The sequence below is a fragment of the Phaseolus vulgaris genome, chromosome 8 (assembly GCF_000499845.2).
Source record: "Phaseolus vulgaris cultivar G19833 chromosome 8, P. vulgaris v2.0, whole genome shotgun sequence".
NCBI lineage: Eukaryota > Viridiplantae > Streptophyta > Magnoliopsida > Fabales > Fabaceae > Phaseolus > Phaseolus vulgaris.
Window position 1 is genome coordinate 58442683 of NC_023752.2, and position 286093 is coordinate 58728775.

The window sequence follows — 286093 nt, forward strand, 5'->3', positions numbered from 1 at the left end:
ATTTAAACAAAAAAAACCTAATATTTTATTATTTTAATATTTTATTATTTTATTATTTTTTTTTAAAGACAACTATAAATTTGTAATCTTACATTTGACACCTTTAAAAAAATCAAAATACCATCACAGTCCCAATCCAAACTTTATTTACATTTTTCTTTCAAATTTTCCCACATTCACTCTCTCAAATCCTCACACTTCCACTCGTCAATCCAAACACAACCTTAAAATTTGATGGAAATTCACACTATTGAATGCCTTTTTTATTTTGAGAAGATAATCACATTTTGCATTTCTATTTTTTAGTTTAAAATTGTGTGAGTTGGTTAGCTTGATAAATATGATGATATCATTGATTTAATGATTTATGCTTTGTTTGGATTGGGGAGTGGAGAGTTGAGCGTGTGGAGGAGTGAAAATGTGAAGTTTTGAGAATAAAGTGTAAATAAAGTTGATGGTGTTTACATTGGAGTATGTTAAAGTGAAAATGTGAAAAAAATTTATTTAAATATGTGAGTGATGTGATAGTCATAAGAATATTCTGATTTATTTTGAATTATGTAAATTATAAGATTACAAATTTACCTTTGTATATAAAAAAATAAAATAAATGATAATTAATTTTGTACACATTTTAGTTAATTAAAATAATTTAAAATTTCAATCATAAATAAAAGAATAAAATAATGTAGAATTAAAATAAATAAATAAATAAATAACTAAATTTAAAATTTAAATACAATTATATTATTTTTCATTTTATTAATTTAAATTAATTTTGTTACTTAAATTAATGTATTTAGATAATTTTAATATTATTTATGATTCTTTAAATTATATATATTAATTTTGTAGTATAATTAATTTCTCTTATAAATAAATAAATATATATATATATATATATAATATTTTGATTTTATTATAATTGTATTTATATTTTTTATAATTTTAGTTATATTTTTTTATGTTTTATTATATCTGCTGTGAATAATTTTAAAAAATATATAAATGTGGAATGTGATTAATTTATAGTAATTCTTTGAGAAGCTTTCAGCCCCCTCTCACTTACTTCTTTGTTGTCCCACCATCTTCCATTTGCAGATTCAAAGAGGCCATGAGTTCTGCAAGTAATTGATGATAATCTTTTCTGCTGGTTTGTGATTGAAATTTTATCATGAGTCTATTTAGTAAAGTCAATAAACTAGCTACTAACTTATAATCTAGTTTGACATCCCTAAAATAATTTATTTTAACATGTTTTAACTTATACATTAAAAGCTATTTAACTACCTTTTAACTTATTTTATTCTTTTATACTAGTATCCGTTATATTTTAATACATTTCTTTATTATTCTTAATTTCCTTTTACCTATTATTTGCATTATAAATTGAAGTGATTGATATTTGCTTATATGGTACTAGTTGAAAATTACACATAACGAAAATTCTAAAAGAAAAAGTCTGTAATAGTAGTTTAAATTAAGCACTAAAAGTTTAAAATTTATAGAAAAATCAAATTATAATTACATAATAATTTATATTTTTCTATAAAATAAAAGTTTTATTTATATAATAGGAGTTGTGCAATTACGTCATTTATATCAATTGGTTAATCACTTAGTTTACTAAATATTTTTAATTCAATATTAACTACTAACTTGTTTTTTTGTCATTAGCTTTTGAGCTACTAACTAGCTCAATTGGTAATTAACTTATTAGTTTTTGTTTTGTTTGAGTTAGTTTTATCAAATTATACATTTTAGCAACATGCCAACATTCTTTTTCATCCTCTTTGAAATCATGGCATTAGAAAGATCATTTCGTCTCACTTATTAAGATTTTCCTTTTATAAAAGAGTTTTGTATCTTTGCTCTTTCTCGGACAAAAATCCTTAATAACATTTTAACACAACAACAAAACCTAATTAATAATATTTTTGTCCTTTTTCAACATAAATGATTATATACTTGTTAAGAGTTGAAGTAAGTTACTATCCTTAATCACTTGATGTACTAATTAAAAAAAATTTGCGATGAAACTATCATTTTAAATTAAATAATAACTTAGATGTGATAATGGAATATAATGATATTATTTTAGTAGATTTAATGTTTGATCATTGAAATCCTTTATAAAAATGGATAAGAAGTTAAACAATTTAACCATAATTTCTCTTAATCCTTAACTAAATTATTTGTTCTTATTCGTCTAATATGATTTAGAATGTTTAGAAATTAAGACTAAAAAATAATTTATATACATATTCCACCTTTCAAAAAATTAATTTATATACATATTTCACCTTAAAAAAAACACGTATTTTAAAAATATAATTGATGAAATTATTGAGTTCCCAAATACACAATATCTTATATACAATAATTAATTATGATAGTATTATTTTAATATTTTTGATGTTGATATATCCAACATAATTGAAGTTGATTTATTTTAATTTATTGGAAAAAAGGGATTGCAACTTTATAAATAAATATATATATATATATAAATGTTTTAAACTCAATTCAAACATATATTACAATTTTTTTTATGGAATTTTATTGATTGTTAGCTATATTGAAGGGGTTTGATTTCTCATAGTATGATTATATAATGTTTATTGAAGAATAATTTTTTACGTTAAAAAATATCGAATTTGCAAGAACTTCAATTTTTACTGAAGAAACTGATGAAAATTAAAGTGTATGTTTTTTTTTTTTATAAAAATGGAAAATATTAAATTAAAATAATTAAGATTGTAAACACACACAAAAATTGTCGTAGACTTTAAATTTTAAACTATCCAAAAATTTAAATATAAAAATGAAAAAGAGTTAAAAATAGGGATAATCTCCCTTAGAAAACCTCTTCCGAAAGAAGAAGGAAGCAAAAGACAACAGGTACCTTCAAATATTTCTACGAACTAGCACATTCCTGCCACGTCATCGATCCGAGTGACTTTCCGAATAATATATCTTCAGCCGTCAGATAACAGTCTTTTACGTTATTCCTAGCCGTCCATTTCCTCGAAAAGATGAACAAAGGATAGTTGTAAAAGAGGCATGAAATTTTTTCCTTTATCTTTTTAATTAAATTTCTTTCCAATTTTTAATTTATTTATCTTCCTTTAAATTCAATCCTCAGATCTTTGCTGGAGTCATCCGTATCATACTCTTCACTTTCCTTAAAGTTTGCAGATTTTTGGTGGGGTTGGTTAAGGGTACTGTGCAAGCTTTTCAACATCTTCACAACCTGAAACATCAATGGCCACTGAGGAGGTTAGCAAACCTCAGTCACTTCCTCCATACCCCGAGGTAATTTACTTCCAAAATTCAGATTCCAATTTTGAGTTTTTTTCGAACAAATTTACTAGCAAAGCTGCTAGATTTCTCACTGATCTATACATTTTTTGGGAAAGAAATTAAGATTTTTGAGGAACATAAGGAATCAGTAAAAGGGTTTTGAGATAGAGAGTTGGATTTTGATGAGAGTTGTGTTTTATTGACTTTGGGTGGTGTTGATGCAGCTGATACTGAAAGCACTAGAAGCTCTGAACGAACCAGGTGGATCCAGCAAATCAGCAATATCAAAGTACATAGAATCGACCTATGGTGAGTTGCCGGACTCAACTGTTTTGGATAATCATCTGAACAAGATGAAAGACAGTGGAGAGCTTGTGTTCAGCAAGAACAACTTCATGAAGCCTGACCCAAGTGCTCCACCAAAGAGGGGCCGTGGAAGGCCACCAAAGCCAAAGGCCCCTGTCTCACCAGGCACCGTGGTCTCCCCTCCAAGGCCAAGGGGTCGTCCCCCAAAGGACCCTAATGCCCCTCCAAAGTCCCCAAAGCCTAAAGCCACCCCTGGAAGTGGCAGGCCAAGAGGCAGACCAAAGAAGATTCCTCGATCTCCGACAGCGGCGTATCCGGCCGCCGTATCGAGCGGAAGGCCGAGGGGTAGGCCTCCTAAGGTGAAGCCTCAGTTGACAGAAGTGAGTGTTGAGTCATAGAATTGTTTCTTTATTTGGGTGCCGAATGTAGTGTTCCTACTCTTTAAAGTGGTGGGTGTGATGTTAGACTCTGTGTTGATGTAATTTGGTTGTAAAATTATGTAGTAGTAGCTGACTTACTACGAGAATTTCTTGTTTGTTTTCCTCTATCTATCAAAAGAGAACAGTAACTTGGGCTAACTGTTGTCTTGTGTTGTCATGTTCTAACTTGTAATCCCACGATGCGGAAGGAAGGCAGAAAAAAAAGGTTATTAATTTGGACATTAATGTCGTTAGTTATCCTAAACTGAGTCCCCATCCGTTAGGACACTCCCTGACGTGATATGACATGGCAAATTTATTTTTTTTTTAATGAATTGTGGGGCTCACAATTAATTTCAAATTTTGGAGGTTGCGTTTCAATTTTCGTAATTTTTATTTTTTTCTACTCGTGATTATCATTGTTCTTGCCATTTTTGGTCATGTTCTCGTGACTTTCATTAGCGTCGGGTGTCTTGTTCTTGGTGATGGTGTCACTTGATGGTGGAGGTTTGTTTTCTTCTGTTTTATGGTTTCTCGGGCATTGTTGTGGCAATATGGTAGTGACATTAAGTGTGTGGGGGGGGGTGTTTAAGTATTTTTTGATAGATTGGGTGGGGTTTGGGGGGGTGTTTAAGTATTTTTTGATAGATTGGGTGGGGTTTATCTTCGAAGAAAGGTAAGATTTTTGGGTTAGGGTTTTGGTGGTTTGTGTTTGATTTTTTTTTTTTTTTTTTTTTTTAAGAATGATAATAGGTAATGAAATGAAAATTCACATTTTATGGTCATATATACTTATTCACTCTTATTTTTTGTTGATTTTTAAAAGAAAAAGGACAGAGATACTGATTTGATGAAGATTTGGAATGACGCCAAAAGGAGAGAAGAAGTGGAAGATAAAACAATGTCCACGTAGAAGAGGAAGTGCAAAGAAACCTCTTCTGGTATTCACATTCTCATGATTTATTTCTACCATGCTATCTCTTGTATTTAGGATTAGGCTTGTATGATTATGGTTTTTCTTGCTTACCCTCTTCAGGTTTTGTGATTTTCAATTGATTTTTTTTGAATCTTTGTGCAATATGTGCATGCTACATTTTGGTTGTGATGATAATATTTGCAGAGGAATAAATTCTTTTGGGACTTTGTATTAGAAGTAATGAAATATATAAAGTCACAAGGGAAATGTGAAGTTTCATAGGATTGATTATATGCATCCTTAAAAATTGAAATTCCCTACATAATTGAACAACAGAACAAGTATTGGATATTTAGAATAGAATGTTTCATTTACTTCGTTGTGTTTATTTATTTTTGTTTCTTTTCTTGATTCTTTCAGTTGTGGAAATTAAGGATGGGGCTGTCTCAGTAGCTTCTGCGTTGTTGGTCACTATGAAGGTAATTCTTTTGCAGTTTAGATTTCTGGTTGGCGATTTGACTCTTTTAGTTATCCATGAATGACTTTCATTAATGCATTTACTTTTAATGCCTCACATTTTCTGATATTTTTCGTGGTCAGTTTTATATTTATTTCAAATTTCAGAGTCCTATGCATGTATTATGATTTCATCAAAAGAAAGAAACTTGGAGTCATTATTCATATGGGCAAACATTAGACTTGAAAACAAATTATATATTATATATCTAATCTTTCAAAGCCTGTTTATGCAAATCAATATGTGATTTTTTTAAGAAAATGAAAAGCATTAGTTAGAGTTTTTGTTTTGCTTGCTTGATATTTTGTACTAGTCTCTTAGTGCTTTTCTTTTGTTGTGGTCGTTGCTTAGTAACGAAAGCTGTTGAAGAAGCATATAATGGGGTAGATTGTAAAGACGGAGGCCCGTAGTTATAGTTAGGTTAACTATCCCTCTCCTTGTGACTTTTATTTAAAAAAAAAAAAAACCAAAGAGGAGCTTGGGAGCGTTTTGAGTGGAGATGGTAGTGGTGTAGTAATTTGTTGTTGTGGTGGAGGCCACAATATTGCTACTAGGTGCAGTGGAGTTGCCTTTTCATGTGATGGTTGTAGCTGCAAATGGTTCAAAGCTGTTACTTGATGTTAGGATTCAGAGAGTGACCTGCGGATGCAAATATTCGAAAGTATGTAGTGTATATTTGGAATTTTCGCAATTGATGTTTGAAAAGTATTCTTGTGTTCAAATAAGATTGTGTGTTCAAATAAGATTGTGGATACTCATATTTAGAAAGCACATCTCAGTTATGAATTTGTATATTCAGAATTGTCTTATTTATAGTGTAAACATAGATATTCAGAAGATTAAGGATAAAATAGACATGTACAGATAATAATTGATCTGAAACCAGAAGAATTAGCCTATACTAGTTGCCACAACAACATGATTGTGAGAAGCACATACCTATATGCATATGTTACAAGGCTATGCACGCTTTAGGGTACTAATGTCCGTTTAAATTTTAGTAAGTAGACTATGTCTTACGTGAAAATGTTGTTACATTGTGAAGAATTTAAATGTATATTTGAAAATGCAATTAGATTTAATACCTCACTTTTAGAACAACATATTTATGATTAGACAATTTGTTGGTTGACGTGGCTCTATTTAGGTTTTGGATAGGGTGGTTAAGGCTTTAACTTCCAAACAACTGAAATGTGATCGAGTTATTCTCAAAACAATTGAAATGTGATTTAGTTACTATGCGCGCCTTGTTTTTTTTTTTTTTTTATACTTTATATGTAAGAAACATTATGGAATGAATAATAAACAAAAACTAACAAATGCAATGTTTTAATTTCACAAGCATTTAAGAACCTTAACAAAATAGAACTTTTAGACTACCATAATGGTGTTGGAAGAAGAGCGATGGAAGAAAGGACTTTCTACGGTGAAAAAAAAAAATTATAAAATTCAATCCATAATTATTTAAATTCATATTAGTTTTAATCAATTTTAATGGATTTATCTCAAATCCAATCCATTAAATTGGATGCATATTAGAAATAGATTGAATACATTTTTTGATTATTCAAATTGTATTTTGGGTTTGATTTTGACTTCGCCGGATCCAGGTTGAGCCAAGATAATGTCAAGCTGAGCGGACCTGGACCGATGTCGAACTGAGCAGTCTCGGATCCATGTCGAGCCGAGCGGGCCTGGGTCGATGTCGAGCCAAGCAATCCCGAGTCGATGTCAACCGAATCGGCCCAGGCAGATGTCGATCCGAGCAAGTCTGGGTTGATGTTGAGTTGTCTAGGCTCGTGTCAATGTCGAGTTGAGCGGGCCAATGTCGATATTGAGTCGAGCAGGCCCGAGCCTATATCGATTCGAGCGGGCGATATCGAGTCGAGCAGGCCTGAGCCAATGTCGAGCCAAGGGGTCCTGAGTCAATGTCGAGCAGGCCTGGGCCAATGTCGAGCCGAGCGAGTATGGGCCGATGTCGAGCTGAGTGGGCCCAAGCCGATGTCGAGTTGAGTGGGCCCGGGCTGATGTCAAGCTGAACAGGTCGAGCCTATGTCAAGCCGAGCCGGCTTGGGCCTACGTCAAGCTGAGCCGGCCTAGGTCGATGTCGAGTCGTCCGAGTCCTGGTCGATGTCGAGCCAAGCGAACCTGAATCAATGTCGAGTCAAGCGAACCCAAGCCAATATCGAGCCGAATTGGTCCGCATTCAGGTTGAGTGGCTTAGGTCTAATTCGAGCCAAGTTAGTTTGTTTCCATATCAAAGGGATATAATGTAATTGACAAAGTAGATTTAATCTAATTAACAAAATGAGTTTTAATCTAGATTTAATTCACTTAAAATGAATTTTAAAAAAATTCATATAAATTTGATCTAATTAAAATATATATGAATTTTAAATTCAATTCATTTATTTAGATTGGATTTTGAAAATTCATGACCACCTCTACTTTCGTAGAGTCATTAGTTGTAATTAGGATTTTTATTTATTTATTTATGTCTTTATGTATTTTTGTAATAATATTATGTTAAGTTTAATGAAAATGGTAATACATTGCGATCCTTAGCAAAATACCAATGTTCTAGCTCTTTCTCTCTCTTGATTTTCAAAAACGTTTTAAAAAAATTTCAAAATATAATTTATTAAATGGAAAGACGAAAATACCCTTCATTACACCTTCTATCCATTCCACGTTAAGTTGTCAAAAGTGAGAATTATTAATAATGGGGTGTCAAATAAAAGTTTTCGTTTTAAATTACATTTAAAATAAGGAAATGGGACAACTTACCATGTCCCTAGAGATACGAAAAGGAGTAACTTATTGTTTAATGGAGGAAGTGGATCATTATTAATATATTGCTCTTCACATTATTATTATTATGTTGGTCATTAAGACTTTGCAAAAATGAGATGACGTATTCTTATTTCTTTCTCTTATTAACCACATTAGAAACATCACAAACACACGTAATTGTGCAAGTGCATATTACATCTATCAACTAATCGTAAAGTATTTGGAACTCAGTGAAATAATTCGTCACTATAAGGTCTTCTTAGTTCGTGACAAATATTCTGTGTTTCAGACATGAAATTCTCATCAAGTGACCTTGTCAAAATCGTGGTTTCAAATCTTTCTAAATATCTGTAGCACTGTGCATCCACAAAATATTTTGTCCTTTCTTTGATTTATTCACCGAAAAATTTAATTTTATCTTCAATGTGAGTGCTGTTTTCATAGAATGACTCCAAATGTTGTAATTTCTACCATCAAGCAGTGCCAAAACAAAAACGAGTGAAATCGAATGAAGATGATATAAACTACTTTCATTGTCACGAAAAAAAATGAAGAGAAAACATTTGATGAAAATTGGTTAAGAAATAAAGAATAAAAAACAACATGGACACAACATAGCTCTAAAAAATAGCTTTATACCCTATCTAAATTAGGAATAGAAACATGATAAACAAGAATTTGAGATGACAGAAATAGTTTTCACAACAAAATATTTAAAACTAAGTTTAAAATTTCGCCAAATGAAATATATATATATATTGTTGAAAAGAATAAATTGATTTGTTATTGTTGAAATATTACTACACGAATACAAAAGAGTTTTGGATACTCTGAACCAAATATGAGTTATGACAATCTCTCTCTTCTTCACTTTTTCTTAAACAGTAATAACAAAGGCAAAATAATATCTTTCTATTATACTTCTACAACTTTATTCAATTTTTAAAAAAATTAGGGTTTATAAGTTGAGTCTGCAGTGGAACTTTCTCAAATAAGATTTAAAACCTTTTACAGTGTGTTACGGAATTTCAATTTTTGTGGTTTTAGTTAAATCAAACTAATAATTTAATACAATTCGAAAATGCTTTTTGTCATAAAAGTAAGTATTTATGTGATGTGTAATTCAATGTTTAAATCTAGACATATTTGGGACCAAAATACTTAGATGGTTGAAAAGCACACGTTTTGACCAAAAAAGAACAATTTGAGGAAGATTGTAAGAACAAATAAATTGATAAAGAAAATAAACATTTAACAAAAAATAAGGATGGGAAGAAAATAAATTGATAAAAATATAATTTTGCTATAAACAAAATGGATAGATAATTATTTTGGCGGAAAGATTGTAGGAAAATTGATAGTGTAGAAATGTAAGAAAAAATAATGTGTAAATAAAAATTTATTTGCCTTTGTTAAATAGTAGGATAGTGAAAGAATGAGAAACACTTTGTTGGGGAGAGTAAGGTGTATTTTGTTTCACTCTAAATTGAATAGAGAGTTATTAAGCTAAATTCTCAGCTATAATATGTTTCTTAGTGAATCTTGTTCGTTTACAACTAATAGTTTAAGATTTTGTTTGAAGTAAGAACTATTTTACTGTGAGGGTGTTTGGATGTTTAGTCCTTTATCACCTAGACAATGGTAAAAAAAACATCAAGCACTAAAATTCTGCTTCCTACACAAACATCTATTTAGAGAAAAAAAAGCTTTGACTAAACCAATTACTTAATTTAACATTTAAGCAAAACGTTCACACAATGACTTAAACAAATAGAAATTGCTACTTGGAGCAGAAGAAATTGGCCTTAAAGTGAATGGCGTGCGATTTACACAAAAAAACCAAACTAATAAGGGTTTCCAAAACTTTTGAGTCAATCTACAAACAACAATTATAGATATATTTATAAATTCATAAACAATTGTACGAGGTAAAATAAAGTTGTCAAATGAAGTTCTCTTCCGACAGCCAAGTGCATAAAAACATAGTACAATCACGCAACGTTGGTGTGCTTCGGAAACGAAAACTATAGGGGCGGTATTAGCGACATCCAACGGTGAACAGCTGTCCAGAAGAAAAATTAGAAGCCCGAACCAGCAGCCTTTGCTCCATTCCGCCTCCTTCTTGGCTTTGTTCCAATAGAGTATAAAGCAAAGCAGTGGGTTCGTAGACATTACTAGATTTAAATTCTGATGCATGATACATTGCTACTCCAATGCATTTCTCCTTTCTCCTTTTCCTACTTTTTCTTTCAGCTTTATAAATAACAAATCTTTCTCATTCTACATTTTTCACAAGAGAGAACGCTTCTCATTCACAAGAAGAATCCCTTCCATGAAGTCGTCACCGCCGCCATCACCCTCAGAGATGTCTGCGCCTCTGTGCTCTGAGAACTTAGTTCAGCTGGATAACAACCACCACCGCTCCTGGGCGATTCTGGTGATAGTAGCGGCGTTGGTGTTATCCTGTATCGTGATATTGGTGGCCATCCTTAATGTGCTGCTTAAGTCGTATGCACGCCAGCCACCGGCAGCAGCAGCGGCACCAGCAGCAGCGGCGGCAGTGGAATTGGTTGATGAGGGTCCTTCCCGGTCGACTTCTACTTCTCCTTCAGACGTGGCTGTATCTGTCGAAGGACGATGAGGAGCCACACTATGTGGACAACCGGTAATACCCTCCAAATCCTGACGTGGCAGGGATTGGTGATGTGGCAAAGGTAATAACTTATTTATCGAATTTCTGGATAAAAATCATACAATCTTTATGATCATGAAAGTTTCTGCAATATTTTTATATATAATTGTATAAAGTTTATAGAAGTAAAAGATTATTCACATTATATACCTACATATATGCACACCATACCTTTTTGCAATTTCTTTTGATGTTTTTTAAGTATATACTTTTATTCCTTAATCTACAAAATATAACTAATGCTGCAAATCCCAATTCAGATGTGAAAACCTGAGCAAAATTCAACCTACATCTATGAATTTGTCCAACTGAACACGTGGGTCCTACAAGATCTTTATGATCATGAAATTTTCTGCAATATTTTTATATATAATTGTATAAAGTTTATAAGTAAGAAATTATTCACATTATATGCATATATATACGCCATACCTTTTTTAAATTTCTTTTGATGTTTTTTAAGTATATACTTTTATTCTTTAATCAACAAAATATAACTTTTGATTTAATAAAATAAGTATTCATCAGCTTCTCTATTATCTAAAATAACTAAATACTTTTCTATTAAAAATAAGTATTACATGTTTTATTTTAATATCATTTATATATATATGTGTGGATTTTTTTAATTTTTTTTATCGATAAATTGTTTGAATTAGAAAAAATAGAGATTTTTTTATGAAAGAAACGAGTAAGAAAAGTTATATAAAAATTTATAATAGATTTGATTGATGTGATAAAATAAATTTGGTTGTATATTAATATATTTTTAGAATAATTTATAAAATAAAATTTTCAAAAATAATTCAGTGTAAAAGATTCTTTTTTTAAAATGTAAATTAAAGTTAAAATTGAAATACAAAATTACCTTAAAATTTTAATAAATAAAAAATCATATTTCATAATAAAAATATATTAAAACAAATTATCAAAATTTAAATAAATAAATTTTATTTATTATTTTAATTATTCAATTACTAACCACACCTTACTCAAATTACTAAGCACATCCTACTCTAGCTATTCTTCTATTTGACACCCCTAAAGTGAGTGCAATTTATTTTGGATAAACTTGTCTTATGAAAAGACTAGAAGAAATAACAACTGATATTCTATATTCTGATCCATGTTTGGTTTTTTTTCTACTGAGACTTTTTTGAGGTTTGGTGGGGTCTGACCTTGTATGTTGAGATGATTGGTCTAGTTGTGAATTGTTTGTTGTGTCTTTGATCATCTGCTTGTCGAGTTGGGTTGTATGACATAAAGAATTTTTTGTATTGCATAACTATTTATTTAGAATTGAATTTTGATTTTTTAATTATATTTCGAATTTTGATTTCTAGAACACAATAATCTCTTTCAGATCTATTTTTCTAGAATGTATTGTTTCTAATTTTAGATTTTCATTTTCAAAATGAAAGAAATTTTTGAAATTTAAAAGTGTGTAGGATGCATGTTAAAAAAAAGTTGAATGTAAGAAGATAAAGCCCCAAATAAATACATTGTGCTTAATTATCCAGGTTTCCTGGATTTTTCGTACAATCTATGATGCTATAATACGAGCACAAATGAAAAAAAGAGAGTACATTATTATTAATAATAGTAATAATATTATTATTATTACTTTTTATATATTTCTCTCAAATTAGCCTTTTTAAGAAAAAAGTTATACGATGCTAATATATTACTTAATTAGGTCTATATCTCAAATTTTAATTTGATTTTGAAGATTTTTCTCATAAGGTTTTTCTAATATTTTATTTCCAAAACTAAACCTTACTAGCTATATTTCATGTAAATAATTTTTTATTTAATGATGTTACAATATCGAATGCAACAAATAAAAAACAAATACATTTAATTTATTTATAAATGAATTTAGATTATGGAGAAAATAGTGGAGTAAATTCAGCTTCAATATAAAGCCTAAATTCCTTTCAAATATTTGTTTTTGTTTTGATTTAAAGAATAAACTTGGATAGGCTAAATTTTACCTACAAATTTTTATCCATAGGTAAAACTAAATTATCTAAGAATATTGATATTATTATTTTTATTCATATTCTAAATTTTAATGTTATTATTATAATTATTAATCTTATTATTGTAACTATTTTCATTTATTATTATTATTATTATTAATATTAATGTTATTATTATCATTATTAATGTTATTATTGTAACTAATTTTATTATTTATTATTAATATGATTATTAATACTATTAATAACATTATTATAATTGTTATCAATACTATTCTTAATAATATTAATATTATTATTCACATTACACTACAAACTAAAAAAAAAAATAGAAATTAAATTTGAAGATTAAAAAATTTATGTGGTTTTTATTATTAATAAAACTTATTTTTTTTTTTATAATTGGTATTTCATTAGCCACCCAAATTTTAGGTACCATCTAATTTAGATTATAAAGTTGGTGACTAAAACCTTAACAGCTAACTTGATATCAATTTAAAAAATTATTTATTAATAATAGAAACTATTTTAGATACTAATAATTTTATAGTTTTTAAAATAATATTTAATTTAGTCAATATAGTAATTAATTTATTTTTAAATTAGTTTTTATTTAGTAATTTTCTTATAATGTTAAAAATATTAATAATAATAATAATAATATTAATAACAGTAAGAATAATATTAATATTAATATTTTTACTATTATTATTAATAATAATAACAGTAATACCAATATTAATATTATTACTATTATTATTAAAATGATTAATATTATTAATAAATTAATAATAATATTATTAATATTATTAAAAGTGTTGTTAATATTACTATTAATAATTTTAATATTATTAATAGTATTAATTTTATTACTATTGTTAACACCCTCTACCATAACAGTGAATGTATAACACTTATTTGTAATTAATAATAATAATAAGAACAATATTAATATTATTACTATTATTATTAAAATTATAATAATAATATTATTAATATTATGGATAATTTTATTAATATTATTAATGATTATTAAAATTATTGTTAATAGTGTTATTAATGTTATTAATAGTGTTAGCAATATTATAAAACTGTTGTTAATATTACTATTAATAATTATAATTTTAATAATTGTGTATCCATATTTTCCTTTTTTACTCAATTTTCATAATGATAGAAATTTAAGATACATACAGAAATAATTTTGGATGAGTTGAAATTGAAAAACAAAAAATGGAGTGCAGAGTGATTGAAAATGGAGGTTATTTTATTTGATATGTGATATTTGGTGTGAAAATGTCTGAGAGTATGGTCTTTCTTTCTTCTTATTGTTGTCTTAAAGTAAGGAATTAAGTAAAAGTGAGGGAGTTATATAAAAATTATACATTAATATTAATTTATTTATTTTTTTAATTTTTTAAGTAATTCATATGAAATGACAAAATACTCAATTGTATTAATAAAATGAGATATATTAAATAAGGATAGAATTGGAAAAAAATTGTGTAAAAAAAAAGTTATAATGGAAAATGAAGAATTCTCTGGTATATATTATTAGCACCCTCTGCAATAACAATGAATATATAACACTTATTGATATTAAGTAATATTATTTAAAACATAATAACTAATTATAACTCCTATCTTTATAACAAAAATAAATGTATTTAGCAATAAATATAATAATTATAACTGTATTAATTATTAAATATAAATTAATTTTAAAGATAAAAAATAATTAATCATCCTATTACTAAATTATATATTATTTTATAGTCTAAATATATTATTGGTAGTTAAAATATTTTTTCTAATATTAATAAATAATTTATAAAATTTATTTTTAATTAACTATTAAAATTTAGCTATTAACTAATCAGATTCAAAAATTGATAATTAAAATTTTGATAGCTAAATAATAATTTAAAAATTAGTTATTGAAAATAAAAATTAATTTAGATATATCAATAATTATTTTGATCTTTCATATAATATATAATTTAATTAACATAATAATTATTTATTTTTTATTTCTAAAAACAATCTCTTTTGACTGCGAATTTATATAATCTATTTACCCTTCAATCATTTAATTCCTTGTTGACTGCAAAAAATAGCTATAAAAGAGGCAATTCCATAAGGTGATCAAATAAGCACTCATTTTATTTGATAGATAGAAGAGTCCCGCACCAGAAATGATCAAGATATTCTTCTTTGTCTTTTGCTTGTTAAAAAGCTATGATAGTCATGGAGTTCATGCTATTCAAAAAGATGATTTGGAGCTGGAAAGAGAATTAAAACTCATTAACAAGCCTCCTATCAAGAGTATTCAAGTACATATTCTTCTTCTTCTTCTATTTCATTGTGTTTTTTTTTCTTCAATTTGATATCACCAAGTGGTTTCATTAATTCTTTTATATATTTTGTATGTTAATTTCAAAAGACAAAATTTGGATATATTGTTGATTGCATTAATATTTACGAACAACCAGCATTTGATCATCCTTTACTAAAGGACTACAAATTACAGGTACACTTTTTTGTTTTAAATCTTTAAATGTGATAATTTCTAGTCATTTTTTTACAATACTTGTTTTATTTATTTCTAGAGAAAACCTAGCTTTCAAAATTCATATGAAAAAATAAGTATGAAGAATTCATCGAATGTACTCATATTTGGGCTTGGAAAAGAGAAATGTCCAAAGGGAACTGTTCCCATTCGAAGAACAACAAAGAATGATCTTATTCAAGGAAGATCGTTATTATATAGTCAAAGCATGGTTCAAGGTTATCCTGGTTTTCATGTAAGTTTTTTATTGTATGATAGAGTTTAAAATTTTGAAATTTTATTTCTATAAAATGAATTCATCACGACTAATATTTTGATTTGAATCATTATTTAAATCTATTTAATTTTGTAGAATGCAGAATTATATCTTATACCAAATTTTGGTCCTTATTACAAAGTTAGTGGAAGAAATAGCATTTATAATCCGAGAGTCCTAAGGAATGATCAAACATCCATTTCTAATACATGGGTTCAAAATGGACACAAAGAAGGCACTAACAAAATTTCTTTCGGATGGCATGTAAGTTTTAATTTGATACACTTATTCTTAATAAAAGAATTGTGTACGCATTTACATATACTCATCATGTGGGTTTTAATTCATACTCATCATTTAATTTGTGTGAAAGGTGGCTCCACGATTACATGGTGGTGATACAGCAACTTATTTGTACGCAGCATGGACAGTAAGCAAACACTTATTTACTTGTTTTGTAATCTTTACTTATCTAGTTTTTCTAGTAAAAATCCTTACTAACATTATCAAATGAGATATTATACTATATGATAACTTTATTTACATAATTATATAATATTCATAAATGTTACAGTCAGATAATTTTAAGAAGACAGGATGCTACAATGTCCATTGTTCTGGTTTTGTCCAAATTCATCAAGGAACCTTCCTAGGTGGACGCATATCCAATTCATCTCTCTACGGCGGAACATCGATTGAGTTTCTAATTCAGATTACTCAGGTCATGTTGATGCCTATACTACTAGTATGAATTAAATATAACTTTCACTATGTAATATTAATAATGATATTATATAACTGATTGAAAACTATATATATATTTTCAGGACCCAAACTCTAAAAATTGGTGGTTAAATATTCAGGGGGAAGATATTGGATATTTTCCAGCAAAATTGTTCTCGAACATGGCTTCGGCTGATCAAGTGGGATGGGGTGGGAGAACAGTTACTCCTCCTAATACTCCAAGTCCTCAAATGGGATCGGGATACTTCCCAGATAAAAACTTTTCCCATGCTTGTTATTTTAGGTTTATCTCATTTCAAAATGATTCAAGAACAGATTATGGACCTCCTCTATACTTAATGAATACATTTGTCGACAAATCTAATTGTTTTAATGCTAAATATTATGGAGATCTAGGAGGAACAGTTGGATATTCTCTCCAATTTGGAGGACCCGGTGGCGATTGTGGCAATTGATGATAAGAAAATACAACAACTTTATAAGAGTTGAAAATGTCAATAAACATTTGTTTTCCATCCATGATTAAACATTGTGCTTTTAAACCTTAATTTATTTTCTTTTTCTTTTTTCTCTCTTTAGCTCTTAAATTTCGTCCATATTTTAGATTTTTCATAAAAAATAGTTAAAATACAATTAGTGTTTTTATTAGTTATGAAACTCTTAATTATGATTATATACTAAGTTAACTAAATACTTTTTTTCTGTTTAAGATAGTTTTATAGTTATATATAAGTCAAGTACTACTCGTGCACGATCACCATCAATTATATTAAATAAGAAACTAGTAATCTATTCCTTATATATAACCATGATGCTTTGCTATTCTGATTACTTCTGTGACTAGTTGTAGTAAAATTAAATTTTCTAATAAAATAGTCATAAATAAAGGTTTTACATCAAAAGAGTTGTATAATATTAAAAATGAAAATCTAATTCTAATTAAAGAACAACACAAATACTCCTATGAAACCAATGTAACTTTTGTCCGTTAGGAACTGTTCTCCTGTCTCGAATATATGTTTGGTTTCAACATAAAAAACGATTGCTTCTTTATGTAGGTTTAACCTCTTGCAAACGAGACCCAAACATGCTAATAATTGGTAATCAATTGTTGAGTGTAAAACTACTTTAATGTTTTATTTTCATTTAATAATATCAATTTGTTTTTACTCATGATGTTATGAATAAAAGGAAATTATGAGGATCTCACGTATGTCTTGATAAACATGATACATACCAAGATTGATGGTTTAATGGAGAAGATTTTAACCATGAACTGCAGTTGAAACGACTTGTGAGAGAAGAAAGAAGAGTGTTTAGAGAAACAAAATATTAACGTATAATTGTATTATACTTAAATAATCATACACTTAAGTACTAATTTGGTCTTGTTCTTCTTGTGCATAGCTCAGTGTTGCCGGAGCAGGCAGGTGAATACTCGTACCAAACCATCCAAATGGCATCTATTAACATTGGGCAATTGCTTCCTTCACCCCCTTCAATTTAAGAGTGCAGGAAGAAACTGCCGTCTTTAAAACTAGATAATGGAAAACAAATTACCAAAAAAACACTCTACTACCAATTTCTTAGACAAATAGTCTTGAATTTTGGGACACTTTCAAATGGTGAATACATTTTATTTGGGAAGCATTCATAAAGAAAAGCTTTCCACCCCTCCGCTCCCATATAAGGAAAACACTAGCATTCCATTTTCCAGACAAAATAAAGTTGCTGACTTCATTATATTAAAATTTGAAACGATAAAAAATGTAAAAGACCAACTAATTGGTTGACGGCACATAAGATGTCGCATGGAAGATTTGACCCGGTTTGATCACTATACAAACAAACTTGAGCTACAACTAATTAACGAAAATATATTCTACCACGAAGGAATTTCCTCAACACCTTGCATCTTTGACCAAAAATGAAATACTGCTCAAACCAAAGATCATTTTGCAGTTCTTGAGTGTTTGATGAGCCAGTCAATGACCACATCTATGTTTACAGAGTCCTTGCATGAAATCATATAGCAGCAGACCTCTCTCTCTTTCATTGACTCAAGTCCTCTGCAATCACCCATGCAGAAAATGCAATGTTCAATTAGTTACACAATGAATCAAGACAAATTTCAACATATATATGACAACGTTGGTTTCTAGAACTCACAGCTGATCTACCAATGCTTGCTTAGAAAGAGCTTCTGACTTGTCAATTTTGTTTCCAAGAACAAGCAAAGGAATCCCACCCAAAGAAGGTTTTGTCAATAGCTCATGTAACTCACTTCGAGAAATCGGAACACTGTCTCTATCAGCAGCATCTACAACATACCTGTCTTTGCATCCATTAATGAAACGAACAGAAGAGTAAAAGCACCGAGAATGGAAACTTCAATAACTTGAAAGGGCTATATTATATATAATAATAACACTCCACAAGATGAAACATGCATGACCATCTTCCATTAGATAATTGGAAACAACACATTTGGACAAAACCAAGTATTAAGTTTTCCATTCTTTGTGTTGGAACAGGAAAGAAGACAACATTACACAAAATGCTTTTGGGGTCAGTATCCTCTATTCTTGGTTGTTAGAGATCTAAGCAATATAAATGACAATATCCCCGAGCCTTTCCTAATGCATAATACTTCCAGGATGATTGAACATCATATTGAATTAGAGCCTCTTCCATGAGGAAACCAGGAGTTCAGTTCTTAATAGTACCATCTCATATCAAATTATGCTTCAGCAAATGTAGTGGTGAAATAAAATTTGTCCACACTTAAATCCCAAAGTCTACTTGTTTGAGGGGACATATTAGAGATCCAAATAAAAACTGTTCCCAAGTCTTTTCCCTGATAGCTTAAATAAACTTAAAGAATAGTATAGGTAATCATTATAAGAGTAGGCTTCAATAAAATTTTCCTTTTCTCCTAAAAGATCTTTAGAGGAGGTCTTTGTGTTTCACGGTATATAACATTTAAAAAAAATATGCTTATGATTGTTTAGCCAACATTTAACATTTCTGGGAATGTTTTGAAAAATTCAAAGGTTGGGAGGAAGGATGTGGTAGAAGTGGAAATGTCGTAGTGGTTGGAAGACAAGATAGCTTAGGAATGGGAGAGCTGCATATCCATCCCTCATTATGGGAATAAAAGAAGTAAAACAAGAGTTGGAAATGTCTCACTGGCCAGGGAATTAATACTGCTAAGGAATTATTTTTAAAATTTATAACAGACATGAAAACAACATATTCCAAAAAATAACTAGCTATGCCTAGAAACAAATGCACCCTTAGGGGAAGGACAAGGGTGTCATTTACATTGTTGATTCTTTATAAACTCCTCCAAGGAACCAGAAAAAACCCTCTAACCATATGAGGTAACTTAAGTAAAATGGGATGAAATGGCACTCTATCCAGAAAAAAATCCCCAACAAAGAATTGTATAACGCAGACAATTTTATATTTAAAATCTAAAAACTAAAAAGTTAAGAAAACGTATAAAGCCAAAAGCTGTTATCTGGGGTACCTAAGAATCACAAGTCAATGTGTTTAACTCAAACTTACTTTGGAGAAAAATATATTTTTGGCAGTTTCTTGAGAACTTTGGAGGAGGAGGAGGAGGAGGGGGGAATCATTACCGTTAAAACTATGTACTCAAAATATCCAGTTAGTCTAACACTATAGAAAACTTGTGATCCAAAGCCAAAAGAAACAGAATGAAAGACATGCAAGTATATGAATGAAGATATGCTCTTGCACGCATTAATATATATCTGAAAGAGAGAGCATTGAGAGAGAAAGTACACAATGGCAGAGACACCGCGACAGTATCTTTCCCACATGGTTCGGAACCTCCTCTGCCCACCAAGGTCCCAAAGCTTTATCGTGACATTTCCCTTGGTCACTTTTCTCATGTTGAATCCAACCTGGGTTTAATAATAGCAAGAATTACATTCCAATGCAAAGGAAAACATGCTCACAATCTTCAAACATATAATAATCGAAGATGCAAAAATAAAACGAAGATACACACAGTTGGAATCATGTCCTCACTGTAGCCCCCAGTCTGCAGGCAAACAAAACCAAACATCAATGCAATGTGAAAACAAGGCCACGAGAGCAAAACTCGGTAACGAAATTGAATTTGAGGGCAGTAAATTAAGCAAATTGCAATGAAGCAAGCAAGTAACTCACAGCAATTGAATTGACAAGAGAAGTCTTGCCAGCATTCTGAAGGCCAACGAGGGAAAGTTCCATCTCCTGTTTGAAAAACAAGCTGACCCAACACACAGAAACCCATAATCATTGAAGGACTTATCTCAAAAGGAAGCCTTGAATCAATTAACCTAAGCTCAAGTTTTAATAAGGCGGCTATCTGAATCAGAAATCCTCAACCAATATGACATGAAATTGTAAAGAATATGAATTGTAGAAACGAGGTTTTACCTGCGGAGCCAATTGAGGAAGGAATCCCAAAGACCCATTGTGTCTGAATAGAAGAAAGCGAAAAGAGAAATTGAAAGAAAGAGAAAGAAAGAGAAAGAGAAAGAGAAAGAAAGAGAAAGAGGTAGTTGGAGGAAACAAGAAACTTCGCGGACCAAAGAAGAAAAGGTAGATACGATAATGGAATGTGAAGAATAGAAATGGAATCTAAAATAGGAATACCACACACATAATATACATGTCTTCTCCTTGTCCCTCTCTTTTCTCTTTCTAGTACCTTGTTTTCTCATTCAAAAATAACAATACTACCTTATTTTCTCATTCTACTCTACACACTCCCCATTCACCTTTCACTTCTACAATTAATATCATTTTATTTATCACTTCAAATTTAATATTTTTCAGCTCCATGCATACTTTTAAAATTATTTTAGAACAACATTTTAGTTATCCAAACAAAAATCCATCCTAAATATAATTAATTATAGTAATTATCAATTATATATAGTGGACTATTAAGATATTTTTAATCGTCAAGTAATTAATTAGGTTTATTATTTCTAGGAAGATTTATAAGATGAAATTGATAAATACCATTAAAAAACCCACGGGTGACATATCTAATACATACAGTAGATATGGGATAAGGAATCAAAGACGGCTTTTTTCTACCTCCATTCCTTCGTACCTTCTTACTTAACTTCTATAAATTTTTGTATTTTAAAAATATATTTTTTAAAAATGTTAAAGTGTAGTTTATATTTTAGATTATATAATTATTTTTTTTTTTAATTCGTAATTAGTTTTTGAATTATTTAATTCATAAATTTTTTTTCTAAATTACATCATTTATAATTATTTTTTAAATATGAGAGTAGCTTTTAAATTATGTAATTAATTTTTTTTTAAATTACTTCTAAATTCTATAAATCTGGAAAGCATTTTCGGATTTGAAGATATCAGAATATAAAATATGTGAAATTTAAAGTTAATTTATTTTTTTACAGATTAACAAAAAGTATTTTTACATTTAATATGGGTTGTTAGGAAGAAGCAACCCGTATCAAATACAGAGTTTACTCTCTTTTTTCAACTTATTTTAAACAAGTTTGGAGACTAACTTAACAAAAAGGTTGGTGAGAATAACAAAAGCCTTGAACTTTCGGCCTTTTCTTGGAGGGAAATTACTTTCTGCACCATATAACTGCCCCAATTTCAGTTTTAAAGAACGAAAATGTCCTTAAATAAAATGGAGATACAAATCAAAATACATTTTGGATCCCTTTTTCAGAATATATTTTCAGATTTTTATTTTTCTAAAACGAAATTTTTGTATTACAAAAATATATTTTGGGTTGAATTTTTATTTTTTGGAACACAATAATCTTTTCCAGATCTATTTTTTCATAATGTATTATTTCTAATTTTGAGTTTTTATTTCCAGAATGAAAGGCATTTTCGAAATTTAAAAGTGTGTAGGGTGCAAGTTGAAAAACGTTAGATGGGAAGAATATCTTCTTGGAGTTGTCTGAAGCTCCAATGTATTATAAATACATTGGGCTTAATTATCTAGGTTTTCTGGATTTTTTGTACGATTTATGATGTATAATACAAATGAAAAAAAAATATTATTATTATTATTATCACTTTTATATTTCACTCAAATATAAAAAATATTAATATATTCCTTAATTAGCTTTATATCTCAAATTTTAATTTGATTTTAAAGACTATTCTTATAAGGTTTTTCTAATATTTTATTTCCAAAACTAAACCTTACTAGCTATATTTCATGTAGATAATTTTCTTATTTAATGATGTTACAAGATTGCAACAAATAAAAAATAAATACATTAATTTATTGATAAATGAATATAGATAATGGAGAAAATTCAGTTTCTAAGTGGAAAAAATATCTCCCACTTTGCATAAAATCCTCTCAAGTATTTGCTTATGTTTTTTTATTTAAAGAATAAACCTGAACTTTTATATATTTGGTTAATTCATAAAAGATAAACACTTTCTTCATATGTTTATTCTAAAAACACAAAATTAACATAAATAATATTTAAAATTTAAATAAATTTAATTATATGAATCTTAATTAAAATAATAAATTTATTTATTATTATATTTCAATTATATATGATTAAAATTATTAAATGTGAATAAAATTATCATCAACACATATCTCCAACATGAATTGTTCTTCTCCCATCCAAAATCAGTTTCTTATCCAGTGAAACTTTCATTTTCACTCCCTTTCCCAATCTCATATACTTGTCTTATTGTCAATGTTTGTTGCAATGAGTTATTGTATAATCTGTTATACTTATATTTAAAGGATGAATCTCTCACTCATATTTTTAAAAAAAATCACAACCTAACCATACCCAACCGTTCTAGTTACGTTTTTACATCACTAACTCCTTAGTTGATCTTAACATGTTATCTTCCCTAAGTAGCTCATGTGTACAAAATCCATACAATCTCTTTTTCACTACTCTTTTTAAACTGTATTTTGATTACCACTATAAGAAAATTTGTTATTACCAATTTGAGTTATTTTGTTATTTCACTATTACGCACAAAAAAAAATCATAAATAACATGTGAATTTTAACTACGAATTATTATTCATAGGTAAAATTAAATTATTTAAGAATATTGATATTATTATTCTATGAGGGTGGTGGCGACTCCATGGAAAGCATGAGGTATTACAGTCAATGAATATGAGTATTTCTTGCTTGACGTGGTGATTAATGGAGCGCACGTAATCGCAATAGAGAAAGAATTTAGGGTTTAAGGTTGAGTAAAAGTGAGGAGAACATTACAAAAGAAAATTTAATTTATAAGAAATATTATATAAGGATAAAAGGATATCCCCAATGTCATAAAACTCAAACCTAGTAATCATCTAGGTCAAGTATGATGAATATCCTACTTTTTTGCAAGTAAAGTATAATATACAACATTTCATTAGACATCTTATTAACATATTATTGACCAGTTATTCCCTCTATCCTTCTTCCACTGCTGGTTCCGGTGTCGTTGTCGTTGCCCGTCGTCGATTGCGTGCACACTCCTTTAACTTAACCACCATACAATAAATGAACATCGAGAGTACGAGACAACACGTGAACACGATCTGCAGGTGGTCGTAATCAGGGTCAATGAAGATTTCCGAGTTTAACAACGTCTGTGAGGGTGGTGGCGACTCCATGGAAAGCATGAGGTATTACAGTCAATAAAGATGAGTATTCCTTGCTTGACGTAGTAATTAATGGAGCGCACGTAATCGCAATGAAGAAAGAATTTAGGGTTCTCCTCGCTTTTACTAGTGACACCTTCCAGTGTCACTAGTAAAAGTGTGGAGAACATCACAAAAGAAAATTTAATTGATGGGAAATATTAAAGAAGGAGAAGAGGATATCTCCAATGTCATAAAACTCAAACCTAGTAATCATCTAGGTCAAGTAAGATGAATATCCTACTTTTTGAAAGTAAAGTATAATACACAACATTTCATTAGACATCTTATTAACATATTATTGACTAATCTCTTATTCCCTCTATCCTTCTTCCACTGCCGGTGTCGTTGCCGGTATCGGTGCCGGTGCCATATCCGCTGCTGGTGCCATTGCCAGTACTGGTATCGATTCCGATGTCATTGTCGCTGTCCGTCGTTGACGATTGTGTGCACACTCCTTTAACTTAACCACCATACAATAGGTGAACACCGAGAGTATGAGACATCACATGAACACAATCTGCAGGTGGTTGTAATCTGGGTCAATGAAGGTTTTTGGGTTCAGCAACGTCGGTAAGGGTGGTGATGACTCCATGGAAAGCATGAGGTATTACCGTCAATGAAGACGAGTATTCCTTGCTTGATGTGATGATTAATGAAATGCACGTAATCGCAATGGAGAAAGAGTTTAAGATTCTCTGACATAATCAATCATGTTTCTTCAAAAAAATTAATTATGTTTTCATATTATTATTGCTGAAAAAAAAAATTGATTATATTATTGAGTAATGTAACCGTGAATAGAGAAGAGATGGGTATGTATTACACAACTTTACATGGTTATAACAGATACTCTTAACACTAAATTTTCTTTTCATCTTTGCACATCTTCTGTTTCCTAATCAATTTCTCCTCAAATCTTTCGCTATAAATGCTGGACCAACACCGAACTTGCATGCACATTTCTCCTCAAATCTTTCGCTACAAAAGCTGGACAAACACCCAACCTGCATGCACCTGCACTGCAAAATTTAGCTTTCAACCTGCATTGACAAGATTGTTCCCAGTCACCACATGGAGTCGCCACCACCCTCACACAAGTTGTTGGACCGGGAAACCATAGTTGATACTCATTTCGACCGCATGCAGATCGTCTTCGTGTGCTAACCACTGATTGTGGATGTATCCTTTTTCTTAAATTTAATGGTGGAAAAGTTAATTTAAAAATAAACCTTTACATTTACATAACATAATATCTTTCCCAAAAATATGAAATTAATAAATTTATATGAATATATATTTATATATATGTGTAAACATATAATTGTCTATAATTAATTATATATCATTAAATCAATTAAAATATTTAATATCATTTTAATTAATTATAAAATATTTAGGAGTAATGGTTTTTAAATTAATAAAATAATTATTCCTCCTAAACAATAAATTATTCTAAATTTAATACTAAAAAATATGCAGTAAAATATATAAATTTTACTTATTTCTTATTCTTAATAAAATATAATTTTTTAAATTAAAAAAAAATACATATTAATGCAATATATATATATATATAAATTGTGCAATAATATTAAATATTACAATTAAATTAAATTATAATATTATACTGGAAGATTAAATTTTCATATTAATAAAAATATTAGAAAATATAAACTATTACTAAGTCAATAAAAATATATCTTTTCATATTTTTACTACTAATTTATTATTATTATTATTATTATTTTATGAATTTGACTGTGTAAGTTTATTTTTTATTTATTCATTTTATCGTTATCTTAACACTAATTCGTTAAAAAAAATTTAGTGGTGCAAAAAGAAATCTTCTAGAAAAATAATACCCAACAGACAAAAGGCCGATTAAATGAGTCCAAAAGCCCACGCTTTCACGTTCTGTGTGTTGTTTTCCTGAGAGGGGAAAAATTATCTGTATATTGCTAATTTGCTTTTTCAGCAGTCATTAATTTTTATTGAAATAAAACACAAAAAACTCGAATTTTATTGAATTATTATGCACCCTGCACACTAAAAACTGGATATATCAAACTTAGAGACACACGGAACCAATAACTAATAATATAATAAACATAAAAAACTTTAATATTATTTTAAAAAGTAAAATTTAAACTTAATTCAATCTCACAACAAATTTTATGAGATTAAATTAATCTTAAATAACTTTTCATATAAATATTGTTTTATTTAAATTTAAAACCGTGAAATAAATTTACATAATTTGATATTTTTTTATTGAATGGTCATTATTAATTCATATATTGGTATGTAGGTTTTTGTGGACTTTGGCTATAGTCGTCTATCTTCTTCTTCTTCTTTGCTGTTTAGTCAGTGATAACAATGAAATGACAAATACATGCACACAAGTATTTTTCACTAAACTTGAAAGCCATGGCTGAGATTTTTTTTATGAGTTGCTTTCAAGCAGCCCTAAAATATGATCTATGCATTATTTCCTTCCTTGGTAGACTTTTCTCAAAATCTTTGTACTCAAATTAGATTGCTACCATATCTCTTCAATTGCGTCTGCGATATGCTAAATTCTTTCTTCAAAACTAATTTCAATATACATATATATATGATCTGAATGCAACGTTTCTAACACATTCACACAGCAATAATTGAAAGCTTAGTATACGTTTTTTTTTTGTTCAGCAATAAAAGCTTAGTATACGTATAAATGCATGATCCAAAGTCCATGAAATTTCTACGAGAAAACGAATCAAAGGAGAAGAAAAAACATCACCCTTGGACAAAAATGAAAATCTCACGTATTTATTTTACTAATTGGAAAAATTTGTGGATTTGAGAGAAGCACCTAACATTTGAGTTGACCGTGAAGTCAGCAACGTCAATTTGTAATGTTCTTGAGGGAAAAATGGTGATGTAAGCATGAAGTGTATTGAATAGAGAAATGAAATGAAATGAAATTGTTATATTATATATAAACAGAAAGGAAAATAAGAATATAATATAGTATTAAGCACCTAATGACTATAATTGAGCGAATCAGAATTGAGATTTTTGATTTGTTGAGAGCTCTACACGCATGCACTTGGTTGTCTAAAGGTGTGATTAAGTAGTGGAAAAAAGAAAGTTGAAAAAGCACGTTGTGATGCATAGTTTCTTGATTCTTCTCCACAGAGTTGTGTACTTGGATAATTATTTTCATTAATACTCCATTAGACATGATGATAAAGCTTTCCAATTAAGCACAACATATTTTGAACCCTAGCTTCGAAATTGTTGCTCCTTGCTTATAGTCAAGAATTAATTTATTTTGTTGGAAGATTTTGAAAATCATTGTCCTCGTGACTTTGAAACTGAAACACTTTTTAACGTAATAACACAGGCATCATTCCTCACTCTGGTTGTGCAGGACAATTCTGTCTCTCACTTACATGTGAAACCCCAAAAGAACATCAGTGGTTGCACACACCACCCTCACGTCAGAATGACGTCAAATTGTAACAAAGTGATTAAAAAAAGCCAAAAGCTTAAACCCAGTTTTATATAATCACTTATTAGGTGCCACTAAGCAGTTAAGTCCAACATGAGTAGTTGTTGTACGTCAAAGATTGCTACTCTACTCACAAAAAATAATACAATATTTACACACTATCAACCAAAAACTATAAGCTTCAGTTTTAAGTATAATTCCAATATAAACACAAAATTAATAAAAAACCTTTACTAAATTATTTAGTTACGTATTTAGCAAATTAATCATAAGTAGCAGTTAGAAGAAGCAGGTCTTGATTAATTTTTGGGACCTGGATGCATGGTAGAGAACTGAATCACTGGTGTTTGGAAAAAATATAAAATTAAAAGCAATGTATACATTGAAGGGAACTCAACAAATAATAACAAAAGAAGTTGTTAGTTAATAGAAGATTGAATTCAACTATAAAAAAAAAAGCTAATGTTTGCCAAGTCACTAGTGATCTTGATAGAAATATTTTGTAAACTTTTTTTACTCAATCTAACCTAATACACTTATGATCGAGTTTAGTAAATTTTGGTTACAAATTTAAAATATAATTTCGTTAAAGCTTGTAACTTTTAAATATTGTTTTTAAAAAAATTAAATACAAATTGAAAATACAAATTAAATATAAAAAATTAAACAAATAACTAAATTGTTAAATAAATAAAAAATAGAATAACTAAATTGTCTAATTATATATATATATATATATATATATATCAGATTTTACCTACATACCTCATTACCCAATATAAAATTTTGAATCGGTTTAAACAAGGTTAAATTTGACTTAATCATGTAAAAAAATTAAACTTAATATATTTAGATTGAATTAAATCCTCAAATTATCCAATCTAATAATTGTTCACCGTTATTTTGACATATGCTTAAACAACTTTATTATATACATTAAAAAAAATCTAACATAATTTAAAAATTAAAAATTAGAAATATTTTAAATACCTCTTTTTTAACTCATCGATGAAGACAAATTTAGCAGGTGAAAATTATATGTTGCATGGTTTTCGAGACATTTTTTTTAATCGGCTTGGTTTTTGAGACATATTCAGTAACGCTGATAGTTTCTTGCCGTGATCAAACGTGGTTTTTATTCGATGATATTTGTTTAGTGTTTTAAGAAATTAATTCTCAACTCATGAATGTGAATATGATTTTTTTAAAGTCACGTTACCCTCTATAAAATGTAAATTAGCCTTTTTTTATTATAAAAAATTAATTCTCAACACATAGATTTCTATTTTTATTATAAAAAAATCAGCCCTTTTTTTTTTTGCTCTTTCCATTCAAAAGATTATAAAGGCATTTAAAGTTTTGCGAAGGAATCTGAAATCTCTATATAGTTTTTCAACTTTCTAAGCTAAAAATTCTGCCCTATTCACTTTCCATTGTTACGTGTTTTTCATTTTCTTTTGGGATAATCAAAGAATGTACTACAATGAGTTAATATGTTGAATTTTAGGTTGATTATTATTAATTTTGAGTGAAAACTATAAACTAAAGTTTACTTAATTTCTTATAAAATTAGTTTAATGTTAGATGAAACTTTAAGATACTAATAAACCATATCCACAAAAGAAAGAATATTTTTTGGATAAGGTTATATACGAAGATGGTACATGACGTATATATCTTTGAACCTACCATGATCACATTAAAATAGTGAAGTTAGCTTTCTGAATGATTTACGAATATGTGGGATATATTTAAGCAGACAAAACATCACTCTTGTTTCGCCAGTGAAGCAACAATTTGGATAAAACAATCACAGTTAAGTCCATTCACCATGTAACTATATAGGACGATGCTATTCTCATTGCACAATAGTCAACACAAACAATAGTGTGCAAATGTCAAATTCAAACGCTCTACACTGTTTACTAGGTTGTTGCTGTTTCATTTTCTGCCTACGTACCTAGGAAATATAACTCACCAAAAACACAAACACAAAAAAAAAATATTATTATTATTATTTTTAAATTTATTTGTCCAATCTTCGTGTCTCACAATGATCTTAACTCAAACTTTGTCCAATTTAGGATGAATATGTCCTCCGGTTCGATTTGATTAATGAAGTGTGGAATACAAGTTGGGTGGGGGTCGTGGAAAAAATATGGAATCACAAAAATTCTATTATTTTCAACAGGAGTGTGACTGACGCGTCTGAAGTTTGTACCCGGATGCATGCAAATGTTTGGTCTTGGATTTCTGCAAAATCTCGCACTACTTCGGTTTCCTTTTCTAATTGGTGTTTGGAACCTTTTGGAATGTATGCATTTGATTATTTGATGTTTTTAAGGTTTTTAGATTCTTAGAATGGATTGTGTTTTTGTCTTTTTGGTTTAGAGGGTACGGTTAGAAGTTGAATTATGTATTTATTGTATAAGAGTTGAACCATAAATAAATAAATAAAATTAATTTAAAAATTATTTTATAAATTTTTATTAATAATTGAAAACTACTTTAAATACCATTAATTTTTAATCTTTAAAATTAATTTTTATTTAATAATTTTCTTCTTAAAATTGATATTCACTGTCAATTAATAAAAAAGAAACTATTATGACAAATATAAAAGTGATTTTTAAGGTAATAGTTACAAAGATAATAAATTTAGTACATTCATATATACAGATGAACAAAGTGGAAAAAAAACTCTAATTTTTTGTGTGCAAATAATTATTCACAAAATTAATATTCCATTTATTAGTTAAGAGGTCTCTTCAACGCAGCATTTAAAATCGGAGTCTATTCATAAATTTAATTTAGTTTGACATTTTTTTATGAGAGCCCTCTTAAACAGTATTTAGAAATCGTAACACTTCTTCATTTCGCCATTTTTTCAACTTGATAAGGTTTGACCTAGCTTGGTTTTGTAACATTCGCAAGATGGCAGAAGTTATGCTATGAAGTCAGAGTATTATATTTATATTGATGATAGACGTTAATTATAAATTAATTAACATAATAGACTGTGAAATATAAAAGCTTTATCTGAGTGTTAACCATGCTTATTATATCTGAAGTCAGATTTAAAAAAATATAAAAGTTATTATCATGTTTATTTATTTTCTTTATATTAGTTTTATTTTAAAATAGAAAAAATATTTGCTACCTACCTTCATTTCATGGCAGAAAAGCAAATTTCAAAATTGCATAAAAAAAATCGGGATATGTATTTCATATTTATTTTATCAATCATTTTATCATGAAAACCAAAGTTAACGATATTGACTAAAACACATCAAAAACATGTTTTGGTTCAATTTGATGGCAACATTTTTTTTTTCTTAGGCTAAACTATATTTTTCCCATCTTCGAAATGAAGATTGACATATTGTCACATCAAATTTCCAACATTGGATGTAAATACAAGCTTCGTTGAGTGTGAGCATATAATAACATTTGGATTAAATTTAATATAACACATTCTTCCATCTACATGGTTGTTGTTTTAATCTTCGCGAAAGGTGGATACAACAATAGTTGCATTCATAATTATCTTCATATGTACTAATTTTTTTAGGTACTGGTTATATAAGTTTAATGTAATACAAATATCAATTTTTTATTACTATAATATATTATTTGTTTGAAGTAAATAAGGAACTTCTAGCATCATTCGGTGATATAATAATAGGATATAACAAATAACTGTCAATAATTGTCAATAATATTCGTATTGAAAATTAATTATTGCAAGAATTTTAAACAATTTATAGTTTATTTATTAAAAATGTATTTATTCAGGGATTATAGAGAGCAAAATAAATATTTTCCCCTGTCATCAAGTAGTTAGTAATCTATGTTTGTGTTTTAAATTTTTTTGTTGTCCAATAAGTAAATAAGTTGAAGATATAAAAATTCATACACCTTAGGTTTTCCTTCATCCACTAATAATTCAAGCATATACATTGTTTGTCTAATGGAATCTCTAAAACATCAAGAATGTCTATATATAAGACATCATTATTTTTGTAAAAAAATAGTGGTGTTCCATGACATTGCAAAAATTGTTCCTGTATCCACAATAATCTTTGTAGAGTTTATACCATCTTCATACATATATGTTTCTAAAAGAAATAAAAAAATTCAATGTCACAAATTATATCATCCAATTAATTGTTTATGGTGAAATCAACAACCTTCTTGATTTGTTAATATCAATTCATCATGTCATATTCATGTCGTATAATTTTTAAAAAAATCACCATATTAAAAATAATCATTAATTTATTTACCATGTAATCATCTTCCATTTAAACTTTTTATACAAAGACAAATAAATTTCCTATCATTATCATTAGTAACAACATTATATTACGTAGATTGTAGACAAAATTTCACTCCTCTTTCACTGATTAGTTGTGCATTCACACTGATTAGTTGTGCAAGTTGAATAAATTCAACTTTGATTTATATACATTTAAATTTGTCATATGCATGTAAATTTTTTATTTTTTTTATTAAAGGTGTAACCTTATCCAATTTAGGAAGATTTATTTTTTATAGTAATTAGTACATAAATTTACTTTTTAATTAAAGGTGTAACCTAATCAATTTAGGAAGATTTATTTTTTTATAGTAATTACTACATAAATTTTAATGAATATTTCTTATATTTCACAAAATTTTGAAACCATTTACATTGATATTTAGGTGACTGAAAATGAAAGTTATGACATCAAAGTACAAAAAGCTCACGTTTAGTTGTGTGAAAAGGTAATAGTTTGAATATTTTATTTAACAATGTTTTATTTTCTTTTTCTAGTTAGGGAATAGATCTGAATCCGAATATTCAAAGTTGTGTTTAATGAGTTGATGTTTTTATTGAGGCAAAGTAGTAGTTAAAACAAATGATCCATTTTTGTTTCTTGCGATCTCTTGGCACCGCTTTCACACATTGGAAGTAGTTAGCAGAAATGAAAAAAAGTGGAAGAAAAATGATGAGAGAAGAGTTTTGGTGTGTATATCACTTGCGGTATTGTCTTACTTTTACTTAATACTCTTACCATCCTCAAGAGGTTTGAGTCAGTGAGTGGAGTATCTCACGCTTCCATCTCAAGCAAAGTTGGTCGATGAGGTGGCGCTTTCTGATCGAGACTCGGCACGTGCCTCATCCCTCATGCACACGTGTTCATTTTGAACAAAACTTGTGACAACAATTCAAGCAAGAAGTAACAGAGAAAGAAATTCATTTGAATAATCCACACAATTTTGTTCATCAATAAATAAAAGATAAATTGAGATAGTGGGGTTTGAGGACTTTTGGCAACTTTGGAGTTTAGAGTGGTTGATTTGTGTATATAAATAAGTAGGTGGTGGTGTTCTTTCCTAACTTAACTCCCTTAAACTCTCTCTCTCTCTCTCTCTCAACTAGTGACACTCTCAATTTGCACCTCAGGTGTTTGGGAATTGTTTTTCATATCTTGGCTTTGTAGCATTTCCCTTTTGGTATAAAATGGGAAGACAGCCATGTTGTGATAAAGTTGGGTTGAAGAAGGGGCCATGGACTGCAGAGGAGGATAAGAAGCTCATCTGCTTCATCCTCACCAATGGCCAATACTGCTGGAGAGCTGTCCCTAAGCTTGCAGGTCTCCTCTCATTGTTCCTATTGGTTAGAGCATTTCTTAAATAGTGACATGGGGATTTAGTCCTTAATTTGCAGCCATTCAATTCCTTAATGAATATCTTTTAAGTGGGAAGCTGAAATCTAAGTTTTTCATGCCTCTGCTCTTTTGTTTTTAAATGGGTTCATCAATGTTTTTGCATTATGGTCAATTGGTTTTTGGTCTTTCTTCCTTGTTCCTCTGTTCACTCAAAATTGGCATATTCATTTCACCCTCCAGAACTACTCTTCAAAACATGTTTAGGCTTTTTAACTGCAAGAATACATTAAATGTTTGAATTTGAATGTGTTTCTTGTGCTGTTTCATTTGGGGAGAGGAGGGTCATACATTTTTCCCTCGTGTTCATGTTAGTTTTGTAATTTGGAACACAAATGGTAGGCAGAAAGAATCACTTTGCTGAAATTAAGACTAACAATTGGGGTGTGACTCCATGCAGGACTGTTAAGGTGTGGGAAGAGTTGCAGACTGAGGTGGACAAATTACCTTAGACCAGACTTAAAGAGAGGTCTTCTTTCAGAATACGAAGAGAAAATGGTGATTGATCTTCATGCTCAACTTGGCAATAGGTTATTTCCTCTCCCACCATTTTCCTCTGTTTACCTTTTCTGCATGTATATTTTTTTTCTTACTAATGATTAAACAAAATGATTGCTAAGCTCATCTGAAATATTAGAGTATGGTTATCCAGGGAAATGATTAAAAGCATCCAAAGATATCTTAAGTATCACCAAACGCACCAACCAAATTGAATTTATTATTCTATAGCACATACACCTCAAGTTGTAATTTCTTTATTCATCTTAGGCAAAAGACGTGGCCCCATAATGGGTCGCACCAGCTAGGGGAAGGAGGCGTACAAAAATTGTAGACCAAGCTCTATCCTTTTTCTTTTTTTCAGGATTGAAAAAGTAAAAAGGAACTGCTCATGATTGCAGTTAAAATTGACTAAAACTGGGTCTGATTGACGTAGAAAAGTAAATAGGGCGAAATTTGTCCTGTGGGAAAAAATTTCTGATTTCGTAACTTGCATGGCATTTGGAACATTTTAGTGGCCATAAAGTCATTCTTCCTTTCAAGTGATCTCAGTGTGGACCTTATGTTAATGATGGAATCTTTCTTTCGCGTGTTTTCTTTTATCATAAGAACACATATTTATATATACTATTTTATTAATTTGTCATTTTTTCTTTTCAGATGGTCCAAGATTGCTTCTCATCTCCCTGGAAGAACTGATAATGAGATTAAAAACCATTGGAACACCCACATAAAGAAAAAACTCAAGAAAATGGGCATTGATCCCATCACACACAAACCACTCCCTAATGCAACTGAACAAACCCAAAATCAACCCAATCAACAACAACTACACCAACCACTAGAAGAAGAGCAAAACCAACAACCTCTGCAAGTTGACTTTGACCCCAAGGTTGACCCTAGTAAGGAGCCAGAGATTTCACTGGAGTCATCAACCACCAGTACTGAAGCCAGAGGGGAAGACCAAATCATAGCAACACCCCAATTTGACACAATGGAGCTTAACCAGCTAGTGAATAATGGGTTCTGCACAGATGAAGTTCCAATAATTGAACCTAATGAGATTCTAATGCCTTGTGCTCCTTCCTCTTCATCCACCTCTTCATCTTCTTCTTCAAATTCAACCAACATCCTTCAAGACCTGCAGCTACCTGATTTTGAATGGTGTTGTGATTACAGTGATAGTAGTCTTATTATTAACAATAACAACCATGAAGATAAGAACAGCAACAATAGCGCTATGGCCTTGTGGGATGATGATGACTTCATTTCCAAACTTAATTGGCTGATTAACGAAGATGATGATTCTGATGGAAACCAAGTGTTTGATGGTTCTCTCACTCAGTTCTCAAGAATGGTCACGGATTCAGAATCTTGGGCATTTGGCTTGTTTTGATTTAAAACTTTCTACCCTTTCCTTTTGCCTTGTTTTCAATCTCATTCTAAGTTTTTAATTAAGAAGAATAAACAGATAACCATTAGGAAGAACACACCTCTTGTTAGCATTACCAACTTCCCCTGACTTCTCACTTTTTCATGTACAAATACATATATCCATGTGCAATATGATAATGGAAATAAGTTCCTTTATTTTATTTTTTTTAATTTAATGAAAGTGCACTGAGTTAAAACTGTTTTACAATGTTATTAATTATAAATTATTCTGGTTTTGCTTTTCTGAAGTAAAAATGATGTATTATTGTTTATAATGTAAAGAGTTTTGCACTTTTTCTTACATGTATTATTTATTCTTGTCTTTTTATTAGCAGCACTTTCTGTTTATTTCTTTTATAATAAGACACAAATCTGGAATATGAAAATTCTTGCCACTCATCCTTGTGGCATGGGTGGAAGCACGTTGATTTGTTGTTCTGTTCGGTCGCACTCACTTTTAATTTTATTTTTTTAGTACAACTGATGTTGATGTGGCCTTATATATACTGCAACTTCCAAATTCCTTGTCTTTCCATAAATTATATATATATATATATATATAAAATGTATTACCTACACCATTTGGAGACACCCTATTAAATATCTTATATATTTAAAAATAATTATTTATTTTGTTATAAGAGACAAAACTAAAAAACTAGCCGATTTTACTTTCAATATTGTTATATTATATAATCCCGGTAAGATATAGAACTTAATGGTTCAACTCTTTATAGTATATTATTATGTTATGAAAAATTAATATAATCTAATATGATAAAAATATCAATAATTAAACGATATTATCATAATTCATATCAATAATTTTATTTATTTTGTATTTATTATTTTTGTTTATTTACTTACAGATTTGGACGTCAAAAAGGTATTATTTGTAAATGAATTTCTATTCAATTTATATTAAATCTTCATTTCAATAAACACATTAGCTCAAACTTAAAAGAATTAGAGATAATCTATTATAAAGAACTTAACCCAAATTATTCAATCCCCAATTAGAGTATTTAGTGTTCAGAGGAGGATTTAACAAAATTTTCTTTACCATCACTCAAAAATCAACATGCTAGAAATCATCTTATCAATCACCTATGAATATTGTAATTATGAATTTTTTTCTTTTATTTTTTGTCGATTGATTAATATATATTGGACTATAATAGGTTATAATTGTTATCTCATATAATATTATAATAACACTAATATTATCAATATATTCCATTAATTTATCAATATGTAATATTTTATGCATGATAATGATTAATTGATACTTTGACTTCATTAAATTTTATCATAACATTTTTAGAATATGCAACTTGAATCAATGTGCATCCTTCTTAGAATAACTTACCATTTTACTAGATTCGACGTAACTTGATAAATGTGAGAAATTACTTAAAATTTGATAATTATATCTTAATTATTGTACTTTTATGTTGTCAAGTCATAGATGAGTTTCAGCTTTTTCATTATTTATTAAAATTGTATATTTTAGGAAGAATTATTCTTTTTATCTATGTATTTACTATGAGAATAATTACAAATATACAATATAATATTATTTTATTTTATCTTTTGTTGTGGTGCTCTAAATATATTCATTTTAAAATCATATATTTAATATGAGTAAACTGGTTACCACCGTAGCTTTATATTTTTCTTATGAATATTATAAGTGTAAAATTAATGGGTTTGAGAAAGATATGAAATATGGTTCACCCATTATTTTTCTGGGTAAAGAACGTAGCTATCACCTTTCATTTCGCGTCACGTTTAAATATCGTAACGAGACAGTATTTGACTTTAGGAAAGAAATTGGAAATTTCAGATCACACAAAAGCTATAAAAAAAAGTGAAAAACTTAAAATATCTAATATTCTCTCTTAAATTCTCATCCAATCAAATAATCCATTTTATACCTATATATTTACGCAATATACATTATGGGTAATTTTTATAACAAAATATAGCTTCATGTTTTACACGTTTAATTTTGTCCGGAGTTCAATATTTGTTAGAATTTAATTTAATATAATATAATAAATAGATCAAAAGTGTTTTCACATATAAAATGTAGTATTTCTGATTTCTATACTTGACATTTTTTAAATTTAGTTTTTATCACTATAAATAATTGTTGTCACCATAAAAATGTCCTGTATTATTAAACAAAAAAATGTTGTGTGTTACAATTGTTTTCATATATATCTAATATGTTAGTATAGACATTAATAATATAATGCCTGAAGTTAATATTTATGTATTAATAATATGCCAATGTTAATTTTTATCAATAGCTTGTTCTTGAATAGGGAATAAAAACACAACTAAAATCCTCATGGAAAAACAACAAAAGTAGTTGTCAAGTAACAATGAAACTTAAGAAAAAAAACATCTATTGAAATTATTTGTATGGACAGAATGAAGTTGACGATCGAAGACTTATATAGTTTTTCTTTCTGAGTAAGATTTTAGACCTTATACAATACCACATAATTTGAGTGACTAAGTTATGGCAGCCACAATTTTGAATTATATTTGGCATGAATAATATTCCTAAAACCATATAGTTATTTTCTTATAAGTTTGATCCTCCAAGTTCTGATGAGGTTGATGATACAACCAAGGTAGTGGAATAGAGAAAAGGACACCTACTGTTACTATCCATGAGTTAGCTTCCACACCCACTTTATTTGTCTGTTACTTCAATATAATATATATTTAGCATAGATTCAAAATAGAGGATATTAATCTTTTTAAATTAGGAACTATGGGTTAAATTGATTTTTAATTAAAAAATTAATTGTATTCTTTTCGTTTTCTATAGCATACATAATTTTGTGGATTTTATCCTAATGTTTGTGTACTATTTATTGTTATTGACTGACTTTATTTTGATAATATTGGTTTAAATTATTAAATATATTTTTTATAAGTAATAAAAAATGAATAAATATGAACCACTTTAGGGGTGATTCAACCTTATACATGAACTCAACTATAACTCTTCCTCACTAGACTTACTTCCATGTTTGCCTATACAAAATTCTCATAGCTAACCCAGATGAAGATATCTGAGGAAAACAATCATACAACTTAAATGAATACATAATGAGATTATCCTCGTATAAACAAACGGATCTATGCACCAATCAGAAAAGGAAAAATTTGCGGACTGTAACTTAGATGTAATCTATGACCAAACCTTTAATTGAACCAAAGTAAAAGCTTTAAGTACATCTACTACTCCCCTTTAAAGATTATCTTGTTTTTATGCTTCCATCTTTAGATATTTTACCCCTATAGTGAAATTAAGCTTTTGAAAACTGTTAATAAGAACCCTTAATATCTTTCTATTATGTACAATCATCAAATTCACTAATTCCTTACTAATTTTGTTTAGTCTGTATAATTCTATTTGTTGATTGAATTTAACGTAATTAAAATATTAAAAATAGAATGATACATTTTTTATGAATACAAATTTATCAATAATTGGTAATGTTCTTAAAAAATTATATGTAGTAAATATTTATAAATTGATTTTCTCTTTTTTCTATTTAATTGCTTCTGACCTTATTTAATATTGGAGAAACGATATAGATAATGTAATTTGAAGTTATCTATATTCTCCAATCAAAATAGATAAAAAAAATATCTGATGACTTTCCAATATTTATTATTTTTAGTTAATTTTAATTAATTAAAAACATTTAAAAAATGAAAATACAACAGATAATTAGAAAATAATCTTATAAAAACCAACAAACAAATTCCTGTTATAAGATGGTATAATACAATATTTATTTCATGTTGGTCAATTATTTGAGATGTAACACAAACTATTGAGTTGTCTTCATTAAACTTTTCCTATAGTGAGGTTCATGACAATAGTTTCTCTTTTAAAAAAAGTGAGACAATAATGTAAGGAAACCAAATTACAAAAGAAAGACAAGGTAGCGACGAGGACATTGTACCAAACAATGACAGATGAAAAATAAACTAATTAAGATTAAAACCAAAAAATATTATAATCACACATTACATACCAACTGTGACTTCAAAGCCACCATTACTCTCTCACCCAGCTTAGTTCAAAGTAATTTTAATTTGAAGTTAACTGTCAACGATAAATTTTAATAAAAAAAAATAATATATATATATATATAATATAGTGAATATTATACTTGAGATTTTAAAACTATTTCAATATTTTTTTTTACGGACAATTTATCGATATACTTATCATATAGTATGACATTTTGTTTGTTATTCTCTTAAGTAGGAAGAGTTGTACCATTATAAACTATAATTTTTGTGATCCAACTAATCCAACTTATATCCATATTTTCATTATGTGTGTTATAAGATTAGAATTAAGTGTACTCACAATTAATGCATATAAAATTTAATTTTTAAAATTAAAAGTGTGATCATATCTCATTTAGGAATATTCACCTTTTTATAGTTAATATGTAAATATTAATAAACACTCCTATATTTCACAAAAAATTTGGCAACATTTTATGTTAATCTTTAAATGACACAAAATGAAAATATAACATGAAATCAACCATAATCAAATATGTACTAAAAGATAAAAAAAAATTCATGAAATATTCAAATACATATCGAAATATACATACTAACAAAAAAATTATGAATTGTGTCTAACTCAACAAATATTATTACAATTATTTCAATAGTACCTCTTCTTGATTTTATATAATATAAAACAAATCACACTCTCACTAATATTTCACAGTACAAAATTAACATATAATTCTAATTTGCTTATGGTAAATATACAGTTGCAAATAATCCTGCCAAAATAATAGAATTAACCCTAAAATAATTTCAAATAGAAAGACTTAAAAAGTAAACTATTGAAGACAACTTTTAGAAGTTATTGTTATATTGTAAAATGTTCAATGAGAATTGGAATTATTATTTCCATTCATACACCCTAATGTTTTGTAGACCCATTTTCTTACAAACTAAACTGCTAATATTTTCTATACATTCTTCTTACTGAATACATCACATCACATGTTTTCTACATCCATTATTATTACATTTCACTCCTATAGTCACTTATTAATTCTCTAATAATAACATCAACAATTATAATAAACTTTTTTAGAACTCACTAATATCAAGAATTCTATAAACTAATTTTCAACCAAACCAATATTAATTCAATCACACTTAATAATAGATCAAAACAATATTCAATCACATCAATAATCAGTAAAACCAATTTTTTTTTTTGTTTAACCAACTTACCTTCTACGTTAGAAGAAAGAATATGAAACACAAACAGTTGGATGACAGAGAACTAAGTTGCAAAAAGTGGGGTACTGAAATAGAGAACACCAACAAAGAACAAAACAAGGATAACAAATACATCATAAATGTATATTTTTATACTTATTATATATATATATACATATTTATTTTAATAATAGTTATATATATATATTGTACCGCCCTGGTAGTCGGAAGTGATGACGTGACATCAAGCTACAGTATAGGCGTGTTGACAAGGCGCCAGATTCGCAGAAGGGAAGGAAGTCGAGGGGGGGCTCATGAAGTCGCCAGTTATGAAGCTGGCGTGCTCCGATCTCTGGCATACCAGAACCGGCGATCACCCAGTTGAAGATGAAGTCGCCAGATGTAAACTCGGGCGACCAAGCGGTTGGAGATCGCCAGAGCAAGCACATCGCCGAAGATAAAGGTGGTGCAGGTTATGAAGGCGGCCGGCGAGACCACAGGGAAGGTGTACGAAGGCACCCTAACTCGCCAATTCCAGTAGAGATCGCGCTCCCAAGTTAGCTATGCACTGGGCAGTACCATGCATAAGTAACTTAGCCAAAGGAGAGTCAGAAGCAGCGCCCAGGTCAAGGAGGCTCCAGATGATGGCACGTGTACGACCGGATGCGAGCCACGTGTCCAGGTCTGTAACTGCCAGAAGAGAGAAAGTGACCAAGTATTTAAGGGTTTCTCAACGAACTTTCGAGGTACGCAAGTTCAGATTATACTCTTTACGCTTGCGAGTTCTTGAGCATACTGTGAGAGAGAACATTGCACGGCTCCTTAAGAGTTCTTGAGTGTTTTTGCTCTTAATATTTGGTGGTTCGGTCACTGACTTGGGCGTTGGAGTGCGATCGGCCGCAGCGGCGCCGCTCTGTTCTTTTGCAGGTTCTTGAGGTAGATCTTGAAGAAGGATGGAGGTTTGAGGCGGTGCACACGTCGATCCAAGTTTGACGAGGCAAGTTCCAACGTTCCGGTCAACAGGCAGGATCATCAGGTGCCCACCGTGGGGCCGTGTAAAACTTGTTCCCATCCGCAACGTGAACTCTTGGAGGTTTTCGTAGTTTTCTGTGTGGTTGTGTGCTGGTGCAACCGTAGTTCGCTGTTCATCTAGTTTTGTTCGGTGTTTTCACATTCTCCACCGTTCGTTTGAGGTTTTGTTCGGTGAGGTGAAGTTCTCTGCGGACCGCGCGAGTTTTTGTTCGGTGAAGATTTGAGTTCTTTGGTTCGTTTGGTTTTCCGTGGAAGAAGCGGTGGTTTCTGGTGGAGTTGCAGGTTTCTGTGGAGGTTTTTTGTGTTTCTGAGTTTCTTGAGGAGTTTCGCGCAGGACTGACCGATTGATCGCTGAGTTGATCGTCGCTGAAGGAAGTGTTGACCGTTGCACTCTGTGATTCGTCAAATTTCATGAGAAAAATGAGAAGCAATCGTTCAAGTCCAGTTGCGCCCGTCGCTGCTGAAGGCGCCGCCGCCATGACCATGGCGCAGATGGTAGAGATCATGCGCTCGTTGCAGGCAACTGTGGAAGCCTCGCACATAGAACAGACGAGAATGCATGAGGACCTGGCCGCCTCTCGGGCCAGGAATGATGAGCTTAGCAAGGTGACTGAGGAGCTGCGTCAAGCTCTTCAGGAGCAACAAGGGCGTCCTGTTGCTGAAGAGGTCGCGCTGTCAACGCCGCCTCGTGTTTTCCCCATGCCTTTCGTTCAGGCGATTACTGACACGCATATTCCTACGAGTGTGGTACCTGTTAAGGCTGTTTTTACCGGCGTGGAGGATCCTGAGGCTCATCTCACCACGTTCCATACGCAGATGATGCTGTCAGGGGGATCGGACGCCGTATACTGCAAGATGTTCGTGAGCACACTCCAGGGAACGGCGTTGGAGTGGTTTGTGAGCCTGCCTAACGGTCACATAACCAATTTTCAACAGTTCTCGAAGATTTTCGTTGAGCAGTACATCGTGAATAAGGCACCGCCCAGGGTGTCTTACGATTTGTTTGATATAAGGCAGTACCAGGGAGAGTCCCTCAGGGACTACTTGAATCGCTTTGGGGCGCAGATGGTCAGATCGCCGGCTAAAGATGAAGAAATGCTGGTCTATGCATTTAAGAAGGGCGTGCTGCCGGGACCATTCTGCGAGGCATTGATCAGGGCTCACCCCGCCACGTTCGCTGAGGTTAGGCGACTTGTGGTGGCCCACATCGCCGACGAGAGCGAAGTCGCCGAGAAGAGAGGAAGCGTGGCTCCCACTAGGCCACGCGCCCAGACCAGGATCCAGCCACAGAGGGTGCTGGAGACAGCGGCGGCCAGGAGGGATCAGAGGACTCGCCATCCTTATGATCCAAGGAAGAACAAGGGCAGGAGCCAAGGACGCCAGCAGCCAGCACGTCGGGAATACAATCGCCCGCCTAAACACAAGTTTGTCATGGGATTGGCGGACCTGATCGCCATTCCCAATATATCTGCTAGGTTGAAAGCGCCGGAAAAGGCGGGCGACAAGGTGCTGGGACCAAAGCCAGACGCCTGGTGTGAGTCTCACCAGGGCTTTGGCCATACAGTTGATTCGTGCTTAGCTTTAGGATACCAGCTCGACGATCTGGTTAAGAGCGGGTTCCTAAATGACTATCTGCTGGATAGGAGGACGGGGGGAGCGTCGAGCTCCCAGCCTGCAGGTGCTGAGGCTCAGCAGCACGAGATGCCCACGCACGGGGAAATTCACACCATTGCAGGGGGTTTCTCAGGAGGTGGATGCACCGCATCACAGAGGAAGAGGTACGCGAGGTCTGTGATGACGGTGGATATGTTCGAAGACCACTCGCCGAAAGTGGATATTACATTCACCAAGCAAGATCTTCGGGATGTTGTGCCTCATGACAACGATCACATAGTGATTTCGTTAATCACAGCAGGAAGAAAGGTCCACAGGGTGCTGGTGGACCAGGAAGCTCGGCAGACGTGATGTTTTGGCCGACTTTCACGCAGTTGGAGCTACCCCTTGACCAGCTGAGGCCCTATGGAGGGTGTTTGTATGGTTTCGCCGGTGACCAGGTGGAGGTCAGGGGGTACATAGAATTGAGGACAACGTTTACCGATGTGGCAGGTTCAAGAACGGAGAAAATCAAATACCTTGTTGTAAACGCTCCTTCAGCATACAACATCCTGTTGGGAAGACCCACGCTCAACAGGATAGGTGCCATACCGTCAACCCGACACATGAAGGTGAAGTTGCCGTCTATGGAGGGGGTGGTGATCACCATCAAATCCGATCAGAAAGAAGCGAAAAAGTGCTATGAGAATAGCCTGAAAAACAAGAGATCGGTGAGTTACGTGACGACCACCCCACCTCCCGGTGTGAAGCCCAGATCGACGGTAACAGAAGAGACCGCCGGAAGGGACGTGGAGATGGTGGACGCTGAGCTGGAGGGGGAAGAGGCAAGGAATCGCCCTGAGGAAGCGAGAGAGCTGGGAATCGCCAGAGAAACCAGACCAAAACCCGTCGAGCAGTGGCTCGAGAGAGAAATCGGGGGAAAGATCTTCAAGCTGGGAAGATCTCTGGAGGTCGAGCTCCAGGACCAGATTGCTGAGGTGATAGAACGGCATCTGGATGCCTTTGCATGGTCCGCTTCGGACATGCCCGGGATCGATCTCGACTTCTTGTGCCATCATCTGGCGATGGACAACTTAGTGAGACCAATGCGACAAAGAAGAAGAAAGTTCAACGAGGAGAGGAGGCAGGCGATAAGGGACGAAACACAAAAACTCCTCGCTGCAGGCCACATCAGGGAAGTTTAGTACCCTGAATGGCTGGCAAATGTCGTACTGATAAAGAAGAGCAATGGGAAATGGCGCATGTGCGTCGATTTCACCGATCTAAACAAGGCTTGCCCAAAGGATTCATATCCTTTACCAAGCATAGACGCCCTGGTAGATAGTGCTGCAGGGTGTAAGTTGTTGAGCTTCCTGGATGCCTTCTCGGGGTATAATCAGATCAAGATGCATCCCATGGACGAAGAGAAGACAGCCTTCATGACGGAGAGATCGTGCTACTGCTACAAGGAGATGCCGTTTGGGCTGAAGAACGCGGGGGCCACGTACCAAAGGTTGATGGATCAAGTACTTGCACCAATGCTGGGAAGGAACGTGCAAGCGTACGTCGATGACATGGTCGTGACCTCGCCGGAAAAAAGCAAGCACGTTGCAGACTTGGAGGAATTGTTCACGATGATCGCCAAGTTCAGACTGAAGCTGAATCCAGAGAAATGCATCTTTGGCGTGGAGGCTGGAAAATTCCTGGGATTTCTCTTGACTGAAAGGGGAATAGAAGCCAACCCAGATAAGTGTGCCGCCATCTTGGCGATGAGGAGCCCCGCTACGGTGAAGGAGGTTCAACAGTTAACAGGTCGGATGGCAGCCCTGTCTCGTTTCGTGTCAGCTAGCGGAGAGAAGGGACATCCCTATTTTCAGTGCTTGAGGCGCAATAACAAGTTTCCTTGGACGAAGGAGTGCGAGGAAGCCTTCGTCAAGCTGAAGGAGTATCTGGCGAGCCTGCCAGTTTTGTGTAAACCGCTGTTGGAACCCCTCTCAGGTTGTATTTTGCTGTAACTGAGAGGGAGGTGAGTGCGGTGCTAGCCCAGGATCAAGATCAGGTTCAAAAGCCTGTTTATTTTGTTAGTAAGGTGTTGCAGGGCCCCGAAACGAGATATCAGGCCCTGGAAAAGGTTGCGCTGGCTGTGGTATTTTCGGCGAGGAGGTTGCGCCACTATTTCCATAGCTTCACCATACTGGTGATGACTGACCTGCCCATCCAGAAAGTTTTGAAGAAGCCCGACGTTGCGGGAAGGATGGTGAAATGGGCAGTGGAGCTGTCAGAGTTTGACATTAAGTATGAGCCCCGAGGCCCGATCCATGGGCAAATCTTTGCGGATTTCGTGGTCGAGCTCTCATCTGAGGCGACACGAGTGGAAGGGGACGACTTCCGTTGGGTACTCTCGGTGGATGGATCGTCGAACCAACAGGGTAGCAGTGCTGGGGTCATTTTGGAAGGACCCAACGGCGTGCTGATCGAACAATCTTTGAGATTTGCCTTCAAAGCCAATAACAATCAAGCAGAATATGAGGCGCTGATCGCCGGGATTTTGCTGGCCAAAGAGATGGGAGCGAGAGTGTTGATGGCTAAGAGTGACTCGCTGCTAGTCACAGGGCAAGTAACAGGCGAGTTTCAGGCTAAAGATCCACAAATGGCGGCTTACCTGGAGTATGTGCAGGAATTGAAGAGTTCCTTTGCCTCCTTTGAAGTAGTGCATGTGCCCAGAGAGCAGAATGCCCGAGCTGACTTGCTAGCTAAGCTCGCCAACTCAGGCAAGGGGGTAGGCAGAGGACAGTAATTCAAGAAACTCTGAAGACGCCAAGAGCATTTGTAGCAGATCACCTGGTTCTTCAGATAAGCAAGTCGACGGAGAAAGCAACGAGAAGTCATAAGTCCCTGACGCAAGAAACTTTGAGATCGCCGAGAATTAGAGCATGTCGAGGAGAGAAGGTGAGCATGACGCAGGTCTGCGCTATCCATGAGCCAGACACCTGGACAACACAGTACAAGCGGTGCCTGGCAGATGGCCTTCTCCCACTGGATCCGACAAAAGCTAGGAAGGTAAAGAAAAATTCTAGCAAGTACACGATGATCGACGGCGAGTTGTACAGGTTTGGGTTCACTCACCCACTCCTGGAATGTGTGTATGATGAGAAATGCACGAGGATTATGACAGAGCTCCATGAAGGTATATGCGGAAGCCACGTCGGGGGTCGAGCTCTGGCCGCAAGGACCCTCCGTGCAGGTTACTACTGGCCAACGATGAGAGAAGACTGCAAAAAGTATGCGCAGTGTTGCAAACAGTACCAGCAGCACGCCGATTGGCACAAGACGCCTCCCGAGGAGTTGAAGTCGATCTACAGTCCTTGGCCGTTTCATACTTGGGGAATCGACATCCTGGGACCATTCCCGCTGGCGATCAGGCAGATGAAGTACTTGGTGGTGGCGATTGAGTATTTCACCAAGTGGATCGAAGCAGAACCCGTGGCCCAGATCACCGCACACAAGATCGAAGGTTTCGTGTGGAAGAACATTGTGTGCCGGTTTGGTGTGCCCAAGCGCCTGGTGTCGGACAACGGGACTCAGTTTGCAAGTCATCTGTTGAAGAAGCTGTGCGATGGGGTGGGAATTCAACAAGTGTTTGCATCCGTCGAGCACCCTCAGACAAATGGCCAAGTAGAGTCAGCTAATCGGGTGTTGCTGAGAGGATTGAAGAGAAGGCTCGAGAAAGCCAAGGGAAGCTGGGCTGAGGAGGTACCCCGTATAGTCTGGGCGTACCACACCACCGAACAGTCAGGAATCCATGAAACCCCGTTCAGCTTGGTGTATGGGTGTGATGCGATGATTCCAGTAGAAATTCAGGAGAACTCGCCGAGATTCCAGAACTTCGTAGAAGAAGACTCGAATGAAGAGAGAAGGCCGAACCTGGATCTCCTGGATGAGGTCAGGGAAGAGGCGAGACTGAAAGCTGAGGCGGTGAAGAGAAGGATTGAACGAAGATACAACTCGAAGGTGATGCCAAGGCAGTTTAGAGAAGGCGACCTGGTGATGAGGAAAGCCCACCAGTACGAGATGGAGAATAAACTGTCGCCCAAGTGGACGGGGCCGTTCAGAATAACCGAGGCGCTCGGGAACGGCGCCTACCGCTTAGAGACACTGGAAGGAGGGGCGATTCCTCGCACTTGGAACGCCACGCACCTGAAGTTGTATTACAGTTAAGAGCTTTGTAAGTAAAAACGAACACGAAGTTATATTACAATGTCTCTGTTAAAACAGTTTGAAGGGGGCACTCTTTTTTCCATAAGGAGGGTTTTTGATGAGGCCACCCAATAAAAGAAGAGTTTTCAAAGTTCAAAGTTGTTTTAGATTGCGTGCTTGTTGTTTTCAGAAAGTGTTGAAGAAAGACCTTGTCACTTATATGTGATTTAAGGCAAGTAAAGATATATTGCATGCTTTCTAAAAAGTTTTAAAATCCTCATCGTTTTTCGGCGATCGGAGGCATCAGTTAAAGTTTAAAGTCCTCATCGTCTTTCGGCGATCGGAGGCACCAGTTGAAAGACCTCAACGCCCTCGCGCGTCCTGAGGCGAGATAAAGACCTCCTCGCCGTCGAGCGAGTGCAGGCGAGGAAGAGTGAAAAGTCCTCAGTGTTTCTGGGGGCGAGAAGATGTAACCCCTGGGGCAATGTAGAGGCACCAGTAAAAAGTCTTCAGTGTTTCTGGGGGGGAGGAGATGTAACCCCTGGGGCAATGTAGAGGCACGATTTAAAGACCTTCTCGCCTATGAGCGAGTTCAGGCAAGATAAAATCCTTCTCGTCTCGAACGAGTTCAGGTATGGTGTAAAGGGTGGAAGAAGTTTGGAAGGTGGCTAAGGTAGGTTCGAAGAGAGCGCCTAGCCACCCGGTCTTTTGTTCTGAAGCTCAGGAAGGTAGAGAAGGATCCGAAAGGCGCCTCTACCCCCAGATAAAAGAACAATGGCCAAGGTATGGAGCCAGATAGAAGCTGATATCGCCAAGAGTCTTTGGCGACCAGGAAACGTTCAAGCAACGGCGAGAAAGTTAAAGGCCCGTTTTGATGAAGCAGATCGGGTGAAGCGATGTTTTAAGCCAGTAGTTGAGTTAAAGTTCGTTGCTTGAAGAGTGATTTTGCGCTAAGATTCATTGCCTTAAGATTACGAGTTGTTAAATTGATTATTATTTGAAGTCGAAGTGGTTCGAAGCAGTTAAGTATATGCTCGCGCTTACAAAATCTCTAAGTTAATTTCTTGAAGAAAATTGTGCAAGGAAAGTTAAAGCAGCTAAAAGAGTTATAAGAAAGAATGCCAAGACTTTGTCATTAAAGATAAATGTCAGTTCAGAACATATGCACAAGAAAATATGAAGTTTTTTACAATTTTTATACAAAGAGAAAGCACAAAGGCAGCGGATGGAGGGAATTGATCAGTCTTTAGCGGGAATCACTTTCCCATCCACCACCTCGTTGTCAAGGGACACCATGCTAAGGTCCAAATCGGGGAACAAGCAGGCGAACTGTTCCCGTGCAGCCTCGAATCCAGCAGCCAGAATTTGGGCAGAACTCAGATTAAGTTCTTCAATCTGCTTCTTGAGTTCTTCAGTTTGTTCCTTCAGCCCTTTATTCTGCTGCTCCAGCTCTTCAACTTGCTTCTTGAGTTTTTCGTTGGTTTCTTGAGCCTGGAGAAGGTCTTCAGCAACCTTCTTGGATTCTGCTTGCACCTTACCCAGTTCAGCAGCAAGCTCCCCTTTTTCCTTGTTGGCTTCGGCAAGCTCAGCCATGGCGTCATCCCTTGCTTTCTCCACCTTACCAAGGAAGACCTCTCGGTCGGCTGACCTTTGCTCCAATTTCTTCACCTTGGCGGCGTCAGTTTTTATGAGAGCCTTCAGGTCAGCCACCTTGACGCGATAAGGCACAATCTTGCTCTCCAGTTCGATCTTTTCCTGAGCCAGTTGCTGCACCTTATGGCGGAGATCGGTGGCCTCCTTGCGCGCCATCCTGAGCTCGGTGCTCATTGCATCTTCTACTCGGGAGTGTTCAATTTCCGCGAGTGTCAGATTGCAGGACAACTTCTCCGCCTCGATTCTTATAGTGTTGTTTTCAGTTCGAAGGGCGTAGAGGTCGTCCTGGAGCTTCCTGGTGGAGCTCTCCACAGCTCTGGAGATAATGGTGGGGAAGTCTTCTGCCATCATCTTCAACTTGGCAGAGAAAGGCTCCCACATCCTTGTGACCTCAAGAGAGAGGTTTGCTGTTGGAGGCACCGGATGGGTTTGCTGTTGGTTTTTGCCGCCACCCTCTTTAGTTGGTTGTTCAGCAGGCGCTTCTGGGCGTGGTGGCGACGTCGGGGATTCGGTAATCAGGATTGGAGAGTTGTGGGCAACCTCATCCCCGATTGGTGCGACGTTGGCAGTTGAGGCATTTGAAGGAGGACCCCCTCCAGCTGATACAAAAGGCGTGGAGGCGCTTGGGGGGTCCTCCATGAAGTTTGGCTTGGGGGCCTCAACCGCAGGTGGCGCAGTTGCCAGTGGAATGGCTTGGACTGGTGAAGCAGGAACTTGTGGGGGTGGCGATGATGGAGGAGGAGCAGGTGTAGATGGCGGCGTTGATGTTGGAAGAGGGGGTGGTGCAGGTGGTGAAGAAGGTGTCACCCTCTTCCTCTTCGTGACAAGGCCATCCTCAGTTGCCTCGTCGTCCTCCTCTTCCTCCTCGTGGACTACCTGGGGGGCTTTCCTCTTGGGTCTCCTGAGGACAAGTTTCTTGCGTTGGGCGGCGGTTTGGACATCGAAAGGAGTTGGGCCCCTGGGTGGCGATCTGCCTTGAGCAGCGGCGATCTCCACCACAGAGTTTGGCACTGTTTGAGAGCCCGTTGCCAATCCGTGGGTTCGGGCGAGCGCCCTCAATTCAGCGAGCTTGCCCCGGCCTAACATGTTATCTGCATAGAGCGAAAATGCATGGGTTAGCTCAGAAAGAAAATCAAGGCATAAGGCAAAATGCAACAAAGCAGGCAAATAGTATAGAAAAATAAAACCAAAGTCTTGCGCACAACGCACAAGACGCCAAGAAACAGTTAACAGAAGCAGTATTAGAATAAGAACTTAAATGTTCTAACCTATTCGAATTTCGAGTTGGTCCTCGAAGAACTCGAAGCAGATCAGGGTGGTAGTGAGGAAGGTGATGTTGGCGTCCGCCACACTCTTCCAAAAGAAACAGAGATCTCTGTCCAAAGCGCCCATGCTATCAGGACTTCTGGGTCTCCTGAAGCAGCTTTTGGACTCTTTGTTCCCCTTGTTTACCCAGTACAAGGGGAGACCATCGAGCAAGGAAGCGTCCCTGTCGTTGGGGCGCACCTGAACAAACTTTCCCTTCCAGTCTTTATAGGATTGCTGGAAGATGGAGAGGATCGACCTCCCAGCGATCCCATTCAAGCTTACCCACAGGCGATCTCCTGGGTGCTTGGCTTCAAAAAGAAACAGGAAGACATCCACCGATGCTGGCAACCCCAGATGGTCGCACATGACTTGGAACGCCTGCACAAACGCCCAGCTGTTGGGATGGAGCTGGGCGGCGGCAATGTTGAGCTCGGTGAGAAGCTCCCTCTCAAAGCGGGTGAAGGGAAACCTGAGTTTCACCTTCTTGAATAAAGTTGTGTAAACAAAGCAGAAGGGCCCGTCATTATTCACCTTGTCGTCGGCGCAAACTGGCAGCTCGGGGGGGCAAGGTAGCACTGTCATCTTCTCGTCGTGCTCCTTGTGGAATGATTGGTGAGGTTCATCCCCCTTCGTCAACCGCAGAACTGCCCCAGCAGTGTTCACAGAAGACGTTTCCCTCAACAGGGTCGAGTTGGCCCAGGGGTACAATTTTTTGAAGTCTGGTGGGGGGACGGAGGTTCCTCCGGTGACAGGTGGAGTAGCCTGGGCCGGGTTGGGGCGGGAAGGTGCAGGCCTCTCAGCCTGAGAAGACGAAGCACCGCGTGCTCGCGGTGGGTTGAGTGCTTGAGAAGAAGGGTTTCGCGACGAAGGAGAAGGATTTGGGGTGATCTTGGAGCGAGTCATCGCTGAAGCTGCAAAGGAAAAAGAAAAGGAGAAATGATCAGGGTTCACAGAGGCTGACTCGATCATAAAAGAAGGGTGAAAGACGAACGAACGTAGGTTCGTTGTGACGCTGACGGAGCCCTAAGTTACGAAGAAGGGGAAATAGCAAAAACAATCCACAACGTATGCACCAGACAGTTAAAGGATGATGCGAATCGGTTAAAATGCAGGAAAAACCAGCAGAAGAAGGAAAGGAAATACCTTTTTATGATCGGAAAGGCGATGAAGGATGTTGGTGATTCAGAAAGTTGAAGAACACTGAGAGCTTTTTTGCAGAAGAAAGTAGGAGCGTCTGAGAATACGAAGAAAGTGATGGAACAGTGAAGAGAAATGGGTTTAAGGGTTTTTTGAAATGGGTTTAGGAAGCGCAAACGTTAACTGAAGGTAACCGTTGATGAAGCCACGTGTCGAGTGATGGGTGAGGGGTTTGGTGGAGCGTCAAAGAAGCAGAAAGTACAACCGCTTGGAATTCTGCGTCAGTGCCACGTAGGTCGGTGTTGACGTGACTCTTTTAGTCTTTTCGCTGGACAAGTCTTCGCTTAAGACTGGGGGGCTTGTGTACCGCCCTGGTAGTCGGAAGTGATGACGTGGCATCAAGCTACAGTATAGGCGTGTTGACAAGGCGCCAGATTCGCAGAAGGGAAGGAAGTCGAGGGGGGGCTCGTGAAGTCGCCAGTTATGAAGCTGGCGTGCTCCGATCTCTGGCATACCAGAACCGGCGATCACCCAGTTGAAGATGAAGTCGGCAGATGTAAACTCAGGCGACCAAGCGGTTGGAGATCGCCAGAGCAAGCACATCGCCGAAGATAAAGGTGGTGCAGATTATGAAGGCGGCCGGCGAGACCACAGGGAAGGTGTACGAAGGCACCCTAACTCGCCAATTCCAGTAGAGATCGCGCTCCCAAGTTAGCTATGCACTGGGCAGTACCATGCATAAGTAAGTTAGCCAAAGGAGAGTCAGAAGCAGACGTGTACGACCGGATGCGAGCCACGTGTTCAGGTCTGTAACTGCCAGGAGAGAGAAAGTGACCAGGTATTTAAGGGTTTCTCAACGAACTTTCGAGGTACGCAAGTTCAGATTATACTCTTTACGCTTGCGAGTTCTTGAGCATACTGTGAGAGAAAACATTGCACGGCTCCTTGAGAGTTCTTGAGTGTTTTTGCTCTTAATATTTGGTGGTTCGGTCACTGACTTGGGCGTTGGAGTGCGATCGGCCGCAGCGGCGCCGCTCTGTTCTTTTGCAGGTTCTTGAGGTAGATCTTGAAGAAGGACGGAGGTTTGAGGCGGTGCACACGTCGATCCAAGTTTGACGAGGCAAGTTCCAACGTTCCGGTCAACAGGCAGGATCATATATAAAAAAAACCATTAAATAGTAAGCAAATTTAGAAATAAAAAATAATTAATCACTAAATTAAATACTAATTTAGAAATTAAAAGTTTATTTTTATTTAAAGTGATTTTTATTATTAATAAAAAATTATAAAATAATTTTTAAATTTATATTTAAATTAACTATTTTAAAAATTAATATTTTAGATTATAAATTAGTTTTTAAAAATCTATTAGAGACTAATTTAAAATATAAAATAATAAGTAATTAAAATCTTACTAGCTAATAATTAGATATCAATTTATAAATTATTTTTTAAATTTTTATTAATAATAGAAATTACTTTAGAAACTAATATTTTTTTTAGTTTATAAAATATTTTATAATCTAATTATATAATAATTAATTATTTTAATATTTAAAATTAATTTTTATTTAGTGGTTTTTTTATTATACATATATATTATTGAATTTATATTATTTCTTGTACATTCCTATCTTTTCACCCTCTTTTTTAATATGTTAGGCATTTCACAAAATTAATAAACTATGAATGGTTGTAACAAGAGTAAATGAACGTATAAAAACTGAATAAGAACTCTTATAACGTGACATGCACAACAAACTTATTGTGTGGATTATGATTAGGATATAGTTTAACTATTCACGTCTCTTAGTATATTGAAGTGACATTTTTTAAAATGTAGAAAAAAAAAGTAAGACAGTATATATAATATAATAATTTATATATATAATATAATATAATAATTTATATATATAATATAATATAATATTTTAAATATATATATATATATATATATTTATTGAAGTGACGAATATTCTCTTAAAATATTGAAGTGGCTGTAATAAGAATTTTTTTTTCAATGAGAATAGTTTGTAATAATATATAACAAATATAGGCCACAGAAATAAGAGTCAACTATGAAATTTTTTTAAATCTATTAATATTATTATTATTATCGTCCCACAATCTTTAGCCAGTGTATGAAAAATGCAAATTAAGATTTGGCTATGAAAAATACTGTTATCGCCTAGTCAGCAAAATCTATACATTTTTTTTATATTTATTTATTTAACTTAATTGCATGTCCTATTATTCCCATATTATAGTTTTGATACTCTTCCGTTTATTTTTTATGTGCTTTTAAGGTTATTTTTTATAAATGAAGAAATATAATAATTTTTATTTTAATAAAATAATACAATATTTTATATTTTAGAAAAATAATAAATATGTTATTGAAATTCTAAAGAAACATAAACAATTAGTTATTTTACAAAAGACAAAGAAAATGGAACGGAAGAAGTAAACAATATTATTTATTTTTTTATAATTTTTCATTATCTTTATCAATTATCATATATTTTACTGATCAATTGAATATGTAACATGTTAATATGTCATAAAATATCAAAATTAAAATGATATTTGGACAACGTTATTTAACAAGTTTCCGGGTTTTTTTATCTTATTTTGTCACATATTAGCAAACAATTACACATCTAGTGAATCGATAAAATATAAAAAATATAAAATATAAAATGATAATAATGAAATATTAAAAATAACATACAATTAGTTTGTTTGTTTTAAACTAAACTATACTCAAATTAAATGCAATGTGTCAAAATATCCATTTGTAGGAATAAAATTCATTTACACCAAAGATAAAAGTTAATTAAATTACATAAGTAATAAATTTTATAAAATACAAACTTAATCAATCCAACGTATTAATTTAATGATTCTATCGTAATATTTATACCAAATTTTATATAATTTACATTCATAATAGACATGCCATGTCATCTAATAATAAATACCTACATACTTTCTAAATATCATTTATACGTTAAAATTAATTTTGGTATAATAAACTTCCAAAAAATAATTTTGAAATTATTTAAAATTTAATATATATACATTTTTTGTCTTCGTTATAAAAGTCAACTAGTGTAAAATATTTTTATACAAAAGGATACATATAATCAATTAATTTATGGATACAAAAAAGTATAATAACAGTATAAAGGAGTAATTTAGTTATCTTTTAACATTGTCGCAATCCAAAACAAGAGAATGAGTACATTATCTTGCTATAGTTTTTTTTTCAAATAGTTATAATATAACTTATTTTTAATTTTTCAGATGTTTATTTCAATTTTTTTAAATAAAGCATAAAAAAATGTAAAATATTATTAAAAATAAAATGTTTTTTTTTTAAGTTTTCATGTTAGGCATTATTATGTAACTTGACATCTTCGCTAGGCTGACACCTCAAGTAACAACAATCATCTGATGAAAAAAATATTATTAAAAAAATTATAGAAATAATTGCTTATTTTAAAAGTTAAATAAAAGTTAACCATGAAAATTTTGTTTTTCTTTCTTTTAAACAATTAGGATATAAAGTTTTCACCCAATAGAAACTTATTTTATAGTTGTGATTGATGTGTGAGGAATTTGTAAGCAGAGATGAATTATTAAGAAGTTGTTAGAAGGGCAATTCATAGATCCTATATTCCAACATTATTGCTAGTCGCATTAATTGCATTCATCCATAATTTGTTAACTATAACGTGTTTGACACAATTCATATATAATATCCCTTACTTACACAATTCTAAGTAATTTCTTTATATTTTTTTTCACTAAATACATAATTTATTTGGAAGTATTTTAGCTTTTCAAATGATAAATTTTATTTTAATAAATTGAAATTAGTTTTACTATGTTCTTCAATAAGTTTACAAGGAAGAATAATTTAATTTATTAAAAACATTTATTAATTAAAATATTTTAAAGTATAATAATTTTATTGTTTTAATGGATTGAATTAAAACTCAAACTTTTAAATGAGATTTATCTCAATCACTTCTGAAATGGAAATTAAATTCTAGAAGATAGAAAAATACTTTTTGAAGTTACTTTATTAAATCAATAATTTCAATATCATAGATTGACCATAATAATGGATTCGATCTTGACTAGGTTTTCAAAGATGATGCTTGTGAATGGGATTTTATAAATAATGGTATAATAACATCTGGTCTAAGATCTTTGCAATGTTTAATATATTCATTAAAAAAATTACTAAATCAATTTAAGAAAAAACAAAAAATAATTAAATACTAAATTAGATATTATTTTAGAGATTAAAAAAATTATTAATATTTAAAATAATTTCTATTATTTTAAATACCAATAATTTTTTAATCTCTAAAATAATATTAGTTTAATCAATATATTAAATTTATTATTTTTTAAAATTATTTTTTATTTAATAATTTTTTTGTAATAATTATTATGTATATAGCTTCTATTCTTTTCTAGAAAAATATTATAGTAAAACTTGAATATAACTCTTAGTCAACCAATATAAATCTTTAGGTGTCCTCTTCTATTATACATTTTCAATTGATATATTATTTATTATATATTTAATATTTTTGAAATTTAAAGAAGATTACATATTAAATATTTGTAAAACTTTTATTTTACATTCTTAATCAATTCAATTTAAAAAAACTTAATATTTTTTTGAAAAAAATAAATTTGATAGTTAATTCACACATCCCAAACCTCAATCTATTTCTAACATGTTATATTTTTCCTCTCTATCAAAAAAATGAAGAAGTCATGGTTAGAAAGATAAATTACCTGTGAATACCATGTAATGATAATAGAAAGATAAAATGAAAATATATATTAGAGAAACAAAAATGTATTATATAAAAAGTGGTCGAGTCCTTCTCACTTGATTTTGTGGAATCCAAAACAAGCTAAATTATTCCATTTTGAAAATCATTAATAAGGTCCAAATGCTGATAGATTTAAATATAAATATAGTTTTAATATCTTAATTACACTAATTCACTTTATAACCCCATTTTCATTTGAAGTTAGAGTATCCATAAAAGGAAAATATATAAGAAAAATAATGAATAAAGGGCAGGAGCAGAGAGCAATAAATGGAAAAAGCAGCAACAAATGCAGAGGTTCTTTACAAAAGAATGTGCCTAAAGTGTTGTATATAGTAATAATAAACATGTGAAAAGGAAAGTCCATAGTTTCATGTCATCCACAGAAACACAAGTAGATTAGATCAAATAGGAAAATAAAGAGCCATGGAAATAAAAAAAAAGGTGGTGATTGATTGGGGAAAGAGGTAGATATGCTTTTCTAAGAACAAAAAGGAATCAGATGAAGTGAAGTTGGTAGCAAATGTTCTTTCTACAAATTCCCAAGAGAAAGGAGATAAGAAAATGAAACATGATTCATAGTATTTCATTATATTGCTACCTCACTCTTCTTATTTTATTTAACTTATTATAAAACCACAACTAATTATTAGATAGGGTTTGAAACAATATGTTTTTCACTCTCTCCATTTGATTATGTCTAAAGAAATAAGTTTCAAAATGGTTGTCATTTTAAATTTTTTTAACATACTATATAATTACAAATTAAATATATTCCAGTAGTTAGATATTGAACCAAGAGAAACATCCTTAAAAAAGAGTATTTTTCGTGTAGGAAATCTCACGTCGACTAGAGATTAGAGTCTTTTATTGTATATAAGTGAGTACAAATCTCACTTCATGAGCCGATCTTATGAAATTGAGTTAGACTTAAAGTACACTTCTTAATATTATGTGTAAAAAAGAAATAAAAATACTATAATTTATTATGATAAAAATTTAAAGAATATTTATGAAATTGAATGCTAAAAAAATAATTTATGGTGAGAGTGGGAGAAAAAAGGTGCAGAAGAGAAAAGAAAGAGTAATAAGATGGGGCGGTGGAGTTTGGTCTCCCAGTCCAATCCATTGGTAGATGTAGTGGGATTGTGGGCCCCACCTAATGCTTCCAAAAGCTTTCATAAACAAAACAGTGCCCCTCACACACACCTATACAAAACCCTCCTTTTCTTTCCCTCTCTCAACTTTCATCATGTTTCAAATGAATCAATCTCCCAATGAGTGCTTCTTCTTCACAAGTCAAATTTCAGAGTTTAACTACTTTTAGTAAACAATGCATTACTCAAAAACAAAAATGAAGCTCACTAATTATTGTAAGTTTGGATAAGTTTACTGATAGTGTTAAAATTCTAAAATAAATTCGATGAAAGAAGGTCATAGTATATAAGTAGGTGCAAATCTCATCTTATAAATTGATTTTGGTGCAAATCTCATCTTATAAGTTGATTTTGGTGCAAATCTCACCTTATAAGTTGATTTTGGTACAAATCTCATCTTATAAATTGATTTTATGAGGTTGAGATAAGCTTACAGTCTACTTTTTAATATGATATTAGAGTCATCTTTGTTGGAGATCCCACATCGACTAGAGATAATGACATTTCATTGAATATAAGTGGGTGCAAACCTCAACCTTATGAGCCAGTTTTATGGGGTTGAGTTAACACACCCCCGCCTTAGCGTGAAGGATGTGTTGAAAATCCTACATTAACAGTGATTAAGACATTTTATAATATATAAATAGGTACAAAACATCACCTTATAAGTCGATTTTATAAAATTTAATTAGGTTTAAACTTCAGTTTTTAATCAAATATATTGAAATATTATGGTTTTTAATAGCATGATTAAACGTACTGAAATTAAATATGATACATTTGTTTTCTAACTATGGTTGAATCTATTTGGATTAGGTTAATTGGTGTTAAGTATTTTAGTCATGGAAGATCCATTCCTAAACACACATATGCTAGCTTGAAACCTATTGGGTGTAGAATGACTTCCACAACCTAATAAGAATGACTTCACCAACGCACTTGCTTGACGCAATAATACTAAGTTGCTAACCCTATAAGTAAAAATACCTTATTTTTCCTAACTAATCTTGCAACATTATGATAATGTGGTTCACACACAATTGCCATGTTCTGAAAGTACAAGAAGTGAGATATAACAGTGTTATTGTGTTTGAAAATTGACATGTGAAAAAAGAAGAATGAAGGAATTATAGTGTCACATTGCACTGAAATGATGATCAAATTCTTTGGCCCACAACCGTTGCCAAAAGTTGGATTAGTTTCTAGCTCAGTCTTTGGACATCACTGCTTGCCAACGCAACACAAACTTAAACATACCAACAATTTAGAAGGCACTAGTTTTATCAAACCCACTCACTAGAGAGGAAAAAAAAAGTTGCAATGAAGAATTATATTGTTATTTTTCAACACCAACTTTCTCAATTGTTTATTTATATATGTATGACACATCCTAGTTTTCTGTACTTATTTTATGTCTATAACTTTATCTGATGATTGTAATAGTATTTCTATTGATGGGTATTCAAAAGTCTAATTCAATTTTTTTAAGGACATGCCACATTTTTTTTCATAAAAACCTAATTTTGCACATCTATAATTGCTTGAAAATTTCTCAATGTGTGCTCTTTTCAACCAATGTGAGCATTTTAGACATTATGTTATGGAGATTACACAATTCTTCACGTTCTCCACACTTCTATTTCTATACATACCTTATCTTGGTAATTTTATATTTTTGGTGATTATAGTGAACATTGATAATTGAGATAATAATTAAAATAAATTTTGTGATACGTTTTTTTTTGTTTTTTTTTTAAGTCATAAAATTTAGAAGAAAAAAATAGTCATATAAAAATGGATTATAAATTTCTTAACCTTCTCCAAGTCTAAAAGAAAAAATTTAAGAAAGTTTTTTTTTAAAAAAATGTGATGTGGAGCATTAACACTTTGGCCCAACATTTCTATTTGGTTTTGCATTTTAGTCTTTGGTATGATCAATTATACGTGCTATTTAAGCTTTGCTTTTTATTAATTAATTTTCATATATTCTTACTTTCTGAATGAGTTGGCAGAAGCTGTGACTTTCCGACACTGTCTCATTGGCTGTTTAATTGTCAAATAGGTACCAAACTTTCAATTAAAAATATATAAAAAAAATATTTAACTACAATATTTTAGTTCTTGTTGTGTTCCAATTCAAATCAAATTCTGCTAAATATACTGAAGTCTCATATGATGTAAGAAATTGATCAAAGTTACCTCAAATGTGTCATCAATAACGTCATCTAAATATATTTTTTTTTGTTTTTTTGGGTTATAGAATATTATTGCATATTTTGTTTAATTCAAAGTTAAATTGGAGAAACCTCCACGATTTGATGGACTAGCATTCAACAATTGACAAGTAATGATTGGTGGAAGGTTTGAAAATCATTATTAATATGTTATGAAAAGACTAGAAGGTAAAACCATAAAGAAATTTTTTTATAACATTAATACTAATGCCAAATTAAGTTTTTATTACTTCAATTAGGAAGAATTAATGTAGAAATTAGGATGGCATTATTCTTTTTACAATTTAGAAGAGAAATTGTACATTAAGTATTAATCTATGTAGTATATTCTAAAGGTTTTTTAGCCACATCTACAAAATTATTAACTATTCTAGAAACCGGGTTAGTAAGATTTTTTTAATATATCTTTATTATTAGTTAGAATTTATATAAATGACAAAATTACGAGTGAAATTTATAAGACGTGAAATTCATAAATTTGTGTGATTTTTCACAAAATTTAATTAAATATAAAATATATATTTATAAAAAAAAAGTATGTTTCAAACCTTTTTTTTTATATTGTAAAGAGATATGAAATTTTGATTGATAAGAAACTATTTATACTATTTTTTTTATGATGTCATTTAAATATCTTTGTACAATCAGTTTTTTTATCTCAATTGGTCAATTTGTAAAATTTGAACCAATATAATTATGTAATTTTTAGTTGGTTTATAATAATATTAATGTAATATAATTTTAAATGTTTTTAAAAATATATATTTGATTATCTTTTTTAATATTATTATTATTATTATTTAATTTCAAAATTTCACACAAAGAACTATATCTTTACAAGTCAATAATTAACTTGAAAAAGTATATTTATATAAAATTACGAATAACATAAAACTAAGAATAACTAAAAATGAGTTTAATTCATATATTATAAACTGATAATTTCCTTTTAAGTTTTTAAAATATTATCATTAATAAAAATAAATATTTTTTGTCAGTACTTTAATAGTAATCACAATAGAAATTTTTTATTTATTTACTTATGTATTAGAAAATAAAATAGTGTATATATAAGAAAAATATTAAAACTTAGTTGAAAAAAGTTTGGTCAAACAAACTTTAATAACTTAAAATAGAAAAAAAAATATGTTAACAAATTATTTTATTTTAATTATTTTCGTTCTTTTAAAAGATAAAAATATTTAAAAGGATAAAAAATAAAATGGTTTGATATTTACAACATAGTGATCAATATAATAAAATACACATTCTCTTTTTGAAAACAATTATTATTTTAGAAGGTAATGATTTTTTTTCCTCCTAATGTGTCTTTTTAAGAAATATGTAAAGTGTTTTTCAGGAAGCACCGATGGTCCACATTACAATAATCATACATTATAATCATCATTAGATATGATTATGTAAACTAAAAAGTATTATGTATTAAAAAAACTAAAAAGCATAAAAATAATTTACAAATTTATCATAAACAATAAAAATGAGTAAATGATCTAAAATTTAGGTGGATTTCCCTTTAAAAAAATCATGTTTTCAATAGCTTAATGAACCAGTGAAAAAGTACCTACTAAAGTGGATCAATAATAATGATTAAAAAACTCTAACCAAAATGGTACAAACTTTTCGGTTTCTTTGTTCATTCTTGTTCCTAAGATGAAGTGGGGTCCTTTTCTTTTTTGAATTTTGGCTCATAACCTATGGCTGATTTGAACTAGAAAAATAGAAGAAAAAGTTGAACAATAAATAATTTATATTTTAAAAATATTTTTTGTTCACTTTATTTCCAATCAAAGAAAATTAAAATAGTTCTTTATTTATGTTTTCTTTCCACCTCTTTCTTTTTCTTCCATCCAAATATAACATACTTAAAAACTAAAATGGAAAAATTAATAATTTTGGTATATTTTAATATAAAAATTCGAAATGTTAACTGATTAAAAAAAATTAATAATTTTCACAGAAATTAATGATGTAACCATATATATGACATTTATTATTATATTATTAGTGTATTTTAATTAAATTTAAAAGTAGACATCTTGTAACTGGGAATAACTATTTTTAATATTGCACTGTAAATTTATTAATTTATCTCATGACAGTTCACTACAACTATTTTACTTTTAAGAAAGTTTATAATATGAATAATAGTTTATAAAATTTCTTTAAATTTGGATTTCTAAAAACTTTATTCCTTGAAAAGTAGTTTAGTTAAAAAGTAACTCTTATACCAAACCCACCATAGTTTAAAAAGTATCGTCATAAATTTTTGTAACTACTTATATTTATCTAATAACATGTGAAGTTATTCAAAGTTTATAATTAATTCATTTTATACTTTATCACTAAAAAGTACTAAAACATATATGTAGGTTACTTTAGATTATGTCATTAGAGAAAGTAATTGTTTTAATTTTCGGGGTTTAAAATAGTAATTTTGGGGGCCGCAGATAGTAAATCAATTTTGGGCTTTGGATTGATACATTCTCCACCCCTATGTTTTAATCCTACACCCATGAGGGGTTGAAATGACAAAAATATTCTTTAAAATGTATTTCAAAATACACATTTCGTTTTGTATGTTCAAAACATTTTTTTACTCAAAACATATAACAAGAGCGTTAAAATGTTGATAATTTTATCAAAATTTAAAACAATCTATTTTTCTAGTAACTGCAAATTTATAATTAGTGCTGCATATAAAAAAAACAAGCATGGAGACTGTAGGCATCACTTACCATGCCCTTTAAAATGAAACTGATTTTTTTAAAAAAAAAACTCATTTGGAAAAATGACCTGAGTCTAAGCCAACTCAACCTGTACCTAGACTGACACGACTAGATCTATATCCGAGCTTACTCAACTAGACCTAGATCCAAACCGAATAAGCTAGACTTGGACTCAGACCAAATTTGGTCAACCTGGACCCAGACCGATTCATGTCGACTTGGACTCATGCAGACTAGACTTGACCTAGTACCAGTAAGGCTCAACTCGACATGGGTTCGAGTCGACTCGACTCAATATGGGTCCAAGCCAACTCGACTCAACATGGATCCAGATTAACTGAACTCGACGTAGGCCTATACTGAATCGGCTCTACTTGGGCCTGGTTCGACATGGGGTTGGACCCACTCGGCCTGACATGGGCTCGAGCCGACTCGACATGACCTAGACCCAGTTGCGACTCAACTTGGATCCAAACATACTTAGCTCGACATGGACTCGAACCAACTCGACTCGAAATGGGTCGAATCGACTTGGAATGACATGGACCCAATGTCAACTCAACCTTGTATGGGTGTCGACTCAACTTGGGATCAGGCCCACTCAACTCAACTTGGACCAAGGTTTACTCGGCTCGACTTTGACCTGGGTCGACTCTACTTGACTTTTGCCTAGACCAACTAAGCTCGAATTTGGTCAAGAATGACTCTGCTCGACTTTGACAATTGAATAAATTTTTTATTCTCTTTTAAAAACAATTTAATTGGACAATTTTACCCTTTAATAAATAAAAATAATTTATTTATTTATTTAATAAAATAAAAAAATTAAGTAACTTTCATTTATCCTCTTTTGAAAAATAACATTTTTAATACTATGTTTACAAAATATATTTATATACTTTTTAAATTATAATGTTTTTATTTTTAATTAGTTATTAATAAAAATAATGAAATTATGCATATTTTAGTGTAATAAAAATGCTAGTGGAGATAAACTCCTTAGTAACGTGCAATCTTAAAATGCATCTTTTAAGGACAAATTGTTTATATATATATAAAGTAAATTTACTTTGTAATTACCCTTTCAATAACAAATTGTATATTATCAAACACTTTCAATACTATTAGTTCAATCAATGTTCAAAATTTATTCAATTAAAATTGTACATAATAAAGTATATGTACGTTCCTAATAAAACAATGTTATATCGAATAACTAAATTTTAAAATTTCATCGTCATTAAAATAACTTTCAATCGATTAAACTGATATTTTTCTCAATCATTATTAATATTTTCATACTTCACATATAAATAAAAATACCCATTCAGTGTACACAACACTTGCTAGTGTAAAAAAAATATTTTACTCCATCTTAAAGACCGGTTATGAATAAACATATACAAGGTATAATACATACATATGGAAACACTTTCCTGCACAAGCTAACCTCTAATCAGACATGGGACTGCTGCAGCTTGTGTCAATGAGAGGGCTTTGAGAATCTTTTATTGGGACATCAGGCTTCACTATGGTTCCGCCATTGTAACCATCCGCCAGTAACTTCCCTATTTTAGATCGCCATTCTGAAGTTAAGTCCTCATTTTTCCTGTCATGCACAACTCTGTCACAGTAGTTAAGCATAGTTCCCAGGCCAGTTCTTGGCGTCCAACCAAATTCCATTAGTACCTTGGCTTCACCTTCACTCAAATCTTCTCCAACCTGTGCCAAAGACAATGAATTGAGTACAGCAAATTTCAGCTTGGTGTGGGACAGATAGCAGTTATAAGAGCAACTTATTGCCTCGATTCTAAGAATTCACATAAAAGGGAAAAAGTGAAAAATTGACAGAAAAAGATAGTATACAATCAGATAATAGGTGGTTATTAATCATACATGCTTTGCTTTAAGAACTTTTTATGGAATGATAGGTTGGCTGACAAATTTCTTTCATGATACAGATATTATACAAAAACAAAATAGTGATTAATAGCTTCTCTTCCACAATCAACACTATATTTTCTATCACTTTGATCTACATCAACTTTAAAGCCAACCACCAAATATAACGAAAAACAAAATCAAAGCATGCTTCCAGCTAACGAAGAGATGCAAAAAAAAAAAATATCGTAATTAGGGATTACTGATAAATCTTACGAGTACAAGCTTAACAGGGAACTTTTATATATGGGTAGCAAAACACAAAAGGTCTGTTTGGATAAGATTTTCCATAAGCTTATTCTAAGAAAAAATTTGAAATTATAGCTTCCTTAACTTCCGTATAAGCTAATTTTTAAAAGTTCTCATAATTTCTCTAAATTTATTTTCAACTTGTGCACATAAACTAATTTTAGTTTATGGAGGAATTAATTTCATTTTTTCTCTCTTAATAGCTTATGAAAAAAACTCGTGCAAACAGATCCTAAATCCATCAAGTAATTCATCCAACAGTGTTTAAAATATGCATGAAGTCACTACCACCAATTCTTTATTCTCAATAATAGAAATTCTGCTACAGGTAGTCAATTTCATGGCAATCACCAACCGCTTGACCTGCCATTGGACTGGTAAGGATTCTACCAGCTCAAAGAAGTATGTTGCATAACCATATTCAGGGCGCTCCAGCACTATCCTGCAATGAAATTCAACTCCAACTTCACGGAATGTAATGAGAATAAAAGAAAAGAACCAAAAAATGAACTTTAATGAAAATCAAACACCTGTTATGTCTCTCAAAAACAAAAATAAAAGATTGTAAGTCTCGGCACCAACCCCATTCAACTGGCCACTTTCGAAATTTTAAATATCGTGTCTGTAGCAGAAAAAATAAACATTACATACATAAACTAAGAATTAATCGGCATAAAACCAATATTGCACACTGTAAGCTTGTAAGAAACTAGTTACCTGCTCCACAAGTGAGAATAAACAAGCTAGGCAATAAGTTGCTCTTGAAGCCTTTGAGGCGCGTGTAATAGGGAATTTTAAAAAAGTGTGCCGTTGAGAGAAAACCTGTCTCCCAGTAAATTAGGAAATATTATAAATATTATAAATACTGAGTGTAATATTATAAATACTGAGGATTCAGCTTTATCCATTTTCTATAAACAAATAGTTTTTGGAATTAGTATTAGCCAAATCTGATCTCATTTAATCCTTATATCCTGTCAAACACATTTCAACAGAAGATCTTATCATAAATCATCATAAAATCTACGCATTTGGAAAAGAAAAAGCTAGCAGCACCGCCCCAATCTATGAAACAAACAAGAAAATGCAGAAGAGGAGTAGAAGGTCTCAAGCTGTCCATGCCAATACAGAGAACAAGAGAATGCAAGACCTAAAACAGCTGAGAAAAAAAACAACAAAAATCTGTTCGTGCAACAGGAGAACACAACTGAAGCTGGAAGTCAACACCCAAAACGGACAGAAGCTCACGAGAGAGAATCAGATAACCACAAAATTGTGCCCTAGGTATGTTCAGCATAAATCACGACCCAAAAATAAACATATCCAGTGTCATTTTTGGCTTTTTTCTAATGTCCAACCAAACTCGATGAATCAACCCTAAACTCCCGATTTTACACAAGTTTGAGCAACCCCTACTCAGAAACAATTCTATGAGCAAGTTAAGTTTGGGGTGTGGGAATGTAAACTTGTACGAAATTACAAGTTGACTTGTGATTTTGAGAACCATGTCCATGTAAGGCTTTTTCAAATATTCCTAACAGAAGTTTTACAATTTTTCTTATTTCTATTTCTTCAGCTTTTATTCCATTACAGAAGGGAGTATCACCATAATTAGATATTTGAACCATTTATTATAGATACAACCATTTGTGCTTCCTTTTAAAACATTGATTCTCTCTTTTGACTCAACATTAGTTTTTTTTTCAATTTAATAAATTGTATTATGCACATGCCATCCATGTCCATGTATGACAAAAACATCTATTTATCGATAATTATGAAACGAAATGAAAAGGAAAACAATTAAACATTATAACTTACTGATAACTTGAGTTAGTTTGGCCCTGAAATGAAATTAAAGGCAAACCATTAAGGAAGACAATATAATTATAGCATGTTCTTCACCTTGGCCATCACAGCCTCAAGTTCTGAAAAGCTATCTTCACCAAATGATTCATCCAGAGCTTCATCATTTTCTTCCTCTCCATAAAGCTTAATTTCATCAACTAACACACCTTTGTCAAGCAATACCTGCCAAATGACATTTTCAAGAAGATTGATATAAATTACAGTTTCAGTGACTGTACACAAACTAAATATAGCACCTGCAGGAGTCCAGGAACATCCTCCTCAAGTGCTTCTTGAACTGAATCACTGCCAAAAAAAAATAACAGTTGGAACAATTATTATAATATACAATATGGTTGTGGAAGTAAAGTTGGCATAATTTTTATAGAGGACAATTTAATGCAAGAATTAGACAGTACGTGGCCGTTTTTTTTCTTTTGCGCCTACACTTGATGCTTGAAGGTTCGGTGGATTTTGAAAAAGTAGGGCTCGATAAAGAGGAAAAAGGCCCACTTTTCTTCAAATATGAGTAGCTTGTAGAAATATTTAAACTAGAATCTGTTCCATACTTGAGAAAATTAAGTCGATCTGTTAACTTCATATGGTCCACTTGATCTTCATGATATTCATTATGGACTTCCCTTTCCTGTTTTACATTTGGGAGTTCGATAGAAATCCTACCCAAATTATCCTTGTTAACATTGAGGTTTTCACTGCAATCCCAAGGTTCATCCTTAACTTTGACGAAGGTTGGAGAGGTTGAACTAAATGGGCCATCATTGTTTATGATATTATGTTCCACATGTGCATCAAATTGCTTGACTATTCCTCTGGATTTTAATATAGGCCCATCTTCTTGAAGGCCAGCTGAAATTACTGATCCTTTTGATTTAGATGAGGCATTATCAGTTAATAAAGATGGTATACATGTGGCTCCAAATGGCAGCGAAATATTACTTCCATCTAGGATGTCGTTACACTGGTCTCTAACCACTGCTGCTTTCCCATTGGCAGAATTAATCTCTTCATTTCCGTTTTTAACAGTCTGTTCTATGATGGTTTCCAACAAGCCTCTATTACTACACTGTAACATAAATAAGTTGCAATTTTAAGAAAGAGATCCAAGATAAAATAGATTGAATTCACTTCTCAGAAGTCAACATGAGACTATTCTAAGTGTATTTGAACAAAGCACTTAAACAACATCCAATTGGTGGTAACATGGAAAGGAAAGTGTAGGCATGCCAATTTAAATTTGAAAAGAAAATGAGTATATGATATGAACGCAATACATAATAATATTTAACATCTCTAGTGTTTGTAAATCACAGACTAGTTAGAAACTAATACAAACAAAAGGAAAAAGTCATCATTGCTAATGAATGTTGTCAGTACCAAAATTGTGATTTGAACTATTTGATCTTAAGATTCCAGGCATACTCCCCAAACTAACTGTAATTTTAACAAATAAAAAGTGGAATTTCTTCAATATCCACCCTAATCGTTTGTATCACAAAGTAGCAGTTCATTTTTCCTAAAGTACAATTGAATTAAAGTGCTGGTTAGTGAGTAATAAATTGTGCAGATGCTCGAAAAGTGACTCCTCATTAATTAATAGACTTGAGAAAGATACAAAAGAATAAAGAATGAATTTGAGAGAGTGAATTTCCCTCTCTTAAGATCTCATATTTATAATAACTTTGGAGATATCATCAGATACAATGTGTGAGAGGGAAAAAGGGGAATAGGAAAAGTCATATCTAGGGAACTAGGTGCAGCACAAAGCATACAGCATTTTTTCAATAAATTTTATTTAAGACAACTTAGGGAAGGGAGTTGGTTCAAAAAAAATGATATTGGCAATGGCAGGCATATAGTACTTCTTGGTTTTAGAAGAGTAACATCGATATCTTTTTGAGGTCAAGAATAGCCCAAAAAGAGACATTTGATGGCTCTAGCTGAGAATTTATCTAAACTTGGAGACATCATGGAGAAAACATACACAGCCAGAAACACGTGAAAAATATGAAAGAGAAGTTCCTATGGAAATAGAATAGAATAGGGAACCTTATTGTCAAATGAAGGAGACAGAGAAAACATATATTTTTGCTAGCATCACCCCAGTAATGAATAGGCATATTTGTACCAACTAATAAGGTACGAGTAGTTTCAACCAAATGTTTATTTTTCTTTTCTACTCTACCATTTTGTTGAGGTGTTGCAAAATGTCGTGTGAGCTTAAGAGTTTAAATAAATCAGAGGAAAAATATTCTTTGGCATTATTGCTTCGTAATATTTTGATTACTTTTCCAAATTGATTTCTAATTTCATTAAGGAAAGACATAAAAATAGACAAAAGTTTGTAACAACTTTTCATTACACAAATCCAAGTATAGCAATAAAAGTAACAAAATATCCAAAACCAAAAGATGACACACGGTTTGGCCCCCAAATGTCAGAATGGATAATAGAAAAGCAGATTTACATCTAGATTCAAAATGTCAAGGAAAAGAAGACCTAACAATTTTCCTAAATGACATGATTCATTTTCCAAAGTTTGGAAACTATTAAGTTCAAGAACCATCTTTAATTTTGACAAATGAGGATGACCAAAGCGTTCATATAGCAATTTAGGAGAGGAGAAAGCAACACAAGATATACATGAGCTAGTACCAAGGTAGTACAAGCCTCCAGAATCAGTGATTTAGTTAATTAACTTAAAAAATGAGACTGAAGGTACAAGCAGAAACAAAAAAGAACAAATTTGAAGTTTAAAAAAGAAGAAAGGGAAACTCGACCAATTCTTTAGGAAGCTACTTTAGATTTGTTGGCTAGGGTTATGAAATAAGGTGTTTTAGAAAAGTTGAGAGAAGAGAACAAAGAGATATTACCAAGCATCAGAAGACAAAACTCTGGCAACAGAAGGCTACGGACGGTGACCGGATGGCAATTTCTTTGTCGGATATGGATAGGCAAAGCGGGACCAACCCGCTCTAATACCATCTTGAGAAAAATACAAAAGAATAAAGAATGAATTTGAGAGAGTGAATTTCCCTCTCTTAAGATCTTAAGTATCAAATACAATGTATGAGAGGGATGAGAAGAGGATAAGAAAAGACATATTTAGGAACTAGGTACAGCATAAAGCACATAACAACTTTTCAATAAATTTTATTTAAGATAACTTATTCTAACAAGTAGCAACCATTATTCAAATATTGTTAATGTGGATAATTGTTCCTGAAATGAAAATATTATTTTTATACCAAGAATTCATTTTTCAAAGCCAGAAAAAAGAAAGAAAAGATATGCATTGTGAAAAATCAAGGACAAAAAGGTATAGAAAAGTTTTATTTCTCAAAGTTCAAAGGCATTGTAATCCTTATTAACATCCAAGCAATTGATGTATACACTACGACATAACAATTTACTTATAGTTATCAAGAGTTGAAGCTAAATCACCAAAAAGGAGTGATGAGCTAGCTATATTTCAATAAATATATTAGTCTACTAAAAGGGGGAAGAAGCTAACAGAACCAAAAGTGAGTTATGATTAACTCTTCTAGTCTTTCAACTAAATATGTGATTGAAGTAAATAAAAAGAATATTAAATTACCTCTAAAGTTGTATTTGACAATCCTGGAAGCTTCCTGAAATAAAAAGATATATTATTTGAACCATGTTTAAAGAAACAAACTCTATCTAGGTTCCTTCGAACAAAAGGTTTTCACTTTGGCTCTTCACAATGGAAAAATATGACATTTCATACTTCAATTGCAATAAGATTGGTTCTTTGGTCATAAAATGTTTGGATCAAACAGTTAGGATCCAAGAATTATAAAGAGAAGAAAAGAAAGGTTTTTATTGAATAGAATGAAAAAAACAAGAAATAGGAGAGCACTCTCTCCTTCAAGGGCTTCTCCTTCACAAAGAGCTAAAGCTCAATCTACAAAAGAAATTACACACTCCCCCTCCCCTCTCCTTCTTTCTTATTTATATCTAACTAGCAAATCAAGTAACTAACTCATGACTATTCTAATTCTAACTAACTCCTCCTCTTTGTGTATCCTAACAATACACTCTTCCAAAAAACAACCTTGTCCTCAAGGTTGGAACAATGGAACCTTGATTTTGTGGCTCATCTTCAACACCATGATCTTTATCTACACTTCCTGAAAGTATTGTGATATTGTCTATCATAGGGAGGGAACCCATTGGCTACTGCATGCAAATTCATGTCTGGAGGCTTAGGTGGTGGTGGGAATGAGAGGGGTTTTTGTATAAAAGTCTTTGCACTGAGCAAGTTGAAATTCCAAGATTTTGATGTCATTGATATTCTAGCCACCTTCATTATCAAATCTGGATCCAACAATGATTTCTTATACATATTAAGTAAATCGAACTTTCTTACTCGTTAGCTCTATAATTGGGCCATCAAGAAAAAAATCATTATAGTACATAGTGTTCATTCTCTTTATTGATGCATCCCCTTCTACCCTCGTCATTTCTGTTTCTCTTGGAAATCTCACTTCATTTTTGGTTTTTTCGTGTGGTTCTTCATTGCTGAACCTTCTTCCACATCTCGGGTCTTCTTCTCTTCATCATTAACAGATTTCTCTCCTCCCTCCGACATCACTCTTCTTTTTGTTTCGCAGCAATTCTTTAATTTCTTTCAAGTCCAGTAGGCTTTCCTTCAAGAAGGTTATGTCCGCTCTAACAGATTTCTCTCCTCCCTCTGACATCTTGCCCCCTTTCTTGATGTCCCGCAACATTTCTTTTATTTCTTTCAGGTCCAGCATGATTTCCTTCAACCCAGTAATGTCTGCTCTCATTTCCGCAATCCACCTTCCTTGTTCGCTGGTCAACTTCTCCAATGTAGCCGTCCTCTGTTCCATCCTTTCTTCCTCCCTTTCTGTTTTTTTTATCCGACAGGTCAGACCAATTTGTTATGAACCAAGAATTATAAAGAGAAGAAAAGAAAGGTTTTTATTGAATAGAATTAAAAAAAAAACAAGAAATAGGAGAGCACTCTCTCCTTCAAGGGCTTCCCCTTCACAAAGAACTAAAGCTCAATCTACAAAAAAATTACACACTCCCGCTCCCCCTCTCCTTCTTTCTTATTTATATCTAACTAGCAAATCAAGTAACTAACTCATGACTATTCTAATTCTAACTAACTCCTCTCTGTGTATCCTAACACAAACCAAAAAAATTATTTGTTAAAAGCAACTGAAATCAAAATGGAAAAAACTGAAAGGAGAGGGGTTGTGCTATTGAACTTTTCAAACATACATGCCAAAAAACAAAACAAAAAAACATACCAGGTCAAAAGAGCAAAACCTAATTTGCATAAACACATTTTAAGCCCCTTTTTTCATTTTTTTTTCTGAAAAGACAATAGGTGCCATCTGGTTACAAGTAATTCAAGTCCTTTCCAGCAAGCTAGACCAACATAATTATAGGGACTAGTGCTTGTTGCAGATTAGTCTTTATATTTTTAGAGATACATCTACATACAAAATACTAGTTTTGCAAATCAGTCAATAATATTTAGTATTCAACAGTTTCAATCTCAAGTTAGCATCAAAGCTCTCATGTCCTAATCCTGCCCAGCACAAGTTTGATATCCTTACTGGTTAGGCTTAGCCACTGTTAAGGCTTATCTGTCTTGTACACAATCTTTGACGACTTTGGTTGTTGGGTCTGTTTAGAAGGATGTCACCACCAACCAACATCCCATTAATGTGCTTGCAATTGTTGGATTTTCTTCCGTTGCCATCAGGCATTTGTAATTCACAAGCTGCCTTCACGGTCAACTCACTCTTTGCCACTGGTAGTGCTACTATCATGGTCTCAAAAGTCTTCTGAACCACTTCCACCTTTGTATGACCAGATTTTCTCAATTTGATTTTGTATTTCTTGCACTAACTCACTTTTAGAGTACTGGTAGTCTGTTACTGTTTGGTTCTTTTGTAGGATTTCTGTTGCTGTGTTCTTGTCTGTTTGGATTTTAAGGCTGATTGTAAAAGTTAGAATGAATTGATTCTTAGCCTTCACTTTTTCAGGGTCATACCCACCACCACCAAAAGCTTGAATGGAAATTATTTAAACCACACTATTGAGGTCTGATTTCTCCATCAAGACCTCTCTCTGAGCATCTCACTAAAAAGGTGGACATACCACCACTAGTAAGAAGGAAGAATGGAAACAGGAAGACTATTAACTCCTTAATTTATTATGGAAATCCATTGACCTTAAGTTAATGGTGCACTTCAATTTATATAAGACTTGCTATGACTTTTGGAATATAAAGCTTGGTATATCTATGACAAATCAGAAGTGATATAGAACAGCTATATGAATCGTTCAAAGATTGGCTACACTAGATCATGGTATGTCTCCTTTCTAATCAAGGCAAAATCTATTGATTAGCTCAAGTTTACGTTGATCAATGATGACCATGAAAAAGATGTTGCAAAAGCTTGATCATTTTTGTGGTTTTTATGCCCATGATCTCCTCAAGAACTTTGAATCTATTCAATCAAATTTTGAGGCAGGTCATAACGTTTTCTATCTACAATAACTTGTGGGGAATGAGGACAATTAAATTGACGAATCATACCATGCAAAAACCTGAAAGGAATGAACAGGATAAAAAACAATCATTTGCATTGTCACTACATAAAATACGAATGTACTAATAGAAAGAAGGGTGAAGAAAGGAGGAGATTTGGTGGATGACAAAATTAAGAAGAGAGAAGAATTACCAATAATGCAAATGAAAGCACCAGAATACAAAATCCAAGATCCAAACAACATAGAATGAGAGAGATGAGCTATGGAATTACAAGTAGTACTTCCACAAAGAGTAGTTTGATGAGACCATTTGTTGATGGGCCTATTCTAGAATTATTGTCAAAGGATTTCTAGGATTTTGTTGGCTCAAAGAGCTGAAACCTATACACTCAAAATAAGTAAAATGGCTTTGATAACAACTTGAAGAGATTGAAAGGACTTTGAGAATTCTTATGAATTTGCTTGAGTGAACCATACTCAGCATAGTTAGGACCATGTACATCAAAAATTAATTACAATTTGTTCTGAGCAAAAAATAAAAAATAGAAGGATCTCCTAGAATATCAAGACTTCAATACTCGTCCAAACTACTCAATTAATTAATAATACTATGTAAATTTCATAAGATATCAAAAGGTCCATTTGCTGCCTTATTTTCATTAATAATCTAATAGTTTGCTTCTTCATTGTTGTTTTAGCAGGTTCAAAAACAAAGTTAAAGAAGGCAATGAGACAAAATGTATATTTAATAGCCCAACCAAAGAGAAAATATTAAAAAGTAACATAAAGTACCCAGCTAGCAGCATCCTTAGTCGCTCTTTCAATACAATACGGTCTGGATCATCAACAATGCCTTCAGGAATCTCCTTTTTCACCTTTGGGGTAGGAGAATCTAATTGAATAGATGCTTCTCGACCCTTGTCAACAGAACTCGAAGGAGTTTGATAGTCTTCAGCCTTTATAGTGGCACAACCACCAAAGGCAGAAAGTGTCGAACATCGAGCTAAAATGGAAACATTAGCACTGGTTTTCTCTACTCTGCTGTGCTCAATTTCAAACATGGGACACGTTACCTGTAGCAAATCAGGGCATAATCACAATTGAGTCCTACCACTTGCAACCAATGCAAATGACGCAAAACTGCCACTTCTAAACAGCTGTCACCACTACAGAACTTTTTATAGAAAATAATTTTGATTGAACAAATCAATTAATTATAATTATAAGTAGATCTTTCATGTAAAATTTATAAAAATAAACAAGAACAAGTGTATGATCAAGTGATTCATCTCTTAGTTTATTATAAAACTATACTCTACTATACTTTTACAGCACTTTTGACTTCTAAAGGATGCTAAACGTGTATAAAATTCCATGAACGTGACACCAGTGGTGGTAGTACCCTCCTATATTTATGGTCAAATATCAAGAAACAAATGCATAAAGGAAATTCATTTATAAAAATTTTAAAAATATTCAGAATTTTTGTTGAAAAGAACCGTGTCATAAAACAATAGCTAGGCATATAGCAACCAAAAATAATCCACTAGGATATATTGACATTAAGTAGCAGCCCCATGGCCACCAGGTCGAATGGCACAGCGGATTTTTGACAAGTGCTAGAGGCAATTTGTGAGGGAGCCCCACTATGGCAGCCAGGATATCATTCTGTTGTTTAAAGAATAAAATTGTTAGAGAGAAAGAGAGTCATCCTCCATATTTTTTTTCATAACAGGCTAGTGAGACACATGAGAAAAAACAAACTACATCTAATGCAATGTGTCTAATCTCTCAAGATGTTTAACAATATTATAAGGTATCCAAGTCCCAAATCAAATAGTATGGATGTTCTGTGATGTATTTAAGTGTTTGGTGGTTACCCTTAGGCCGCGTTTAAGGGAGGGGTCCTTAAGTGTTTGGTGTTTATCAATTGGTATCAGAACTAGTTTTTAGTGTCTTGGAAAGGTCTATCCAACAAAAAAAATGAATGAAATTTCATAGAGTATGAGTTGCCAAGATGTCGACTCTCAAGGGTATTCCTATGATAGACCTGGTTATTAAGGACTGTTTAAATCCTACATTTAGTATGGTATGTTTGGGGGAGTATTATGTGTTTGGTTCTCTCTCCCTTAAAAACTAACTTTTAAGGGAGGGTTCCCGGGTGCTTATCGCAATGGCAGCTGAAAAAACCTATGAGCCACTTAGCCAAAAACACTCACATACATACACGAATTCACAAACATTAACTCTATCTCAAACAGTGCAAAGAGAAAAATTAAAAATCCAAAACATAGTGCAAACTAACCAAATTGCTGGGATGGGGGCTTGGGAGACACCAAATTACCTTGAAAGTGAAATAACCAAACGACTACATTGGATGGGCTCAGAAATATTAAGGAATTATTTTTCTTCTTATCTTTTTGTGTTACTTTATTTTAATTTCCATAAGCTAGGATGATGAGACTTGTAGGGGTCATCAGCAGCACGTGATTAAATTATATAATTATGATAAAACCTGATACCATTTCAGCTACCCTCACAAATTCACACACACCCTGCAGCTTCAACCATAATTGGATGATTTGCCTAATATCACCAAATCAAGTGTGTTTGCTTCCCACATTTGCATGAACCCGATGCCACCCTTCCCTTTTTTTCTGAAGCCCCAACAGCCATTAGATTATTGTCATTGATCATGTGCTCCCATACCCATCTCCTTCCGTGGTTTGGTTTTGCCTCAGAACCTTGAGTACAAGGTTTTACTGGAATGCAGTAGCAAAAATACTCTAAACCTAAATGATTAAAAGACTATATTGGACAGGCTTAGAAAATTAGGGTATTATTTAGTTTATCTAAGGATGATGACACTTGTAGAGTCATCATTACCAGCGATCAGGTTACAAAATTTTACTCCTCATAGGCTATCATCATCGATGAAAAATATGAATGTTTATTTTCATTTTTCTTAACTCTCTTATGGTATCAGAGGTTATTAACAGTAGATGGCTGTTAGCTCTTTTACAAACCCCGGTCTCCAGGTCAATCCTAGTGGTCCTAAAACATAGGTTTACCTTTTTTTTCAATGCACCACCAGTAAAGCATATAAACAGGGCATCTTCCCTTGTTTGTTTCCATGACTCGAAGATGATAAACAGAAATCACTCCAAATCATAATGAACTCAGTGCACTGAATCATTCGGCACGGTACATAGAAAACAAAAAAGCTCTAGACAGTACAAAATTTCTGCGACTGAAGAAACAAAACAACTCAAAACTCCGGTCGGCAACCTAACATCACCAGATATCCGATTCTTAGACCAAAGTAGGCCATTTAATAGACCTTAGGTAACGAATTGCTCACACTCGCATCAGCGAAACTATATTAACAGCGGAAGGAACACTGCCAGCTTATAAAATAATAGTAATAGGAATAGTAATTTACCAGAGAATCGAAATTCCCTTCCTCCTTTTTTACAACGGCGTCGAATTGCAGAGAGGGCTCGCAAGCGAGCGATGTTCGAGTGTGGTTTTGAAGCGTTTGGGAATGCAGCAATTTCCGGCGCTGTGACAAGGGAAGGTGCTCGAGGGAATGGAGAGGAGAGTATATTGAATTTGCGTCGGAAACGCCAGAAGGAATCATGATTTTTAACGTTTAAATTCGCGTGAAAAATTGGAGGGAGGGTTTCACAGTGATGTTGGTATTTGAAGTTTCATTTGCAAATTTGTTGCAAAAATAAAAAAGTTGCAGAGAATGGAAGAGTATATATAGTAAGTGAGGGACGGAGTCGGAGTTTATAGCAGTACAGCCACACCCGAATTTGAGGTGGGTATGACCCGAAAATGTTTTTATTATTTATATATACCTAATGTCGTTTATTTACAAATTTATTTTGAATGAGATAAAATAATTAATACAATTAATTTTCAAATATCAATAAGGAAAAAATAACGTTTTCGATAAAAAATAATAATAATAACAGTATAATTTCAATATTAAAATTAGTTATGAACTTGGATAAGTTATTTTTTTTAAGTGTTTTTAGGATAAAAATAAAATAAAATCATTCACTCATATATTTTTATTTTTTTATTTATGTGTGAAGAAAAAATTTATTTATTTATGACTATATTGAATACTCCATTTTATTTTATTTTTGTTTTTTTAAGAGTTTAAAATATTGTGTGACCTCTTATTACTAATATTTAGGAAACAAACTTATTTTGAGTATAAATTTTTAGACTCTATTAAAATAATTATTTTTAAATGTTAGCTTTCATCTTTTTATAACTATTCATATTTTCTTAAAACATTAATTATGTTTTCCTTTTATTCTTTTCTATATATAAGGTATTATTTAGTTTATTTATATGCCAAGAAAATATGAATTTATTTTTTTCATAAGATAAAAAACTATGTCTAATTTTTTACTTAATAGGGTATTTACAAATAAATTTATTATTATTTATATTTTTTATGTTATATCATTTGTTTTCATTATTTTATTATTTACAATATTTATTTTAATATTTCGGGATAATAATTGAATACTTTAATATTGATATGTGGTAGTTTATATATATAGTATCATATAGTATGTTTTAATTATAGTTTTACTGTATTTTAAATATCTTATATCTATTTAACAATTAAAAATATTTTCAATTATTAAAACCGAGAGGTTCATGCCGAGAACTACATAATATAACAACTAAGATGTTAGGTTAAAACCGAGAGGTTTTGACCAAAAGTGATGAAGACAAATGAATAAAACAAAAATATAAATGTTGTAAAAGCCCAATTAGATAAAAACTTGCAAGAGGGGTGCACAAATAATAAAAAAGGTGCAAAAAGAAAGCCCAAGAGTAAAGGGGAAAGCCCATTAAAGAAACTCTATAAATAGGAGTTCAGAGATAGAAAGAGGTAAGAGTGATTTTATCTGATAAATATTAAACCTTTTATGACTTTGGCATCAGAGCGACTTGCAGGTACCCCACCTGTTGTGAGGAGAAGCCGAGAGCACCAGCCGAGAGGAGAAGCCAAGAGTTCCTATCAAGGAAAGAAATTAAGTACCCAGCTCAAGATAGTATTCAGTCCAAGATTGAAGGATTAGTCTTGTTAACCTTTTTCGAGTGTTCTTAATCCCTGTTGTAAGAACAGTAACCATTTTTTTCTGCAATTTTAGTCATTACAATCTAAAAGAATTACAAAATATTGACTGAATATTTAACTTATATATACATATTGTTTTAACATATTTATTTCTGAAACTTTAAAGAAATAATTAATTAATATAATATAAGAAAAAACAAAAAAAAATCCAAATTTTATTTGAATCTAAAAGCGATAATATTAAAATGGGGGTAACGTAATACTGTTAATAAAGTTAGAAGAATTTTATTTATCTATTTCGACGCCACGTGATATGTTTTTTCTCCAAAATCAAATGACTGTAGCAATGGTCTAATCTTATTGAAAAAGTGATATAACATCTGTAGTTTCAATTTTATTAAAATATTTAAAATACATATAAATTATTCTTATAGATATACATTACTACGTACATAAAAAAGGTGAATTAACTATATAAAATAAAATAAAATAAACATACAATTAAAATTAGATACATATGTAATTTATATAAATATATAATTGTATTGATCGGAATCGGACAAGACTTATATGTCTTGGTATCCGATTCTGAACTATTGACATATTTAAAATGCATTAAAGTCAATACATGATTAATAAAGGTTGTATGAAGATTTAGATAATATATTTTTAATCATGATTCATAAAAATAACATCATCCATCACAAATAAATAAATAAATACAATATAAGAAAAATGTACATTATTACGCATTTTTATACTAAATATTTAACACTTACTTGAATATCATGACACTCTTTATATATGTCTTCTTCAGCAAACAAAAGAAAAGAAACTTGACAAAAATATTGAACAAGAGTTGAAAAAATAATAGTAACCCGACCAAACATAAGAACTGAAAGAAAAAGTGAAGAAAGATATAAAAGTCAATTGTTTAGTCGATAAAAGTTATTTCAATCTTTTTTATTTTTTATTTTTATCGACAATCTCAATCTTTTTTATACAATAACAATAATAATATATTATTTTTAAAATATTAATATTAAGTAATTTTTCATCCTTTTAATTTAATTTAATTTTATAAAATCGATTTATAAAATAAAATTCATATATATATAACTTTTCACTTTCAACTTAATTTTTTTTTTTTAGCAATCCTTTCAACCTTTTTTTTATCAGCAGCAATACTTTCAACTTAAACTTAATGCTATAAACTCCATCACTTCTCACTTCCACCTTTCATTATAAAAAAAAAATACATGACATTGTACAATCAAATATTAATTTATTAATTTATTATTAATAAATGCAAAATGCAAACAAAAGAAACGTTTCGTATGTGATGAATTGTATTTCTATTAGAGCCATTTCACAGCGAATTTAATTACTTAAATTACATATCCGTTCTTGAATTGAAACTAAAATATCATTCGATGGATGAATAATTAATTGGTTAAACAAAAAAATGTGCACCTAAACTTATGTTATTTGTATGAGATTACTTGGATAAATTTTGAAAAATCAAAACTCTCATAATTAACCCAAAAAAAATCCAATTTCAAACTATAAATCCTAACACATTTAATACCTCAAATAGAACTTCTTTCACCAATTTAAATTCCAACTACATCTTCAAATGAATATATACATATTCAATACTTAAAATCCATTAAAAAATATTTCATGTGATGACTTTATGTGATGCAATGATGAGAGATTATTATCGCTACATAATAATACTTAATATAAAAAAAATTATATAAAAAATTCTATTAAAAAAATGTGTTCATGGTTGCAAAATAGTGGTGTTATGACGTATCTAATAATAACAGCATTTATAGAGAGTGGACCAATTGGTAGCTACCATGCCATGCCCCATTCTATCATGCTATGCCTCTTTTCATTCACCCAAACTTTAATATAACATGCTAAAATATGCCCAAAAGTAACCTTACATCACTTTCATTATTAACATCTTCGTATAAAAAATATTGGGTCATTGCTTCCGCAAAAACAGTTTGAGGTAGGTTCTCTTTTTAATGACAGGTTAAACTTTTTTACATCTCACGTTCACGGATCCCAATTTTTACTCATTAATAAATTTCTCTTCAAATTTCTTTAATTAATTCAACTTCACAAATTTAATTCAAAAGTTATAATATTATTAACAATTATAACAATTATTAATCTCAATTTATTGAATTTGTTTTTTTATAATTAAGTGATTAAAAACTATTTTTTGATATTATTTGTAAAAGTGAGTGTAACATGTTCAACGGAAGTCCATGGTGAGATTATCAGAACTCAACCCACAATAATTGAAATAGGTCCATCCCTAAATCCCTTAACTTTCACCCAAAAGAGATGCAATCACTATTCCTTGTTTGTTTCCATCTTTTAAAAAACACAAAAGATGTGTATAGAGGTTGCAGGTGAGAGATGCAAACAAACAAACAGAGGGTCAGACACTTCACAGCTATTAATACAACACAACAAACCACTCCAACTGAGAAAATAACCATCCGTACTGTAACGGCTAGGAGAACAGGTGCATGTCTTCTCCTCCACATGCACACACCATAAACATAGTAATAATAATAACAACACTTCAACACTATTATTTTTAAAGTCTAACATTTATTATTTATACACCAACTTACACTCATTCATTCTCCATTTACTACTCCCATTAGGGAGGGAGAACAAATATGTCATATCTTTTTCTGTAGCAAGAAAAGATGACAGAATTTATAATGAGTGGAAACTGGATCCTAACGTTCATGTCTGGTTTTTTTTTTTAGTGTTTGATTTTATATCTTCGTATGTATATTTTTTAATCATGGAGTCGAGAAGTTAGACTTAAAGTTCACATCGAAATAAAATCTTTTCTTAGATTACATATTAGGTGATTAAACACAATATTATACACTGTTTCATGTAAGATCTAAATTTGAAACCTCATTAATAGCATATCTTAAATTATTCAAACTACAGAAGGATTATTCAATGCTTGGCCCAACTGTTAAAGCAAGCTCGATTCTTTCCAAAAATATTCGAGTCTTACAAAAGCCGAAATTTATTCAAGCACCTCATAATTTGGACAACTATATATGTTTTCACATTGTAAAATGAAGAGATTAGTAATATAAAAAAACAAATAGAGAGAGAAAAAGTTGTCTTAATTAATCTTAAGTTCTGGTGTTGTTTCTTGATTTATTTGGTCTTGTGCCGACTCTTCTTCAGCCAGTTGCATATGCTTGTTTAATGTATGTCAACAGTGAAACTTCATTGAAGGATGATTCCTTAGCCGTTTGATTTGTCTGACAACCTTTCCACGTATGATTTCTGTCTTGATCTTGTAGCCTCCTCTCTAACACAGTCATATATTCTCAAACAGCTTTACCCCACTTTCTGCTTTTCAATTTAACCTTGTGTTTTCATATCCTGCTGGTCTCTATTCATACTCCTTCTCTCTCTCTATCTCTCTCTTTCATTATTGAGACTTCTCTCCAGATTTCTCAGAGCCATTGAATCTATATGGCTGTGCATTTTCTTCTTCTGCTTTTTGCAGTGTCTCTTGTTGTAGCTGATGACGGTGAGTGGACCCTTTTACCTTCTCCCTCTTTGCTTACTATGCTTCTAAGAGATCCTGTGTTTTCCTCTTTTTGAAGTTGTGCTTGTTTTCTAAATCTTTCATTGCCCTTTGGTCTGTTTTCTGTACACGGGGTTGCCTTGTTCTGAAATCACTGTAAAACTAACCTGCATGGTTCTTCTTGAGCCTTTACTTGTTTAGTTCTCGTAGGATTCCTTGCTGTTTTCATGAGATTTTTGGAGTCGGCTTGGTGGGAGTAAAACTTAGCTATGCTTTGCCTTATCAATGCCCAAATACACTTGTTCATTTTGACACCTTAGCTAAGAGTAGCACACTGCTGTGGATTAGCTTATCAGAAGGTTGTTTGAGATTTATTTGATGCTGAATGTTGAGAACCATGATTTAGTAGGCATCTTATAGCTGGGATTGTGAAAGATTGGTTAGTGTGTGTCCTAGCAGAGTTCGTACGTTTACATAACATTTTTATTCTGAGATTGAGCCTGTGGCTAATATTTAATAACACATGTTTTTAAAATAGTCAGGTGTTTTTTGGTTGTTGATCTTCTTGGATGCGGTCCATCAGTAGGATTCAGATATTTTATATTGAATAGGACGGTTCTTTTGTCCTTCTAGAAAGTCATGCATTGTCATTTCCCCCAACATTTGGATGTGTGTAATAGTTTGTAGTGGAGATTGATGAAGTTATTTTTGGAAAAGATTTCTACTTTTGGAAGAACTATTCTATTGTTTACAAGTTTTGCAGGTAATCTTCACAGATAGCTCAACATAAAAAATTATATTACCCACCAAACAAAATGTGCACAAGAGTCTGCTTGCATATATGCTTCCATTCCAAGTTCCAACTTGACTGCTGGATTGTGTGAGGACTTAAATCTTGTTTGTAAGGTATCTTAATGTTTTGTATGTTGCAGAAGCATTTATTGGAGTGAACATTGGAACAGATCTCTCTGATATGCCACACCCTACTCAAGTGGTAGCTCTACTTAAAGCCCAGCAAATACGGCATGTTAGACTGTATGATGCCGACCAAGCTATGCTCCTTGCACTAGCGAAGACGGGCATTGAAGTTGTTGTGACTGTACCTAATGAAGAGCTCCTAGCAATTGGTCAATCGAATTCCACAGCTGCCAACTGGGTTTCCCGCAATGTGGTAGCACATTATCCAGCCACCAATATCACAGCCATTTGTGTTGGTTCTGATGTTTTAACTTCCCTCCCAAATGCGGCAAAAGTACTTGTCAGCGCCATTAAGTACATTCATTCAGCCCTTGTTGCTTCGAATCTTGATCGCCAAGTTAAAGTTTCGACACCCCTTTCCTCTTCCATCATCCTTGATTCATTTCCACCTTCCCAGGCTTTCTTTAACAGATCACTCAATCCAGTTTTAGACCCTCTACTTGATTTCTTGCAATCCACTGGATCTTATCTAATGCTGAACATTTACCCTTACTATGACTACATGAGATCAAATGGAGTGATTCCATTAGACTATGCACTCTTCAAAACTCTCCCTCCCAACAAAGAAGCTGTCGATTCAAACACCCTTCTTCACTACACCAATGTCTTTGATGCCATGGTTGATGCTGCATACTTTGCCATGGCTTTTCTGAACTACAGCAACATTCCTGTAGTAGTGACCGAGTCAGGGTGGCCCTCTAAAGGTGGCTCCAACGAACCTGATGCAACTGTAGACAATGCCAACACTTACAACAGCAATCTGATCAAGCATGTGTTCAACAAAACCGGAACTCCCAAACATCCTGGAATTGCTGTTAGTACTTACATCTATGAGCTCTACAACGAGGATACGAAGCCAGGGCCTATATCTGAGAAGAACTGGGGACTATTTGATTCAAATGGAGCACCTGTCTACATTCTTCGCTTGACAGAATCAGGGGCACTCCTAGCAAATGATACCAGTAACCAAACCTTCTGCATTGCAAAAGATGGTGCTGACCCGAAGATGCTGCAGGCTGCATTAGATTGGGCATGTGGACCAGGCAAGGTCGAATGCTCTCCATTGCTGCAAGGGCAACCATGCTATGAACCAGACAATGTGATTGCTCATGCAAATTATGCTTTTGACACTTACTATCATAAGATGGGAAAAACTCCCGATGCATGTGACTTCAACGGTGTAGCTACCATCTCTACCTCAGATCCAAGTAAGTTGTTGTTCCCTAGTATTGGATTGGATTAGCTTTAGCATGTTTTCATTTTGTAGGATGATTAACACATTTTTTTAAATGATTGTAGGTCATGGTTCTTGTTTATTTCCTGGAAGGTAAGATAACATTTGCTTATTTGATTCATTTTCATTATTACTCTATGTTTTGTTTGTGTTGTAATTACTCACAAGTGACATGTTTGTGCACATCCGCAGTCTTGGCAAAAATGGCACCTTAGGTAACTTCACAGCTCCATCCATGAATTCTACAAATTCAGATTCCTCGGCCTACAACCTTGGCAACTGTGACTTGAGAATTAGAAGTCTTCTAATGGTAACAGGATTTCTAATATGGGGAGTGGTTTTGCTATGAAGTGGTATATGTCTGAACAAGCGTTACTTGAAAATTTTTGTTAGATGATAATGCTACATATTCTACTTGGTAGCATTGTGTTGTTCATAGTGGTCCATTCAATTTTGTACAAAAACCAGCTAAGGGTTTGGACTGAATGAGGCTGCAACTGAATCACCATCTTTATTATTCTTTTCAACTAGAATTTGATTCAATCTTTATCCACCATTGACTATTTTCCATTGGGATAGTTCCTGTTCTCTTATGCTATATAAATATATTGCATTTACCCCTCCAACCTCTTCAACGAAAGGAAAATAAAACTTACTCATTAGTACCGATCAAACTTTTCAATGTAACTTTGTTTGATTCAAGTCAAGAAAATAATATATTGGTGTGGTATCCTCTTAATTCAACCAAAAAAGGTCTCATTGAGGTTATCTATTTTCAAGACAGATCTTGGTTTTTTTTGCTACTGATTAGTCCAAGTGTCTAACATTGTCAAATTTCAGCTTCTGCTGTGTAGCTATTGCACAAGTAGTTAGTTCTTATTGCCAATAGGGTATGTTTCTACTGTAGTATATAATTGTTAGGCCAATTGAAGTTTTGAAAAAGAATGAGATAATTTCACAAGGAGTACAAAATTGGCAAATTCTTCCTGAAACATGCCAATTTGAACCTATATCCTATCACCTTTAAAAGTTTTAAAAGTACCCTTTTAGTCTGGATTTCAAAATCCAGAATTTTAAAAATACTATGAAAATCAAAATCTCATTATGAAAAAGTAAATTCAAAATGTCAAAAATACATTTTATAAAAAAAAAATCCAACACAAAATCTGAAAATGTATTCTAGAAAAGAATTTTCAGAATTTATAAATGTGTTCTGAAAATCAAAATCCAGAATTAATATTTCTCTATCTGTAACCATATTTCATTTAAGGTTATTTTTGTTATTTTGCACAAGTATTTTATTTTATTAGAAAATCGCGTGCATGTTCACATTATATGTTACAGAAAGAATTTGCCTAAAAATTTGGATCAGGCCTGTTATCTAGCCTACAAGCTCAGTGGGCCAGATTGACCTATCCCAATCCATCTAAAAAAATTAACCTAATTGAAATAATAAAGTTAAATTAAAACTAATTTCTATATATTATGTGAAAACTTTGGAGTTGATAGATAAAAATGTTATTAAAATTTAGAAAGTTGTGAAGATTGAAGATTGATTTATAATAATATTTTTTATGTTTTTTTTTAAATTTATTATGCATATTATACAAAGTACTTAAGTATTAATTAATTAATTATGCTGATAAAAAAAAATTAAGTATTAATTATAAATTCTTAATTTTATTAAATATATTAAGATTCAAAATATTTTTTAAATTTAAACATAGTTTTTTTTGTCCATGTGTCTATTTAAACCTCCAACTTGTGGTCTAATATTTTTCAAAGTAAATATTAAATGAGTGATGTTACATAGATCCCTTTATAAAGTGAGTTAAAGTAGATTAAATTTACTCATTTAGATAGTTATATCTAGAGACTCATATAATTTTGATTTTAAATATAAAATTTTGCAATGCATATACAATTCATATTTCATGTAAGTTTGCAAGGTTTTAATGTAAATAGAAATATTTTTATTTCATACAAATAACGCAAAATTATAAATAAATGGCATGGTTATATATACACATTATATGAAGCCTAAAAAATTAATGGTGAGATTGCGTATTTAATTATAAACACTATGTGTTTTTAATAAAAAAAATCATGTTAAATTTATATTCTAATTTGTAATGTGAAGTGTTATTTTTAATCAAATGATGATACTTTTATTTATATGTTTTCCCCCAAAATTATATATTTGAAATTGTATACACTTTTGTTGTAATATATATAATAAATATATAATTTCATAATTTATTACTTTAATTATGTATGCGAAGTTTTTTTAATTTTTCTTTACAATTTATGGATTTGTTCCTCTTTGTGTTGATATAATTAAATTAAATAGAAAAAATAACAAATAATGAGAATAAATAGCCTATTTTTGTCAAAAAGTAACCAACGAATTAGATATTAGTCCATAAAAGTATCCGTTGAAGTGGTTAATATATATAAAATAGAGGAACCTGCCATCACAAACACTGATTATTATTTTTTAATTCCAATATAGCAAATGGTCAAATCAGACAAAAATTAAAAAAAAATGTATATTTTTCAATGTACTTATAATAAATTATTTAAAATCTTATACATTTTCACTTTAATTTGAAGAAAAGAAAATGCATTGCTTTGAGATTTTATGAGAAAAGAGGACTCAATAAGTTTTGTTATATATAATAATTTATTTGTATGACCTTATCCAATGTACTATCACCATGAAAAGTCCTAATCACATAAATCAATTATTCATATCTAATTCAAACTATAGATAAACAAAATAGAATAAAATTTGTTTGACAGAAAATAATAAAAAACACCTACTTAACAATTTTTTATAATAATATTTTTAGTTAAAAAATAAAGTAAATATAATTAATACTTCCGGCTTAATATTTTTCTAAAAAAAAATAAAACTTAAATCTGTCTCTCCACTCTTCCACGTTTGGCACGTGCTCCTCTCTCCTGGCTTCATGCTTTACCGTTACACTGGCAAATTGGTAATTTTAACCAAACCCTAGTTCAATTGGGGATATATAATCAACATCAACCTCGTTCCTCTTCCCCACTCACACTCTCTCTATTTCCCCATCCCAATTTTTCATGGCCCTAACCATCTCTTCTCCAAATCTTCTCTCCTAAATCAACACTTGTTTCTGTTAGTAAGCTGCATCTACTATGATTCTCTGTTTCTCATGTACTGAAACAGAGAATACGAAAAGATGCCAAATCAACAGGTTCCTCAATGGACTGGCATAGTCCCAATTTTAATAGGCTTTTGCTATTTCTCGTAGGATTCACAATTTCTAATCTTTTCTACAATTTTTGCTCTTCTCCTTTCTGGGTCTCGGTTTTCATTTTCCAAAATTAAGAAATAAGGTTTTTTCTTTTCAATTTTTATTACTCTTTCAGGCTTCTGGGTTTCAATTATTATTTCTCATAATTTAGGGATTCATGGGCGAAGTTGCATCTTTGTTTGACTTGAGTTGTTTTATGTTATTCTTTTTTATGTTTTTTTGATCTGGTTGTATATATAGATGTGATTGCTCGATGATGATTCTTTTTGCTTTAACCACACCGAAGAGATGCTGGGTAGGGTTTCAGGGCTCATTTCCATTAAGGGTTGATGTGTTCTTATTGTGCTTGGGTTAGCCTGGTGACTTCAACTTCTAACTTAAGAGGTATTTGGTTACCTCTTCTTTTAGAGATTGGGAGAGGGCTTTTTCAAGCACTTTGAGGGGACTCACTTAAACTGGAGGGGTCTTTACCTATCTCAAGTTTTCTCATGTGGAAAAAACTGGCCTTTGACTGAGAGCAATCAACCACCACAACTACTCTTTATATTTTGAATTTTGATTCCCTTGTAATTTTTAACTGTTGATTTGTCTCATGGTGTTATTGTGGATCTTTTAAAGAGAAGATTCAATTGAATTGTTTTGGTCTCTGCAGGTAGATCTCAGAAGAATGTTGGGATGCTATCACAAGGGAAAACTAACATTTTGATGCATTTTATAATCACAATGTCATATAATTATGAATGAATATGAATAAAGGTGCTGCAGTTGTTTTTTTTTATTCTTTTTATGAAACATCAATTTTGATTATATAATTAAAAGTTAGAAAATTAGATGCGGTATGATGAATTGGTAGTTGATCAAGGTGTCGTAAACAATTTAGAACCTCTTTTTGAAGATCGTAAGATTATTATACAATCAAAATTTAGAATACTCTTGAAGTTTAATTAAAACTGAAAGATATTTAAAATAACTTCTTTTAAAATAGCTCTATGTCTATAAACAAACGTATAGAGTTTCTGACTTTTTTTAAAAAAAAAAACTACTAATTTATATTCAGAAAATAATGTATTTTAGTCTAGTAATAGAATCCAAATAAATTTACATTACTTTAAAATTTTGGACTAAATTTATCAATTTGAATGTAAGGATACAAAATATAAATCTTGACAGGAAGATTTACTAAATAATCATTTTCTGAAACAATAAGGTGTACTGCTACAAGCGAACCTAAAATCAGTTATAGTTTTATATTGGTATTGTTTAACACCATGAGACACTATAGTGTTACAATCTAAGTATATTCGTATGGTGTTACAGTTCAATGTAACAGAGAAAATTTAGGGTGTAGGAGAAGGAGTTGGTGCTGCAAGCTGATCTGGTGTGAAGAGAAGGGAGAAAAACTTTTCTGCAAGAACAGCATTGGCTGCATCTGAAGGATGGAAGGCATCCCAAAATACAAACTCATGGCGGTTTTTGCAGACCTTTGAGTTTGGCAAGCACAAACCTCCAATACTCGTGTCTACGTTGCAACACGACGTATTTGAAACCTTAAAACCTGCTAAATCGTTAATTAAAACATTTGTTATATACAGCAGAAAAAAAATGCCACAAAATTTCACTTTAACTAAGTGGGGTGAAATATTTTTTTAAGTATACCATAACCATGTATTTTTATGATATTCAGTAGAGAGATGTCAAATTATTACCGTAAGTATAGGGATTATTGATCAAGTCAAGAACTAACGGGTAAGTATCTCCAAAATTGAACTTTGCATTTGGAAGACGATGATTTAGTTTGCTGATCAGCTTCTCTACATTCGAGTTGAATTGCAAGATCCATTCGTTGACTCGCTTTAGACATTGGCCACGTTTGGATTTAACCCTCTGTGATGGAATGCAACCGAGTGGACCCAAGCCGTGGAAGACTATTTTTCGTGCTCCCAGTTGATAAAGACTCTGGTATAATCAGATTCTTTTTTAGTTGATTAAACTATAGATATGTATGATGCTGATGTGAAGAAGTATATGTCTCACTGGATCATAGTTTTGTTCAGTTATTTTACAAGTTAACTTAACATGTATACTGCATTGATTTTTACCTGAAGTTGCTTATCTAAGGTTGAGATTAAGAGCTCTATGAACTCATCATGAGTGTATTGTTGGCCATCAGCCAAAAAGGGTTGCAAGAAATTGTTGACGTAATCATTGCTGCCTGCCAAATATATGGGGAATCCAAGGTTTTAATATTCGAAAGCAATATTAGAACAAAATTTAGATCCAGCTTTAGAAGCATTTTTCATATTGTGGATAACTATGGGGAATTGCATTTCAGGTTTATTTATTCGTGTGAAGTGTTACCAATCCCAATGAAGTATGTGGCTTCATTGAAGTGCTTGTTGGCAGCCTCCTCTTTTATGTTTGCTGTGATTACTTCTTTTGTTTTCTTGAAACTGCTTATTTGATCATCGAAAGATAACCTCTGAATCTACAATGATCAAAAGATAGAGAATAAGTCAGATGAGAGGCCACTGAAGTTATAACCTGTAAATAGGATTCTGAGGGCTTGAATTATGCTTACAAAGTAAAGTCCTGTATCATTCAGAATTCCTGCCCCACCAGATGCATAGTTTACTCCTTTGAGTAAGGTATCAACATTTTGAGACACCGACAGATAAGCTGGTGGTGAAGGGATTCCAAGTTTTTCAGCTGCAAAAAAGCCATAAAATAAGATCATTAGTATTGCTAGGTAATAGTTTATTCAGTGAGTAAATAGTATTTGCAATCACATATCAGAACACTATCATTTCATTACAAATTAGGGTGTATGATCTGATTATTTTTACATTAACTATCTTAAAACTAGTGTGCATCATACTTTTTATTGATAGACAATATAAAAGGGTAGGTAAAAATTAAATTCTCATCCAATTTCAATATAAAGAGGAAACAAAAACATGAAAAAGTTGAGTTGCAGGAAATACATATGAAATCACCAATAGTTCTCCCATTGCTGAATCTTCCAGTAGCCTGACCACCACCATAGTCAATCCCATACCAGGGATAGTTACATTTGGCTAAAGAATATTGTAGAAAATTATTGTTCCCAACATCTGTTAAGGAGTCACCAAATATATATGTTACAGGCACAGCTGCAAGAACAATTGCTGCCATAGAGAAGATACAAGCAGCAAAAACCAGCCTTGATATTGACATCTTTGTTTTTTTGAACCTTCTATTGCTGAGCATATAGAATTAAGTCACAGTTTTTATAGCAGTATTACATTCAGTTTCTGCACTGTTGTGTCAATTCTTCAAGTATGCATGTTAGTTGTGCCGATCAACAAAAGAAAATGCATGTTAGTTGCTTATTTTCCAAACCACACTGACACTTGAAACTAAATGATTTATTTCATCTTGGTGTGATAAAATCATAAAACTCAGTGGTTGAATTCTCTTAACAGGAGTTGGCCAACAAAGAACATTTGAGTCAGTGATTGGTTTATTTAAATGGCGCACGGGTGCATATTTGTGTGCATTTGCTGTGTGTTGTCTCACTCAACTCCTTTACTTGCTGAAGGTTAATTGAAGGACAAGAAAATCCTCTTTTGTCAAAGAAAATTTAGAAAATATGTGAAGAAGCTAGTGAGAATTATATTCAATATATTGTTTACCAACTATATATGCATTTTCTGTTTAAGGTAATGAAAGTTTGCTTAAAATTAGGCTTGACCTCTTGTGCTGCTTGGTTTAACTAAGGTGATTTTATGCTTAGTTAAGGTCAATTTTCTACCACTTTGGAGATTTCAAAACTTTGGAGATTTCAGAACAAGCAAGATCATTGCACCTATCTTTTACCTCTAATTTCATGTGTGCTCATTCACATTAAGGAGGCGTTTCTATATTTTATTTTGAGAAAATGTCATAACAACAAGGGAGAGAAAAAAAGTTTAAAATGTAACATTTTACAGAGAAATATTCAAAATTGTTGTAGAAATTATTGTAAATATGACATCTATTTTATTTTTGGGTAAGTTACTTAGCCCTTTTCATAAGAGAAGTTGATGAACGAAATTTTATTAATTTATGCTTTATCGTTTATCATGCAAGAATCATGCGTGAACAATCTTTTTAGTATGTGTATTATTTTTACTGAAAATAAGATTCAATTTACTATGCATAAAATAGAATTTTGATAAATTAAGGCAAACTAGATTAAAACGTTAGCATATAAAAATTAAACATTTTGAATTTGTATTAATATGCATTTTAATTTTGTTACTTAAACATTTAGTTTTAATCAAACTTAATAATAAGGTTCAATATTTGTTTTTTGTTTTTCAATTTGATGTTGTACTTTTTTATGTCTTGTTTTTATTTTATTTTATTTTAATTGGTCTTATTTGCCCATAATTTTACATCTCCTTTATTCATTGGTTAAAATAACTTTTTTTAATGAAACTAAAATAAAAAAGTTTTAGAAATTCATTTTTACATAAAATGATTTTAATTTATAAAAATATTATTTTATATCAGGGATTTAATTGGTGCAGTGAGGCATTTGTTCCAGGACTGACAGTTAACTACTTCTGACCATAAGGTATCCTCTAATTTAAAAAGCCAACGTCCTTAAAATTTTGAAGCTTACCCACCAAAAACATCGTTTTCAATTGAAGATTTTGTAGATGGAAACTAGCCATCTGATTTTATTAAATTCTTTTACAGTAAAAAAGCCTTGCAATGGTACTATTATGGAACATATGGGACAACTTTTTACTGAATTATCTTATAAATTAGCTACTAACTAATAAATTAGTTGCTAGTTAATAAACAAATTCGATAAATCAGATCGTTAAACTAAAAATATTTAATAAAACAAATTGATTAACTAATTAGTAGATATAATATATTATAAAATAACATAATTACATAAATTTTATTATATAAATAGACAAGTAAGGTGAAAGATAAGATAAATTCCTAATATTATATTCCCAACCTCCTCCAGAACCATAACTCTTATGTCATGCCACTAAAATACCATGTCAGGAACCAAGTGGTGAAGTATATGATTTCACTTAACCCAGATATCATTTCATTCATTTCCCAAACTAACCCAAACAACTCAGTTTCAACAAATCAAAATTGCATCAGAAGCCAAAACTAGCCAATTAGCAACACTGCACATTTATCTCTCCTTTTCTCCTTTTCTTCTCTGATGACATTGGTTTTAGATTATAGTAAGTTGGAAAGCAAAAAATTTTACAGCTAAGTTTCAACAAACTCAAGATGAATCTAAAAGAAACATAACAAAACATTTCGTATGCACTTAAAAGGTGTGCAACAAAAACTACATGTCAATTTCAAAAGAACAAGAACAGATGCCTTAAAAGGGAAGCACATAGCAGAGAATTCTATATTTATCTTTGTCTGAGATCAAGTGTCAGTTGTTAGTTTTATTTTCTTTTCTTTTGTCCCAGATCTATTTTAGAATAGAAGAGCCAAAGGATCGGTGTAGACAATAAATAAACTTATGTATTTCAAATTTAAAAAATAGTTATTAACAAAATATCTAAGATATTAGTATTTTTATGAATTGGGTAATTTTTCAAATCATTATAAAAAAATGAAAAAAATATATTCATTTAAATGTAATTCATGGAATCACTATGGTAGTAGAATGTATTTTAGAAGCTTTTGGTTTGGTATGTGATGTGATGAAGTTTTTTAACATTTGAGGGACTGCAAAATGACAGAATACATGTGCTGCTCTCTGCACTTTACTTTTATTTTGTATATGTATCTATAGGTGAATGAAAAAGAGTTTCACGTTTTCTGTACTTCTATTCTGTCAGCATAGATTGCCTGGTTGAGAATAAAAACCCTCTTTACTTCTACCTTGTAATCTTGTAATGTGTTCCAAGTTCCAACCTTCTAGCTCTCACTTCAGAAAACCTTATTCAAATTTTTAACTATACCTCACCTCATTGTGTGATTATAATAAAACCTTAATAAATAAATAAAATGCATAAAATGACTTGGGATGCTTTTAGATAACAATTTTAAATAATACTGCTATCATTTTATTTAGGATATATATTCTGGCACCTGTTTTTTCTTTAAAAACTCCTTCACAAACCCTTTTAACAATAAAATATTATTTTTAATGATAAAAATAACTATATATAAAAATTTAAAACAATATGGGAATTGTTAAAACTATCATGTTCCAGAAAGATACAACCCAATAAGAAAAACCAACCACCCATGTAAATATCCAAACGAATTATCCACAATTCACGCATAATCCCTGTAAAAATGAAAATGAATAACCGTCTTTTGAGGAATATAATGAAATAGTAAACAAAGTGGGGGAATGGAAAGCCCCGAACCAAGACTCAGAATAACAAAAGGGACTGAGAAGAATAAGGTAGTAAGAGTGTAAGACAAAGGACACATACACAGGTGGTTTCTATAATCCCTCAATGAATAAACCAACAAACAAACAACACTTGTTGTGTAATAATATGCATGCCAAAAACAGGCCAAATATCAAACAATGAGGTCTTTCTTCAGTTCTATATTCAAGCTTGGGTGTGACAGTGATGAAATAAAAGGGCTCTTTCTTCAATTCTGTATTGAAGCTTGTGACACACCCGAGTCAACAGAGTAGTATTGTTGGGACAATCCATTATCAGCATCTTTAAAATCATTGTTCTTCTCTTCCTCTTTCTCTAAACTAGGATGACAAATTTCCTCAATCTTGCTTTCCACCACATCCATTGAAGGTCTTTTATCAGGATATTGGGCAGTGCATTCAAGGGCAAGCTGCAAGAGCTTCACCATTTCCTCCTCAACACTCTGGTACCTTAGAAGCTCCATGTCAAACACATCAGTATTCCACTCACCTTGAACCACAGATTGAACCCATCTTGGGAGGTCCACCCCTTCGTCATTCAGTGAAGAATGAGCAGGAGCCTTCCCTGTAAGCAGCTCCAAAAGCATGATACCAAAGCTATAGACATCAGCTTTTTGGGATACTTTGCGCGCATCAGTGATCTCTGGTGCTCTGTAACCAGAAACACGGTTTGGAGTAGAGGTTGGAAGGGCAAGGTAAGCAAGGCCAAAGTCAGAGACACGAGCTTCAAAAGATTTGGTGAGAAGAATATTCGATGACTTGATGTTTCCATGAGAGGATGTTGGGCCATGCGAATGAATGTAGGCAATCCCACGAGCAGCACCAAGGGCAATGGCAGACCTTGTTTCCCAATTCAGTGGAGTCCTCCCCACCCCACCATTTGCTGCAACAACAAAAACAAAAATGTCAGATCATAAAGTGTTTGACTTAACAGCATCCAAATTAAAATCCATTTTTTTCGCATCCCATTGCACTTTCATTCACCTACGAGTAATCAAATGCAGCCCACATTTCATTTTATCAAATGTAGAAGCTTCATACTGCATTCACAAATGAAGTATTTGACAAGCAGTCACTAAATACTTCAGAAGAATTATGATGAGTGTTAGTTAGAAATCACAATCCTGAAAGCAAACATTTACTGACAATAATTTTTCTTTAGAACATTGAGGATTATCTTAAGACATAATTTAGAGGCACGAGCTTCAGCTTTCTCAGATAATATTTTAGACATCAGACTTCACTCTTGATGCAACATTGTATCTCCCTTTGACATAGTGTGGGTAAAATATGCAATGACATCCATTATCCAAACTAGAATATCAAATCAAATTTATTTTAAACAAAACCCCTTAATTCAGAAAAGTAAACCAAAATCCGACGGGCAGAAGATGTGATGAAATAAAGCCACAATCTAGACAAGACATATAGCAGAGCTAAAAGCCAAGCCATGACAGTACATTACAAAACTGAATGGATAAACAACAACAGCAAGCAAAACATTAAGAAACATAAAAACAACAAGTAGCCACCTAAAGAGCTAGCATTGAGTAGACACATGAACAGCCACAATCATTCACCTGATTTAACAAAAGAAATGGCACCAAGACAGAAAAAAGAGAGACACTATTGTCCAAAAATAACAACCAAGCATGAAAGATGGGGTATTACCATGTAAGAGAGCAGATAAGCTTCCCATAGGCATGTAATCATAGACAACAAGCTTCTCATCCCTGCTAAAGAAATAACCCCTAAGTGGGACCAAGTTGTGATGAACCATCTTCCCCACTTGCTCAATCTTCTCCCTGAATTCCCTCTCTGTGGCAGTAACATCCTTCAACCTCTTCACCGCCACACTCACCCCCATTTCCAAAGTCGCCTTATAAGTCGTTCCAAACGTTCCTTTCCCCAACACTTCCGCAGAAGCCCTCAACAACTCGTCCAAACTAAACACTCTATTCACATTCCCAAAAAACACCAAACTCTTATCTCCACCACCACTACTTTGAACCTCACTCTTCTCCACCGAACCTGCCACTGCGGAACCTGAATTCCCACTCTCAACACTCTTGTCACGAGACACTTCACCTTCCACATCACGCTTCCCAGTTGTCACACTTTCATCGTTTTTCCCACTCCTTTTTCTACACAAAAAGAACAAAAGCAGCAGAATCAACAGCAAACCAAACACGGAACCAATCACGATACCCGCAATGGCACCACCGGATAATTTACTCTTTCTCTTCTCCTCGGTTCCGGGGCAAAGTTGTAAGGGCTTCCCGCAGAGCGAGTTTCCGAGAAAAGCGGTCTGGTCCACACGCGAAAACCGGTTCGGAATGGAACCGTTAAGGGAATTATACGAGACGTTGAACTGATCCAGAGGCGGAACACTAAGGTCAGGGATTGAACCAGTGAAATTGTTGCGTTCGAGATAAAGAGTGGACAAACGAGTGAGACCATTGAACTTGGGCGAAATCTCGCCGCTGAAATTGTTGCTACCTAAATTCAACCTCACGAGGTTCTGCAAAGCGAACACCGCATCAGGAACTTCGCCGGAGAAGAAGTTTCCCTGGAGATAGAGGTTCCGCAGCGCTTTGAGGTTAACGAAATCCGCCGGGATTCGTCCGGTTAGCGCGTTGAACCGAAGGGAGAGCGTCTGCAATTCGGTGAGGTTTCCCAAACCGGAGGGCAGCGAACCGGAGAGACCCATCGCAGGGAGGCGCAGCAAGGTTACTCTGCCGTTGGTGCAGGTTACGCCGGTCCAGGAGCAAGGGGTTGTTTGGGTGGTGTTCCATAGCAGCGTGCGTCCCCCCAACGCGCTTCGGAGTGACACTAACCCCGCTCTGTCCGAAGCTAGATCCGAATCGGCAATGGCGAAGAAGCACGTTAGGAGAGTAAAGAAAATCGCTTCTACAACCCGCGCAGACTTCATTTGGGTAGTTCGAGTTGTTGGAGGAAAGGAGTTAGTTATCTACGGAATTGGCGCCATGAGAACCTCGGAGGATGCAAGTGTGGTTCTGTTGGGTTGTGCTGAGAATGTTTTTTTAGAAAAGAAAAAAAAAACAGAAAGTGTCGTGAGAAGCGTGAGTGATGCGAGGGAGGGTGGTGGGTGTCACGTATTATAGCAAAGGGTGTTGCGTTTGCGAGGTTGGAGAAAGGGAAATAGATGATAGATAGAGAGAGAAGGAATAGAAGATGTTTTTGAGAGGGAAGAGAAAGTTTAGAGTACGTTCACGTGCAACGAACGACCGGTGTGTCGCGCGGGTGAGCAATGTTTGTTTTAAGATTAAAAATAAGTGAGGGAAGGTTCCAGGTGAGACCCACTTCTTAGAGTGGTGGTCCAGTTATAACTTCAAATCACTCTCATTTGTAGCTGCCCTCCCAGCTGGACTCTCTGTACACCAAAATAAACCTTCTTTTAAGCACTGCATACATTTTCATTTATACTATCAGACATTAAAACGATACGGATATTACGAATATTGATACGACACAGATATAAAAATACGTAAAAATTTAAAATATAGAATACAGAGACACAATCTATATATTATATAATTATGAATTACATAAATTAATAATAAAAATTTATGTGAACAAATATATTTTAAATTATTTTCTGAAGTAGAAAAATATTTTTTATTTGTTTATTTCTTTTTTAATCATAATAACAATTTTTATTATATATAATTATGAATTACATAAATTGATAATAAAAATTTATGTGAACAAATATATTTTAAATTATTTTCTGAAGTAGAAAAATATTTTTTATTTGTTTATTTCTTTTTTAATCATAATAACAATTTTTATAATAAAGTTTGAATTTTGAAAAAATTAATATATTTTTCCTTTTTAAAATTATGATAAAACCGTTCTAGAATTGTCAAAAATCTAACAAATACTTTTTGAATTGGACACGAACACCAACACGTCATTTAAGAGGAGTTTCCAAACTTCATATTCTTTATTTATTTTTTATTTTTTTACTTTCCATCTTCTGTTGAAATTACCAGTTTTTTTTTCTTCTGTTTGACTAGCTGTTCGTTCGTGTAGTTTAATGAAGTTTGTTTTTCTTTATATATTACAAGTAAAATAGGATTTGTTTGAATATAATAAAAATAAATTAAATTCTTATTATCCTGTATTTGTTTAAATTTAGAACGGTGGTCCCAAACACAACGTTTAAGGGACAATCCATTTACTAACCTTTCCTTTGGGTTCCTGTGATGGACCACTTTTCTTCCCACTATTTTTTTTATATATATATTTTACCGAATGAATTTAAAATAATTATTTTTTTTAACGACAGATTTCTACAACGGAAATCTTTTCGCCGTTTGTTTAAATGGAAAGGGTAGAGGCGTTTTCGCTGCCGGTCAAAATTTTAAAAGCGTTTTTTAAATCTATAAATTCTTAAGATAAGAAATATTATGTCATCCAAAATTTGTATCTTATAAGTTAACTAGTATGTTTATTATTTATCTGTGAAGATTATTATTTATATATATACTTGTCTTATATGTTACTGTTTCTTTTCATTTTATTTGAATTAAAAAAAGGTAATGTTATTATTATTAATATTAATAAATAGACTATTAGGTGTATCTTACGATATTTTATATTACTATGTATTTATTCATTTACTATTTAAAATCCAATTTAATGTTTTCCTAATACCACATTAAAATTAATTTAGTTTTTTTGGGTATATATTAATAACAATTACAGATTGTTATATCAGACGACTGAAAGTTAAAAAGCTCTTCTATTATTATTAATAATAATAATTTCTAAAATTATAATATAGAAATTTAAATATGTTAAAAGGTTGTAACGCTAAGAATAGTAATAGTCATGTTACAACGTTCAAATGTTCAAATTCATAAGAAAATATTTTTATAACCAAATTATAAGAAAACATACTTTTATGAATATGCATAATAATTTATTTGTAATTTATGATAAATGAAAATGAATATATTTTTCACCTTTAAACCAACTCTACTAAAGAATGAGTAAGGAAATTTTATTCTTAAAACTTTCATAAATTTATTTTTAAAATGTTACCCTAACGTGTGCTTAACTGAGTTTATTATTGAGAATGAGTTCATTGACAATTTTATGAATTTTAAGACATTTCTGTTATAACTCATTTCATGAGATTTTAAAATAATTTTGGTGTTTTTTTTTTTAACTTGCAAATACAATGGTTATTTACTCTCTTATTAGTGTTTTAGTTATTTGTTGGTTGAAATAGATATTTAAAATATATAAATATTTTTTTGTACTTATAATCTTAAATTTCACGTCACGTTAATATATTTTAATAAGAAGATCTTAAAATATATATATATATATATATATATATATATATATATATGTGTGTGTGTGTCTTAAGCCTATTATTCTGTATATAACACGTGAACATGATAAAATTTAATAGTAATCATTTCATGCAAACCTTATATTTAATATTTTTATATACTTTGATTCCTTGTCAAATGTAAATTAAATTATTAATGATCAATCACATTCATAAATTATTAAACTAGTTATTTTAATTTAAATATTGAATTTGATTTTAAGTTTTTCATCTATTGAGAGTATAAATGGTTCTACTTGAGTATAACAAAATGTCTAATTCACACTATTGGGTATTTACAATTTTGTTTTTTTTAAATAGTTAGATATGAACCTTAATTAGTTACTAGTTGTATTATTTTACTTTATTTTTATTCAATAGTTAACATTAAAAAAAATGTATTTAATAGTGATATGTGTGTAGTATATGCTAACCATTTGGTATTTTAGAGATGTACCTATCTTTGATTTTCTTCTGAAACAATTTTTTAATATTTATATATCTCTCGTTTTTTTGCAATCTTATAAGTTTTTTTTATAAGTAAAATGTTGTATGACGTGGAACTTACATTTCAAATAGTGTTTGTCTTATATTTTTGATATGATTGTCTTTCACTATTAAATTTCAAAAATTGAAAGGATTAAGAAAGATTTATGTACCGTTTGGCTTCTAGGTTTAGTATCAAATCGATCGACTTCTCAACCTCTTTGTTAAATATTTTTTTGCACTACTTCTTTGTCTACGAGCGTCTCAACATGTCGATTTCATCAATTGAGTTAAACTCATGGTTGTTTCCAATCAATATCGTTATTAATAAACATAATTTAAGAATTATGTTGTAGTGGGCCAAAAAAAAAAACAAACCAAAAGGAGGTCCAACACTGTTCACAATTCATCACCAAGCTCACCAGAAACAGGTATAAATAGAACATTCAATGAAGAATTAGGGGGTAAGTAACCAAAATATTAAATGCTTAATTGAACACACCATAGTTGACTTAGGCGTTATAGTATCTTTGCACGTACTCGTCTCGAACTCGAGACTAGGAGATCAAAAGAAGGATACCTGAACCAAAAACATATTGTTAGAGGTTGTTCTGAGTGACATTTGACCTTACCTAGCCCTTGCAATAATAATTTGTGATTCTAATGCTGATGTTGTTAATTTCTATCTAAATTAATTTCTATTTAGTGAAAACTTCTTTTATAATTTTTCATTACATATTACAAATTAGTTTGATATTATATTCTTATGTAAGATGTGTTAACAATTACTTTAACTTTTTATGAATAATTTAAAAATGATATTCATTTTGAACAATTTTTATATATTCTTAATGTAGGGAATATAGGGAAGAGTAGGCTTGCTCAATGTTAAAAGTTGGTTAAAGGTTTAAGTATGTTATTGTATCTTGTATAAGGATTGAGGAATTACTGAAATACCTTCATTTTATAAATCCACTTTTGTCAATAAAAAAATTATTCTTAATATAAATAAAAATATTTCTAGAGATTATTTGACATGCCAATTCTCTTTACTTTTTTGAAAACAACTATCACTTTTCAAAATAATATTTTTTTCCCTTATATAGTTAGTTGTGGTAGTTTACTTATTATATCAACTAAGTGAATTTGTGAAGTTATTAATCTTGGTAAATATTCATTCAAGGATATTATGAGATAAAACAACTATTTAAGATAAATAAATTTGTGTACGTAGAGTTAATTATGAATTATTAAGTTTGTTCTTTTAACTTAAATCCTGATGGGAAGTCTCATTGTTTTGTTCATATATAATTATATATAAATTAATTTTTCTAAGTAATTACGTATTGTCAAATTCTAAGTAATTACATACGAATTAAAAAGTATGGATAATTACATTATTATTATTAACTATTATTAGTATAATTATTATTATTATTATTATTCATATGAATAGTAATAATATTAATAGTCCTAATATAATCAATAGTATAATAATCATATTAATAAATTCAATAATAATTAATAATATTGATAACATTAACAATAATGTTAAGAATAATAATATTAATACTATTATTAATAATAAAAATAGTGATAATATTTTTATTAATATTATTATATTCCTATTTAAAAATATTAATATTATTATTATCAATAGTATAAATATCATTTTTTAGCTTTATTAATATTATTATTAACATCATTAATAATTTTTATTAATATTATTAATTTTAGTATTAATATTAAATATTATTAATATAATTCTTAATAGTATTAATATTATAAATTATTATTAACATTATTATTAATTTATTGTTTCTACTATGAAGAATAAAATTAATCATAAGAATAAGAAATGTTTGTCTTGGTTAAAGATTATATCTCTGAGAGCTTTTCATTTAATAAAGTCACATATATAAATCTCAATTAGAACCACTTGTATGACAAAATCTCTAAATCGTCAACACGCAAAAGTTTAATTCACTACTATATTTTGTTAAGTCAAGTAAATTATGAATTAAATTAAGTATTATTAACCTAATTTATGGTTTACGTAGTTTGCACTAGAATTCTAAAAATATTTTTTGCTTTTTGTAATATGCGAAGACTTGTTATTTGAGCATAAAAAAAATATTTAAAGTTCAAACCCCAACATATTTATAATTTATTTTATTGATTATTAAATTTCATATTCCTTAACCGTAACTTTGTTATTAAAAAACACACGCATAATATATATATATATATATATATATATATATATTGTGTATTTGGTATTTGGAGATGTATTATTATCTAATATTCTTTTATTAAAACAAATTCCTTATTAACAAGTATTTCTCATTACTAATATGTTGTGCTATGGATGGAAGATCGCAAGTAAGTTTTTTTGATACAATACATGCTTAAGATTTATTTTGATTGTCACTGGCTATTAAATTTCATCATAATGCTTTGTAAAATTATTATTATTTTAAGTTAATATTAGAGCCAAAACATCCAATTCAATGATTAAATTAATTAAATTTATATTTCATAAAATTCATTAAAAGTATATAATAGTATAGGAAACAAAAGCAATAGGTAGAGTTGCTATATGTTCCTATGAAAGAAATAGTAGTTCAAAAACATTATTTTATTCCTTTAAAAGTAAGGATTGAATTTAAAGGTGAAGTAATGAGGGTAGTTGAGGCATGTGGTAAGAGTTTAGACTATTATTTATTGCACTACAAAAGACCTAATAAAACCTATCCTTTTTATTTCTTCATTTTCTCTTTTCCCCTCACAACCCATTTCTTCAAACATTCTTTTTTTTCTTCTAAATTTTTTAAATTATTATAGCGCAAAAATATTTTTTTATTGTATTTCTCTGTTCTATAAAAATGATTGAGATTTAGAACGAAAATTGAGCATCGAAATTCTAATTATGGCATTCAGAAAATGTCTAATGACCTCATTACACTTTTATTCTAAAAATATAGTTGTTTAATGCATACAAATAATACGAAATTAAGATTCAACTGAAATTGAAATTTGAAATTTTAATTATGGCAGTTAAAATACTGTAGTGACTTATCATATCGATGTTGTGTTGTAGTAAAGTAAGAGATCAATTTCTATAATATGTTTATATATATTATCAAAATTTTAAATATATTTTCATATAATATTTCTTGGTTTGGAACTAAAAAAGTCAAAGTCTCTGGTTCGTCAAAATATAATATATTAATTGAAATATTTTTTTTGTTTTAATAAAGTTAAATTAAAACTATAAAATTTTGTAAAATGATGATATAAGTGTTTTTTTACTTAAATTTAAACCAGTCCTACTCGTGTGTGGTCTAAATGATGTGAATTGATTAAGTAAAATCTAATTTTTAATTTATATTGAGGAGTAATTTATAAAAATATTTATTAAAAATTATAAAAATATCATATAAAGATATTTTATTATATATTATGTAACTAAGTTGAGTTGAGATTATCTGGATTTAAAGTTTATGAAATCTTTACTCTATCCATTATAGTTGAATATAGTAAATAAAACTAAAGTTAACCTAAAAAAATTTGAAATTAAAATGGATTATATTAATAGCTGGTTAATTAAATCATTCTAATTGCATTAATAATGCCTTGCATTTATAAGTGACAAAATAAAATTTTAAATTCAAATTAAAATTCAATACTTAAATTTTCTTCCCACTTGAACATAAAATTATGATTATAAACCAACTTCAAAATAATTATAAACAACACTTTTAATTTCATAAATAAATCTGATGTTTAATCTATATATTTATGAACCTATATGAGGAGCTTTTATAAAATAAATATTCTTAAGGTTTTTTATATATAATAGCATAACAAAGCTTTTTGAATTCTATCTTTCACTGTCTTCCAAATTCATATAAAATCAATTTATAATATATAGAAGAAATAACCGTCACCATAACAAAGAACAAAAAAACACGAGAATTAATAAATAAAAAATTAATTAAAAACAGAAACAAAGGAGAAGAATTTGAGCGCTTTTTCTTTCCCTGATTGGTGAAGATATGCAACGGAAAGTTGCTATTAAATATATTATATATGTTTATAATTATTATATTAAATCTATATTATATTTAATATTATTAATTTATTAATATTTATATTATGATAAAATAAATATAATTAATGAATTATATAATATAATATAAATAATTATTATTAAAGTAATAAAAATATTAATAAAAAATAAAAAATAATAATAATAAATTCATAAAATAATTATAAATAATAAAAAATACAATTTCAATTACATTAACTATTCATAAAAAAAAATCATTTTATTTATTTAATTCAAACAACAATACTCCCTTGAGACTTTCTTCTTTAAATTGACTTCCTGAAAACAAAACCCCTACCTAATACAAATACAAAGAAAAGATAAAAGTAATCCTAAAAGCAACAAAACAAGATAACTACAAATGGTCATGACAGATATAAGTACATAGAGACTACACTTTTTTCAACTCTTAATCAAAATTCCCTATCCATGCAACTGTAGGTTGGAAGATTTATAAGTAGTTTAGTGGTTACGGAAATAACATGAATACTATGTATAATTTTTAAAATGTAGGATAGGAGAATACGAATGTATATATTATATAATTATGAATTATATAAATTGACAATGAACATATGTTTCAATTTTTTTTAGCATAAGTATCTTTTTCATTGTTGGTTCAAAATGATTTGTTTCTTATTTTTATAATCGTAATAAAAATTTATGTAATAAGTTTGAGTTTTTAAAAAATTCATATATTTCTTCTTTTTAAAATTGTACAAGAATCATGTTAAAATTGTCAGAAATTCAATAAATATTTTTTGAATTTGACACTTCAACGAGTGTCGTGTCCGAGCTTGAGTAACACTAACAACTAATATTAAAAACACTCTTTTAAGTTTTTTATTTTTTTATTGATTTTTTATCCTACTATTTTTATTTTTAGTATTTTTTTATCAAAATATCCGTAATTACGTAGTCGATAAATAATAAATTTTATAAATGAACAATGTACCTCTCCTTGTAAAGATAATAAATTTTAAAAAATTAAAATTTATTTTTTATAACTCTTACTCTCTCTTTGATTATATTTAAGACTAATTTTGAAAAACAACAGTACAGTTAAAAACAATTTTAATACAGTTAAGTGAACTAAATCAATAAACTTTCTTAAAATCTGGGAACTAATTGTCAATGTCTTCTATTTAAAGACATACAGAACAATTTTTAAGTAATTTATTCAAAAAAAAAACTCTACCAGGATGCTTAAAACTTTGTGTTGTTTTTTAATACACTCGTAAGTAATTTATTCCAAACAAAAACTTCTGAAGACGTTCGTGTGCAAGACTCTTATGTAAATAGACATTCCTATATTATTTTTAGTGATTTTCATTAAATTTTAACAAACAAGAAAACATATTAAAGAGTGTGTTCTTATCCATATTTTGTATAATTACGTATGGAAGTGAGATTACTAATCATTATGATTATGAGTTAACTGATGTAAATACTCTAAAATATGAATATAATAATACGAGGTTATACTTTTTCGGTGCCGCCAATGAATTAGGTGATAATATGATGTGTGTGTTTTCCATTTGCTGCTGAATTTCCAGAATGAGATGACATGTCTTCAGTTGAGTGCAGGACTTTTGATGAAATTCTTTACAATAATTTTTAGAAGAAAAAATATGAAAATTTATTTTTTTCCCTTTAATTAGAAATATGACGACATCATGTTGGTGGAAACAGTGACATGCAATGATTGGAGGATGTTAACAACACTGACTGGGAGATAGTAGTCTCAAGCCATCTTCAATTAAATGCTTAAATCACTTGCTCAACCATTGAAACATAACTTTCATTTGGCTCCATTTTGTTGCTTCTGTATGAATTCTTAATAAATAATCTCTAATGATACAATTTGTTGAGGTGTAGCTTGTTCTGCAGTAAAAATAGTTTAAGAAATTGCCTTTAAAGTCACTCTTATAGGCAGAAACAAAATCAGTTTGACATGGTATTTTATAGGAACAAGTGTTTGTAAGTTGTAACAAACAAAAGGATCAACAAATATAAAAGATTATAACTTTAACTGTGTTATTACTTTTATATCATACACTTGGCAATGATATAGCAACACCTATGAACATCTGATGTTGATATGAAATCTTTTGAAGGCCTAAAACAAACCCCCATTACCAGTTCAACTGACATCAAATCTCTTTAGAGACAACTTTGCCTCTGCCTTAGTCTAATCTATCTACCATTTTCCACACACCTCATATTCCTCTTAAATATAGTTGGCAACTCGTATATAATATAGGCATTATTGATTATTAATTCCATACCAATGTTGTGAGAACATGAATGTTGTTATAGTTGCAGAAGTAATTAAGTTACAGTGGAACAGATGTTTGGTTTGTTGACCTTTGGCACAAACTATACTCTTTTTCATACCAAACTATCTTTTCATTAGCTATTTAGAGGCATGATGGATGAAGGTGGGAGAATTGGTTCTTTTGGTGCAGGCTCTTGGTTGATTTGACAAAAGGGACATGAAAGTTACACAAGGTTCATAACTTCATATCAACCCAGAAGGAGACACAATACACACACATACACAGAAAATAACTTATATGGTCTTCTATAGTTTTACATCATGAACACATTTTTATCCCTTGATTCTTATTCATATAAACATATATTCTATATCTGAAAAGCTTAAAGCCTGCTAGTGATGTTAATGTTTCTCACTTTAGGCGATTTGGGTGTTGTGTCTTTAGGCAAAAGTATAGTGAGGACTCCATTTTCAACCTGTGCTTTAATCTGATCCACCTTGACATTTTCTGGCAATTCAATTTCCCTTGAGAAACCCCCCTTCCCAGTGCCTCTCTCAGCAACATGCCAAACAGCATCCTTTTCCTTTGCTCGAGGCTCCTCTTTCCCACCTTCCACTTTGATGTGTAGAACATTCCCATCCGCAATCTGCACCTTTATGTCATCCTTGCTGAATCCTATCCACACACACACACACCCATCATCCAAAACTCAATTATAACCAATCAACCACTCCACCACTCAAGTCAAACCCTAACAAAGATTCCATTTTTACCACTACACACAGCATCTCCACTCATGATTCGAATGGGTCATTGAATGTGCAGAAAAAGTGAAAGATTGTAATAGGGTACAAGGAAAGAAAATTAGATGCACTTGTCCATATATACCTTTACTGTTCTTCTACTTAGAATTAGAGTTTCAATTCTATAATACACATAACAAAATTATACATTAAACATTACGTGATGAAATTAAAATTGAAAAAATAACACTAAAATCACTTAAATTGTTATATCAGAAATTATTTTCATATTATGGTACCTGGAACATTAATTTTTAAGATGTGGGCATTGGGTGATTCGAGCCAATCCAAGAGGGCTGTGGAGGCAGACCATTCTCTGAAAACTGGAGGGTGACTCCAGAAGAAGCGTCTGAGAGGGTACCCAAAGATAGTGTCAGCCATTGATTGATTATACAAGTGCAAAGAGAAATGAAGCAGCAAAAGGGATAAACACGATGTATGATAACGTTCTTGCAATTTTTGTTATGAACAATGAAATTATTATATATTTTTTGAGTTTATGATAGGAGTTGTCGCGGACACTCCAGAATGTTCTTCCCGAATGGCGAAGTGGAAAGTGATTCACTGCAGCTGGTTTTGATATCAAGCCCATTATTTCGGCCATTCTGCAACCCAATATATATTACCCATAAAACATTGATTTTTTTGTTTTATCCTTTATAAATATTTATTAATGTACTATTTGGATCTTAAAAAATTCATAATCCAAAATATATTTATATTTTAGATTACATAATTTAAAATATAAATTTTGTATTCTGAATGCTGTGTTTTGGAATACGAATTTTATGAAGTTTTGTTTATTTTTTAAGACTTTTTTAATACAAAATTGATTTTTTAATGTATAATTTTTTTAGTACAAATTTGATTTTTAATAATAATAAAAAATATCCATATAAATTAATAATAATAATATTCTCGTAAATTAAGGAAATATTTCAATAAATTAAAGTTAATATAATTTTAAACTAAAATAAAAAATTAAAAGAAAAGTATTTAAATACTATGTATCGATTGTCTTCTAAATACAACACATGAACGATTAGTATACACAAACATGAAAGTTTTTATTTTAAAAAAAACATATTTTTCATTTGTGACGCCACAAGTTAATTGTAATGCATTATGAGTTTTTTTTTTCCATGTGGAAGTACTTTCAGAAACATGCTCACACTGAATCATGTGTTGTACCCATAAAAATTGAATTTTTAGTTTTACCATCCGAAATACATTTGTATTTTAGATTGTACAATCCAAAATATATATTTTGTATTTCAAATTGTATATTCTGAAATATGAATTTTATGAATTTTTATTTATTTTTTAAGACTTTCATTGAGACAAAATTGATTTTTTTAATATAAATTTAATTTTTATTAATAATATCCACGTAAATTAATAATAACAAGTAATTCAGAGCTATAAACTTCCATATCTGATGAACTAACACTCTTCGTAAACCTCTCACAACCATTTGAGTCTAATATGTGCGTCTAAGTCCACTTCAATCATCTCAATCAACAATGTTGATGTTGATGTGAAATCCAACGTGTAACACGTCTACAAAATTATCCTACGATAGTGATATGCAATGATACAAACACATCATCAAACATGATGATCATGTTATCAACGTAAAGGTGGAAAACAATGACTTCTTAGTGTCACTTTTCCACAATGACTAATATTAGACATTTATCAACGATCTCATAACCGATGTTGCATAGTGACAACAATACAAATTTAAGGACGATAATCTCAATCTGGGGATGAGAGGTCCCAAATTTATTTAACTTGCAGTTATTAGATATCAATTTAAATTCTTCTCGATCTCAACAAAAAATATATCTATATTTCTAACTATAAATAATAATAAATAAGGAATCATAACATCATTAATTGAAGACTTTATCTCTTATTTCACCCTAACAAAATCTTAATGCAACATTATCACTATAACTCACAAATATGGAGGTGTCAAAAGGTGCATTACAGAAAATTTGATGCTTATCATGTCCTAGTACAGTTTCATGTAAGACATTAACCACAACTTCTTCCCGAACTCTTATATGAACCAATGTTGTTGGTCTCAATCAATCATTGCCTTAAAATACATCAGTTATAATTCTAATAATAATTTATTATTTTTTAAAGGACATTATGAATTGCATTTTGGAATGTAGACAAAAACTTCATTTTTAGACTGTACAATTCACCAAATATAGAATAAACCAACATCTTCAAATGCGGCAGTGAGGCAACAAAATTTGAGGTCGTTTTTAAGAAAGTAATATTGTTTCGGCAAGTTCTCTCAAATGTGAAACGAGGGTATTTTGGACATTTAATTACCCCCATTAGGGTGCAAAATGCATTGGCCTTTCAGTTTCTGTTTAGTGTAATTGATTGGGTTGGGCTTGGAGTTCGGCGTCGGAAATGGGACTAGTTATTGGGCTTGTAATTTAACAAAAGAAGTAAATACGTTCCTCCGAATTTTAAACACATACATAGTTATGTTATCCCAATTACGTATATTATTTATTTTAAATAATAAAGTAGTTGCTGCGTTCTAACATAATATCAAATAACAGTTAACTTTCTCTGATAATAATGATTAATAATAAATAAACATAATTATATAATATGCGGTTAATAAGATCGTAAAATTATTGACATGCTTTGTAGTGACTAATTTTATATCACACATAGTTAGCATATCATAAGTTTATTGAAATATCGCACAATAATTAATTTTACTTATATTAAAACACGTGTGAGTTTTTTTTTATGGTTATCACTCAAACAACTTTCAATACATGTTTACTTTGAAATGAAAATTCATGCATAAATGTTTTTTATGATTAAAGAATTATTTTAACAATTGTACTATGTTTTCATGAATAAAACATTTATGTACAAAATTAATACTATTTTTTAGTTGATTTTAAACATAGTCCTGTTTATATTATAAAATTCATTCGTGCATGGCATCAGTAACACGACTAGTAAAATTTAATAAATAAAAAATGTATTTTATAAACGTGGTAACAGAAGACTTTGACAAAAAGATAAATGAGTCATTATCAAAATTAATTCTAAACTTGTATATTTTAGAATATCATTATGTAAAGGTTGATTAATTTTAAGATTCCACTAAAAACTGCAAGTGCTTAATTATTTGGCGGGTCTCTTAATTTGGAACTAATTAGTGGGGTACAAAATTAAACAATCTTTTAATGGCACTTTATTGTATGATGTACAGATGTAGATGGAATGGTTGTGTTTCCTTAATCTCTAAGTTTGGGATATATGGGTTCAGAGATGGATTCCATGGAAATAATGATGATTTTCGGGTAAAAGAAGGAGAAAAGTGTTTGTGTTGTGGTACTTTTTATGCATTGTATATGATATTAAAACGGATTTTATTATATTAACTTCTCTCACTCTCACTCTGTATGTTAACCCTTTTTGGATATTCTTTGCCAGATAACTATTAGTTTGATTTAAACTTATAATTTTTTATTTGTATTTACAAAGTTTCAATCTTCTCTTAAATTATTTGGACTCTTTATAATTTTGTTTGAGGATGCTTTGTGTAGGTGGTGTATTTATAAAAGAGACTTTAATACATAATTAGATTTTAGATGAGTTTGATCGTTTCATTCTTAAATTAATTAGAATTTTTTTTTTTAGCTAGGAGTTTTCTGTAGTTGGGGTAAATTTATTTGGTATTCATTTACTCCGTTTTCCAAAAACTCTAGTACTCCAGAAAGTTTTTTATGGGCGACTTCCTACACATCAACATATTCAAAATAAAAGTGTGCATATATGTTCTATGTGTTCGCTTTGTGAAAAGCATGAGTATTTTATTCGACATTTATTTTTTGAATGTTCTAATGTTTTGCATATTTGGAGTTGGATTCAAAAAAATTTTCTTACTTCTCATTTCTCTAATAAAGATTATCATCTTTCTTTTATTAAGGGTGATGACAGTCCTTTGGTTAAATCGATTAAATTTGCTGTGATAACTTTTTCTATTGGACGATATGGCGTATGAGAAAGTATGTTAGATTTCAGGATAAGATTGATGTTTCTATGACTATTTCGATAATTAAAGATTTAACTTGTTTTGTGGGAAATTCGTCTAAAACTTTAATGAAGAATGATATGTTGGATTTCAACATGATTAAGTTTTTTGGTATTAATACTTGTAGTGGTAAAGTTCTTCGTCCTCTTCCTGTTAGATGAAAGTTTTCTTTACCAGACTGGGTTAAAATTAACACTGATGGGTCTGCTAGGGGTATCTTTGTCTTGCTACTTGTGGAGGTATTTTTTGTGGGAGTATAGGGCAGTTTATTGGTGTTTTTGTTGTGTTTCTTGAAGTTCAGACTGCTATGGTGGTTGAATTTTATGAAGTTATACATGTTATGGATGAAGCTCAAAAGATGAGGCTTATTAATGTCTGACTTGAATGTGATTCTACCTTGATTTGTGTTTACTGTCAGGACTACTATTTCATTATTAATTACTGTGAGAAAATCAGATTTAGGGTTATTCATATTTTTCGTGAAGAGAATCTAATAAGTTGGCTAATTTATGATTTATTCATAGAAAATCATTGATGGCAAATGACTGTTGTTACTTAAGGTGTCAGACTAATTGAGATGTTAAGTCACATAGTGATGCCTAACATGAAAGTTTTTATAAAAAGAAAAAGAAAATCCAATACATAAGTCAATACTTGATATGAGATAGTTAAGTGTAATAAATATTATTTAATGCATACTTTTATCTTGATTTATTTGTTTATTTATAGAGTTGTGATGAACCTTTGACATTGAACCACTATTAAGGTAGGTGATCCGAACCTTCCAATTGTAAATAAAAATTGTGTGAATATAGATCACGTCATTCGAAATATATTCGTCAAGCATATTGTATATTATTTATTTATAATACTTTAATAAACTTTTCCTTATAAGAGTTTTTATCAAAATTAATACTATCTTATTCTTATTTAACTTACAACTAACTTATACCCAAATTATGACTTAATTAGCAGAAATATACACAAAGCATATTAAAAGAAATATTCTGTTAAATTTCTTGTTTATTATAGAATCAGGAGTAGGTAGGTGTCTTTGTTAGCAGTTCCATGCTCAACTATCCATCAATTATAGGTTGGGATAATGGACTAATAGTTCAACTTGATTTTATTGATAGTTTGGATTAGCTTGTTGAGTTGTATCTGTTGTATGGTTAAAATTAAAATTTGTAATTTGATTGATGTTAATTGAATTAATTAATCATAAATATTAAAATAAACTAATTAACTAGTTTTTTTGCAGTCGAACCAATATCTTTTCAGTAATATTTATATAAATTAAAAAATATAATAATTTCAATAAATAGTGATTAGGGGTGAGGAGCATATTTTTTTTTAATGACTTTCCACAACTCATTGACCCACGTTACTTTTCAATAAATATTTTTTTATTATTTATATATTTCCTAAAGGAATATATAAATAAAAAGTAACAAACTTAGTATAGAAGGCAACTTTATTGGCACTTACGGGATCTGAATTTTGCGAATTTAAAGTTAAAAAATTTTAGAACCTCTTGTTATAAAAATAATATTATTAGTATATTTTTTGTGAAGAAAATGCAGATGATAAATTGGTTAATTTATGATTTATTCATAAAAAAATTTCTCATTGGTATAATATGTTACCATCTATTCTGTTCTTAGAATTCTTTATGAATAAGTATAGTTTACCTATGTATCGTTTTTGTTAACATATGAGTTTTGGTCTAATTCTTCCATATTTTTATATTTATTTATTATTTTTTAATAATACTTTTTTTTTTCATGTGATGATAAATGATTATTGTTATTTGATATGTTAACATAACGAAGATGTCAAGTTTCATAGTGATATCTAATATGAAAACTTCTATTTAAAAAGAACAATATTATTGAGTGAGGTATGCTTTTCTTTCTGATAAGCAGAAAATAACATTAATAGTTTGGAGAATTTAAACAATTTGAATCTAATTAAACTACCTATTACGAATCTCACAAAAGTATGGTATACGTAATTTTATTTTAATGGAAAATTGAAATTCCATTTTAGGTAAGTATTCAAAAAGCTGGTGAATGCATATAAAGAAGATACAAAAAAGCAAAAACATCGTACACTTTAAAGAAAGAAATGAATGATATATATATATATATATATATATATATTTTTTTTTTTTTTTTTTTTGTTTACAAGCATTGGACAATTGACAACACAACTTTGTGAAGTGGGGAAGAAAGTAGGTAGAATCTCTTTCCTCTTGTATTCAAAATTTCAAATACAGTTTCTTTTGCCATATGTATGGTATCCTCCTGAAGGTTCAAAGTTCTCTTTCGAAGTGAATTTTAAATTTAAAAGTAAGTAATAAATAAAGAAAAAGCAAAAGAGGCACAAAAAAGTAAAGCAATGCAGAAGAGAAATGATATAATTTGAGTTCAAAACTAATGAAATTTATTTACCTGCATGGGAAAAATACAGAGAAAAAGGAGGAATCATGTTAGTATATACTGCTAAATTCATATATTTAGTTTTGAATATAATAAATGGAAAATTACTTACCCTGTCTCCCACAAATTTTGGTCATGAAAGCAAGGAAAATAATAAGTATAGCTGCTCCTGCTAATGATCCAATAATTATAGCAAATGTCCTTACACCTCCATGACTTGATTCCCCTGCATCACACCACAACATCTTATTTTCTCTTCTTTTATCAAAAACTATCTTAAAATAAAACACTTCTTAAAATGTTTTATTGGAGAACAAAAACTTCTTAAGATGTTTCAGGGATGATTACTCAGAGGTTCTATTTTCTGGGTTTTTTATTATATTTTTAATCTATTATTCCCTGTATTTAAATATTTGTGAGGAAATACTATAAAATATTTCATATATCTTATGTACAAATATTTAAAAACAAGAAGATAATTAAAAACAATACAACATCAATGTAATTAAAAAGTAAAAATAAAACATAAGTAAATGTCCCTTCGATTACTCGTTTGGTTATTATATTTATATAATTTTTACCTTTTGTTCATATACCTAGTCTTTATACTCTAAAATAGTTGAAACTAAAAAGAATTAAAAATTTAATGTAAACAAGTTAAAAAGTGTAGATATAGAAAAAAATAATATTAAAGTAGTGTAAATATAGAAATGAGGAGTTAAACACTTGTTAATTTTTTTATTCTTACATTTTGTGAAAGAAAATTACATTTTTTTTACATCCAATGGAATTTGTGAACACACGATCAAACTTCTCTCATGAGAGTTCAGAACTTGAAGCCCATGAGAGGTAGTAAGAGAAGAAGAAGCATGCGATCATGATGATGGGCCTTACCGTGGGCCTTGGAATTATCGTGGGCCCCACCGGTGGAGTACCGCGCATAACACTTCCCCAAGAACATGTCCCCGTAATCCGCCGTGCCGCAGTCGCCCTTCAGCCGCGAGATGGCCTCCGCCACGCAGTCCTGGCACTCGCCGTAGCTCAGGTCGCCGCTGCACTGCGCCATGCCTCGCACTCCGCCGGAGCCGCCCACCCTGAAGTTCCCTCCGGCGGCAGTGAGCCCTGCAAGCAACGCGTCGCGGCTCCCCATGGCGTCGGGGTTGTACCCCACGGAGGGCCCGCACTTCTTCAGCACAACCGTCTTGTCCTGTGCGCCGAGGAACGTCTCGTTGTCGTACTTCACGAAGCAGCCGTCGAGCTGCACCGAGCCGCCGCACGTCCCGCGACAGATATCGCCGGCGCGGGTGACAGCGCGCGCCACGCAGGCGGCGCAGTCCGGCATGGCGAGGTCGCCGCGGCACTGGTAGAGGCCGGACACCGCGTCCTGCTGCGTGGACCCCACGATCGTGAAGTTGTTATAAGACGAGAACGTCGCCGAGTTCACCAGCGAGGAGAATAGCGAGTCAAGGTTCATCTGGTACGGCGAGTTTGGGGTGTACCGTTGCTGCGTGCACCCGCTGTACAGAACCGCACTCGAGCTCGAAGACTCAGAAAACTCAGGGAACAACAAAGTCATGCAGAAAAACACACCCACTGTGATGAGTCTGCGTGAGATGCCCCTTTTGGTCATTTTCATTTTTCGGAGATGTTGACGTAAGTTAACTCTAATATGGCTTTGAATGCTTATGGCACGTATATGCATGTGAATGATTATATCATTATATGGAATGAATGAGTGTTTTTGGTGCTATTACTATTTCTCCAAATGAATATGAAGAGTTTTAGCTATGAAGGATCCACCTGTGAGTTTTCACATTCAGTTGCTTTAAATAAGCAAAATCCACTACGAAAAAAAAAGCTTCTCTTTCATTATTTTACAGCTATGGGGGTCGTCTAAACTCTTTTTTCTTTCTTAGGCTAGTTGATTATCTATGGTGTTTGCTTGCTTTTCTTTTTGGTTGCTATAATTCAAACAAAAGTAGCAACTTTAGTTTCTTTCTTTTTTAAAAAATAATTTAAAATTCCAACAATGTTAAAAGTGATCTGTATTTATAAACCATTGAGAAATTTATTATTATGTGCTCATTTTAAATGGGTGGAGAAGATAACTTAGTAGAAGGAAGAGTGTGGAGTTTTTTGAAAGTAGGGAAAATCGGTCTGTGATCACTGAAAATCTAATTAAAGTTGGAGAGAGCGACATTCTTAGTAACTTGTTAGTCAACAATATACACTCGACAGTATAAAGTAAAAAATTTACTTAGTTAGGGGGCAGAGAACATATAAGTTGTTTCTTTTCTGCTTAATTCAGAGTGTTCTGAAACCAGACATTAATTAATAGAAACAAATAAGTTTGGTACTGGTTTGAATCAATGGTGTTTTTATATAAATTTTGCAGAAATATATAGATGTATTGCACTACTTTGTGTTAGCTACTTTAAAGTCACTTTCCACCTAATGAAACAAGTCCCTTTTAGAGGTATAACTGGTTTCAAGTTCAAACTACCTTCCTCTTCAAATGATGTTTCAATAATTTGCTTTTGTTGTTTCTGTGTTATACTTGTTTCTGTGAAATTCATAAAGCTTGTATCAACTTGAAGGAAACCCTAATGTGATTAGCAGATGTGGAATCCTGCATCAGCCACAGACTTGTGTAGCAATGATTTGTGAATATATTATTGTATGTGGTCTATGGATTAATTGCGAAGTAAAGGTATAACACTGATAAAAAGAAAGGGCTAAGACACTTTCCATTCACACACTGCATCATCACCTTTTTTCACAGTAAAGGACAACTATGACATCTCACTACCCCCTCAATCTCATCATTTCACACACATAATAAATATATATATATATATGTATATATATACGTATATATGTATGTATATCCATGCTAAAACTGTTTGGACTTCAGTTCAGAAATATAAATAAATTGTTTGTTTTTTTCTTATTTTTACATATTACATATTTACAATTCAATCATTTAATTATACCTTGCTTTTGATTTTTTTTTTCTGGTTAACCTAATTTTTATATTGGTTATTTTATTTATTATTTGTTTTCAATGATATATTTTCTTCATTTTTCTTAAAATTGTCTAAAATTTTTGTGTTCTTTTTTCTTGGTTGAAATGTACAAGAAACTTTGTACTATTAATAAACTTAAATCTAATAATGAAAAACCATGTTTTTTTTAATTAATTTTTTTTCTAAGTTTGCACATTTTTCATTTACTTACAAAATATAGCAATTTAAAACTTTTATTACACTTTTCTTATAAAGTTAAAGTAACGTATTTGAATGAAGAAAAATCATACTATTTTTCAAGTACATCATTTTTTATTGTCTTTGAATTAAACCTATTACTTTCAAATCGTATTTTTGTAATTGTCCAAAAACTAAAATATTATTCACTTAATCAACTATTGGCCCAGTATAAATATTTCAAGACTGCTTCTTCCAGCCCCCATAATAAATGTCAAAATAAGACTTTGTCCTTTACTATAAAAAAAAACCCTAAAATCCCACACTGTTTTTCACCTTCTCATTGTTCTATTTTTCTCCCAAGAATTCCAGCACCCCTAAACACCCATTTGACTAGAGGTGTAATATGGAACGGGCGGGTCCGTTCTCTAGCTCGCTACCAAAAAAGTAGGACGAATTCATTAATCTAGTTTATTCGTATATCCTAGATTGTCTGTGTGAGCTAATAATAGATGAGTTGATCTGCTGGTTCGCGTAAATAAAAAAAAAATATTTTAAAAAAATTATATCTCATTCATTTATTATTGTAGCAGTGTGACATTTTTTTTTATTTTTAAAAATTAAATTTAATGTAAAAAAAATATATTTTATTTTAATCATCTAAAGGAGTTAATATTAAGAGTGATAGAGAATTTAATTTTAAGTAAAATCTTATATTTAAAATTGTTAATAAAAAAATAATATAAAAAAGAGATTTCAATACGATAGTTAAAAAATTAGTCATCTTCATTAAAATATTTTGTAGCAAAACTTTGATAAGATACTCTTATACATTTACATACATATATAATGAAAATATAAATGCAAAGAAAAACTTTATTACTTTTAATCAAGCCTTATAGGAATCATCATATTTGAATTTATATTTTTATCTTAATTAAATGAATTGAAACACGGATAAAATTTTAATTTTTCCGTAAGTTTTTTTTATAATTTATGATTTTTTTTTTGAAAAAAAAAACTTATGTGGGCTAGCCCACATGCCCACGAATTACTTTTTATGCGGGACGAGCCAATGAAACAAGTCCACAAATTACTTCTTATGTGTGGGGTGGACCAACCCAACCCGCATTTTGCAGGTCAAATGTGGGACGGGCCTATGCGAGACGAGCTAGCCCGCATTGCCATCCCTCTTATATTTTTTTATTTATTTTGTAAACATTCTGAACTATAATCGAAAGTTATTTTGTAATTTAAAATTATTTTTCAAATATAAACAATCTGAAAGTAATTTAAAAGAAAATATTTTAAATTACATAAACGAAAAATCTGTACCAAATTCGATAATAACTTTCGCTTTATATACTCCAAAATTTTGGATTGCAAAATTTGGTAATACATTGAGAAATTTATACTCAGAAATGTATTTTCAGATTTATAAATTATTTTTAAATATAAAATCAGAATATAAATATATTAATACATTCAAGGATGGATGCACATTGTAGAATGCATTTTCATAATGTGCGTTCCAAGATGTGAATTGTCTAATGTATTAATACATTTCAAATTACATATTTTATAATGTATTTGTAGTTCAGATATATTTTTTGAGATATTTTTGAATTTGAAAATATATTATGAAATATAACATCCAAAATATAAAAGATAAAAGATAAAATTAAAAATTCAATTTATGGAGGTGGAGGAGTGCAGAATGCAATACCCAACATCCCTTCAAGCCCAATATAGTGCTTGTGCCGATGTTTTTAAAAAAAAGGCTAACATCGTGCTTGGACCACTTTTATTGATTTTAGAGGTTTATCTGTTGTTTTCAGGTTTAGGAACTTTCCCTGAAACCCACACTCTGCTGATTCCTACACTAATCTTGGTCTTCAATCAAATTTCTCTTGTTAAAGACCAACATAAATAAATGAATTTTCTTAAGCTGATCAAAACTTTGAAATCAAATTCCACTTCAACTTTCCCCTTCCCAATTTCACCCAAGGAACTCCACTAATGACAACGACTGGGTCAACCAATTCCACACGGTATTCCTCTATGCATAAAAGGTGCATTTCAATTCATACATCAAAGTGGTTGAAGCACCAAAAATGTTGCTTCCAAATTCCAATCTTAGCTTCAAGTTGATTGTTCAAAAAGAATGTAAATGAAAAATAGGAACAAAGGAAGAGGTTTATCTTCACTTTGCTCTTCATTAAAAGCTATAATGTCATTTCATGACTCAAATGTTTTATCCCTTCTTACCATATATAGCCACAAACAGTCATTTATAGTGCAATAATTTCTATAGATTACTATTATTCATACTTCTTTTTTCTGCCATATTTTTAACCTTTCTCCTCCTCGCAGTCTCTCTTTTGTATCACTATAGAAGTTAGCATAAAAAGTAGCGTGACTGTAAGATAGTTTTACTATAAAAATGAGTAAATTTATAATTTATAGAAGTTTAAAATCATTTATAATACTACTAGTATGATTTATTGTTATTACTGACATGTTATCAACTGTTGCTTGAAAGGAAGAACAAAATAGTTTATTGAACAATGGATTCTGAGGAGTATGACTATACAGATGGTGAATTCTGACCTTCATTTTTCACATTTTAACCCCATTAGATATGAAGTACTGTATCTTAATTGGGGAATTGACAACTTCCAAGTTGTGTACCATTACTATTGTTATTCTAATTATGTAGTGTCTTTTCTTGTTCTAATTCCAAAGGATTGTACTATTCCTGAGTTCATTCCGTCGAAGAAAAGCTAAAGGATTAGGATATCCCCGTTTACAAGTCAGAATTGGCATCTCCTATGCAGTGTATAGAACCTACTATTTGTCTGAGAGGACCAAGTTTCCGAGCCATGAGACGGTTTACTAGTCTCTCTAGAGCTTCTTTCATCCACCAGTGTTGACAAACTTCCCTTGCATCAGAAACGCTCATCTACACCCCAGAGGAATTTTTCAAACACTTTTTAGTTCGTGATCATTACAAGAAACAAAAAGAATCATTCAAACACTATCTATCACACTGATCATTTAGAAGAAGCAACAAAGACAAAATCAAACACTGTCCTCAGTATTCCATTTTTAGTATTACCTACCCATATTCTTTGACGAAAATTCTGTTCTGGCCAGAACTCCAATTGCTCTTGGACAAGTAGAGGGAACATGTAGCCCTCGTAAAATGTATCATGAGTCTTGCTCTTGAAACTCCACTTACCCAATTTCCCCTGCACCAATCAAAGCAAACTTTCATCTCAGCTTAAAACAAGTTTTGCTGATAGTTAAGTTACATAAACAATGATTCATGATTTCACTGTTATCAAACTTTTATTATTTTATTGAGTATAGCCTGACCTCAACAGTGCCTCGAACCCCTGCTTCCTCTATGGTTTCTCTCAAAGCTGCCTCCTTTTTGGATTCGTCCAATTCCCAACCTCCCTGTTGTTTGGTCAAACGGATAGCACAAAATGGGGTGAATAAAAATGATGACAAATCCAAATATATCCCATTTGGGTGGTGAATTTCATTGACTAATATTTTGGTGTGCGGTTACCTTAGGAAATAGCATCCCTTTGCCTTTCTGAGAAGTGATAACCAGAACTTCTAAATCTTCTGGTCCCTCCAACGAAGTTTGATCAACGATTTTATATCTGTAGGGTATGCATCTGCAGACATGTGGCCATCAAATTGAAAGTAAAAAACAAAAATGTTCAGTGACAATTGAAACGAAACTCAATAGAGGCACAAAGACTTACATGAAGAAAACATGGTTTTATAAATAGAGAAAATTGAATACTAAAGGGAAGCATTGGATTAGAAACATGAGACAAACCCCACGACTTGGCGACGACCTTTTCTGTAGCGTTGTAACTCTCTGCCTGTACGAGAAACCAATGCAACAAGGTTGTTGTCTTGGGAAACCAAAGACACCATTTTTGAAAGAATTGGAAAGAGGGAGAGAGAAAGAAAGGTTAGAAGTTGAGAGAGGAAGAGAACATGCAAGTTGTGTTGTGTTGTGTTGTATTGTGTTTATTAGTGGATAGGATAACAAAGAGAGGGTCCTATTAATAATGGAATGGTAACGTTAGAGGCTATGCCTTTTTCTACCAAGTGGAAACAAATTACTTTTTATTATTATTTCATATTAAGAAACAAGTGTGCAAATTCAAAAAATAAAGCTACATTTACCTTTATCTACAAATCACAATGTATTAAAACTTACACCAATAAAAATTATTAAAATAAATAAATCGTATCTTAAAATCTATTTATATTTCAAATCATACTACTTGACACCATACTTGATATATCAACACGATTTACCCATTTCAATAATTAATATGTAAAATTATACATATTTATTAAAAAAAATTTAAATACTTACTCTAGTGTTTTATTAAAAACATACCATAAAAGAGATAAATATATTTTTTACGATGATAATAAATAAAGAAAAGTGTAATAAACAACGACTCCACAAGTGTATTTTTCTTAAAAAAACTAAAAAATAAATAAATAATATTTATATTTGTATATTTTATTGTCTGAAATCTATCCAATGAAGTATTTTAATCATTTACGTTTCGAAATATATTTAGACCTTTCTATGTCTACCATATAACACTTTTGTTTCTTTAACAACAATCGCAAACTATTCTACCGCTTTATTTAAATTTCTCAAATTAATAACATTAATAAAAGAACCGCACCAATTACTTATACCACAAATTTAATATCAAAAATAAAAAAATTAGACACGTAGACGTAATTTCCTATTCATATATATATTGAGACAAAACGCATGCACCTTTTTGTGTTTTGTTATTTTAAATGGAATAATTTTAAACACTTTTATAACTTCTTTTACTTAGCAGGAAGTGACGTAATGGGAGCGAATTTCGTAGCTGGGTGCGAACACAGGTGCTATATATTTGCGTGAGAATCATGTTATTTATTTTGTTGTGTTTCTTAGTTTAGTTTGGGTTTTTTAGAAAACAAAATAGTGGAATTGATTATTTATTTTTAATAAATTCAATTAAATTTTTGAGTCGTTAAATATTTTCACATTTATCTTAATATTTTTTAAAATATTGACTTTAGTTATATATATATATATATAAATTATCATACATTTACTTTCATAATTAACATAATTTCTTAGTTGTTAAAATTAGGGGTTTATCCTACTTTTTCATATGATAATTAATGGAAATATACTAAATAGGTAACCTGATGTTAACTCACCACAATTAAATGGAAAATGTTTAGAGATCTCATAAAAGGCAACTAATCAATGCTTTAATGACAAACATTTAAATCTTGAAGTCGAAGGATCCATGGAGATAATTACCATGTAGGGTAATTGTTATGGTCCTCTAAAAATACAACTGAAATATATATATATATATATATATATATATATATTTTTTTTTTTTAAATGAAAAATTGTAAAGTTTAAATTATTAAGTTTTAAATTATATATTATTACAGTTATTGCATCAAGCATTTTCTGTAATAATTAGTAGAATATTAGTATTTGTTTATCATGAACGAAGAATATATTGATAAAGAATAGGTACAAGGGTATACAATAGTGGTGACCAAAACAATACAAAAGGAACGTATTGTAAAAAGAAGTTATTTTATATTTACACACAAAAATATATAAATGCTATATAATAACGCGGTGTCACCCTACAATTAGAAACAAATAATAGTGGGAGTACATACAGCATTTCCCTCCTCAACTATTACATCAAAACTTAACACATTCTATTGCAAAGCAATAATATCATATAATCTACCTACATATTAGAAAGACAAAAATCCAAAACAATAATGCCATTGAATGCAAGGTTGATATAGGCTAATATAGTTGTTACTCTCAACAACAAAATTTAATATCTTATAGTTACAATTGTTTTAAACTCAATCTCATAAAATATTTTAGATTTTAGATTTTTATAGAGATTATTTGACTAATCATAAATGATCTATTTTGTTGAGAAATGACATTGTTATCATTTTTTTCTATTTATAATTGAACTTCCACATAAAATAAACTGTATCGGTCGAGTCAATCTCGGATCTGGTGACTGACCGACCGAATCAAAGAACACATCAAGTTACACAATAAATAACAATAAAGACAGTTATCATAGGACTTAATGAGTCATATTCATATCCTGAAATATGCAGTAAATATTTTCGACAAATCAGTTAAATACTCTGAAAGTTGTTACAAATATTCTCTAGATATTCCAACATATCTATATACCAATATACCTCCCTATTAATTAGGGATCACAATGCGTATCAGTCAATACCTGATATTTAGCCCATCATAGCAATGACCAATAACCAACACTATAAATAAAACTCTTTGCGAAGGTGTAAGGTACGTTTTAATCAGCTTTACAAAATGCACTCTTTATTCAAAGTACTTTTTTAGGTTATCCCGATCGAGCATCAAGATTTGGAGAATGAGACTTGAAGGGAGAAACCAAAGGATTACTAACAAGTCAGCAATTGTACAACTAGTTCCAAGTACTATCTAGGTCTCTCTTTGTCCATACATGTACATAAACTTTGTTATATGTGAACAGCATATGATCAATAAATTTGTCTTTCATACCACACATGCATATAATATATTATTATTTACTTAAACATATTTATTTTACTAATATATATCTGGTTGGCCATTAAACAAATTTCAATATGTAATATGCAATCTTTGAAACCTTACTTCTCCACACTTACTTGTACAAACTCTTTTTAACTACCAAATATTAAGTTATAAATACTTTGATTTAAAAAGTTACTATGATATGAAAACTTACTATACACTAGTGCAGAAACATAAAACAAATGCGGCTATTTCGAATTTATAAATGCGACTTTATAACCGCATTTGATCAACACGCACTTGTAAATCAAGAAATATAAATGCGGCTATATAGCCGCATTTATAAATACCATTTACAAGTGCGGTTATTTGCTTTAACCGCACTTGTATATGCCAAATCATTAAAAAAAAATTAAAAATTTTAAAACATCGTCAATCTTGTGTGAAACCAACGTTGATGAAGAGTCACGGGAGCGAACAACGGTGGCGGCAGCAGAAGCGACGGCGGACAGGGAAGCAGCAACGGAGCAAACCAAAAAATCCACAAGAAAGCACGAAGACAATGAAAGAGTACTGAGCAATGCGAGAAACCAAACAATGTAAGAAAAACGAATGTCAGCCAACGAAACAGTGCTTCGAGACCACCAATGCAAGGAAAAAAACATATATAAGAAAAATGAAAAACATTTATGCATATATTTGTGAAGATGAAGAGGAAGAAAGAGAGTTCAAGGAACTTACATTGCACAAATGGAATGTAGATGCAGCAGAAGGAGACGAACTCAGAGTGCGAACGCGAAACGAAGGCAAAGACGAGAAATAAAGTTTGAAATTGTGTGTGGCGCGCTTCAAAATTTAGGGTAAAAAAATATTTACGATGCGGTTAAAGGTAAAACCGCACTTGTAAAACAAAGCGCTTGATTTACGAATGTGGCTATTCAAATAATCGCATTCGTAAATCAAAATAATTTCAAAAATGTCACCGCGTTTTTTTACGAAAGCGGGTAGCGCAAAAGCCGCACTAAATAAAGCGTATCCTTTTCTTCTTTTTGCATTAGTGATAATATTTTCTTCCTTATAGGTATACTTATCTTTAACACTATCTTTTATCGTGACACTAATCAATAATTTGTCATCTAAATATTTCCCTTTCTCATATAAGTTTATATCTATAAAATAACAATTTAGAGATAAAAAAAAAAAACTTTTGTCACATGTTAGTCGCAAAAAAATTTACATCAAAATTTTAAAACAAATAAAAAAAATCAAACTTTTTAAAAAAGGAAAAAAAATTAGACGTGTTCAATAAACTAGACTTCTAATATCCAAAGTCTTCATGTCTCTCACTCAATACCTTCCTCTTTTTCTCGCACAATAGATTTTAAATTAGTTTTTAATTATAAATTAGTGATTAATTTATAATCTAAAATAGTTAGTAGATAAAACCTTATAACTAATGTTAGATATCAATTTAGAAACTACTTTATAATTTTTTTATTGATAATAAGCTACTTTAAATATCAATAATTTTTTAATTTATAACTTAGCCAATATAATAATTAATTATTTTTTTCTCTAACATTAATTTTTACTTAATTATTTTTTTCGTAGTGTTAGCTAATTTTAAAGATGGAAGAAGTAAGTAAAAACTTATGAAAATGCCAAAATTTGGCTTAACAAATTATTTTAGAGGAGTTTAAATTTTAAATAATTTTTTTTACTTAATTAGTAAGAGAAAATATATCACACATTTTATTTTATCAGCAATGAATAAATAGAATTAAAAAAAAATTCTTATGGGTGTCTCATCCCTTATATAATAAAAAGATTAAGATGAATTTTCTCTTCACCTAACCTAAAGAAATTCCAATTGGCAATACATGTCCATATAATAAAAAAACTAGGAAAGAAGCATGTAGGAGTCTTCTATATTAGAGATAGACAAATATACTAACAAACAAGTCTTAGATAGGCATAATCATCCTTTGAACTGCAATAACGAGTACAAAGACTAAACAAAAAGAAAAGCTCCCTATTAATTACCAAATAGCCCAAGTATAATCCTTGGACACACAGCCTCAGAAATTCATTTACTTTCCTCAAAAATTCTCACCGTATTATCAACACAAAAAAATAAAGATCATCACACATGTTAGCATATTTAAGTTACCTGCATAAGACATCACATTTTGGCATATTTAAATTATATCACTCGTGCAGGAAAATATTTTCATTTTTTATGTTGTTCTGTGGTTAACATACATATATTACTTAACATACACAATGTTCCTTATTTTATATCTAAATATATAAATAATTGAAAAAAAATGATTTCATCAATGCACAAATTTTTCTTTTTTACGCATTGTATGTTAATAGTTTATAGATGTGAAGAGATCAATTCTACCAGACTTTCGATAAAAAAAGATGAAAAACTAACAAGATGTTAAACTTCTGAACTAGCTATTATTTTTTTAAACTTAAGTCATTATTATGCTTCTTGTTACATCATACGATTTGTAGAATAATCACTTAAAGAAAGTCAAGAAAGTCACATTATTAACAATATACATTGGTGTGGTTCAGTTTTGGTGGGGGGAAATCGGCTTTTGCAAAGTTAATTAAATTAATTATTAACTTATCTTTCAATAAGAAAAGAACCGAAGAGAAAATATCGTTTGAATAATGAGACCTAAATAGCTCCTTATTTTAAAAAGGATTAATATATCTTATATTCTATTATAGAATATTAATTATTATGCTTATTTTTTTCCTCTCTTTTTTTTATGCGACGTTTAGAGCAAAAATATCTGAAAATGTTTACTCTAGATATGTTAGTCTCGTACAATCAGATGAAAATTATAATTTAAAATATAATCTCTGAATATATTAAAAACTATGTTTTGGTTACATTTCATTATTAATGTTTTTAAATTTAAAAATAGTTTCAATAGAAAATTAAGTAAAAATGAAGGTGGGCGCATGACATGGGTGGATGAAGATGCAAACATAGTTTTTCCATTTGATTGAGCCGACTCCGACCATTTCCAATGCGCAAATATATAAAGATTATATATATATATATATATATATATAATATTTATATATACAGAGACACATTTTCCAAAACTGTGAAATTACCAGGGAGCTAGACAAAGGTTTGAGTTTTATTTTCAATGAAAAAGTCAGACATCAATTATATTTAGACACTTTATGCTAAAGTTCATTATAAGTTGGTTGTGTAACAGAATTTTCATTGTGAGTGTGAGAGAATGATAATTATATTGTAATTTTTTAAGTTTTTATGTAGTTTATTTGAGGAATAGAATTTTTGGATTGGCCTTAGATCCTTGATGTAGTTTTTTAAGTTTTTATGTGATGAGAATTTAAGTTTTTGTGTTATGGTAACACCACGACTTTAATATACAATCTTGTGCAATAAATTCATCTTAACATATGGAGTTGAGTATGTTCATTGTTCAATTAAAAGAAAATTTTGTTTGTTATGTATTTTTTTTTTTATGATTTGTATTAAATTGGTCTCAAGTTTTAAAGATTTTCTATCTATCTTTAGTTTTCAAAAATAGTGAATTAATAATAACTAGGAATATTGTAAGTTCATCAATTTGATCCAATGTAATATAATAAATAATTTATCTTTCGACCTTCAATTTACCATAACTTTATTGGTCTGCATCTGAAGTTGGAGTTATGTAAGGTTATGGGTCTGACCCGATGGTTGGTCATTTATGAGTTATTTTCCAATGTGTGTATCTAAAGTTATGAGGGATCACAAGTCAATAGATCTTAATCAATTAGCCTTAATCACTCAATTAAGACAGAATCGTGATTAAAGGCGGAGATGTTATATTTCAGTCTATATATACGCTCTACAAAAAGGATATCTAATACACAACACATGGAGTACTTCTAATTCATATTTTATAAACATTATATTTTATATTCTTACTAACTAGAAAATAGAGTATCTTCTGCAGGTGAAGTCCTCTTGAAGATTAACCGACTTCAACTACATGTTCTGGTTAAAAGACATCCCCTTGACTAGAAGAGATATATATGAATAATTCAATTTTAAGCTTTCATACAAAAGATTGTAGGAAAAATGTAATGAAGATGTAGTATTTTTTTAGCTACAAACATGGTATAGGAAATAATTTGATATATATTTTTCTGAAATGTTTTAATTAAAATTAAGAAGAGTGTTCATAAATACAAGTTGACATTATTTATTATTGATTGAAAACTGTAATTAAAGAAAATAATTTATATTTAAATATTTTGATGCAAAATGATATTAGATGAGTATTCATAATTTTAACCAAATAGAGTATATAGGATATGAGAATGGTTCTAATCGATTATGAATAGTGTCATAATCGATTAAATCCTACAATATAATTAATTAGATAATGATATGTAATCACTTACGAAGAAAATTATAATAAATATACATGACAACCTAGTCGATTATGTATTTAAATCTAATTAATTATGCTCACATTTATAATCAATAATTATTATGCATACCCATCTCATGACTTGATTTTCCAACCGTAGACACAATTCCTCCAATTCTCTTATACGTTATAAACATGTATAAAATCATGCAATTACCAACATCAACATACCATATTTCTTCCATAGATCAAAACTATGCACCATAATTAATACAAAAAAATATTATTTCTTTTTTTAATATTCTTAAGAACCAAACCGATTATAGAAAGATTCATTGATAATCGATAATGAATAAACCATAACCGATCAAGTCAACTTTCCTATGTATCCTTTCAATGGCACGTTTGTAATTAATTAAATCAACCAAAGTTTCTTGCATTTCTTAACTGTAGAGGGGACATCTTTCATTCCTCTTTTTTCTTTTCTTTTTTCTTTACTCCGAAATCAATGGCAATTCATCCAATTTTGCATAAACAGAACCATACTTTTTTCAAACACCAAAAGTAATTTGACCCATCCAAATCAGTAGTTATTTGAGTTACGTATAAATCGTACTAAATAATCCCATGCACCTAATTATAGCACACCTTATTCCCGATATTTCGTGCAGCAGTTATGTTGCACGTGACACCTTTTTTTAATCTCCAAATAATAAGATAAACAGTAATAAAAAAATTAAAAAATATCAATGTTGACATGTCTGTTCTTTGTCCAAATAGTATTCCACAATTCATATATATTATATCATAACTAAGTTGAGCTGAGTGATTGGTGTAGAGTGGTGATGAAAGTGAATTTGATAGGAAGATAATTGTAAGAGTCGCTTTTGTAAGTATAGTACATATACCTAAGTAATTCTGAGAGTTACGTAAGGGTACGAAATTTGGTGCAGTGGCATTATGATTTGATGGTAAGAAAAATATGTAACTTACACGCAATGGATGCTTTGATAATAGTCATAATTGTTTCCCTGTTGAGTAGTAACATTGCAACCTTCAGTTTCGGTTTCTGGTTTGCGATGATGTGATTGTTTCAGTGAACTCAACTTCGTGTCATCTATTTTGCTCTAGTGATATTGGAAACCAGAAAGCGAAAGGGCATGGAAGGGGACACAACAAGGACTTGAAGGCCAGTTGCATTTAAAAACACTATTGGTAGGTCTGGGACAGCATTTGCAATTACAAAAACACTTAATATTAATAACAACCTTCGAGATTGTTCTTCTTTTTTGTTTCGTTTTTTGATTGCGATTATGATGTTTGAGACTTGCATTTAATTAAAAATAATAATACATTGTCACGTAGACTAATGAAATCATGATAGATTTAAACTATCTAATACTAAATTGGGACCTTTCACCGAGGAGGTTCCATAAAATTGGAATTTGTGAGGGTTGTTGGAGTAAAATGATTCAAACATGGAGTCTATATTTTTATTCAATTGCATCATCATTCGTGGGATCTCTCTTTCTCACGTGTACTATATTAGCTCAAGTACTTTCCATATCTACTTCGTTTTGGAAGAATATTTGTTCTTTAAATCTAAATTTTTTAATCTATAAAATAATATTTAAGTTAATTAATATAATAGTTAATTATTTTTTATTTTTTAAATTATTTTTTATTTAATAGTTTTGTTAGAGTCAACAAACTATATACACTCATCAAGTGTAACTATATATGTGGTTTAACTTCTTTGGGACTTGTATGTATTCTTCAGCTTCGACCTTAGTCGCACGTTTTCTTTTGCATTTATTGTCGAGATTCTTGAGTTTGAGGTCATAAGACCTTGGAGAAGAATATTTTGACATTTAACTAATTTTTAAATACTTCTTTTTGATAACTCTTTTAATAATGAAATGTTATTATTTAGGTGATTATGATGAATATAAATAAAGTTTTAACATAAAATAATAATAATATACATAGATATTAGATAGATAGTTAAATAAAATATGAATTTGTTAATTTATTATCATTTTATGCTCTTTAATACAGTTGAATTGTTGTATTTAATAATTTAAAAAAGATAATCACTTATTAAAAAAACTTCATAATCAGTAGTTTTAATATTCTTAATAAGAATAAGATAATCACAACACTTATGGTATTTAAATTAATAGTATTATCCTGTAATATAAAATTAATTTATAATAAATTATTAAACAAATAATATTTTTTATGATATATTTATTTCACAGTCTAGTTAAGTTGGATTAAATCTTGCTTATTTGATAAAGTACGTTTTGAAAATTTTCAATTTTATTATCTAAACAACTTATTTTATTAAAAAAAATCAAAATTTATTAAATAAATCTCTTAAATTATACATCCTAACTCTTATAAAGTGTTCTTTCATGACGAGATCATATAATCTGATTCCTCTTTTTATATATGAAAGTAGGAGAAACACTCACATGCCTTTTTTTAGGTTTTTCATTGTATTTTATTTTAGTTGTATTATTTTGTATTTTACATCTGTACTATATTTTACTACATTGCACTACAATAAAATCATGAAATAGAAACCAATTTTTAGAGACCAAAATAATTAGTTACAATAAAAATTAAAATAGAGACTATTTTAGAAACTAAAAAAAAATTGGTTTCTAAATTAGTTTATATTATTTTCTATTATTGTTAAATAGTTTCTAAATTGGTATCTAATTAGCAACTAAGGTTTTAGATAACAAATATTTAGTCTCTAAAACCTTGGTTGCTAATTAGATACCAATTTAGAAACTATTTAACAATAATAAAAAATAATATAAACTAATTTAGAAACCAAATTTCTTTTTAGTTTCTAAAATGGTTTCTAATTTAGTTACTATTGCAACTAATTATTTTGGTTTCTAAAAATTGGTTTCTATTTCATTATTTTCTTCTAATGTTGAAATTATTTATCAAGTGATTAAACTTATACATTCATTTAAAAAAATGTTAAACTATGAGAATAACTAGATTATATAGATTATTGTTAAGTTTCTCAACTCATAAAAATATTAAGTTATTCAATAAAAAATTAACAATATAATAATTAAATTATTACATTAGAAACTAGTTTCTGTAATACTGTTATAGTAGCGATGGGTCAAACTTTTTAAATTTACATTCTGAAAAGAGTGTTTTTGTCAAAAAAAAAATGCAAAAGAGGAAAAAGTAGCATGAATAATAAACTCTCTTGGGACACTCAAAGCATTCAACTTTATGGGCCATAAATATATGGATCATGGAAGCACACAGGCCTAAATTGTGAGAGGCCCAAATGGTTAATGCAAAATTGTAATATGCACCCATGATCACATTCAGTTTAGACTATAAATAGATAAATAAAATAGTTTAATTTTGAAAAATATTTATACTAACAAGAAGTGAATCAAATCCATTAACTTTATCTTGTAAATACCTGAATTGCACATATATTTTTTTTTATCTTATATACATTGAATTCCATTAATATTTTAAACCATTATTTACAAATATTTTAAACCATTAGCTAATATTTTATATGTTCTTAAAAGCAGCAAGAAAGTTAATTATTGTTTTATGCTATGAATAGTTTGTTCCAAATATTGCAAGTATGTTTCATTTATGTTATGGAAGTTTGTGGCACATGCATATATATATATATATATATATATATATATATATATATATATATATATATTCCCTTTATGAAAGTTAAAAAGATATTTTACCCAAGTTGATGTTCATAAACAAAAGCAAAGTGCGAGAGAAAGGGCAAAAGTTGAACGTACACATTTATACGTAAACATGAAAATGCAAAAGTGATATCGATGTGGAAGAATTTGAAGTGTGTGGTAGAGAAGCACATGAACAAAAATTGAATGGTCCTCGTGTAGAACATTTTCTGTAGAGAATAGGTTCCTCATTTTTACAGAAGCAGTACATCATGGGAAACCATGCAACGGTTGTAAAGCACTCAATTAAGAAGAAGAATATAAAAAGTAAATTTTAAATTTAATTCAATCCTTATAAAATTAAATATAAAATAAATTTTGTATTCATTTATATATTATAAAATTTTGTGCTATGTTTACTCTTAGGACCAATGTTCATTGGATGTTTCGTGATTGATAGAATACTTGTCGTGAAAAAAATCAGGTTTTGCGTTACTCGTATTTTTTGTAAAAGGAATGTGTGTACTACTAAGTTAACTAATTTAAGATTTATTAATAGAGAATTTTTTCATTGGTATAATAGGCTATCATCTAGTCTGTTATTAGAATTCTTTATGAATAAATATAGTCTACTTATCACTACAAGAAAATCATGAAATAAAAATCAATTTTAGAGACAAAAAATAATTAGTTGCTATAATGACTAAATTAGAGACCATTGTAGGAACTAAATAAATTTTTGATTTTTAAATTAGTTTCTATTATTATTAAATGATTTCTAAATTGGTATCTAATTAGCAACTAAGATTTTTGCTACCAAATTTAGAATCTAAATAATTGGTAATTAAAAGGTAGTTAATTAGATACCAATTTAGAAACTACTACTTTATAGTAATAGAAACTAATTTAGAAACTATTTTTTTTTTTAATTTCTAAAATAGTCTCTAATTTAGTTACTATTACAACTAATTATTTTGGTCTCTAAAAATTGATTTCTATTTGATGATTTTCTTGTAGTGTATGTATATTTTTGTTAAAATATGAGTTTTAGTATAGTCCTCCATATTTTTGTATTTTTTTTTTCTTTTTAATAATATTTTTTTTCATGCAATGACAAATGATTGTTGTTACTTGAAGTATCAGTATAACTGAGATGTCAAGTTCCATACTTAACATAAAAACTTTTATTTAAAATATATTATAATTTTTTTTATTTCTAATTAAAAATAAAAAATTTAAAATGTATTTAATGAAAACTTACCATCACTTATATATTATAAAATATTTTATATAATGTTATGGATTAGTTAAAAAAGATATAGAAACCAAAAGTTGTACAAGTAGTAGATGCCACACATTATGGGGCTCTAAGGGATGAGAAAAAACATGTGTGATGTGTTGAGGGATTTGTCATAGCCTCTAATTGTGGCATCTTAAAGGCTGAAAAGTGCAAAGATGTTTGTTGCTTTCAATAAATTGTAGGGCACAAGTGCCATAGATAGATGTTGAACATGCTGCATGGCTTTTCCACTACTTATCTTATCACCATGTATCTAAATCATCAAATCAAGTTTGGTTTCTTTTCCATCCACCAAAAAAGTTGCTTTGGCTGTTTATTATAAGTAGACAATCTTAGTGCCTTCAAGAGATCACAACATAACTCACATTCATACTCATTTCATGTTTATTTTATTCCTGTTATTTTCCTTTTTCAACTTTATTTTTTAAAACTATAAACATTTCAACCTTTAAAAAGCTAACTTTCCATTTTGGTTTATCCGATTTTAGTTTTTACATTTTTTTTTAATTTCCTCCAAATATTTAATATTGGCTATATTTCATTTCCTTTATTTTGATACAAATTATTCTTATATCTAACCTGTTTAACATATTATCAAGAAATAATTTAACTGATTGAGCACAAAATAATGAATAAATGTATGCAAATTAACCATGAAAGATATAATAAAGAGAACAAAGTAATTTAGTGAAATTGAAAATAAGTTTCTAAATTTAACTATGCATTACAACTCAAATCCACGTCATTTATTTTTAGGCAAAATTAATATTTTTGTCTAGTAATTTTAGTTTTTTAGATTTATGTTCACTTTAACTCCATTTTATCAATTTTAGTTTTTATTTCACTTTTTATAAAGTAGGGTAATTTTTAGCATCACTAAAACCAGTAGCTTCACAAAATCAAACTAAAAAAAGGATAAAAAACAGTGTAGAAAAATTAAAAGATCAAATAAAAAAGAAATAAAGTTAAAAGTGATAATTTTACCTTTTGTTCACTTAATCATTACGCTATAACATTTGCCTTTTGATATTAAAAAAAGCTATACACATTGAAAGTACTTCTGCATCAAATTTTATTGGCTAGCAAGTATTATAATGTGAATATATTTTTAAAATTAAATATAAAATATGTTTTAAATAATAAATGTATAAAATTATAGATAAATTACTCAATTAAAAAAAAATTTGAAAATATTTTAATTTTCAGAAAACAAAGGTATTGATAATTTTAAATAGTTATTTAAGATATTTTAACTTTCAGAAAACATTATTTGAAAAGAGATATTAATAATGACCCGTGATATTCTTTAAGAGAATAAACTTTATTCTGATGTATAAAAGTTAAACGCAATAATGAATAAATAAATAAATAAAATCACTTATCTTTTTAAACATATTTATATTTGAGTCAGATAAAACTATTAAAGATTGTCTCTTCTCTTTCATTTTCCTTTTAATTAGAGAAAATTAAGTAGGCAATAAATATTAACTTAGTAATTTTTTTCTTCATCTAAGATAACTTTGAATTTTAGTCTTTACAAGTGAAAAATGCTACCTTGTTATTCCTAATGCAAAAAGTTTATACAATTTGTTAAAGTTAGCATAATTTTCTTTATGTGAGGATCAAAACGTAGAGTTTTTTGTTTTTTATGTTTTTTATATATAAAGACCAAAATAAAGTGTACAGATTGTAAGATTATATTTTAATTAATTGTCTTTTATGTAAGGATCAAATTAATGAATTGTCTTTTATTTTGCAAGCGTGGTACTAAAAACTAAAAGAACAACAATTCCAATGATTTTTTATTTAACTTCATTAGCTCAGCAAACACCAACATTGTTGTGATTTTGACAAAGGATGTGGATTGCTCAAAGACAAGTTTTCTACGTAGTTTTTATGTAGAAATTAAAATTAAAATATTTCTAAAAGTAAAGCTTAAAACACTAATTTGACTAAATAAAAAACATGAAAAAATGTATATTATCATGAAAATGTAAAAGAGGCTTATTATATAGTTTATTGAATGTAACAAATATATATGAAAATCAGAGGGCAGAATCGGAGCCACATAAAATAAAATTTAATTGTTTTCATTTAAAATGACCTTTGTGATTTGCAAAAATACTATATTGGTAAAAAAATATAAAATTATATACTTATCATATTTCTGGGGAACATATCATATACAGAAATTGCGTGTGAGATTTTGAATGGAATGTGTTTCTTAGCCACTTATGTACGTATCCTTTTGTTTTGGGTTCATTGTTTTTTGGTTTTAAAATTTTGTTTTTAATTTCTAATCAATAATAATATTTTTGTTTTTGAAAAGAAGATATTGTGATTGTAACATATATTTTATATTACCATTTACATTTTTTATTAAAAAATTATATTTATAAAATATTTAAAATATTTCAACCCATATAAAAAAAATATACACACAAATGAAATAAAAAATAATAATAACAACACATCCATTTTTTTATTCTCCTCGCCAATAATAACTATCCTAATACCAACAAATCTACTTTATTTAATAAATTTTTTTCCAAATCTTAATATTTAATAATAAAAGATTCACTACAACAAAATCATTAAATAATAAATTATAAAAATTATTAAATAATAACTAAAATTAAAAATAATTTTATTATTATTATATTGATTAAATTAAATACTACATTACATTAGAATATTGTATAAATACTTATTTTTAAAAATAACTAATCACTAACAATAATGAAACAAAATTATTTTTTCTATAAGAAAATAATTAGTGTAGATATTTTAGATATTATAAAATTTAATTATGTATATATATATAACTTCCAATAACATCAATTACTAATATAATCCATGTCTATACACACCATTCCTCACTATCATCTATGCAAGAACATGTAAACAATTTTTCTCTATTCTACAAAAGAAATAAATGGTCGTTGACACTTTTATTCCACCTCACTTAAGTTGGTATTTAACCATTTTTATTTTATCATTAGAAAATTTTGTACTTTGGATGGGATCGATTTGAGAAAATTACCAAATTCAAGCTAAATCCATTTCAATGTCTTTATTTAGATTGGATTAGTTAATTAATATACATTTTCTCAAGTTTTCCTTCTAGATAAGACTGTTGCTTATCTTAGATTTTTTTAGAACACCACTGATGCATGAAAATTGTAAATATATACTCTTGTCATCAAGTAATAATCTTGAATTCATAACATCGTGTGTTTATTTTTGTAATTACCACAATTTCATATGAAATAAAAGGAAGAGAAATATATTAAAATTGAGAACTCATTGTACAACAAGAATTCAAGGAAAAGAAATAAAAATTGAAATAATAATAATACAATAAAATTTATGTAAAAAAGTTCTATTGGCTTTCACTCCAAATTTTTTATGGACTTATTTTAAACAAACCTTTTGGTGCTATTAAATGTTTCACAGAGATAAAAGCATTAAAAGACAAATCAATACAAGAAATAAAAAAAAAAACATAAATCGGTTAAAATGAATAATAATTAAGGAACTAGTTCTAAATTCCAAAATAAACAAAATTACTGATACATAATTTATGAACAATTCTAAAGAAAACATAAAAGAGAAAATTAAAATTACTAAATGGAGAAGATGTTAAAGAAGTTTGTGACTTTTATTTGGTCATCAATCCTCTATAAAGTTCAAAATATCTAATCTAGATAAAGTAATAAAATCTAATTGGAGATGTGAATGCATATTTGTCATTCACCAATTATGGTTTAATTATATTGAAAAATGCTTAATCACGCATAAAAACATAAAAAAAACACACATTAGGCTCAATAAAATAGTAAAAAATGTACAAGACAAATGCAACCAATCTTAACTTAAACAATGCTTGATGAAGGACTTCAATTTTTCACATCAACAATAAACATAAAAGTTATATAATGAAAATTCCTAAGTGTAAACACTTAATAACATTGACATTTAAAAATATATATAAATATGATCAATTGATGATATAGTTGATGATGTTTTAGGTTGAATTTATCTTTTTAATTTTTGATAGACTGAATGAACCCAATCAACCCATCCAATATCTTTTTCAATCCATGTTTATAAGTTTTATCATTTGATTCTTGAAAGAAGAGATTTTTTTTTCCACAATAGGATTAAAGCTTATGATTTTTTGCTGCCGAATGATAGAAAAAGTCGTAAAGATAATTGTCATAAACATTCATGTTGACGGGAGATACAAATTTTAATTTGAAAATTTAGATAAGTAAACCTAAGTTCAAAAATTTTAGGATGTCTAGATAAGTTAAAGGTTTCATTATTTTCATAATTTATACTTTCTTTTATAAAAAAATTGAAATATTTTATAATAAAATATGTTGATTGTGTATAAAATATTTTTCTCAAACTATTTTTTTATTTATTTTTTTACTACTTATTTTTAAATGAACTGTATATGAATGTTTATTTTAAATGTGAAGGATGACAAACGACCGGCAATCAGCTATGAAAAATGTGAGACAAATTTATTATTTTGGCTCGTTGACCTGCTTAGGTCCGACCTGTATAACTCACAATTTACATGGATTGGGGCGGGTCAGCCTGTAACTCACATAATAATAAAAAATGTGTCTTTTCTTGCAACCCCTCAAGTGTTTTTCCTCCACCCATCAATTTAGAAATCAAATTTTGAAAGTTAAAATATTTTTTTTCTAGATTCCAAATGGTAAAATAATTGTTTTGAAAAGGTTATTCTCGAATATCTTTTTCTCTTATGAATTTCTATTTATGGAATTGACTTTTATGTTATGAAAATTAAATTCCGAAATTGATGAGGTGCAAATTTGTTTTGATGGGGTGCAAGAAGAAACATCTTAATACACAAAAATACAAAATTGTCTTCTTCACCTTTTGATTTTCATCAACAAATGCATTAATACTTCTTTTAGTTTTAATGAAAATTAATTTTATTATGCGGGTTGGCCCATAGGTCTATGGGTCATCCCTTATGCAAGACATACCAATAGTTTCAATCCGCATTACTTAAGCGGGATAGACCAACCCAACTCGCATTTTACAGACCAATGCAGGGTGGGTCAACCCACATTGTCACCCATATATGAAATGAATATTAAGTTGTAAATTTAATTGATTTTGTATTTTTGTTTAAATAAGTTATATTGTATAGGTGGAATTTGTATGAATTGGTGGTCACATATTTGAGATGCTATGTGAACTATTGTTTGATTTGCATATTAAGTATTGATGTCTATGTTGTAATAGAAATCTCCTTATTTTATTGATGATATATGTAACATAAACTAAGATATCAGGTGTTGAGAAACTAAGAAATTTTTTTTTACACATCTTGATCATATGTAGATACATGGTTTGTGTTGTAATGAACTTACTCTAATCTATTCTCTTAGGTTCACTAAGTCTTATATATTATTGGTTTAAATTCAAAATTTAGTGTAAAAGTACAATATGTTACTCATATATGCCAAATTTTTTTTATTGTGTGAGGTTGTTTGTGTTTATGATTATTTAATTGTCATAATGCATCAATAAAAAAAAATCATTATTATAATATTACTTAACGAAGAAATAAAAATGAATGATAAGTAAAGTTTCGTAAACATTTCTTTCTTTCAAAAAACTAAAGTGTCTGAAATTCAACCTTTCACTTGGAAATGAAATTGATAATTCTCCAAAATATAATTTGAAGTTTATGCATATTTATGAACTAGTGTAATTAGAGAAGTATTCAAAGTCAAATAGAAAATATTTTTCCTAATACATTAAACACTTTATATATAAACACGGTATACTAATTATTATATTTAATTATTGATTAGGGTACGAAAGTACAGTCTAATATTAATTAGAATATTTAATGGTGGGAGAAAAATAAAAATATTTGGTAATTACCAAAGATGAAAAGGCAAATTTCAATAACCATTTATTTTATAAAAAATCTATGAAATGGCCTTTGGGGTTTAAATAACATGTTAAGCTAGCTTAAATAACATGCAATAAATGAATAGTCACCATTGAATTATATTTATATTTATGTATAAAAACTATGTAGGAAAAGGTTTTTAAGATGTTTGAAAATATAACAGTATTATTCTTACCAGTGAAAATACATGTGCGTATTCTGATACAGTTAAAATACCAATTTTCTTTTAAAAGTTATCTTGCAGTATTTGTTTTGGAAACTGAGAGATAGCATAAACACTATAAAACCCACTGCAACAACCTTGTATCAACGCATTGAAAGGAAGAGAAAGAGAAAATTTCTCTGTGAAGAGTCTCTGCTGAAAGTTTTGGTTTCTTGAAGATGTCATCAATCTCCGATCTTGTTAACCTTAACCTCTCTGACTCCACCGAGAGGGTGATCGCCGAGTATATATGGTTAGTGTTTGTTCCCTTCGTTTTTTCCTACACTCAAGTCCTCTGTTTCCCCTGCACGTCAAAACCACCATTGTAATGCAGCATGATACATTCACTCACCATTGCTTCTTGCCTAATTCAACTACCATTCTCACTTCTAGCCTTTTTCATTTCTTTTACCTGCGCTTAATCAACGCTTCAACTCTTGTATTTTCTCTATCTTTAGGGTTGGTGGATCTGGCATGGACATGAGGAGCAAAGCAAGAGTAATTTACTTCACCCTTTGTAACCAAAAGAAGCAAAAAAAACATAGAAATTGCATTTGATTTTGTCTAATAATTTTTTTGGAGTATTTTAGAAAGAGTACAAGTTTCTACAGAACTTTTTTTAAAATATATTTTTATTAGTTAAAAAGTAAAATATTTTTCAACTGGAATATGTAAAAATATGTTTTGCTATGATTTTTAAATCTGTTTTTTTTTATTAAAAAAAATTCTCTTTTTAATTAGTTAATCAACATCTTCCTTTTGAACTGTTTAATCAACATCTTCAGAACACTAGTAGGTTTTGTTTTTATTAAATGATTTTCGCGTAAAACATGCGACTAATTGATTTTCCTAAAATTTCGTTTTATATTTTTCCAATTTTAGTCATTTTTCTTAATTTATTTTGAACTGTCGAAATTATTCGTGGTTTACAGATTATAAGAAAACTAAGTACAAATTCCAGAAAAATATGAAAAATGTATGTATTTATTATTTATTTTGCTGGTTAGTTAGGCAAATAAAAAATGATTTTGGATTGTAGACTCTCTCCGGACCGGTTAAAGACCCTTCAAAACTTCCAAAGTGGAACTACGATGGTTCCAGCACAGGTCAAGCTCCTGGACAAGATAGTGAAGTTATCTTATAGTAAGTAACTTTTTTTTTTTTCTTAATTCACATTGATAATTTCTTCTCAGTATGCACTTTTAAATCTTGTTTCATTTTCTGGTAATTTTGTACTCTTACATGTTTTAAGAGTGGTTCTTTTCCAAGATTTTCTTATTAATGCCGAGTATCTTAATCATATACAACAGCCCACAAACAATTTTCAGGGATCCATTCAGGAGGGGTAACAATATCCTGGTATGTTTCATCTTGTCTACTGTTTAACCTGTAATGAATACATATTTCATCACTTAAACTTGTTTCCATGGTGTAATCATCTCATATCTTTCAATTGTAATCGATTTCAGGTTATGTGTGATGCTTACACTCCTGCTGGGGAACCCATCCCTACCAATAAGAGACATAATGCGGCAAAGATATTTAGCAATCCTGAAGTTGTTGCTGAAGAACCCTGGTATATATCTATTGTGGATTCCTTGCAGTTTCTTATGAATTTTTACTATGATTTTATTCTTTTTTTTCTCAACTAAGCGTCACATCATGATCTCCAAATAGGTATGGCATTGAGCAGGAATATACCTTGTTGCAGAAAGATGTTCAGTGGCCTGTTGGATGGCCTCTTGGTGGTTTTCCTGGGCCCCAGGTGAAAATTCGTTTCTTCAATCTCTTAAATAATATATACATTTTATTGATGATATGTATATTTCTTTTGATGAAAGGTTATTAACTTTTGAAACCAGCTTAAACTTATTCCTCTTTTTGTTTCTGACTTGTTAACCCTAATTGTGACTTTTTATGCTGTAATTCACTTTTTAATAATGCATTCTCTGTTTTTTTTTTCTTGCTCAACAGGGACCATACTATTGTGGTATTGGTGCTAACAAGGCTTTCGGGCGTGATATTGTTGATTCACATTACAAAGCATGTCTTTATGCGGGCATTAACATAAGTGGAATTAATGGAGAAGTGATGCCTGGTCAAGTAAGTTGAAATATATGTAAAAAAATCTTCATGTTCATCTAGTTTTTTACCCTTATATTTCATATCCTTATTGTTTTTCTGATGTGTTGTTGTTTTTCAATTTTAACTCTCTCAATTCAATCTATTCTTCATGATGGGTAGTGGGAATTCCAAGTTGGTCCATCAGTAGGCATCTCTGCTGCTGACGAGTTATGGGTTGCCCGTTACATTTTGGAGGTACTTAGCACTTTATTAGCTATAAGTTGGTCCACTGCTTTTTTATTTAAATATTGAAGCAAATATTTCCCTTCGTATTACCAGAGAATCACTGAGATTGCTGGAGTGGTGCTTTCGTTTGACCCTAAACCAATTCAGGTGAATAATACTAATCCTATTTGAATTTATATTCTACTTACTTTTGTCTGTGTGGCACACAAAAATTTCGGCCATGTTAATTCCATATATAATCAAAACATATGGTTCAAATTAGATTTAAGTAAATTAACACTGAACATTATACTCTTTTTATGTCTATGGTCGTTGATTTTGGTGTGACGATATTTTTGGTTATGCTCTTACAAAACAGGGTGATTGGAATGGTGCTGGTGCTCACACGAATTACAGGTAATCATGGTTACTTACAGAATGGGTAGTTAGTAATTACCATAACATAATGTCACTTTTTTATGGCTAACAAGGGGATGATATGTATAATGTTTCAGTACCAAGTCCATGAGAAACGATGGTGGCTACGAAGTCATAAAAAAAGCAATCACTAAGTTGGAAAAGAGGCACAAGGAGCACATTGCTGCTTACGGAGAAGGCAACGAACGTCGTTTGACAGGGAAACACGAGACAGCAGACATGAACACCTTCATATGGGTAAGCCACAAAGCAATATTAAGGAAACAAACTTATTTAAACTTGTAGAAGTAATCACATGATATGATATTTTACTAGTTTTTTAAATATAAGTTATTGAACCAATAGTAAAGTTTTATTTTGTAGTAGCTTATTGAATTCTTTTACGAAACAAGGCACAAAATCAAAACATTGAGTGTTATCTGTGGTTAGAAGAACTAGTTGGTTAGTTAATGTTATTGATTGTGGTGTTGATGTGGGAATGCAGGGTGTTGCAAACCGTGGTGCTTCTATAAGGGTAGGGAGAGACACAGAGAAGGCAGGGAAGGGATACTTTGAGGATAGGAGGCCTGCATCTAACATGGACCCTTATGTCGTCACTTCCATGATTGCTGAGACAACCCTTCTTTGGAAACCATGAGCAACCTCAAAAACACAACCACAGATGGCTTCTACAATGCGTAGTTGCTTGTACCTTAGGATGGTCAATTTGTTCTTCTCTCTGTTTTGTGACCTGCTTGCCTGTTGTTAGGCATTGTTTGTTAGTGGTACTCACTGCCAAGCGAGGAATTGTTGCTTCATTCCCTCAATGAACGTTTTAAGTTGTAGAATAATGCAATGGCTTTCAAGTATTAGTGTTGTTGTTTGGTTCGAATTTCAAGTATTAGTGTGGTTGTTTGGTTCGAATTTCAGGTTTTTATTTGACTAAACAAAGTGCATGCGCATCTCTCTTTCTGCGTCTGTTTATAATGTCTGTTGATCGATACTGTGACGGCTTTCAAACACAACTTTAATTATTGTACATATCTTCTGGGTTCGGACATGTTTTGTCAACATCACACACTTCAATACTCTAAAAAACAATGTTTTTTTAAAAAGGACCACCTAAAGGAAGGAGATAAGAAAAAGGTTAAAGTAATATATATTTACAATGGTCATTTTTAATTAAGGTACTTATATGATTCGAGATTACAATATACCGGATTAACAACTCTGATTTGCAGCGTACCAAAATATTATTAAAATCAAAATAAATACCAAATATATAGACTAAAGCCAATGTCCGTGAAACCAAACAGTAGCATAATATGTATTTAGAAAGCCCCAAGATTGAAATTTGCTGTTTAAGCCTTACTAAAGATTTAATTTAAATATATTTGGCAATGTAAAATATTTTATCCAAGTATCTAATTATATTATTAACTCTACCACTTTATAAAGATGTTTTCAAATTGGTTAACAGTCTAATTTTGTTTACTTTAATAATGTAGAATTTTACACTGATGGTATTAGAAATCAAATGCTTGAAAGAAAAACATATTTTAATGAAGGGAAAGACTCTACTTTCTATTGAGAATGACCCCATGCGGAGATAAGCCCCATAGTAAGTTTAAGATGGTACAGGAAATAATGTTTTGGGCCTAAAGTGTCTCATGTCCTAACATAATTTCATGAAGGCCCACATTTGACCCAAATAGTATCGGAGTCGAAAACCAGCCCAAATTGTTATAGAGAAAAAAAGAAAAAAAACATTAAGCGGAAAGCCTCTCTTTTTTATCAGAGCCAGGTTTCGATCCTGGGACCTGTGGGTTATGGGCCCACCACGCTTCCGCTGCGCCACTCTGATTTGTTGATTATGAAGTGAGATATTTATTCTTTAACGTATTCTAATATTTGAATTTTTTTTTAATTCTAAAATGTGAAATCTAAAATTTTTCAGAATTAAAATATCTTTAAATTAATATTTATATCATACAATTCAAATATAAATTTTACATTGTGTACTTTATAATTTGAAATACAAATTTAGTATTGCATCTAATACAACATATTGTGTAATTACAAAAATATTCTTGGATTTTTTTTAAAAACAATAATGCAAGCATATTCTCGTAGGATGCTAGATTGGCTGTGCCAGAAATGCATAGGAAAAATGTGTTCAAAATGCGGTTTAGGATTTAGGAGTGAGATTTAAGGAACCTGTGAACTTATATAAGGGAGAATTAGCCAATAAATATTGGGCATTACAACAAATAAAAGAGACCATTATTTTGAGTCTCTGCTTAACTTCAATAACCACATCTAAAAGCCCACAACTTTTAAATAGATGTATAAAAAGAGGTTGGCTTCTTCTTCTTGCACCCCTACATTTTTCTTCCTGCACCCCCACAATTTTTTAAATCCCGAAACTGGCCTTAATCTTTTATTTGAAAAAGGATACCGTGGTTACCGGAAATAGGGATCTGGGAGTGTGCTACGGATTCATCAATCCGGAACTGAATATTTTTTTTTTCTGGATGAGGGAGTGTTCTGGATGCAATTTTTGTATAAATTATTGATTTCCAGATTGCTGAATCCAGAAGCCTAATTTTGTTACGGATTCGTGGATCCGGAATGATTTTTTTTTTTAATTATGGATTTCTGAATCTAGAATGCATATTTCTGTTCGGATTGGTGGATCCGGAATGTTTTTTTTTTTTTTTAATGATGGTTTTCTGAATGTGAAATATATATTTTGAATTACGGATTGGTGGATTTGAAATTTTACCGAAAGTGCCAATCCAAAATTTTTCCGGATTCCATAATCCATAATGCAAAAAAATAAATACAGTTCAAGTGTATTTTAGGGTTTTTAAAAAATAATTGGGATAATTTGGTCTTTGCATAACATTGTAGGGTGCAGGAAGAAATATGTAGGGGTGCAGGAAGAAACGGCCGAAGAGGTTTTATGATAGTGTCTAACCTAGCCCAATGATAGAAAATACAATGATTAAAAGTGCTCACAAAATAAAGCACAACCAAAATGGAAAAACAAAAATTACTGGAGAATAGAACCAAAGGAGAACAAAAAAAGAGCTAGAAATGGAGACAAAATAAAAAAGAATAAATGCGAAGTGTACTTCAGAAAAAAGACAACAAAAGAAGATAAAAATACACCAAATATTACAAAAATGACAGAGGAGATTGAAGAGACAGAAATGACAAAAGACACTGAGGAGACAGAAATGGGAGAAGTGACAGAGAAGATACAAAAAATATTTATGAAAATAATAAAAAATGAGAAGTGACACTCATAAAATAAAATATATTTATTATACAACTCAAAATATTAATATTATTCGAGTAAATATATTTTTATATTATTGAATTAGTTTTCAAGTGAATATTTTTTATATTTTAAGTTAAAAAAGTAAAATATTAATAGTTTAAGTTGTATAATAAATATATTTTATTTTTGTGAATATTAAAGTATCATTTCTCTTTCAGTGAAACACTTAAAAAAACATGAAATAAAAATTAATTTTAAAAACAAAAAATAATTATTTATTTATTAACTAAATTAAAAATTATTTTAAAAATTAAAAAAAAATTAAATTAATTTATATTATTATTAAATAGTTTCTAAATTAATTTTTATTGAATAAAAAAAATTAAATGAAGACATTATTTTAATATTTCCTACGGTCAAACTCTTTTATGCAAACTTCAATAACCATATCTGCCTCCATCCTAAAGTTGTTAAGGGCTTGAATATTTCTAAAAGCAGTAAACTTTTTAATAGAAGTATAAAAAGAGTTTTCATGATGATGTAAAACCTAGCCCAATGTTACAAAATAATAATAATCAAAAGTGCACAAAATAAAGCACAACGAAAATAGAAAACAAAAATTAGTGGAGAACAGAACTAAAGAAGAACAGAACCAAAGGAGAACAATACAAGAGCTAGAAATGATGACAAAATAAAAAAGAATAAAAGCTAAGTAAGAAGACAAAAATACAATAACAGATATTACAAAAAAAAGACAGAAAAGACTGATGAGACAGAAATGACAAAGGAGACAAATGAGATATTACAAAAATGATAGAAGAGACCCAGGAGACAGAAATGGAAAAAGAGACAAAAGAAATGAAAGAGTGTTTATGAAAAATAATAAAGAATAAAAGTAAAATATATTTACTATATAACTGAAAATATGAATGATGGTAAAAAAACTCAATATTAATATTATCCAAGTAAATATATTTTATATTATTATATTATTAAAGTTGTTCTCAAGTAAATATATTTTTCTATATTTTAAATTAAAAAATAAAATGAAATATTAATATTTGAAGTTGTATATATTTATGAGTATCTTTGAGTCAAATTTGTGACATGGAAGTGATATGAAAGGATCCACTAGCATGAGGAATCGTGCAGTGCAGGTGTCAAGGTTTTGAAGATGGAACAACAAGGGAAGTGACACCTGCATCTCAAGATAGACCTGAAAGAGAGAGAAGCGGCATTCTTTGCATTTTTGTTTCTCCATTTTTACATATTTATTCCCACTCAAACCATGCACACTCTCTCTCAAACCATACTATTTTCTCTCAACTCTTTCTCCAAAACTCCACCTTTTCCCTTCATCCACTGCATGGCTACTAGTCTCTGTAGTACTGCTGCAAAACCAACAAAAGTACTCATTTCCAGATTTTCAAAACTTGGGTGATACAAAAAACATCACTGTGGTAATTACCTATATTTCTGTATTTCTTCTTAATGATATGTGTTACTTGTGTATAATGTGGAAGCTAAATTAATTAGCAATGTTAATATTAACACTAGTAATGCAATAACAACAAATCAAAGTAACTGGAATTGAGTGAAGGTGAGCTTTCTCACAAAACTTGTGATGAAGTTATGAATATTAAGGTGATTATTGGTAAGGAGGAATGTTATAGGACATGTGAAATTTTTTCAAGTATAGGTTAAGTCAGTGATTATCTTGTTACATTACATGTGAAAAAAGTATATATGTTTTTGAAAAAAAAACATAAAATCTTTAATTCGTATGTGTAAACTATTTTTGAAAAACATGCATGATTCCTAGTACAGAAAGTTTTCTCCTACTGTGTCTTGATTTTCTTTTCAAAGGTGATAATATTTGTAAATTGTTTTAGCAATTCAGAGATCACACTATAAAACCCACCATCTTGTGTGGAATCAGTGGAAGAAAGGAAGAGAAAGAGAAAGAGAAATTCTCTTTCTGTGCTAAAAGTTTTGATTTCAAGAATATGTCGCTACTCTCCGATCTTATCAACCTTAACCTCTCCAACACCACCGAGAAGGTGATCGCGGAATACATATGGTTAGTGTCTTGTTTCATTTTTTCACCACACACTCACAATTAAACAAGCTTACATGCATGGATGTACCTGTGCTGCAATGATTCTCTTAATGTACCTGACTAATTGTGCTTGTTTTCTTTGAATAATAATGTTTTTGGTTTTATTTGTATGCTTGACTATCTAACAATGATTCCTCTTCTTGAATTGTTTACTTCGTCTTATCTTAAACACATTTTTTGACAATTAACAAATGTGATTAAATCGCAACTGAAATTTAAAATCTTGCTTACTATACACACCAATGCATATACTGACCACAAATTAGCACTACCACTTGTTCTTGCTTCAATTGTTTTTGGCACACTTAATCAACTCCTAACCCCTTTTGATTGTTATTATGACAGGGTTGGGGGATCTGGTATGGACATGAGGAGTAAAGCAAGGGTAAGTTTATTTCTTCTTCTAACCAAAAGAGATGCTAACAGCAATTTGTTTTTGTCCATTAACTTTTTGGAATGTTTATAATTATTAAAAAATGTCTATGTTTTCTATAAATTTTTCAATTGAGTTCCTTATTCAACTTATAGAAAAGTGCCAGAAAAAGTATGCATTAATTTCAATCTTTCTATTTGGCTGGTAATTATGGCAAATATAAAGTGATCTTGGATGTAGACTCTTTCAGGTCCGGTTAATGACCCTTCCAAGCTTCCCAAATGGAACTATGATGGTTCCAGCACTGGTCAAGCACCTGGAGCTGATAGTGAAGTGTTATTATAGTAAGCCTCTTATTCTTTTTATTTCTTTGGGTACAGTAGCCTCATTCTCTAATCCCAGCTGTTCATATCTTTGTCCACACTTTTAAATCATGAATCATTTTGTGGTAAGTTTGGACCATCACATATTTATGATTGGTTCTTTTCCAAACACCTCTTATTAATGTTGTGTATCTTAATCAAATACAACAGTCCACAAGCAATTTTCAAGGATCCATTCAGGAGGGGTAAAAATATTCTGGTATGTTTCTTCTTGTCTGCTATTTTATATGTGATAAAAAAAATCTTTCTTCAGTTAAACCTGCTTCCATGATGTAAACATCTCATGTCTTATAATTGCAATTGGTTCAGGTTATGTGTGATACTTACACTGCTGCTGGGGAACCCATTCCTACCAACAAGAGATATAATGCGGCAAAGATATTTAACCATCCTGATGTTCTTGCTGAAGAACCCTGGTATATACTGTTGCTTCCTTGTAGTTTCTAGACTTACAATCATTTTCTTCTTTTTCCTACAGTGAATGTTACTGTATGATCTTCTAATAGGTATGGCATTGAGCAAGAATACACCTTGTTGCAGAAAGATGTCAAATGGCCCCTTGGATGGCCTATTGGTGGTTTTCCTGGACCCCAGGTGAAATTCGTTTTCTTCAATTTGTATGACAGTCATTAAATAATTCAGGTCACTTACATAATCTTTTTAATGATAGGTTTCTAAATTTTTGAAGCAATTTAAACTTATCAGTCCTTTTGTGGCTGACAAGTGAGTCTTGTGACTTATGCTAGTTCACTTTGTTATATTTTGTTATTGACTTATTATTACATGAATTGAACTTTTTCCCTCGTTCAAAAGGGACCCTACTATTGTGGTATTGGTGCTGACAAAGCTTTTGGACGGGACATTGTGAACTCTCATTTCGAAGCCTGTCTTTATGCAGGCATTAATATTACTGGAATTAATGGAGAAGTGATGCCCGCTCAGGCAAGTTAAAATCAAATTTTCATATATTCATCATTCCTAACTCTATTGTTTCAGCCAATGTCAAATTCTAGACACTTGTTTCTAAAGCTGGATGCTGCTTCATCTATTATTGCATTATGCCATTACTCAATGTGGGCGAGTTTCTATATAGAAGTACATCACTAATTTGGTATGACAGATTAAGGGTTAATTAACAAAGTCATTAATTCAAAAAGTCCTATTAGTGTTAAGAGAACTGGTGTCATTGAAGCATTTATTTGGCATTTTTCATGGCTTAGTTTATGCTCTGCTAAGCATGATTAATGTCTGGGAGCACGCCAAACTCTATGTAACTCTCCATTGTAGTTTTGCCAAATTCTAGCTTGTTTGATTTGAATTCATCCTTCATGATGTGTAGTGGGAATTCCAAATTGGTCCATCGGCTGGAATCTCTGCGTGTGACGACTTGTGGGTGGCTCGCTACATTTTGGAGGTTGTTAGAATTTGAATACTGTGTGTCACCCTCACCATCAAATTCATTTATTTTTTGTAAATATTACAGATGATATCTTTATTTGTGTTAACAGAGGATCACCGAGATTGCTGGGGTGGTGCTTTCTTTTGATCCTCGACCGATTAAGGTGGATATCCCATACTAAAAAAATTCAGACTATATTTGATTCTCTACATATACAATCAAAACATTCATGTGTTATTACCACTGCACACTCTCTTATGTATATGGTTATTGAATTTGGTGAATGACATTGACTCGTATCATTTTGGTTGAGTTCTTAAAAACTAGGGTGATTGGAATTGTGCTGGTGCTCACACGAATTTCAGGTAATTGTGGTCACTTAATGAATGAGTTCGTTAGTAATTAACATAGGGTCACTTTGCTTTTATGCTTGACAAGTGGATGATATATATATGTATAATGTTGCAGTACCAAGTCCATGAGAAATGATGGTGGCTATGAAGTCATCAAAAAAGCAATCACAAAGTTGGAAAAGAGGCACAAGGAGCACATTGCTGCTTATGGAGAAGGCAATGAACGCCGTTTGACAGGAAAACATGAGACAGCTGACATTAACACCTTCATATGGGTAAGCAGTAAAACATTTATTATTGTAATCTTTTGAGTTGTTTTATTAGTCAATGATTAAGTTTTATTCTAGATTAGTTCATTGAATGAATGTTAAATTAAAAGGAGACATAAAATCAAAACATAGTGTTATCTGTGGTTAGAACTAGTTGGTTAGTTAATGTTATTGATTGTGGTGTTGATGTGGGAATGCAGGGTGTTGCAAACCGTGGTGCTTCTATAAGGGTAGGGAGGGACACAGAGAAGGCAGGGAAGGGATACTTTGAGGATAGAAGGCCTGCATCTAACATGGATCCTTATGTCGTCACTTCCATGATTGCTGAGACAACCCTTCTTTGGAAACCATGAAAGTAGCCTGAGAGCAATCACAGTGCCTTCCTTATATCTTTGCTGCTTTTATGTTTACAATGATAATTTGTGTTTTTTAATGTTTTCTGTGTACTCTGGTTGTTGGGTTTTGTTTACCAGAAGAAGAATTGTTGTTTCATTTCCTTAGTGTAAGAATAATGTAATGGTCCTCAAGTAGTAATACCATATGCTGTTATTTTGTGTGATTATCTTTTATTGAGGGATCTCATGATTTTTTTTGTTGTTGTTGACAAATCCTTCATAATTGTGCATCGCTTATGGATTTTGATGAAGGTTGATCCACATCCACACTGCAAAATAACCAACTCTTACTCTTCAATGCTCAACACTTTTTGTGGCATTACTCTACATTGTTATTAATAAAGTTTTATATTCCTCTTTCAGAAGTTTAAATCATTTTATTAATGGCATATCATTTTATATGTTTAGATTTTAGAGAGACATTGACCAGTGAATAACATTTTAGAAATGAACAAGTAAAACATTCTTGGATCTGTTCTTAAAATGCAAGCTTAGAATAGTTAAAGCAAAGATTTGCTCCCTCTTTTTTTATCATTTCTTCAAAAATATAGTATAGGGATAAAAAAATGTGATTAATACTATTTTTCAAATTTATTTTTGATTTTATACTAAGATATTCGCTTTTATTTTTGTTCCTGTCGGTTGACTCGAAACGCTTTTGTGCGCCTACGTCACTCCCACGTCCAGAATCCTTGCATTCACACGTGTCTTTTCTGTGATGAACACCTGAAAACACAAAGACAAAGGGCACCCTAGAGGTCATTTGCACTCCGACGCTCAAGTCAGTACTAGGGCTAGGAAACACCGAAACTGTATAATCTTGATACTGTGTGTTTAGCGGCGCAAGAGAATTTCTCCCTTATCCAGTTTGTTACCTTGCTATTTATAGACTGAAACTAGGGTTTCCTCTTTACCCGAAATGGGCTTTTTCTGATGGGGCGGGTCCAACACTGTTGTTACCTTACTCTTAGGATAACCTAGTGCGTGAGATCCCTAACTGGAGTGCAACCTCTGGCGGGTGATCACATGGGTGCCTCCTCGTGCACCTGATCTCTGGAGTCACTCGCCTCTGGGAGTGCCCTAGCTGTTCACGTGCCATGCATGCGGCTCACCCCTGGAATGCGACATCCATACCACACGCATGGACCCTCGTGTTCTAGGCTTTTCCCTTACTGATAACTGGCGTGTGATCTAGGATCCACTTCTCGTGGCCCAGTTCTACTGTTTGGGTTTCTGATGTCTGATCTTTCAATGTTGTCTAGTGGCACGTCAGTACATCCTGATTACCGATGTTTGACCACCATTGGCTCCTTGACGCACGTGCTTTGCAAGATACTGGCCCATGCCGCTCGTGGGACCCATTTACGTGACACCAACATTACCCGTGGTCAGTCAATGCCCAGGAACTGGTCGATACAATTTTACTCTTGTTTGTGATAAAAGGTACTAGTATACAATTTTAAAATAAATAAATTTAAAAAGGTAATTAAAATGATTTTAAATTTTAAAATAAATATACAAATAAACGTATATTAAATTTTTTATTTAAAAGAAAATAAAAAAGAAAACATAATATCTATTTTTGTTAAATACAAATGTATTTCATATTATTATCATTTAGGACATTTTTTTTCATCTACTCTGCAAAGTGAATATTGTCTTATAGTAATTAAGAAATCTAATTTTACGGGGTAATAAAACAAAAACCTTATATATACAACAGAAGTTGAATAATTGTAATATTACTTGCACTGAGCCTTCATTATATAGTAAAACTTGTAGATAAATCATTGCTGCTTTTTCAAACTATTTCATCTGCAAGCATCTCGGTGATGGTGACCCTCAAAACTGTAAGTAGAAGCAACCACGTTTTTATTTGAAAATGGATAGTTTTAAAAACTAGAAGAAGAATAAGAAGCACCCTCTAATAGACAAGTCAGAACAACACATAGCTAGAACAAACAAACTATAAAACCGATTCTCGTAGTAGGGCCCAACGGTGGGCCCAACACACGCGTCCAAATTAAATGATCCCATTAATACCTGACAGCACCACGAGGACTATCTGTTCACGGCCCAGCCCACCTTGGTGGAAGAAAGTCACATATACCTTTCTTCACACCTCACCAAATGCTAAACTCAACTCAACCAAACACAACACAACACAGAATAACGCATTAAACAAACCTACTTACCACTTTTCCCTGTTGCATTGCGTGGAACTTAATTTTCCCACACATTCTCACATCACACTCATGGCCTCCAAGTTCTCTTTCCTAACCCTTCTCATGGAGAGAAGAAAACCACCCAAAACCAACACCAACCCCAACCCCAACCCCAACCCCAACCCCAACACCAACACCAAAGACTTAACCTTTGTGAAGGCTGCTGCATGGGCATGGTACCAACACAACTCGGGCTCTAAGGGCAAGACCATAACCGAGTTTCATGCCGCAGTAACTCGCCATGACCCAAGGCCTTCGCGTTACAAGTTAGAAGCAATGAGAGCCGCCACGGAAGCAGGTGAAGGGTCCTCAAATATTCATGCAAAAAAACTCTCCCTTCTTGATGAATATGAAGTGCAAAGCATTTCAAGGCGACTCAATAGTCTTGTCCAGGATTCTAATGATAAACCGTTCAACGGTGATGACAACTCTGCAAATAGAAGAACGCAGAAGAAGAAGATGAAGAAGAAGGTTAGAAAAGGGTTTTGGGTGAGGCATGGAGCTGTTTGTGGAGGAGAGAAAGATGTGGTGGATCCTAGTGCTGTTAGGGTTTGCCATGGAAAGCAAGTAGTTGCTGTTAACAAGGTTAAGCGTTTGCCAATGGAAAATGGTGCATTCTGATCGTTTTTCCAATGCTGGGTATTGCTTTCACATCTTTCTTCAACTTATACTTTGTTTCTTCTCATATTCTACAATTGTTTTCTGCATATACTAATTATTGGTAGCTAAGGGAGAAAAAAACTTATTGAAAATTTTCTCAACTGAGTGTGATTGTAAGTACGGAGCAATAACTTCACAATGAATTCCATTTTATTTATTTATTTTGTACATGATCGATCGTATACTCAACTCAGTTATGTATGAATGCGAAAAGTAACAACTCCTATTTATCACATACAATATCATGATTTTCTGTAATGTGATATATATTTATATTAACATATTCTTTATGTTTTTGCATAATTAGAATTGTGAAATTCTTACTTGTTTAGGTTCTGAATAGTCTAAATTGTTTTCAAGTATCTTTTTCTTCTGAATTTAAAAAGTTTGATTATTAGCATTAGTATTTAACTCTCCGATGTTGTTTTTGAGGAAAAATTTCAAGGTCACGACTTTTTTAAAGAAAATAACGTTACTTTATATATCTATTATATTTCTAACTAATATAAAATATTACTTTTTATATCAGTGGTGTTTCTAATTCATATAGAATATGTTGAGACTTTCCTACTTTCTATATCAATATATCTATATCAAGATTCATTAATGAATATAAAAGGTCTAAAATAATCAATATGGAAACAAATTATATTGAAATAGTACATATACACACGTGAAAAGGAATGTATAAGCTTTAAAAATATTAAGATTTTAAGAAATGAATGATAAAAAAATTATCTTAAAAGTGACATTATCTTCTGCTGCATGTATATATATATATATATATATATATATATATATATATATATATATATATATATATATTATGTCTAGAACAATTTCACAATTTTATTTTACATTCTTTTGTATTTCCACAGTATTATATCTTATTTCACTTTTTTTTTCTCTTTTAGTTTTTCTTTAAAAGTTGATGATACACTACAAGAAAATCATGATATAGAAATAAATTTTTAGAGATAAAAAATAATTAGTTATTATAGTGACTAAATTAGAGACTTAAAAAAATTTAGTTTCTAAATTAGTTTCTATTATTATTAAATAATTTTTAAATTGGTGTTTAATTAGCAACCAAGGTTTTTGCTACCAATTATTTAGATTCTAAATTTGATAGCAAAAACATTTGTGGCTAATTAGATATCAATTTAGAAACCATTTAACAATAATAAAAATTAATTTAGAAACCAAAATATTTTTAATCTTTAATTTAATCACTATAGTAACTAATTATTTTTTTTCTCTAAAAATTGATTTTTATTTTATGATTTTCTTGTATTGGTATGAATTATCTCTTTTCTATATATTAAACAAATTAATTAATTATTTAAATTTTAAATTTGATACTAAAAACCTCGTATCTAATTAGATATTAATTTAAAAACTACTTATAATAATAAAAATTAATTTAGAAATTAATAATTATTTTAGTTTTTAAAATAGTCTTTAATTTAATTGTTATAATAATTAATTATTTTTATTTCTAAAAGAGAGAAATAACTGCTTCCATATTAATATCATTTGTAAGAAAATTTTTCAAATTGAATTTGTGACCTTCAATTGTGATGTTGTTGCTAACTTGACCCACGCAAATGGACAACTAATGTTAATTGCAGCAGACTCAACAAATGTCTTCAAACATATATATCTTGAACACTTTTTTACATTATCTCTTTGAAATAAATTAGGTTTTAGGTAGTATATTTATTCATGAAGATATTCTATAAGTATTCAATTAATTAAAATTTAATCATAAACTCATGGTAAAAAATGTACATGGAAGATGAATATTTTAAAAGAAACATTTATCTTCTTCAATATACTTATAAGATTATATTGGTTAACTAAATTTAACACTAGCATAGAAAATATATATTAAAGAACGAATTATATTTTTTTGAGACGATCCGAACGGCGCCACCGGCTTTACCATAGGCAAAAGAGGGCTAAGCATGGCCATGGTGATGGCCCTCAACTTCAAAACCAAACTCTATCGTGACTTTGGATCCCTTTGTTCCTGCGTCGGCGTTCACCTTCACCTTCTTCCTTTTTCCTCGCTCTCACCCTTTCCCTACAAAGACCACGACCTTCTATGCGCAATCTCCGAAGCAATCCACGATTCCCAGAACAAACACAACCAGGATTACTCTCAGAACCCAAGACTCCGCCGCATTCTCCCTTCCCTTACGACGCGCCATGTCACCAACCTCATCACCCTCAACCCTCTCTCCCTCTCCCCTTCCTCCCTCCTCTCCTTCTTCAACTACCTCGCATCGCGTCCCCCCTATCGCCACACTCTCCATTCCTACTGCACCATGCTTCACTTCCTCTACCTCCACCGAATGCTACCCCAAGCACACTCCCTTCTTTCTTTCATTGTTTCCCGAAAAGGGTCCAACTCCGCTTCTTCCCTTTTCTCTTCCATTCTCCGCACCTTGCCTTCCCGTCACCACTCTGCTGGCATCGTCTTCGATGCTCTAATATGCGCTTACGTTGATTCCGGGTTTATACCCGATGCTGTTCAGTGTTTCAGGTTGGTTACGAAGAATAAGTTCCCCGTCCCGGTTCGCGCTTGCGATAATCTGCTTCGTCACGTGGTCAGGTTGAAACCCCTTGAAGTTGAACGTTCCTGGGCTTTATATTTGGAGGTTTTGGATTCTGGGTATCCGCCAAGAATTTATTTTTTTAACGTTTTGATGCATGGGTTTTGCAAAGTTGGTGATGTTGGTAATGCGCGGTTGGTGTTCGATGAAATTCCCAAGAGGGGTTTGCGGCCGACGGTTGTTAGTTTTAATACTTTGATCAGTGGGTGGTGTAAAGTGGGGAATGTGGGGGAGGGTTTTCGGTTGAAGGGTGTTATGGAGAGTGAGGGAATATTTCCTGATGTTTTCACTTTCAGCGCTTTGATCAATGGTTTGTGCAAGGAGGGTAGGTTGGACGAGGGGAGTCTTTTGTTTGATGAGATGTGCGGAAGAGGATTGGTTCCAAATGGTGTTACATTCACTACTTTGATTGATGGGCAGTGCAAAGGTGGGAAAGTTGATTTGGCTTTGAAGAATTTTCAGATGATGCTGACTCAGGGTGTTAGACCTGACTTGGTTACTTATAATGCATTGCTCAATGGTCTCTGCAAGGTTGGAGATTTAAAGGAGGCTAGGCGGCTTGTGAATGAGATGAGTGCGAGTGGTTTGAAGCCTGACAAGATCACTTTCACTACACTGATTGATGGATTTTGCAAGGATGGAGAAATGGAATCTGCGTTGGAGATTAAAAGGAGAATGGTTGAAGAGGGTATTGAACTTGATAATGTAGCTTTCACGGCACTTATCTCTGGGCTTTGTAGAGATGGGAGAGTTCATGATGCAGAGAGAATGTTAAGAGACATGTTGAGTGCTGGTTTCAAACCGGATGATCCAACGTATACCATGGTAATTGATTGCTTTTGTAAGAAGGGTGAAGTTAAGGTGGGGTTCAAGTTGCTCAAGGAGATGCAGAGCAATGGACACATGCCAGGAGTTGTCACGTATAATGCGCTAATGAATGGAATGTGCAAGCTAGGTCAGATGAAAAATGCTAAAATGTTGTTAGATGCAATGCTTAATTTGGGGGTGGCTCCAAATGATATTACGTATAACATTTTACTAGATGGTCATTGCAAGCATGAAAGCTCAGTTGATGTTGACACATTCAATTCTGAGAAAGGACTTGTTACAGATTATGCTACTTATAAAGCACTTCTTAATGAATCAAGTAAAGCTTCAAAAGATCGCCTAAAGATATGATTGTTACTGATGTCTTTTTAGCTGAACTGCATTTTCGTTGGACCTGGCTTACAGATAAAATATCATCAGAGTAAATCAAAAGTTAATTTACTATTTTCCCTGAAGCAGTAAGAACAGGGCAGATAGGAATTGTGCTCAACTTCATTGTTGTGTGATTCTTGATTTCATTGGCAGAATGCTAAAAGTACTACGCAAGAAGGCAGAAGGAGGCTTCATTTTTCTTGCTTCACTTTTGGGTAGTGGATAAATAATAACAATGCCAATTGAAGTTATTTTGTCTGCTTCAGTGATTCCTTGTAAATAAAGCAACTGGGCTGCTATTGTCAATGCAAGAATCTGAAGTTGCTTCCAGCTAAAGGTGAGCTACCCAAGATGATTCAGTTGCATTTAAATGGCATTTTTACTACCACATATGGATGCCCAAGTTAATTCTTAAGGAAACACTTTGCTGATGGATATATAGAGCAAGAGACATGTTTGGATGCTACTTATATGGGAGAATATGGCCCTTAAACAGAGCATGTGGTATTTTTCTAAACCTGATCATTCTCAGAAGATTTGGTTGTGGTGCTGCTACTTTAGGTCATGTTTGGCTTTAAAACTTTAAAGATCATAACTACTTTAAGAAGAAGCTGCGTTGACACTTTTTTCTTTTAAGTAAAAAGTTATTTGATAAAAAAGTTAAAACTAGCGACCTAATCTACTGAAAATTATATTTACAAAAAATGTATTTGAAGTTAATTTAATTTACATAAAATCATTTCAATGATTATCAAAATAAATAAAAATGCTAGTAACTTTTTCTCTAATCTTCTTCCACTTATCCTCTTCGATTTCTTTGGTAGATTTTTGTGTTTCTTGCTCTGCTCCCAATCACAGCCTGCATTTCATCAACTCATCTCTTACGGTTTTCAGCATTCTTCCTTCTTCAAAGGTTTCTCTCATTTCTCTCAAAGATGTTCCTACTCTAGCGACAGCAAAGATGAAGAAGTTAGCTTTAAAGCCATTACTTTTCTCTTCTAGCTTCTTGCTCCCTCAATGCTTCTTTTTAGATAAACCAATTGGCTGCACAGCTTATTTCTGTGGACACAAATTCATCGAACTGGTTTATGCTAGCTGTCACACAATCTTCCAATGTATCTAGCTACCGCGGATATGCTGCTGATGAGGACTCAAGTTTCATGCTCCCATCAATGTAGTCCCAACTCTACTGGGTAGAGTCTAGTATTTGGAAGCTTTGAACTTTGGAAGATATTATCATCTGCAGACGAAGTAAGTTTTTTCCACAACTGTGAATTATGCTCGGTCCAGAAGAAGACAACTTTATTTTGTTCTTTCAGGATTTTCAAGGCTTTCTTGATTTCTTGAATCCTCACCCCTCACCATTAGATTGCAATGTACTATTAAATGTATATGTATGGAAGTGATAGAAGTGACTATATTGTCCAAACTATACTGTTAGATGTATGCTCTGCCAAAATAATTTGTTCATGCGTTCATGAATAAATTTCACAATGGTTTTCAGGCAGTCCCAGTCATGAACGAGTGACGATCCAGCCTATCTTAGAGCACAGTGTACTTCTGATTCTGGACCATTTCCAATGCCAAATAAAAGCTTACTAATAGGCTTTACTTTCACACTGCTGTCTGTGTGCATTCATGATACATTGCTACCAGAACTTGTTTTTTAACTGTATTTTTCCTGGAGCCCCCACACTAGCTTTGCAGAACTAGTAAGTTCTGAGTTGAAAAAATGGATAAAAATGAATCATTAAGTCAAAAAGATAAACAAGTACAAACTTTTAGGAAGTAGGGACGTCTGTTACAGGACAAAGCTTTAGTCACTCTGCTTATTCTGTTTTTCCTGTTGGTAGTTGAACTGTATAGTTAGCTATATAAAGGTTGTCGGAAGGCTGTTTAGGGGATATAGGAAAAACTCAATTTGTAATTGCTGTTACCTTTCTCTTGTCTCAATACATTTGGAATCCATTCATCTTTTGGAATTTCCTATTTTCCTTATTCTTCGAGTTTTTCTAGTCTCTTACAATTGTCTACATCAACGTCATCCTAAAACTGAAATAAAAGTTAATAAGAAATCTAAGAAGGAATAGTGTGCTTGTTTATCATCATTCTCATTGTCTTTGGGATTATCGCTTTAGAGAAATTTTATTTTGTTTATATTTTTTTGGTTTAATAATCAGAAGTTTAATTAGCAAAATTTAATGACTCACAAAATAAAATGATAACATCCTTTATTTTCTTGTAGTTGTTTTCTTATCATGACATTATGGTGTGAAGTATTTATTGGAGGACTGGGTTATTTTTCTATTCATCGAGTTTGAATTTGAAATCATGCTGAAGGAGTCTGAATCCAATTTCACGTTGAAGATATTAGTAATTTCTTGTTGTTTTCTCATTAACTTCCAAACATTCAAGGAAAAACAAAATGTTTATTTGCAACTCCCCAGTAAGATGTATGAATAGGATCCACGTAATTTTTCCAAATGTATTGAAATAATACCCTGACTAATTAAATTCAAAACGTGTCTACAAACATAGAGTCACTATTATGACATAGAATTTAGAGTACATGAAAAATCTTACAAGGAATTTATAATTTTTATTTTATATTTTCAAACCTAACACTTGTATCACTAAAAATGATGAGAATTTATTGATGAAACACATTCCATGATAAACCACCTCTTTGTTGTAAGTAAGATGAAGATAAGTATACACATGGTGTATAAAATAATGTAATACATTAAATGCTTAGGAGAAAGAAAATTTTGCACATTGAAAGTTTCAAACATTATTAGTAAATTATTGAAGTATATAAATGACACAAGAAAAGATATTGGATACACACAAATTGGGTTTCTCCAATCTATAAGAATGACTTATTTATACAAAAATTTGAGCTTTATCAATTTTATTGTGAATTCTTTTTAGAAGTATTGAGCTAAACATACCTTTTTGCTGGAGTCAAGTATAATTTAGAGTCTTAAATTGAATAAAGATGGACAAGAAGAATAATATAATATAAAAGAGAAAAATCTAAAAATTTATTATTTTAAAATTTTAGACTAGACGTAATATTTTAAATTTATTTTAAATATTTAGTTTCAAATATTTCGGTGTTTCCTTCAAAGAATTCATTCTTTTTTAAAACATTTTTTAAATATTTTAAATAATTTAAACATTTTCCCTCTTTTTTTCTTCTTCTATAACTCACTATCAAAAATTTGTGTTGTAACTCACTGTCAAGAAATAAGTCTATCTAACACAGAAGTTTTTTCTTTAAAATAATAATATAGTTTTACAACTTTCCTTTTCCTTTTTAAGGAGATGCCAATAATTTATCAAACAGATACAACCATCTCATCCACTTCAACTGCGGGTAAGCTAAAACAAATCCATAAAATTAGATTTATTTCATTAATTAACTAATGGAATCGGTTATACATTCAAATAATTTTGATTAGAACTAAATTCAAATTTATATTAAAAAAAAAACAGTTCAAATTGGTATATATCAAAATCTAAATAATTGGATTGAAATAGTTTGAATATTTATAAACCACTTTGATGTCGATTTTAAACCGTATTTTTTTTACAAAATTGGATATTAATCCAAAATAATTAAAAAAAAACAACAAATATGTTTGTTGGACATAAAAAATTATCAATCATAATAATAAATGAGTAATTTTTAAACAAATTAGACAATAATAAGTCATTGTTTAATTAATTGACTACATTGTTTAAAACATAAAAAAAAAATAAAAGTCTTATTTGCAAACACAATTTGAATAAAAAATTAAAAAATATCTCTACAAACATGACTTTATAAAAGAATTAAAACTCCTATTTTAAAATACTAATTCAACACGTGACTGAAAAAATAAATAGTAAAACATAACTTTAGTGTAGTTGTGAAAAAAATATCGGACATGTTAAAAAATTAAAACTCTGACATGCGAGCACAATTTTTTTTAAAATTTGAATATTTGAAAATCATTTTTGCAAGTATAAATTATCCAATTATATATATTTTTTTAAATTACTCATTTAAGAAAAAGAACGAAAATTGCATATTTTTAAGTGGCCTTACCATACCCAAAGTTCTTATTTTATTTTAAATGAATCTAATAATATTTCATCATCTCAAAATTATTTTATAAATTTTGCTTTTGTTATCTAAAATTTACATTTTATAACTTTTATTTTACCTTTAACTTTTATTATAATAATTAATGTAATTATTATAATATAATATAATTTTAATTACATGAACAAAACAATATTACAATTGAATGAAAATTAATATTATAGTATTATAAAAATATTAAATTAATTAAGATAATTAAATTTTGATTTAATATTATTAAATACAATAAATAATATTTTTACAAATAAAAAATAAATTTTCTTGCTGATCCAAGATCTTAAATATTCTTAGAATATGACATCTGAATAGTTATTTTTCCAGCTAAAAACTGACAACAATCTGAACATATATTATTAACATTAAATGTATTTTTCTCTTTTAATAAATACAAGACTCATAAAATTGTTTTATAAAATTAAGTTTTAAATTTAACATTTTATGCTATTATGTATTGGAATCTTTCTCTATGTTGAATGCTGACATCTGCCCACATCCCCATGCTTAGTAGCCACCTGTCTGGTCTTGTAATGTCATGTCAAGGATGTAAGCTTCTTACTCTCCTTTCTTTTTCTTTTTCCTTTTAGTTTTTTTTAGTAATTAAAATCATAGCTAAAAATGAAATTTAATATATAAAAAAAACACAAGTATTCAAATTTAGAAGGTTTTAAATAATTTAATATTTTTATAAAATATACAAGTAGTCATTATCAAAGAAGTTTTCTCTTACGTATTCTAGTTTTATAAACAAAACAAAGACAATTTTAGAATAAATAGGGTCCCACTCATACACCACAAATCTTTCATATAATATTCAAATGATTTATGGGCACTCAGTATATGAATGAAAGTAATTAATTAACTTCAAATACTCTAACTTAAATTTCAATAGCTTTAAACTAGATCTCCATTTAAATATAACATAACACTACATTAATATCTTTTGAACTTTCAATGTCATTTGTACATTTCAATCTTTTTATATAAAGATTGAAATATCTTTAATACTTCTATTTAATATATTTTTATGATAAAAAAATTCTAAATATTTACTTATTGTTTATTACAAAAAAAAGTTTAAGAAATTTTCTTTTCAAACATATTGTGTTGATTATTGGACTTAACTTTTGGATTAGGTTCTTAACTCCTGCTTCAGGTTGAACCTAAGATTGACAAGCTTCCTAAGTTGGGCTGGATCAACTACACCTTTTGGCTTCTCCTCTCAGTCCTCTCTCATGGTTGGTTGTGTGTACCTGCAAGACACTCCAATGCCAAAGTCATAATCAGTTTGATGTAATTATCAGATAAAAATCACTCTACTTATCTCTTAGATTGATGTCCTATTTATAGTGTTTTTTTATTGGACTCACAACCTACTTGGGTCTTTCTTTTTATATCCAATCTCTTTTTAAACACACACCTACTAATTTAAACCTTATCATGTTGGACCTTTACCATAACTATATTATATATATATATATATATATTTAACATTTAACTTTTTTTTTTATATATATATACTATACTTTAGTTAGACCTCTCGACCTTTTAATTAAATCAAATTTGATCTTCCATTAACTTTTAATAATTAATTATTTGATATGCCTATAATAAAATTTATTATCAAGCTAAAAATGATTGAAAATATTATATTAAATAATTAATTATGATGTAAGTCTTTCACACGGTATGTGGGAGGGTAGACCAAAGGCTAAAAGGCAAAACTTGATGCCTTGGATGGTAAGGTAAGATTTGGAGAAAAAAAAATATACTTTGATTGGAGGGAAAGTAATTTACAAGTGTGAGACACAATGGAGGCGTAGAGAAACGGCACGTAGACATTGGTTAAAAAGAAAAAAATAAGTAAAAAGGTGGTTGTAGTAGATTTTATCCTTAACTAAACGACACACGTTTTATGTAATCATGTGAATGATGTGATTGTCGGGAAATATGTGGAAGCAGTTCGTGTCTTTGGCGGTCTCAGCATCTGTGGTGTCAGTCTTCGTGGACCCCACCCTGCATCCTCGTAAAATCTATTCTCATTTGCCACGACCACAACAACTACCGCCACCCTTAACTTTCTTTGTTCCCTTTTGCACTACACAAGCCTCTAAACAGATCCCTTGTTCCGTTTTTGGCATATTTTTATTCTTCTTTTTAACCATCCTTCACTCTTTTGTTTCTGCTGCTGCTTTGTTAAAACGTCTTTTCAGGTAAAAGTTAAGTGCCCTCTTCACTCAGTCGAGTCTTATTCAATCATCTTTTAACACATGAACCCTAATTTTCTACTCACCAACCACATCTTTAAAAGGTTATGTGTTGATTGAGATATGAGAAAGTAGTAGTTGAAATTAAGTGGAGATGATTAAGAGATAGAGAGGTACAGATTTAAATAAGAAGGCATGCATGATGTTATTTTGTATGAGATTGAAGCTTATCTTAATTACAACACACAAACTATACACACAACCATTATTGATGGATACACTGTAATCTTTATCTATACATTATGAGTCCCTATCAGATTAATAAACACGCAGGCTTCTTTAGCCCTCCCCCGCATGCGTCCAAAACGTTGACGTTTAGCCCTACCTCAACAAACACCTCTTTTTCTTCCCTTCCAACACCGCTCCAAATCCCAACGTCACTCATCCATCTAATCCATACAGTATAACCATGGTGTAACACATGCCGCATGCACCACCACGTATCCTATGCTTTTCTCCTACGATCTGCTACAATCGGCCTCACCGAACCCGACTCTGTGATTCGCGAGATCGAACTCCATCCACATATTCTGCTGATGGATGTTCCCAATGATGTTGCTCGCTGCACCCAATCTTTCCGACCTGCCGATTCCCACGCAGTGGACCCCACCGCCCACGTCAGCCAGCACCCTCTCCTTCGGAACCACGATCTCCACGCCTTTCTCGAACTCCAACACCACGTCCCCTAGCAGCCGTCCGATTGTCTCCCTCGCGGAATCGTCAAAACACATGTCCGCGACCCCGCCGTACACGTACCCCTTCTTAAGCCTGGGCCCCACCACTCTAACAACCTCCTCCCGCACCCTGTCGTAAGCCTGGTCGACCAGGAAGGTGAATTCGGATCCGGAGTCGATCATGGTCTGACCCGACCCGCTAGCGTCGGGGCGGAAAACCGAAGGATTGATGTTTAGCCTCTTGCCACCAATTCTAATTCCCTGCATGGGGACGGTGTAGGCCAACGGGTCCAAATTCGGCATACGTTGACTTTGACTAAAGGTCAACATGTTGACGTAACGGAAGCGCGCGGAGTTGGGGTTGTTGCCGATGTAGAACGACCCGGTTGGGACGTTTCCGGGTCCGGTTTTTCGGGTGGGGACACAGTACGAGAATTTGGTGATTTTGGCCTGCGAGGGGAAGGACAGGCGGCCGAGGTTCATTCCGAGAATGCCACTGGCGTCTCTGGACTCGGTGGCGCAGCCGAGGGTGAGTGGAGGGGTTGTTTGGGAAGGGGAGAAGGTTAGTTTTTCTCGGACGAGGTTGCCCTCGGCGAAGGTGCCGTCGGCGTAGAAGTAGGAGTAGTGGCAGAGGCGGTTCTGGTCGCAGGTCGTGGGGAGGGTAAAATCGGGAACGCGGGGTTTGCAGAGAGGGTGGGTGCAGGGGATGACGTAGAAGGATGAGGAGAGAGAAGGGTCAAACGACGCCGTGGGAGGGGTTTTGTTGTGGCACTGAATCCACGAGAGTTGGCTTCCCGTGTCCAGCACCATTTGTTGGTGCTGCGGAGGAGTCCCTATGGGGAGGCTTACCACCAGTGCCATCGAGTACTTGAACGACCACTTTACGTTGTACGAGGCAGAGGAAAGGCTTCTCAGTTTTGGGTTCGTCTTCAGAGGCTTCTCTGTGGAGAGGGGAAGCGACCTGAGAGGGAAAGAGAACGAGACAGAATCATGGTTGGCGGAGGAGGAAGCGGAGAACAACAACAACAACGAAAAGAGAAGTGGAAAGAGCGAAACAGAGGAACACAGAGCCATGGTTTTCCGTTTCCCAATGGAGAGAGTGCAGAGTTGGGGAGTGAGAGTGCTGACACGGGGTTTTATTTATATAGCCAAATTTTTAAAAATAAACATTATTTATTAGATGTTTTATTATTATTTATATAATTTTTATACAACCATTCTTTTATTTACGTTTTACGTCATTTATATCTTGTTTTTCTAGTGTAGAATTTTTGCAAAAAAGCAAAATATAAATAGAATTTATGGTGTCGGAAAGAAAGAATTGGACGGCAAAAGTGGGAAGTGCAGCACCTAGGTGAGAGGACGCGTTTTGTTTGGTTGAGTGGGTGCATCTTATGATTCTTTAACAAAAACAAAAACAAAAACAGGGTGATGTTTGTTTCATATCCTATATGTATGATGATGCCCAATTAAATTTGGTCGAATCCATGTTCCATTTCTCTTCCTCTAGCCACCACTTTTTGAATGTGGACGAAGTGGTTGAGTTAATTTCAGATTTCTTTTTCCCTCTTTAGTGTGATTAGTGTTTGTCATATTCCTACTTCAAAGCCTACGATCGTTCTTTTCTTTATTTTATTACACTTATTTATCAATGAAATTCTGACATGTGTATGCATGTAATCCACCATCGCCAACAAAATCATCGATTACTTGTGTAGTTATGATATAGTCTACAAAGTCCGAATAAAATTAAAAAAAGTAGATAAAAATTATGGGAGAGAAACTGTAGCACTTACTTAACTAATACAGTAGCAGTTACTTTATTTCATTCTGCTATCTAATCATGTCATTCATTTGTTTAATTAGTTTATTAACATATATTAGAAGTAATGGTGGGGTTACAGCATACTTTACCATGCTTACTATATTCTTCTCTTATCTGGTCTCCCATATTATGCAACTCTTTCAAATTTCAACTTCTAAATTGGACTCAACCAGTCAACTTTGTATCATTGAATTAGTCTTTCTGATGGGTCCGAGACTGAAAGTAATGGCTGTCTCACAAAATGCATCATCGTAGAGTGTACAATGGTTTCATGTGGCTAAACATCAAAACAAAAATAAATAAAAAACACGATTAAATTTTAAGTTCTCATATTTGAATATTTTAAATTTTAATATTCAAATTTTCTATATTTTTTAATTGATTGTGTTTAAATTTTTATTAATTGAAATCATCTTATTTACTTGTCTTTACATTATTAAGAAATATAAAGTTTATGATTAATGTAGAAGATGAGGATAATCTCTCGTCATCCAACACCTTTTCCATAAGAATAATAAAAACTATTTATTATTTTATATTATTTTCAATATTATTTTATATTAACTATAAAATCTCATATTTTTTAACAAAAAAATAACATAATAAAATAAAAACTATAAAATTCAATTAATGAAAAAGTTAAATAGAGAATCTAAATTTATAAATCAATTCTAATTTATAAAAAAATTTATTTATGAAAACTATTAGCTAGAAAGTTCTCATAAGTAATAGGTGATAGACAGTTCCACTTACTTTCCTTAAAATTCAAAGCCACCCTTTTTACTTTTTAGAGCAAACATTTAAGTATAATTATTAATTAATAAATGTTTTAAAAGATGCCAAATACTATGAGAAAAGCATAAAATGAGATGGTAATTACTCAAAGTGAATTTTTATAAAATGAATCTGTAAGAAAAGATTTATATTTTAGAATTTAATCTTTTGTATATTAATGAAGCAAAATAAATAAGATTTTGATGCAAGTTGGAAGGCCATTGATTTGGGGACAGTGAGATGTTGCAGTCAAGCACAGTTAGAACAGGTCGGAAGTTGAAGTGGGTTACAGAACATGCAGCAGCCGCCAACAGCACCAACCATTTGTGGCTTCTTCTGTAGGTGATAATGCTCTTAAAAAATGAAACCAGAGACATGAACTCATATCCCCACATATTTTTTTTTATATTTGAAACTTCACACTGCAACTAATTCTAACAAACTTTCCTTGTTTTTTATACAGGTATTTTAATTTGTGGATAACTGTATCACTCAAACTCTGCAGGTTCTGCATACCTGCAAAACTATTTTAATGTAATGCCATGGAACCACTATTAATAATAAATCAACAACAGACACTTGTGAAAGCACACAAGTTCACTATAAGTAACCTTTTCTCTATTTTTTCAATTAGTTATTTAATCAGATTATGATGTATAATTTATGCATATACTACCCAAATGATTGTACTAACTTCGATTTCTGCATATGAATAAGAAAATTAACAATGAATGAGAGATACTTAGTGTAATCCCTTTTAAAAAGCGAGTAATTTTATTATTAATGTAAAAAAATTTGAGCATTTATTATTGGACGAAAGAATTTTTTTTATTTTTTTAATGGACAAACACTTTTTTTTTGGATTTAAAATTTTGAGGTTTAAGATTTAGAATTTAGAGTTTAGAGTTGGATTTATAATTTTCTTGTGAAGTTTATTTGACATTTTCTTGTTTTATATTTGCTACTCTTAAATATTACTTTCTTTAATATAAGACATTTTTAGGACAATCATATACTAATAAAAGTAATTAATTAGTTTATTTTATTGAGTTTTTCAAACAATGTTATTGAATTTATTTTCATCATTATTGACTATCTTTAAAGTTTAATTTCATCACTTATTATTCAAAACACATTTAATAGGGACACACTAAAAAAATTTAATTTTTTACATTACAAGAAAAAACATAAGATAGAAACCAATTTTAGAGTAAAAAAATAATTAGTTGCTATAGTAACTAGATTAAAGACATTTTTAAAACTAAAAAAATAGTTTCTAAATTAGTTTATATGATTGTTAAATGGTTTCTATATTAGTATCTAATTAGCTACCAATTATTTAGTTTCTAATTTAAATACCAATTTAGAAACCATTTAACAATAATAGAAAATAATTTAGAAACCAATTTTTTTTAATTTCAAAAATGATCTCTAATTTAGTTTCAACTAATTATTTCTGGTTTCTAAAAATTGGTTTTTTATTTAATGATTTTCTTATAGTGTTATAAAAATTATGAAATGTCAACTACATTTTTTTTCTTTCTAAATTGTGCCTTATAGACAAAAAAGAAGTATTGTTAAAATGGAGTAAAGTTTTTAATTTCAACATATTGCATCAAATTAATAGATATACAAGTTATGTGTTTTAATTCAAGTATTTTTTTTAAATTTAAAAAATCATTATAATTGAATTCAAATTCTTAAAAAAATAAAAGAAAATTGTATTAGAATAATATTTTTTTACCATTTATATCAATCTTTACTGTATTTTTTAGATAAAAATGATCTAAAGAAATCATAAGGTAATTAGAGATTATAGTTTTTATAAATAGATACATAAATTTCTCTTAGTATAGTCACGATCAAACAAGAGGAAAAGCTAGTTGATTATAAATCACTTAAAGATGAAAATTTAATTTTTAAGAAAAAATTAAAACACTTGTTCATAAATGATCATAAATGAATGTTGTTGCCAACGCAATTCACCCATATTAGTTGAAAAAAAACTCTTCACCTATATTAGTTGATAAAAAGACTCTTAATACTATTCTAGTCTTTAAAACATAATGCATTGTCACAATAGTAATTAAAACTAAAATTAAATAAATAAATTAAAAATAACTTTATTTATATTAAGAAGTGAACTTTAATCATGTATAGAATCGATTTAACAAAGTTTTGCTAAAATAATTTTTAAATGACTCTGATATCATTTAATGGTAAATTTTAAGTCTAATTTAATCTTATAAAACTGATTTATGTAAGATGAGGTTTACATTCACTTATATATTATAAAAATTATTATTTTATCTTTTATTAATGTGAGATATTCAATAATTTATTTCATTTAAAAAGATTTCATAAACTTACTATATACTCTTAATTTTATATATTAATAATGTGATGCTTATATGTTTTGACATACAACTGTCAAACTTTTATAGAACCCATGACAACTTTTTCTCCTTTTAAAACTGTACTTTCTAAGATCAAATAACCACACAAAACAAAAAAATGTGGGGATGATTAGAGGAGACAAAAGAGATTAAAAAGGATGCAAAATGAAGGTAAAGAACGTGATAAAGTTAAATCTGTGTGATGTTCACGGATTGATAACGGTATAAAGTGATAAACTAATCACGAGATATGTAAAACAATTAATACATAATTTAATTGCTGAGACATACACAGTACCATCTTTTTTGCTTTCTCTATTATATAAGGAAAAAATAATATTGAACATGTTATTCATTTTTTATTTTGAGATTAGTTTTCAAGTACACGTTTTCTTGCTTTTGCTTATACGTGCATGCATGGGACTCTTGCGTCCATTGATGCTTCAAGAAAAAGATGTATCACTGTTGGATTAAACGATTGCCAGATTAGTACGTTAAAGAACTGTTTGGTAGGAAAAAAAAAATTATTTTTTGTAGATGTTAAATCGAAATATTAAATTATCATTTTCGTTTTTTCGATATGGAGAAAAGTAATATAAGATTCCTATATGAAAATAAAAATCCATAAAAATCAAGCATACTAATATTTTTTTTACAATATGAAAATTGTTTAATATTCAAGAAATATATAGTATACCAAACGCATTAATTATAACACTATTTATAATGACAATTTAGTTGTTCCAAGCATATGCTTTTTGGATTTAACTTAGGTTTACTTTAATAAATTAAACTAAATAAATATTATTGAGCATCTATTATAGTTATAATTGCATTAAATTACAAAAGTGTTGATTACTATATTATGTAAATAAAAAATAACTACACCGGTCATCTACATGAAAATCATTACAAATCAATTTTTTATAATAAAAATTTTGGTAGTTAATTAGATACCAATCTAAAAATTATTTATCAATAATAGAAATAAATTTAAAAATCAATAATTTTTCTAATTTTTAAAATGGTCTCTAATTTAATTATTATAGTAACTAATTATTTTTAATCTTTAAAATTAGTTTATATATCCAATTATATTATTTATCAAAATAGTTTAATTCATTATTTATAATTAGCAAGAACACAGACGTGAGATCTGTAGATCCACTTTATTTTTTTTATTTTTTTTCATTTATATTAATAATATAAATTTATAGTATATTATAATAAATATGAAATACATGAGAAATTATCTCAGTAGACCTATTGATTGTGAAGGAAACCTAACAAATAATAGTTATATATGATAAATTTACAAAAATATCTTTAATTTAAAAAAAAAATCAATTTAAAACAAAAAAGCAATTTCCAAAATAAACGAATCAAAACTCAAAATCAAATTGTTTCGTAATTAATTTGAATCAATCAGATTAAAAACCGTCAATGTAAAGTGAATCACAAATTTCATAAATTTAAAATCAAATTGTTTCGTAATTAATTTAAATCAATCAGATTAAAAACCGTCAATATAAAGTCAATAACAAATTTCATAAATTCAAAACTATATAATAGCAATTGAAAAAAAAATAAAAATCTAAAACAACAACTTATCAATTTTTCCACTCTCTCCCGAGCCACATCTAGTAAAAGTGACAATAAATAAAATAAATTTTTAAAACTAAAAAAAAAATACTTTGTTCTGAAATCATGGTATACTAAATTCTAGTTATATTAATATGAAATATACTACCTTCCATCCTATTCAATTCTCACCATCTTCCCCAGGAACAAAATAAACCATGTAAAATTTTACAAGAGTAGTTTGTTAGAGGCAATTTAACACAGAAAATATAATGAGATTCAAAAAGGTATAAAGACTCAGGAGTTCCAAATTTTTTAATTCAAAAAGAGTAGCAAGATATAGAATCACAATCCAAAGTCAAGTTCAGCTCGTTTTAACACAGCAGTCACTCTATTGTAAAATTCTGGTTCATTTTCCTTTATGTCATCCAATGTTCCTGATTCATGTTCATCCACCTGAGAAACAAGAACTACATTAGCTTATAACTTCAAATTCAGTTTGTGGCTGCTGATTACAAAAGAGTTGAAACATATCTACAAAGAATTAAATTCAATGTTATGCTAGTGAATGAGAGCAGAGAAATGGCAATCATTCAATTACAATTTCACAGTTAAAAGAACGCAGCAGAAAATATATGATTCAAGAAAATGATAACCCCTCTGCTGATCATTTTTGTATAATAACCTTTAATAAGTTGACCCTAATTGCAATTTTATAACAATTTATGCTCCAGATTACTGAATTTGACTAGTTATTAGGAAAATTTCTGAAGATCAGGAAGTTATCATGACTAAGAATTCAAGGAGAGACAACCTTAAATCTGTTGAAATTGAAATAATTGTAAAAGTGAACTGTCATATCATATGTTATATATATGTTTCCTTTTTCAGAAATAATACGATACATTCTCTAAAACATTACTTTGAACACACTCTTGTTTGGTTGAAATTTATTAAAAATCACAACTTTGAGGACCCCATGGGATATCTCTATTGATTTTGTAGTTTTCAAAAAATTCAACCACTCCGAGAAAATGTGTTCAAAAGAGTGTGTTCCTAACACCTTTTGCTATTTTATGAATCATTGGAGCCTGTCATAGGATATGACCTCCAGTGGTTTCTCTATTTAACACTCGGATTCTTAAAACACAATAAAGCATTGAAGCTTTTGCTGAATATGATGGAATTACTAAATTACCTCTTTGAATTTCAAAAGAATCAAATTTGAAACAGATGCCGGTTTTGTGATGTCCCACCTAAATAAAACATAAATTCAAAGAATAGTTAAGCATAAAAAATTCAAAATGAAAAGCTAAAGGATTTACATATGCTACATTATATAGAAAACATAGGACATGGAAGTGGTCAAATTACAAACGAGTGCAACATGTTGCAGAAAAATGTAAATTCCAACTGCAATACAAACTACAGTTTCTAAAACTTTTATTACTCATTTAAGCACAAGTAGTTAATATTATGGGAAAGGTAACATTTTGAAACGTAAATTTGAATGAAGAAAAGAAAGAGAGCGCTTTAAGAGCACTTCAATACAAAAAGGAATATGAGGAAAACCATAAATAGGTTGAGGAAGCGTGCATATTTTAAACTGAAGCAACAGCTCAAAGAAAAAATGTAACCATATAAAGTAGCTTGAAAGTGAAAAATAGCTAATCTGAAAATAAAATCATAAGCCACACCATACCTAACAAGCATTAATTCATTAACTGATCGCCACATTCCTCTCCCAACATCTTTCACATGCTTTTCTCTAGCACTTCTTCCGTGCCATAACTCTTTAACAATATACTTCACTTCTTCAGCATCTACCTATGAAAAAGAAAAAGAAAAATGATAAACAAAAGAAGAAATCTCATTATCTTTTATTTGTCAAACAAACAACTATATATATGTGAACACTACGGAAAAATTGACACAATTCAATCTGCAATTCATATACAGACGCCACCTTGAAGCTTCTTTTGACCAAATCAGAAGACCTCTTAAGATTGAAGAATAGAGTTATTTTTTTTAGTTTTCTCATCACAAATACAATAAAAGTAACACTGATCAAGCATTCAATGGTAAGCAGTTAGTTTTCGAATAACTGTGCTTCTTAATTCTCAGTTATGAGAAGCAAGTATGCAGTAATTTTTTGACAGAAAAGTTACTTGAAAAGACCTTCTAAATATTCTGAAGTAAGTAGATTGTGTCTCCTATAATGACTTTTGGATCATTGAAAAGTGAAATTCATCGTCGATAACTTTTCTTTTGTCAAAATATAGCTGCCTGATAATTAAAAATTACGGGGTAATGTGCTATTCAATGAAGAGAGAGCTTTTTACTAATCTGATGCAATTTTATCTCTTAATTGCCGAAATGGGTAAAAATTTTCAAAATTACTAAAACGGGTAAATCGTGTCATCTTGGCACTACTTTATAGAAAAATTTGATTATAGTGAAGTCTAGCCAAAGTGACACGACTTCATATCACTAAAGTCGTGCCACCTGACTTACCCATTTCAGTATTTTTTTTAAAATTTTACCCATTTTGGTAATTAAGAGGTAAAATTTTATCAAATTGGTAAAAAATCCAAACAAAGATGGAATAATGCAACTGATCCTAATTTTTTTGAAGGTCAAGATATCACATTTACTGAATAATTCGTAATGAAACCAAAATCAAATGAGAAAACTTCATACCAGTACTTCGGTGGATGTTCCATACAATGACTCCTCATGCTCTATAAGACGTTGATGAAGAGTATGGTAGTGATCCATGTCAAAATTGACTACAGGTTCTGTATGAACATGCACTCCTGCTAAAGTTGTCACAACATAGGAGGCCATGAATTGCCCAAATATCGCAGGGATGGTGCCTAGCACAGGTATGATACGAACCCTAAATCCTGGTACTATCTGGCAAGAGGAGTGAGAAGTCAAAACATGTATCCAGCACCACTAAATGTCGTGATAGAGCAAGAGTTTGACAACAAAGAAAAAAGGCTTATGTTTACTACAATTAAACAGAGACATATTTCATATCTGAAGGGTGATTAAACTAATGAAACTAATGTACTCACCTGGTAATCTGAAGGGTTTTCCTCTTCTCCACTAGGACCCTTAAAGGGAAGCAGCTTAGCTTTGGGCTTTTCTAAAGAAAACACCACAGGGATACCACCTTCAATGCCATGATCTTTCTTCAAACGGTGTCTTACCTGCATAGGTATGATTCCAGTTATATAGCTGGTATTAGTAAGAAGAAATTGAGTGAGGACAAAGAAAATCATATTTGAAAGATGAAATCAATCAACTCTGAGCTAACTGCCATCTAGCTAGTATTTTTGGAGACATATCTGAAGTGATTCCTTTTCCTGAGAGATTATTGACAACAGTTTTAAAAAAATGTAGAGAAGAATAACAATTTTCTCAGCATTCCTATCATTTCTTTATCAAATTTCAGTAAATTTTACTACTTCCCCCTTCAGCTGTTTACATCTTGATATGTCCAAACAAAGAATACGCTTTAAGGTAGTCATGCCATGATTTCTTTATGGAGCATTGTTCCCTATGTTTGGAATGCTAGCAATTTTGGTTTCTCAAGTTTCTTTTTCCAGTCAATTAAGTACCTTTAACTTAAGCATATTTAGTCAAGCCATTTATTTTCTTCTATATAAAACCCATAAATTATTATTTTTATCCCACTATTTGAGGTTTATGATGGATTTGAGACATGAAATAATGTTAAAGGTTTATAAGCCAGAAAATAAGTGAAAATTTGATAAAATTTTGGGTGTGAAATTAGAGTCTGAAGAGGGGAAAATGGAGATTTTGAACAGAAAATGGTTTAATTTGTGAAGATTTTGATTAGAAAACGAGAATTCATTGGGTCTTTAACAATGATATTATCAATTTTGGTGCGCACAGGTGCAGTTGTGCTTTCTATACGCATTTTTCACTTGAGTCTGTAAATTGTAATTGGCACATGGTGTTGAAAAGCAATACATTAGTGTACTATTGGGATGATTAGGATATTATGATGCACATCTACTGAAGGGAATGAGAATTAGGGTTAAAATGCCAAAACTATTAATTTATATGGTTTAAGCTCTAGAAAATACAATAAAAAAGAGACATATAAAGGAACATTACAGATCGAGACAATGGATCATTGGTAGACTCTCTCAGATCGGCAATGCGTATTCTTGTTGGATCAGCTCTGGCACCAGCCCCAGTGGCAGATAAAACCTTCAAACCCCTACGTACGCATGCAGCAAGAAGTGCCACCTATGACATATGACAAACCATGCAATGAAAGCTCAAGCTTATGACAACATATATTTGAATATGAAAGGCATGATTGTTAATAGTAAGGAGCACAGGATACGATAGCAATTTTTATCAAGTTTTCCAAGGCCGACCAAGTCATATTGGCACATATGTACCAATATAAATTATCCAGCAGACCACATTCATATAAGAATCCCAAAATGTTTCAATTTCGCAACTTAAAAGCAAAAGAATTGAAAGAAAGAAAAGTAAAAGACTGGATATAAAAGAATCATTAGTGCCTGATCATAAGAGCTCTCACAAGAGGGGATTGAGGGGATATCTATGTTATATGATAGAATGGCAGCATGAACTTGTAATAATACAGTCAAGTAGAGAGTAATCTTTAGAGGATACCTTTGTATCAATGTTATCAATACAATCCAAAACAAAGTCAGGGTGGCCTGAGAGAATTTCTTCTTCAGTGGATGAATCATATAATAGCACTTTGGCATCTATTTGGCACTCTGGAAAGATAGTTAAGAAATGCTCCTTAAGGCACTGAGCTTTCGAGATGCCAACATCTGCTCTTGTCGCAACAGCATGTCGATTTAGTGATGAAAGAGAAACCTTCTCATTTAACAAATAAATAAGTACAAATACTGTATGGAAGGCACAGGCTTATAAAAATTCTAGAGTTAGGAAAATATGACAGCAAAATATAGAACTACTTTATCTTTTATTACTCTGTTTTACCAAATACAGCTAAATAATATTGTTAACAGGATTTTAGCTCGAGATTCTTCAGCCATGCACTGGAGAAATTAACAATAAAGACTTCTATAGATTGACATTTAATGTGAATAGAATAACTACTTACTATTCATGATAACTAATAAGCAAAGAATCAAGTAACCCAAATCCTTTTCCAATCTAAACTCCAGTTTCTTACTTAATCTATAATAGTTGGTAAATTTACATTTTTTATTCTAAAACTTATGTCTATTATATGTTGCCACACTATTTAAACATAAAAAATACAGAATTTCCAGCCAAAAGGAAGCTCCAAATAACATTGACATTAGAGTCATAACATCCATTTCACAATGTAATCGAATAAAATTTTCCTGTTTGGTGGCAACAAATAGACGACATTAAACATTAAGGAGAGAATAAATCTGAGAAAAAACCTGGTCAAAGTCAACAAGAAGAAGCTTGCCAATCCCTGATCTCAAGAGCATATTAGCAGCATGACTACCGACACCTCCAAGACCAATGACCACTACATATGATGCAGTCACTTTTTGCTGAGATTCAAAGCCAAAAAACTGAATGTTCCTAGTTACGGAATAAACATTGCACCCAAAAACAATTTGATTAATAGAATTCCAAGAATAGATAGACATATCAAGAAAGTGCCATCCATGTACGCCCAATGTAGATAATGTTGAGTGAAATATATATATATATATATATATATATATATATAATAAAAACATTTAAGCATTGCGGGAGATGTGCTGGTGGTCCAAAAAATCAAAGAGAAGAAATCTTTCCCCAGTCAAACTAACTAACACTTTTTTTTTGGTTTCTTCTTATCTCAGCTAATTCACATCAAGCAATGGAAATTCGGTCCTCTAGGCAAAAAGTCACGTCTTCCGAAATAGAATAAATGTAGTAATATTTCATTGGTTATCCATGATGGTGAGAGTTGTGGGACAACATGTAAAGTGTAAAACTTCTATGCAAGGAAAAAATATTTCATGCCATGTCCAACCTTAATTGAACATAAAACACTAACTGTAAAAATTAGCACCAAGCATTGGCCAACTATTTTGGTAATTGACACATGAGCTCTAAAACTTCTTAGACTGATAAAAGAGCTCACAGTCTAATTGAAATACGATTGCAGGTGTTTCTTAGATCATGTTTTACCAATTAACTCAAGAATATAGAACAGAGTTACAGTCAGAAATAACTTAAGAGAAAATGCTAAATTAAACTTATTAGCAACAACTTGCAATACCTAGTTAGCTGTTCTGAAACAATCTCATCTTTCAGAAGATCTTCATTAACCACCCTATCATTTTTCTTTCCAGAAATAGAGCATCCCTCAACACCTGTATGAGACACAAAGTCCAACACTTATAAGGACACTTGAAAAGCAGTCTTATTAATTTCCTGATGCGAAAGTAGGATTTAGGCAGATAGGAGCATTAGTCACATCGAAACTTATTTCTAACAGGTTTACACACTCTGCAATTGTATCAATAGTTAGCTCAACTGCCTATAAAAGAGAATATAACAAATCTAACACATTGGTTATAGAGTTTATTAATCATTAATACGGGATTCAATAAAATTACTCGAAATCTTAGGCGAAAAATACAGGAAGAACTATTTGAAGTACTTGAAATCGGTTAGAAATAATATTTAAGGGATCGATAATAAGATTTAGGATCCATGGGTAACAGAACAAACTAGCCAAAGTCTATAAAAAGAACCTCTCACCCTGAGCAAAGACACTCAGCATTAAAAGCTCTAGCTAGAAAACCTATATACAATATCAAGGTACTTTTGGTCAGAACAACATTGAACCTTAGATGACCTCAAACTAATACATTTACAAGGAATACCTGCTCTGCTAGAACTAAAATTTAAGAAACTATCTTACGAATGCAACTCCCCCCATTATAAAGTAAAAAATAATAAATGTAAAACCGATACCTAAGTGAGTTCCTAAACAAACTATAAAACTTGGTATTTAAATTGCATATCTCCTTTCCTTCCTCTCTATTTCCGCTGAAACAAACATAGGATAAGAAATTAAGCATCGACATGTGTGTGACTAATTGCAATTTCAACTCACCATTATTGATGACTGATGAGTATGTGAGTGAATGTGCAATTTTTATAATCAAAGATTTTAATTAGGCAAATATGAAAGGGAATCGTTCAGAAGCAGGAATAAATAGAGTCATCATAACAAGAGAAATGGAGACAAATTGGTTAACAGACATTCACTTCACAGTTAAAATCCATACTTTCAGACGACTTACCATTGAAATCAGCCGTAACATTCTTACTGCACTGCGACACATCTCTTCTGCAAACATCACAACAAGCATTCAGTAGCATCCAAAGTGCAATAAAAAAAAATAATTATCCCTTTGCTCAATGACCCTAAAGTTAAACAACTTGATCCAACCACATTTTATGACACTCATTTATTGCAAAGTTTCAAATTTTAAGCAATAACGTTGTTTTAGCACCAGCCCTTCTTTTGTGGGGTTCCAACAACAACCAAAGACCAGTTCATTGTCATAGTATATATATATGCATAGGACAAAACAAAACAAAAGAAGTAGTTCAGCTCAAGTAGGCGACAAGAGGAGAATAAAAGGGCAAAGAAGAAGTTGCATACTTTTGAGATTGAAGAAGCCTAAGAAGAAAGAAGGTAGATACAGAGCCCAAGAGAGCCCCTCCTCCCACCAACGCCAAATATTTCCCTCTCTCCATTTTCTCTTGCTAAAACCCCCCACACATCTACTATTAAAGGTTTCATTTTTGGGTCCTAATAACCGGGTCGGGTTAAATTACCCTGTTTCAATTCGGACCCTTGTCTCTTTTTTCGAGGTAAATGGGAATAGACACCACTTTGAACAACAATAGTATAAAACAAGGGTTCAACAATTTCTTGGGTGTGTTGAGTGTTCTGCTCAGAGTGTGTTGCATTTTCAATCGTTTTCCCTTACGCTACATTATTCTTCTTACGAGCAGGAACATGGATGCTCCGGTCAAGAGAAGTGGCTTGGCTCGTGTTCTCTTGAATTCTCAGAGGAAAGAGAAGTGCCCCGTATTTCCCCTCGTGAGGTTATGCACTTCTTCACGCATCTATCTCTAACTTAAATTTTCCTTTTTTTTCTTTTCGCAACTTTGCTAATGGAAGTGATTATTTGTTACCTTATGTTTAGCCGTCATGATATTTTATTTATTATTTTTTACTCTTTTTGTTCTTTACACATGAATGACGCAGCAGTCTTTAAACACCTTCTGCTTATACCCGTTTATGGATTTGGTTGATTTCTGGTAAAATGTGTTATCTTTGAGCATGCAACAGTGTATACAGCTTGAAAATGTTCTTTCTCAAGATGTGTTTCATTTTGTATGCTATTGCCTGTTTAGATAAACTGCTTATAGAAGAAGGAAATAAGATGGGAGAATATATTGAGCTTTTTCATGTTGTCCATTTTATCTTTTGGAGAAGTTCATTAGTAAGTGCTTCTTTAAATGTCATTGTACAAGTTGATTTTAACTTATGCCAAACACTCCATTCATTTTACCTTCCTATTTTCTTCTTCTATAAATGCTTTTGAGAACTTCACGGTTTATCTGATGCCCATCTTAGATGCATAAGATGATTTTGACTGTTCCTGTGTTCATGTAATTACAGGTATAACGAATTTCGGCAGCCTGTTTGCCAGGTTTGTAGTGTGGTTATGTTGGAGCCTATACGTTCTCACCTGGCTTCTCCTGAGCATAACGAGGTAATGGAATTTGGTTGGTTTTTATGCTTGAATATTTAAACATCTCTCTGTGATACTCTCAAAATGAGCTTATCTTTTTTGGGTGATTATTATGGGCAGGAAATGAAGAAACGGAAAACTAATACTACTTCATCGACTGACTATAACAATGCAAAGCCACCTTCTGCTAGTACCAACTCTCCCAAGGCTAATACAGAACAACCTCAAGACACAGAACACCAACTGCTAGAATGTTCAGAAAATGTGCCTCAACATCATTCACCATCGATGCTTGCAAGAGATTTTTGTGATGACAGTGGTAAAATAAGGACAAGATCCGGTAAGAATTTGGTTTAGAAAATGAAGCTGTGTGTGTTTGCTCTTGTACATTAAGTCATAGAGAGTTGCAGTTGCATGCCACACTACTGATAGTGATATTTGTTCATCCATACATCTTTTGTGTGAAGATAGATAATGTCTAGCTTGTTCATTTACAATTACAGGTATAATTCCTTGTTTTTCTCTCTGAGGTTCAAATTCTTTTGTCACATAAAGGATGGAGAATTTTCTAAAGACTGGAGTCTCTTTTTTGGGGTCTCATTGGTGATGTTCATTTGACTTCTTATTGAGATAAAAGGAATTGATCTCTTGACTCTTTCAAATCCTTTTTCCAATTTCTTACTCATTTGTTATCTTGAAATTCTTTCCATCTTTGGATCCCCTTCTGTAAGTCCAGTGGTATATTTAAAGCATAATCTTTTATTTGCGGAGGTACTTCACTGTTTTAAGCAGAATCAGTACTGTTATCATCGTGACCTCGGTGTCAAAGCCATGGCTTGAAGACATGAAGTTTGAAAAACTAATACTATCTAATACTCCCTTTACCAAGGCTGGTATGTCTCCACACCCCCCAAGTGGAGCTTTTTAGTGTTTACAAAAACCAAAGAAGAATTGAATAACTTTTCCCATTTACCTAAATAATTTTTATGCCATTTTCATAAATATCCAAAGGCTGAAACTTTCTCCCTTTGGCACACATCCAATATAAAATTTCAACATTTGTATCATATATTTAACCGAAGACATTTTCTTTCTAGTTTCAAAAGTAACCGAAATGATGGATTCTCCTAAAGATCAAGAACACGGGGAAGCCAACAACGACTCTGTAAAGATGAATTCCAAGATTTCACCTTCCATCCATGAAGCATTGACATCTTCAAAACGCGGAAGACCACGAAAAACGAAGGTAACTGCCATCCAAATTCTTTGAATTCCATAAAATTCACTGCATCGGCTTTTGATGAAATTCTTCTTGCTCACAGCCTACCAAGTTCGTAATCAACCGGACATCCAATTCCCCATCAACACCCCGAAGATCTAAAAGAATAAAGCATGTGGCAGATAAAAGTGGCAGCAATGTGTCTGAAGCATCGTCATCTGAGGAATTATTGAAGGTAAAACTAATTGCATTACTGAAGGTAAAATTACTTATATCACTACTTGTCAAGATACCTCTACTTCTTAATCACTGTAACATGTATTTCTATCATAACAGAGGCGTACTGAAGAGAGTTTCCTAGTCGATGGCAAAGAGAGTTCCCCAGTAGATGGCAAAGAGAATTCCCAAGTAGATGGCAAAGAAGCCTCTTCAGAAATTGACGCCATAGTAATCTACAAAAGAAAAAGACTACCTCGAAAGCGGTCTTCTGGTCAAACAAGCAAGACTCCAAAGAAAACTTCTCACACAAAGCCTCCAACTGCTGCAATTTCAAGCTCTACTGCATTATCCCCTCATCACGATCCTCCTGCAGCTGCTCCAGTCAATGTCGATGCTCCTCATATTGAAAATACAAATACTGCTGAGCCAATATTCAGTAAAAGCCTTGTCGAAGAGGTGAAGGACGATAACCCTGCCCCCGCCAATGCTCAAGAGCAGGTTGCTTCCAGCAAGGGTGGAGAATCTCCAGATCAAGTTGACCCAAAGGCTGATGAAGTCTCTACTGGAAACACCCCACTTGATGTAGAAGCCATTGACAAAATGATCGAAGATGACCCTTTGAGTGCCATTGAAAATATCCTGACTGGGAAGGTTTCCATTTCTTCCAAAATTCCACAATCTACCACACTGTCAGAACCACCTGAAGTTCAAAGCTCCCCTACAGATGTGCTGTCAAAAGAGCTAAAAGACTTGATGCAGACCTTCAGCTTAGATGATTTTATTACAGACTATGAACAATTATCAAAAATCCTACTTATTCTTGAAGAGTTGCAGAAGAATGAGAATTTACTTTCTCTTGCCCAGCAAACATTCATGAAGACCTTCAGACTCTTCTTCAACAGTGCTGTTGCTCACCACAAAATATCTGATACAGTTGGAACAAAGAAAGTCATATTGAACCGAGCTAAAGAAGATATCCTTCACAAACTGCAAGAAACTAAACATGCACAAGAGCTAATTACAACGTCCATTTCAAATGCCAATATCAGGGTCAATGAAATATCTTCTTGTATTGAACAACTTGAAGAACAGCTATCCAAACTGAAGGAAGAGAGGGAGAGCTTTCAGTTGGATATAAATGAAGGCGAGAAACAAAAGGAGGCATTAAGAAATGATAGCATCTTATGGGCTCACAAGGCTAAAGACCTGGTTTTTGATCTTGCAGAGATTGAGGCCAAAGAAAAAGCCCTTGGACAGCAACTTGAAGCAGACAAAGATGCATATGACCAATTTAAAGCATCCTTTCCCTTTTAATTTACATTTGAACTAGTGTTAGTAGTAATTAATTACAATGTTATGTTTAATTCAGTATTAGAATTGTAAACCAGGTTAAGTGCAGAATTGTAGAATTACAACTTTGATTAGAAAATCAATGGACAAAATTTAACCATTTCAAAGTGCTACTGTCATGTCAATATTGTATTACTTGTCACCTTAAACTATTTGGTTGTCTTATTTCATGAATTCTACGTTTTATGTCTCTCCTTTTGTTTCCATTCCCCATCACTTTTCATCATTTTTTTAACAACAATGTCACATTCAGTAGAATTTCAATTTATTAATTGCTAAATTCAATTTCTTAACACAATTAGTACCATTATATAAAGAGGATATATCATCCAGTAATTTTCTTTGATTTGATGTCATTTTTTAATTGAGCAGTTTTACCCTTATAGAAATAAAAAATAATTTATTTATTTAATAAAATAATTAATTGAATATTTATATATGAAAATCATTTTTTAAATACAAATTTTTGTCTTTCAAATAATTTAAATTGATTCTATTTTAGTAGAATAAATAAAAATAACATAGTTGTTTAGTTAAATCTTTTTCATAAATCCTTGGTTTTCAATATAATAAAACTTGTTTTAAATGATAAAGATTCTCAATAATAAATAATATAAGTGTATTTTCTATCTTTTTTTTTCTGTTTTAAGGGATAAAATTAACATAAATGACTCTAAAATTTAATTAAAAGTAATTCTTTTATTGTGAATATCTTATAGAATTTAGTAAAATTAATGCATTACCTTTTTATTTATCAAAAAATTATAAAATATTTTGTACGAAATAACTAAAATTTATTCCGTTTAAATAATTTTAACATGTACAAATCATGGTTACCAAGAAAGATTATTTGAAAATATTTTCTCCATGTGTGTCAAATGGCATGTTGGTAAATTTAGTATTTAATATGCAGCTCATAAGATTGTCTTACAAAGCAACTTAACAAAGCATTGTCATATTAAAACTATAATAACTAAATAACTAAATTAGAGACATTTTAGAGACTGAAAAATTTGGTTTCTAAATTAGTTTATATTATTATTAAGTAGTTTATAAACTGATATCTAATTAGCTACCAAGTTTTACCTACCAATTATTTTAGATTCTAAATTTGGTAACAAAAATCCATTATATTTAAAATGGTCTCTAATTTAGTCATTATATCAACTAATTATTTTTTGTCTCTAAAATTAGTTTCTAATAAATGATTTTCTTGTAGTGAACATACTAAATAAAGATATTATTATGTGGTAATATATATCTATATATATATATATATAATATGAGAATAAATATTGCGATAATTTTAATTTAAATCTACTATAAATTTAAATAAAATATATAAGAATATACTAACTTTCCAAAAATAACTGAATATATCATAAATAAATACATTATTTTATTGTCGTGATAATTAATTATGGTAATTATAAAATCCATTTCATAAATTTCAATAAATTAATGTTGTATAATTTAAAGTAAAAAAAAAAATATAAGATAATGATTTAATCAATCCAGTTAATTTTGATAATTATATGTTTTTATGAAAAAAAGTTAAATAATAAACAAGTTCAGTCACATTTTAAAGAAAAAAAAATCATATTTGATTAATAATTTCTTTATGTTTCAATTTTTGGTTACTTTAGAAATAATGAGAGAGTGAGGATTCTGAATGATAATGTAATTGGGGACAAAATCAAGCATGCAATTATAATAATTTTTTCTTTTTTATAATGATCATTGAAATGTATGCCATTATATTGATTATATTGATTCCTTTTTTACCTCTTTTATGTGAAACTAATATATAAATATATTGATTCCTTCTTCACCTCTTTTATGTGAAACTAATATATAAATAAACTGAATATGTAATCTCCTTTTTTTTTATAAAGCTTTCATTTGTCACAACTAACTCTTCCATCAACATTTTTCTACAATTTTCAAAATTAACTCTTCTAACAAAATTTTCTCCATACAAAATGATGTGGATAAAGGCACTCACCAATAGCATGTGCATTTTCTTTTTGTTAATTTTGGCAGTCACCAACCTGGTTGATGGGCATCACCATAGACTTCTTCAGGACTATGGTGACGTCTCTGATAATACTGGTGATGTATATGAGGAAGATAATCATTTTCATATATTTAATATATTCAAAAGAGATGACATTGTTATCTACGGTCCCCTCTCTATTGTGTTTCTAATCACTGTCCCCTTCTTCTTGTATCTCTTCATTCGTATGCGTCACTCCAAAAAGGATGAACCTTCCTCACAACCAAATAGTGACGTAGTGCATCAAAATATAAGTGCACACGTTCAATAAATATATTTAGGATCATTAGGTTATTCTTTTAATATGATATATCTTATTAGTGAGAGCAATTTTCCAATTATTTGGCTATGATCGTGTAACACTCCTTATTACTAATGAAATAATATTTCCAGTCTTTTTTTATCACTTCAATCTCTTGTGTGCATATCTCTTTCTTCCTATCTATAAAGTTATTGACAAAAAATATATCATGAAATGGTTTGGTATTGATTTGGAAACTTGAATAAGATATTTGATCATTTGTGTGTTTTTATTTTTATTCTTTTTATGCTTTGTATATATTGTTTTGTATACTTAGAGGTTCCTTTTAATTTTACGCAAGTGATTTGTAAATTGTGATAGACATAATTGTAACACCCAAAAAATACATATAATTATTACAATACAAAGCTATTTCTATACTAGCTTAGATTTTAAAAAAATATTCATAATACATGATTAAGACTTGTATAAATGCAATTATTTACAATATAAGGTTCAAAACAACATTCTAAAGCTCTTCAGACCCTCTGCACATGTATAATAATTTGCTCATACATAATACAATCATTGTGGTTCACAACCCAACAAGAAAGAAACTCTATAACATATTTAATTCATGCAAAAAAAAACCCATTAGACTAATCATTTATAATTTTTTTAAAATTTTGTCATGTAAAATTTCAATACCAATTTCAGCATTCATATAGACCACATGAATCTATTTTCAATCACAATCATTGAATTTCATTTCAATGCACAATACTTTGATTTCACTTCAATCATACTGACTACTACACATTGATCCATCGTGTCTTCTAGAAGACTCATTAAGTATGTCCTTACCAAAGACTAACATTTAATCCATACATCAAGGATCAATGTAAGACCAAACATCCAATACCGAGTGTTTACAACGGGACTCGGTATGTATGAACTCCCTCATCAACTTCTCGTCATATTACTTTCTTTTTAATCATACATGTAGAAATAATGAAACACATTAACATAAAAATGTTAAAAATATTATAAAAATGAGAGACTAGAAAATTCTATTAAAAAACATATTAATTAATATTTTATGAAGAATTATTTGTTGTTCAAAATCTAGCTAGTTATTTTATTTGAAATAATATTAATTTAAATATGATATGAAATAATATGAATAATATATAGTATATATTGATTCTATTAATTCATTTAAATCAAAATATACACAGAAATAACTAGGTAATCAATATATAATTATACATATTTATAAATTAAATTAAATAAATAAATTCAACTTCATTCCAGTAAGAAACATACTAAATAAAGGTATTATTATGTGGTATATATATATATATATATATATATATATATATATATATATATAATATGAGAATAAATCTTAAAAAAAAATTAATTTAAATAAAATATATCAGCATATACTAACTTTCTTTCCAATTGAAGAAAATTATATTATTGCCCTATCAATTAGAATGCTCAAAACAACTAAATATATCATAAATAAATATATTATTTTATTTACGTGGTACTTGATTATGGTAATTATAAATACTATTTCACAAATTGTAATAAATTAGTTGCTGTAGAATTTAAAATAAAAATTATATATACGATAATGATTTAATCAATCTAGTTATTTTTTATTATTATATGATTTTATGAAAAAAATGTTAAAAAAACAAGTTCAGTCACATTTTGAAAGAAAAAATAATAGTAAAGTATATTTGATTAATAGTTTGCTAGTGACAATTTTTGGCTACTTTAATAATGTAACATATGTAGTTGATTACTACAAAACTACAAATAAAAATCTTTTAAAAATGTAATACTATTAATATATTAATATATTTTTATGTTTTTTTCGCATTAATTATGGAAAAAATGAGATGTTGATTACTACATCACTACAAATAAAAATCTTTCAAAAATATAATATTATTAATATACCTTAATAATTTTTTTGCATTAATTATGAAGAAAAAAAAAGATGTTAATACATTTTTCTAATAGAGTGAGATTCTTAATGCACTAAATAATCACACATGATGTGCTGAATCATTTCTCATTTAAAATGATTTTAATGTAATTGGGGATGAAATCAAACATTCAACAATAATAATATTTCCTATCATATAATGTATCATTTAAATCCATGCATACACAAATTGATTCCCTCTTCCCCCTTCATATGTGAAACTATTATATAAAGAAATTGAATATGTAACTCTCTTTCATCACAGTTAACTCTTTCATTAACATTTTTCTCCTGTCTTTAGAGTTAAATCTTTCAACCAAATCTTGTCCATACAAAATGATGTGGACAAAGTCATTCACTAAGAACATATGCATTCTCTTTTTTTTCTCATCAGTAGTTTTGGCAGCCACCGACCTGGTTGATGGACACCACCGTAGACTTCTTCAAGATTATGGTGATGTCTCTGAGGAAGATCATCATTTTCATATATTAAAAAACTTTCGCATTCTTTTTTATGTTATAATCTTTACTGTGGTTCTGGCTACCTTATTGTTTGTCTTCTATCTTTTACGTCGTCGTTTTAGAAAGATGGAGAACGAGGATGAACGTTGCACTTGCTCACAATGAGTACAATGATGCACTGCATCAAAATATAAGTGCACACATTCAATAAATATATTTAGGATCATTAGGTTATTGTTTTTATATGATTTATCTTATTAGTGAGGTATTTTTCTAATTAATTTTTCATGATTGTGTAACCGTCCTTGTTACTAAAGAAATAATACTTTTAGTTCTTTTTATCATTCCAAACTATTGTGTGCATATGCTCTATGAGATTGCTTATTGTTGATTTGAAAACTTGAATCAGATATTTAACTATTTATGTGTTTTTATTTTTATTTTTTTTATGTTGGATTTCGTATTATAAATAAGATTTTAAATTAAATTAAATTTAGATGGAAGATTGAATTTAATGAAATTAGATGATTTGGAATTGAAATTTGATGTCTTCAAATTGATTTTTGGATAATTTCAATGTTTTTACAAATTTAGGTGCTAATTGGTTGACAATTTTTCTCAAATAGCATTATTTCCATTTTTATTTCCCCAACTAGCATTTTTTTTGTTTTTATTTTCCTATCTAGCACTTTTTTGTTTTTATTTCTCTATCTAGCACCTTTTTTTTTTATTTCCCTATCTAGCACACTTTTAGTTTTATTGCCCTATTTAGCACTATTTTTTTTCTCATGGTTTTATTTTGTATATCTTAAAAAAAGGCTTTCTTTAAATTTGGTTTTTGGGGATGGTGTTTTTAGATTTTTTTTATTTCTTTGTCAAGAGTGAATGGAAAAGAAAAAAAGGAATATAAAATATAATAAAAATAAATTTAAGAACCAATAAAATAAAATAAAATAATTTCTAAATTTTTTTTAAGTAAAAATATTTTTAAACATTTAATTAAAAATGGGGAGAATAAATTTTAAATATTTATAAAGTTGTAGTGAATTTAAATATTTATAAAATTTAAAATTTTAGAATTAAAAATTAAATATATAAAAATTTATGAAGAAATATCAATACAAAGAGAATGAAATAAATATTTTATAGGTATTTTGATGTAAGTAAATATCATGGGTAAAATAAATGTAAAACTGTAACATTATTTTGATTTTTTTTGTATTTTTATAGTAAATTTGAATTGTGGAGAATAAATTATAATACATTTGTAATTATATTTTTATAATAAAATTCGGGTGAAAAAAATTATAATAAGTTATAATGTTGGTACCAAATTAAATGTTGGTATTTTTGTTTGTTAAACAAAGATCAAAATAAGTAATAGTAAAAATAAAATAAAATTGTTTGGATGTTTTATAAAAAAGGTATTAACTGTTTAAAATATTATAAATAAAAATTAAGTTTTTCATTGATGATATGTATGTAATAATAAAGAAATTAAGTGAATAATTGTGGAGGAGTGATATGACAATGCACATTATTGTCATGTGTATCACTTTTCTTACACATTTTGTATCATTACTAACATTGTAAATTGTTTTTAAATGTTTTCATGTTTATTAGTTGTGAATTGTTAATTTCTCATTTCAATATTATTTATATGTTCATTATTAATTAATGTTAATTGACTTTGGTTTTTTTATAATTATGTACTGTATTTTTTATTTGAAATTAACATGATTACATAATCAATAATAATAAAAATAAATACTAATTTATATTTATAAATTCAATTTATGTTGTTGTAGGGTTTAATTTTTTATTTTCTTCATTCTTACAAAAAAAAAATTAAGCTAAACATTTTTAATTGTTTTTTTTGTAAAAACTCATTTCTTTCTTCAATAATTATATTTCTAATTATTTTAAACATTAAAAATATTTTTTTACAACCAATAAATTTATTTTTTTAATCCATCCAAAATTAAAATTATCATTTTTTTTTATTTTTTATTTTTTATTTTACTTTTTATTTCACTTTATTTTATTGGTTCTTAAATTTATTTTTATTCTATTTTATATTTCTTTATGTTTTTACATTCACTCTAGACAAAGAAATAAAAATTTTTAAAAACACCATCCCCAGAAATCAAATTTTAAGAGGGTTTTTTTTTTCAAAAATACAAAATGAAACCATGAAACGATGCTAGATAAGAAAATAAGAACAAAAGGGTACTAAATATGAAAAAATAAACAAAAGACTACTTACTAGTTGGAGAAATAAAAGTGGAAATAATACTATTTGAGGAAAAACGTCCTAATGGGTTTGCTTCAACTTAGAGTATTTTTAAACTTCTTATTATTGTCTTGGGTTTGCTTCAACTTAGAGTATTTTTAAACTTTTTATTATTGTCTTATGCTTGGACCAAGACCACGCTAAATGTCCTGAGCCAAATTTATTGTAACTTTTTTTTTAAAGTATTGACTTATGTATGGGACAAAGTCACTTTATTCAATTTATTTATTTTTAGTTTACGTCGGTCAAATTCACATATAATTTTTTAAAATTATAGGATAATTATTCTTGCATTGACCAGACTCGACTCTACAATTTTTTTTCTTTGTAATTTACAGAGATAAAGTCCACACAAAAACTAAAAACAAAATATTATAATATTTAATGTCCTCTTATCATGGATTAGGACCTTGATATATGTGTTTTTATTTTATTTTTTTAATAATACTTTTTTATATAATGATGATGATTGGTGTTATTTTAGGTGTCAGTCTAACTGAAATATTAAGTTGTATAATGATACCTAATATGAAAACTTTATATAAAAAAAAACATATTATTGTGATGCTATCAATAAACTTAAGAGTAGAATTAAAAAAAACATATTATTGTGGTATTATTAATCATATATGTAGAATTCACCAAATACATTAAGATAAAAATGTTAAAAAATATTTAAAAAATAAGAGTATAAAATTATTTTAAAGAAAAGATAAAGATGAAACTATAAAAAGACATAACACTAAAAAAATATATATAAATAAATAAAATAAAGGAGTAAGTAATACGAAAAAACATTCTAAACTTAATACAATGACATAAAAAAATAGTACTAATCTTTCAACGAATTATCTTTTGTTCAAAATCTAGCTTTTTTTTAAACTAATATTAATTTTAATATGATATGAAATAATATTTATAAAGTATATTTTATTTTTGCATATAAATAAAATAGAAGAGAAGATACTGCTTTACGAACATAGCGTTTGATTATAACTAAATAATAGAAAGAAAGAAAAAATAGTAAGAGAAAGAACATCCTCTAAAGAATGAGAAGCAAACCTGTACAAATTTTAAATTCTAAAAAAGAAACCATATTTTTATACTGTTGTATGCTCTCTCTTTTTCATTTATGGGAAAACTCTCTTTTAGTCATATATATAAAAATAATAAAACACATTAACATACAAATGTTAAAAATATTTTAAAAATGAGAGAGTAGAAAATCATATAAAAAAAAAATAAAGGTGAAACTATAAAAAGAAATCAATAACACGAAACAAAAAATCTAAGTAGATGGAGGTAATACGGAAAAAAAATCTAAATAGAATGAAATAAGTTAAGAAAATTTATTACTAATGTTTTCAATAGATAATAATTATTATTATTATTTTACAACGACTTAATTGTTGTTCAAAATTTAGCTAATTTTTATTTAAAATAATATTAGTTTAAAATGATATGAAATCATATGAATAATATCTATTATATATTAATTCATTTAAATCAATTCAAATCAAAATATACATAACAATAAGTAGGTAATCAATATATAATTATGCATATTTATAAATTAAATTAACAAAATCAATTCAACTTTTTTTTTATATAAAAGTTTTCATGTTAGGCATCACTATCCAACTTGACATCTCAGCTAGGTTGACACCTCAAGTAACAACAATCATCTGTCATCACATGAAAAAAGTATTACTAAAAAAAATACAAAAATATGGGGGACTAGACCAAAGCCCACATGTTAACAAAAATGTTACATATGTAAACTATACATATTCATAAAGAATTCTAAGAATAGACTAGATGAAAGTCTATTATACCAATGAAATGATTCTTTATGAATAAATTCTAAATTAGCCAACTTATTCAACTTCGTTTCTGTAGGAACATACTAAATAAAGGTGTTATTATGTCGTAAAATATTATTTTATACTATATATATATATAATATAATGAGAATAAAATTTGCCAAAATTTTAATTTAAATCTGCTATAAACTTTAAAAAAATATATCAGATCAGAATTACACCAACTTTCCAAATAAAAAGTATATCATTGCGCTATCAATTATAATGTACAAAATAACTAAATATATCATAAATAAATACATTATTTTATTGACGTTGTAATTGATTATGATAATCTTAAAATTCATTTCACAAACTTTAATAATTTGTTGCTGTATAAGTTAAAGTCAAAATTATATATAAGATAATGATTTAATCAATCCAATTAATTTTGATAGTTATATATTTTTATGAAAAAAAATTAAATAAACAAGTTTAATGACATTTCGAAGAAAAAATCAATAAAATATATTTGATTAAAAGTTTGTTGATGTGATAATTTTTTGCTACTATAATAATGTTACGTATGTAGTTGATTAACTACAAAATTAACAAATAAAAATATTTTTAATATATTAATATACCTTTATGGTTTTTTTAGCATTATGAACAAATAAAAAAGATGAGAAAGTGTTATTTTAACAATGTAATATTATATTATATTATATTATTAATATACATTTATGTTTTTTTAACATTATGAAAAAAAAATGATAAAAGAGGGGATTCAAAGTACAATAAATAATCACACAATCATTTCTTATTTAAAATGATTATCATGTAATTGGGAACAAAATCAAGCACGCAACAATAATAATCTTTCATCTCATAATGATCATTGAACCGCATACATACACTACATTGATCTCATCTTCCCCTGTGAAACTAATATATAAATAAACTAAACATGCAACTTTCTTTTATCACAACTAACTCTTCCACAAACCTTTTTTTACTGTTTTCAGAGTTAACTCTTTCAACAAATTTCTTTTCATACAAAATGATGTGGACAAAGTCACTCACCAAACTCATGTGCATTCTCTTTTTGTTCTCAACAGTAGCTTTGGCAGCCACCGAACTGATTGATGGACACCATCGTAGATTTCTTCAGGATTATGATGATGTTCATGAGGAAGATCATCATTATCAAATGTCTGAGATATTAAAAAAATTTCACATTCTTATTGTGGTTCTGATCGTTGTCGCCTTATTGTTTGTCTTCTTTTGTATACATCGCTCTAGAGAGGATGAACATCGCTCTAGAGAGGTTGAACGTCGCACTAGGGAGATTGAACGTCGCACTAGGGAGGTTGAACGTCGCTCTAGAGAGGATGAACCAGAACAATGATGCACTGCATCAATATAAGTGCACACGTTCAATAAATATATTTAGGACCATTAGGTTATTGTTTTAATATGATTTATCTTATTAGTGAGGATAATTTTCTAATTATTTGGTTATGATTATGTAACAGTCTTTATTACTAGTGAAAGAATATTTATAGTCCTTTTTTTATCACTCAAATCTCTTGTGTTCTTATCTCTTTCTTTCTATCCGTAAAGTTGTTGACAAAAAAATATAACATGAAATAGTTTGGTGTTATTTTGGAAACTTGAATCGCATATTTAATCATTTGTGTTTTTTATTTTTATTTTTTATGTTGTGTATTGTTTTGTGTACTTAGAGGTTCCTTCTAATTTTACACAGATGATTTATAAATTGTGATAAACATAACTCGAAAAGTGATTTTCTAGTTAACCAAACAATTATCCATATTAGAATAGTATTTTTTTATTTTCATAAAACAAATGGATTGATTTATTAAGTTTTAAAAGTATATATAGTATTTTTATAACTTTTAATTTTAATAAATTAGAACACATTTTAATCATTAAAATAAATTAATAAATTAATATTTAGTATTTTATGTTGGTGGTCTTGGTATTTTAAACTTAAGGCTCTTCAACGTGGCCTTGTTTGGGAAGTAGATTTAGCATTTGTGTTCTAAAAATGGTGGCATGTGAAAGGAGATTCTTGAGTCTAAATACGAAAGTTGAAGGAATTTGAAAGAGCAAAGGATTAATAGTAAGGATTCTCTATGGTGGAAATATCTTAGGGCAAAATTTTTGATGATTGTTTTGAGTGCGGTATTGGAAACATGATGATTTCTTTTTTTGGGAAGATACTGGATGGGTAATGTTGATCTAAAGAGTAAATGCCTAGGGTTGTTCTTGTAAAATATGCATATATGTCCTACGTGGCGTATATGTGATTTAAAAAAAAAATCATAAAGTTGAAAGGTAGTTACTTTTGAAATTTGAAAGGTAGTTACTTTTCAAATTTAAAATTTGAAAAGTTTTGTTTCTATATTTAGGCACATTGATGGGATGGGTTGATGATTGTATTTTATTAAGAGAAAGAAATTGGTCTTCCTTCAACCAAGTACGTGAGACATTTTCTTCTCCATCAAAAAGTCTTGTAAAAGTGAGTAAAGGGTCCAGAAGCAGAAAACCAGTTTTGTGATCATCTTTTATCAACATTTTGAAGAACAAATCTCCATGGATCAAGGTACGCATATTTATGTTAATAATATTGTGAAAAACATATAGTTCTAAGATCAAACAGATCAAAGAATTTCTTAAATGTGGTATCAGAGCAAGGTTTAAGAACGTATGATTTTCCATTATTTTTGTCAATTATTTCCACTGATTGATAACCCTAATTTTTGTTGATGAGAAAATTGATAATTTTATCAATTATATATTTCCGCTGCTTAACACCTTTAAGGGTTTGTCAAATTAATAATTTATTGCATTTGAAAAGTAGATTATTCTTCTTTATGATGATTCAAGATTTATTTGTTTGCATAGATATAAAGTAATAAATTGTTCTTCAATAGTATAGTATGAACGAGTTATATATAATAGCACTAAAGATTAAAGTACAATCATAGAAGTGGAAGCATAACAAACTATACTTTGTTATTACGAACAATGACATGAAATTGAAGCCATACTATGTAAATTTTGTTAATAGTTAGTATTGTTTTCTCAAAATCATGGTAGTAGGATGAAAGTAACACAAACAAACTCCATAATGAAAAACATTTCATTAAATTATGTGTACATTACAAATAAGTTGTTAGTCACCAAAGTGGCCAAATTAGAATGTTTTGATAAATGTAAAATTAAATAAAATTCAATTACCCATGATTATGTGATGCTATTAATGCCATGACATGATGATTCATACATATTTATATTTTATAATGGGTATATTGAAGTTCATAGATTATAAAATGTTTAAGGATCACCCAAAGGTTGATTAATTGTTTTATAAAATCATGAACATGATAGTAGTTAATTAATATATTATTAAACTTTGAACATTATATGTTCTATGCAGCATTTGATTTCGTCTCTCTTCATTCGCAAGCCTCGTCCACTGTGAAGTTCAATGGGCTTAATTTTCCTGAATGGCCTGAACAAGTTTAGTTTCACTTAGGTGTTCTGGATCTTGATTTGGCACTCTTAACTGATAAGCCCGCTGCTATTATTGAAACTAGCAGTGCTGAACAAAGATCTTTCCATAAGACTTGTTGTTTAACCTTTGTAGTTTTAGCGAAGTGGAAGTGGAGTCAACCCGACATTTGTTTTTTGATTGCAGATTTACTTGGCTAGTTTGAAATTTGTGTTACACTTGGTTGGGGTTGGCGGTGGATCATCATGATCTTGTCTCACACTTCTCACATTTTAAGTTGTTGAATGTACCTGCTATTGTCAATGAAGTGTGGGAATGTGTTCGAGTTGCAGTTGTTGGTGAAATTTGAAAGCATATGAACAAACACATTTTTAAAGGCGGAGTGATTGATCTTCATGAAGTTTTCTCCTTGGTGCAACTAAAGGTATGGTCTTGGGTTACAGCTAAAATTGTGTCTCAACTTACTTTTCTTATTCTAAATGGTGCCTTAATTCTATGACTTACATGTTTTTAATTAAATAATTGGGTGTTTCTAGGTTTTACGGTTTAATAGGTTGAGTTTATGGTGTTAGTTCACTTTTTCTTTTCTGTTAGCTTTGTAGACATTTTCTTTTGTTTGTATAAAAGATTGGATTATTTTTTAAATTGTTTATATATTTATTTATTTTTTCTTACTAATAAAAAAAATTAACATTTAATATAAAAGCAAGAACATTTTAAAAGATTAAATATTACTTTGAATATATTTAAACATAATTTAATCAACACACTTTTACATAACTTTATTTTGAAAAAAATTAACTTTATCCAAGGATCTTTCCTCCATCTTAATCTTCGAACATTCAAACCATTGAATGTGGATCCCTTAAACAATATAATTCCACACACAACTTTGTTAAATTGTATGTGTGTTTGTAAAAGGGTTGGACCACCCCTGAAGTGGTTCTCATTTATTGATTTTTTATTGCTGATCAAAAAAAAAAAAACAATAAGGGCTTCAAATTGTTTTCGTACATTTAATAATGTAAATATATAATTATATTTAATTAAATATTTAATATGTCTTATTATTATAAATTAATTGTGTCTTTCGCATAAGGGTCTTTAGGTGGATGTCCTCCGATGTGGAGTAAGGGGTTGGTCTCCTTCAAAATAGACTAAGGATGAACACATGTGTAGTGAAAAGGATTATCTTTTGTTATTTTTTGTTGAGTTAGTGGGTTGTATAATTGGTGTAACTTTTGTAAATAGGTTTTATAAATTTCTTTATTTGCTCACAATTTATGTTTGGTGGTTTGATTATGTTTTTTATTTTTGGAGAGTTTGTGGTGTTGATATACGTTGGTTATTGCCATGGGTGAATTCCTGATTTGATTGAGATAAGGGCTAGATTGTTAATTTAGGTTGAAATGTAAAGTCATTTCTTAGTTTCTTTTTTTCTTTTGTATAAGGGTTTGGTCACCCCTTAAGTGATCCATATTTATTTATTGTTTCTTTTTTATAATTTTTTTTATAAAACAATATTTAATTTAATCAATATAATAACTAATTAGTTTTTCTCTAAAATTATTTTTTATTTAACGATTTTCTTGTAATGTTATAAAAAAAATCAATAATACTAAAATATATATATAAAAAAAAGTAAGTATTTCGAAAAAAAATATTTAAACTTAATAAAATGACATAATTAACAAAAATTAATATTAATGTTTTCAATTGATAATAATATATAATAATTAATACTTTACAACGAATTATTTGTTGTTCAAAAATTAGCTGATTATTTTATTTAAAATAATATTAATTTTAATATGATATGAAATAATCTGAATAATAATATATAGTATATATTAATTGTATTAATTAATTTAAATCAATTCAAATAAAAAATAAAAAATATACACAGCATTAACTAATCAATATATAATTAATATACTAAAAGTGTTATTATGTAGTAAAATATTCTTATACGTGTATTTTATATATATATATATATATAGAGAGAGAGAGAGTGTGTAAATCTTGCGAAAATTTTAATTTACTATAAATTTAAATAAAATATATAAGAATATACTAATTTTCTATCAATTAGAATGTTCAAAATAACTAAATATATTATAAAAAATACATTCTTTTATTGCGTGGTAATTGATAATGGTAATTATAAAAACCATTTTCAGAAATTTTAATAAATTAATTGATGTAGAATTTAAAAAAAGATTATATATGATAATGATTTAATAATTCATTTAGCTTTGATAATTATATAATTTTATGAAAAAAATGTTAAATAAACAAATTTTGTCACATTTCAAAGAAAACAAATCATTATAATGTATAATATATTATTTTTCGCATTGGAAAAAAAGAGATGAAAGAACGAGGATTATGAGGATTCTGAATTTTCAGAAATTTTAATAAATTAATTGATGTAGAATTTAAAAAAAGATTATATATGATAATGATTTAATAATTCATTTAGCTTTGATAATTATATAATTTTATGAAAAAAATGTTAAATAAACAAATTTTGTCACATTTCAAAGAAAACAAATCATTATAATGTATAATATATTATTTTTCGCATTGGAAAAAAAGAGATGAAAGAACGAGGATTATGAGGATTCTGAATTTTCAGAAATTTTAATAAATTAATTGATGTAGAATTTAAAAAAAGATTATATATGATAATGATTTAATAATTCATTTAGCTTTGATAATTATATAATTTTATGAAAAAAATGTTAAATAAACAAATTTTGTCACATTTCAAAGAAAACAAATCATTATAATGTATAATATATTCTTTTTCGCATTGGAAAAAAAGAGATGAAAGAACGAGGATTATGAGGATTCTGAATGATTATCATGTAAAACTTATATGACATAATGAGTTAATCAATCCAGTTAATTTTGATTTATGAAAAGAAGTTAAATAATATATTTGATTGATAATTTGTTTATGTGATAATTTTTTTGTTACTATAATAGCTACAGAGTTAACAAATAAAAATATTTTAAAATGTAATATTATTAATATATTAATATTAATATTCCTTTATGGTTTTTTAGTATTATGAAAAAAAATTAAAGAGTGAGTATTTTGATTAGGATGAATAATCACACAATCGTTTCTTATTTAAAATGATTACAATGTAACTAGGGACAAAATCAAGTATGTAATAATAATAAATTTTCAATTCTTTTTCCTCTCTATTATGGAAAATAAATATATAAATAAACTGAACATGCAACTCTTTTTTCTCACAATTAGTTCTTCCATAAACATTTTTCTATAGTCTTCAGAGTTGACTCTTCCATTAAAATCTTTTTCATACAAAATGATGTGGATAATAAAGTCACTCATCAAAAGCATGTGCCTTCTCTTTTTGTTCTCAACAACAGTTTTGACGGCCACCAACCTGGCTGATGGACACAATCGTAGACTTCAACAAGATTATGGTGATGTCCCTGAGAAAGATCATCATTTTCAAATATTTATTGATTTTTTCAATGATATCAAAAGATCCCACAATCTTACGTACCTTACCATAGGTCTTGGGGTTGTGGTCATTTCCGCCTCATTATGTATCTTGTTTCGTATCTGTTTCTACAGAAGGGATTGATATTTTTCACAACCAGAAGTGCACACATTATGACCATTAGGCTATTGTTTTGATATGATTTTTTTATTTTATTAGTGATGGTAGTTTTCTAATTATTTGATCATGATTGTGTAACACTCTTTATTACTAAAGAAATAACATTTTCAGTTCTTTTTATCACTATAAACTCTTGCATACTTATGCTCTCTTTTTTCTATCTATAAAGTTGTTGACAAGAAATATATCATAAAATGGTTTGGTATTGATTTGGAAAGTTGAATCAGATGGTTGATGATGTGTGTGCGATTTTTTTATGCTATTTATTGTTATGTGTACTTAGAAGTTTCCTTTAGGCTCTGTTTGCTTCAAGGGTTGTACTGTTTAAGAGGAAGGATGTGAGTGGATATCCATGGTTTGGATCAAGAAGGGATGTGCAGGGAAGGGAGAGTGTGGATATTCATGAAGAGTGATTTTTCTCATCCTTCTCATATGCTAAGATGGTGGTGTTTTCCCTTTTTGGTCTTTTTTCTTCTTTGTCATTAATGTAATAATATATATAATAATACCTTTTATTTTTATTATTTTTCCATCATAATTATCATATTATGATATTTCATTCTTTATTATATATATTTTTTCTTCTTTATAAATAAATTTGTTATACAATTCACTCTCTATATAATATTTTTTTATTATAAAATGTCCTCTAAAATATCTACATGTTTATTTATCTACCTACAATCTAAATCAAAATCAATGAATATAAAAAACTTTCAAAATGTATAAATAAATATAACAATCAATTTGTATATGCTTAGATAAAATTATTTTTATGATTTTTTTCATGTTTCGATAATATTAAATAACTCGTATTTTTTAAAATAATTATTTAATAGTATCGAAATAAATTATTCAATTGTACATAAATAATTTAAAATATTTCAACTAACTCAAATTTACCAAAAAATACATCATATTTCATTATTTAAATATTTATAAATACAAGGATAAATTTGTAAACTTATATTTTACACTTTTAAAAAAATTAAAAAAATCTCACAACAATTACATCACTCACAAACTCCCCTAAACTTTCCTCGCACCTCCACTCTAACATATTCTAATCCAAACAAGCTCACTTTCTTAACACTTTCTTCTCACATCCTCACACATCCACTCCATCAAATCCTCACACATCCACTTCTCAATCCAAACACACATTTAATATTTTGTGAGCGATTTGTAAATTATGATTTAAACATAATAATAGTGTAAGATTGACTTGGATGAATTTTAAACTAACCCTATTCTAAATTTTAAAGAATTTATTTTATGTTTATCATTTTTACACGTTATTATACATTAAAAAACATAATTAATATAGAAAATTTGATTAAAAAAAATAATAACACAGTTTATAAAAAAATAAATAAAAATAGATAAAAATAAACCCAAAATTATAAAAGAAAATAATAATAATAATTTTCATTGTATTCAAGATTGTAATAAATAAATAATAATAATTGTCAATGTTTTTCTTTGATTCTAAGAGTTTGAATCTTTTAATTTAGTAAACATATTTAAAAAAGCGTTTCCAAGTTAACCAAACAGTTCTCTATATTAGAATACTATTCTAACCCAACAAAGTTATCTCAGGCTCGGTCTCATCTCTCTTTTTCGGTTGGTGTTTGGAATCCACTGAGATTGATAGTTTGATGTGTTATTAGATTTTTTTTGTATGAATAACGTTAAGGGGAGTTAGGTCGAAATTTTGTACTAGTCTCGAGTTATCTGGTTATTGATTTTCTGCATAAAAATTGAACCATCCTAATTCGTATTTTATATTTAATTGTTATTGTCCATAAAAAAAATATAAAAAAGTATAATAAAGTTTAGACTAATTGAGATATATTATAATTTACACTAAAATTGTGATGAGACCTCACAATTTTGGTTTAAGTTTTGTTTTTCAGCACGACTTATTAAATTAAGAATAAAATGTTATTAAACTTTTATTTTAAAGGAAAGTGACAAGGGAGATGGTGATTTTAGCATTAAAAAATACAGAAAAGTCGTCATACTCTATTTAGTTTAACTTTTTTAGATAAAATGATAAATTTTGTAAAAAATTTGTGTTAAAAAATTGTTGACATAAATTAAAAATATTTTATTATATTATATTTAAATTTATGCATAACTTAAAGAAAATATAGGTTATAACATAAAAATATATTGTAAAATAATACGGAGGTATAGAGTTGATTATTTAGGAATCTAAGATTATAAATCTACTATAAATCTGAATAAAATATATCATAATCATAACGTTACAAATAAAAAGTATGTCCTAAATATATCATAAATAAATACATTATTTTATTGAGGTTGTAAATGATTATGGTAATTATAAAATACACATAAAAAAACTTAATAAATTAATTGCTTTATAATTTAAAGTAAAATTAATATAAGATAATGATTTAATTAATTCAATTAATTTTGATAATTATATGTTTTTATGAATAAAGGTTAAATAAAAAAAAATCAATAAAGTATATTTGATTGATAATTTGTTTATGTGAAATTCTTTGTTACTATAATAATGCAACATATGTACTTGATAGATTTTGATGACAGTGTACTAAATAATCACTTGTACTGATGATTTTTCATTTAAAATATTATAATGTAATTGGAAACAAAATTAAGTATTTAATAATAATAATTTTTTTTCTACACCATATTTTATGTGAAATTAATATATAAATAAATTGAATATGCAACTTTTCATTACATCTAACTTTTATATAAATATTTGTCTACGATTCTTAACTTTTTCAACAAAATCTTCTCAGTACAAAATGGCGTGGATAAAGCTACTCACCAAGAACATATGCATTCTCTTTTTGTTCTCAACAATAATTTTTGCAGTCAGCGACCTAGTTGATGGACACCATTTGAGACTTCTTCAGAATTATGATGATGTCCCTAAGAAAGATCATCATTTTCTTACATCTGATGTCCCCAAGAAAGATCATCATTTTCATATACCTCATTTTCATATACCTCATATTCATATACCCCATATATTCCAAAGACTTACAACTCGTAAAAAGGTTACACTGATATCTTTGGCCATTGCCATCTTATTATTGCTCTACTTACTTTTACGTCCCTCCAAAAAGCGTTGACCTTTTCAAGAAATGCAACGATGGTGATGTAATGCAACAAAATGTAAGTGCACATTGAATAAATATATTTAGGATCATTACGATATTGTTTTGTGATTTATCTTATTAGTAAGGTTATTTTCTTAATTATTTGATCATGATTGTGTAAAACTTTTTGTAATGAAGAAATAATATTTTGAGTTTTTTTATCACTCCAAACTCTTGGATGCATATGGGATTTTTTTTTCTATCTAAAAAGTTCTCGATAAGAAATTTATCATGAAATGGTTTGTAATTGATTTGGAAACATGAATCAAAAGTTTTCATCTATTTTATGTTTTTATTTGTATTTTTCTATGATGTATACTTAAAGATTCTTTTTAATTTAAATTTTATGCAAGTTTTTAATTATGATTTAAACATAATAGTGTAGGATTTGGATAAATTTCAAAAAAAATTCATTATAAATTTCAAAGGATTTATTTTATGTTGTCCATTTTAACATCGGTTGTTATATATAAAAACATAATTGGTGTATAAAATTTGATAAAAAAAATAATAACACAAAATTTATAGAAAGATAAATAAAATAACATAAAATATAAACCTAAAATTATAAAAGAAAAATAATAATAATTTTCAATTTCACAAGTAAAAAAAAAATTGTCGATATATATTTTTTTTAGTCTAAAAGTTTGAATCTATTAATTTAGTAAAAACACATTCCAAGAAGTGGTTTTCAAGTTAACCAAACAATTCATCATATTAGAATATCATAGTATTTTTTATTTATTTTAGAAAATATATGGATTTATTTTATTAAGTTTAAAAAATTTAGTACATAAAATATATTTTATTTATTAAAATAAATTAATACATAATATACAAATAAAGTTTTGATCTGATTTATTTTATGTTTTCCATTTTACATCGTTATATATATAAAAAAAACACAATTAATGTAGGTATTTGATAAAAAAAAAAACTCAAAATTTATAGAAAAAAATTAAAGCACATAAAAAAAATTGAACCAAAATTATGAAACAGAAAAAAAATTCAATATATTCAATATTGTAAAAAAATAAGTAATAATAATTATCAATGTCATTATCTGATTCGTTTGAATCTATTAAATTAGTAAAAAACTTTTCAAGTTAACGAAATAATTAGAATAATATTTTTTTATTTTTCTCTAAAAATTCCTTATTTTCTATTTTTTTTAAGATTTAATTATCAACCTTAATGGTTGGTTGAAAAGAGTAATTTTCTCAACTTATATGATAATTTTTTGTTATAATAATAATAATATCACCATCGTCGCGTAAGTCACCGCGCTTTCCGCCACTGCGCCGGCCGCCACGCTTCCAAGATGGGCCTTGGCCAACGGATCCAACCCAGCTCTCAACTTGTAAATGGGCCTGAAAAATCCCCCCGCAAATTAGGTCTTCTGCCCATACCCTTTCCGGTTAATGCAACAACATTAGGCCAAATTACTAAAAATAAATTATTGTTCAAAAATAAGTTCAGGAACATTAATATTTAACTACTTAAACGTTAATATTGTTTAAGTAATGTTTTCAATAGATGATAATAATAATTAATATTTTACAAGGACTTATTTTTTGTTCAAAATATAACTAGTTATTTTTATTTAAAATGTTATTACTTTTAATATGATATGAAATAGTATGAATTATGTGCATGAAAGCTTTTTATATATATAAAAAATAGTATGAATTATGTATAGTATATATTAATTCTTTTAACTGATTTAAACCAATTCACATCAAAATATACACAACAATAACTACGTAATCAATATATAATTATACAAATTTATAAATTAAAGCAATAAAATAAATTCAACTTCATTCCTGTAGGAACATAATAAATAAAAGCTGTTGTAATGTGGTAAAATATTTTATTATTATTATTATTATTATTATTATATATATATATTGAGAATAATTTCTGGAAAACTTTAATTTAAATGTATTATAAATTTGAATAAAATATATCATAATTATAACTTTCCAAATAAAAAGTATGTACTTCTACTATCAGTTAGAATATTCAAAATAACTAAATATATTTTAAATAAATACATTATTTTATTGACGTGGTAATTGATTATGGTAATTATAAAGTCCATTTCAAAAAAATTGACAAATCAATTGCTTTGTAATTTAAAGTTAAAATTCATATAAAATAATGATTTAATTAATCCAGTTAATTTTGATAGTTATATGTTTTATGAAAAAAAAAATAAACAAGCAGTCACATTTCAAAGAAAAAAAAATTCAATAAAGTATATTTAATTTATAATTTGTTTATGTGAATGTCTTTTGTTACTATAATAATGTAACATATTTACTTGATAGATATTCCTGACAAAGTGAAGATTCTGTTGTGCCCTGATTATTAAAATAAGTTGTGTTAATATTTTTATTTAAAATGGGACAAAATCAAGTATATGCAACAATAATAATCATATTTCTAAAAATGATCATTATCAACTACAGTGATTCCTTCTTCATCTTTCATGAATTTAATATATAAATAAATTAGTTTATAACTCTATTCCATCACATTTAACTTCATTATAAGAAAATAATTAAAAAATAATTAAATTTAGAGAAAAAAAAATAATCATAACTATATTGACTAAATTACTTATTATTGAAACACTAAAAAGTTATTTGTATCTAAAGAGATTTTTATTATGAATAAAAATTTATAAAAAAACAAATCTAAATTAGCTACCAAGATTTTTAGCTATTAATAATTTAGATTATAAATTAATCTCTAAAAAACTAATAGAGACTAATTTAGCACAAAATAATAAGTGTGATTGAATATATGGAACATACTAAATAAAAGTGTTATTATGTGATAAAATATTCTTTTATATATATATATATATATATATTATAATGAGAATAAATCTTGAAAAAAATAATAATTTAAATATACTATAAATTTAAATAAAATATATCACAATATACTAACTTTCCAATTAAAAAAAATATATCAATGCCTTATCAATTGAAAATAACTAAATATATCATAAATAAATACATTATTTTATTGATGTAGTAATTGATTATGGAAATTATAAAATTAATTTCACAAATTTTAATAAATTAATTTTTGTATTTAAAGTAAATATATATATATATATATATATTATATATATATTATCAGCAAAAGTAAAAATTATATATAAGATAATGATTTAATCAATCCAGCTAATTTTGATAATTATATGTTTTTATGGAAAAAAAAAAGTTAAATAAACAAGTTCATTCACATTTCAAAGAAAAAAAATCAATAAAGTATATTTGATTGATAATTTGTTTATCTCAGACTTTTTTTCAGCTCTTTCATCACAACTAACTCTTTCATAGACATTTCTCTATAGTCTTGAGAGTTAACTCTTTCAACAAAATCTTGTCCATTTAAAATGATGTGGACAAAGCTACTCATCAAGAACATGTGCATTCTTTTTCTATTCTCAACAACAGTTTTGGCAGCCATCGACATGGTTGATGGACACCACCGTAGACTTTTTCAAGATTCTGATGATGTCTATGAGGAAGACCATCATTTTCATATATTTGATATATTCAAAAGAATTGACATTCTTATCTACGGTACCCTCTCTGTTGTGTTTCTGGTCATTGTTAACTTTTTTTTGTTTCTCTTCCTTTATATGCGTAGTTCCAAAAAGGCTTCCTCACAATCAGAACAATAACGCACTAGAGCAAAATATAAGTGCACATGTTTAACATATATATTTAGGACTATTAGATTATTGTTTTGATATGATTTATCTTATCGGTGATGACAATTTTCTATTATTTGGTCATGATTGTGTAACACTTCTTATTACTAATCAAATAATATTTCTAGTCATTTTTGTATCTCCAAACTCCTTATTACTAATCAAATAATATGTTTATAAATTTTTTGACACAAAATATATCATGATATGTGACTTGGTATTGATTTGGAAACTTAAATAGAAAGTTTGATTATTTGTGTGTTTTTATTTTTATTATTTATGTTTTGTATTGTTGTATGTATTTAGAGGTTCTTTGAGTTTTACGTTCATGATGATTTGTAAATTGTGATTTAAATATAACAGTGTACGATTGATTTGGTTGAATTTCAAAGGATTTACTTTTACTTTATATTTATCATTTTTACTGTTGGAGATCCCACATCGACTAAAGATTAGAGCCTTTCATTGTATATAAGTGGGTGCAAACCTCAACCTCATGAGCCGGTTTTATGGGGTTGAGTTAGGCTTAAAGTCCACTTCGTAATACGGTATCAATTATTATAAATAAAAACACAATTAATGTAGAAATTTTTATAAAAAAATGAATTACAGAAAATTTATTGAAAAAAAAATATTAAATTGCATAAAAAAGGCTTAGAAATTATAAAAGAAAAATAATAAAAATTTACAGTGTACTTAAGATTGTAAAAAATAAATAATAATAATTATCAATGTTGTTATCTGAGTCTAAGATTTTGAATATATTAATTTAGTAAAAAACTTTCAAAAAGGGTTTTTATGTTAACTAAACATTTCTCTATATTAGAATAGTATTTTTTTTATTTGGATAAAACAAAAAGATTGATTTTATTAAGTCTTAAAAGTATAATATATTTATAAAGTTGATAATTTTAATAAATTAGAGTATGTTTTAATCCATTAAAATATTTATAAGATTAACATTCAATATAAAAGTAAGAACATTTTAAAATATAAAATATTATTTTTAATATATTAAAACTTAATTTAATTATTTCATTGATTTTTTTTAGTGAAAGGTGTTCACATATCCTTGAATTTTGTAAACACTACCCTACACGATACTATCATATTTTGTACACTTTTTATATCCATATGTTATTTCATTTGTTCTTATTGAATATGAGAAGGTGAATGAAAAACACTTCCTCAAATTATATTTATAGACTCATGTCATGTGAACGTATATAAATAACCGTTTTTATTATTAAAAATAACTACAAATACAAGTTATTAGTTGCTTCCAAGGTCTTCAATATAGCTCAAATAAAAGTCTTTATTAAATCACAGTGTACACAAGCAAAATTTTCAAGAGTATGTATATTGAACTTCTTAAATATTTATGAAATAAAAACTTAATTTTTTAAAATATTTATTTATTTCTTCAATTTTAACCGTCTCTTACAATTTTCCAATTTAAATGTTCTTTGTGTGTCTTTCTCATTTATGTGTTTCTCATGCTTTTTGTGTGTCTCATATATACTCTTTCATTTCACACATTTTTTTTCTCCATCCCAATATATTAATACAAATACACATAAATCTATATTTTATTTAAATAAATATAAATATACATATAATAATAATAATAAAAAATAAAAAATGTGAATGCACGAGAGTGTGTTTCCACTAGTAACTAACCAAATAAAAGACAAAATATAATAAATAAAATAATTACTAAAAAAAAGGTAAAAAATGATAAAGTAAAAACAATCCACTTCATCTTTTTATAAAAAGAAAAGAGAATAATATGCCACTAATGAAACATATTTTTCTTCATTTTAGGATTTATATTAATTAGTATATACTACTTCTTTAATTAACACCTAAAATACAAATATAAATTATAAACGTATAAAAGTTGAATCATCCATATTTATTAATTCGTTTTACTGATAAAAAAAAATCTAAAATACAAATATAAATTAGTGACACAAATTTAATATAATATTAGTTTATTTAATATTATCGATGACCTAATAAAATTAATCGATTTTCAGTTTGAGATGTTGTAAAATCCTCTTTATATTATAATATTTTAGAACACCGTATCTTTTTGTCACCTTTTTTAATCATTAATTACATTAATTTGGCAAATAGTGGAAGATGTTTTATCCCTGTAAAATCATAAGGCATAGTTACATTCTTAAGGTCTTTTTAGACTGGTGCAGTGCGATCACAGTAACTATTTGAGGACAATAAATATCTTTATGATATTGTAACAGTATTAGCTTAATCGAATTTGACTAAAAATTTAGAAATTAAATAATTAATAGTTAAAATTTTAATAAATAATTAAATATTAATTTAAAAATTATTTATCAATAATAGAAATTATTTAAAAATTAATAATTTTTTTGTTTTAAAATAATTTTTAATTTAATTATTATAATAATTAATTATTTTTTATCATTAAAATTAATTATTGAATGATTTTTTAAATAATTATAGTTATAAAAAAAAAGTAAACATATATAGAACTTAAATTAAAACTTAATCTAACCAAATAAAAGACAAAGTATAATAAACAAAACAATTATTAAAAGAAACCGAAAAAAATGTAAACAAAACAATTATTAAAAGAAACCGAAAAAAATGATAAAATAAAAAATAGTGTACTTTTATCTTTTAAAAAAAATAAAAGAGAAGGAACATACTCTAATATGGTGTTATTATGTGGTAAAATATTCTTATATATATAATATATGAGAATGAATCTTGTGAAAATTGTAATTTATATTTATTATAAATTTGAACGAAATATTTCGAAATATATTAAGTTTCCAATCAAAAAGTATATAATTGAGAATGTTGAAAATAACTAAATATATCGTAAATAAATACATTATTTTATTGACGTGATAATTGATTACGGTAACTATAAAAACCATTTCATAAATTTTAATAAATTAATTGTTGTTCAATTTAAAATATAAATTATGTATAAGATAATGATTTAATCAATCATTTATTTATCAATCATTTTCAGTCACATTTCAAAGAAAAAAAATACAGTATATTTGGTTGGTAATTTCCTTATGTGACAGTATTTTTTTTGTTACTATAACAACAAAATTAAAAATAAAATTATTTCAAAAATGTAATATTATCAATATACCTTTATGTTTTTTCATATTAATTATGAAAAAAAAAAGATGTTGATATGTTTTCATGAGAGAGTGGGATTTTGAGTACATAAAATAATCACACATATTTTGCTAAATCATTTCTTATTTAAAACAATGTAATTGACAAAATCATGCAATAATAATAATAATCTTTTTTTTCATAATTATCATTGAAGTGTGTGCATGCATTACATTGATTCTTTCTTCACCTCTTATGTAAAACTAATATATAAATAAACTTAATATATAACTCTATTTCTTCATATCTAATTCGTTGGTTGACATTTTTATATTGTCTTTACAGTTAACCTTTTTAACGAAATCTTTTTCATACAAAATGATGTGGACAAAGTCATTCACACAAAGTATGTGCATTCTCTTTTTATTCTCATCAGTAATTTTGGCAGCCACCAACTTAGTTGATGGACAACGAAGACTTTGTCAGGATGAGGATAGTGGTGATTTCCCTGAAGAAGATCATCATTCTAATATATTTGATATATTCAAAGACTTTAATATTGTTGTTTACAGTACCATTTTTATACTGGTTGTAGTCATTGTTACCTTGATAATTATCTTATTTAAACATGTTCGTTCCAAAAGGAATGAATCTTTACAAGTACAACCACTACAGTGATGGAATGCATAGACACGTTCCAATAAATACATTTAAGATCATCGAATTATTATTTTGATATGTTTTTTAATTATTTAGTTATAATTGTGTAACCCTTGTTACTAAAGAAATAATATTTTTAAATTTTTTTTTTATCAATTTTAAATCTTGCGTGCATATGTTTTTTTTTATTTTTTAATAAAGTTGTTAACAATACATATAAAGTTCTTTTTTTCTCTGTTTATGTTATCTATTCTTTCTACTGTAGAATGTGTTTTCTGCCTTTCTACTGTGGTGCAGTGTGGATGATAATGACTAGTTGACTACTTAGGACTGGGATAAATATATTTTTGATATTGTAAGATTTGTGGTGCAGTGTGATCACAAAAACTATTTGAGGATAATAAATATCTTTTTGATATTATAACAACAGTAGTGTATAGTGTAATCATATATGAATTACACTAGATCTTTTGGATATATTTTTATATTTAAATCCTTTTTTAGTATAATTTTATATTTAAACCCTTTTCGGATTAAACCCAATAAAAGGGTTGATGTACCTCTAATATTTTAGTTTAATTTAATTTGTTTATTATTGATGATAAAAAAGTATTTTATATTTTCTCTTATACATATTTTTAATATATATAATATAATAACTTTAAATATAAGAGGTACATAATTTTGAACATTTAATCTTGAAGTTAAATTATAAGAAAAAAAAACATAATTATGAAGTTAAATTATAATTTAATCTATCCAAATAAAAGGCAATATAATAACATTACAAGAAAATCATTTAATAAAAATTAATTTTAGATATTAAAAATAATTACAGTTGGTATATTCAATAAATTATATATTATTTTATAAATTAAAAAATTATTGGTACTTAAATTAATTTTTATTATTAATAAATAATTTCTAAATTAGTATCCAATTAGCTATCATGGTCTTAGCTATCAACAATATAATCTAAATAATTAGTAGCTAAAATCTTGGTAGTTAATTAGATATAAATTATGAAACTATTTATCAATAATAGAAACTAATTTAGATAATTTTTTAGTCTCTAAAATAGTATCCAATTTAGTCAATATAGTAACTAATTATTTTTTTCTCTAAAAATGTTTTTATTAAATGATTTTCGACTAGTGTAAATAAAAAAATTAAAAAAATGAACAAAATAATTGGTCATAATTTATCTAAATGTAGGACACGGCGGGAGACTAATACAGGTAAAACTGTTTTGTCTAAACCTGTGATTGTTCAATATAAGTTCTTGTTGCTCCATCCAAGGAAGCTAACATCTCTAATAGACAACAAGAATAAGTTTCTCAAAAGAAGAAAATAGGGGACAAGTCAATTTTACAATCAGCTGAGAATGTTCTAAATCCTGATGTTGTTGTATCTGTTAAGGATAGTGTTGTAATTCCTATTGCTACTATTGTTGTTATTGCTTAGAAAGTCAATAAGGATGCTAATCTTATTGATGATATAGGGACCAAGTTCGGATCTCATGATGATATTTTTGTTGATTTGTCCTCATTGGAGAGTGTTCATGAGTATAAGATTTGCTACAATAAAAAAACTCATTGCCTATTGCTGACAAAAGAGTTTCATTTAAAACTAATTTTTTTAAATGAAAGTAATTAAGGGAAGACTCTTCTCACTAGGAAAGACTTGGTTTTTAAGTTTGTTCACATGTGATTCAACTCTCTTTCATGGGAATTTACATGGAATGGTACATAGCCCATTCAATAAATTTTTTGTCAGTGCCACATTTACTAAATGATCAACGCACACAAGAAAAGTCACCATTGAAGCCACATTCCTAGCTGCAACTAATTACAACAACGAACAACATGATTCTTATCAACATTCATTTGCAGTTGTAACAGACTATTATCAGTCACAACAAGAACGTTACCGATATTTGTTATTGAAAAAAAGTTATTTTTCTTTAGTTTGGTAAACAATGAGAGTTTAGTAAGCTTTGATATATAAGAGGATTAAAAAGTCCAATTAAATAACCTCAATTCCAAAACTCCTCTCAACCCTATAATTATATATTCATCTTTCCCCTTTTGGCAACGAATTTAAGCCTGGAAGTTGTAAAACCTCTTTATATTATAATATTTTAAAACACCGTATCTTTTTTGTATCTTTTTGTCTCATTTTTTTAGTCATTAATTACATTAATTTGGCAAATAGTGGAAGATGTTTTATCCCTGTAAAATCATAATGCATAGTTACATTCTTAATATCTTTTTATACTGGTGCAGAGTGATGACAATAACTATTTGAGGACAATAAATATCTTTCTGATACTGTACAGTGTACAGTACTGTATACTAATCATATATGAATTGCAGTAGATCTTTTGAATATAGTTTTTGTATTTAGAACCAGTAAAATGGTTGAAGTACCTAGTGTTTAAGTTTAAGTTTATTTATTATTTATTGTTGATAAAAAAATATTTTATATTTTTTACACGTGTTTTTAAATTATATATAATAAGTTTTATATAATATAATATAATAACTTTTAATTATAGTTATGATAAAAAAAAATAAACATATATAGAACTTAAATTATAACTTAATCTAACCAAATAAAAGTCAAATTATAATAGACAAAACTATTATTAAAAGAAACCGAACAAAAATGATAAAATAAAAAATAGTGTACTTTATTTTAAAAATAAAATAAAAGAGAATGATATGCTAGTAATGAAACATATTAAAAGAATTGTTTGACATCCTCAGATATTAAAAACATTCATTTTGAGCATTCCTTATAATAATATAATAATATTTTTAAATTAAAATATAAAATAAATATAATTCATATATTAATTTTTGAGTTATTAAGTAATTGTATTTAATTTTAAAGTTTCAAAATATCAACACTCACTTATGTACCACCACAATAAAATTATAAAATAAAAACTAATTTTAGAAAAAAATAATAATTAATTGTTATAGTGAATAAATTAGAGACCATTTTAGAAACTAAAAAAAATTTTGATCTTTAAATTAATTTATATTATTGTTAAATAATTTCTAAATTGGTATCTAATTAACTACTAACTACCAATTATTTCTAAATTTGGTAACAAAAACCTTGATTGTTAATTAGATACCAATTTAAAAACCATTTAACAATGATAGAAACTAATTTAGAAACCAAAAATTGTTTTAGTCTTTAAAATGGTTTCTAATTTAGTCACTATACCAACTAATTATTTTTGTCTCTAAAATTAATTTCTATTTCATGATTTTCTTGTAGTTAATGTTTATAATAATAATTAATATTTTACAACAAATTATTTGTTATTCAAAATCTAGTAATTAATTATTTTATTTAAAATCATGTTAATTTTAATATGACATGAAATAATATAAATAATATATAAAATCAAAATATACACAACATAACTAGGTAATCAATATATAATTATGCATATTTGTAGAAACATAAATATTATTTATTTATATATATATAATATATATATATATATATATATATAATGGGAATGAATCTTGTGAAAACTGTAATTTATATCTATTATTAATTTGATCAAAATATATTAAGTTTCCAATTAAAAATGTCTATTATTACGAATGTTCAAAATAATTAAATATATCATAAATAAATGCATTATTTTATTGACGTGGTAATTGATTATGGTAATTATAAAAACCATTTCACAAATTTTAATAAATTAATTGCTGTACAATTTAAAATAAAAATTATATATAAGATAATGATTTAACCAATCAAGTTAATTTTGATATTTATATGTTTTTATGAAGAAAAAAAAGTTAAATAAACAAGTTTAGTCACTTTTGAGAGAAAAAAAAATCAGTACAGTATATTTGATTGGTAATTTGCTTATGAAAATTTATTTTCGTTACTATATTTATTTTAAATAATAATGTAGTTATTGTTCCAAAATTACAAATAAAATTATTTTAAAAATGTAATATTCTTAATATATTTTTATGTTTTTTTCGTATTAATTATGAAAAAATTGAGATATTGATATATTTTTATGAGAGAGTGAGATTGTGAATCCATTAAATAACCACAAATATTGTGCTAAATAATTTCTTATTTAAAATGACTTTCATGTAATCAAGAACAAAATCATATAAATAATAATAATCTTTCCTCTCATAATTATCGTTGAAGTGCATGCATGCATTACATTGATTCCTTCTTGGACTCATCTTTTGTGAAACTAATATATAAATAAATTTAACATGTAACTCTATTCATCATAGTTAACTCTTTCATTTAACATTTTTTCTACGGTCTTTAGAGTTTACTCTTCCAACAAAATCTTCTCCATACAAAATGATGCTGACTTTGTGCATTCTGTTTTTATTCTCATCAATAACTTTGACAGCCACGAACTTGGTTGATGGACACCGGAAACTTCTTCAAGATAATGTTGATATCTCTGAAGAAAATCATCAAATATTTAATATATTCAAAAATTTTAATGTTCTTATGTACATTACAATCATTATAGTGGCTGCGGTCATTGTGATCTTGGTGGCTATCTTCTTTGATTTACTTCGCTCCAAAAAGAATGAATCTTCACCGGTACCACCGCAAGAAATAGAAGTCCAACCGCAGCCAACATAGAAGTATCCTTTATATATGATTAATAAGGATACTTTTTCTAATTATTTAGTTATAATTATGTAACACTACTTAGTTACTAAAGAAATAATATTTTTAGTTTTTTTTATCAAATTTTAACTCTTGCCTAAATATGTTTTTTCTTTTAATAAAGTTGTTAACAATACATATAAATTTCTTTTTCTCTCTGTTTATGTTATCTATTCTTTCTACTGTACAATGTGTTCTCTGCCTTTCTAGTGTGATGCAGTGTGGATGATAATAACTACTTAGGACTGGGATAAATATATTTTTTCTCTTATACATGTTTTTAATTTATATATAAGAAGTTTTATATAATATAATATAATAACTTTAAATATAGTTATAAGAAAAAATAAACATAATCATATGAAGTTAAATTATAATTTAATCTAATCAAATAAAAGACAAAATATAATAACACTACTACAAGAAAATCATTAAATAAAAATCAATTTTATAAACTAAAAATAATTACGGTTACTATATTTATATTAACTAAATTAGATATTATTTTATACACTAAAAAATTATTAGTATCTAAATTAATTTCTATTATTAATAAATAATTTCTAAGTTAGTATCTAATTAGCTATCATGATCTTAGTTATATACTTTATAATCTAAATAATTAGTAGTTAAAACCTTGTTAGCTAATTAGATACCAATTTAAAAATTATTTATCAATAATATAAACTAATTTAAATATCAATAATTTTTTTAGTTTCTAAAATAGTATCTAATTTGGTCAATATAGCAACTAATTATTTTTTGTCTCTAAAATTGATTTTTATTTAGTGATTTTCAACTAGTGTAAATAAAAAAATTAAAAAAATAAACAAAATAATTGGTCATAATTTATCTAAATGTAGGACACAACTAGAGACTAATACAGGTAAAATTGTTTTACCTAAAACTGGAGAATCATTGGAGAGTGTTCATGAGTAGAAGATTTGTTACAATAAAATGACTTCTTGCCTATTGCTGACAAAAGAGTTTCATTTAAAACACTTTCTAATGATTTGACATTGCAAAATTGTTTTGAATCCCTATCAGTTTGCAAAATTGCACTATCCAAGTTGAGTTGGCTTTGGACAAAAATGTTGCATCTGATGGTCTAAAAAATGTTCCTCTATATGTTGCTATGTGTCAGTTGCAGTTGCTCAGAAGTCTACTTTTTTTACTATTTGTGCCTGATGCAAATTTTTGCTCTAGAGTCTAATGCAATCCTCTCTTTAGATATTTTTTTTGTTAATGAAAGAATGTGAAATTACTGCTAAGTATTTAAATTTTGAGGTTGATATGGGACAACATCTTAGTAGAACTGCACATCCTGGAAAAGGTTTTAAGATGTCTACTAATAACAAATGAGAGTCTTTTGTTTGCTCCATTGTTTCTCTTTGGGTTCTTTCTTAAAAAATGTTAAAAATATGAGTTTTGGTCTAATCTTTCATACTTGTTTGTTCTTTTTTTGTTTTTAATAATACCTTTTCATGTAATGCTTAGAGGATGTCTAACATAAGCTTGATTGGAAAAAAAAAATTATATCTTTTTACACATTACACATGTTTTTAATTTATATATAATATAATAACTTTAATTATATTTATAATAAAAAGTAAACACATATATAACTTAAATTATAACTTAATCTAACAAAATAAAAGACAAAGTCTAATAAATAAAACAGTTATTAAAAGAAATCGAACAAAAATGATAAAATAAAAAATAGTGTACTTTATATAAAAAAAATAAAAGAGAATGATATGATATAGTAATGAACATATCAAAGGATTGTTTGACATACTCAGATATTAAAAAAATTCATTTTGACAATTCTTTATAATAATATAATAACATTTTAAATTAAAAAAATAAGATAAATATAATTACAATATTAATTTTTGAGTTGGTAAGTGAATGTATTTAATTTTGAAGTTTCAAAATATTAACACTGATATACACAATCAGATAAACATAATTAAAGACACTAAAATTTTATTTGTATATAGTATCAATTAGTATTATTCAAAATAATTAAATATATTATAAATAAATGCATTATTTTATTGACATGGTAATTGATTATGGTAATCATAAAGAAAATAGAAGAGAAGATATTGTTTTACAAACATAGCGTTTAGTTATATACTAAAGAAAACATTCTAAAAAATTAAATATTGAAGATTATTTAAAAATAATAATAAAATATGAAAACGAAATATATATATATATATATATATATATATATATATGAAAAATAGTAAGAGAAATAACATTCTCTAAAGAAGGAGAAGCAAACATATATACATTTTAAATTCTGGAAAAAAAACCATGTTTTTATAAGATCGTAATTTTTTTTTTCATTTATGTGAAAACTCTTTTTTAATCATAAATGCAGAATTAAATAAATACATTAAGATAAAAATGTTAAAAATATTTTAAACATAAGAGAGTAGAAAATTATTTAAGAAAAAGATAAAGGTGAACCTATAGAAGGAAATTAATAACACTAAACAAAATATATTAAATGAAAAAGATGGAGTAAGGAAAACGAAAAAATAAATCTAAAAATAATAAAATTACATAAATTAAAAAAAATTAATACTAATGTTTTCAATTGATAATAATAATAATAATTAATATTTTACAACGAATTATTTGTTGTTCAAAATCTAGTTAATTATTTTATTTAAAATATATTAATTTTAGTATGACATGAAATAATATGAATAATATATAGTATATATTAATTCCATTAATTCATTTAAATCAATTCAAATCAAAATAATTCAAATAAAAATATACCCGCAATAACTAGGTAATCAATATATAATTATGCATATTTATAAATTAAAATTAAAGTAACAAAATAAATTCAACTTCATTCTAGGAACATACTAAATAATATATATATATATATATATATATATATATATATATATAATTAATGAGAATGAATCTTGTGAAAATTGTAATTTATATATATTATAACTTTGAACAAAATATACTTGGAAAAAAAAAGTATATAATTGAGAATGTTCAAAATAAATAACTAAATATATCATAAATAAATACATTATTTTATTGACGTGATAATTAATTATGGTAACTATAAAAATTATTTCAGTAATTTTAATAAATTAATTTTTGTACACTTTAAAATAAAAATTATATATAAAATTATCAATACAGTTAATTTTGATAATTATATGTTTTTATGGAAAAAAAATGTTAGATAAACAAGTTCAGTCACATTTTAAAGAAAAAAATAGTAAAATATATTTGCCTGATAATTTGTTTTTTTTTAATCATGATAAAGAATAATATAAATGATAATTTGTTTGTTTATGAGATGTTAATACATTTTATTGACAAAAGGAAATTCTGAGTGTATTAAATAATCCCCATGATGTGTTGAATATTTTTTATTTAGAATGATTTTTATGTGATTGGGGACAAAATCAAGCATACAACAATAATAATCTTTCCTTTCATAATGATCATTGAAATCCATGCATACACTACATTGATTCCTTGTTCACCTCTCATATGTGAAACTAGTATATAAATAAATAGAATATGTAACTCTATTTCATTACAACTAATTTTTTCATTCACATTTTTCTCCTATCTTTATAGTTAACTTTTCCAACCAAATCTTTTTCATAGAAAATGATGTGGACAAAGTTATTCTCCAAGAACATGTGCATTCTTTTTTTTCTCTCAATAGTAGTTTTGGCAGCCACTGACCTGGTTGATGGACACCACCGTAGACTTCTTCAAGATCATGGTGATGTCTCTAAGGAAGATCATCATTTTTATAAATCTGATATATTAAAAAAAAATTACATTGTTATCTACATTATCATCACTATTGTGGGTCTGGTCATTGTCACCTTATTGTGTAACATCCTTCGTATAAGTCGCTCTAGAGAGGATGAACATTGCACTTTACCACAACCAGAACAATAATGCACTGCATCAAAATACAAGTGCACACATTCAAAAAATATATTTAGGACTATTAGGTTATTATTTTTATATGATTTATATTATTAGTGAGGTATTTGTCTAATTAATTGGTCATGATTGTGTAACACTCCTTGTTATTAAAGAAATAATATTTTCAGTTCTTTTTATCACCTGAAACTATTGTGTATATATGCTCTCCTTTTTTCTATCTATAAAGTTGTTGATAAGAAATATATGATGAAATTATTTGTTGCTCATTTCAAAACTTGAATCAAATATTTGATGATTGCGTGTTTTTATTTTTTGATGTTGTATAGTTTTTTGTATAATTAGAGGGTTTTTTTTTTATATTTTTACTTGGGTGATTTGAAATAGATTAACATTCAATATAAAAATAAGAACATTTTAAAAGATTAATGATTATTTTTAAGATATTATAATTTAATCATTTCATTGGTTCCAGTACACTTCTAAATGATTTTCTTGCTGAAAACATTAATCATTTCAGGATACATTTCTACATGATCAGATTTTCAAGCAAAGTAAGTTCATTTTTACTCTAAAGATCTCTTATTCTCTGTTTTTCTTTATGATTTAACTTTTAATCTTGATGGGGACAATTGAGAAAAGTGTTAATCTCAACTTGCTTTACTATATACTAAAATTTGGTAATATTTGGATAACTTATTTTAGGTCCCTAGATTTTAGAGTGGTTCCCCTACCTGAACAGGAATTCCCTCGGGATAAGAAATTACAGGTAAGGGAATGTGGAGGGGACGTGGTCCCAAGTTTCAATTTATCTTGCAGAGATGTTTAAATGATATGTATTATATATGAATGATAAAAATTGTATGAAATTGATGTCATACATTTGGGATAATGTATGAGTTATTGTTTGATGGTACATTAAGATTGAAAAACCTATGTTTAATAGAGATCATCTATCTTCACTGATAATCTAAGTCATATAGACTAAGATTTCAGGTGGTGAGAAGCTGAGAGGGAGTACATACACATCGGGTCCCGCTGTAGACACTCGGTATTGGATGTTTGAAGTTACCCTGATCCTTTCTCTTGGATTCACTGGTAATCTTTGGATTAGGTGTTAGTCTCTGGTAGGGACATAATTAATGAGTCTTCCGGAAGACGATGGATTCATGTGTAGTCAGTGAGATTGAAATGAAATCCAATGATTGTGATTGAAAATAGATCCATGTGTGGTTTATATGAATGATGAAATTGGTATTGAAATTTTATGACAACATTTAAAAAAAAATGTTGATTAGTTTGATTGGTTCTTTTTCCATGAATTAAATATGTTATGGAATTTCTTTTCATTAGTTTATCCTTGCTTTTTCTTGTTGTGTTGTGAACTACGATAGTTGTACTACATACACGAACAGATGATCATACATGTGTCAGATGGTTTTGACGGCTTTAGGATGTAGTTTTGAACCTTATATTGTTAATATTTGTATTTCTACAAGTCATAATCTTCTAATATAAATATTTTGAAAAACTTCAAGTCTGTATAGAAATCGGTAGAACTTGTATTGTAATAATTAGATGTATTTTATGGGTTGTTACATTTAATGGTATCAGAGCGGTTTTCTCCTGCATGTAGATTTTTGTTTAAGTCTAACTTCAAGACTTAGTTAAAAGTTTCTAATAGGATGTTTAACAAAGTTGTTGTTTGAAATCTTTTTGTGTTTGAGTCAAACTGATTGTTATAAATAAACATAAAAGTATTAAGAATGAAAAGAATCTTGATAAAGTGGTGAGGGTGAATACTCATAACTAAATCAATATGATTTTATATCTTAATTCTAAGTAGAGTATACTTTTTTATATATGTTTTGAGATGATTATCTCTATATTATGTGAACACAAGTTTATTTTAGTGAAATAAATTTAATCAGAGCAAGTATTTGGTTATAAGTTTTAAAACCGTCTTTTCAACTAATAGTTTTACATCAACATTTGTTTTATTTGTTTTAGTGTAATATTTTTTTTATACATACATGATATATAGGTGGTTGTTATTACCAATGATAATTTTTTTAATGATATAATGTAAAGTGTTTATTTAATATTTTATAGAATAAAATAAAAACATCCAACAAATTCACGGACCAGTGATGCAACAGTGATGGTTGCATGGTTTAGTGGCTTGGCTATGGTGGTCCTATACTGTAGGGTTGTTGACAACAACACTACAAGTAAAATAGTCTATTTCATCTTTAAATATTTTTTTATGGGCAAAATAAATAAATAAATTAGAAATACAAAAAGTTGCTTCAACCTTTTCCAGAAAAAAACACAAGCACTTTAGAGTATAGGTACCAAAACTAGTGGGCTTAATTTTTATAAATACTAGTTGTACTTCACAAAAAACAATTGAGAGAGAACCAAAGCAAGATAACCCTAATATCATAACAGAGACTACTTTTATTGTACTCTCTATCCTAAAAATAACTTCCATGTGCAAATTGTGTCATCATTGCAAGTATAGTACATTGAAAACTCATCTTTTGTTGGGGACTTATCATTGCAATTTTTGTGTTGTTGTTGGATTTTTGGTTGGGGCTACGCTTTGAAAAGAAGGTCTATAAAGACATTAATTAGTCATTTTTTTTTCTATGCAAGTTAAAGTATTAATTCCAAATGTTCCAAACTATAACAAACCATATTCCCTGCCATATTTGGTTCTTGTTTGAACTAATTTGGAGTAAGAAGAATTATTGGAAGTGATGCTTTAAGATTATTATGGTGTGCTTATAATACAATGATCTTAAATTAATTCTTAAATATTAATAAATTTAAAAGATTAAAATGATTAATGACTTTAATAAGTGTTCTTTATTTTAAATACAATTTTGTATGTTATTGTTAAATATGATTTAATATACATCTATAGAAATTAAGTTATATTTTAATTATATATAAATTAAAGCACTAAATTATATAATAGTCTGCAAGTTTGTTTGAAATAAAAAGTTAAATAAAATACTAAATTATTTTGAGAGACTTTATTTTAATTAGGATATAACATGGGCAAAGGTTGTCCCGCCTACCAAAAAGTGTGGGACGAGCTTACTAATCTAGCTCACTGATCCGTTTAGACTTCCTGCATAATCTGCAGTCCGTGCGGACCAACAATGGGGTGGAACGGGTTGATCCACTAGCCTACATAAATAAAAAAATAATTATTTTATTTATTTTGTAAAAAAAATCATATTCCATTCGTCCATTATTGTAGTGTGACATTTATTTTTATTTTAAAAAATTAGATTTAATGTACTAAAAAAGAATATTTTATTTTAAACATTTAAAGGAGTACGTTTTTTTATCAAAAATAAAAAATAAATAGATAAATAAGAACCACTTTAGGAGTGATCTAACCCAGGTAAAAAATCGCACAAAAACGAATAGCCCTCCTAGAAATTTGCCATTAACTTTCTAAAAGAACAAATATGTACCGGTATGGCCGAGAGGCCGAGACCTGAGAAGACTTGGCCGAGAGGCCGAGACCTTAGAAGACTTGGCCGAGAGGCCGAGGGGCCGAGACCTTAGAAGACTTGGCCGAGAGGCCGAGACGACCGAGACCACTGGAACATGGCCGATGGCCGACCCATGCCATGATGATTTGGCCGATGGCCGACCCCTATTATAGTTAACGCTCAAACCAAGATCAGTGAAGCTAATCTATCATTAAGAATTAGGTAATGCAAACCTAAGAGGTGTCCACCTCGATAAATGGGCCCAACAAGGTAGGCCCACTAGAATAATATAAATAGTACGCATCCCAAGGAGTAAGGTATGTCATTTATCACTCTGAGAGCTGACCACCCGCTTTACTGACTTGAGCGTCGGAGTGCCTTCGCAGGTACCCCCACCATCCGGTGTTCAGCCGAGGCCGAGGGCCGAAGGAGAAGCAGGAGGACGAAGAGAACCTCAGTTCACTACCCAGTCACCTGACCGACCGAAGGAAGGAGAAGAAGACTTCAACAGTTCTCTAGGTCCCATCTCCCTAACAGGAACAAAATACAATATGACAAACCTAAATAAATCACTTATGAAGTCAAATACATACAAATCAGGGCATCTAGTCACTAGTCAGAAAAGGAAAAACAAGCATAAAGGACTTTAGAGATTATTAGGGGTGGCAAAGTGGTGCGAGCCGGCGAGCGGTACGCTGAAAAAAACGTGGGGCGGGTTGCTTATTTCAACCCGCTGGCCCGCTTAGGCCCGCCTCGCATAACTCGCAGCCCGCGCGGGCCAAGTGCGGGGCGGGGCAGGTTGGTTAGCATAACCCGCATAACTTTAAAATTTATAATTTTTTTTCTACAACCCCATATATTTCTTCATGTAGCCTCATATTTTACATCCCGAAAATTTTAATAACATCTTACTACGCATGTTTCATGAAAATAATATTATGAGACCATTTACCTAATACATCTAAATAAAAAAAATTCAAAATTTTTATGTAAGAAATTATTTTTTTTAATAAATATTTCTTATGCGGGTTGGCCCACAGGTCTGCGGGTCAACCCTTATACGTGTTGGGTTAGAAAATCAGCCGACAAATTCTAAGTGGGGCGGGCCAACCCGGTCCGCTTTTTGTCGGCCAAGTGCGGGGCGGACCGGGACGGGACAACCCGCATTGTCACCCCTAGAGATTATCCAGGACTAAGCCTTTAGTTAAGAGTGACAATGCGGGCTGACCCGCAAAGTATGGACCGGATTGACCCGCCTCGCGCAAGGAGTGCGAATTCATTTCATTGACCCGCCCCGCATAAGAGGTTACGTGCGGACCTGCGGACCAGTTGCATAAGAAAAATATTTTTTAAAAAAATCAAAATTTTATTAGTTATAAAAAAACTTATTCCTATTACTGAAAACCAAATATTTTTTTTTTTAAATATAAGACTTTTAAATAGGATAGTTTATTAACGTATTTTATTCCTAACTTTTTGGAGAGGACAATGGTTACCATTTGTGAGCAGATTGTAAGGTAAAACTTGAGGAGGAATTACTTGCTGTATTGCAGAGTAGTTTATCATATTCTATGTCACTCTAGAAGTGAAAAAAAAAATTATTTATGCACATAATATTGGTAAAGTAACACTGCAAAAGCTGAGGCAATTTGACTGAGGTGAATGGGATGGACAGTATATTTTGATTGTTGTGGTCTGAATCTGATGGCAGAGGCAATGCAAGCAAAAGCAACATAAAAAGTTGAGAATGTCACGGTAACTGAGAGTGAGTGGCTTGGTGAGACACCAACCACTCATTTTCCATGCAGTGTACTCTACCACCATTAAACGTTTTATTTTGTATAAGCCACTGTCGGTAATATTCGTTTTAAGAAGCTCTATTTTATATAAAGTATTATTGCTATTCTTCGTTTTAGGACGTTTTATTTTACATTCTTTATAACAAGAAAGAATAAATAAATATAATCTATTAGGAAGAAACAAATAAAAAAATAGAGCAAATTATAATAATGATATTGAAAAATTTTAACAAAACTTTCTCAACTTAAGGAATAAAAATTCACGAGACTTAGTTCAGAAAATGTTTCCATTATGAAAGTAAGATTACAATATTTATTTATCTCATTTTGTGAGGATAACACTCAATCTCATTCAACAAGAATGGAATGCAATGTCTCTTTAATCTCTCACTATGATTTGTGAATATCTATTATCTCATTTACTCTCTAGGTTGTTTTTCTCACTTACTTGTTTTTCTCTTGTTCACAAGTAGGCTTTATATAGAGGAATGAGATGAAGGCTTGTCACATAAAGAGATAATGAATAATTAAAGTTTATCACATTTTCAAGAGAGATATAATTCCCAGACTTTTGGAATGCCCATCATTGGTCATGGTCCCCATTAAAATAATGAGGGATTCCTAACAAAAACAACCAACTACTACACTCTACTAAATAGAAAAACATAATAACACCACACAAGCGTCCTACTCAAACTAAAAGTTTGTAAAGTCAAAAACTTTATAAGTGAGCACAACTTTAGATGTAATCATCTAAAATCAGACCTTTAGTTTGATTAAAGAATTTTTTTTAAAAAATGATTGATCACATTATTCTAGGTGTTGTTGGTATTGCGTTTTAGAACGTTCTATTCTAGTTTTTGTAAATTATTTTTTATTTTATTTCTTTAAGTGATATAGAATTATTATGCATATAAAATATATATTATATAATCACTTTTTCCTAAAAAATCTTTAAATTTATTGATAATCTATAATAAATATCACAAATCATTAAGATGAATTCATTTTTTTTATTGTGAAGGAAAAAGTAAGTACTACTAAATGTATATTGGAAGAAAAGTACTGTGGTGGAGAAACTGTATTTTTTTATTGTCAGTTGTTAATAAGCTGTTTATGAATTGAATATTTCTCAAATGCTTTCTTTAATTTTATTTATTTTTTATTAATAAAAAAATGTAGGGTCTTTAAGCTTTTAACGTAAGGATTTCGTGTATCTCATTACAATGGTCTTTTGAGTTGAGCATGTCTTACGATAATAAGAACACTATCCTCTTTTGTAATGGGTTGGTGCACCCAAAATGCATCATTTTATTTATTTTATTTTCTGTCAAAAATAATCTATGAATATGAAAAAAAAAATGTTGAAAATTCTCAAAAATAACAAAATTTTAATTTAATATTATAAATATTATTCTCAACAACCCCTATCGATAATATTAACTATTATCGAAGAACATATAGTTCTAAAAAAAAAAACAGAACATACAATATTTCATGTCTTTTTTTTTATCAATTATTTTCACTACCAAACAAAGTTATAATTTCATTGCTATGGTAAAGGAAGGAAGAAAAACAATACAATAGTAAGAGAAAGGGTGAAAAGTTATAACATTCATCGAAGAATAAGCATTACTTGTCTTTCTTTAGTTATCATATACGCTAGTGATAAATAATTATACGATTATGTTCAATAATTATATGCTTATGATAAATAAATATACGTATGATAACTGATCAGTTTCATGACATTACTTTTTCTTCCAAAAGTGAGATGATAAAAAAAATGGATCAAAATTAGCACTCCCTTTTCAGTATTGTTGACGGAAAATGCTGTGACAGTAGATTTCCATTATTGGTTAATCATATTTTGAAACACCATTAGTGGTTAATCTTGTTCCCTATTTTCTTTAATATGGCAAGTTTATGCTTGCTGTTTCCCACCATGCTAATTAATTAATTAACCTGATTAACGAAAACAAATAAAAAAAAACTCAAAGGAAACGTTGTCTATCCCAAAAAATACCAAATTAATGTTTAACCCTTTGCAATTTAATAAAGAACAAATGGTACCTCTTTAGTGTAAATACTACTGTACCTCCATTTTTTGATACATACCCACGGAAATAAAATATCTTATTTATTTGACCATTCAAAAAGTTTATATTACATTAATTGTGAATTTTCAACTTGCAACTTTATGTCACCTATAATAGTTATTAATTACTTTCCACTCTAAAATAGAAACAAGAGTGACATAAATGAAAGAAAAGTTTGTAAATAGTTTTAATCAAACACAAATACATGTTTATCGATAACAATTCATTACTAAAAAAAATAAGCAGCCAAATAAAATTCTTCTCATTTTACAAGGTTTATAAAGAGCATAATAAAAATAGTATACAACAGAAAAATATAAAGACACGCAAATATGTTTTACCTATAAACATTTTAATGATAAAAAATCACATATCAAAGAAATAAACATTATGATCAATAAAAATATAAGAAAGTCTCTAAGAAATGTATAAACAACTCATACAATTAATCTAAACAAATGAAACCACACCATTAACAAAAAAATTATGTTGAAAACTTTTAAGATAAGGTCATTACTAAAAATTATCTTTCTCCCTTTTTGGACTTTTAATTAAGAATTCACCAATCAAAATCTAGTGTTTATTAAGTCCCATCCAATGGTAAATGATGTCTAAATTCTAGAATTTGCGTACATTAATAAGTTTCTTTCATACATATATGTACTTAAATAAATGAAACAAATGGATTTTACACAAACAAGCTTATTATCCACCTGCAAAGGAAGTCCAATAATATAATATTAAATAGACTTTTAAAATTTATGTGCAATTTATTTAATTGATTTTCAGAATTTATAAATATCAGATAAGTACGCTTTAACATTCTTAATTTCTTCTTCCGCCTCAAACAAGCAAGTCTCTATTTTATGAATGATAAAAAAGAAAAATCCCAGAACACAAAAAATTCATAAAAAATACTAAAGAGATATCTTTAATATTTGCAGGTAATAATTATTAATATTTTAATTATCCATTTGATGTGAAGAGTAAAGATATCATGTTTTCCAACTCATAGATAACTGCTAATTAATCATCATTAATAAATTTTATTTAAATATTTTAAAAAATTTAAGTGATCAAAATAGAATTACCAGTAAAAATAATATTAATAATTTAAAATTTTATTTATTTTATTTAAATATATAAAATTAAAGGTATTTTTTTTTAAATTTATTCTCTAGCGTAACTTATTTAAATTTGTTCTTTAAAAAGAATAAAATTATTTATATTAATATTTTAGTGTATAATTTTATTTGAATTTGAATTTTATTTTATTTTTAATCCGAATTTATATTTTAAAGATTTATTTTAAAATAACTTTATTTAAAATTAAAATAAAATAAAATAAAAATATTTGTAAGTATTCATAAATATCCATTTTCATTGGTATAAAAAAGTTTGTGAATATTTTTTAACAAATACCACTGATAGCTAGAGAAATAATGTGAGAATTTTTGTAGAAAAAGCAGACTACGTACATTATATTAGCAACTACGTTTATTTGTACACAAACGTGGACGGAGAAGCAAAATAATGTATAAGTTTTTAGGTTGAGGAAAATAAAGTATAAGGAAAATTAAGTGCAGAGAAGAAAGTGGTTAAGGCACTAATATTTGTATAAACAACTCAAGCAGTGGGTGCAATCATGGTGTCACGGCTAATTAACACAAATAAGTACCACTCGTGATTAGTGACAACAAATACCTAAATTTCGTTATTAAACAACTAACTATAAGTAAGGTTATTTTATTATGTATTGTGGAATTTGTGGTGCTAATTAAACTCTCCAAAGTTTTCTTCTTTATATATTATATACTCATTTTAATACATAATTCTATTTAAAATAGGCCAATTTGTTATGGATGATAAACAAGCTAGTTTCGAAACTAATAATAAACAAAGTGACACAGTGACATAGTAATTAAATTAAATCAGCTACATCTTAACTACAAAAAACCTAGTTAATTTGAGAAAATTAATTAAACGATAATTTTATATAAAAACCACAACTATAGTTAAATTTGTTGCGTTTTAAATTTATTGACATATATTAACATAAAAAATAGAAACAAATAAGATAATTAACCAAATAATCCAAATTGAATTGGTTTTCATGTTATATTCAAATCAATCTATTCAATATATATTTGGCATCAATACTGTGATGATCCGTTCTGAACTCCGATGCAGTAGTTGATGAACATGAATGTGTCTGTAATTGAAACTTTAACCTAGGGCATGAGAATTGGGTGCAATCATAGTCCATAGCAATCATGATCATGGTGCGAGGGATTTCGTCACGAGAACGTGATCTTAAAAAGAACTTGGAGCCTGGGGATGGAAAAAGGGACATGATCTATGAATGATTGGATCATCATGAGCTTCAACCCTGAAACCAGGTTTGGAATAGGATCTAAACTCAAATCACAATTTTTTAATTTTAATATTTGTATTAGGAATCTTTGTTATCTAGGATTCTATTCAACAAGAACCAAAAGCATCTGGTTTTTTTGTATATATAATAATGTTCTTGAAGACAGTGATTATGTCCACCTCATGATGAGAAGGATTGAGATAAAAATAAGAGAGACAAGAAGAAGAAAAAGGTTGAAAGAGAAAGTAAAACACGTAATAAATTATGTGATGAAAAAGGAAAAGTTAATGAATGTGAAGTGGAGGCAAAAGTGAATGATGATGATAGCTATTTTTCTTCTGTAAACAGTGGGTTTTGAACAACTTCTTAGTTAGAAATAATCAATTAATTTTTATGAGAAAAATAACGAATAACTGTTTTTTCTTTTGTTTTCATGATATTACTTGAATTTGTAGAAATAAGAAAACAAAATAACATAACAAAAGTAATAATTGAAAGAAATGGAAAAGTGTTTAGTGAATGTTTAATGTGACAAAACACAAGTCAACAACTTGATGTAGCTTCATATTTCTTTCAATTTTTATTTTCATTTTTTAGTGTGATAGTAAGCCAATGATCATACTTCTATGAGTCTAAAAAGGAATGGTTAAAGTACAAAATTTAATGTTTATTAATATTAAAGTACAAAATGTTTAAGATTTTGGTTAAATTAACACGTTGATTAACACATATATCTATGATACTGTATAATATATTAGATGAGAACAATATATGGAGATCACTGGACTTGGTTAAGGAACCATATATAAGTAAAAATAGAAAAAGATTATTACAAATTTTTATGAGTTACATATTTAGAGAATTAAAAGTTAATTATGTTAAGACATTTGATTTAAGTTAGTAGAGTACTTGGTTATAATGAATAATCACTATAATTTTACACGAGTTAGGTTAGACACAGTGAAAAAGTGAAGTTTCTAAGTGTAAAAAAATGATTAAAGTACATAATTTTATGTTTATTATTATCAAAAATATTGGTTAACGAAATTGTAAATTTTGATTAAATCAGTACAAAAGTTGGTTAACCTAACCTAGTTCTTTGTGATACTACAAATTATGTGAGATGAAACACTTTGAAAGCAAAATAAAACTATAAAAGAGTCTTGATAACAAAAATATTTAACTCAAACCTATTTCTTATAATATAAGAGTAAATAGCTTGACACAAGACTTGTGAAGGAATTGAAAGATGAAAGAGTGAAGAGAGATGGGGAGGAAGAGAACATTGACATGAAGAGAAAAAGAGGGTGAGGTATGGGTTTGGGAGACCGTGATGACACTAACATGAAACTGTTACAAAAATGTGAAGAAGGAAAACATGGAAAAGAGAACCATTGATGAAACTATAAGAGAAGGAAAAGAGATAGCTAATATTGTGCTAAGGTGTGTCAACATAAAGGATATGTATACTCATATGCAATAGTAAGTGTTTCGACACAATTTATCTGAACAATTTTGTATTTGGGTTAGGACATATTTTTTAATTTATTCATTTTATTCTTTATAAAATAAAATAAAATAGAAATATACAGTATCAATAATTAAAAAGATAAAAAATAATTGTATAAAGTATAAAGTTATATAGAGAGTCTTTAACTGTCTATATTATGACTGTATTATAACTACTGTTAAAAGTAGAAGAGAAATAATTTTTTACATGAGGTAAAACTTTTTTAAGAAATTATAAAATAATATCTTTCCCTGTATAATTGTTTTTTAATATCGAAGTATAGTTAGTTGAAGATTTATGTACATTGTTATCCGTGTGATTACATTGCAACGCAACTGGGTGCGGGCCACTAAATGTTGAAGTATCAATTCATACATAAGTTGTGTTTTCTAAGGCCAAAACGTAATTTCACAATTTTGTTTAAAGTATGAATTCATGCATAGATTCTGCTTTTACGTACCCTCTAGAGTTTTCATAAAAAGAAAGTACGTGATTATTGTTGGCCAAACTCTGGTTTTAACTTTTGGTGTCATGAGGAATTCAAACCTTTTTCCCCTACATGTGGGTAGAAAATTGATTTCATTAAATTTGATTATCTTATAGAACGTGTTAAGGTATCTGAACAAGGATATGGTGTCCCCAACATGAAGAAGAAACAAAATAATAGGTCAACAATGGTTACAGGACACAGTTTATTTACGAGACAAGACAAGACACTTGTTGTGTTGATTAATAAACAAAAACACTATAATTAATTGTCATTACGACCTTCTGGTTGAAAATGTCAATAATCTAAAACCATGAATCAAACATTTCACTTATCTGGAAAAGTATTTTACATATGGAAAACCCCACGTGGAGCCGTGCACAACCGTCTATATGCACCCATGTTTATCAGCCGCTATCTTCAATTACTCGTGACCACATTTACAACCCAAGCCCAACTCAACCATAGGAAACAAAATTCATAAAATAATCCCACTAAATAACTCCAAGATGTGACACAATTCTTGTCCCAACCATCTACATTCAATTAACATTATTTTTTATTACCTCAAATGCCTTTTTTTAATCCACAAAGGGCAAATCCAAACCAATGTATTATTAACTCTTTAGTTTTCAATATTAATAATTTCACATCTAACATTTTTTTTTCAATATTTTTTTTTTCAATATCAACTTCACATTAGTGATATTATTATTTAACAATTTTTTATATTATTTAATTACAAATTTACTTTTTATAATATATTTTTTTTTCATGAGAGCTGTATACAACTAGAGAAGTGTTTCCTTAGTTTTTTCACAATGATAATTTTTTACTAAAATGAGTGGTTTAAAGGGTATATTATTAGTATTTTTCTATTTAATTTTCGTATGTGACAGCCCATGGTGGTGTATAAAAGGAGTGAGTCCAACCTCTGCTGGATTATGAGGCTGAAGGCAAAGGAGATTGAAGAACCTTACCTCTCTCACTCTTAATTTGGATTCTTAAGTCTTTTCTTTTTCATAACCGTCTTTTTTGTTATTTGCACGCCATAGCCGTAACATAAACCCTTTCTTTCTCCCTGTGACGAATCTACATCCATCTCTATAATCTCCCGTGACCTATTAACTTCCATTTCCAGCACTTGTGGCCCTCCTCAACCGCGTCACCTTCATCGCACGCATATATACATACACACAAGACGACGTCGTAGATCCGTTCGGAAATGGAAACCGTTCGTCAAAAGCCAAATTGACCTCTCTTCATTATAATAATAAATAATAATAACAGTTTCTTGGGAGTTTCTTTTCTCTTTTTTTTCTTCTGAAAATGACGGAGAGCAAGAATGTGAAGGCGGCGGCGACGGAAGAGAGAGAGGAAGGGAAGCAGACGACGTCGTCTTCGACTCCACTTTCTCATTCGCGGTCGTTGTCTTTGTCGTCGTCGTCGTCTTCCGATGAGAGAGAGTACGAGGTGCAGGACCTGCGGGACCGGTTGAAATCTTCGAGAGGGAGCCGATTCAATCTGATACAGAATGAGTTGGGACTCAACTCAAGATGGAGCAAGTTCAGTCGCGAAGCTCTTCTCCATGGAATCCGAGGCTTCTCCAAGGACTTCGTCATTCATCCTGATAACAGGTTTCGTTTGCTTCAACTTCCTCTCTTTCTTCCTTTTGATCTGGATTAGGTTCATTTATTAATAATTTCAGTGTTTATGGTTTTAATGATCACAATTATGGTTTATTTATTACTCCCTCCCTCCGTTTGTTTTTACTTGCCATTTCAAAATTTTTGCCAGAAAATAATAATAAATGTAATACTTTTTTGTAAGTTCGATAAAAGAAAGTTACTGCTCTCTACTTTACTTTAACAAAATAAATAATGTTTAAATTATTTAAAAAATTATTATGAAAATAAAAACTATACTAAAAATAATAATACAAATATCATTGACCTTTTAAACGACAGATAAAAAGAATTTCTTCTTTCTAGAGGTATACGACTTGATACTATTTTTTTTTGGATACACAATTTTTCATTAAAAAACTATTTCAGCTTTAAGTTGAACCTTTAATATTTTGGTAGATAATATTTAGTTTTTGAGATTTTTTATTCGTATTATTTAAAAGGATAATGATATTTTGACACCCTTTCACTTTACCTCACAACAATATATTAATATTTATAATAAAAAAATTTAGAAAAATAAAATAATGTTCTTAATGAAAATATAGATAAAATGCAAAATGTTAAAATAATTTTTAAAATTAAAAAATTAAAAAAATAAAATATTAATATTTAGTGGGTGTAGAGTGGAACAATAAGTGTAAAAAAAAATTATTTTCCTATTTAAAAAGTTGAATGTAAGTGTAATAGTCATATCTTAATATAACTTTTTACGGTATAAAAGTTGATAAAATTTTAACATATATATAATAGTTTGTAATGATGATAATATAAAACATATAGTTTATTTATCCTAATTTTAATGTTGTAATGTTACTTATTAACCTTTATGTATTGCTACATTTATATAAACCTGAAACTCTATTATATTAGATTTTTTTAAAATAATAAATATTTATGAAAAATAGAATATGTCTTCCATTAGTATGTGCATAAGATAAAAAAATAAAATTTGGAAAATTAATATAACATATTTTACAAATTGAATTAAATTTTACTTTTCATAAATAAACTTATTTTTTCTTCTAAAAATATTTACAGAAAATTTGATTTATACTGGTTATATTTTAAATAGTTACTTACATGATGAATTAAAGGCATAAAAGGTTAAGAGAAAGATTCGGTACGGGCTTCAACAGACGGGTAGGCTTGAATCCTGTTTCTATATGATTCCATCAATTTGATCAGACAGCAGTGATCCATTTTGATTGATGAAATGCTTGAGAACTAACAGGGTGTAGGGTATGGTTGTTGTGTTAAAAGAGAACATGTGGGATGTATTTAGGATGCATTTAGGCAGGATTAGATGGCGGCAAGTTTGAAATGAAGGTTCATTTCCCTCCCGCCACACGCGGCATGTGCTGGCTGGGTCCGTAATTCATGTGATTTTGCTTCGTTGTCCATCTTATCATAATCATCTACTTCATTACTCATGCTTTACATTTTTTTATTTTTCAAAATATATTTTTAAATACTTTTAATTTTATTAATTTCTCATCAAGCTCTGTGCATCAAGTGACTCGTACATTTTGGACGGGCTATATTCTTTAGAAACTCATACTATGGGAGCACAACGACTATACTAAAATAAAAATTATTTTCACTTTTTCTCTTAAGATTGATCAATCTTGACTATATACCAATTTATAAATTATTATAATTCATTATTGTAATAAATTAAATGTTCATTTAATATATATATATACATATAATTAATGTAATTTATTAAAATAATCTGACTGTCAAATTGTAGATTGTCAACTAAATTTTCAACTCTAATTTAGAAGGGAATAATCAACTTTCAGTTTTGACATCTATACACATGATGTTAACACTAACTTGACACTCATGCTATTTTATTATTTATGCCGTATTTTAATATCTCAGTTTTGTCTCTACCAGACTAATTTAAATATCTGAAAAAAAAACTTTCGTATTCAGTATGCAAATTTGATAGTGGGTTTTGGTTTTCGTGCGGGAATCAGGAGAAGAGGTAAAGAAGGCCCAATCTTTTGTCCTGATAGTGAAGTTTCATAAGCTTTATAGAACTGACTCGAACGTGAAGCCTGTAAGGATATTTGCAAGGTTCAAAATAATTAAGTACATTGATGAGATTTGATTTACTGTCTGAATCAATTATCTTTAAATTATTAATAAGAAAAAAAAATTGAAGTGAGAAGAATCAGATATTAGACTCTCACGTTCCATCATTTATTAGCAAGATAGCTCGATTTAGCGCGAATGAATTGAAGTAATGAAATTCATGAAGTATTACTGATACTGGTAACCGAACTACTTGATGCCTTGATTCATATTATAAGTCTATGTAGGATCATACAGTGTGCACTCTCACTTAAGACATGTACTAATAGTAGTGTAAGACTAAATTGTTTGATGCTTATGGTGATGGGCACTGCAGGTGGTACCGGGCATGGACAAAATTCATATTGCTATGGGCAGTGTATTCATCCTTCTTCACCCCAATGGAGTTTGGATTTTTCCGTGGCTTGCCTGAGAATCTCTTTATTCTGGACATCATTGGACAAATAGCTTTTCTCGTCGATATTTTCTTGCAATTCTTTGTTGCTTACAGAGACAGCCAGACCTATCGTATGATCTACAAGCGAACACCTATAGCTCTGCGGTAAACTTTTTTTTCCTTCTCTCTAATGATGTTTTTTCATTCCATGTTACTAATGCTTAATATGATTATTTTCTAACATCAGTTTCTAGTATGCTCCTGTATAACTCTGGCTTTGGTCTTTGAGAATATCCGCAATTGGTTGCAAATATTTTATTTGTATTGACATGTTTCTTAATGTCTGACATGCTTCTTTCCATGTAGGTATCTAAAATCTGACTTCATGCTTGATCTTCTTGGGTGTATGCCATGGGACGTCATCTTCAAGGTTATACTTCTTCCAGATAAAACCCAAATTCCTTGAGTATCTATATTACTTATATTGTGCATGTTTTGACGCTCTCTAACCATTCATTTGATCCACCAACAAAGTCTATAGTCACATCGCTTATGTTAGTGTCTTATAATGCATGTATACATTTCGTGGTAGTTTTTCAGGGGTTCTAGCATATTTTTTCGGTTGGCAATGAAATGACAAGTGTTAAGAAGGAAACTTTACCATCATTTTACTTTTCCTTAACTTACATGTAACTTTTATTTTACAGTGTTGGTTAACTGTTCTTAGGACTTTTCATCTAGTTGTTGTCATCTATTAAAACGACACAGAAAAATTCCGTAGTATCCTGACATTCTGTCTCAATTCTAGGAATTGAAAAGATAAAAAGCCTTTTCTCTTTTCGTTTCTTGTTTCTTTCATGGTAATGGAATTTTGTACTTACGGATATTTGATTAGACGTTTGGAACGTAATATAGGTAGTTTGTCCGTCATAACAATGGTATACGAACCATTGTCCTTTACTTGTGTTCCTGTTTCGTATCTAACCGCTTTGCAAGTCAATTACATTGATGGAAATTTAGAATGCCTCCTCACTTCACAAGTTTTGGGACTTTTTATTTAGTCATGTTTACATCACTTAGCTGCACAAGAAGTTGTGAAGCCCCTTATTGATATGACTAACTGTGCAACTCAGCTAACACATGAGACTATTACTGGCTGGTTTTAGACGTTACCTGTACAGAAAATGGCACTTGATATGCTAAAATGTTAACAGCTTTTTGTGAAGACATCTATTTTTGTCGCAATTTCTTTGTTATCGAAGGTTTTCAATTTCTGGTTTGTACTGTAGCAACTAGCATAACTTTTTTTATTTACAGGCTAGTGGACGAAAAGAGGAGGTGAGGTACCTTTTGTGGATCAGATTATACAGGGTGCGGAAAGTCACAGATTTTTTCCACAAGTTGGAGAAGGACATACGTGTCAATTACATTACTACCCGGATTGTGAAACTGATTGTGGTCGAACTCTACTGCACCCATACAGCAGCCTGCATTTTCTACTTTTTGGCTACCACTCTACCAGACTCACAAGAAGGGTACACATGGATAGGAAGTTTAAAATTGGGTGACTATAGTTATTCACATTTCAGAGAAATTGATCTTTGGAAGCGCTACACAACATCTCTGTATTTCGCTATTGTTACTATGGCAACAGTCGGTACGTTTTTTTTTTGTTATTCATCAAGCAAAAACGATTTTCAATTTGTTGGTCTTTAGTTATTGTAATTATGCCTATGTCGGGTTGTGTTAGGTAATTGATAGTCAAATTGAAAATTTGAAAAATCTCTAGAAGACATTGATCAATGAGTCTTTTTTTCACCCTTTCTAGTTGTACAAAAAGAGAACGAACACGCTGAAGGAGAAACAACCAGAAAAGATCTTATCCAATTAATGAAGGAATTAATATTTCAAAGTCTTACCAAATCAAGTTTGAGATTCAATGAAAAATATCTATAAGTGTTAGTTGAAACGTTGTTAAGGGATTTCTAATAAATTAATCACAACAATCTTGTTCAAATAAATCAAATTAAACAAATATCAAGAAATTTCAGTAAATAAATTACAATTAATAGGTCACCTAGTGCTGATCTCATGACTCCATTGCAATCAATTACAAGTAAGGTTCCAACGAGGACAAATCATCAATAAAGTTGATTAGTACTTCGTACCAATGTCTTGGTGCCTTAAATCAATTATAATTAAAAAGGTAATTTGAATACATGCAATCTATTCAAACTAGAAACAAAGTATTGACTTGTTCAAAAACATTACAATCATCACCAAATAAAAAAACTAACAATTATAAATGGTTATAAATTCTAGATCAACGTAGTTTTGCATAGATATTTAGATTTTTTTCAAAATGTATATTATCTTGTCTCTTTTGAAAATTTCCCTGAATGAATCATGTTTGTGACAATTTCTTCCACAGGCTATGGAGACATACATGCAGTTAATTTGAGGGAGATGATATTCGTAATGGTATACGTTTCATTTGATATGATTCTTGGTGCCTATTTGATCGGTAACATGACAGCTTTGATAGTCAAGGGGTCAAAAACTGAGAAGTTTAGAGATAAGATGACAGACCTTCTGAAATATATGAACAGAAATAAGCTTGGAAGGGATATCCGTGAACAAATTAAAGGCCATGTGCGATTACAGTATGAGAGTAGCTACACTGAGGCTGCTGTCATTCAGGATATCCCTATTTCTATTCGAGCTAAGGTAATAAGAGAAAAAATGACTTTTGAACCTCATGTGTGCTCAATTATAGATGTCACCGTCGTAATTATTGTCATTTGCTTCAATACCCTACAATTTTATAGTTTTCCCACCTGCTTCTAAATGCTTTTTGACATTTCTTCACATTCTGTTGGTTTTTATGCATCAACTCCTTACGTTTTCTGTTTAGATTTGTCAAAGTTGTGATAAATATACTAGTATAAAAGTATGGTAACGTGTAAGGAAAATATCCAATAGATATATAAAGATGCTATTTGAAATGTCAGTTTAGTGTTGAAAGTAACAGTTTAGAGCAAAATCTGCTGGAGTTGTAGGCCACATTTTTTCTGTCAGTGTGCTGTTTAGAAATTTTCTGCATTAGTAAGTATTTGTGCTGTGTTGTGTAAAGAATATGAATTTGAACATTTACATTTTTAATTCAATTCTGTTCATTTTTGGGAGCACTAGGTGCTTATACTTAAAATAAAGATATTATTACTCTTCTTAAATCTCATTATATGATAAAGCAGTTAGTGCGATCGAAGTTTAAATTATGCCTTTATTGAATGACATATTTTATTATTTCCCCGTCATTTTGATCTCGGATGATATAATGATCTGATTACTTTTGGCAGATATCCCAAACATTATACTTGCCATACATAGAAAATGTTTCTCTTTTCAAGGGATGCTCTTCAGAATTCATCAACCAGATTGTAAGTAACCTTTCTCCGTTGCCTAGCTTGTCAATATGAAATGTAATCAATATTATCTGTATTTTTGGCATACAGAGCTCACTTTCCCGCTCTTTTTATTTGGCAAGTAACTTTTTTGTTGTATAGACTTTTAGCACCGGAACATGTTTATTAATGTTTTTAGTTTTTTGTAGATTCAAGTTACTTCTTTTCTCTGCAATCTATGTAATCAACAACAATTTCATCCTTGAAAGACCTGATTGAACGAGAATACTAACTGCACAAAATATATCTAATTGACTGAAATAATCATATTTACTAGCATTTTTGTTATTTCCAAGCATGTGCCTGTTCCGCTAATGTGACCAGATGTACCTATAAGGAGAGTTTTTTTTATCGTCCATTATCTTCTTCGGAGTGTGTAATGGTGGAGTCATTATAGTTTATGTTGTTCTGATCTTTCAGGTTATTAGGATCCATGAGGAGTTCTTTCTTCCTGGGGAAGTTATAATGGATCAAGGAAATGCTGTAGATCAACTATATTTTGTCTGTCATGGAGTGCTGGTATGATTTTATATTTCCACATTCACTTCTACAATTGCTCAATTTTTTATATTTTTCTTCTGCTGAGACTTCTGATATTTTTTAAATATACTCATCCTGCTATGCATATCGTTTTCTTACTTTGTATTGCATCACCTTAAGAAAGTATTCGCATAAACTAAGGGCAGGAGAATCTTATAAATTTTCCACATGACAAAGTATTCATGTGCAAAGTAGGCTATGATACAGGAAGCTTCTTTAGTAGAATTTTAGAACTGATTCATAAAAAAATTCTAGAGACAAATTTCATTTTTTTTGCTTTTTGAATGCCCAAAGCTGTTTCTTTACAGGAAGAAGTGGGCATAGCTGAAGATGGGTCTGAAGAAACTGTTTCACTTCTGCAGCGTCACAGTTCATTTGGAGAAATATCAATTCTTTGCAACATTCCTCAGCCATATACTGTTCGCGTTTCTGAACTGAGTAGACTCCTGCGACTTGATAAACAATCATTTACAAATATCCTAGACGTATACTTTTATGATGGAAGGAAAGTATTAAACAACCTTCTAGAGGTAATAATTTCATATAGGCTATTTCTCTCATCCTCCTCCCTTTAGTAGTATCTGACTCTGACATGAATTAAAAAAACTCTGCAACTCTCTAGTTGAACAATCAATGGATGCATCAACTTACACGTTAAAGATTGTAGTTTACTAATTTCTGATCATGAGACACCTAATTTTTTCTTATTCTATAGGGAAAAGAGTCTTTTCGAGGTAAGCAGTTGAAGTCAGACATCACATTTCACATTGGAAAACAAGAAGCTGAGCTTGCTTTGAAGGTCAATAGTGCAGCTTTTCATGGGGATCTGCATCAGCTTAAAGGTTTAATTCGAGCTGGAGCTGATCCCAACAAGACAGATTATGATGGAAGATCACCTATAGTAAGGAACCTACAACTTCTTATGATGTCTTGCAAAATTCTGTTGCTTTCTCTTCATCTATGATGTTGGTAAATAATAACTTGGCAACATATGGATTATGTAATAAGAAATACTTTCCTGATATGAACCCCTTTTGTTTTTCCGACAGCATCTTGCAGCATCTAGAGGACACGAAGATATAACACTTTTCCTTATTAAAGAACGTGTAGATATCAATATTAAAGGTAATTATCTAACTTATGAAATTTCTACGAGTTGCTTCAATTTTGGCTGATCACCTGACACAACCATCCTTATTTGGTAATTTAATAGATAACTTCGGGAACACACCCTTACTTGAAGCAGTTAAGAATGGAAATGATCGGGTTGCTTCTTTACTTCTTAAAGAAGGGGCCTCCATGAAGATCGAAAATGCTGGTAGTTTTTTGTGTACAGCAGTTGCAAGGGGAGATTCAGATTATCTTAAAAGACTTTTATCCAATGGCATGGATCCTAACTTAAAAGATTATGATTACCGAAGCCCTCTTCACATAGCCGCAGCCGAAGGTTTACACTTCATGGCAAAGTTGCTATTAGAAGCCGGAGCTACTGTTTTTAACAAAGACAGGTATCATTCATCACTCTTTTTGCAGGTTCATGCTGACATTTTCACATGAAAAATAGAACGGACCGTGGCTTTTCAAGGCTGGCCTAGTTCTCTAGTGCACCGAGCTTTACTTTTACACAGTTGCAGTGTACATACACCCAACAGTGTGTCTGGTGAAAATAACTAGAGGCTCGGTTCCATGCATTTCTGTAATATTGTAGACATGAACAGAATAAGTTAGTTTCTTTATTCACACCAGTAGCATAAACAAGATGGAATAAATTAACACAGACCCCTGTTAGCAGTAAATATAATATTTCACTCTTTCCTTTTTCTGCCATATTTTCTCTAATTTCAAGTCTTACTCAAGAATATATAGTTTCTGTACTTTTTTTCTTTCCTTTTCATGATTTTGCCGAAATAGCATAACAAATTTTTTCCTTCATTTTCATTTTATTAAACAGATGGGGAAATACTCCGCTTGATGAAGCCCGGATGTGTGGAAATAAGAATCTGATCAAGTTACTGGAAGAAGCAAAATCTGCTCAACTTTTAGAATTCCCGTATTCCTCCCAAGAATGTACAGGTACTGACATACTGCGTTACCTTTATAGGTTTTCTAAGAGATGGATACGAACTATAGTAGAATAAGCAATTTAGATCGATTAACTCCTCCCTCCTAATAAAGTTATAATGCCTGAGAATTTTATACACGTACCAGAATGTATTATTACTTAGCCTTACATCAAGGCAATGTTTTACACTTTTTTCTCGTAATTCCCAGCTTAGTTTTCTTTGTTAAATTTTAGTTTTTGGGGTTAACTTTATCATAGTTCCTTGACTTCATTGTCTCTCAAACATGATGTTTAAGCAAAACAATTACATGAATGGTTTGCATCTAGTTCTACCTCTTCCGTGAAGAGCTAGCAGACTAAAAAAATTATTGTTCCAATTGTGTGCATTTCTTTTTGTTGTTATGCCCGACAATCTCTACTTTTTAAGACTCTAGATCACCAATTCTTAATCTTATCTATCATTTTCAGATAAAATGCACGCAAAGAAGTGCACAGTCTTCCCTTTCCACCCGTGGGATCCGGAAGATAATAGAAGACATGGAATTGTACTATGGATTCCGCACTCCATCGAAGAGCTAATCAAATCAGCTGCAGAACAAATAAACATTTCTGGCGATTCTTGTATTTTATCAGAAGATGGTGGTAAAATTAATGACGTGGACATGATTAAGGATGGTCAGAAGCTGTACTTAGTCAATGAAACACATTAATGCTCTATATAATGGCTCTTTTAAACCATATAATAAAGTTCCTCGTTATGTGTTGTGCTTTCTAGACATTAGCACAGTATTTGATCTTATTAACCGCACAAAAGAGTGTCGGATCCTGTCAATACACAGATGAGTGATTTAGATCAAATAATGTGCTGATGATGTGCATGTGCTTTTGTGGCACCATTCTAAGCAGCTTGTGCTGATGAAGTGCTCAATAGTTGTTAGTGGGGTGGCAAACATCAGAGCTCAGCTAGAATTTATCAAAGATCAGGGCACATGGATTTCATTGCACTAATTGCTCCCTCATTCTAAACAATATATACATATATATTAGAATTTGGTATTCTGGTTACGTACAAAAAAGTTAAAATCATTAATAAAAAAATACAATCAATAATTTTCCTTTAAATAATTTATCACGTTCTATAAAATCAAACCTTGATAATAAAAAAACTGTTAGCAACTCCTCAATCGTTGCGTGTTTAGTTCTAATCGAGTTTTTAAATGTTTTTAGTTAACTTCATGCGTACGAAATCAACCCAAAGCAAGTAAGTCATTGTCTACTTAGTTACACTCTTCTGGATTTCATTAGTTGAAAAAACCTTGTTTATGCAGTGATTGGATCGGAATGTTTCTTTGTTTTACTTGTCTGAGCATTAAGAGATAGTTAATTGAATTAAAAGGAAACAAAAAAATTGACTGTGAAAGTTACATTCGTATGCTTCTTGAGAATTTTGCCTGCCTGTTTTTAAACTGATAAGATGAAATTCACCACCATCGAAATCAATGATGCAAGCATGAATGTTAATGAATAATTGCTCGATAAGTCTGACAGGAAAGTTAATCATAGACACAGATGCCCCACCAAGTCATGGTCCAGTCTCAACTCAGGAAGACATGAACAAACTAAGTTAAGGAAATCAAATCTGTGTCCCCAACAACACCATCCTCAATTTACGGGCATATTATGTGATACGTATTATTCAATATCAACTAAGCTAACATCGGTTGTCTGAAATTACCCATGGTTTGTTTGGATTTAGTTTTCAGTTTGCTCTTTATCATCACTATGAAGAATAAATTATTCTGTAATGTTATACATTCATCATTCAGAAAAGCAATGTTTGAGTCACATTTAACAACTTTTCAGTGCAACTCTAGCTTGTTTTTGGACTTCTACACTTGTAGCAGCTGCCACCAGCCAGTACTAAATTTTCTTGTACACCAAAAGTCAACAACCCTAATAATCAACTAATAGATACAATACAAGAAGCTCTCGAACAACAATCAAGGCTTACACATGGTAGTGTCCAAACTTATGCATAAACACAATCCCCACAGTTTTTAAAAAGTCTAACAACATCAACTGAGAAAATTAAACATGACTCTAAATATTGTTAAAACATTATATCACCATCTTCAAAACTTTAATCCAAGACCCCCTTAACATATGTGTTGAATTTGCCGAAAGTGATTTTGGGCAGCCACGTTAGCGGTGACTGATGCATCATCTTCTTTCTCCTCCTTGTTCAACATACTTTCCTCGGACACTGTATTGAATTGTGGTTGAGAAGCAATGACAGCAGCAAAAAGTTCCATGAAGCAGCTTAAAGGAGGCAAGGCTGAGCTCACAAGTAGTGCCACTCTGATGATATTGTTCATGGCTAATTGCTCCACCACAAAGTTTAGTTCTTCAAGTTTTAATTAAGTTGTGGTTTAAGCATTGCAGAGGGGAAATTTATAGTGGTGGGAGAGAGTCTTGATGAAAAGTCTTCAACGTGGTGAGGAAGATAGAAGGAACAGTCTCGTGCTTGCCTCTGGTCTAGAGTCACTGAATCCATTTGATGATTAGGGAAAAGTCAGCAAGACTTACAAAAGTAATGATTTTGATTGGAGCTAAATAAAATTCCAACCAGAAAGAAATTTCTTTCCACGTGCCTTGGGAAGGAAGAACTTTGTTGCCAAAAGTTGTTTCAATAATCACACGCTCCCTCTTGGTCAACAGTCACCTTAAAATGTGCAGTCAATAATATCATTTTTATCAGATAATTTAGGAAAAAGCAAGGAAAGAAAAACATTGACATAACTAGATGAAAGGAAGAGAAGATTTTTTCACATACATAATTGCATTGCTATAACTATTACACTCAGATATGAAGTTTATGTATAATTATTCTCTCCTTATTTTATTTTTTATAAATTTAATTATAAAAATTGGGATAATTTCTCGAAACTTCTATGCACTGCACACCAGATTTTTAAAGAGTTTCTAGAAATAGTGTGTATTTTTACCACACAACAGATTATATAAGCCAATACAATGAATGTATGGCTATGAATTATATTTTAATAAATATGATTCTAGTCAAATATTTCAATTATAATAAAAAAAACCCAAAATAAATAAGAAAATGAGTCAAAATATAAAAGAAAAATAAATCTACAACATCGTCTGATATGTTTTAAAATATTATAAGATAACATCTTCAGATATTTCTTATATTTTTAACATATATTAAAATTATTCTTTCCCCTGTTAAGCATGGAGAAATTTCAAAATTTAAATCATGATTTCGTGTGAAGTTTGAAAATTTCACAAGTTCGTGTGAAGTCTCTTTCAATCCACAAGAATATATAGTTGTGATGATAAAAGGTGTGCATTGCAAATTGCAAATATTTATTAATGGATGATAACATGAACTTGGAGACATTCAAATAATGCTAAGTAAACTTTCAAATATTTTATGTTTTTTTTCTCTCTCTATAATAAGCCTTTATTATTCGAAAAGAAGTACACCACATCTTTTATACATTACATTACTTTTTATTATTATTTAAAACAGCATACCATATATTTTTATGATAGAAGTTTGTAATATTAAAAAATTAATGAGTATTTGTATCCACATACAAATAAATATTTTTTTTAATTTCTATTAAAATTTGGATATTTTTTATTAGGATATTTTTAAAAAAAAATTCGTTCCATTAAATATTCAAGAATAAATTGATTGATAAATTATCCAAAACTCGAAGATGGAAGAAATGAACTAAAATGAATTAATAGATTACTTGAAAAAAATAATGATTATATTATTCCATTGATACAAATATCAAATAAAAATATACTTAAATAAAAATAGATACTGTTTTAAACACTTAATATAACAAACAATTTTATTCAAATTCAATTAAAAATATATAAATAATAATAATAATTAAAATACTCAAATTTATAAATACTTACAATTTAATGAAATTTTAATCTCCCCTCACAAAATATGAGTTTGACGATTAAATTTATTTATTTTTGTTATCATATCACTCTCTTTATTCTTGCATGACAAGGTAATTTAAATTTTAATGGTATATTTTATTTGAGAAAAAAGATAAAGAGAAAAAAATATAAATAATAATGCGTTTTTTTATTTGGTCAAAAGAAAACTGAAAAAATAAATAAAGAAATAAGTTAAATTTTAAAATAAATATTAAAAAAATAGATGCCAATATAAAATTTACATAAAGACACAAAGATAAATTTATCAATCTAACCATTAAATTATAATTATATATTATTATTATTATTAGTTATGTTAAATTTTTTCAAAATTAAAGGACAAAGTGATTAAATCATTCATATTTTAAAAAATATATATTAAGTGGATTTTAATTTATATAAACAAGATATTAAGTAATTTTATATTAATATAGGTTTTTATAAATAAGTAATGTAAAAGAAAATTTCAATTTAATGGTTAATTTTAAAAAAACATAATCAAATTAACAAATATTAAACTGTATAGGAAAAAAATTAGATGAATATAATTTAATTTTTCTTCTTAAAACAATAAAAAAAATTAAATATATTTTTCATCCCTATTGATTTTCGTTTCTGATTCAAAGTTTAACCATCTAGGCGATTGTTGCATGAAATGAATCTTTTTGTATGTGTAATTGATTCAATTTGAAGTTTCATTTATTTAATATATTAAAAATAGTTATAGTAATTTCCAATCTAAATAATAATGAATTTCAAAAAACTAAAAATCTTTAAAAAAAACTATTTTATAAAAAACTATTTTACATATAGAATAGCCAATTCCAATCATTTATATGCTATCAGTACTTGAATGTTGTAAAATTTGAATTAATGACACTTTAATATATACTTCAATATATTTACGTTTTCTCTAATTCAATTTATATCCACATCACAACTCATTTTCTCTTTACTTCTCGAAGGATTAACATGAGTACGAAACCTTGATTACATTCTACGAAATAAATATTAGTTGAATCCCACTTATTATAATAAAAAATTTGCCTCAATCAATATGTTGACATATATACCAGTTGGTTTTCTAATAACAACCATAATATATTTTATTTAACACCATGGATATTTTCTATTAAAGGCAACCATATAAAATCATTATAGATAATAAACCATCTTTCCAAATATTTAACATAACAGTTACTATAAGAAAAATTTATTTACTAAAAGAAATAAAATAACAGTTACTACAGGAAAAATTCATTTTAGCTGCTAACAAAAAGCGGGAGTTACAAAATAAAAGTCACTAGCATAGGTAGAGTCTACTTAAGTTGGATAAAAAAAGTAAATGTCAAAATTGTGTCCACAATGGAGACCTTTAACCCACACTAAAAATTATTAAAATAATAATAATAAGTTAACGTTTAGAATGTGGACATAAAATAGATGCAATGAAAAAAATTAAGTGGCAGAATAATATTGAGTATAGAATGGATACTCAAAGTGGATACAAGTTAAAAATTATTAAAATAATAATAATAAGTTAGCGTCTAGAATGATGATACAAAATATATGCAATCAAAAAAATAAGTTGCAGGATGATAATGTGTTGAGAATGGAGACACAAAGTGGATGTAATATTTTATTACATTTAGCATAGGTCTAGGTGACACTAAGGTGACGTTGACATTTATTGTCACCTTAGCCCACACTAAGTTATTTAATGAGAAAAAAAATATTAAAATATTTTTGTCTCACATTTTAATTTTCTCACACTTTCAATTTCTCATTTCTATCTCACACCTTCAAACTCATAATCCCAAAATTTCTACATTTTCTTCGTGTTCATTTCGCTCTCCTTAAGTGTATCTTACTCATTTATTTTCCAGGTAGTGTCCCCAATGGCGACAATTTACACATTTGTTTTCTCACGTAATATCCCCTAACAGTGACGCTGAGTTTAATTATTGTTGAAAATTCCACATCGACTAGATATTAGGACATTTCATAGTATATAAGTGGGTGCAAACCTCACTTTATAAAGCGGTTTTATGAGGTTGAGTTAGGCTTAAAGTCAACTTCTTAATATAGTATTAGAGTCATTTTGAGCTTATTCCAACGATTGTTTGTTGGGCTTATCAGGTCATCCGCTATCGAATTGTTATCGGACCACCCATAATATAGTCTCACGCACGAGTTGGCAGCCTCAACATGAAGGGGGTGTTGGAGATCCCACATCTAGAGATTAAGACATTTCAAAGTATATAAATGAGTGCAAATCTCACTTTATAAGTCGATTTTATGAGGTTGAGTTAGGCTTAAAGTCTACTTCTTAATAATTATTTAATTTTATATCCATTTTAGTGTCTCCCAAACATGTTATAGTTAAATAATATATTTTTCTTTATGTAGATTTATTGTAAATTTGTGTCCCATTGAAGATCGTTTCTAATGCATAGTCACCAAAAGATTAGTTTTCATTTATATTGGGATGTTAAGCTAACACTAGCTCCATGTAGCGTCTCTCTTTTACTTTTTGCGTCGCTCTTTTGAGAACTCTATCATCATTATTTCTTGTAGTGAGAATAAAGATTCAAATTAGAAATCTCATTAAACTGAAATAATAATAATATTTTAAATTTTATAAAATTTATTCACATTTTAAAACATTTATGAAATGATTTATTTTACTTTTATCAATTTTAATATATAAAACATAAATACTCTAACTCACTCTAATCTAAAATAATTTTATTGATCACGTACATACTACATAGGAAATCAAGGTAAAAGTTGGCTACCAATATTATACGTGTTAGAGGTAAAATACTCAAAAATATTAATAAGGCTTCTAAAAAGTTTGATATCATTATGTTCCTCTTAAATTTAAATGTATTTTTTAGTCCTCTACCAGTATAATCACATTTTTAAATAATTTTTAATAGTAATGATGGTTGATCAAATATTTTAAAGATTCTTTAGGTTTTTATTTAGATGATACATCTTATAGTTTATTATAGTTTATGAGTGTTATTTGTTTTTGCGTATAAAAGTTTGTAATTTATTAATTAGATTAAATTAATATTATTTACGTAAATTTTGAAATTGGTGATCACAAAATTCTCAAATCCAGATCTTCGGACTTAGAGTTATATTAAAAATAAAACTAGCTTTCATTACCTGAGTTTGAGCATGTGTTCACTAAGAGCCCTAATTTTATAAAAGTTCAAGGATAACTTAGCCTACACTACAAAGTCATGATAAAAAAATATAACTATATCACTTAGACTACAAGCTAACATAGACTAATCCTGAAACTAAAAACACCACATGTAAAACCTATATCAAAGATAATCTAACAATTTTAGAACTGACTTAAAGGAAGAATGAACAAAAATAAACTTAATTGGTCTAAAACTCTGACCAGATGTACAGTCTTGTAGTATTCACTGTCAAAAATTCAATGACGAACTTTGATCATTATTCTGATGACACAGAGGTTCAAAAAGTTGAAAAAAAGAAGAAATTTAGAGACTTTTAAAATAAAACTTGAACAACTATTTTTTTTTCTATTTATATAATCTTACTACTTTAATAATAAAATATTAAGCTATTATTTAAAATATATCACTTCTACTATAAAACTATTTTTTGTTCTTACATTCCTCTTAAACTTAAAAACTAATCAAATAATTAAAATATAAGTAACGAAAATTACATAATTATATATAACTTAAAGTAACTTATTAAACTAATAATTTTTTTAAAAAGCATTATTTCCGTTACCTTTATAAGATAAGGTTGAACTTTGAATTTGTTGAAAAAATGATCAAAAGTCCTAAATATTTATTTTTAAAATAATGTAACCATTAACCATTTATCTTTGTATAATAAATTATGAATCTCAATAATAAATATTTTCATGATTAAAATGGTCTCTTCTGAATTTAAAAAAATAATTAATGTCACCCACTATCGGACCGTTATCCAATCATCCATAATATATAGTGTCACACACGAGTTGGTAAACTCGGCAAAAGAGGGGCGTTGGAGATCTCATATCTAGAGATTAAGACATTTCATAGTATATACGTGAGTGCAAATCTCACCTTATAAGTCGGTTTTATGAAGTTGAGTTAGACTTAAAGTCTACTTCTTAATAATTATTTACTTTTATATCCATTTTAGTGTCTCAAAACCTATGTTATAGTTAAATAATATATTTTTCTTTATGTAGGCTTAGTCAATACTATCTTGTAAATTTGTGTCTAATTGAATGTCGTTTATAATGTATAGCCACCAAAAGATTAACTTTCATTTATATTGGACGCTAAACTCATACTAGCCCTATCTAGTGTCTCTTTTTTACTCTTTATGTCACTCTTTTCGAAACTCTACCATCATTATTTCTTGTAGTAAGTATAAACATTCAAATTAGAAATCTCATTGAACTGAAATACTAATAATAATACTATTTTAAATTTTATAAATTTTATACACATTTTAAAATATTTATGAAATGATTTATTTTAATTTTATCAATTTTAATATATAAAACATAAAAATACTCTAACTCACTCTAATCTAAAATAATTTTATTTATCACGTACATACTATATAGGAATTCAAGGTATTTAAAGTTGGCTCCCAATATTATATGTGTTAGAAGTAAAATACTCTAAAATATTAATAAGGCTTCTAAAAAGTTTGATATCATTGCTCCTCTTAAATTTAAATGTATTTTTTAGTCCTCTACCAGTATAATCACATTTTTAAATATTTTTTAATAGTAATGATGATTTATCAGATATTTTAAAGATTCTTTAGTTTTTTTATTTAGATGATACATCTTATACTTTAGGAATGTTATTTTTTTTTATGAATGTTTGTAATTTATTAATTAGATCAAATTAACATCATTTACGTTAATTTTGTTATTGATGATCACGATATTCTCACAGCAAGATCTTTGACTTAGAGTTATATTAAAAATAAAATCAGCTCTCATTATCTTAATTTGAACATGTGCTCGCTAAGAATCCCAATTCTAGTAACTTAACATATACTACAAAGTCATGATAAAAAATCTAACTATATCACTTAGACTACGAGCTAATAAAGACTAATCCTGAAACTAAAAACACTACATGCAAAATCTACCAAAGATAATCTAACAATTTTAGAACTAACTCAAAGGAAGAAGGAACAAAAATGAACTTACTTGATCTAAAACTCTGATAATATAGTCTGTAGTATTCACGGTCAAAAATTCAATGATGTACTCCAATCATTATTCTGATGACATGTTCAGAAAGTTAGAAAAAAAGTAAAGGAAAGAAAAAAAAAAGTTTAGAGACTTTTAAAATGAAACTTAAACAACTATTTTTTTTTATATTTATATATTTTTTATATTCTAATAATAAAATATTCAGATATCATTTAAAATATATCATTTTTACTACAAAACTATTTTTTAGTCCTTACATTCATCTTAAACTTAAAAACTAATCAGCATAATTAAAATATAAGTAACTAAAATTACATAATTATATATAACTTAAAGTAACTTATTAAACTAATAATTTTTTAACAAAGCATTATTCCCGTTATAAGATAAGGCTGAACTTTGAATTTGTTGAAAAAATGATCAAAAGTCCTAAATATTTATTTTTAAAATAATGTAACCATTAACCATTTATCTTAGTATAATAAATTCTGAATATCAATAATAAATATTTTCATTATTAAAATGGCCTCTTCTGAGTTTAAAAAAAATAATTAATGTTTTTCTAAAGGCAGAATAGTGATTGGGGTATAATAGGGCCACAAATTAATGTGAAACGGCTAGAGACCATGTTTGGGTCTCATCGATTTTTGAACAATTTGAGCAGAAACGCTTCCGTTTCATGCCGAATCCGCGTTCTCTTAGTTTGTCTTATTCATTTACTCAGTGTTCTTCAACACTACAAATTCCTACGTAATCCTTTCTCTCTTTACTCTTTCTCTCTCAATTGAGTGATTATGCAATTCCTCCTTAAACATCTTTTCATTCTCAAATATTAATCCAATTTCATAACCATGCTATTCTGCAAGAAAAGAAAGAACCTCATGAATGCTTCTTCCTCCAGAAAATTTGACAAGGTATGTGCCCACAAAACTTTTTCTCTATATTTTCTACATCTTCAATTAAATTAATTTTAGTGCTTTAATCTCTTTGTTCTACTAATTTTTTATATTTTATTTATATATATATATCCCCTTTCACACACAAAAATTGTGTGGGAAAAAAATGTTCTTTTGATAAGGGCATGCTCTTTTACCAGATTTATTTTCCATTCCTTTGATTGAGAATTTATAGAACACAATTTGAAAAACTACAAAAAGAGGAGAATGATATACCTCTCCTTTTGTCTATTATTAAATGCAATTGGATTATTATTTAGCTGCAGAAGAATCATGAAAATGACAGAAGAATTAACATTTGATTTCTTGGATTTATTTTCACACAAAAATCAACATCAAAGTAGAAAAAAGTATGTGTTTTTTAAAACTTTGATCACATCTTGTTTCATTGAAATGATCACACTCTTCAAGCATAAAAAGGAAGAAATATTCGATTAAGCTTTTATTTTATTAAGATTAGATTGCTCTGTTGAAAATTAAACTTGAATAAGATTTTAAAAAAAACTAATTGGTTAATACTTTAATATATATATATATATATATATATATATTAAAAACATTACTGTGTATGTTTATTAAATATATTACTTTTAAAATAATTTCTATGTTAAAAATGAATTATTTAGTAAAAGGTAATCATTAACACAAACACAAATATTGAAATAGTGATTACTTTTATTGTTATTTAAAAAGCCAACTTACAAGACATACTTAAAAATATAATTCTTCTTACAAAGTATTAGTTGTTGTATTTATTAACATTAATAATATTATTAATTTTTTCTTTTATTAATATATCATATCAACCTATACACAGATTAAATATATTTAATAAACACAAAGTAATTTTTTCAAAATTTAATGTCTTAACATATATAAATATACAAAGAGAGATTAATTTCTATAAACATTGAATTTTTATACAGTCAATAAATTAAAAATTATAGTAAATATGACTTTTAAAAAATCTATTGTAAAAGACAGAAAATTAATTATCGTAAAAATTTATTGTAGATGATATTGTAAAAATTTCTTTGTAAGGTAAATCCTTTGTTTTATTTAATGCAATTATTAAATGTATTATTTAGATAAATGAATTTCTAAATATATAGACTTTCAATAAACACAAAGTAATTTTTACAAAATTTAGTGTCTTAACATATTTAAATATATAATGAGAGTTTAATTTCTATAAACATTCCCTGTGAATTGTTATACAGTCAATAAATTAAACATGATAATAAATATGACTTTTAAGAAAATTACAGTAAAAGACAAAGAAAATTAATTATCATTTATCGTAGATGATATTATAAAATTTAAAATTTATTTGTAATGTTAATCCATACACTATTTTTATATTTTTTTTAAAAAAAACTTTTATGTTAGGCATCACTATGCTACTTGATATCTCTAATACCTCAAGTAACAACAATCATTTGTCATCACATGAAAAAAATTATTATTAAAAAAAATAAAAAAATAAAAAAATGGAGGGACTAGACCAAAATCCATATGTTAATAAATATACACTACTTTATATTTATGCAATTAATAAATATGCTATTTAGATAAACTAATTTCTAAATATATAGACTTTTTATATGATATCAACTAATGTATTTACTTTATAAAATATTTAATTTAATTTAGTTTATTAATATAATATAGCTATTAAATTCAATAAATATAATGTGATTTTCAATAAAAAATATAAATTTAATATGAATATGTGTCTGTATTAAAATATATTATTAAACAAAAATAATTATTATAAAAGTATACTTATATATAATACATTGAAATTTTATAGATCTCTATATTAAATTTTATATTAATTAAATTTCACAACTTATTAAATATTTTATTAATTAATTATAATATATTAATTATATTTAACATATTTTTATTCAGCATATGATTTGTCAAATTGATTTATGTATATTAAATATATGATGAATCAAACCGTGCATTGTTCATATTTATAACATTCAACTATATACTTCAATCGAATTATAAAAAATAATTAATTTAGTGGATGTTATAAACTTTTAGTTTTTAAAAAATATCCCTATCATCAATACTCTTCTATATTTATTATTATTGTTATTATTATTATTATGGATTAAGAATTATAAAAAAAAATCACTTCTACTTTTAGTATTAGAAGAGATTAAAAAGTATATTTCCTTTTTAACATAAATAGGTTTATATTTAGCAAAATTTAAAAGGTTTATATTTAGCAAAACTTACAAGAAAGTAAGGCTGACAAAGTAGATTAAAATTGATAGGTTTAATGTGATAAAATTTGGTGGTTGGATTAGTATTTTCAATTTGTTAGGCCACTCAGACTCAACTATCTACATTATCTAGCAAACAAGTCATTTATATATAATCATCCATATATTAAATAGTCATTTATGAGTAAACAAGTCATTTATATATAATCATCCATATATTAAATAGTCATTCATGAGTGTTCATCTATTTAAGAATGATGATAAGTTAAATTAAGTTTCATTAGTTTTCATCGCTTCAATTAATGTCTACCAAAACTTAGAAGTAAATCCATGATTTATTTAAATATTATACTTACAGATATTCCATGTAATCTAATTATCTTTCTGATGTACAATAATGCTTATCTATGAACATAAATACTTAAGTTTACTGATAAAAAAAGTGAGCATTCTTTGTTAATCTATCAACAATGATCCATGTGACATCATGTTCATGCACCACCCATGTAAATGGGTAATAAAGTTCATGGAAATAATATTTCATTTCCACATAGGTATATCTAATTTTTGTAACATGTTGTTTGGTCTCTAACATTCAACCTTTGACTTCTTACAAGTCAAACACAATTATATATCTAGCTACATTTGCCTTCGTAACAAAATTTTGTTTTTCTTGAAGTTTTGATACATTTTAGTCATACTAGGATGAAAACTTAACATACTTTTATAACCCTCATCACCAATCATCCTCTTTAACTCATCATCAGCAACTAAGAAACCCTTAGTTTCATCGGTACTTAACAATTCTCTAATACTTTTTTTTTTTAAATTATGCCAAGAAAATCATTAGTCATAACTTGGATGGTGTGACTAATATAATCATATCTTATTATTACATCTCAACTAATACCCCTGGAAGCTTCCAACAACTTTAACTCTTTGATCATCATCATGTCAGATACATGCACTGTGTTATTGTGTTATGACTCAGTGCATCAACATCATATTATCTTTCTTGGATGGTAATTAAACTAAAAGTTATAGTCTTTCAAGATCTCCACCCATCTTCTCTTTCTCATGTTCAACTCTTTTTTATCAAACAATTTTTTCATGCTTTTATGATTATTGAATACATCAAACCTAACATCATACAAATATTTCCTCTAGGATTTTAGAGCAAACACCATTGTTGCTAACTTGAGATCATGGATAGGATAATTCTTCTCATGCACCTTTACTTGTTGACAAACATAGGAAACAACTTTCTTTTTCCAGTATCAACACACAACCCAAATTCATATATGATGCATCACAATAAACCTCAAAAGGTTTACTTAGGTAAGGAATAATTAACACTGGAAAACTCATATATGAACCTTCTAGTGACTAACTAACTCCACAAAACTCCTAATCTCTAAAATTTTCTTGGAACATTCCTACTATAAAAAAACTAAAATTTTAAAAGGATTAACAAAAATCCCCCCAGTTGAGAGAACATGTCCCAAAAAGTACACTTCTCTAAAGTTCACACTCAGACAATTTGACGTACAATATTGTCCTCAAGTGTTTTTCACATTTCTCATGTATAAGAGAATAGATCATTATGTCATCAATAAACACCACTACAAATGGATCTATATATGATATGAAAATCTTATTCATGTAATATATGGATATAGTTGGAGTATTAATCACCCCGAAAGGCATAATTACATACAATGATTATACCTCAAATCAATCTTGAAGAATACCACTCTCCATGTAATGAATCCAACAAATCATCAATCTTGGGCAATAAATATTTAATCTCGACTTATTCAATTATCTACAATCAATACACAATCTTGATTATCCATTTTTTTTCTTTAAAAACAACAATGGAACACCCAATTGAGAAACACTTAGTCTAAAGAATTATTTCTACAACAAATCTTTAACATGTTTCTTCAATTTTGCCAACTATATATATTGGAGTCATCATGTATGAAGTCATGACATTGGCCAAATACTCGAAACTAGATCAACAAGATATATATATATCTCTATCAAAGGTGATAACTCAAGAATCTCATTTGGAAACACATCTATAAATTCATGCATAACATGAATATTCTCATTAAACTATCATCATTTACCACCATTTGAGCTAACATCATAAAGTACTTTGCACCATCTATACATCTTAGAAAAAATGGTGAGTTGAAACTATACTCTCCATTTAAAGACTAGGAGATATCAATTGATTTTTATCAAAATCTATAAAAAATGTAATTGACAAATAATTAATACATCTCTAAGATCATATCCATACCCTTCAAAGGCATACAAATAAGATTTATCTTGAAGTTGCATCTCTCAACAAACAACTCACATTTAGCTGATGCAATCATCTCTCAACAAACAACTCATATTTAAAACATATTGATTCACATTTAGAACATATTGATTAAATGGAGCCTGATCTTAACTTATAGATTTCTTTACACTCATTTACTCATTTCTTTTTGGATTTACATGGAACATTTGTTGCACATGCTTAGCTTTTGTATATATTTAGAGTTTGAAAGTTTTTAAGTTTTTCATCATGTTATTCTGTTGTTGCACCAACAATTTTCTTTCTTAACTATTCTCTTTAGCATACTTAATTCTTTATTTGTAGTTCATATCTGGTTCTACTTAGAAAACTATACCATAAACTTTGGCTTGCATTTAATATATGACTCGAAATATTAACATTAGTATACTTTTTTTGTTGGCCAGTAATTTTTTTATCACCATAATATTGATGTAAAGTATTTATTAATTTTATCAATAATAATTATCGAAAAGCTGAATTGGTGAATATTTTGATAGTAATGTATTATATTTGTTGTCATGGCCATGAAAGGAAATTCAAAAACTACAAAGAGAAGTTGAACTCATTTATATGCATTAAAACATAATGAACATTAACAAAAGGATGAAAAGATAAATAACGATGAAATGAACATTAGTTTCCTTTTGTAGTAGAAACTTATTTGACATGATTTACTTTGTAGGATGAAGTAGTGGGAGAACGCATAATCAATAAACCAAGGTGGCTTGAGTCTTTTCTGAGGAAAACTTTCTTTGGCAACTGCACAACTCATCCATTCCGTAGGAATGAGTTAAATAAGTATTGTATAAACTGCAATTTGTCAGTTTGCCAATATTGTGTAGCTTCAGGTCCTCATCGTCATCACAAAATACTCAAAATCTATAGACATGTTTACAAGGATGTTGTCTCTCTTGCAACTATGGAAAAGTATATTGACAGCTCACAAATTCAGGTATGATATGATATGTTCTTATTCATGCTAAATTTAAACACATGCTAAAATATGTGTTTAAATCACATTGAATAATTTGTACAATTTATTGCATTCTTCACGATTACCTAGCCTATCATCAACTAACTTCTAAATGACATTATATTTCTCCTTTTTCTCTATCTCAACAATTTACTACAATTTCGCATGCCTATAAAATTTAAATAGTGGATTCATAAATTGTATATCCTTAAAAGAATTCTAACCTACAAGTGGATTTGGTTCCTTTCTGGTTGTAGCCTTACAAATGCAACAAGCGACTGGTTATTTCACTGAATCCTCTACCTCATTCTGGTTCAACAGCAAATAATGAGGCATCATGCAATACTTGCAAAAGGAAATTGACTGAACCTGATTTATTTCGTTATTGCTCCATTTCTTGCAAGGTGATCATGATAATTTGGCAATCACAACCATTAATTGTTCTTCATAGTGACATATTGATTAAAGTGAACTTTATAATTTTAGTTTTTTACTGGTTTACATTTAAACTTGCAGGTTAGAGCTGTTTTAAGTAACCCAGATGAATCAAGTCCTCCTTTCATTTCCATCCAGACTCCTCGTCTTCCCCCTTCACAGGAAAAGCCAGAGGAAACTTTTGAACCTCAAAATCCACAAAAGAGGAGAAGAAAGGGAATACCCCATAGAGCTCCCTTCTTCTGAGAGTCTCAAGTATGTCACATGTCCTTAATCTGGATATGAAACATTATAATAAATAACATCTTGGAGTTTATTGACCAAGACATTGAACTTATTAGTCATATATTGTGTTTCGATTCTTAACTATTATGGATATTGGTATTTTGTGGATTGAACTTAATATTATCATATAATATTATCATGTTTTATTGTTGATCTTTATTTTCTTACGAGAAAAGAGGATTTTGTGATTGAAATTATAGAAAGAAATCTTTTAGCATTTAAGACACGAACATTGCGCATATAACAAGAAAGTAGTTCTATTTGATAAGATGGTTAAATTACTCTTTCATTTTAAAGAAATATAATATGAATTGTTTAGATGATGAAGAGTACCACAATTTGAAAAAATTAGTTCATGTAGAGAATATAAGAAGCATTTGGTCGCAAAAATATAAGAGGACGATTAGGTATATTTTTGTTGTGTAGTGAGAATTGTGTTAAAGCAAAGAAGACTCGAGAAAGGTTGATTTTTTTCTCTAAAATTATGTGTATTTGAAAATTTTCTTTTACTTTAAAATGATTTTTTGGATGATAAAAAACTTTTGTTGAATCAAAATAATTTTAGTGATCATAATTTTATGAAGGTGATCAAAATTCTTTCAATAGCCAATACATATGAAATCTATTTATTAGCTATACGAAGTCTATATGGGCATAAACATGTTTTCCTTTCTAGACTATAGTTCTTCCTACAATTATGTCTTTTTGTGTGTGTAAGATTTCTTTATAAAAAAAAAAAATCCTCTTGATACACCTTGTGTAATTTGAAGATAAGTCATCATAACAATCATTATTACGCATCTCAAGGTGAAAACACGAGAATTTTTTCTTGTTTTATAATTTAAAGGCTTAAGGCTTATAATGAGTGGCCACGTGTTATTGACTATACAATAAGTTCAATAGCATGCCAAATTTCACTACAAAAAAGGTTGAAATAAACTTTAACCGCTAAACTAGAGTACCACTCCTTCCACTTACTGTTTTTCCTTATTGAAAGTATCAAATCGCAAAGGGAAAAAACAAAAAGTTATTTCAAGAGACATTAAAACTAACAACACATTAGTTATTGTCATTTAGTTATAGTTTCTCTTTCATATCTTCAGTATATACATAATCTTCTAAGTTTGGTTGTAATATACAATATTTTTTTTCAATAATACTTTTTGGCCTTTTTTCTCTTGTTCTTTCTTACAAAAACACCTCATTAACAAAAAGACGTGTGAAAAAAAAGTAAGACGAAGATATTTGAACAAATGAAATGAGAAGAGAGATAAGTATTTTCAAATTCTAAGCCACCAATGATTCAACAATAGTTTTCCTTATTATTTCTTCCACTTTCGCTTTGTTTTTCTTTCACTTGAAAGTATAAAATCACCAAGGAATAAAAAAACAAAGGGAACTATTCTTTGAGATCACCTAGATTAAACGAATGTCTCACATGGGACGTTAACATAGCTCATTAACGAAAAGAGGTGAGAAAAAAAAAATAAGGCCAAAATATAAGAAGTAATTCTAAGCAAGAGATGTTACAACAGTATTTAATGAGGCATTTAGCATCCATACTCATATTCTAGCAAAAGAGAAGGGTCTGCTGAAATGAGAAAAGAATCGGGAGAATCCGCACAAAAGGATGATTCGGTCCTGGAGGGTACTAGTGAATCACAGCAACCAGTGCAGACAAAAAGTGGTGGCACTGTCTCAGAATCATCTATTCCACAGCAGCGAGTATGCTGCCACACTTCACAAATGTCACAAGCCACCATTCTCTCCCCATCATCATCTTGAGCTCCACACTCACATCTCACCTTCCAGTTGTCAGATCCACCCTGATACTTCAAATTGGTGCACAAATCAATGGCAATTCCCCTCACACAAAGTTCTACACCAGACTGGATTAGTCCAAACAGCACTTCCTCATCACTCACTCCCATAAGTTGTTTAATGTCAGTCACTATAAGCCTTTCTGCAATGCAGTAAGTGTCCCTAAGAGCAGCCTCAGAAGCCCTCTTCAAGTCTCCAACCGTTGCATGCAGTGGAACCACCACAACCTCACCACATGGTAGACCTTTCAACTCATATTTTTTGTCTACAAAATTTGGTTGCAAGCGGCAAATGAATGTCAATAACTGCTCCTCTACTTCATCCCTCTCTGCCCACTCCTTTACAAAGTATCTGCTGTCTAGAATTGTCTGAATGGCCAAGTCCACTGTTTCTGAATCAGGATAGCCCAATAGCACATTCTTGTACAAAAACAGTACATCGCAGTAAACATCGTTACCAGGCACCCAAGATGACTCAACTACTTGTTGATCTACATAAGCCATCCCCTCAGACTCCTGTTCAGGGGCTTTGTACCCCTTGCCAAGATCGTGAATAGTGTACTCTAGAATTCGAGATGATGGATTCACCATGCGACGAACAACATAGTTTCCAACAATGACATTGTTGAGTGATTTAAGTACATAATCAAGTAAACCTGTGTCACCAATGTGAAGCCTAGCAGCATCTCTCACATCTTGCCTTGCCATCCCACCTGTGCCTGGTTTCACAGCCTTGTTCTCTTTCAGTGCGTCCACAATCACTTGAGCGGCAAACTCTAGCCTCCTTGTCGGCCACCTACTATCCATGCTAGTCACTGCATTGCTGAACTTCTTATACCTTACAGATTTCTCCTTTATAGAATTTGATCTGGTTGGAAGTGTGTGTTTGGTTGAATTTCTTGAGATTAATGCTGAACAGGTAGAATCAGCAGCAACAGCAGCGGCAGAAAAGGTGACTGTTATCTTAGGTGCAGGAGCACGAGAAGACTTTACAGTGAGCATAAACCTTAGAAGATCCCTGAGTGATATAATATGAGTCTCACTCATATCTCTATAGCACCGAATCATCTGTTTGATTTCTTTGTTGAACTTTGTCTTATTCAAATCTTTTGCAATCATGTCTAGCTCCAAAGAGCCAAGCGTTGTCATTGCTTCATTGTAGTCTGGTTCCGTCACTCCAAAGCTTCCACGGCAAAATCTATAACCCCACCTGCCAAACCAGGAGTGTCCATAGGCGACTCCATGAAGTAAGCGAAGGTCCATAGACCTCTTACACGAAACATCTTCAACTGCAACTTTCCTGCCATACAAAAGCAAGTATCATAATAAAAATCGACCCTTGAATGCTCAGTAAATTAATTTAACACAACGAGAATGAAGATGAACGTTGAGTTGGGATTTTATTTACCTTACTCGGAGGTTGGTGCATACTCTATCCCATAGATCCATAATCTCTCTGCCACTAAGAACCTTGGAGCCTCCTTCAATGCCATTTACACAGAGCAAATGGCCATAACCATTGCAATGAATCACCCCATGCAACAGATGCCTCTGATTTTCTATAGATTCTTCATCTAAGGGCTTATGCCACCCACTGTCCATCGGGATTATAAAATGATACCTTCTCTTTGATACAAAATGGCCACTCCAACCTATCAATTATTAACCAAACAGGGTATTAGTATCAGCATCAGTAGCAGCCAATTTCAGTTCTAAAACCCAATCAGAAATCGTCAAACCTCCAACCAACAGTATTCATAATAAATGAATTATCATTTACGGAAAACTAGTCGTGAAAAAATGTTTCTCATTTCTAATGACAAAAATGTCATTTTTTTTCACTTTTCTCTGTTTTCAAAAGTCTGTGTACCAACCAATAATCAGAAATCAATGAAAAGGTTTTTTTTTCCTTCACAAAATATTAAAATTAAAAAGTAAAATTTAGTAATTCAAAATGCAAATTAAAATTAAAGTGAACATTTTCTGAAACCAACTAAATCACTAAACTATCCCTCTCAATGGTCATGAGCTAAGTCTACCCTACGATGGAAAATTCCAAAATTGGAAACAACCGTCACGATCACCAATATCAAAACCGAAATAGATAACTCAATCACGACAAGAACAAATCACAAAACAGTAAAAAATGGAACCCTTTTCAGGAACAGAACGCAATCATAGCATTTCAGAAAAGAGCTCAAAAACCCAAACTTGAGCCAGCCCCATTTCAAGAAACAGAAAGCAGAGGAAACCCAAGAAATTGAAATCGGAAACGAACCTACGCAGCGGCAATGATCGCAGAAGGGATGAGAAGAGTGGCAGACGTGCTCTTCGACGGTGTAAAGCGGAGCCATTACGTTGGACTTATCATGGATGAGAAGGGTACACCAAAGGGGGTTCCCGGAGACGCTATAATCTTCGGGTTCTCCAGCTTCTTGAAGGAAAACCCGAACGTTATCGCGGAAAGTACCCAAAGGTACAATTGGAATACCAGGGTCACCGAACGAGTTAAACCTGAAAAATTTTGGCCACCGTTTTCGCTTCTTGCAGGCTTCGATGAGAGCGAAAGACATTGTAGATTATGATGAATATGAGAAAGTGGTTTCGGCTTCGATCACGAACACTCTCGCATCGTGATTTCGTGCGAGGAACAGAGCTCAGTGAAAACCAGAGAAGAGAGCTTTAACTCAACAACTGATTCCGTTATAAAGGGTTGGCGCCTTTACAAAGTTTAATTGCTTCTCAGGGGCATATTTGTCATTTCAAGTGGAAACTATAAGTGTGGTGGAGGAACTGTGGGAAGCGTTGATGATGTGTCATCGACGGTCAGAATCTGGGCAACCAGTCAAAGTCAACTCCATGGTCCAAATTTATCTAATAACAAAAAAGATTTGATCATGTTTTTATTTTTAAATTTAAAAAAAAATCATTTTAATCTCTACATGAGGGTTTGTCTCATTGTTTTGCTTCTACGCGGCACGTCGAAAACGGGAGGGGTGACCTACACTTCTCGGCCAGCTCCCATAATTTAGTCACGTTTTTTTAAATTGAAAAAAAAAAAAACTTTAGCAATATTATTGAAAACATTTTTATCCTAAGCCACGTATCGTCCTATAAGTAAGAATTTAACAATTACTATTAAGTTTCATGATAGAGAAGATATGAGGAAGGAAAATAATGCTTTGTAGAAAAGAGACTGATAATTTTTATTTTAATTTATTGTATTAGTGTTTGCAAAAGTCATATTCTGCATTCATACAAAGAAAATAAATACATAGAAAGAAAAAGAGAAAATGGGCCTGTACAAATAACAAAAAAGGCTGGCCCAAAAGGCTCATGATCATAACACTTAAAAGACTGTTTCTTCCTGCACCTCCATATCTTCTTCTGGCACCTCCATACACAACATGAAAATATATTTTTATCCTTCTTGTGTCACCCCCATAGAGTAGTTTTCAGATTATGTAATCTGAAAACTCATTTGAAAAAAGACTTTCAGATTATGCAATCCAGAAAACAATCATGCATCTGAAAAAAAGCTTCCAGATTATGTAATCCGGAAGCTAATTACAAATTTGAAAAATGGCTTCCGAATTACGTAATCTAGAATATTATCGAGGGGCATTTTTGGAAATTCAAAAATTTATGGAGGTAAAAGAAGAAGGTATGGAGGTGCAGGAAGAAACAGTCCACTTAAAACCCTCCTTAAATTGGAGCAATAATACAAAGGATTTTAAGTTTGGGTATAAGTTTGCTGAAAGCTTCACATTCCGGGCTTTGGATGAAAACATCGGTGTTTCTCCCAACACCCCGACAAATGGCTTCCTGCACCCCCATCATTTTCGAAAAAGTCCATTTTACCCCTTTAAAAATGACTTCCAGATTACTCTTTCCAGAATATTTCCAAAACATACTTTCTGGAACACATTTTATGAATTCCGAATTTAAAAAAATTTGTTTCGAAAAGAATATTCTGAAATGATTAGAATTCCTATTCCAAAAACACACACCCCTATTTCGGAAACACCTTTTATTTACAAAAGTCCTATTTCGGAATCATCCAATTCTAGTATTTCAAAGAATGTAGTGGTGTATGAAGAAAAATGTAGGATGTAGGAAGAAATACCCTGAAAACATTCGCCGGTTGTTCAAGAGTATAGGAAGGTGATGAAAGAGACACTATTAAAATCTTTCTCAAACAACATGACAGTCAATGTCGATATGTTTGATGTGTTCATGAAATTATTCAAAGTTATATGTCTAGTTGATTGACTGTCACATTATAACATGATTGTCACATTATAGATTGACAATGTTGGAGGTGATCATGTGAAGATCAGAAAATAAGTATGTGATTCAATGTATCTCGAAAGATGTTGAAGCCAAAGCATGATACTTAGCTTCTGAGAAAGACCTAACAAGTGTGAATTGTTTCTTGGTTTTCCATGAAATCAATGATTCTTCCAAACATAAGAAAAACCAGTTGTGGATTGTCAAGTCATGGAGGATGAAGCCCAATCAGAATCACTAAAGACTTTTAAATGCATACTAAAAGTTTTAAGAAGGAATATATGGTGATGAAAAGTAGTGGGTTTCTGAACAAACTGCTTTAGAAATTGGACTGCAAAAACATATATCAGGTTGAGTATTCAACAAATACAAAAGACTTCTTATGATTCTCCGATAGGTTGATGCCTCATGAATTATGCTATCTTGATCAAACATTTTATCACTTCTCTTATGCATGGAAGTGACAACAGGTTTGGCTCCAAGCACTCCTATGTCTTCTAAGATGTCAAGAGCGTATTTATCTTGTCTCTGGTTTGGAGGAATTGCAATGGGACCTACTGTGATGAATTATGAATTTAGTGTTCTATATTTGAGTTATTATTGTTATTATTATTATTATTTTGTCACGTCTTTAATAAATAAATTATGTTTTCAAAGTTTATTCAATTGATATTTTGGGCTAAATGTAATACTATTTTAAGGTAGTTTCTTTCTGTATCCCCACGTTTTTCTTCTTGGTCATTTAGAGTGTTCTTGACAAAGATAAGTATATTTTTTTTTTGTTTTTGGATTTAGACATCCATTTTTTGTATGGATTTTTGTTTCCATAAGTGCTTCTCACATTCCAGATTATAGAATCCGGTAGAATTTCGGATCACAAAATATGATAAAATTCCAAATTTATGCTTCTGGTAAAATCTTGGATTTCTACATCCGGGAGTGTTCCGGATTTCTGCATCTAGAAAACAACAATTTATGATATTTTAACTTCTGAAACACCCCCTCATCCAGAAAACACAATTTAATTAATTTTGGATTCATGAATCCAAAATACATTACTGGATCCCGATATCCGGTAACCCCGAAATCTCTACAACCACTATGTTCCTAAAAGAAACTTAACTCTTACCTCTACAACCCAAACAACACTTCGTCAACGTTGCATACTCCTCCACCTTGTTCCGAAAAATTACAAAAACCCTCCACAGTAGTTGATATTCAATTATGAAGATGAATAGCAACAATGGAAGTCCAACACGGTGCCCCTTTTCAAATTATAGGTCAAGGTTAATTTTGGGATATTTAAAATTGTTGGGGTGTAGGAAGAAAAACGTGGGGGTGCAGGAAGAAGAAGCCCTGTTTTAAAGCCCAACTTGTATAGGTTACTACAGTTCGGTTCACTAATCTATACTTTTCGGCTTTTGCTTTCTGCACCCAGTCAATTCTAACATGCACCTATCAATTTTTGATATTCCATAATTGCCTTTCCGCATTTTAGAATTGAAAAATACGTTATTATGGAAATGCTAATACGGAATTGGTTATTTTACATTCAAGAATGAGATTCTAGAAATTGGAAAACCAAAATCTCATTTTCAAAAGGCAAATCTGAAACACAAATAATATATTTTGAAAAATAAATTCTAAAAACATATTTCAAAAATATTATTATGCAAAACATAATTCAAAATACAAATAATCTATTTTAGAAAATAAAATCCAGAAACATATTTTAAAAAGACTATTTCAGAAAACCTTATTCGGATAGGTGTTCCAGAAACCCAAATCTAAGAAAGTTTCAAAAATCCATATGGAATATATTTTTGCTCCGCACTCCACTTCTATTTAAAAATTAAATAGGATATTTTTGTCATTTCACATCAATAATAGGTGCAGGTTAGAATTGATTGGGTTCAGAAAGCAACAATCATTTTTTTTTTTTTTTAGGCATTATGAAAGAAGACTTTCCAAGACTGCACGACCCACAGAAAAAAAAACAGTCTGCTATAGAATTTTTTTCCAATATTCAACCTAACCTAAGACTATTTCTTCCCTATGTTCTTCTCTCACGTCCATAAATTTTCGTATTTTCAAAAATATTCTTGTGTAATATTCTAGATTACATATCACAGAAAGTCATTTTTTAAATTCATAATTAGCTTTTGGATTATAAAATCTGAAATTTTTTTTTTAGTAGTCTTCGAATTACATTAAAAAACAAAGAAAATTTAATTGGGATTTGATTTCTTGCACCCCAGAAAACTCAATTTAAAATTTTCCTTTTTAGTAAATTACAAAAAAACAGCATCATATATTGGTAAGATTCAAATATGGAACAACAATTAACAATTTCAGATTCAAACATTAATCACCATGACACCTAAGACAAAATTTCAGCACAAATAAATCAAATAGCGAAGAGATTTCTGGCAACTCCCTATTTGGCAATTTCAACCAACAATTCAAATTTAATACCTAGAATTTGACCCTCGAAAAGAAAGTAACACATACAAGTCCTACTTGCTTCTATAACTTGGTCTCCTCTAATCTATGGTTCATATTAGTCTCTCTTTCTCAGCCATTAGGTCCAACATTTTGGGTCAATCATAATAAAAGTCCAGAAAAAAATGTGAAAAACAATTTGTCTACCTTTTAAAATAGTTCAAATTCAATACTCATTCTTGCAAAACAAAAGTTACTTAACTTTTGGTCATTCAAAATTTAAATTATATTGCTTTTAACCTAAAAGTCTAAAGTTGTTGGTGAATTATTTGCGTGATTAACCCATTTTGATTATAACATGGAGTGCATGACTATCATGTGTAAGATTAATCATAAATCGAATTTGATTGATCTAACGTCTACAATATTTGATTCGATCAAAATCGAACACTAATATTTTTGAACAATTTTCTTTTAATATTCATTGTTTTAGCCGTACAAATATCAAATTCATAAAAGCGAGTTTGAATTTGGTTTTATTGTTGCGATATTGTATAACCATCCCTAAATCTTGTTTCATGTACTTGGATCATGAATATATTTTTATATTTTTGTTTTGTTTTGTTGGTAATCTCATTTAGAGAGTTATAGCAGCAAGGGATGTGAAAGTCGCATTCATACCTAACACTTCATTAAGAATAGAGATATATATGCATATAAAGTATGATTTAACTTTGTGTATACATATATGAAAGCAAGAAACAAAAGAAACGATATGAAAGAAAATTGGGCATTATTATTAATGAGAACCGTAACAAAAAACAAAGTTATAAAGAGTATAAATATTCTACACACAATCAACTAATGGCTAAAAAAAGAAAGCTCTAAACTAAAAAGATTAAAGTTAAGAGCCGATTCAAACTCGCAGGACAAATTCAATATTTCCAGCTTATAACATATATTCTTTAACTTTAGTGTCTGAACCATTGGTGTGTACGAGATCTATTAAAAACAAAAGTAGTTAAAGGTGTGAGGGCAAAAACTTTTGGGTGAGTTCAAAAGAAATGAGGTAAGTTAGGGAAGAGCAGGTTTCCTCATGATTAGAGGTTTATTTTAGTAAGGTGTTTGTTCTCAAGGGTTGATGTATCTCTTAAATACCTTTCATTTATATATTCTTTTCTTGCCAATAAAAAAAATATTTTTATTATTATATATTATTTTATATTATTTTTTATTAGAATATTAATGTGTCTACATGTATTACCTTAAAAAATTGTATATATTTAATGAAATATTTTATTAGCCAATTTATTAGTACGATTGAAATTCAAATTTCATTAAAAATCAAAACATCATTATAATTGTTTTTACCCATATCTTATTACGCATGTATTGTGATAATAATATTGTGAGATCATTTATTTAATTTATCTAATTAAAAAAATTAACTTAATAAACAAAAAAAAATACTCAAAATTTATATTTAAAAAAATATTTTTAAAAAAAAATCTCATGCAAACCGCTATGTAGACTCGCGGACTAACCCACATGCATGACGAGACAATAAAAACAACTCATATTTTATGCGGGACAGACCATCCCAGTTCGCATTTTGCAGGCCAAATACAATATAGACATATGCGGGACGAGACATATGCGGGACGAGGCTATCTGGACGAACTGACCTAATTGCCATTTCTAATCCAAATCTACTTTAGCCAACATAACAATAAACATTTTGCATCAGACGCATCCAATCTCCCACTAATTAGCATTTAAGCATGAGAGATTTTTACATGGGGCCAAAATTTGTATCCTAGTAAATAAACTAACCTTAGGTATAACATAAGGGGATGGTGAATTACCTCTTAAAAATACTTTTACCAAAAAAGATTGAAAGTTTGTTTTGCTTCCATCTGCCTTGATAATTAAGATGTTATTGTTGCTGCAATTCTTCATTCTTATGCCAAAAATTTTACACAGACAAAGATTCCTTGACGAGATGATAAGATTCATCACTTTCTTTTTGCAAATTTTCTTGTATGCGCTAGGATTCTTCATCTCATTTTGCATGTGAAACTCTTCCAATCTTCATAGTATTTTGCAACTTTGGAGCATCACCTTCTCTTTTTCTCTTGAAATAACATTGTATTTACAATGGTTTAAAATTTACTTTACTTACCATAAAATATTTTAGGTTAGAGTTTAAACTAGAACAATCTAAATCAATAACTTGTTTTGTTATTGTTTTATTATGGTCCTTTTATAGTGAAATTTTAATGTTAAGAGTTACAAGCTATATCAAAGGTTTGTTATTTCGGATTTGTCTCTTATTGTTTAAACTTTATTATTCTTTTACTTGTTACGTGGATTTTATTGTCTTAAGCATAACTTAACATAATTATGATATTAGTCCAAATTAGATCTTTAAATAGTGTGTATGGGTGATTTTCTCAAATTCTTATTTTTAGAGCAATACTAATTTTAGATTCTTTATTTTGTTGGACCAATGATAATGACATATCAATCTTATTCCAATACTAACCTATATCGAAACATAGTTACAAAAACAACATAAACAAAATATTTAGACTATACATAATAGGAATCACCTGCTTATTAGGGTTAAGAACTAAATAATAACTCAAAACTCAACCTTAAGCAAATATCAAACTTAAAAAGGTAATAGTGGTGTTTGTGTAGAAGCACTTCATGTAAGCAAAATCTGAGTTGGAGTAATAAGCGAGATCATCGAGTTCTATTAACTAGAAGATGCATCTATTCATAATGGATTCTATATATGCATCTTATGCTTCTATATACGACGATGGTAGATACATACTACTTGTGAAAAATCATATAATTTACAACCATCAAATAATGTCTTAACATAATAATAAAATTTAATGATAATGACAGTAAAAACTGAGAGTTATGTGAAGATATGGATACTCTTGATGCAGTTTTTTAAACCAGTACGTTTGTTTTCCATTTCATTTGAAAATTAGATGTTGATTTTTCTGATAAACGGATACCAATGGGAACACCAAGATGGCAGCAGTTTTCAATATTTCCATGCAGGCAAGCAGATACCTATCCCTTTTGTTAGGTTCATCTCTCCTCATTTTTCTTCCATTTGTATCCGCTGAGAGTAAAAACAGAAATCATCACAATCCCAGACATTACAGATTCGTGGTGAGATTTGTAGTAGCATTGGCTAATGTTCATACCATGTTTTTATTTATATAATCTGCATCTTAAAATTTTAATATTTATTTATTTTCTTAATAATAGCTTCTTTGTAAATCTGCTTTCATTTGTTCTTTACTTCCAAGGAATAGCCTACGGATCAAATACCTAGAGTAATCTATATATTAATTTCACTGACGGTGCTTTAAGAAATCCTTAATTTTCTTTTATTGTAGCTCTGAATGTGTGAATTACAACAAGCTTTCAGCATCTCGTATGTCTCAAATCTAAAACTTGCTTAAAAAAATGAATTTCAAAACTTGAATTGAGTGTTAAGAGATACAATTTGTATCTTCCGTATGAGACTGTGTGTCTTTGTACAAAAGTATAATAACCTGTTTCTACAATATGAGCTATACAAAAAAGGAATTCGAAACTCGTCATCCTAATATAGCAGATCAATTAGAAGGGTTCTTCAAGTGCTTGAAGTCCAAGGAGGAGTCAACACACTCAGCTTTGCTCCTGCAACCATTAAATAACTTCAACAACTCCGTAGCCTTCTCTTTGGTGCCCTCAGCACAACCCACTTGCAACAAAACAAGGAGTTTATGAAACACCCCAATTTGAAGAGCCTCAATCAACACCCCTTCTTCTGTCTTGTCACAAACCTTCCAAAGAACCGAAACAGCAAAGCTTGAACTCAACTCAGACACCCTCAACAGCTTCTTAATCACAAGAGGCAAAGTCAAAGCATTACTTTTAGCCATCTCCACCCCTTGTTTACAATCACAAAGACAATCCAACACCCCCAAAGCCTTCTCACACACCCCTCTCTCAGCATCAACAAGAAGCTCCAACAACACCGAAACCAAACCCAACTCCACGAATCTCTCGCGAGCCACGCCTCTATTACTTCCTGAAGAATTAACCAACAACTTAAAAATCGTTGACAAACATGCCTTGGAGGAAGCATTCCCAACAGGCTCCTTAACCATGTTAACCAAAGCTTCAAAAACGCCTTCACATTTCACCAACGCCTCAACGCGCATTTCCTTAAGCAACAAAGCAGCGTTCTGCCTTGTCGCCAATTGTTTACCATTCATGAACCAAACCATGCAACCAATAGAACTCACTGACCCCAACACGGATCTACCATCTTCAGAAAGAGGACGCATCCACGTCAACGCCCCCAGAATCTCATCCAACACAACCACGTTCTTCTCAACCACCCCACGTGAGAAAATGTTAAACGCATTAGCTAGTGCTAGAGCAGCCCCGTTGACCACTATGCACCTCTTGTTCCTCTCACTCTCCTTCCCCCATGCCTTAATCTTCCTCACCAACTCCACACACTTGTTCTCGTCCCCGTGCTGCGCCGCCGACAGGATCCTCGTACACGTGTCAGTAACCTCGTACGGGGTCACCGGGATCCGAGGAGTGGGGATCCGTTCGATCCCGTGGGAACGGTGCTCCACGCACCAATCCTGAATCATCCTCCGAATGGAGTGGTTCGGGATCATCTCGAAGCTGGTCAACTCCGTCTTCGTAACCGGGCACGTGCGGTTCCCGGACTCGATCCACTTCTCGATGCTGTCTCTGTCGTAGGTTATTCCCGTGGCCATCGTCACGGGGTCTTTCATCATGTCCAAGGTTACCGGGCACCGGAAGTGCGTGGGGATGGCAATTTCTATCTCCAAATCGCTACCAGAACTCAACTCCTTCCCCTTCCGAGCACGCCGGAACACTCTCCCTCTGGTCCATGACAAAACCATTTTTGTTCAACGATAAAAATTTACGATTTTTTGTATGTATGTTTATTGGGTATCTAATTGTATAGGTGTGAAGGCGATGGAGGAAAGAAAGCTATGAGGGTTGGTTATATATAGACAGTGGTCAAAGCTCGCGAGGTAAGACCGTGAGAGAGGAATAGTTCAACGAGAATGCGTCAAATAAAAGAAAGAAAAATTAAAGAGGGTGATTTTTTTGTATATTTTGTGCGCGTGTGTGTTAGGACTTGGGATTATTATTTGAACGTTGAACGTTGAAAGTTTGAACACACTCACTCGGTGCTCGAGGATGTTGAAACATGCTAATTAGTTAATTGATTAAAATGAGGAAATGAAGTAACAGTAGTAGTTGGTCGAGGTTGAAGATGAAGTTTGAACGGCGTGGGATGGAGTTGACTGGGGCTGAGTCAGCAAGGTCGGTGTGCTGACTTCCATTCCTTTCATTTTTTTTGCATTTGCATCTGCATCTGCATTTGCAATGCATGCATGTTTCCTTTTTTAGTGTTGCTCTTTTTGGCTTTTTCTGATTGTAACTTTGCGTTTTCCTTTTGATAATTTGTTGCAATGGCGTGGGGTAGGGTGAGTTTAGGAGTGCCTGCGTGTTCTTGTTTGATTGAAGTTTCCCCGCCGCGTAGGGAAACATGGGTCGGTGTTTGCTACTTTTTACCAAATTCTTTTCATTCAACTCAAAAATGGTAGGTACTGCTTCTTACTTACTACTTTTGCCATGCCAATATAACGCGGAACAACATGCTTCATTTGGTTTCTTTACACGCTTTATGTGATGCCATTTCGTATTTTCTTTTATAAAACGTGTAAGAACAATTATAAAAACTACTCTATGAAATAACCAACATTATAAATATTATTGATAACTCGTTTAAATAAAACTTACTTTTCCAATAAATCAAGTCAATACAAAAATACCAATAATTTATACATGGGTTTGAGTACCAATACTTCTATTTATTAAATTTTTATTGTTATTAAAAAAAAGTTATAAAAAAATATTATGGAAATAATATTTTTATATAACAAAATTTTGTTAAAATTAAAATAATTTATCAATAGAAACTAATTTTTAAAAAAAATAATTTTTATAGTATCTAATTTAATCAATATAGCAACTCGTTGTTTTTAGTCTTTAAAATTAGTTTCTATTTAGTGATTTTCTAGTAGTGTATTATTAGAATAATTTTTAAAAAAAAATAAAAATAAAATTTGATTTAAATTTAACCTCTAATATGAAGACGCCAACATATTTATGATTAGAATAAGTTTTTAAAAGTTTAAAAAAATTAAGAAAACTAGTCATACTGCCACAAATTGCGTGTGAAATTTATAAGGAAATAATTAAGGGAGATAATATAAGCATGAACTAATAGAGAAAATAGTAATGATAAGTCTACATTGAAAATTAAATTAATTTTACAATTAGAATTGGTTTGAAGAAATATGTTAAAACTAATTTTAAGATTATTAGTTTTGTTTAAATGCAAGGATGAACTTCTTTTACATAAAAAATAATATATATGCAAAAAGCTCCAAATAAAAAACTGTAAAAAAATAAAAAACGATTACCTATAAAAATATGTTATACGATTTTGATGTTTCCAACATATTCAATTTATTTAATAAAAAATCTAAAATTAAAATAATCAAACTTTCTCAAACATGCTCTAACTACTCAAGTTTATATATGAAAGACATAAATTTATTAATCCCAAAAAATCGTCATTATATTGAGAAAAATTATGAAATATAGCTGATAGAAAAGGTATGAAATATTTGGTGTGACTTTTGTTATATTTGATGTAAAAAAACAGAATAAAAAATATAGATAGATGTAACAACTCTTTTTGACTAATGATGTACTCTTATGGATAACCAATATTCTTCTTCCTCTTTCTTCTCTGGCAGTATTGTCCATTTAATATAATTGCTTGTAAAGTTATTTTAATGCCTACATAATGAGATGATAGTAGATGATATATAGTGTAAAATTGGAAACATTGTTTAATAAGATTGAACTCAAGTTGGCACATGTATTAAGTGTATTAGATAATACATATATGGTTGCTGATCCAACTACGTACAGAGAAGGGTATAGTTAGATTCAACTTTGACTTCTACCAAACTCCCTTTGTCCCATTAGGTAAGAGAACATTAATTGCCTCAGTTGCTTTCTTGGACTTTCACTTTATATTCATAGTTAATTAGGTTAATTATGATGAGGTTTTGTAGATTGGAAGTCTATAATTTATTATCGTTATTATTTTGATTTGATTATTTCTTTTTAAGATCATGTTGGTAGTTAATATATTTATTATGTAATTAGTATTTAATGGTTAATAAGAATTTCTCTAATTATGGGAAAAATTATTAGCATCTCTTTAAGTTTTATATAATTGACTTTTCATCTATTATTTCCTTTTAAGAGGTACTCGATGTAAGGATGATCGTTAGTAAAATGCTTTCAATAACACAATTTTATTTTCAAGGCTAAATTAAGAGATGAATAAATAATTTGATAAAATGCTTACTATTATAGGCACTGAAATGGTAAATCGAAAAATCGAATGAGTTTTTGGATAATTTTAAAAAATAATTAATTTATGCCTTTTTAGTGACACGTAAATATGGTTAAAAATATTAATTATTATTTAAAGATAAAATTATAAAATAAATTTGATTATAAAAATTAATTAGTGGACATATTATGAAGTGAAGAAAAGGTAATGGGTCCATTAGCACATTAGTGATTAACAATACATTTAATTTAGTAGTTAGATGATTATTGAACACTTAAAAATCAAAACTGACTTAAGCATTGAAGAGTTCTTATAGGTACCCTCACCCTTTATGCGTCATACCGAGAAGTTGATAGTCCATTCCATGTTGCCAAGAAGGAAGGTCGGGCAGGGAAGTAGTTAGAGGATAACGAAAATTTAGTTGAAGTAGTAAGATCTTTTATTTAGAAACTCTTCTTTCTAAGTATTCTTTCTTTAACAAAATACACTTTTGATCATTGTTTTTTATCACATTAAAATATATTTTTTTATATATATACATAAAGCTTTCATGTTAGGCATCATTATACAACTTGACATCTCAGCTAGGTTGACATCTCAAGTAACAACAATCATTTGTCATCACATGCAAAAAGTATTATTAAAAAAAATACAAAAAGAATATGGAGGAATTAGACCAAGACCCATATGTTAACAAAAATGATATATAGGTAAAATATACCTATTCATAAAGAACTCTAAGAATAGACTAGATGAAAACCTATTATACCAATGAAATGAGTCTCTATAAATAAATTCTAAGTTAGTCCGCTTATTCGCACACGCATTCCCTTCACAAAAAATATGAGTAACCCTAAATCTTATTTTCCCACAGTAATTAAGACAAGTGTTTCATCAATTACGAATCATCCACATAACCTTAGTCCTAGCAGTAAATGTACCACTAACAAGGCAAAATCACATTCAAGTCATACCTTAGTAAAACTCATCTTTTGAGCTTCCTCCATAGCATATATAACGCCATAAAACTCAACAACCAAAACAGTCTGAACGTCAATAAACGCAATAAAAAAACACCAATAAATTCTCACATACTCCCACGGAAAATACATCCACAAGTAGTAAGACGAGGATAACCCCTAGTCGCACCATCAATGTCAATTTTAACTCAACCTGGTGAAGGAAACTCCCATCTAATAGGAAAAAGAAGAACTTTACCACTACAAGTATTAATACCAAAAAACTTAATCACGTTGAAATTCAACATATCATTTTTCATTGAAGCTTTAGACAAATTTCCCACTAGACACGAGAAACATTAATCTTATATATAAGTAGGCACTTATGAGTATTAATTACTAACATATATATAAAATAATCCCTAATTTGTGAACTTATAGCTTTTTACATATTTTATGATCTTTATTTGAATAAGAACATTTTATTCTCAAATTTAGTGTTAATTTCAGGTTTTTAGGAAAGAATGGTGATGATTGGGCTAAAGAGGAATAATATAACCTAAAAGGAGACAACTGGAAGGCCACGGAACACACAAAAGCACATAAAGCCCAAATCAGCATTAGAGCATCTTGCTTGAGTGAGAGAGCGCCATAAATATTGGACAATTTAATGTTTTAATCAACAAGCCTAGCAGTGTGACGCAAGAAGCCACTTAATTAACCTTAGAAATTAGGTTAAATAGGGGGTTGAGGCTCAACCCTAGTGTGTCAGATTGAGAGGAAAACATCATTGAGTGATTTGTAACCAATTGAGAGAATGGAAGGAGGTAAAAGTATGTGTGGCTAATTCTACCTTTAGATTGAGAGTAATTTGTTCGAACTCTTATTTATTTAAATATGATATAATATTCTGTTCTTAATTGATTATTGATATTGTTGTTTTGCTTCTAAATAGTTGTGACATGTTTGAGAATCTTAAATCTGACTAGAAATTATTTTTAGGATTCTGACCTAAACAATAATACTTACTATATTTGAGTATTAGAAATAGACTTGAAGGCTCTTTTTGTTTGTAGTAGATTGTTGCAAGCGCAGAATGTTACATAATACACAAATTTCAATGAAGAAAATATTATTTAAAAGCATAAAAACTTTTCCTCTACACATGCGAAAATTTACAAAGAAACTAGCTATATATAATAAAATATATATTTATAAGATTATGAATTGTATTTTATTATATATAAGTTTATATTTTCATATTATTAATTTATTAATGTTTATATTATAATAAAATAAATATAATTAATTGTATAATATATAAAAAAATAATTAGTATTATTAAAATAATAAAAAATATTAATAAATAAAATAATAATTATAATAAATAATAAACTTATGAAATAACAACTATAATAAATAATTAAAATAATTATATAAGAATAAATATAACTAAATAATAGTAATAATAATAAAATTAAAATTATTAATTAGTTATAATTTTTTATTTATTTAGTTAAAATTAATTTATAATAATATAAATAAATAAATTATTATATATTATTTTATAGTTTTTATAATTTATTATCAAGTCAAAATATATATTATCTTAATTATATATTTTATAATTATTAAAAAACTACATAATAACACTAAAAAGTCAAAATTATTCTTAATTTTATTTGTATCAAATATTTAATAATATTAATAATAAAAATAATAATATTTATTATATAATAATATTATCATTAATTATAAAAAATAAATATATAATTTTTTTTTTTTATTTATATATTTTTAAAGGTAAAAATAATTTTATAAACTTACATTCTACACCTTTAAAAAAATTAAAAAAAAATTACAATCATCACATCATTTACAAAATTTAATAAACTTTCTTCACAAATCTACTATTATATATCTCAATCTAAACAACTTCACTTTTCTCCTTATTCCAAATTTACTTATCCAAATCTTATTCCCAATTCAAATACACGATAAATGTGATTCTGGTTGGACTGATGCCAAAGATGGAATCTGGGTGTCTCGGTAAGTGGTAGTACATTGAGTATTAGATATACTTCTAAAAGTACTGGAAGGAGATTATTCATCAAATGCAATCATAGGAAGTTGCTTCATTTTGTTTTTTTTATCGAGAAACACGTAATTGAGAACAGGAGTTGAAGGAAATTATTTATGTTCATCATCATCAACCTTTTTCCATTTTTTATTCAAATTTATTTTCTCTTTTAATTTCTCTGAAAATCATGGAACTGGATAAACTCAAATCAGTAAAACCTGGGATTAACAACAAAATTAGATTTTAAATAAAAATTTAAAAAAATTGTCTATGAATTAAAAAATCGGGTAACAATGTTCAAATTTTAAAAAATGTGTATTCTCGTACGAAAAGTTTGTGAGACGAAAAGACACATACAAATAATTTTAATTGTCATTGGATGCTGCCGTGATTTGCTCCATGTCAATTTGTTCGTTCAAATATTCTGCATATTTTCATATCGTTATTATTTGCTTCAATATAAAGTAATAATGCATCTTAAATATTATTATATTCAATATATAATTCACTTTGAAGGTTAGATCTCTATTAATGTTTGTTTTGTGACATATTAAAAGATTAAAAGAGAATATATTTAAATTTTTCACAACATGTAATATTATTGTTTTAATCTATTTTTTCATTTTCATAAATAACATCAATGTTTTAATGTTTTAATCTTAAATTTATATTTTAGATATTGTTATTTTTGAATTTGAAATTCTATTATGATTTTATTCTTAAAAAATAATTAAAAAGATTAAGAGAGAAAGAGAAATATACTCTTTCCTCTTTGTACAGCTATGCATAAAATTTGCTTTTATAACATTTTTGGTCCCTTCGATACTGCTGCATAATTTCTGCTGTCATTTTGACATTTTCTTCTCTTCCATATTTAAAACTCAGAGGACTCAATCAATGCTGTCATGATGAACTTTTATACTCAAATTCATTCAACCCATCACTCAAAATACATCATCTTCTAAAAAATTCACATGCTAATGGTTTTATGTTATCACACAAAGAAATTTAATAATTAATTAATATATAAATATTTTCAACCTATCTACATCTTGTAATTTCTTCTAATCCAATTGTTTTGTTAAATAAATTAACTGTTTATAAAATAAGTTAAATATTGGAGACATTATTCAAGTTTTAGTATTTTTAAATATTATTTTATGAATATGAAATTGCAGTTTATGATTTTCTTAATATTTTGTCAGTTATATTTTTTTCTTATACAAAAACAGTTTTTTTCTTGCATTCAAACAAAATTATTTGTCTTAAAAATGATTTTTAGCAAACTTGTCCATTTAAAAATTAATATAATTATAATTAATTAAAAGAGTAAATAAGAGACAATAACTTTTTTACTGTTACCTACCATCTATGTAGCCGACACTAACACGGACACGAAAATATGTATCATCTCTAAAATGTAGGTTATGAGGACACGGATATATATATATATATAATATATATATATATATAATTAATAGGTTTGATTTTTTAGAAAATTAATGTATTTCTCCTTTTTAAAATTATGTTAGAATCATGCTAGAATTGTTAGAAATTCAACAAATATCTGTTTTGAATTTGACACTTCACCGATACATGTTCTACAAGTGTCTTTTAAGTGTCGGTATCCGACACGAATACAACATTTAAGAGAAGTGTCCAAGCCTCATAGCCTACCATCAAATCTAGTGATTTTTTACTAATATAATTTATCAATCAATCCATTTGTTTGGAGAGATGGGTTTGTGAAGAACGGATATAAAAAAACATAAAAATTGATTAATAGAAAATAATTAAAAATAGAAAATGAGAGATTTTTTTCGATTATTTGTTTTGATATAATTGTAAAGATTCACGAAATGATAAAATTAATCGATTATGTATAATCATTATGTAATACATAATCTATTATATGTAAATATTTTATTATATTTATATATGTATATATATTTTTTATTTTTTATATAACTAATTCTTATATTTCATTTATTAATATTTTCCTTTTTATAATTAATAAAACATTATAATATAATATAAATTATTATCATTAAAATAATAATAATAAAATTATTATTTTTAAATACTAATAAATTATGATTTATTGCTTAATTAATATTAATTTATAAATTTATTATATCATTTAAATCCCTTCTAGACTTTTACGAATTTTCACAAACTTTTCAGTATCTTTTTCTTAATTTAAAAGAATATCACTTTTTCACTCTTTTTTTCATTCTTTCCACTCTCAAATTCATCCGTGACCAAACATAATATATAAATGATGAGAGAATTAATTAACTTTTTTAATAAAGTTTTGGATTCATATGTTATGATTGCTAGAGGTGAGTATTAAGAAAAAATTATATCCCTAGATAATCCAACACTGTAATTTGAGTCAAATTAATTGAGATCAGTGTGATTTGGATATTGAATGATTGAGGATAAAAATGAAAAAGGAAAACTCATCATTGTTTATTGGACTCTAGCCATAAGGGTAAAGCTGAGAACCCAAAAGTTAAAAATAAAATAAAAAGATATAACTTTGTACGGTATAAATCCAGAATAGTTAAACAGTTAAACTGTTCTTTCAATCAGTAGTATTAAATCCTCTGCAGATCTACATATACAAAGTACTATCATCATTCAGTTTTTTTAGTTGGTGTATCTTTGTTGGTTATCTCGTTTGGTGACATTTTATCTCTTTTTAGTTGCAATAATTGGAAGGGTTTGGTGTATTTGTTTTCAAAGAAATAAATAGAGGGAATGAAAATAGAAACAGAAAGTTGAGAAAAAAAATATTTATCTACTTAATAAAGAAGAAATATGTTGCGTTTACTGATAGGACAAATGTTTTTTAAATGTTTCGTAATCGATGAAATACTTGTTTTAATTATTGTGGAAAATCAAGTTTAGGGTTACTCATATTTTTCGTGAAGGGAATGCGTGTGCTGATAAGTTGGCTAATTTAGGATTTATTCATAAAAAATCTTTTTATTAGTATAATAGACTTCCATATAGTCTGTTCTTAGAATTTTTTATTAATAAGTATAGTCTACATAACATATGAGTTTTAGTCTAGTCTCTCATATTTTTGTATTTTCTTTCTTTTTCTTTTTCTTTAATAATATTTTTTTCATGTGATGATAAATGATTGTTGTTACTTGAAGTGTCAGCCTACTTGAGATGTCAAGTAGCATAATGATGCCTAACATGAAAGCTTTTTATAAAAAAAAATAAAAAAGAAATATGAGAATAGAAAAAAAAAAGGTATATGCTTTAATTTATTTGATAGAAACTAAAAAAAAGAAATAGAAATAACTAAAAATATGCAAGAAATAATGTGTTCTTCAAATGATTTCTTCTATTAAATTACATAGCATGTAGAAAAATATGAACAATTTTATTTTCTGCAACATAAAATAGTTTATTTTCTACTAAAATTCGTTTTAGTAATGTAAAACATACAAAAGTTAAACTATCTTAACATATATTATGACTCATTGGAATTTTAGAGTATAAAAGTTAAATTATACCAACTTCATTTTGATTAAAAAATCACACAATTTCCTTAATTAGTCTGAAATGAAAACTAATTAACTCATCTCTTTAAAATTATTAGTCATAGACAGTTGTTAACTTAAAAAGGCTAAAAAGGGCCCTTCATTTTGGTTATGCCTTCCTTATTTTTGATGTTAAAGCTTAACATATAAGAAACAATAAAGAGGGTTGTGGAAGCCAGTTGGAAAGTTTGACAGCACAGCTTTTATCTTTTGGCTTAACTTGCACTCGCCTTTTGCCACAATGTCACCTTTCACAACCAGGCAAACAGCAACATGCACCAAATAATATTTGATTCTCTCTTTTTAACTACTTCCTCACCTGTCTATTTTGTCCATTTCACAAATTCATGCTCATCCAAAACTGCTTCATAAACGCCAGATTCCCTCCAACATCGATATGACAGCAACCATATGTCATGTAGCCACAAAATTGTATTCTGGCCACTTTGAAATTTCCCTCTCATAAAATGAAACAAACTCAAGTTGAGCAACCAGTTGTTGTGTTGATCCTCATGTGTGTCAATTTGTCATCGGTCATCTACATGCACTCAATACTACTCGCAACCAAATTGGTTCAACAAGTGTAATATAATTAACATTAACTAATCAACAAGTTCAACAGTAATATTTGATTTACACATCTCAAAAGGGGGAAAACATGAATGTGAGATGATGAAAAATACATTATCGGCTCAGAAACTATTCCCAGTTTGTCAGCAAAAGTACTTAACAAGGGCTAAAGAGGGTGTAAAATTTAGCATGGAGAAGTACACCATGAAAAAAGATAAACAAGTTCACAAAGAAAAGCCAGCACAAGAAGCAAGGACTGGAGAATAAACAAACACACTAAAACAAATATTTACAACCAAACATGATCACCTACCATCTGCTGATGTGAAAGAATCCGCAAATCCATATGGGCGAGTAGGTATACTTGTCTGTGTGTTATCCAAGCTTGGTAGAAGAGAAGATGAAGAAGAGGACTCCATTTGACTTCTACCTTCATAAGCCTGCCACTTCTCAAGTGCTTGTGGCAAGGACATGTCAAGGTCAATGCCATATATATCTTCTGAATTCTGATCAGATGGTTTCCAAAGTTCAACAAGAGAAGAAAGCACGTTAACAGCATGACCCATGTCAGGCCTTTGATATGGCTCCCTCGCACAGCAGTGGCCAGCTAACTCTGCTACAGTGTGAATACTGGCAAGAGTTTCCTCGTTGAGATCAATTGCGGAGTCAATGGCCTTGCGGAATGAGTCCTTATTTATGGACATTCTGCGGAACCATGTTACAAGGTGCATGCTATCCTCGGGCTGAGTCTCATCAAGTGCTTTTCTTCCTGTTATCACCTCCATCAATATTACCCCAAAGCTGAACACGTCAACTTTAGTTGTCACACGGCCAGTGACTGCAATCAGATAGCAGTGTTAGAGATGCATGGCTAAAAATCAATGAACAAAGACAAAGATTACGCACAAGAAATCTCGACTTTTATACCACCAAGTAAGAAAGTCAGATAGCAAACACCCAATCGTTCCAAATAAACCATATCTTCTGAAGACAAGATAAAATCCAAGGGGAATTTTACATTTTGAAAGCACATTTAAAACTAATGCCTTGGAAGGAAAATAGTCATGTCCATTTGTATGCATTGAACATGAATAACATGGATGTGGAGGTTTCCTTCTTCAGTCCTGACTTTCAAGTAAAGGATGATTTAGTAGTAAATGGTTCTTTTTATTCAATACTTTAACTAGAGAGTATTTTATTTCAGTGAATGGTTGTAATGGTTGAATGGTGTTACTTTAACTAACTTCCTAGTAAATTGGTAAAAAATAACTCTTCCTTCTATCTCTTCATCAGTAAATTAGACAAATATTGGGATAGAGTTGGTTAGACAGTGAAGACAAGAAGAATGTCATATTAGCTTCCTACGAAGAAATGAATGTGTCAAGTTGCTCTTTTAAGCATCCTGGATCCTAGCAGGAAATAAATATGTTAATCAAGCTAGATTTTACTAAGGTATACTATTCCGGGGAATACCACAACAGGACACTTAGTTATTGACTTGAAATATATTTATTGCCTATACTATTCGTACTGTTTATTTGAGGAAACTAACTAAATACAGCATAGCTCACAAAGACATGGTGTGGTGAAGGGAAGTTATAAAACTAAAAGATACCTGCATACTCAGGTGCCAAATATCCAAATGTTCCTGCAATTCTTGTTTCTATAGAGGCTTTTCCTTCCGGAGCAAGACGCACAAGCCCAAAATCTGCAACCTTTGCCCTCATATCATCTCCAAGGAGAATGTTTGAAGGTTTTAAGTCCCTGTGTATGAAGCTTTGGTGGGCCAAGCCATGGAGGTACTCGACACCCCTTGCCACATCTAAGGCAATTGTCAATCTTCTATTCCACTCCAGTGGTTCCAGTCCTTCCTCTGGCCAGTTGAAAAGATGCCTACTCAATGTTCCTTGAGGCATGTACTCGTACACAAGCAGCTTCTCATTCCCATCCAAGCAGTAACCTAGAAGAGCCACAAGATGCCGGTGGCGAACCTTTGTCAAAACAGCAATTTCAGACTTGAATTCTGCCGCACCCTTCCCTGTTATTGCCCCACACTCCATTCTTTTCACTGCAATTCTTGTACCATCATGGAGTTCACCTCTATAAACCGTTCCAAAACCTCCTTGTCCCAATATGTTCTTCGCACTGAAGTTATCCGTGACATTCCTCAGAACCTGTATGGAAATGACCATGTTTCCGGCTTCAACCATTTGGATATCTCCTGCCTCACTGCCAGGTACGGTTCGCGTTTCACTAGCACCACCAACACTGACACTTGAACCTGCAACTGTTATCTTCACACTCTCATTATCCGACCCCGAATGCCTAGGATGAATAACTAGAGCATTTGGGCTCTGGACCCTGCTCAACTTCTTTTGCTTCATCCTAAACAGGCAGAAAACCAAGAAACCAATCATAGAAACCACAAACACCGCCCCAATCACCGAAAACACGATCACTCCCACGTGGGAAGAAGACTTTTTGCCACCATTTCCGGAACCCCCATTTTCTCCCTTTGAATTGGGAGCCGTTGGAGACACTGAACCCTGAGGGGACTGGCTACTCTTATCCTTCCCTATATCAACATTACCATTAGTAGTCACAACTACATTACTTTTAAAACTCGGCACCTTCCCATAAAGCTGATTGTTTGCAACATTCAATAGGCTAAGCCGAGGCAAAGTAGTAAGCTCTACTGGAATCGAACCAGTGAGATTGTTATCCGCAAGTACTATTCTTTGCAAAGATTTAATCTTTGACAAGTCCGGGGATATCTCACCACTCAGTTGCATCTTCTGAAAATTAACAACAGTTATATTCCCATCTCCACAAGAAATTCCAATCCAACCAGCACAAGGATCATTCCCCTTCCAACTGTCACCAAACCTTTGAGGATACCCCATAAGCCCAACAACAGAAAGAAGAACCTGCACCCTGGGATCACAATCACCAGGTCCTGACAAACAAAAACTATTGGAATCCTTATCATTATCCACCTCAACTCCATTGCCAAACACCGGCATAGGACCCTGAAACAAGTTATTAGTCAAGTTCACAACTTCAAGTGTCTTGAGACCCACCAACGAAGCCGGAACTGGACCAGTAAACCTGTTATCCCTCAAACTCAAAACCTGCAAACTCTTCAACCCAGACAAATCAGGCAAGGGACCCGTAAAAGCATTGGAATGCAACCAAACCTCCGTCAATAAAGTCATGTTCTGCAAAACAGCAACACTGCCACCAAGCCTGTTAACGCTCTTCTGCCCATTCAACCACAAAGACTGAATCTGAGAGCCAGAAAAGCTCAAAGGCAACGTCCCCTCGAGGTTATTGATGGCCAAGTGCAAAAGGGTCAAACTAGGAAACACCTCGGAGTTGAAGAAATCCGGCAAAGTGCCTCTGACGTTGGCAGAGTTGGCAGAGAAGTTCTGAAGCACAGAAGCGTTTCGGAGAGTCTGAGGAATCTCCCAGGGCTCAAACGGGTTGTTGTCGATCTCCACCGCCTGGAGCTGTGGCATGCCGGCGAAAAAGTCGGCGGGGACGGCGGAGAAGCGGTTGTTGCTGGCAATGAAGACACGGAGGTTGGTCAAGCCGTTAAGCGAGGGAATGGGCCCCGAGATGTTGTTGTATTGGAGCTCCAACTGTTGCAACTGGGTCAAGTTGTGAAGGGTTGCAGGGAGAGTACCTTGGAGATTGAGGCGCCCGATTTGGATCCGGGTGACCCGTTTATCTTCGGAGCACCTGACGTGGTCCCACATGCATGGGTCCGGGCCCGTCCACCCCGGCGGGTTGAGGCTGTTCTTGAGAGCCAGCATTACTGAAACGTCGTCTTGGGCGTTTGCAAAAAGGACGATGATGGTTAGGAAAATGACGAAGGGTAGAGGATTTAGAAAGTAGGTGGCGGTGGTGGTGGTGGTGTTCACCATGCTGTTGTGGTGGTTTGAGAGTGGTGCGTGTTGGGTTGGGATGGGTTTGGGAGAAGGTAATGTGATGTGATGTGAGGAAATGCATAGAAATTAGAAAAGAAAGTGTTTTGTTTGTTGGGTTTGGGAGAAGAGAGGTGGAATGAGAAGGGAACGGTGAAGAAGGAGAAACGCACATGGCAGTGGGCCCCAGGTATCTGGATGTCGTGACCATTCCTGATGAAGAAAGATTGAGTGAGTGACTGAGAGACTCAGAAACACTCGCAAAACTTAACACTCTCCTTCTCATGCATGCCCCCATCTTCTGCATTTTATTATTTTACCAACACTAATCAATGATTCTATCATTATTATAAATAATTTCATTCAAAAACTAATTGGATTATTTGAAATTTACAAAGAATTGTACATTTAAAGAACATTAAACATGGTACTGGTATTGGGAAGTTGATGGAAGATAATGTTGTACGAGGCTAAATTTTAATGAAGAGTGAATTTAAAGCACTTTAATTTTGTTTTTAAATAAGTTTAGCATGGAGTATTATGGATGATTGAATTTAAAGTAAAATCCATATACTTTATTATAAACAAATTATACACTTTTTATAATAAAACATTTTTTGTTTAAAATAATGAAGTACCTATTTTTTTTATACATAAAAAGGGAAAAGATCGGCTCTACGGTCAGGCAATCACATGCAAATATGGGCTAATGTCTGTCTTAATGGTTGGCAAGAGCAAAACCAGGGCCAGCTGTTCTCCCAGGTTTTGAGACATGCCTGTTCTTTTATTTATTTATTTTAAATTCTAGAAAATATTTTTTCATTTATTGTTGAATTAATTATTTTATTTTTATTTCATCCATTAAATATGTGTGAAGTTGTTTTGTTTTGAGCTTCATCTTAAATGGAGGAAATGAAATGAAAAGAAAAGAGTGTTCCAAAGTGTTTATTTGTTATTATATTTGAAGGGCATAATTAAAACAGGTAAGCAAGGGGAAGGTATAGGTTGTTGATAACCCCACAAAGAGAAAGAAGAAAAGTGAAGAAATAAAAAAAGGGATGATGAAGTTTTGAGTTTATGATTGTTGTGCTGAGGTCTCAACATCTTAGCTGGAGGGTATATATTAATAAGCATTGCTAAGGAGGGAAGAGAGACTTCAAATCATTTTTAATCCTTTTGAGTAACTAATAATGACACAACTCAACTTTTTTTAATGCCCCTTGTTAGAGATGTCAACCATAGCTATCACCCATGTTATAAGATTCATCTTTCTATTTACGTTTTCTAACAAAACTTATATTTATATTACTTATAACTAGAGTATTCATCTCAGACATTTTTTATACGTGGTCCAGATTTTATTTAAGAAAATTAAGTGTATATTATTTGAGTTAAGTTTAAATTTAATGTAATAGATTAACTGTAAAATGTGATGTAGGTTGGTTCAGCTCTTTTCACTAAGGAATAATTTATACAAATTTAATGATATGTAAATTTGTTAGTTTCGTGTCTTCTTTGCCGAAAATATTTGGTTAGTTGCGTAAGTTAAATTGATGTGTATTCTTTATTATATAATATTTTTCTCAATATTCATTTTATGAAATTTTTTATCTAATAATTTAGGGTTTATTTACAACTTTTTAATTTTATTTCTTAATTACTAAATATTTTTGTGGTAACCCACAAGTTTGTGTACCAGCCCACATAAGAAAAATATTCTTTCTTTTAAAAAAATAATCATTAATTATAAAAAAAAATTGTTCCTACTACTCAAAAATTAAATTTTATCTGTGTTTCAATCCATCAAATCAAGATAAAAATATAAATTCAAGTACGATGGTTGTTAGAAGATTTGATTAAAAATAATTAAAGTTTTATTTTGCATTTATTTTTTCATATATATGTATGTAAATATATAAAAGTATCTTATCAAAGTTTTGCTACAAAATATTTTAATGAAGATGACTACTTTTTTAACTATCCTATTGAAATCTCTTCTTTATATTATTTTTTATAAATAAATTTTAAATATAAGATTTTACTTAAAACTAAATTCACGGCCACTCTTAATACTAACTCCTTTAAAATTAAAATAAAACATTTTTTAGTACATTAAATTTAATTTTTAAAAATAAAATAAATGTCACATTGAAATAATGGATAATTGGAACATGATTTTTTTTTTCAAAAAAAATAAAATAATTATTTATTTAAAAAAAATATTTCTTTTATGTATGCTGACCAGCGGGCCAACCCATCCCACTGTTGATCTGCGCGGGCTACAGATTATGTGAAGCGGATCAAAACTGGTCAACGGGCTAGATTAGTGAACCCGTCCACACTTTTTGGTAACGGACTAAGGACCACTTGCAAATTCCGCTCCGCATTACCATCCTTAATTCTTAACAACAAAAAATAAAATATTAATTATGATAAATAATATAATATTTTTATCGCACGGGTTTCCATAAAAATTCACTTCTACTTATTTTTTTTCAACTATTTCTTTCACCAAACCATTATTGTTTTATTTGTACTTATTTATTATTTTTCTTTTTCTTCTTCTATTATTCCTTTCACTCGCTTTTTTTTTCTTTTTCTTCAACAAAGACGAGAGACATACAACAACAAGTAGCCTAATTATAATACTCACCTCATGAGTCAATTTTATAGGGTTGACTTAAGCTTAAAGTCCACTTCGTAATATGGTATCAAAATCATGTTATTTACTAATTATTCTCTTTTGAAAGCTTCTCTTCCTATTATTGATATCGAATTTTTAGTCTCTATTTTATTGCGTGGAAATACTTACAATCGGACACTTGAAATAGTATTTGATGAAAATAAATTGTAATAACCCAATATATATACAATACTTTTGAATCTTTACTTAACTATATTTTTTTTTTTTGGTTATTAGCTATAAGAATTTGGTAAATTTTGTCTCCACCACCGTACTTTTTTTTCATGCATGTACATAGAAGAAAGAAAATGATAACTTCATCTTTCTCTTGTTCTTCTTCTTCATTGAGGATTTATTTTTCCCTTCTCAGCCGTAA

At 29.9% G+C, this 286093-nt stretch overlaps 22 protein-coding genes, 2 long non-coding RNA genes and 1 other non-coding gene across 43 annotated transcripts; 12 read left to right on the forward strand and 13 right to left on the reverse strand.

Moving 5' to 3' along the window:
• Positions 1 to 3007: 3007 nt before the first annotated feature.
• On the forward strand, positions 3008 to 4187 carry LOC137826161 (HMG-Y-related protein A). 2 transcript variants are annotated; one of them, XM_068632030.1, is made up of 3 exons: positions 3008 to 3061; positions 3146 to 3315; positions 3528 to 4187. In XM_068632030.1, exons 2-3 carry the CDS (start codon positions 3265 to 3267, stop codon positions 4005 to 4007), a joined length of 531 nt encoding a protein of 176 aa, XP_068488131.1. In that variant the 5' UTR covers positions 3008 to 3061; positions 3146 to 3264; the 3' UTR covers positions 4008 to 4187. The 2 variants fall into 2 exon arrangements, with proteins under 2 accessions (XP_068488131.1, XP_068488130.1); XM_068632029.1 differs by lacking the exon at positions 3008 to 3061 and having other exon boundaries at positions 3135 to 3315.
• Positions 4188 to 4461: 274 nt separating this feature from the next.
• LOC137826162 (uncharacterized) lies at positions 4462 to 6270 on the forward strand. Its single transcript, XR_011083418.1, has 4 exons — positions 4462 to 4535; positions 4855 to 4969; positions 5365 to 5423; positions 5813 to 6270. It is a non-coding gene; the product is annotated as an uncharacterized lncRNA (long non-coding RNA).
• An 8807-nt stretch (positions 6271 to 15077) lies between these two features.
• On the forward strand, positions 15078 to 17063 carry LOC137825795 (protein neprosin-like). The gene is made up of 7 exons (XM_068631585.1): positions 15078 to 15261; positions 15372 to 15458; positions 15538 to 15732; positions 15850 to 16017; positions 16127 to 16183; positions 16328 to 16474; positions 16581 to 17063. The coding sequence occupies exons 1-7, from the start codon at positions 15124 to 15126 to the stop codon at positions 16950 to 16952; spliced, it is 1164 nt and encodes a 387-aa protein (XP_068487686.1). The 5' UTR covers positions 15078 to 15123; the 3' UTR covers positions 16953 to 17063.
• A 990-nt stretch (positions 17064 to 18053) lies between these two features.
• Positions 18054 to 21291, reverse strand: LOC137825509 (ADP-ribosylation factor-like protein 8c). Its single transcript, XM_068631192.1, has 6 exons — positions 20950 to 21291; positions 20698 to 20779; positions 20537 to 20569; positions 20308 to 20429; positions 18667 to 18828; positions 18054 to 18566 (listed from the first exon to the last, which is right to left on the reverse strand). The coding sequence occupies exons 1-6, from the start codon at positions 21234 to 21236 to the stop codon at positions 18449 to 18451; spliced, it is 804 nt and encodes a 267-aa protein (XP_068487293.1). The 5' UTR covers positions 21237 to 21291; the 3' UTR covers positions 18054 to 18448.
• Positions 21292 to 32921: 11630 nt separating this feature from the next.
• On the forward strand, positions 32922 to 35548 carry LOC137826360 (transcription factor MYB20-like). Its single transcript, XM_068632299.1, has 3 exons — positions 32922 to 33336; positions 33809 to 33938; positions 34567 to 35548. The coding sequence occupies exons 1-3, from the start codon at positions 33204 to 33206 to the stop codon at positions 35300 to 35302; spliced, it is 999 nt and encodes a 332-aa protein (XP_068488400.1). The 5' UTR covers positions 32922 to 33203; the 3' UTR covers positions 35303 to 35548.
• Positions 35549 to 63789: 28241 nt separating this feature from the next.
• LOC137827300 (uncharacterized) lies at positions 63790 to 76933 on the reverse strand. Of its 5 annotated transcripts, none has more exons than XR_011083704.1 (10): positions 76606 to 76902; positions 73956 to 74236; positions 70204 to 70237; positions 67007 to 67671; positions 66845 to 66893; positions 66645 to 66770; positions 65457 to 65561; positions 65322 to 65361; positions 65028 to 65181; positions 63790 to 64271 (listed from the first exon to the last, which is right to left on the reverse strand). XR_011083704.1 is itself a non-coding variant. In XM_068633589.1 (10 exons), the coding sequence occupies exons 1-10, from the start codon at positions 76801 to 76803 to the stop codon at positions 64002 to 64004; spliced, it is 1974 nt and encodes a 657-aa protein (XP_068489690.1). In that variant the 5' UTR covers positions 76804 to 76933; the 3' UTR covers positions 63790 to 64001. The 5 variants fall into 5 exon arrangements, 4 of the variants coding, with proteins under 4 accessions (XP_068489690.1, XP_068489692.1, XP_068489691.1 ...); XM_068633589.1 differs by having other exon boundaries at positions 65270 to 65361; positions 76606 to 76933; XM_068633591.1 differs by having other exon boundaries at positions 65270 to 65361; positions 73956 to 74831; positions 76606 to 76904.
• A 4479-nt stretch (positions 76934 to 81412) lies between these two features.
• LOC137827301 (glucan endo-1,3-beta-glucosidase 2) lies at positions 81413 to 84647 on the forward strand. Of its 3 annotated transcripts, none has more exons than XM_068633593.1 (4): positions 81413 to 81868; positions 82798 to 84051; positions 84143 to 84170; positions 84270 to 84647. In XM_068633593.1, the coding sequence occupies exons 1-4, from the start codon at positions 81811 to 81813 to the stop codon at positions 84424 to 84426; spliced, it is 1497 nt and encodes a 498-aa protein (XP_068489694.1). In that variant the 5' UTR covers positions 81413 to 81810; the 3' UTR covers positions 84427 to 84647. The 3 variants fall into 3 exon arrangements, with proteins under 3 accessions (XP_068489694.1, XP_068489695.1, XP_068489696.1); XM_068633594.1 differs by having other exon boundaries at positions 81694 to 82224; XM_068633595.1 differs by having other exon boundaries at positions 81729 to 81868; positions 82629 to 84051.
• Positions 84648 to 87138: 2491 nt separating this feature from the next.
• LOC137827303 (uncharacterized) lies at positions 87139 to 88151 on the forward strand. Its single transcript, XR_011083705.1, has 2 exons — positions 87139 to 87366; positions 88026 to 88151. It is a non-coding gene; the product is annotated as an uncharacterized lncRNA (long non-coding RNA).
• Positions 88152 to 88487: 336 nt separating this feature from the next.
• LOC137827302 (GDSL esterase/lipase At5g37690) lies at positions 88488 to 90607 on the reverse strand. Its single transcript, XM_068633596.1, has 6 exons — positions 90355 to 90607; positions 89952 to 90079; positions 89732 to 89858; positions 89473 to 89585; positions 89080 to 89329; positions 88488 to 88928 (listed from the first exon to the last, which is right to left on the reverse strand). Exons 1-6 carry the CDS (start codon positions 90584 to 90586, stop codon positions 88711 to 88713), a joined length of 1068 nt encoding a protein of 355 aa, XP_068489697.1. The 5' UTR covers positions 90587 to 90607; the 3' UTR covers positions 88488 to 88710.
• Positions 90608 to 93656: 3049 nt separating this feature from the next.
• LOC137823898 (probable inactive receptor kinase At1g48480) lies at positions 93657 to 97214 on the reverse strand. Its single transcript, XM_068629219.1, has 2 exons — positions 95460 to 97214; positions 93657 to 94671 (listed from the first exon to the last, which is right to left on the reverse strand). Exons 1-2 carry the CDS (start codon positions 96718 to 96720, stop codon positions 93998 to 94000), a joined length of 1935 nt encoding a protein of 644 aa, XP_068485320.1. The 5' UTR covers positions 96721 to 97214; the 3' UTR covers positions 93657 to 93997.
• Positions 97215 to 106252: 9038 nt separating this feature from the next.
• LOC137826047 (15.7 kDa heat shock protein, peroxisomal) lies at positions 106253 to 107425 on the reverse strand. Its single transcript, XM_068631889.1, has 2 exons — positions 107072 to 107425; positions 106253 to 106704 (listed from the first exon to the last, which is right to left on the reverse strand). Exons 1-2 carry the CDS (start codon positions 107211 to 107213, stop codon positions 106412 to 106414), a joined length of 435 nt encoding a protein of 144 aa, XP_068487990.1. The 5' UTR covers positions 107214 to 107425; the 3' UTR covers positions 106253 to 106411.
• Positions 107426 to 113030: 5605 nt separating this feature from the next.
• On the reverse strand, positions 113031 to 115169 carry LOC137826408 (plasmodesmata-located protein 7-like). The gene is made up of 3 exons (XM_068632367.1): positions 114252 to 115169; positions 113470 to 113583; positions 113031 to 113369 (listed from the first exon to the last, which is right to left on the reverse strand). Exons 1-3 carry the CDS (start codon positions 115057 to 115059, stop codon positions 113362 to 113364), a joined length of 930 nt encoding a protein of 309 aa, XP_068488468.1. The 5' UTR covers positions 115060 to 115169; the 3' UTR covers positions 113031 to 113361.
• Positions 115170 to 119095: 3926 nt separating this feature from the next.
• On the reverse strand, positions 119096 to 120631 carry LOC137826563 (nudix hydrolase 18, mitochondrial-like). The gene is made up of 5 exons (XM_068632572.1): positions 120417 to 120631; positions 120138 to 120249; positions 119939 to 120022; positions 119683 to 119811; positions 119096 to 119522 (listed from the first exon to the last, which is right to left on the reverse strand). Exons 1-5 carry the CDS (start codon positions 120515 to 120517, stop codon positions 119367 to 119369), a joined length of 582 nt encoding a protein of 193 aa, XP_068488673.1. The 5' UTR covers positions 120518 to 120631; the 3' UTR covers positions 119096 to 119366.
• An 18227-nt stretch (positions 120632 to 138858) lies between these two features.
• Positions 138859 to 142379, forward strand: LOC137825898 (glutamine synthetase N-1). Of its 2 annotated transcripts, XM_068631700.1 has the most exons (12): positions 138859 to 139054; positions 139260 to 139299; positions 139841 to 139944; positions 140112 to 140160; positions 140271 to 140377; positions 140479 to 140566; positions 140776 to 140904; positions 141046 to 141120; positions 141205 to 141258; positions 141470 to 141507; positions 141606 to 141765; positions 142013 to 142379. In XM_068631700.1, exons 1-12 carry the CDS (start codon positions 138981 to 138983, stop codon positions 142163 to 142165), a joined length of 1071 nt encoding a protein of 356 aa, XP_068487801.1. In that variant the 5' UTR covers positions 138859 to 138980; the 3' UTR covers positions 142166 to 142379. The 2 variants fall into 2 exon arrangements, with proteins under 2 accessions (XP_068487801.1, XP_068487802.1); XM_068631701.1 differs by lacking the exon at positions 141606 to 141765 and having other exon boundaries at positions 142073 to 142283.
• Positions 142380 to 143299: 920 nt separating this feature from the next.
• On the reverse strand, positions 143300 to 143371 carry TRNAM-CAU (transfer RNA methionine (anticodon CAU)). The gene has a single exon. It is a non-coding gene; the product is annotated as a tRNA-Met (tRNA).
• Positions 143372 to 145893: 2522 nt separating this feature from the next.
• Positions 145894 to 150258, forward strand: LOC137826377 (glutamine synthetase N-1-like). 2 transcript variants are annotated; one of them, XM_068632321.1, is made up of 13 exons: positions 145894 to 146253; positions 146686 to 146873; positions 147258 to 147297; positions 147526 to 147629; positions 147819 to 147867; positions 147978 to 148084; positions 148175 to 148262; positions 148482 to 148610; positions 149008 to 149082; positions 149177 to 149230; positions 149395 to 149432; positions 149536 to 149695; positions 149890 to 150258. In XM_068632321.1, exons 2-13 carry the CDS (start codon positions 146800 to 146802, stop codon positions 150040 to 150042), a joined length of 1071 nt encoding a protein of 356 aa, XP_068488422.1. In that variant the 5' UTR covers positions 145894 to 146253; positions 146686 to 146799; the 3' UTR covers positions 150043 to 150258. The 2 variants fall into 2 exon arrangements, with proteins under 2 accessions (XP_068488422.1, XP_068488424.1); XM_068632323.1 differs by having other exon boundaries at positions 146046 to 146253; positions 146694 to 146873.
• Positions 150259 to 154865: 4607 nt separating this feature from the next.
• Positions 154866 to 158404, forward strand: LOC137826138 (putative pentatricopeptide repeat-containing protein At1g09680). 6 transcript variants are annotated; one of them, XM_068631997.1, is made up of 3 exons: positions 154866 to 157291; positions 157612 to 158038; positions 158292 to 158404. In XM_068631997.1, the coding sequence occupies exon 1, from the start codon at positions 154937 to 154939 to the stop codon at positions 156764 to 156766; it is 1830 nt and encodes a 609-aa protein (XP_068488098.1). In that variant the 5' UTR covers positions 154866 to 154936; the 3' UTR covers positions 156767 to 157291; positions 157612 to 158038; positions 158292 to 158404. The 6 variants fall into 6 exon arrangements, with proteins under 6 accessions (XP_068488098.1, XP_068488101.1, XP_068488095.1 ...); XM_068632000.1 differs by having other exon boundaries at positions 157682 to 158038; XM_068631994.1 differs by having other exon boundaries at positions 157612 to 158404.
• Positions 158405 to 163321: 4917 nt separating this feature from the next.
• On the reverse strand, positions 163322 to 165093 carry LOC137824161 (aspartic proteinase PCS1-like). Its single transcript, XM_068629640.1, has one exon. The coding sequence runs from the start codon at positions 164947 to 164949 to the stop codon at positions 163660 to 163662; it is 1290 nt and encodes a 429-aa protein (XP_068485741.1). The 5' UTR covers positions 164950 to 165093; the 3' UTR covers positions 163322 to 163659.
• A 5612-nt stretch (positions 165094 to 170705) lies between these two features.
• Positions 170706 to 178280, reverse strand: LOC137823952 (tRNA threonylcarbamoyladenosine dehydratase). The gene is made up of 11 exons (XM_068629335.1): positions 178142 to 178280; positions 177777 to 177823; positions 176744 to 176837; positions 175908 to 176055; positions 175135 to 175347; positions 174601 to 174735; positions 173532 to 173666; positions 173152 to 173367; positions 172154 to 172278; positions 171650 to 171707; positions 170706 to 170907 (listed from the first exon to the last, which is right to left on the reverse strand). The coding sequence occupies exons 1-11, from the start codon at positions 178234 to 178236 to the stop codon at positions 170797 to 170799; spliced, it is 1377 nt and encodes a 458-aa protein (XP_068485436.1). The 5' UTR covers positions 178237 to 178280; the 3' UTR covers positions 170706 to 170796.
• On the forward strand, positions 178214 to 182205 carry LOC137823951 (uncharacterized). Of its 5 annotated transcripts, none has more exons than XM_068629329.1 (7): positions 178214 to 178353; positions 178498 to 178590; positions 179171 to 179264; positions 179364 to 179583; positions 180341 to 180489; positions 180566 to 180721; positions 180799 to 182205. In XM_068629329.1, the coding sequence occupies exons 2-7, from the start codon at positions 178502 to 178504 to the stop codon at positions 181993 to 181995; spliced, it is 1905 nt and encodes a 634-aa protein (XP_068485430.1). In that variant the 5' UTR covers positions 178214 to 178353; positions 178498 to 178501; the 3' UTR covers positions 181996 to 182205. The 5 variants fall into 5 exon arrangements, with proteins under 5 accessions (XP_068485430.1, XP_068485433.1, XP_068485434.1 ...); XM_068629332.1 differs by having other exon boundaries at positions 180566 to 180697; XM_068629333.1 differs by lacking the exon at positions 178214 to 178353 and adding an exon at positions 179747 to 180136 and having other exon boundaries at positions 178451 to 178590.
• A 47925-nt stretch (positions 182206 to 230130) lies between these two features.
• On the forward strand, positions 230131 to 240429 carry LOC137824243 (potassium channel SKOR-like). The gene is made up of 13 exons (XM_068629787.1): positions 230131 to 230828; positions 233296 to 233520; positions 233722 to 233785; positions 234673 to 235012; positions 235787 to 236082; positions 236715 to 236795; positions 237240 to 237338; positions 237668 to 237889; positions 238075 to 238260; positions 238409 to 238484; positions 238573 to 238867; positions 239311 to 239432; positions 239890 to 240429. Exons 1-13 carry the CDS (start codon positions 230521 to 230523, stop codon positions 240129 to 240131), a joined length of 2556 nt encoding a protein of 851 aa, XP_068485888.1. The 5' UTR covers positions 230131 to 230520; the 3' UTR covers positions 240132 to 240429.
• A 9057-nt stretch (positions 240430 to 249486) lies between these two features.
• LOC137825410 (protein RGF1 INDUCIBLE TRANSCRIPTION FACTOR 1-like) lies at positions 249487 to 255841 on the forward strand. Its single transcript, XM_068631080.1, has 4 exons — positions 249487 to 249549; positions 254870 to 255139; positions 255418 to 255564; positions 255677 to 255841. Exons 1-4 carry the CDS (start codon positions 249487 to 249489, stop codon positions 255839 to 255841), a joined length of 645 nt encoding a protein of 214 aa, XP_068487181.1.
• A 1439-nt stretch (positions 255842 to 257280) lies between these two features.
• On the reverse strand, positions 257281 to 260377 carry LOC137825694 (PHD finger protein MALE MEIOCYTE DEATH 1). Its single transcript, XM_068631430.1, has 3 exons — positions 259979 to 260377; positions 259109 to 259352; positions 257281 to 259000 (listed from the first exon to the last, which is right to left on the reverse strand). The coding sequence occupies exons 1-3, from the start codon at positions 260271 to 260273 to the stop codon at positions 257431 to 257433; spliced, it is 2109 nt and encodes a 702-aa protein (XP_068487531.1). The 5' UTR covers positions 260274 to 260377; the 3' UTR covers positions 257281 to 257430.
• Positions 260378 to 267915: 7538 nt separating this feature from the next.
• Positions 267916 to 269841, reverse strand: LOC137824141 (U-box domain-containing protein 21-like). The gene has a single exon (XM_068629608.1). The coding sequence runs from the start codon at positions 269391 to 269393 to the stop codon at positions 268080 to 268082; it is 1314 nt and encodes a 437-aa protein (XP_068485709.1). The 5' UTR covers positions 269394 to 269841; the 3' UTR covers positions 267916 to 268079.
• A 9266-nt stretch (positions 269842 to 279107) lies between these two features.
• On the reverse strand, positions 279108 to 283478 carry LOC137823654 (receptor protein kinase TMK1). The gene is made up of 2 exons (XM_068628872.1): positions 280724 to 283478; positions 279108 to 279946 (listed from the first exon to the last, which is right to left on the reverse strand). Exons 1-2 carry the CDS (start codon positions 283032 to 283034, stop codon positions 279414 to 279416), a joined length of 2844 nt encoding a protein of 947 aa, XP_068484973.1. The 5' UTR covers positions 283035 to 283478; the 3' UTR covers positions 279108 to 279413.
• Between the last annotated feature and the right edge of the window lie 2615 nt (positions 283479 to 286093).

Coding starts and splice junctions, on each gene's coding strand:
- LOC137826161 (XM_068632030.1), top strand. CDS start 3,265: ATGGCCACTGAGGAGGTTAGCAAACCTCAGTCACTTCCTCCATACCCC. Junction 3,316..3,527: donor CACTTCCTCCATACCCCGAG/GTAATTTACTTC, acceptor GTGTTGATGCAG/CTGATACTGAAAGCACTAGA.
- LOC137825795 (XM_068631585.1), top strand. CDS start 15,124: ATGATCAAGATATTCTTCTTTGTCTTTTGCTTGTTAAAAAGCTATGAT. Junction 15,459..15,537: donor TAAAGGACTACAAATTACAG/GTACACTTTTTT, acceptor ATTTATTTCTAG/AGAAAACCTAGCTTTCAAAA. Junction 16,475..16,580: donor TTCTAATTCAGATTACTCAG/GTCATGTTGATG, acceptor ATATATTTTCAG/GACCCAAACTCTAAAAATTG.
- LOC137825509 (XM_068631192.1), bottom strand. CDS start 21,236: ATGAGAAAACAAGGTACTAGAAAGAGAAAAGAGAGGGACAAGGAGAAG. Junction 20,430..20,536: donor GTGAGGACATGATTCCAACT/GTGTGTATCTTC, acceptor TATTAAACCCAG/GTTGGATTCAACATGAGAAA. Junction 18,829..20,307: donor CGCGGTGTCTCTGCCATTGT/GTACTTTCTCTC, acceptor ATGCAAAGACAG/GTATGTTGTAGATGCTGCTG.
- LOC137826360 (XM_068632299.1), top strand. CDS start 33,204: ATGGGAAGACAGCCATGTTGTGATAAAGTTGGGTTGAAGAAGGGGCCA. Junction 33,337..33,808: donor AGCTGTCCCTAAGCTTGCAG/GTCTCCTCTCAT, acceptor GACTCCATGCAG/GACTGTTAAGGTGTGGGAAG. Junction 33,939..34,566: donor CATGCTCAACTTGGCAATAG/GTTATTTCCTCT, acceptor TTTTCTTTTCAG/ATGGTCCAAGATTGCTTCTC.
- LOC137827300 (XM_068633589.1), bottom strand. CDS start 76,803: ATGATTCCTTCTGGCGTTTCCGACGCAAATTCAATATACTCTCCTCTC. Junction 67,672..70,203: donor TGTCAAATACAACTTTAGAG/GTAATTTAATAT, acceptor TTTATGTTACAG/TGTAGTAATAGAGGCTTGTT. Junction 64,272..65,027: donor TTGAGAATAAAGAATTGGTG/GTAGTGACTTCA, acceptor TCTTTGGCACAG/GTTGGAGAAGATTTGAGTGA.
- LOC137827301 (XM_068633593.1), top strand. CDS start 81,811: ATGGCTGTGCATTTTCTTCTTCTGCTTTTTGCAGTGTCTCTTGTTGTA. Junction 81,869..82,797: donor TCTTGTTGTAGCTGATGACG/GTGAGTGGACCC, acceptor TGTATGTTGCAG/AAGCATTTATTGGAGTGAAC. Junction 84,171..84,269: donor TCTTGTTTATTTCCTGGAAG/GTAAGATAACAT, acceptor GCACATCCGCAG/TCTTGGCAAAAATGGCACCT.
- LOC137827302 (XM_068633596.1), bottom strand. CDS start 90,586: ATGTCAATATCAAGGCTGGTTTTTGCTGCTTGTATCTTCTCTATGGCA. Junction 90,080..90,354: donor AACTATTGGTGATTTCATAT/GTATTTCCTGCA, acceptor GCTTTTTTGCAG/CTGAAAAACTTGGAATCCCT. Junction 89,330..89,472: donor CCTTAGATAAGCAACTTCAG/GTAAAAATCAAT, acceptor TGATTATACCAG/AGTCTTTATCAACTGGGAGC.
- LOC137823898 (XM_068629219.1), bottom strand. CDS start 96,720: ATGAAGTCTGCGCGGGTTGTAGAAGCGATTTTCTTTACTCTCCTAACG. Junction 94,672..95,459: donor CTTATCTGCTCTCTTACATG/GTAATACCCCAT, acceptor TTGTTGTTGCAG/CAAATGGTGGGGTGGGGAGG.
- LOC137826047 (XM_068631889.1), bottom strand. CDS start 107,213: ATGGCTGACACTATCTTTGGGTACCCTCTCAGACGCTTCTTCTGGAGT. Junction 106,705..107,071: donor CTTAAAAATTAATGTTCCAG/GTACCATAATAT, acceptor GTGTGTGGATAG/GATTCAGCAAGGATGACATA.
- LOC137826408 (XM_068632367.1), bottom strand. CDS start 115,059: ATGCATATACGTGCCATAAGCATTCAAAGCCATATTAGAGTTAACTTA. Junction 113,584..114,251: donor CGATAATTCCAAGGCCCACG/GTAAGGCCCATC, acceptor GGTGTGATGCAG/GGGAATCAAGTCATGGAGGT.
- LOC137826563 (XM_068632572.1), bottom strand. CDS start 120,517: ATGGTGTCTTTGGTTTCCCAAGACAACAACCTTGTTGCATTGGTTTCT. Junction 120,250..120,416: donor GGTCGTCGCCAAGTCGTGGG/GTTTGTCTCATG, acceptor ACATGTCTGCAG/ATGCATACCCTACAGATATA. Junction 120,023..120,137: donor AAGGGATGCTATTTCCTAAG/GTAACCGCACAC, acceptor ACCAAACAACAG/GGAGGTTGGGAATTGGACGA.
- LOC137825898 (XM_068631700.1), top strand. CDS start 138,981: ATGTCATCAATCTCCGATCTTGTTAACCTTAACCTCTCTGACTCCACC. Junction 139,945..140,111: donor GATAGTGAAGTTATCTTATA/GTAAGTAACTTT, acceptor CATATACAACAG/CCCACAAACAATTTTCAGGG. Junction 141,121..141,204: donor TTGCCCGTTACATTTTGGAG/GTACTTAGCACT, acceptor TCGTATTACCAG/AGAATCACTGAGATTGCTGG.
- LOC137826377 (XM_068632321.1), top strand. CDS start 146,800: ATGTCGCTACTCTCCGATCTTATCAACCTTAACCTCTCCAACACCACC. Junction 148,085..148,174: donor GTTCTTGCTGAAGAACCCTG/GTATATACTGTT, acceptor ATCTTCTAATAG/GTATGGCATTGAGCAAGAAT. Junction 148,611..149,007: donor GAGAAGTGATGCCCGCTCAG/GCAAGTTAAAAT, acceptor CATGATGTGTAG/TGGGAATTCCAAATTGGTCC.
- LOC137826138 (XM_068631994.1), top strand. CDS start 154,937: ATGGCCATGGTGATGGCCCTCAACTTCAAAACCAAACTCTATCGTGAC.
- LOC137824161 (XM_068629640.1), bottom strand. CDS start 164,949: ATGGCTCTGTGTTCCTCTGTTTCGCTCTTTCCACTTCTCTTTTCGTTG.
- LOC137823952 (XM_068629335.1), bottom strand. CDS start 178,236: ATGGAGAGAGGGAAATATTTGGCGTTGGTGGGAGGAGGGGCTCTCTTG. Junction 176,838..177,776: donor TGTTACGGCTGATTTCAATG/GTAAGTCGTCTG, acceptor TGTCTCATACAG/GTGTTGAGGGATGCTCTATT. Junction 172,279..173,151: donor GAACATCCACCGAAGTACTG/GTATGAAGTTTT, acceptor TCTTTTTCATAG/GTAGATGCTGAAGAAGTGAA.
- LOC137823951 (XM_068629329.1), top strand. CDS start 178,502: ATGGATGCTCCGGTCAAGAGAAGTGGCTTGGCTCGTGTTCTCTTGAAT. Junction 179,265..179,363: donor CTTCTCCTGAGCATAACGAG/GTAATGGAATTT, acceptor TATTATGGGCAG/GAAATGAAGAAACGGAAAAC. Junction 180,490..180,565: donor GAAGACCACGAAAAACGAAG/GTAACTGCCATC, acceptor TCTTGCTCACAG/CCTACCAAGTTCGTAATCAA.
- LOC137824243 (XM_068629787.1), top strand. CDS start 230,521: ATGACGGAGAGCAAGAATGTGAAGGCGGCGGCGACGGAAGAGAGAGAG. Junction 238,868..239,310: donor ACTGTTTTTAACAAAGACAG/GTATCATTCATC, acceptor TTTATTAAACAG/ATGGGGAAATACTCCGCTTG. Junction 239,433..239,889: donor TTCCTCCCAAGAATGTACAG/GTACTGACATAC, acceptor TATCATTTTCAG/ATAAAATGCACGCAAAGAAG.
- LOC137825410 (XM_068631080.1), top strand. CDS start 249,487: ATGCTATTCTGCAAGAAAAGAAAGAACCTCATGAATGCTTCTTCCTCC. Junction 249,550..254,869: donor CCTCCAGAAAATTTGACAAG/GTATGTGCCCAC, acceptor TTTACTTTGTAG/GATGAAGTAGTGGGAGAACG. Junction 255,140..255,417: donor TTGACAGCTCACAAATTCAG/GTATGATATGAT, acceptor TTCTGGTTGTAG/CCTTACAAATGCAACAAGCG.
- LOC137825694 (XM_068631430.1), bottom strand. CDS start 260,273: ATGTCTTTCGCTCTCATCGAAGCCTGCAAGAAGCGAAAACGGTGGCCA. Junction 259,353..259,978: donor CGATCATTGCCGCTGCGTAG/GTTCGTTTCCGA, acceptor AATAATTGATAG/GTTGGAGTGGCCATTTTGTA. Junction 259,001..259,108: donor TGCACCAACCTCCGAGTAAG/GTAAATAAAATC, acceptor TTTGTATGGCAG/GAAAGTTGCAGTTGAAGATG.
- LOC137824141 (XM_068629608.1), bottom strand. CDS start 269,393: ATGGTTTTGTCATGGACCAGAGGGAGAGTGTTCCGGCGTGCTCGGAAG.
- LOC137823654 (XM_068628872.1), bottom strand. CDS start 283,034: ATGGTGAACACCACCACCACCACCGCCACCTACTTTCTAAATCCTCTA. Junction 279,947..280,723: donor TTTGGCACCTGAGTATGCAG/GTATCTTTTAGT, acceptor ATCTGATTGCAG/TCACTGGCCGTGTGACAACT.